Source organism: Mauremys reevesii, linkage group 2, assembly GCF_016161935.1.
Source record: "Mauremys reevesii isolate NIE-2019 linkage group 2, ASM1616193v1, whole genome shotgun sequence".
NCBI lineage: Eukaryota > Metazoa > Chordata > Testudines > Geoemydidae > Mauremys > Mauremys reevesii.
The window spans coordinates 209884141-210172498 of NC_052624.1; the positions used below are offsets into that span (position 1 = coordinate 209884141).

At 41.6% G+C, this 288358-nt stretch overlaps 1 protein-coding gene across 18 annotated transcripts; it reads right to left on the reverse strand.

The window, feature by feature from the left end:
- Positions 1 to 4058: 4058 nt before the first annotated feature.
- On the reverse strand, positions 4059 to 208234 carry CHST9 (carbohydrate sulfotransferase 9). 18 transcript variants are annotated; one of them, XM_039526930.1, is made up of 10 exons: positions 207814 to 208234; positions 206506 to 206603; positions 205006 to 205070; positions 204417 to 204472; positions 161595 to 161771; positions 125386 to 125554; positions 125052 to 125160; positions 117492 to 117706; positions 23020 to 23057; positions 4059 to 5612 (listed from the first exon to the last, which is right to left on the reverse strand). In XM_039526930.1, exons 8-10 carry the CDS (start codon positions 117610 to 117612, stop codon positions 4518 to 4520), a joined length of 1254 nt encoding a protein of 417 aa, XP_039382864.1. In that variant the 5' UTR covers positions 117613 to 117706; positions 125052 to 125160; positions 125386 to 125554; positions 161595 to 161771; positions 204417 to 204472; positions 205006 to 205070; positions 206506 to 206603; positions 207814 to 208234; the 3' UTR covers positions 4059 to 4517. The 18 variants fall into 18 exon arrangements, 9 of the variants coding, with proteins under 9 accessions (XP_039382864.1, XP_039382863.1, XP_039382867.1 ...); XM_039526929.1 differs by lacking the exons at positions 125052 to 125160; positions 206506 to 206603; positions 207814 to 208234 and having other exon boundaries at positions 205006 to 206032; XM_039526933.1 differs by lacking the exons at positions 161595 to 161771; positions 204417 to 204472; positions 205006 to 205070; positions 206506 to 206603; positions 207814 to 208234 and adding an exon at positions 125660 to 125692.
- Between the last annotated feature and the right edge of the window lie 80124 nt (positions 208235 to 288358).

Here is a 288358-nt window from a genome sequence, read left to right on the forward strand (position 1 = left end):
GGTACTAAGCTTAAATAATTCCTCTCCCTCTCTGATATATTTATAAACAGCAATCATATCTCCCCTCAGCCTTCTTTTGGTTAGGCTAAACAAGCCAAGCTCTTTGAGTCTCCTTTCATATGACAGGTTTTCCATTCCTCAGATCATCCTAGTAACCCTTCTCTGTACCTGTTCCAGTTTGAATTCAACCTTCTTAAACATGAGAGACCAGAACTGCACACAGTATTCCAGATGAGGTCTCACTAGTGCCTTGTATAACGGTACTAACACCTCCTTATCTTTACTGGAAATACCTCGCCTGATGCATCCCAAGACCGCATTAGCTTTTTCAATGGCCATATCACATTGGTGGCTCATAGTCATCCTGTGATCAACCAATATTCCGAGGTCCTTCTCCTCTGTTACTTCCAACTGATGTGTCCCCAATTTATAACCAAAATTCTTGTCTTAATCCCTAAATGCATGACTTTGCACTTTTCACTATTAAATTTCATCCTATTACTATTACTCCAGTTTACAAGGTCATCCAGATCTTCCTGTATGATATCCCGGTCCTTCTCTGTATTAGCAATATCTCCCAGCTTTGTGTCATCCGAAAACTTTATTAGCACATTCCCGCTTTTTGTGCCAAGGTCAGTAATAAAAAGATTAAATAAGATGGGTCCCAAAACCAATCCCCGAGGAACTCCACTAGTAACCGCCTTCCAGCCTAACTGTTCACCTTTCAGTATGACCCGTTGTAGTCTCCCCTTTAACCAGTTCCTTATCCACCTTTCAATTTTCATATTGATCCCCATCTTTTCCAATTTAGCTAATAATTCCCCATGTGGAACCATATCAAATGCATTACTGAAATTGAGGTAAATTAGATCTACTGCGTTTCCTTTGTCTAAAAAATCTGTTACCTTCTCAAAGAAGGAGATCAGGTTGGTTTGGCACGATCTACCTTTTGTAAAACCATGTTGTATTTTGTCCCAATTACCATTGACCTCAATGTCCTTAACTACTTTCTCCTTCAAATTTTTTTCCAAGACTACAGATGTCAAACTAACAGGCCTATAGTTACTCGGAGTACTTTTTTTCCCTTTCTTAAAAATAGGAACTATGTTAGCAATTCTCCAGTCGTAAGGTACAACCCCTGAGTTTACTGATTCATTAAAAACTCTTTGGAACCGTATCAAATGCCTTACTGAAATGAAGCATCGGGCATTGGCCACTGTCAGAAGACAGGACACGGGACTAGATGGAGCATTGGTCTGACCCAGTATGGGCGGTCTTATGTTCTTATGAAAAAAAGGGGGGAAATTTCAGGATTAGTTAAATACTTGCACTAAACTAAGGAAGTACAAAAAAGGGGCTGAGAAGGTTCTATTTGCTAAAGACATGAGTAGGGTGAGTTCTGTTAGCTCTCTTTGGTAGCGGTCCAGGAACTGAGGTGGTTGGGGGTGCACTCCTTTATAGAGAGTAGTACACTGAGGTCATCCTCACAGGAGCGCACTTGTGTGCCCCCAATGGACACAACCTTTCGAGGCAGTTCCACAGTTCTACAGACAGGGTGCCAAATCCTACAAGGAGGAATAGTCAGAGGCCCTTGAAGAAAGGCCAGCAATTACATCTGGAGGAAAAGAATTCAACACACAATCCCTGATCCTTGAAACACGTAAGTACATACATAACTTTACTCACACGTACAGTTCCATCGGCTTACTGGATTCATAGTAGCAAACACCAAAAACATTTGGAGGGGGTGGGGGAAGAAGAGGGGGAAAAAATCAGTGGAGTGATTTTTGCCCATAAGTTGGCTCCAAAGATGTACCAAGTACTCTCCTCCAAAAGACCCACAATGTCCTACATTTGTACAATAAAGTAGATGTCCATACTGTGCATGCACCTAGGTGTGCACACCCAATGCTGCCACGTTTCCCTGTGCACACATGCCTAGAACATTGTGTATCTCTGTGTCCTCCTAGAACTAAATGTTCCCTCTTCCCAGTGTCCTCTCTCCACATTTTTCTCCCCCTCTCTTCTTTCTCCCCCAACCTTTGCATACAGTCTCCTCAATACAGGCTGCTTGTTCCCTTCCTAGCTGTATTTTCCTCCTCCTTGCTGGGAGGAGAGCTGAAAGGTGTCCTCTTCCTCCTTCCACATGCTCCAGTCATGTGAGAACTGGACTCTTCCTTCCCCTTACTACAAGCGCAGCTAGCAGGGAGGAAGGTAGGTTCTACCCTCTAATGTCTCAGTGTGGAACTTCTCTGCCTTCAGCTTTGAGTGGTGCTCTTACCTGTGCTCATCAGCTGTTTGACAGTTCTACTGGTGAGGGAACCAGCTGTGTGCAGTACCACTTTTGGGGTTGGAACTGGCCTCCCCTCTCCTCTGCCACAGGAGAGAAAATTGAGAGTAGAAAAAGGCATTGGGGTCCCCCTATTCCTCAGAGTATGTATGTGGTGGGTAAATGGCTCCCCTATCTCCCCGCCCAGGACTGCCTTTGGCAAGATCAGGGCCATACAGTCATTTGGCACAAGGAACCTGGGAAGCAGTAAATCTCATAGTGAAGAAGGGGGAGTCACTTACTTATGACAGTTTCCTGTAGAACGGTCTCCTCATTCTACAATTCCTCATATTCTGAGACTGGAAACAATTGTTCAAAACTATAAAAATGTTGGGTTTTGTTCCCCTTCTGGGACATTCCGAGCATCTATTCCATAATGCTTCAGAAGAAACTGTCTGCATCAGGGATGATAGTGTCATAGTTTCAGAATAATTGCACCTTTAACCCCATCTCCGTGATCTGCTCAGATCCCAGACCTTTACCTCTCTCTGGACATAGACCCATATCCCACTCCCTTCTGACCCGAGGTTTTAGCCTGCAGTCCCCCTGGCACTTCACTGTGATTATTCCAAGCAGGTCTGACAAATGTCCAACCCCTGCTCCTTAGCTTCTCTCTCAGAACAATTAGAGTGTTTTTACCAATGACCACGTAGTTCTTCCAAAGCAGAGCAGGTTTATTCACGGATAAAAATGAAAACACACAAACAAAACTAGGATCTAAAATGGTTTACCAGTAACTCCCCATCTGTCCTATGGAGACCCTAGCAGGTCCCAGTCTTTCCAACCCTTCAGCAGGGTTGGGTGCTCCCTTGAACAAAAGGCCACGTCCATTTACTGAATCAAAAGGCAACCCCCAAGTCTGCTTTACCCCCAAAAAGCTTTGTGTCTCAGCCTCCTAAAACCAGGTAAAACCAGTCATTTCCCCTTTCCTCCAGGAATCCCAAGCCTCAAAGGGTAGCTCCATAACCAGCCTTGGGATTTTGCATTAATCATCCCCAGTGATTTTAGTTCCTCGTGGAGCTTGACAACTCTCCCCAACCAGCCAGCATACAATCCCTGGCTCACAGAGATATAGATAATAGTTATAAAGTTAAATACAATAGTCTCAAGATATACCTGGCTTCATTCTATCTGTCACAGACAGGATATTCCGCCCTCTTGCCCCCAGGTTCCACTCCTTTATAACCAGGATGATGGGATTTTGTACTCAAATTCCATAAATCTGCCTCGGGGATTACAGTGGCCATTTCCCTTCCCGTCACTTCAGAATGCTGCATCCTCCATCTTTCTGAGGTTTGCTGCTTGATGGCCCAAACGCCGCAAAGGAGAGAAAAGGTAACAGAACACAGAGCACAACCAGTGGCATTCTGCTGGAAGCGTCTGTTGCAATAGAGCAATTCCTACTGAACTGTGATCATGGTTACCAATGGTCCTGAAATAATGGGTGCATACCTTACGTGCAACAGTTCGCAGGAGGCATGACTGGAGGATTTACCACTGTCTGTGGAGGTGGATAATAGCCATTGCACTGATGTTACCTCCACAGAAAACCTCTGCAGATGTTCCACAGCCTCCACCCTATGATTCTGCCCAGACACTGAGGATGGCCACTAAGTTCAGGATTGGGATCATTGTGTACATTACATGATGGATTTCTATTTAATAATTAAAATGCCAAGAGAGTGGGTAGGTGACAAATGGGTACATCACTGCAACTGACAATACTACATATGTCTTAAAGAATTAGCCAATTTTATTAATATGCCACACACAGCAAAAAATATACATTCAAAACACTCAACACATTATTCCTACTTAGACAGACAGACAGAGACACACACACACAAATCCATGCTATTTTGAATGTTTTTCAACCATTACAAGAACATTAGCTGAGCTAATGAAACAGCTGGCTGGATTACTGCTTCCACAATATAATCCGTACTCAAAAGCAGCTTTTTTTCAGACCTTTTAGTGCAAATTAGATAGTTTATAGGTCTCTTTTGTGCATTGCTCCTATAATTTTGTGTCAATTGGTATCACTTTCATTTATAAAATCTCAACTAAGTCAAGACAATTACACTTAGCAGTTACATTTCTTCCACTCAGAGCTGTATGGTAATATTACAGTTGCTGGTTTGAGGCCAAAATTGTTAAATGTCTGATAGAATTTTAAAATCATTCAGAGCTATACAATTGGCATTGTATAATTAAACATTAAATAATCCAAGTAATAAAAATCATAGGTCAACTGTCTCTCTCTATCTGACAGCAGCTTTAAGTATTGTCTCACTACTTCCATATTTGTTCTTTCATCGGAGGAATGTCTGTCTTTGAAATTAGGAAACTTCAGCTCTGCTGGAGCACCTATCAATTGCAAAAAGTAATTGGCATCTTCCTCTAGAGTTTCGAATTTTCCTATGAAATCATAGTTGATGAGGCAGGGATAGCAGAGTTTACTAATCTGCTCCCAGTGTATGTCCATTCCTACTGGGCGCTGGGAATCTAACAAATACCGGACAAATTCTTTGAACTTCACACCTGATCCAGTTTTCAGTGCCTCTTCACGTGCATTAAGTCTGTATTTCTTAATAATTGCCTTTCCAAACACTGGGTGGTAGTAGCTGTTTGGATGTTCAAATTTATCCCTGAAGGCAGACACCAATCTTTCCATGGGGTCACGTACACATATGGTCTTGGTGTAGGTATTTAAACGTGTCTGTATCCCTTTTAAGTCATAACTGTCCAATTTCTTTAGATGCTTTCCGTAGTGCACGGCATCATGGCTAATACTGTATGCCGAAGAGGCAAGTCCATTGAGCACCATCAGAATCCTTTTCCAGTTGGAACAGCCTGCTTTAGGCACTTCACAGTATAAGATTTTGTGTCTATCCTCTACGTATATTCTGGATACCATACGCACTAGATGGGTTCTGAGCTGGTTCTCACTGCTGTATTTTTTACAGAAGTCATAAAGAAAATATCTGCGTTTCTCTTGAGCTTCATCTATGTTTTTCCATCTGTCACCTTTGATTAAACTTTTATTTAAAGGGCGCATCACTGGCAGTAAATTCACTTGTTTAAGCTGTTTTAGAAAGGCTTTAGTCATCTTCTGCTGTTCAGATAATTGGTTCAAGGAGCTGGCTATCTCACCAAGAGGACTGGCTTTCTCCTGTGAATGTCTGCCCATGATTACAGTTGTCTGTCGCTTGTTGAGGTTAGCAGCAGCACTCTGATTTTTTGGTGCTGTGGCAAGCTCCTCTGGGTGCGGGAGCTTGGAATCCTGTAAACATTAAAAGAATGAAAATTTAAAGCATATTTCACCATTCACTTAAAGAATTATTAGTCTGGCAAAAGCAGTAGGGGTATGAAAAATACATTTTGTGCTAGCAGCTCTATTTGAGATGGGGAAGGAAACTCACAGAACAGGTTTACAGCCACTCTTAGATACGTCTAATTTAGTTATGAGTTGGGTTAACTGATGAGAACAATATATGCTTTTAAGCTGAGCTTGTTAACACCAGATCCTCTTAACCACATGGGCTCCGGTAAGTCAATCAAAATGAGTATCTTTTTGAGATTCAGAACAGCTGTACATAGGGAGGTTGATGCACCTGCCCAACCTTGCTGGCTTTAACCATTAGGTCCCTTTCTGGTGTTAGCAAGGTTGAGAGCCCTAGTGTAGACAAGCTGATAGCCACTGAAGCCACTTTAAACCCTGGGTTTATTAGAGCAGTCCAGAGCACGACTTGTCAGGACAGTGCTTAAAACAGTGTTAGCAGGTGGTGGGCTGACTACACTAGGGTTCCTGAAGTTCCGAACATTGTTGGAATTGAACTCTGTGTAGCAGCAGTGACAAATGTTTAGAACATTTCCTAGCGCAGACAGGCTTTAAGTGGCTATGAGCAGTGACTCAGTGACAGCTTAGGCAGATACTCTGAAAGGATTAGTGCAGAGCTTTCCAAACATTTTGCCTGAATTTTCAGCTTTATTGCTTCCCATGACCGCAGACAGCAGGAAGTATGTCAATACACAATGGCATCTTCCACACTGTGTGACATTGCATGCCCTGTATGTGCAAGATCATGCTGTGTGGAGGACGCCATTTTGCAGCGTGATCTTGCCCACACATGCGAGGTCACGCTGTGTGGAGCAAAATGGCCTCCTCTGCACAGTTGGGATCACCACGACCCTCTCTGCTGATGGTGCAACCCCACTTGGGGTCTCAACCCCTAGTTTGGGAATCACTGGATTAGTGTATGTGGGGAGATGTTACAAGGTGTTACAACCCGTGTTTTAAAAATCTCTCCTAACAGCACTGGAGTTTGTGAGGTCTATAGGAAAACAATGAAGTCACTTTTAAAGGATTTCTAACCTTTGCCAAAAATTGATGATTCACAAGGTAGTTGGTTTTGTTTTTCACAATGGCTCTTAACTGGGTTTTTTGAAAATTGGCAGTTTTGGGGCTATTTCACATATAAAGTAGTGCCGCCTCTGTAGATTATGCATGACACCCAGGAATTTGTAATTATTTATAGAGAGAGTACTGGATGGTATAAAGCTTGTGAATACCATTTTGAAACTGAGCCTACAGATATGTAAGCCGTTTCAAGAAGAGGAAGCCTATCTTGCCATATGATCAGTGAGGAAAGAGTTTCCAAAAGGGTCATTGGGGAATCAGCCAGCTCTATATTGCCTCAAACTCTCACAGATGTAAAGAGTCTTAAAGGGCTCTGCTCTTATTTCTCTATTTGCCAATGTAAAATTATTGTATAGAATTCAGTGAAAAGGAAGGCCTTTTTAGTGGTTGGCAGAGTGCAATTTACTATTTAAAGAATTACAAAAAGGCACTTGATTGCGCTCTGCTTTGGTCTTATCCATGATTTAAAAAAAACAAAAACCTTTCATATTAGACAGGTGCATATATTTAGAGATTGAGACTAAGTTTTTTGCCTAAGAATGGGGAGGATTCAAGAGAGTGGTGCAATCTAAGAGCAAAAGAGTCCCGAAGCAGGGAATATGGATGCAGTGAATGATTGTAAGTTCACGTGGCATTTAAATACCACAGTGAATGGTGGTGAAACAATGGAATTTCTCAATGGAAGAGAACCACAACCATTGTGGAATATAGTGTTCTCTCAGAATACAGAGAAAGTAAATGCTTTTGGTCACAGTGGAAAAGTCTGTAATTTAAAAGATGCAATTTTGTATAGGAAATAGGGAAAACACACCTAGCACGAGGTGCAGGTAGATGAATCTATATAACTAGTATTAAAGTTATGCAATTATGTTAAAATAACTGGACACTGTGGGATTACAAAATCCTTAACCAACCTCTGAGAGAATTTTATTTGATAAAACACAGAAACAACATAAAAATATGGTGCTTTTGGTGAAAGGAGTGTCCCCACTAAGGCAGTGAGGGTATCTCCAATGGGCAGTATGGTTATTGATGTTCTTGCTCATGCTTTTGCCTAAGATAGAGTCTGACTGACTAACAGTACCCGATGATTTCGGTGTTTTCAAAACTTAATAAAGAGAGAAATCAAGAGGTGTAATGGTATCTCATGACTCCTCATATTTGATCAGCAGCTGAGGGCCTAATGCTTTGGAAGAGGAACAAAGGAATTTGGATCATTTGGACATACATATACAAAAATATGTTTGACAGAGCAAATTTGAATACCCTTAGATAAAGTATAAGAGTTTTAAATAGTATGATGGAAGATCATATGGGGAAACTTTTTACAACTGGAGAGCTGGCTTGTTTCCATCAAATCAAGAGAAAGGATAGACTTCCTGAGATGAGTATAACCTTGCTATGGACTCTATTCAGTTCTGACTCAAGAAATGGTCCATTTGGGATCCAGAACCAAGATCAAAGTTATCCTTGAGGACACTCAAAGGCGCTACAAGAGGAGGACAGGATTTCAACCTGGTTACCTCAGAAATTGAGAACACAAATGTAGGGACCAATGCTGAAGCGTTTGTGACAGGAGTGAATACTCCATTGGAGCAGGATGGGCTGAGCCATTCGGAGGAGCCTCAGGTAACACTTCACAAGAACAACTTACACACAGCAGGAGTCACTTGAAAGTGGTCCCCTCTTAGCAAGCTGAGAAGAAGAAAAAGGCTCCAAACAGATATGGCGGTGAACAAAGACGTGGGGGAAAATGATGACATCGGAAGTTCCAAGAACAAGAAAAGGATTGTGTAAATATGCAAGCTTCTTTTTAATGCTTTGTTAATTTGATTTTCTTTTCCTGTTGTGTTCCATAGTGGATTATATTGTAGAGGTCAATAAATATTACTGTAAGCATCCTGAATAACGAAGTGGTTGCAGTGTTTGTTTATAAACTCAAGGTAGTCAATAGGCAGACCGTTGGCCAAATCTGGACTGCCAGATGCTTTTGAAAGGACCCCAAAATCTTTTTATTTATTTATTGTCATTTATTTTTTATTATTTTCTCTGGAGTCTGGACCTTGACTATACCTGGGCCAAGAAAATTGGACCTTGACAAAAAATAATTGACTCTCCCTGCTATAAACTATATTTAAGAATGGGAATTGAGGGTGGGTGATTTTTAAAGGCACAAATGGCAGTTAAGCATCTAATTCTCAAGAAACTCTCCCCTGGAACTCACAGAAGAGATTAACAACCTCTGCATGTGTGATAAATGAAAGTGGGGGGAGGGAAGCTCCCTTTTATGAACACCCAGCCAGACAGTAAGCTATAAAGTCCCTCTTGGTCGCTGTTAAAATTGGGAAAGCAGCTTTCTCTTTGTGTCTGTGATTGTTCTCCAGAGAACGGAGACATAGCAGCAGCAATGCTGTAAGCAGCTTTCAGCCAGGTATGATCATAAGTCATCAGATCATACCTAAAACTACATATCTGGAACTCCCAAATGTGTAAGTAGATTAGGAATGTTTAAAAAGACACGATTAGGGTTATTTCTGTTTATTTCTTATGGCAATGGTCTCCTCTGTGCTAATCCCAGATGCTTTTGTTTGCTTGTAACCTTTAAACTGAACCCCCAAGAAAGCTATTTTGGGTGCTTAATTTTTGGAATTGCTCTTTTAAAATCTAGCAAAAGCCTAAATTCCAGATGTATTTTTTTCCTTTTTGTTTTTAATAAAATGTACCTTTTTTAAGAACGGGATTGGATTTTTGGTGTCCTAAGAGGTTTGTGCTTGTTGTTTGATTAGCTCGTAGAAACAGCTAATTTCCTTTGTTTTCTCTCTCAGCTCTTTCCCAGAGGGTGGGGTGAAAGGGCTTGACAGTACCCCACAGGGAGGAATTCCCAAGTGCGCCTTCCTGTGTCCAAGGAGTTTTTTTGCATTTGGGTGGTGGCAGTGTTTACCAAGCCAAGGTCAGAGAAAAGCTATAACCTTGGGAGTTTAATACAAGCCTGGAGTGGCAAGAATTAGTTTTTAAAATCCTTGCGGGCTCCCACCTTCTGTCCTCAAAGTGCCAGAGTTGGGATTCAGCCTTGACAGCATGTATACATAACTGAGTAATGAGCTGGGTTAATTGGTGAGAAAAATAGATGCTTTTCAACTGGATGAACTGTGCTTAAGAGAGAAGTTACATCAAATGCTTTTTTTAAAATTGCAAAATAGTAGTATAAGTGAAAGAGCTTCATGCCACATGTGCTCCTCTTACCCTCTTCTCCCCTATCCTGTCCCTCTCATCTCCCCTCCTTTTTCTTTCCATGTAGCTTATCCCCATCTAACTAAACCTATCTTTAAAAAAAAATTGTGAAACTAACATGAAATTTGCAGCCATCACATTGTTCACTCTACATATGTGTTATACTCCTTCATCCACAATGTGTCTGTCATGTCTAATTCGATTGTAGGCTCTTTGGGGCAGGGACCATTCACTTCTCTGTGTTTGTACAGCACCTAGCACAATAGGGTCCCCTGTTGGTTTGCCCTTAGGTACTACTGTAGTATACGTGATTAATAATAATACGATAATATTACCCATGCAACACTGGCAAATCTAGCAATTGTGGCTCTCATGGGGCTGGGAGCATTGACTGAATGACAGTCCAGCCACATGCTCTGAAAGAATTTTTATGTTTTTGGGGCAGAGTTAGATCCATGTGAAATGGGACAGTGTTTGTGTGAGAAACCATTAGCTAGCTGGAGGTCACAACATTGCCACTTTCTGGACTTCTGGGAGCTGCAAGTTTTGCTGCTGCTTTTTTTGTTTGATATTCATTTGTTTACAATGAAACAACAGGAACTATGTACATATTCCAAATAGAAGTAGATTGGGAAAGAATAGTCTAAAGTTTTTGTCCACCCATTTCTCTGTCAGGAAGGAAATAATTCATTCCTGGAGTGAAAATCTTTCCTGGGCTTTTTGAAGCCAGAACATTATGATCAAGTTTTTCAAAAGCAACCAGTGATTTTGAATGCTTAAATGTTTGGGTGCCCAGACACTCGCCTCAAAGATGTGAGCATCCGCCACAGAAAATGCTGAGCACCCACCCTCGGCAGATCATGCTCTGTCAGTGTGCCTTGAACTGGGCACCCAAAAAGTGAGAGACCTCAAATCACTGGCCACTGTTGACAATCTTGGCCATTATCTGCATTTATAAAACACAACCTTTGGGTGCAATTATAATTTTTTAAAACACTACTTTAAAAACCTGCCAGCAATAGTCAGCAAGCAGATAATCCCCAGATTAGTCACTAGCTACAATGTTTTCAGAAGTCTGGTATCTCCCTACAGACATGAGAGCTACTGCTTCACTGTTCCTGGATGGTCAAAAAAACAAACCGTGGACTCTAATAAAATGCGAAAAGAAATGAGTTCTAAAATCACTGTGGAGAGCACAGAGTCTCTTGTCGAGATGTTTTGACAACTTGTGCTACGGGTTGTGTGCAACTCATCTGACAATTACAGTTAATTGAAGTGTTGCCTCCTGCGCATTTTCTCTCATTACTCACTTGTGTTATTTGACACATTTGAAAGGAAGTTGTGGAGTGGCCATATGTCTGATTTCGGTGGTAACGCAGAACAGTAGATCTAACCCTTGTTTCCCTTTCGCTAACCAGACAGAGAGAGAGATTTTAAAAATAGCTTAACTAAATACAAAGGGAAGGATTTTAACATGGTCACAGTAAGGTATTTGGCTACCTGCCATTCAGTGAATGTGCTGAACAAAAGGAATTTTGGGGGTGGCTGGATTGGTGCATGTAGTTTGTCCTCATCTTTTTATTCTTTTAAATACCCCACTCCTCACTCATTCACAAAATGGTTTCTCCTTACTGTAGTAGCAATAAGCTGCAAAGACCCACATTCAGGCACATGATGCTGTCCTTCCTCTCAGTGCCTTCACAAACCACTGGGTGGAAAAGATAGAAAGACTAATGCTAAGAATTCATCCAATTATGTGATATGGTAGTTATAGAACACACTAGGAGGATCCCATCTCGACTGTTCTCAATTATAGCATCCTGCCATGCAAAAAATATAATGATGTCTTGGGAAGGGTGATATTCTAGGGCCTGATTTTCAAAAATGTAATGAGCTGTAATACAGACACCATTGTGCCTCAAATATTTTAGTGCTGGATCTTGCTCTATTAACAGGAATAGTAAATTAAGAGCTCGACAGAAAGAGTGGATCTGAGTTTGGGAAAAGAGTGGATCTGAGACAGAGGGGGAAAGAAACTGTTGTAGTTATTTAGCCGTGCAGAAGAACACTACACAATTCCGGGGTCAATGAAGTGGTTTTTGGTTTTCTAGCTATATCTCTGAACAACCAGTAAATACTTCATCAGTTGTTTTTGTGCATCCAACACTACATTGCACCACTTATGATCAGAGTTGGCTAGAAAACATCTCTCAAAATGAAACTGATAAAAATCAGAAAGTATTGAAAATTTGTTTGCGTTTTCCGATCAGCTCTATTTCTAAGGAGGCTTGTGTTCACCAAGCTCAAGACTCCTGCAGAGTTGTATCAGGGACTTAGAAAAAAGAAATCAAGTTAGGTAGTGCATATGCATAGAAGTTTAGTTATTACAGGGAAAAGATCAGTGACACGATAGAAGTAGGAGCTACAGTATAATGTGAGTTTGGAAAACTAACAGATGGAGCTAATGCATGGGTCATAAACTTATTGTTTCAATTGAGAGTTTCAATCCAAGATAATCTCAAATGCTACGAAAGCTTAGTAAGGGCTGAAAAAATGTATATACAAGGACTCTCCAGAATGCTTCCAATGGGGGGACAGGGCGGGGACTGGTAGGTCACTGAGTTATTGCACGCTCTTTTTTGCCTGGGTTCTAATCCTGATGTAGGTCATAGGTAAAAATTAGTTTGGTAGCTTTTTCTCAGTCTTCATTGATTTAAATCATGAAATGACCACATAATTTGGCACAATTAGAAGTCTCTCCTCAGAAAAGGTCAGGATTGTGATAGCCGAGGTCAGAATTAACATGCATTAGCAGCGGTATGTGGAGGGCTTGCATGGCACCTTCCTCCAACATATCAAACTGAAGCCACTGCTATTATAGATACATAGAAATAAGTTCTATAAGCCTGCTAAGAGTAGTGGCTATTCACAGTCTTTTGGTACCAGGAAAATATTTGCCAAGAATAACTGGCCATGGTCAGAGAACAATTTTACAACAGACCCAATAAACAAACATACACATTCCTCACATAGAAATTCTGCAGTCTAGTGTTAGTGAGCTTAAACAAATCCCTGTAACAGCTCTTGAAAGAGACTGACTAACCTACAAAGAGTTGGTCACAGATGTAAGGTAAAAGATTGCTACTCTTTTTGGTATCTTATTAACTTCACTGACTTACAGTTTATTAAGGGTAAGTCTCTGATGAGAGCAGGATGAAAACTACTGGCTCATGCATTCTATATATAAATCAAGGGCTGGGCTGCACTGACAGGAAGGGGGGTGGGATAGCTCAGTGGTTTGCACACTGGCCTACTAAACCCAGGATTGAGAGTTCAATCCTTGAGGGGGCCATTTAGGAATCTGGGGTAAAAATCTGTCTGGGGATTGGTCCTGCTTTGACCAGGGGGTTGGACTAGATGACCTCCTGAGGTCCCTTCCAACCCTGATATTCTGTGAAGGGGAACTGGTGGTACTCTTCTCTCAAGCCCACACATGTCCTGACACCTCCCTGGTCAGCCCTTCTCATCCCCTCTGGTTATACCTCTCAGGCACTTGTTAGTGACGCTCTCTTTCTGCCAGTCTTCTCTGGAATCCTAATTTTTCCAAAAATCTCTGCTTACAAATTCAAAGGGGAATAGCCACCAATGTATCAAACTGTGTTTTAGAGAGGAACATTTTTGTTTCACATTTCTGTGGCCAGACACCAAGTGGAAGGGACTTGAAACAGGATGCCGTGCCTTTCTTGTCTAGGTCACTTCTTCTAACCTGGCACAGGGACACGTTGTGGAAATGCTCTTACCATTCGACAGCTTCCAGGGGTCTGTATAAAACGAGCTAGTGGTTTCAATCCAGAGGGAGGAAAGATGGTTTGTGGCTAAGACTGGTACTCAAGCTCCCACCTTTGCCACAGCTATAAAATGGGGATGATGCATACCTCACAGCAGTGTTGTTTTCATTAGTACAGTACTCAGATACTACAGTGGCAGTAAGGAGATAACACTGTAGGAACTAGGTAGCAATATTACAGAATCCTCCATTATAATATATATTAATTGGTATCTTTGTGGGCACTCCTCAGCAGAAGCACCAATATCAACGAATCAACATGTGAAATCTCCTCTCTCATCTCTAGAGGTTGTCCTCTAGATCAGAGCTGAGGCATCTAGTCTAAGTAAATTTGTTCTCCTGTTGCTTGGACTGTTCCTATTCTGTAAACAGAAGAGGACTTAAATGAATATTAAACAACACCAAATACACATTCAAAAAGATTTGTAAAAGATATATTTGGGGTGTGGGATGGAGACACCTTTGCACAGTTACAAGGGAAGGTAGTTTGAATTTTCTGTTACTTTAGCATGGTAATTCAGATGCTGGAACCCCCATTGGTATCTGTTTCAGGTTCCTGAGAAAAACGAAGCAGAGCAGCAACGAAATGGGCATGGGGGTGAGGAGTAGATAGTGCTTGATATATTTATTTACAACACTGATAAGGTTGCCCGATACTTCCCATTATAAGATCCTGTTTGCAGTTGCTTATAACTTCACCAGACTAAACATTTGGGCTGATATTTTCCATGCTAGGTGTGTGCCTCAGGGTGAATGTTGAATAATTTCAACCAAAACTGTTCAGACACTTCTGAGAAAGAGGCTAAAATACACTGTTTTGCCCATGTTAAAAAATTCTGGCAATCTTGTGTTTGAAAAGCTCTAGCACCCCCATACTTTGGAGCAGTGACTTAAAATTTGGCAAGGAGGTGGTCTTTGGGTCAAGGATGCACATTTTGCTGTCTCTGTGAAAATCCACCCAAATTTGACCAAATTATAAGTCTCTGAAAAACTGCAGTTCGCATATGCTCAAAGGAAACTTGCTAGAGTTTAACAGCTAAATTCCACAAAGATTCCATCCACTATAGCATGCATCTGCCTGGGGCTGAGCAGGTGGTCACTAACTTTGTTTTCATTTTCTTGGTGCCCAACTTCAGACCCTGGGGTCTGATTTGCAGATGTGCTGGGCACTCACACCTGCGACTGAAGTCAATGGGAGCTGCAGTTTGAATGCATAAAATGCTATATAATGAAAAGCACTCTGAAAACGTAGATCCCAGGCATCTCAAATTGGGCACCCAGAATTAGTGGATATGTTGAATCTCAATTTCTCTGTACTTCAGTTCCCCATTTTACAGAGGTGAAGATAAATTCATTTGTGAAGCACTCAGTTTCCATAGTGACAAGCACCATAAAAAAAAACCCATGAGGAAATTAATAACTCTGTCTTCAGAGCAGGGTTTGAACGGAGTGCAGGAAATAAGGTATGGGAGCACACCTTAAACAATGAGTAGAAAACAAAATAATGAATAGCTGCTCATTAAGTGAGCACCATCTGTTCTATGCATTGAATGAGGTAGGGATACTATGGAAACAATAGTATGTGATCATGTAATTAAAGACTTTATCATAATGTATTTGCCGGAGCAACCTTAATTCTGGCATTTCCTAAATGAGTGCTTGACTTTGCATCCTTAATTTCTTTTTAACATAGTTTTTGTGTGTGTAATATCATCATATTTGGCCTGCTAAACCCAGGGTTGTAAATTCAATCCTTGAGGGGGCCATTTAGGGAACTGGGGTAAAAATCTGTCTGGGGATTGGTCCTGCTTTGAGCAGGGGATTGGACTAGATGACCTCCTGAGGTCCCTTGCAACCCTGATATTCTATAAAATCTATATATTGTCAAAATACAATGTAGCAAATACAATTCTGACTAAGTCTGTTACAAGTGGTTCAAAACTATTTCTGTAACATTTGTATTACTCGGCCAGAGTTTTCTGATATCAGGATGCTGCCAACTAATAGGAAGTGGTATTTCTGACAAACGTCGCAATTTTACAAAAAAAACAAAACAGCTATTTCAGTATCTGCAGTATTCTCTCTCGTATTTCTCTATGCTCATTATCCGAAATACAGATACTGGCTCACAGCAAACCTGATCCGCTAATCCAATACAACCAGCAAGCTTTTGCATATGATCACTATATGTCAAATTACCATTGTGATTCTCACGCCACCAGCATACATCACTATCCAGTAAACCACATCTAAATCAGTGCAAAAGAGTCCCATCAGTTCGGTGTATGATTTTAGCTTGTTGCATTTTCATTTCAGACTCACTAGTAGGTCAATATATTTGACCAGCGTTGTTTATCAAACTTGCACTCTTATCTCTATACAAGGCTAAAATCCATAAGCAGAGGAAAGTAGCCTAAGCAACATCAAATGAAATTTTGACACCAGATAAGAGGATGATTTGAGTTTCATTATGGAAAATACTATAGAGATGACTCTAGTGCTCTAGGCAAGCAAAAATATTTGCATGTCTACAATGCAGTAGTTGGCATACAGCACACACCCCTATTATATGTATATAAGGGCCTTAGATCTTAGGAAAGCATAAGTTTTTAGGCAATCTTGAGTCAGGAAGTTTAGTATGTTGCACATTAATCTTTTATTTGAGCTAAACAGATGAGATTAATATGTAATCTCTCTTTTTTCTGTTTAGATAATTTTACTTGCCTTTGTTCTTTAAGCTACGGATGGCTCCCATTAGTTGATAAATGTATTTCTGGAAGTCATTTACTCTCAGGTAGGGTTAAGAAATAACCTTTACAATACTGGCCATTTTAGGAAAAATAAAAACAAACAAACCCCAAAACAAAAATAAGTGTTGTCTCTTGGTCTTGAATGTTCATAACTCAAAGCAGGCAGGTATTTTTTATCCCATTTTACTTTAAAAGCAGCTAGCTATTTTTCACAGCCACACTTTAGTCCATCTAGTATTTTAGAAAAAAACTGGATAATTCAATATATAACATTTCATAACTGTATCAATATCAAATAAATTTAAAAACAGAGCCTAATTTCTAAATATTAACATCTTAACAATACATCCAAACCCCAGATTTCGGCACTCAGACAGGCTCTTCTCTGTCTACATTGACAATAAATGCACCTAAGTGATGTTCTGAACGTCCACATGTGGGATTTGGATGTCCTATTAGGGCACCTGTGTTTAAAACCTGGGCCCATAATGTATAAAGTATGGTGAAACAGCCTAATTGTAGCCATGTGGGATTTGAATCAGACCCTAAATCATCTTCATCAGTCTTTCTAAGAGCATATTTTAGGCTGTGAACATTGGGGCAACAAAAAAGCAAAAGTATATAAAATGAGGGGAAGGGAGAAGCTCTTTTGAGAAGAGAGGCACATAATGTAATGCAGCAGCTCTATGAACACAGCAATATTTTCCACATTAGTTGAGGATGTGGTAGGTTCCACAGGGATCTTTTCCTGGTCAACAGAGACCATTCCATTCTTATCTGCAGGTAAACACACTTATCTATCTGCAGAAACAAGACATTCTGTTCTTTTAGAAATAGCACTAAGAGGTTCAAATGAAAACTAGGTACAAATGAAGAATATTGATATAAATTCTGCAATGACAAATTCCACTTCCCCCCAATTGCTTTGAAAGAGAATAAGCTCTCTAGAGGTCTCAAAGCATATACATTTTATGTCAATCACACTAAAGTTGGATGACTATCTTTAAATAAAAAAAAAGTAAAAAAAGATAAATAAGATTGTATAGGAACCCAGGCTGGCAAGGAGCCCAAACACATCTCTGGCTATATGCAGTCTTACAACTAGAAATTCATCCTAACACTAAGGGTACGTCTATACTACCTGCCGAATGGGTAGAGTAGCTCATGGGCCCCCATAAACTACAATTAAATGTTAGTTTAAGTATCAGCAATTTCACCAAGTTCTCTGTTACTATGTACCTTCCAAATCAGTTTAATCTTGCATAACAACTGTGGTACTCCTACAAATCTTATTTCTCATGTGTACTTAAGGGTTAGGGTTGACTTTTATTGTTGATGGCTATTGCAGCATCAAACTTGGCCTCATTTTGTTTGTCAATGTACCCAATTATTGTAATGGTGATGGTTTTATTGTATTCCCCATTATTATGATTGTGATTGTTTGCATTTGTGTTTATGTTATATCTGGTGTTTAGTCAATTGTAATGGTTTTAGTTATATTCACCTGGTTATGGTTGTTTGGTTTGCCTGCAACAGATCACCTGTGCCCTAGAACAACAACAACTACTGTAATGATCATAGATCAAGGGGCAGAGTGTTGTAGGAGCAGCAGTGATTTGTATGCTATGTATAACCTGTATGCTCAAAAGGTCTGTTACACTTTCCCCCACTCTTTTGTCTCCTCTCTCTCTTTGAATACCTGTGAAGTGTCTTTCCCCCTCCCTCCTGGAATGCTTGTGGGATGAATGGGCTGCTTGAAGAGCTGGAAGATCAGAAGAGCTCTCAGGTAGACAAGGTGTCTGGGACTCTAATTAGGCATCACTCACACACTCAATGCATGGACACTGGTCGAGGTGGAGTGTGACCAACCAGACACCTCCAAGTCATCTCTAGTCGCAGGCCATGAGGAGCAGGTCCTTAAAAGGGGAAAGGGCCATGTGCTCAGGAGTGCACTCACAAGCTTGTACCTCCCGTGAAGGCCCTTCACCCGGACTGCCTGCCCAGTGGTTCGCCACATTGCATTCCATCGTGCCTCAGGAAGACTTACCTTCATTGCGCCATCCATCGCTGCACTGTGGGACACTTACCTTAAAGGATCCTGACATCTCCAGTGCTGTGCCTGTCCTGGGAGTATGCGAGTCTGAGTGTGACACCCCTCCACCCGCCCTCTTCTTTTGAGCTTAGCTATCAGTATAATAAATGTGCTGCTTTCTGCCAAACTCTGGTGGGTCACTAGTCTTCCCTAAGCTTACTAGTTGGCCCAATTTCAGGTAACAGTCTCCTTTCCTTTTCCCCAGTGGTACTTAACACACATCTTGGCTTCTGGGGCTATTCACCGACACCAGGATACAAGTTAAGGTTGCTGAGGTAGTATAGAGTAGGGTACACAAAAGCAGAAAGCAAAATATTTATGGGTGACTCACTGCTGTGGAAGGATCTTGGAAGTGGCAATGTTAAAAAAACAAAAAAAATATGGACAAAAGGAGGTGGCTGAGAAAGCCAGCAGCTGGCTAAAGATCAAGTGGAACAAGAGTCAGTGAAGGTGGCAAACTGTAGACAAATATTTTGTCTCATGGAGGATGGTGCCTTGATTTTACATTTATACATATATCACCAAAATTTGCTTAAAAACTAGAAAGAGCTAATGACGACGTAGAAATGCATGACTGGGGTTGATTGCAATGGACTTCTCAGGGTGTAAGTGTGGTTAGCATTTGGACCTAGCTATCAAAAATTCATCATTGTTCAGTCAAAATTTAACCAAGCAAGGGCTCACTGAAGGAGGAAGCAGCTTTGTAGCTTTTTGACCTTATTCCCCACTCTTGTCTGCTCTTCAATCATCCTGGCCTTGTTATGAACCCCCCATTTCACATACTTGTCCCTCATGGATTCTAATTTAATTCCATCACACATTAACATTCCACAGAATCAGTTCTTCCTCACTAAAAGTTCTGGGCCAGATCCTCAGCCAGTTTAAATTACTATCGCTGCATTGACTTCAAGAGAAATGCACCAATTTACATCACGATGCATGTGAAACCTTTTACGCTGTACTGGAAACAAACAATCTTTCTGCCATCAGAATCCATTCAATTTTAACCTTTTTAAAATCAAAGTGACACTTTGAATCAAACCACATTCATGCTGATAGTCTACATTTTTTCAGAGGGTTAAAAATAAGATTGTAAATTCAAAATGAATCTTCTCCAGTTTATTCTTGGAAATCTTCAAAGGGAATTAATATAGAACAGGACACCAGCAGCTCCATTAGTGGCAGAACTACCATTAAGTGGATACATACTTGATTAAACAACCACAAACAAAGAGTAACTATTAATGGAATGATGTTAGACTGGAAGGAGGTCTCAAGTGGGGTTCCACAGGGATCTATTCTGGGTTCATTGTTATTTAACATCTTTATTAATGATCTGGATGTAGGAATAGAGAGCATATTGATCAAATGTCCAGATGACACACACCTACTCCAAACACTTTGGAGAACAGAGCTAAAATTCAAAGGGATCTTGATAAATTGGATAACTGGGCTATAGACTACAAAATGAAATTAAAGACAGACAAATGTAAGGTGCTACATTTAGGGAAGAAAAACCAATTTCACACAGAAGGGGGTTAGCTGGCTTGGCAGCAGCACTGCTGAGAAGGATCTGGGACTTATGGATCACAACCTCAACATGAGTCAGCAATGTGACGCTGTTGCAAAAAAACCAAAAAACCAAAAAATAAAATAAAGCAAATGCAATTTTGGGTTGCATTAACTAGGGTGACCAGATGTCCCAATTTTATAGGGAGAGTCCTGATTTTTGAGTCTTTTTCTTATATAGGCTCCTATTACCTTCCTCCCTCCCCACGTCCCGTCCCTATTTTTCACATTTGCTGTCTGGTCACCCTAGCATTAACAGAGGCATACCATGCAACTCACGGGAGGTGATAGTACTGCTCTACTCAGCACTGGTTAGGCCTCAGCTGGAGTAGTGTCCAGTTTTAGTCACCAATGTATAGAAAGGATGTACAGAAACTGGAAAGGATCCAGTGGTGAGCAACAAAGATGATCAAGGGAATGGAACGTAAGCCATAGGAGCAAAGGCTGAAGGAACTAGGTGTGTTTAGTTTTACCCTGGCATGCTGACTGGCTGCTACACACTCCTTTGCTCCAACTGACTGTTGCGGGCAGGTTTTTCCTGCCATATACCGCCATCAAATGTGGCCACCACAGCTGCTGATCCATTTTCTATTCAGTAATATCCTCTTAATTGCCCCCCATAAAAATCTGAGTCGTACTTAGCACAATCCCTTTTAAAATTAATATCAGGGGTTACATTGGGTGACTGGGCATGGAGTGTAGGTAGAATTGAGGTATCCATGCAAATAGATGCTTAGTTTTAGGACTACAGCCAGAGTACACAGATTTAAAAAAATTATAAAGTAATCATTCAAAAGTGCAATGATTATGCACGGAATAATAGTATTCCGTTTATTAGCCATTACATATATGTTGAACATAGTTTACACCACATTAATGTGTATTCTGAACACATTACTAATGTAATATTCATTTTATACATAAGTGTTGGCCAAGTTATGCTAACTGAATATATTATGCTCTTCCCACATTTCTGCTTACACTTTGCAAAGCTGAAGTCAGATTTGGCATTAGCTAATAGAGAACTTGTCAAAGGAAAGATATATTCGTTCTATGTCCTAGTACAGGTTTAGAATGCAGGATCCAAAAGAGAGAGAAGAAAAGTACAGAACAAAACAACAAGTTAAGAAACTGTTATGAACTGGTGAGTTGGATTTTAGTGACAGATTGAGAGTTCTGTAACTTTTTAAATGAGTATTTTCAAAGCACACCTTCTGTGTAAAGCGAACATGCTATGGGATAAGAATTGCTTCCCAGAAGAAGGGTGGATATGTATATCTCCTTTTTGTACTATACTGTTTTTATTTTAGACAATATGTCTGCTTAAGTTCAGTTATTTGATCTTTTGAACATTTTAAAGAATGAACCGTGAGTGTAGTCAAACCACAGGCTATACCTTTCAGTCAATAAGTCAGAGTACAGGGATTTACATACTTTGCAGTTATTTAGGAAAAACAGTATAATCATTAAGCAAAATAAATCCTTTCATTGTTCAGAAAAAGTGTACTGCTTAGAATATGTATACAGCTGGGCAAGAAATGGTTTTCCCATCCTGTAAATATTTTCAAGAGTTTGAAATTTTTCCCTGTCTTGAATTCGCAAAAAAATTCAAATTCTCAAAAACATTTATGCACCAAAACGACTGATTTTTTTCTCATCTCACGTCAGCCAAAACATTTTGTTTCAATAATTTTGAAAAATGCTGTTTTTATTTCAACCTTTTAAAAACTAGTCTAATTGGCTTAAATTAACCCCCCCCCCCAAAGAGTCAATTTGAACCAGAAAACCGAATTTTCATTTAAAAAATGTGAAAACTTTTTTTTTTATAATTTCAAAGCTATTTTCTTGACATATTGGGGGGGGGGGGGGATGGGGAGTGACGGGGTCTGGAAATTCATCAAACCTAAATCTGTTTTGCGAACAGTTTCAGTTTAGACAAATCAGCTTTTTTTGATGGAAAATGATTTGTTGAAAAATTCCCAACCAGCTCTAAACAAGTAACTACAGCTCTCCTGGCCTTTCATTGGCTAAAACAATTCCACTTCTGTATAATTTTCAAACATATGCAAGTTCCTACACTCGGAATTGCTAGTATTGACCTTCATTTATGTACCCATTCCTTCTGACACAGAAATAGTAAATAAAATATTAAAATGTTATCTTTGCAAACAGTATTTTCCCCTAATTGGTGCAGTAATAAAAAGCAGAATAAAAAACTAGTTTACTTTATAGCTCAGCCGTTGGACTCCAAGTATGACAATGTCACAAGCAATGTCACAGTTTAGCAAAGCAGTAGTGAAAACTTGCAGTTGTAATTAACCCCCCGCCCCAAACTTCACATAGCAATGCACTATTTATCATTTGCACATGGTGCAGTAATACAACAACATAGATGTTTCATACCAACTTTTAGAAAGTTGTGCTCTCAAATAGGTGCAACTATCATTTATACAAAGGCAGCAGTTGGGCATTCTCAGACCTGGTCCTAGCAGACAAACTGCCTGCTGGCTTTGTCCATATCACAGAGCAAGATGACAAACTGGCACACTTAATTGCTCAAGATACAGGCCATTGCCTCAGACAGAAAGAAGTGTTTCAATACTAAACTCAAGTGAATAGGCAGATCTGTAGGGCAGGATGGGGGGACCTCACACTATCTGCCTGTCTTATGTTTAACTTTAGCCTTTCCTATAAGTTTCTCACTTTCAAACTAGCTAAAATTTTCCAAGAGTACATAAAAAATATAGAGTAACAAAAAAGTGTGTAAAAATGGCACAATACCTGATTAATTATCTGTTGTTGTAATTTTTCTCCAGACACTGAAAGAAAAAAGAAACATAAATAATTAGCTGTAACTTATTTTAGTGCATAAAATTATCTTGTATGTAACAACAAAAATGAGGCAGTCAAGGAAAACAGAACACACAATATGATAACGAACAGTGTACACAGAGGCTAAAAAAGGATCTTTAAAAAAGAAATCCAGCCAAAGTGATAACACTAATAGAATGAAGCAAATGTCTGTAACATTTAAACTAGAGATTGAGAGCACTAAGGGGGAATTTGATGGATAGCCAACCAAAAATATCAAGACTAATAATATGAAATAAAGTATAAAGAGATCAGAATCATTAAACCACCAAGGCATAATGAGGCAAATAAAGAAAGAAGGAAATTGCAGCGCAGCTAAGTAATTTATTTTAATTGATCTTCACCACACAGGAAGACGGGGAAAACGCTTATCCTCAACTAACATTTGAAGTCAATGGAAGTGACTGGCTCTGTCAGTCACTCGGAGTATCAAAAAATTATTAAAAGGTGGTGATGAAACTATGGAACCGAGATTGCACTAATGCACCAGGAACATAGTTATCAGAATTTGGTGGGAAGTAAAAATATTAGGTAGCTAACTTGTTCATAATAATATTCAATTTAACCTTAAAAGCATAAGAGGAATGGGAGATGGCCACTTTTGCACCCATCTTTGTAAGAAAGACCTACAGGCAATTAGAGTTGAATAAACAATTGATTTTTCAGTTCAATGGCTAAACAAAAATATATATATCAGACAGAAAATTTGGGTTAGGTTAGAACCAAAATTGATTTTTTTGTTTTTCTCGTCCAATTAAAAAAAACTGAAAAGATGTTATTAGGGTTGAACAAAATTTTTTGAAACAACATTTCCTATACAAAATATTGACTTGAAATGATAGTTCAACGTTTTTGAAATTTCTTTTCCTGACAAAACGGTTTGCCAAATTACACCCTGATTCCCGAATGGTTTCAGTGCTCTGAAAAATGCATTTTTAGTGAATTTACTATTTGCCTTTTTTTTTTTTTTGCCTAGCTCCCTGGCAATTGTTATATTGTAATGGGATGGTAGTTTATACCAGCACACTATGTCATACACAATATCGCACTATCATGCCAATACAGTTGGGTCCATAATCTGGGACAGAAGGGCTAGCCACAGAGGGAAATATCCATCCTTCTTCCTGCACTTTGGAGATAGAGAATTGAGTGCAGGATTCTTAGCCAGCTATTTCCTGCCTACCATGCTCCATGGTGTCCTCTTAGAACATACGCTCTTTTGGGATGTATGCTCTGACGTGATGTTGAAGTCTGCTAAGCTAGAACCTCCAAAGCTTGGTTCCAGTTCAGCAAACTCAGGTAGGTCTTGCTTGGAAGAGTACTCTCCCCCCTTAAAAATCTGGAAAACCCCAGTTAAGTCAACGATATAGTCTCATCTTGGCCACCACACTGAATTTTGGTGATCTGATTTCAAAGGTAGATGTTTTATTGTAAAGGAAAACATCCATTGGGTGGGTGAATGGGAAAAGAAGGTGCTTCCATACAAGGAAAAAAGACAAATATTATTTCATTTGGAAAGGAGAAAGAAAGATGTAGTGAAGATGTCATAAAATGAATGGTATAGACAGAAAGCCAATCATGCTACCCTGTTAATTACATCAGACATTACAAACTCCAAGACGTTTAAAATGAAGACAAATTTCAAATGGTTAAACAGCAAATATGCTTTATGAATCATCTTAATTAACCTGTGGGTTTCATTGCTGCAGGATACTATGGTGAAGAGATCAGTAATATTTAGATAAAGTTTAGCCACATACATGAATAAGACTGACATCTGCAGTTACACTAGCTAAATTAACATTGATTGTGTGTGTGTGTGTGTGTGTGTGTGAGAGAGAGAGAGTGACATTCATAACATCGAAGACAAAAATGATACATGCATGCAAATAGGATTAATACATTCAGTAGATCATAACCTTTACAGAGATATGTTACATGGTATATGTAGCATAAAACACATTCTAAGCATATTTCCTTAGACCCTTATGGGCGGTATCGTCACAATGATCATTTTTATTCTGCGATTCTGCTGATTTACGTTAGATGGCAAAAGTTACTCCCCAGCCACAGCCGTGAAGAATTCCATCTCATAATAACTGGACACAAATTGGTTAGTTGAATTATGGTTTTATTTACTTATTTTGACCTTCCTCTGAACCTTCTCTATAGTGTATTATTGGAGACAAGATACCAGTCTGGATAGAGGTTACTTTTATCCCATTGTGGGAGTTTCTGTGCTTCTATCAAAAATTACATATCTTTGTAGAATCAAACCTAGCCTCAACCTTCAGGTAAAAGAGACAGTAAATGTATCTTGCAAAGTGCTACCACACAGTAATAGTCAGAAGTGTGGCTAGATTAATTACACTCTCTCTGCTAGGAGGTACTCCACATCCTTTGTGGATGACCAAGAATTTCACATTCACCTACATCTAGCTCTACATATATCAGCCATGGTTAACTAGACCAATAATGATGGGACTCCCTTTGCAGCTTGTCAGTATGACTCTTTAATTGGCCCAGGGTATTGCTGTTGAGTGACATTAGGCACTCCTTCTTCCAGGAACAGTTATGTAAATAGTGTCCCTTTTCATAAGAATTTCTTTGTACTGACATACAGAGTGTACAAAATGTAGATTTTTTTTAAGACTGGGTAACAGTATTATGAATTTTTTAATGTAACACAAGGTATTATTAATAAGAAAAATGATCTTCTCTATTGATCCTCATCCTAAGGAGAAAAAACTGAAAATAACATACTACTGTAGGCTTTACCATAAAATGACTCTTACAATAATTATTTCCTGCATGTTGGTGTAGTATTTTTGTTTGGTAGATGTAAATGGTACTTTTTAGCTCCGAGAGGAAAAAAGGAAACATCATTTAGGGGAGACTTACGGTAAGTCATTCCCAGGTTTATTGAGATAATCTTTGTGAGAAATGGAATTAAATCTTGGGGCTATTTTTTTTAACCTAGTAAGGTTTTTGGTAATAGAGTATTAAGGAGTATGTGTTTTAACATTCCTTAATGATATACAAGTTGCTAGGAAAGTACAATGTTTGAAATCTCTGGTTGGATCAACACTATTTTGCTCTGAGGTTTGTGGACTTTGAATACTGATGCTTTCCTGTTTTCTAGTATATTTGTTTTTAGGCTATTTTGATTCACTTTAAAGGAATTTTAATAGCTTTCTGTTGACAGCATGGACAGCTGGTCTTGAGAATTAACAAAAATTCACTTGCTGACTGAGGAAGGAAGTGACATCAATGAGTTTCTAAAGTCAGCCCAGAGGGAAAAGTGAGTTTTGTGCAAGTAACCTTTTCATTTCATTGTTCTTACAGTGATGCTTCAAGATGCAAATTGCATTGTCAGTCAAAACCTATGGTATCTACCTCAAACAAGCCTGAAGATGAAGTGAAAGTTTGAAAATACATCTGTGACAATTTTATAGTCACAGTTAAGGAAAATTAAAAGGAGAAACTGAGGTACCATCCTTAGTTCTTTCTTTAGTGGTTTAAACACAATGCTATCACTACAGTGGCAGTCACTTAAGCATCCTTATGAACTACTAGCAAAGATAATGTGGGCTAAACAGGGCAAACATTGACTGTCCACTTTGGGAGAAAAGGGGTCAAACTCAAGGTCACAAGCAAACTGAATATTGCATTCTCTGTTTACTCACTAGTTGATATTTGACCTCATTAGAAAACTACCAAATAGATTTGGCATCAGCAGCAGTCTCAGAAGAGACCAAGGTTTGTATTAGCAGAGATGTTGGGAATTAGGATTGAAGCACATTGGCACAGCCATATCAAGCTGCTTGCAAAGTGCTTCCATGTATTATAGTTGGTTCAGATCAATGCTAACCTCCTTTCATGTTAACGAGCACTATAAAACAATAAGAACATTCTGAATTGGAAAAAAAAAAGATTTCTAACATTTTATGCTTACAACACTACTTTTATGACTGAATCCCAGTCCCAAAGAGCACAACTGGAGTTCTCTTTGGCGAGACCAGATTTTGGCCCTTGGTTTCCATGCTCCTAAAACACATACACACATCCATCCATCCACCCTTAACCTCCACACAGTGTAGTCTTTTTGGGGACACTAACAGTGGGAATCAATTTTTTAATTCTACCACCAGTTTGAAAATGCTGGTGTTTTGAGAATATGTCATGGCAGCTGTTCTCATGGCTGACTTTGGTAACCATTTTGCCCAGCTCAGCAATTTAAAAGTGGAAGATATGAGAAATGAGCTCCAAACTCAAAGCACAGGAGGCAATGGCTGATCAAAATTTCCAGTATCCAACCTTTAATTCCAGTCCCGCAGCTAATTCAAGAATATGGGTAGAGCCATTTGCTTCTGTCTGTAAGCCCCCAACCTGAAGCAAATACTCACCAGCAACCACACACCATACAACAAAAACACTAACCCAGGAACCTATCCTTGCAGCAAAGCCTGTTGATAACTCTGTCTACATATCTATTCAAGAGACACCATCATAGGACCTAATCACATCAGCCAAACCATCAGAGGCTCGTTCACCTGCGCATCTACCAATGTGATATATGCTATCGTGTGCCAGCAATGCCCCTTTGCCATGTACATTGGTCAAACCAGAAAGTCTCTATGCAAAAGAATAAACGGACACAAATCACACCTCAAAAATTATAACATTCAAAAACCATTCAGAGAACACTTCAACCTCCCTGGTCACTGAATTACAGACTTAAAAGTCACAATTCTCCAACAACAAAACTTCAAAAACAGACTCCAATGAGAAACTGCAGAACTGAAATTAATTTGCAAATTGGACACCATTAAATTAGGCTTGAATTTCCCCCTTACTGTTACTCACACCTTCTTGTCAACTGTTTGAAATGGGCCATCCTGATTATCACTACAAAAGTTTTTTTTCTCCTGCTGATAATAACCCACCTTAATTGATTCGTCTCATTAGAGTTGGTATGGCAACACCCATTTTTTCATGTTCTCTGTGTATATATAACTTCTTATTGTATTTTCTGCTGCATGCGTCCAATGATATGGGATTTAGCCCACGAAAGCTTATGCCCAAATAAATTTGTTAGTCTCTAAGGTGTCATAAGTACCCCTCGTTCTTTTTACTGATACAGACTAACACAGCTACCACTCTGAAACCATTTGAAATGGAGTAGCTCAAAATGCTCTATCAAACTGTTAATGCATGTCACCAGGATGCACATGCATAGTTAGTCTGTGGCAGACTAATGTGGGGTAGATTCTCACCCTATCTTGCCACAAACTTATTGGTCACATTAACACCACCCTATACCGAAAACCTACTGACCGCTATGCCTACCTTCATGCCTCCAGCTTCCATTCCGGGCACACCACAAGATCCATTGTCTACAGCCAAGCACTGAGGTACAACCACATCTGCTCTAACCCCACAGACAGAGACCAACACCTACAAAATCTCCACCAAGCATTCTCAAAACTACAGTACCCGCACGAGGAAATAAGGAAACAGATCAACAGAGCCAGACGTGTACCCAGAAGCCTCCTACTGCAAGACAATCCCAAGAAAGAAACCAACAGGACTCCACTGGCCATCACATACAGTCCCCAGCTAAAACCCCTCCAGCGCATCATCAGGGATCTACAACCCATCCTGGACAATGACCCCACACTTTCACAGGCCTTGGGTGGCAGGCCAGTCCTCGCCCACAGACAACCTGCCAACCTGAAGCATATTCTCACCAGTAACTGCACACCGCACCATAGTAACTCTAGCTCAGGAACCAATCCATGAAACAAACCTCGATGCCAACTCTGCCCACATATCTACACCAGCAACACCATCACAGGACCTAACCAGATCAGCCACACCATCACCGGTTCATTCACCTGCACGTCCACCAATGTAATATATGCCATCATATGCCAGCAATGCCCCTCTGCTATGTACATCGGCCAAACTGGACAGTCTCTAAGGAAAAGGAATCCTGGTTGAATATGATTACACTCTTTAAATATAGATAAGTGGACACAAATCAGATATTAGGAATGGCAATATACAAAAACCTGTAGGAGAACACTTCAACCTCCCTGGCCACACAATAGCAGATCTTAAGGTGGCCATCCTGCAGCAAAAAAACTTCAGGACCGGACTTCAAAGAGATATTGCTGAGCTCCAGTTCATCTGCAAATTTGACACCATCAGCTCAGGATTAAACAAAGACTGTGAATGGCTTGCCAACTACAGAACCAGTTTCTCCTCCCTTGGTTTTCACTCAACTGCTAGAACAGGGCCTCATCCTCCCTGATTGAACTAACCTCGTTATCTCTAGCTTGCTTCTTGCTTGCCTATATAAACCTGCCCCTGGAAATTTCCACTACTTGCATCCGAAGAAGTGGGTATCCATCCACGAAAGCTCATGCTGCAAAACGTCTGTTAGTCTATAAGGTGCCACAGGATTCTTTGCTGTTTGTGTAGACAACCCCTAAACATCCTTAGTAACACTGAACTGGAAAACTGTCCTTATATTCACTGGGCTGACTGTTAAATCATTTTAAAGCCATTTTTCTTCTGCCACAAAAAAGGTAAGACAATATTTCTAGCTGTTTTAGAAGAGTCTGTGACAAACGGCCTTCCTATATGAACTTCAGGTTACTTAACCTAAAATAACATATATAGAGCCCATGCTTTTTAGAGTTCTCAGTGTTTTCAGTCATGTTAGTGTTTCCAGGGTAGTTTATTTTTAAATAAAATAAAAATTGACGTTTACTTGAATGAAGGATCTAAAGACTAAAATGTATTACAATGTGAGAGATATTGGATACAGGCCATGCAGTAGTTGTTGCTCTCATGATGTACTGTAACATTTGTTCTTCAAATATCTTTACATACACAACCTATGCAGAGAACAGCATGTAAGTATTCACACTCCATCACCCCTCCTCCATACAAGAGAAAGCAATATTTGTGGAGGTTTGCAGATTAATCTGGCATAATTCCTTTAGATTTTCTACTACTTTTGGTGCACATGATTCAGATCACTGGTTACAAAAGTTTCTGTAAGGAAATATTTCTTCTGATGACGAGTACTCAAAACAGCTTGCTGCTGTTTCTTGTGTTCAAACAGCCAGGCACATTATGACTCCTGACAGCCTTTTCCCTCCCTTAGCATACAGGAACAGTGAAGTGTTTCATTTCAAAAAGCAAAAGACCACTACTTTATTTAATCAGGCGCTCCCCACCCCGCTAAATTTCTGATACGGTGTGCACCATCAATCCCTATGGAGAGATCCTCGCTGCAGCCACTGATCCCAGAGCCTCACTCACTGAGTCTCAGCCCCACCTTCCAGCCTGGCACACACAGATGCAGTGCCACTCCCCATCCCTGAGAGGGGATATGGGCTGTTGGACAGGGGGACCCCACATTTCAGGAGTCAGCCACCTGCTGTCCACCCCCTGCCAACACAGGTTTGACCCCACCAGGCCTCCATCATGATGGGAGAGCCACAGGCTAAACTTGGAGAGGCATTGTGATGTAGTGCTCAGGGGTCGCAGCTCTGGGTTTGTCCCCACCACTCTCCTTTCATGAAAGGGGATGGCAGGGTCAAAAATAAGTGAGTGGTGTTGTGGCATGGTGCATGGGGGTTGCGGGTGCAAACCTGAGTGGCACTGTGACAGCCCCCAACCTCGTGCACCAGATCACAATGCCACTCACTCAATTTTGGCCCCAACACCCCTATCATGATGGGATAGTGGTGCGTGAGCAGTGAAGCACGGCTCCTCCTCGCCACTACCAATGGTACACACCGTGTGTAACATGTGTCTGGCTGCAGGTGCCACTGTGTTTAATTATAAGATCCCTTAAATACATAAATCCGCCAACTTACATGGCACTATTGACACCCTTTGCACAATGCTAGCAATAAACGATTTTTTAAAAATCAAGCCATCATTCTACACTTTAAGGGGAACAAATACTTTCAGATGGTGAGAAGGGTTTGGGAAGTGAACACTACATGTAATCCACTGAAGGTTTAGGCTGTGTCTAGACTAAGAGGAAAATAAGTTCTGGGGCCTAGCTACTTGAGAGACCGCCTTTCTCCTTGTGCTATATTGCCACAGCTGGGGTTGTCCAAGGTGCTCCAGCTGGACCCCTTCAATTTATAGGAGGAGGCAGGTATTAAGGTGTTCTCTGTGAGGGGACCTCAGCTCTTCATATTGCTGTCTATGTATAAATATCTCTTATCAAGCCACTTTCAGCTGCAATGACATTTTTCTCCTTTTTGTTACATCGGTTTAAAACATTACAAATGGCTTATTTACAACATTGTCTTAAAAATGTCCTTTAACATATTTCTGAACCTCTGTCTAATTATGCAACTGAATATGATTGCTGGGGCCCACAATCTATTAATTACATCTTTACGGTATTGCATAATCCTTCTTATCTGTCACGATGCCAACTCACAAGTTACCCTGGCAATGTTAAACATAAAAAGAACCCCAAGTTGATATTGATTGAACCAAATGAAGGAAAGTTGGCCATCTCAAAGCGTTTGAATTCTCATAGCATTCCAAGGTCTGCCTGGCTAATTTTTGGTGATTATTTTTGATATGAAAACAGACCTTTAATTGTCAGTCTCTAATAAGGATGCAGAGCTGTTCCCTGGGAGGTTCAAAGGACCCTGGGAATCTAAACATGTACGAAAGCTCAAGTAGCCAAGTGTCTTGGCCGATCCACGTGCACATTTAGTTTTCATCTAATGAAATAATTACAAATAAAACAAAAAGGAGCAAAATAAGTTGTTCTGGGTTTCACAAAGACGCTCTATTAATAGGATTTTTTTAGGGCCTTGTTCATTAACTGTTTTGAGCATAAGAGGAGGAAAACTGAAGATTCCATTCCTAACAAAAAATGGAATATGGATCTGGGCCAAATTCTGAATGGACTCATACTCTGTGCAATCCCATTAAAACCAAGGAAGATACACAGGATATAAGGCAGTGCAGAATTTGGCCCTTTACCATGCCGGCAGCAGTATCAAATGTTTACAAGAGATGTATAATTTTCTATGAACAAGTATTTCTACTATTTCCATTTGTAGTATAGGATGTTCATTTTTTATTGGAAAGCTACATCTGCATTGCTTTGTTTCATCATCAGAGTTCCTTTAATAACCACACATTCAGACATCAGAATGCTACATACAGCAGTTTTAACATCACTGCAATATTAATGTAACATTTTCCAACAGAATTCTGTGTGCATTTTCCATGTTCATTACATAGTAGGCCTGTATCCAACAGATCATAAGAGTAGTTTGCTTAATTCTGTTTATGTCCAAATCACCATAGGACTGCTTTGAAATCTATGTTTGTTTTTTTCTGGATACCCCATGACTTTTTCAGATTTCTCTGCACTTCGAAAGGTCTAATGGGGCAAGTAATGGTACTTTTCCTGGGTTCCTAGTAATCTGCAATTAAGTATGGAAGGATCATGGCTTAACATATGGATGCATTTTCACAAACGTTTTCACAGTGTGGACCTCATCATAATGCAATGACTGCCTTACAGACATGAAACTTCACGTTCAGACTAACGAGGAATACCTCTTCTCCCATTTGTGATCACATGGACCATCTCGCCTCCCATTTCTGATTACATAACATCCATGTGGCAATTACAATCGATTACATGGAAATTACATATTACGTAAAAATGTCCTCCCGACTATTCTCTGAGTTAGTTTTAATACTGGTCTCTTCATCTCTAACTAAATAGCTAAACTAACGGCACAGTACTTACTCATCCCACACAGAAATAAATCCATGACCATGCACAGTTATCTCATCAATGCATTGTGCTGCTACCTTAGACTACTTAGGGTCCATCCGCACAACCCATGGCAATGAGCCTCCTAGCCCAGGTTAACAGACTTGGGCTGGCGAGGTTCAGACTAGCACTCTAAAAATAGCTGTGTGGACAGTGCTTTGAAGTTGCGGCTTGGACTCTGAAATCCACCCCCCTTTCTAGGCCTCAGAGTTGCAAGGTCTACCCAGCTATTTTTAGTGTGGTAGCATGAGCCCTGTGAGCCCAAGTCTGTTGACATGGGCTGGGAGGCTGGCTACTGTGGGCTGTGTAGACTTGGCACCACACCACCATTTCTGCTTTGGTTTTTATTCCTGCCCAACTTCTGCCTACATTGAACATACATGGCTTCAGCAGCAAAAGTGGAAGTTGCAGCTGCGGTGATATTAGAAACATTGGGTGAACCATATGTAGCCCAGGGTCTGCAATTTGGCATCTTCTGGGGTAGGTCAACCACTGTTCTTACACTTCTAGGAAAAAGAACTGAAATCCAGCTCTAAAACATGCCAACCCCAAATAATCTCAATTAGATTAGACAATTTCTAAAACAAAGAAACCTATGATCACAAGGGGTGAACAAAGTGACTCAGAGTTCTGGGCTCCCCAAGAAAGTGTCACAACATGGCACCATAACCTGCAACTAAGGAAAGCCCAGGGAGGCTTCCCTTTGAGTCACCTGCTAGAACAACTGTGGCGTACACACCAGTCCACAAGGGTTCTCTCGTTTGGATCTCTGAAGCAGAAGCATGCCTGATGTGTGCACAGCAAGTCCAGCTACGGATGGAGGAATCCAGTTTCTTGGCAGCAATTACAAAGTATACTCCCAAAGCCGAGTCTCCATGGGAAGCCTAGTCTACAGCTAATACACGTCAAAATAAAATGTGTTTAATTGCCAATGAAACAGGAGGCCAAAAATGAGCAACAGAGAGGAGGGCAAATGCTCTTTCAATTTACCAGGACTACATAAGGGTTCTCTACTGACTTGATACTGATGCATTCCTTTATTTGAGACCACCCTAACTCACGCTGCATAGTACTTTAGCCACAAGCAGCCCCTGTGTGACTGAGGGACTCTTGGTGCCAACTGGCAGAGGACACAGGGGTGCCTAAGGGTTACAGGGATTCCCTGGGTTTGATATCTACATACTACCTCACGAAAGGGTGTCATATAAGAGCTCTATTGAAAGCCTGTCTCACATGGTCACCATAACCATTGCAAAATCTATGTACTGATAACGTGTAAGGAGCTATATAGATATACTGAAACTTCTATTCTTAAAGCCTGCAAATTTGTGGCTTGTCACCAGAAGGTGATCAACAAGTTCCTTTCTGGCAGAAGATATTTATCTATCTGTCTGGCTAGGGAAACTGAGTATTGTATGGTTCACAACGGATGCTCATTTACAGTCTGAGCTGGATGCTAATGAAGGGATTGTGAAATCTTCTGGAGAGGGAATTTAAATGAAGATAAACCAGCAGGAGGGAGTCCTGTTTGCAAGTGAAGACGATGGATTTTTGGACTTCAACTGTAAGAGACAAAAATGCTCTCTGGATCCTTCACTTAGGAAGCAAACTAACCATGTGTTTGCTTCATTAAAAAAAAAAAGGATCACAGCCAAATCTGGCTGAAACACGCTGGAAAGACTTTGAGGTGAGCTAAACTTGATTTGACATGGCTGTGCCTTATTAGGTAAGACTAGGCTCTAGACTGCGTGTTATGATTTTGTTTTATATGTAACCATTTGTTTCCAATATTTCTATTTGCTATCACACAAATCTCTATTCTTTGTTAAATATGCTTCTTTTTTGTTTTTACTACATATACAGATCTAAGTGCTGTATTTTTAGCGGAGCTGTGTTCCAAGGCATAAGTGGCAAGTAGAGGTGTCCTGTTCCTTTGGGAATGGAGGATCTGGGAATTGTGAGAGTGTTCAGTGGAACAGGGGCTGGGCACTCCAGGCTCAGAGCACTCAGGGGTTGGAGTGTGCCTGTAGTTAATCGGTATAGAGAAAGTGGGGCCTGCAGAGGCATGGAAGACAGTGCTTGTATCGCCAGAGGCTGGTGGAGTTAGGGCATTGACCCATAGCAGACACACAAGGCTTGCTCGCACTAAGGGCAGGTGGTATTGAGGTGCCTCATAGCCCTAAGTACTCCCGAAACATCACACACTGAAATGAATGGGGATACTCAATGAAGTAAATATTACCCAGAGTGCATAAGGATGGAGGATTCTGGCCCTTAGATAGAGACTATTCACACAGTAAGGTGCTACCTAGTATAAGGAGTAAGAGTGATAGCATCTGGCCATTAATCATTGAGCATAGGATGCAAAAAATAAGGAGAAGGTAGCAGGTTATAGTCCTTTGAAGTCGACTGTTAAAAACTTGTAAAGTAAGGAAATTTCTCTAACAGATCTAAATTTGTAGTGAAAGGTGGCTGGAGGAGGAAAAGCAGAACTAAACAAAGGCACAGTGTAATCTTCCCTAATGCAGGTTTTGAATTAAGATTGGTCAAACACAATATAAAAACCTAGAACAATCCGTTGCTGCGGGGAGTACAAATTTATCCACATTTTATAAAACTGGAGTATGACCTTTTGCTACCAAGAACGGTGCTTGTATTCAGCTACAGTTATTGGTAGTCATTTGTAAAAGGTCATTCATGGACAAGAATATAATATGAGTTTGAAAAGTGCAGGGGATTAGGTTTCTGCTTTTTGCCTCATGTGAGTCTCACGAACTTTGAGGGGAGGGCGGGGGGGGGGGGGCGGAAATCACTATCATGACAAACAGCTTTGGTTTTAAAACTGATTTGAATAATATAGGAGCAACATATCAATTACAATTTGATATTTTTCAGCATCCAACTGTTCATAGCATATAAATAATACTAATATTTATCAGTAAAATATACATGAGAGAGAGAGAGAGAGAGAGAGAGACTGCATTTTCAGGTAAGAGGTTTCTTGTTTACTTACTTTAGATTTAATCAATTTCCTTTTAATAAAATATTTTAAAACCCATCACCTCTTCCTCCTCTCCCACCCTAGAAAATTATTATTAAAGCTCAGTCTTTTCATAACTGTTACAAAAGGAGGGGTGTTAGGTTTTAAAAAGGTGTATTTATATTAAAATCAATATAAAAAGTACACCCCTCCTCTCTCAAACACCCATATCCCTCTGGAGTTTGAAATTTTTTTGCATGCTGGGTGATAGTTTAAGGAGCATCTCCCTGGGCAGCTCCACCGGTCTCCCCACCTATCCAGGCCAGCGTGGAGCCCAGCCGGGGAGCCATGGGGAGCTGCAGCGGACCGTCCATGTGCCTGCGGTGCAGGGTGGGGGAGGCTGAGAGCAGCCTCTGGCCATGTCCCCGCCTCCCAGGCTCCCCACCTGGCTGAGGGCACGTGGAAGGTCCGTGACTCTGAGCAGGCTCCCCACGCGGCTCTCCCTGACTGGGCTGCAGCAGGGGGTGGGGAGCCTCAGAGCCTCAGCCCAGCCACAGTAAGTAGAGCCCTGCAAATCTGCAGATATCCACAGACAATTTTTGCGGCTCGGATGCAGATACACATTTTGTATCCACGCAGGGCTCTATAGCTGGGTGCCCTCAAGAGACCGTGGAGGGGGAAATACAGGTGCAGTTATCCTGAAACTGACAATTACGACTAGACTACTGTTAACTTTTGCTATTAGAACATATTGCTGAAAAATACAGAGTAATAAAGGTATTTAAAACGAATATGTATTGTTTAAAATTTCATTTGCTAACTGTAATTATCTCCTCCTTTATTCCAGGCTTTGCTACAGGTGAAACATCCTGGATCCTGACATTTCATGCTTTACAAATATTGTCACATATTTGGTTTCTGCTCTGGCAAGGATCCTGTGTTTACTTTAAAAATCTCAATTGCATCTCACTTTTGAGTGCCATCATTCCTATGCCAACTCAGGTACTGGCAGTGCTCAGGACACAGTGGGAAACAGCAGGGGGAATGAAACAAGTTCATCTAGAGAAATCATTTCAAGACCTTACACATTTCATTGAAAACATGCTAAATGTTTCCTTTTAATTAAACAGAGAGTGAAAACAACAGCAGTAAGAGTTGTGCAGACATTATAAAGTACCCCAATGGCAAAAAAGAAAAAGATGCATTTTGTGCCAAATGTCGACACTGAAAGATTATTTATAAATAGATGTTTCATGTGCACTTTTAATGTTGTAGAGTCAAATTGAGCCTTTAAAACCACACCCACAAATTCTGCATATGCAAACATTTGTAACCCCCAAACTAATACTGCTTCTTGCAAAGCAATATATGCACACACAAAACCCAGCACTTGGGCACAATTTGTATACATAAAGCATGCAGGTGCAATTTAATAGACACCTACTAGAAAAATGTAGCCATACTACATATCAACAACTATTTATGTATAAATGTTTAGAAAACAATTTTGTAATGTTTATACTCACCACCATGAGGCAGAAACCATGTCATGCACAAGAAGCAGATCTAGAATTTTGCAACTGAAGTCGCAGACATTTTAATGAATAAAATGATGATTTAAAAATGGAAATCTATTTACTACTGGTTGCATGTTGACTATTTCCAGCAAGTAACATGCATGAGATAATGCATCCATGGAGGACAATTTAAATGCTTATTTCACAAGAGTGAAAAGAGAATTCTGAAAAAGTCCTTAGGACCAAATGACTAAATTAAAATATTTGTGTTATTACTAAAAAGAACATGATGCTTATTCTTCCCTGGTGAGCTATATTCTCTTCCATCACATTAAAAAATAATCATGCATGCTTGGTGTGAATCAGCATGTGAATTACTGACCAAATGAGCTTCAGCAAGTACTAAGTGACATTCAGATTATATTGCTATTATGCCCATGTAAATTACTAATTTCTAATGAATTGAGCATTTGGGACTGGACATTCCTCTTTGTTCTTGACAGAACATAGTAGATAAAACTTGACACTGTCACACTTATTATTCTTCCTGGGCAAGAATTTAAGAATTTCTGCTGATAAAGAAAAATCATTGCCAGTTAACCCATTACTGCTGTTTATTTATAATGGGATAAAATTCTTAATCTACAAACCCAAATTAAAGAGATGTGGAAAGAAACAACAAAGAAAACTGAAAAGCTATCTGTTGATTAAAGAGTAATTTGGTCTAAAACTAAAACCACACCTATTACTATTTACATTATTTAAATAAGAAGCTAGGGGAAAAAAGATGATTTGACAAGACTGGACTTCGAAGAACAATACTTCTAGATCTTAGCCACCAGGAACATATTGGCCTATTGCTATTATTAAGAACTGTCTCAATTGTGGATTGTTTAACTATAAAAGTAGGCTCCAGATACTGCAAACCTTGAAGAAACAAAACTTCAGAAAATACATTTTGCATGTTAATATTTATGGCTCCAAGCCAAGGGGAGTGGACAGCATTTTTCAAAAGGGCAGTGAATCAGATGTTTAACTATATGCTCCAAAACTGGAGAACTGCAATCAACCTAGAGTTTCAGATTTCATCTGTTGTTAACGAAGTGTATCACTGAGGTGTTTGCTTTCCACAATGCCTTCTTCCCCTTTGGATTACAGATAACTAGCTCCCAAGACCACAGAGGAAAGACAAACATCTTTGTTAATCATGGCACAGAGCCATGGTTACATGAAACATAAGTATAGTCACACTACGGCTAGAAAAATGGACCGTAGATTTATGAGAGACAAGAGAAAGAAACACACAGGGCATGTCAAGAGATGAAGGAATATTTCAAACTAGAACTTACAGTACATGACTTATCTTTTTTAAAGCAAAAGTGACTCCAATAATGCCACATGGACTGAAATCACATCTCAATAGGTGGGGGATCTAAGGGAGCTGGCTGTGAAAGGGGAGAGTCCCAGCAGCAAGGAAGGGAGGCACTCATGGAGACATTCCTCCCTCCCCTTGGAGTCTCTGGCACCCATTGGCCAGCTGGGGGCTGTGCGTGGGGGAATGCTGATTGGCTGGCATTCCGCAGATCCCAGGGTTTAGCCTGGGGCAGGAGGCATGTGGAGCCTCTTTTGGCCCTATTCCAGCAGCCCCACCCTACCCTCCCTGAACTAGGAATGGGAATCTGGCCAGACAGCTTATGCAGGTCTAGCCAATTGGCTGTTTAGGGGCCAGGAAAGAATGTTTTCTCCCATGGGCCAATTGGCAGAGGATTGGGGAGTTTTTGCCTTCCTTGCAGCACCCTCAAGCCAGAGTAGATTAAGTAGGAATGTGCTTGCTACCTAACTGAGGTACTTGGCTGAGTTAATTTGCTGCAACTTTGGGCCAATTTCCAGTGTGGATAAAATGCATGGTTCCCAGAGGTAAAAACCTGGGATGTTGATGATGGGTCTTCGGCTCATGGGATAGCGCGAGACCTCGTGGCCCTCACAAACTGAGGTACTCACCCTTCTGCACCCTCTATCCTCTTTGTGGGGTGGTGATGGTGGTGGTAGGGGTCAGAGTGAGCTGAGTCCTGGGGGGCAGGCTGAAGAGAGCCTATCCCGAGTTATGGGTTATATGGAAGGAGTCATGCAACCCCCGCACTGGAACCAAATAACTACCTGGGATAGGAGAGTATGGGTGGTAGGCAGGTAGCTCTCCTCCCTTGTGTTTACATTTAATAACATTGCAACGTGCCACTTAAAATCCATCCATATGTCTGTCCTCATTTCTGGCCATATCAAAAACAATTGTCACATTTCTCTGTAATGACAGTGGGGATTTGCAGATCTCTGGGCAATTACCAGTGCATTGTAACTGCCTGGTCTTTCAACATGGAAAATATCTTTGGTTAAACCATTGCTTTGGACACTTCTCCTCAGAGACGTTACCTGTTTGTTCATATGTAACGAATGCACTCCATGATCCCAAGATTTAATATCTTTTGTCACAGATAAATAAAATAAACTTATCTAGTGCTTACATTCTCTGAGTGTATTGTGATTCCATATCTTGTAACAGCAAGGGAAACTAAAAAGAAACCCACAGTTTAAACTATTGCAGAGTCTGTTCATGACACCTTGATAGCTGCATGCCCTTAATGTCTTCATGACACACTGAACTGCTGACCAAGCTAGAGAAAGGAGAGTGGTGGTGGTGTTTCTTATGTTATTGTTCTGCACTGTGTGTGTGTGCACGCGCTCGCGCACACACATATGCAGGGGCACATCAAAATTGCTTTAAAATAACTGTCACAATAACCCTGACTTTGGAGCTGGCCGGGGACTGACATGGGGACCCTTTATTTGCAACAGTAGCCTAGCTGCTCTTAACCCCAAAGGGACAGTAATCATGAGTCTCTGTGACATGAAGGCACCAGGCCACAATCCCTTTCTCTCAGAGTATCTAACTACCGCAGGTACTTATATAGCCTTCATCACCATAGGCGGCGAGTTATATGGGCCCGTGGTGCCCATGCTCCACCAATATTCAGGAATGTTGGCCTGGCTCCACCAATGTTTGGGCTTATATTTTTAGAGCCGTCCCATCCATAGGATGGACTGGGACAACTGCCATGGGCCATGCACTTTGGGAAGCCCCACGCTTCAGGGGGACATGGGGTCCAGGGTGGACTGGGGGGCTAGTGGTGCTGCAGCAGCAAGCGACATGGACCCAGCCTGCTGTGCTGTATTCCGCCCTGCCTGTTCCTGCCCCTGTTCTGCCCTGCCTTTCCCCACTCCACCTCTTCCCCCCCAAGCCCCTGCCCTGCCTCCTCCTCCCGCCCCTGCTCTGTCCCACCACCTCCCGCCCCTGCGCTGCCCCCTCCCACTCCCATTCCACCCCTCCCACCAAGCCCCCACCCTGCCTCTTTCCAGATTCTGACTACTCTCCTGAGTGATGCTGGGAGCTGGCAGGGCAGGGCGGAGGAGGCTGGGACCAGGTCACTCGCTGCTGCCGGTGCCAGGCCACCCACTCACCACCCAGGCCGCCCTGGACCCTGCATCCGCCTGAAGCATAGGGCCCCCCAAATCGCAGGGCCTGGGGCAATTGCTCCGGTCTATTCTATGGATGGGATGGCTTAGCTTGGACCCATTCTGGGCACCACCAAAAATTATACAAACCTGGCGCTCATGTTCATCATTAGTATCTGAGTGCTTCACATTCTTTCAGTGTAGTTATTCTCACAACACACCTGTGAGGTAGGGAAGTGCTATTATCCCCATCTTACAGATGAGGAACCGAGACACAGAAACTAAGTGATTTGTTCAGGGTCACACAGGAAATCTATGATGGAGCAAGGAATGGAATCCTGGTCTCCCATGTCCCAGACCCCCTGCCCCCCATAACCATAGACCATCCTTCTTCTCTGCCAAGGATTGGGAAAGAGGGGCAATGTAGGAGCCACTACAGCAGTTCTGTCACTGTGCTACCTGAGAGTACACTCCATCCCCATGCAGGATCCCGGAGGAGCTGATCTTCTGGCCTTCTAGAGGCTTCACATCAGTGGAGCTGGGCAAAGCAGACCTAGTGAGGGCCAGGATACATCCCACGATCTCTAATATTGAACTTTTTAAAAAAGTCAATTAGGTAGGATTAGTTCATAAAAGCAGATGTTCATTAAAAAACAACAACCACCAACTATTATTATAGCAAACGCTGTGCTTTCATTACAGCACATTGGTAGATTTAATATCATTGCATTTGATTTAATTATACTTTGTACATTAAAAAAACCCTCTTCCTTCCTTCTAGTGAATCATTTTTATGGTAAATAAGACCATTGATTTTTAAAAATGGAAAAATTAGCCAGGCAAAACACAAATAAATATTTAACAGGCATACCCATTAGAGACATTGTCAGTTTTAGAATTTATACACGCGCACCTCTTATTTATCCTATTAGTAACACCTTAATAAATAATACTACAGCCTATCTATTATGTAGCGTTTTGCAACTATAGATCTAAAAAGCACTTTACAATGGTATTATTAACCACATTTTACAGATGAGGAAACAGAAGAAAAGCGACTTGCCTGAGGTCTCTCAGCAACTGGGCAGGCCAAGTCCAGAAAGGGACCCTGAATGCCAGCCTAGTACATTATCCACTGGACCACCATGCCTCACTGACATTTTTACATGCTAGTTTGTTTTCTCTGACAGGGCTGTTTCATTTTGTTTCTTTCAGCCTCGAGAATAAAATGAGACTGGTCAGGGTTTTTGTTTGTTTCTTTCTAGTCCATTTTATTTTCTTGTTTTCATAAGCTAGCACTGTTTTATTCTGTTCTGGGTTGCAAATAACGCAGGGGAATGTTTGTTGTAACGTCCCTCCTACAAATATTCAAAAATCTTGTTTTAAAAAAAAAAACTATTTTAAAGCCAAATTTGACAGAACAAAGTCTCCTTTAAAAGGAACAGAAAGGAAATTAGTGTCCCATCTTGCCACGTAACATGGTGGATTGCACTGTGGAGACACTTTACATACAGGGTTGCCAATTTTCTAATCCCACAAAACTGAACAGTTTAGCCCCGCCCCTTCGCCAAGGTCCCTCCCCTGCACCTTCCCTGAGGCCCTGCTCCCTGCTCACTACAATTCCCCTCCCTCGGTGGCTCAATCTTCCCCACCCTCACTCACTTTCACTGGCTGGGGGGGGCAGGGGATTGGTGTGCAGGGAGGGTGAGGGCTCCATCTTGGGGTGCAGGCTCTGGGATGGGGCCAGGGATCAGGGGTTTGAAGTGCAGGAGGGGGCTCTGGGTTTGGGGTGGCTCAGGGCTGGGAGAGGGGGTTAGGGTGCCTAGGAGCTGGACCTGATGGCCACTTCCGGGGTGCAGCGTGGTCTGAGATGCCAGGACAGGTAGGGACTAACCTGTCTGAGCTCTGCAACACCGCCAACGAGACTTTTAACAGCCCAGTCGGAAAACAGGACAGCTGGTCACCCTATTTACACAGCAGATGGAGGGGAAAAAATGTCAGCATGTAGACCCTGATCCATATGAGCACCTGAGCCATGTGGGCAGACCTTCATGTCTGCATGGATCAGACTGCACCATTGTGGCCAAAGTCACTAAAAGACCTACAGGGAAAAATATATATACGTGAATGAACTGCAGCACAATCAGTGTAATGCATGGAAAACTGGACAAACTGATCTTTTGGCTCAACAGCCTTACCACGCAGCCAGCCTAAGCAATGTTCCCAGTAACCTAGATTTACCAGGTTTGACCTGCACTTTCAACTTCAACTCCACTGACCCATAGGAAAGTCAACAATACATCTTAAACTGGGTCAGTAGGTAAAGCAGTTAATTGCCCCTCAGGTCAATGATGAAATTATCTTTATGGATTTGGTCATTTCGGATTGCGATAATTTATTGATTTTAACAGCAGGCTGCTTACCAGAAAACGGACAATGTAAAGTAATGCAAGTTCCGACATCAAAATTCTCCATTCTGTTGTAGCTGAACTTTGTGTATATTACATTTCCTGGAACTGATTTTACTTGCTTTCATTCTTGCAACCTACCAGAATTAATAAGAAGTTTAGATAAGATGGATACAGAATATTTTGCTTTATACTAGGGGACAAGTATCTGAAAGCTATGGGAAATTGAGTTGATTTTGTACAGAAGTACAGGTTTTCACTAACCTTTTGTAGTAAAATGATGCCTCATGCTATCTTATCGAACACACTTTATAATGTAAAAATGCATTAAAAATTGTGAAGTCTTAACATAAAGAAAGGCATGTCAAGAGACAGACTTAAAACCATGTAACTGTGCGTGCATAGGTCCTACAGTATGTGTGGCATGCATGACCATGCACCATCTGTGGTGATTCTTTAGGGAAAACTCAGGAAACTGCAATATTCCTCATATATCATATCTTCATTTCCCCAGCTCCAACCCTTACATGTTATGCCTTCCTTCTAGTGGTCCCTCCATGAAAGTGGGAGTGGATTGGAGGATTTTAAATGGCCACATTAATTATTTATCTACTTTTAACTGAGTTTTTTAAATCAAGTAGACTTCAAGCTGATGGTCTCTCCTCAATGTGCAAACCAACAAATCAAATTGATCAAAAGTAAAACAAGTCTACCATCGGGCTGAGACCTTCTATTAGAAGTTTCAGTCAGAAGCTCAGCATGGCCATTTGACAAATGGAGCGTAGTATAGAAATGTTAAACAGACACATAAATATAGAGATGCTAATGCATGCCACAATGATTAAAGTATTTATAAACGAATACTTGTATTTTGTATGCTTCAGCATTAAAATGCCCTGGCAATACATAACTCCAGAATATCTTTCTTACTCTCCATGACTGGCACTAGCAGATAGAAGCACAGAAAAACCCATCAACAGAACTCCCAATTTACTTTTCTCCATATTGTGGATAGTTGGCCAACAACAGGGGGGTACGGGCAGAAGTGGTCATTTGGCAAACTGCTTCCATGCATGTAACTGCTGAGTAATATGGACCTTTATATACACAAATACACCTTGTAAGTCATGCCACTAACAAATATCCGTTATTAAGACATCTTATGCATCTAATCTGAGATGCATTGTGGTAAGGTGGACCTCTGCCAAAACAAACAACCTAAAAACAATGAGACCAGATTATATTTAAATGTCATTAGGCACTTAGCACACATGTAACTCTACTCACATAAGTGCTCACACTGACAGCAGGATTACTCACTTAAAAAACAAACACATATGAAAGTCTTTGCAGGATCAGAGCTTTAGTGGGGTATTTGCTTATGCACAGAGCAGTTTTTGCATGCAGTTTTCTCAGGCTGAAATTTTAATGGAAGTATTTTTATAGTCCTAAATTGAGTTTTGTTTTTTAAAATCATGTAGGTTTTCCAGTGCCCATATCAGTGATATTTTTACCCATACTCCATACTTCTTATCACCTGATAACCTCTCCATAGACTAAATACAAGCACAGTACATGCTATTGAAATAATTAATTCCATTGCCGTATCTGCAGCTTATATATGGTAAAAGGAAGTTTTTCTTCACATAGTGCACAGTCAACCTGTGAAACTCCTTGCCTGAGGAGGTTGTGAAGGCTAGGACTATAACGGGCTTTAAAAGAGAACTAGATACATTCACGGAGGTTAAGTAAATTAATGGCTACTAGGCAGGATGGTTAAGGAATGGTGTCCCTAGCCTCTGTTTGTCAGAGGGTGGAGATGGATGGCAGGAGAGAGATCACTTGATCATTTCCTGTTAGGTTCATTCCCTCTGGGACACTTGGCATTGGCCACTGTTGGTACACAGGATACTGGGCTGGATGGACCTTTGGTCTGACCCAGTATGGCCATTCTTATGTTCTTGTCTGTCTATCATGTGCTATGTACTTACAGTAGGAATACTCTGTCAAGCTTTCTTCCCATGAAGAAATGATTTACTATAGATCTGCACTCTTGCTGTTCTGTTTTATATAGAGATGTGTTCCCATATCTATATGCTCATACATTTGATCCCTCATAAAGATCAACATATTTATTTCAAAAAGTCATCTGTTTTCAAAAAGAAAGGGTTTCAAGGAAACTAAAGCTGATTTTGTGTGGTTAAGTGCCCCCTAGTGACAATGTCCAACTCCAGATAACTTTTACAGTCATTTACAAGCCATATATATAATTCTCCCCATCTCCCATAAAAATAAGGTCACTACATTTACATTAGTATACAAAAATCACAGATGTAATTGTGAGGAAAATGCCTCTCTGTGAAATCAGAGCGCTAGCCTAACAAGAGCCTCATTTATTTGGAGCATAACTTTGTAAACTCTTCACTCAGTCTTTCCTCACACTGAGCTCAATGGAAATACTCATGTAAGGGATTTGCATGATCAGGCCCTTGGTAAAATAAATGTAAGTATCCAACATAACAATTACATCTTTGTTTTCACTTAGGCTTCTCATTGACTGACAGCTATGAAATAAAATGTAAAGGAGAAATCACCATTCTACGCTAACACTGCAGCCCTTAAGGACATTACTACAAAAAGCCTCACCTGCTAAAGCAAAGATGTCTAATCTGTAGTATTTACAGGAAATATGTAAAAGGACATAACCGTCTCTGTTCTCCGTGGGCTTTATTTGTTCAGCCTTTACTGCAAAAGGATTAAAGGGGTAATATTCAGGGGCTGCAAATGAAGCAGGTTTAAAAGATAACTCTCCCTCTTCTCCAGTTAATGTAGTTGGAAACAATCTCAGAGGGGGATACAGATGCCCTTGTTTTATACTGCTGCCCGCTACAGGTGAGAGCAAAAGAGTAACTGATCAGTTTTATATATAATTTATGATGTTGAGGAAAACTCCTTGTCCACTAAGACCCTCCCTCCATCTTTTCCTAAATACTTTATCAAGTTTGTGTGTGTGAATTTCAAAAGCGCTTGCCATAGGCTTAATTCTGCTTGTGTTGAAGAAAATGGAAATTTCACCATAATTCAAGTGTTCTTCCATTATGCAGTCTAGAGAACACCACAATATTAATTACAATTGAGCTTTCAAGATAATTCTGGGTCATCTTTAAAAAGACCACTTTCAATTCCTTTAAATAAATAATGTTATTCTCCCTGTAATGCTCGCTTGGAAGCTTGAGAATATGATTTCTTTTATATAAACAATGCCTTTCCCCCTTGATAAACATCAATTTTATGTTCCTGCTTTTCTAATGAAGTAACAGCTAAACTAAGTTTGTTTTGTTTGCTTCATTGTCTGCACTACCAAAATCAAAGGCGTCCGCAGGAATAGGCACAGCCCTCCTGAATGCTTGGTAGTTAGATCCAGCTGGAAGAGCTCATACATTGCTCTGGAATATCACATTAAGTACTTAAAACAGCTCTTCAACAATGAATCACCCAGGATATGGAATCCAGAAGACAGTTCATACTGGATTAAAACAAATAAAGCTGAATAAAATGTGTCCAAAGATGTAACTGTTTTCACATACACACACTGTATAAACACACAGATGTATGTCCAAACTCCCTAAGAATGCTTTGTCTCTTTAGACCAGGGGAGGGCAAACTACGGCCCGCGGGCCAGATCTAGCCCATCAGGGCTTTGGATCTGGCCTGTGGGGTTGCCACCCCTGTGATGCTGCGGGCCCCATGCCGCTCCCGGAAGCACCCGGCACCACGGCCCTGCAGCCCCTGGGGGTGGGGGCAGAGGGCTCCGCATGCTGCCCTCACCTGCAGGCATCACCCCCCGCAGCTCCCATTGGCCGGGAATGGGGAACCTGTCTTAGCCCCGCTATGCACTGCTGCCACCCTAGAGCCGCTCCAGGTAAGTGGTGCCGGGCCAGAGCCCGCACCCCAAACCTCTCCTGCACCACAACCCCCTGCCCTGAGTCCCCTACCACACTCCGCTCCCACTGCCCTGAGCCCCTTGTACACCCTGCACCCCTCCTGCCCCCAACCCCTTGTCCTGAGCCCTCTCCTACACACTGCACCCCCTCCCACACTCCCTCCTGCACCCCAACCCCCTGGCCCAGCCCTACGGTCATGGCCCTGCATGCAATTTCCCCACTCAGATGTGGCCCTTGGGCCAAAAAGTTTGTCCACCCCTGCTTTAGACTAATAGAAATCATCACTTCATGCTCTGAACCAGAGGTGAAAGTAAGCTGGTACAGGCTGGTACGCCGTGAAGGACTGGACTGGCTTCTCCGGTGGTGATTTAAAGGGCCCAGGGCTCCAGCCGCTGCGGGGAGCCCCAAGCCCTTTAAATCACCGTCGGAGCTCCGGCAGCGGGGCTCAGGCAGGGATTTAAAGGTTCTGAATCTCCGGCCCCTGCGGGGAGCCCCGGGCCCTTTAAAGCGCTGCCCGAGCCCTGCTGGGGGAGCCTCAGGGCCCCGGCAGCTGGGCTCTGGAGGGCTTTTAAAGGGCCTGGGGCTCCCCACAGCGTCTGGAGCCCCGGGCCCTCTAAATCACCACCAGAGCCCTGCCGCCGCTACCCCAGCCGTAGCCCGGCCACCCTGGGGTAGCAGCGGCAGGGCTCCCGCGGTGATTTAAAGGGCCTGGAGTTCCACCGCGGCCAGAGCCCCGGGCCCTTTAATTCGCCCCTGACCCCAGGGCTCCCAGCCGCCTCTGCAGCTGGCAGCTCTGGGATGATTTAAAGTCCCTGGGGCTCCCAGCCAGAGCCAAAGCCCCAGGGCCCTTAAATCTCGAAAGGCCCCACCTCTTCTAGTTGAGGCCATGCCCTGCTCAGGACTCCGGTGTACCAGTAAGTCCTTTAAGTTACTTTCACCCCTGCTCTGAACTCAAGTTTAGCCTTTTAAGTTACTTTAAAATAAGACAAAATCCTAGCATCAGTGCAGCTCTATTCTCTGATTTTAAGACCGTACTTACATGATGGTCAAAATTCAGCTAAACTGACCAAGACAATTAGATTGTACATACAATAGTACACGGAATAAATTGGCATTTAATACTTTCTAAATCATTATAGATTGAGCCAGTGGTTTCTTAAGGCTAATAAATGTAGTCAAGAAGCATGCTACTTTAACTGTATTCCAGAGGTGTGAAACCTATTCAATTCAGTGTTCATGGAAGTTTCATTGGCACATATTAAAATGAACTCAAGATTTTACAGATATCATGTTCATAAAACAAAAAAGCTAAGATAGTTAAAATTAATATATCATAAATAAAACATGCATTGCAGCATATATTAAATGACAGGTCTCAGAAACTCCGCTTCCTTGCAGTCATTCACAAAGCTGCAAGAACACATGTGATTCATTAAATCCACTGAAGTGTACTAGTTCTTCCTGGCATTATTCATAATTGAAACATTTCAATTTTAGTTAACAGAAGAGAGAAAACTAATTTAAAAGTAAAACAAGGAAATTAGTTCTGTGTTTCTGGATTACAATCCCACAGTGCCTTCAACTAGTCCTATTTAGCCTCAGGGGGTTTAATTTAAAAAAACAGGCAATTTAGCCCACTTGAATAGAAAACCTTTTAAAGGCACAGACCTCTTCAATACTTACTTCTATCACTGCATCATACGAACCTCATACAGAAATGTAGCAACAATGTTTCAGTTCAGTCATTTATATTCTGAATATTCAATTTGATAATTCAGTTTTCTGTTTCCAGATGGTAGGTGTACTGAAATTGATGGTCTGACCTTTGAAGTTAATGGCCACCCCTCTACCCCCCCCACACACACACACGTCAACAGGCTTTGGATCAGACCCTTATTCAGTGAAATACAGTGCAGAAGGCACAAATAATCAAGTTTTGTGCAGGGTATGATGGGGAGACTGGCAAATGATGGAACAGTGATTGCAGTCTCTCCTATGCAGTGGTGCTGTCCCATCCATGCTGAACGATTTGGGGCCAATGCACAAATCTCTGCAGCATATAGAGCATATGGAAGACTTTGTTACCTGCTCCATCTTTGCATAGGGCCTTATGTGGCCGCAAGGACCTTGTGTGGGCCCTCTACAACAGGGTGAACTTCACCCTTAAGGAATTTGCACCTCCATTTCCCCATCTACAAAACTAGGCTAAGACATATCCACCTTTGTAAAGAGTTTTGTGATCTCATTAAAGATCTGTACAAGGACAAAATATTAATTTAAATCACACACTCTTCTATTGTTTCATAGGACAATCATAGGCAGACATGCCACATTCTGCAAATTTGTTGAGTCCTTTGAGGTCTCCTCAGAGGAAATCTATTCCACATTGATCACTGACCTCTGACTTGATCTTGGAAGGTCTATAGTTTTGGGTAAAATACAGCCTATCTGTAAGCGTGCTTATAGAAATTATTGAAGTTGTAACAGCAAGCAGAAGAATCAAAATATAGGTATTATAAATAGGCTTGGCAATATGTCTTAAGTATTACGTGTTAAAGGTTTAGAGTGAGGTTTAGTAGAAGTTGGCTTCTGGTATAAGTTAGTATGAGTATTACGTGCTTGACTGAAGGTTATGAAATGATATATGCTTGATTTAAGGCTATAAAATTTAGCAATATGTATCTTGTTACTGTTTGGCAATGCATGATAAACATGTAATCCACAAACAGACGGTAGCATTTTAATAGAACTAACCGCACTGATGTATCAAAAATATTGGGAAAGGGACTGACATAAATGGTTGGGTTAACTGTTGGAAATGTAATGACAGTCAAACAAAATGCCATATATGGATAACCGGCCGGGCCGGCTCCAGGCACCAGCTGAGTAACCTCGTGCTTGGGGCGGCAGATTCCAAGGGGCGGCATTCCGCCCAATCCTTTTTTTTTTTTTTTGCGCTTCGCTGCTTCGGCCGACCCCACAGGTTTTTTTCTTTTTGGTTTGCTGCTCCGTCCGCCCTGTAGGGGGCAGCAGCGCAGAGGAGGGGAGCGTCCTGCTGGGAGCAGTGTGAGGTCTGTAGCAAGCCTGGCAGGGCAGCCTGCATCCTTCCCTGCCCGCAGACCGGAGCGGCGTGGCGAGCACCCCACTGAAGGAAGCCCAGGCTGCCCCCCTTCTCTCTCTCCTCCCCGCTGCCCAGGGAATATCTGCAGGGCCGGGAGTCCCCCTGCACCCGCGCTCCGTCGGCCTCACAGGTTTTGTTTTTGTTCCCCCCCCCTTCGCTGCTCCGGCCAGCTCGCAGGTTTGTTTGTTCCCCCTCCCCCCCCACCGCCTTTGCTGCTCCGGCCAGCCTGCAGGTGTTTTTTTGCTTGGGGTGGCAAAAAAGCCAGAGCCGGCCCTGATAACCAGAATCCTCAAATTGGTCTACTGGAATACCAGCTATGTGTAGGGAGTTGATCAGATACAATCCCAGCTGTATGTGGGTGGCCTGGAAAAAAGGGGTATAAAAGGGTTAACCCATCCCTAGCTGGGACATTGAGGTAATAAGAAGGTGGAACCCTGGATTAACCTCATTTTAGGATGCTCTCCTCTGACTTTGTTTCCATCTTTGTCTGCACTGGCGTCCATCAGGTTATGAGTATGGACAATGCAATGCTGGGAGCTAAGGGGTGCTTTGCTATACTTGTCTGTTCCCGTACTTATCTTGCTTTTCTATAATTTTTGTACCTAAATACTAAATAATATCTTCACATCCCTACATGTGTTTCACCAGTCTCATAATTAATAATATCTGACACAGCCTCAAGAGTAACCTGTTACCTGTCACTAGTGCACTTTGCACCCTAGGTTAGTCTCAGGCTACAACTTCATAACACCAAACACACAAGTTGACCATTATAATAGGTTGCAATTAGTGTATTGTTTAAACGTAGCTGTGGATCATGTGTGTTATGTCCCTGATAAGTTTATTAGTCTTAGATCGGAAGAAAGATATATGTACCACAGCAAGTTCCTCACGAAGGCTCCAAATTCAGTAAAAATCTGATGTTGCTTCTATGTTACGCTATTTATTCTCGACTACATATAAATTTTTTTAAAAAAAATTTTAAAAAAAAGATTGCAACCACAACAAACACACACACATTAATCGGGTGTGTGGTCGCTGGCGTCGGTTTCTGTCGAAGCCGCTGTGCGTTGCACTGCTATGTGCTAGCTATTCAGCTATCATCCCTCCTCGCCCCGCCTCCCCCCCTTGAGTTCCCATCCCATGATTGAGATCCCAAAAAAAAAAAAAAAATGGGGGGTGGTGGTGGGGGTGGTCAGTCCAGTCACCTTCGTCGCAAAAGCAGACAAGCAGCAGCGCATTTTTTTTTTTTTTTTGGATTGCCCCCCATGATGCCTGGCAGCAGCATAGAGCTTTTTTTTTTTTTTTGTTTTTTCACCTCATGTGTACTAGATGTGATCTCATCACAGATTCAGCAGCAGACACACACAGCAGCTTTGCTTTTTTTGCATTGCAGCAGAGATGGTTAGGTTACTAGCCATACCCCAAACCCTTCCATAAAAACTGAAATTGGATGGATGATCATACCCAGTTTTTTGTACCATTTGCTGCTAGTGCCCCTGGCAAATCAGCCAGGGCAAGCCAAGAAAAAGTTAGAGTGCCATATTGCCATATTGTACCTTCCATCGCTTTTTACCATTGGCTTGCCTTGCCCCCTGCCAGCGGATCAGCAAAAAAAAAAAAAAAATGATGAATGACTCTGATCCAATCCCTTTTCCTTTAAAAAAAAAAAATCTGTGCTGTGCTGCCTAATGTGGTGTGAGAACCACCTGCTCTGTGTCAGAGCCATCCAGAGCTATAGAAATTATCTGTATGCTATGGGGCTCCTAACAACCCAACCCCACCTGTTGTTCTTTCCCTTCCCTTCCTTTCTGCTACTGTAGCATTGTCCCCCCCTGTTGTGTGATGAATTAAAATAGAAAGAATAAGACAGACACACTGACTTGTGAGAAATGAGTGGATGGGAAGCAGCAGCCAGCTGCTATGTATAGACACACACACACAAGTGTGTGTGTAGGAGAGAAGCAGCATCCTGCAGTCCAGGGGGGGGGCAAATCTTCTTTCTTTACATGAAGGGTGGGGGCTGATGGAGCTCATGAGCCATGCCACCCCCCCCCCCCACCCCCCCCCCCCCCATAAAAAAAAGACAATAGGCTGAGGCTGAGTAGGTTGTTGTTTGTCCTTTCAGCTGAAGCTGATCCTGGAGATCATTTCATCCATCATGCGATCAGCTGATGATGATGATGATTTGATGATTTTTGATGATTTTTTTTCATTTTTTTGTACCATCAGCCGACGGGGGGGGGGAGCAAGGATGTTATCTGCTGCACTCAGTAAAGATCCTGCTGCAGCATTCAGTAAAGAAGATAGGGTGAAAGAGTCAGAGGTGGTTGGGGTGGGTGGGGTGGGTGGGGGGGTGGGGGGGGGTGGTGAGCCCGGCTGTGCTGTGTGCCTGGCTGTGTTTGACCCTAGAAAGCATTTGAGCTCAGCCAAGAATGCAAATAATTTTAGGAGGCTGCAGGAACTGTAGGAGCTCCACAGTCCCAGATCCCCATCATCCAGCTTTTTCTTTTTGATTTTTTTCGCACGCTGCTGTGCGCGCGCTAGTCGCTGCGTCCCTCTCTCTTATTCTTTTAAAAAAAAGGATTTAACGATAGAACTGATAGAACGGATTTGCGATTTGCCTGCCACCCAGCATCACACATCCGCATGGTCATCCTCTTTTTTTTTTTTTTTTTTTTTTTTCGCCACATCGCGCCTCGTGCAGCACACTGCACAAACACAACAAAAAAAAAAAAAAAAAAATTTTCCTTTTTTTTTTACCTTTACCTGACCACCCAAGTTCAGATTTCAGGGTCAGAGCGGTCACTGGGGCACTGGTGGGATAGATAGCGGAGGCCCGCACCCATCATCGCCCACACACACTCTATAATACATATAATACCGATACTACTAGTAGCTCTCTCTTAGGGAGGAGTAGTAAAGACAGTTTAAAGAGCCATAAAAAAAATATATATAAGGTGCTAGTGTGTGTGCGTTGGGCGTTTAAATCGTTTTTTACTCCTAAAACCGATTTAAACGCCTAGTGTAGACCAGGCCTATGTTGTTTTTCCTCTGTCCCTTACTGTTTTGGTGGTTTGCATAGCCAGGCACAGAGGCTGGGAGTGAAGTGGGTCAGAAACAATGTACTGCTTATGCTGCTTCAGTCAGAGGTAGCTAGTAAAACACCACTGACAATTGCTGAAATGGGTTTCAGTTACTGATTTTTGAAAATGTAAATAAAAATATAAACACCCAAGAGTTTAATATAATTAATTCTCCACCAAATCTTGAACAAAAAAAGTTTTGTTTACTGCTATCCACATCCTAGAGGATGAGTCACTGCATAAAATAAAAATAGCCAAAATATAATCATGTTAATGTTTAAATAATTATTGTAATAAGAATCTGAAACTCTCCTGAAAGATCTGTAAACAAGAGTGACAATAAATGGTAATGTATTAGTTTAACAAATTGTCTTGTTGCAGAAGAGGTGAGACACAAAAACATTGAGTTACAGGAAAAAAAACTTTACTTTTATATTGGGTATATCAAAAAACCAGCATTTTGATTCTTATCACAAGGTTGACTTTGTTTAGTTTCACATTTTCTAACTTTAAACAGTGATGATTCATTGTCCTAGATTGGGATGAAATTGTTAAAAAGTAAAAGATAAATGTCATTACTGCAACAGACCAGCAAGGGGAGTAGTTACACTTTGAGAAGTTTCTAACTTCAGCCAGAGTAAATTATACAGAAATGTAGAAACATATAAAAATATTGATGCTGGGTTGTGTACACAATAGAAAGAACAATTATTTTAAATGTGAGGAATTAGAAATGTCGAGCTTTTAAAAAGATTACTTTGTTCCTGAATGAAAGGTGAAACAAACACTCACTCTCTCTCTCACCAGCTCATCAAATCATCCCACTAGAAACCCTATGGAACTAAGAAAATGAGATAAAAACCTTGGTCATTCTTTTCTATTTTTCCTTTAAACAGCAACAATAAAATCTCCACCAAAGGGAGGTAAATTCTGTAGTTTCCTAGGTAAATAAATATCTGGAACAGGTGCTGCCGATAAGTAGGCTGTGTGTGAAATTCATAAGCCTGTTTGAATACTGACAACTACTAAGGATAGCAGAGGGTATGACTTTTAAAAGCAGGGAATGAGATCTTTGCATTCAGAGTTCCTGGTTAAAGGCAGCTAAGTAGGCTCTTTCTTAGAAGACGGTCCTTGACAATTACCAGCTAACAGCCTTTTCAGCAGATTGGCCTCCTATAATACCATAGAACTTATTTTTTTGGCATAAGTGGAGGAGGTGTGGTGGAGCATGGAATGCATTTAGCTTCCATGTGCACTGTCACATGAGAGAGAGGCATGAAGTCTACCATTTTGTCAGCACCTGGCCTAACCCATAGCCACATATCCAGCATTGCCCTTGGGCAATGACACTTCCGAACCTCAACCCAACTATACCAGCATTAGGGACAGATGGGCCTCAGGTCGGAGCAGGAAACTAGAAGAAATGCTCTCAAGAGAAGAAAAGCTTCAGACTGTGGAAGTTCACTGAATGCATTGACTATAGCACTTAATATTCACAAATTATATCCTTTAATATCACACAGCACTACAGCTTCTTTATAAAAAGTATAAGCCTTCCCTCAAGAAATGTTTCACTGCTTTATTAAAATTATTACTTCAGTCTATGTATTTGGCTATCTACAAATTCATTAATATTCAGTGCAAGGATATCCTAGGGAGGAACCCTGTGTAATCATTTGTAATTGCTATTAGTGCTGGTCGAAACTTAGGATTTCCGGTTTGAGGACGTAACATGTTGCTGGGAATACCTAGGGCTGTGAGCCACTGTGTTACCTCTCTGTAGGGTGACCAGACAGCAAGTGTGAAAAATTGGGATGGGTTGGGGTGTAATAGGAGCCTATGTAAGAAAAAGACCCCAAAATCAGGACATCTGGTCACCCTACCTCTCTGTCTCAGCAAAAGTGAACTTTGCTGGAGATTAGACTGTGTGTCTGCTCTCTGCCATACCAGTCATCTTCCTAGCCAGCAAACTCCTCAATACTCTACCACTCTTAACCTTCGCTAACAGGTAATGATCAGTGAACTCCAGTACCTGAGCTCCTCTGAGATGTTTCTCTGTAATGCACAACACTTATCACTGTACATTCACAAAAGATATTAAGTTGCTGCTCCTTCAAAAAGTACATCACAGCTTATTAACTTAAGTGGGGTAAACACAACCTTCCCTTCGAACACAGCACTGAGTTGGTTTATAGTAAAAATAAAAAAATTAACAAAAGTATATAGGCTAAATGATATGGTTAAAATAAACAACAGCAGAAAAACACTTTCTAATGTCTAAGACCTAACTTAACAAGCTACAGTCTTTGTTCAAAATAGTTTCCTCACTAATCTTCCTTGCCCAGCAATAGCTGGCTAACTCTTCGCCAGGATCCCTCCAGAGTCCAAGGCGCTGATTTTCCTTGTCTCCTCCCATGAAAGAGAACTTCACGTCTTTCTGTGTGTCCTTATATCTCAAGGTCTGTCTTGGTTTCCAAGGTCAAATTGATCCCCTGGGGTTCAGTTTCCTGTCTCCTCTGGGGGAGGAGGGGGCAAATCCGTCTTGATTAAGGTGTCCCCTGCTCCCATGTTATGCTTCCTGCCGCAATTTTACCATGCACACGTTCTTTTTCTGCAACCTACAATACAAGTGAATAGCCCATGTAATTTGGCCATACCTGGTTTGGGGTGTTGGCCTCTTTCCTTTTTGAATTAAACTAAACTGAAGGAAGGCCACTTTAATTCTGAATGAGAATGTCCACACAGAGGTTTAATAGTTTAACTAATCCACTTTAAATTCACACCTTTTGTTAATTCAGATTAATTTTCCCGATTGTCCCTCTGTAGACAAACCCTATATTTGTTTAACGAGATGTCACTGGGTGGGTTATCATCAGCAGGACTGAAACCTGGGACCTATAGATCTAAAATGATAAGCATCTACTGCCTGAGTTAAGCGTCAGGTTTGCTAGCTCAGAGACAATAGACTCAAACCTCCATGTGCTCCAGCCAAAGAACCACACTGTATAATCACAGGTTATAGCTGAGTTTTTAAAGCTAAATGCAAATTGATGTAAATTCTCCTCCTGAGGCGCAGGAGCATTATCCCTGAAACCTGCACACTTGATGGGAGATTAGACACCTTCACATCAGGGAGTGCCAACAACTTTGTGCTAATACATACTTTGAGTTGGGAAAAGGATGTGTGTGTTGATCACTCTAAGCCTGGCTTTAGCAGTTGGCTAATGGTAACATTTCTGCAGGCTTCTGGATGACTGGGATTGGCCAAGTGAAAAGATCATGGGTCCAAAGCGGAATCTGTTCTTGACAACTGCTGAGCCAGGGACCTTGGTTCTACCTGAGGGAAGAAGGGCCCTGGAACCCAATTAGTTCCATTAGCACACACATAGACCGCTACTCGATGGGAATCAGAGAAGTAAAGAACAAAAACCACTTTTCCTTCCCACCAAAACAACCACCAAGACTTCACCCCCATCCCAAACCAAGCTATACACCAACCAATCTAATCATTCGGCCTGCAAAAGAGCCAACATAAAAAGATGTTGCTGGCACCATGTCCTAAAGAACACCAGACTCCTATTCTGTTGGATGAGTGTCAGAAACAAAATTTCAGACTCAAGAGCCCTCCACTGATAACAACATGCCTCAGCCTGTCTATGCTTAAATATTGGTTATATTAGCCCAAAGAGCCCAACTGATCTTGCCTGCTATTATGAGTATTATTCTGGGGTTGATATTTGAAAGACCATCAGAAATTTAACTCAATAACAATAAACAAGAAATAAAATGTCTTTTCCAAATGAAAGTACTCAAAAGGAATAAAAACTTTCTTCTAAGAGTCCATCTCATCACTAGCACAAATGCTCACGGGCTTTGCAGATAATGGAGGAAATGTAATATTACTAAAACGCATGTAACATTTGACCTCATACACTTCATTCTAAGTGGATACTCTTATTAAAACGATCAAAATTCTATTAGTTTTCTTTTCAATGAAGCAGAGCGCATAAATTGCTTTAGTATAAAAGTAGCTTCCATAGGAGGGAGTCCATGTTAAGTATTCTTTCATATATTTAGATTGTGAAGTGTGAGAGTAGCTTTAAAGGTCCATTTTCAGATTTGCTTTTAAGTATCAACAAGACGGCAGCAGCCATTAAGAGTATTTGAACTCCTGAAATAAGTACCACTATTTGTAACATACACAACTATTTTCATATTTTTTTTAAAAGTCTACGGTTACTGCTTTAAGTCTCTCCTTTCGCTCTCTGTAAATTTGACCAGCATGCACAATGAAAAAATACTCCCTCTCTCTATTACTATAACATTTAGGATACTCCATTGATTTTATTTTCTCTGTCATGCCATAGGAAAGAAGATGATTTTCTCTGTAGCAGTGTGTGCAAGAATGGTAGGATATTTACAGTACCTCTCTCTCACACACATACAGATTAACTAATCACCCAAACCATGTTTCTCATGAAGTTGGTTGAATTTTTGGGTTGCTGTACTCTTCCCTTAGGGGCTTGAGAGAAAGACAGAGAGACAGGTGCTTATCCTGATAGGTCATTGGCCACCGCTGGCTTCTCCTACAGATAACAGATCCAGCACTCAGTCTCACATGCAGGTGTTTTCAGTTTGTAAGAAGCTATGAGATTTCAGCAAGGGAAGCTAATTGTCACACCCATCCTAGGCTTTCTATCCAATTTTAAGGAATGAAATCCCCATCAGGTCACCTCTTCCAGATCACTGAAGGAAGCATACTTGTCACTTTCCAAGAGTTCAGCCTGAGTACATCTTTTAGACTCATTGCTCTGACCATCTGTGAGGAGTCCTTAGCATCATCAAAAATTTCCTTCCAATGTTGTTTCCACTGTCTCGGTGGTGCCCTCATTAAATGCTTCCTATACACCTATATGACTAAAGTGATTTTCTTGAGTTCAATATGCATCTTTGCACCAATTTTCCAACATATACATAATGAAAATCAAACATAAATCTCCCCAAATACACCAACATTTCTTTTATCTCTAATCAGTGGAGTGTCCAAGACTTTGCTAGGAAAGATTACTACACCAGAAATCTTGAGTGAGCCTTCCCAAACCGTAACCTTTTTGCCAGGTATAGGCCAGGGGTTCAATAAGCTCAGGGGACCCTTTCTAAATAAATAAATATGTGTCTCTGTCTGCCATCCAGAGCCATACTTCAACTTCAACTTCTCAGAAACTACAATTTAACCTCTCTAGTCACCTTTCCGGGTGTTTCTCAGAATCCTCTGTAACATGAAACCACCAACACCCTTTAATTAGAAAAACACAAGCTGCATATACTTGTAGAGAATAAAGTTAGCAAACCCCAAGTCCTTGCTGCTGTCATCAGTCCAGTCTGACAGATTCTGGGATTTAGAGGGGAAACCTAGGGCACAGAAGGACTGCAGACAAAGGCACTCTGGACAGAGACCCTGGCCCCTCAGACAGTCCTCCAGCACTCCCGGAGTTTTGGGATTTGCACCCAGAGTTCACTACCTTTAGCTCAGGGCGACCCAACTGTCCCAGGCTATACCTCTCACAAGCTCTCTTCTCTTTCATAAATACAATTAAATGAATAATTTAATATAAGTTCAAAATACAGAACAGAAACTCAAACCACTGGGATGAATACGTAAATATGTAAATTAACCCACCCAGAGCTGGCTTTCACTTTTTTACCCATAATGAGAAGTAGAGAACTCCATTTCTCCCAGCTTTCTAGCTCTGGGGTTTACATGTGCATGTCTCATCTTCTCCCCTCCATTCCCATTCTGCTTTGAAATAGTAGAAACTTATTTCAGTCTCTAACTTGTTGAGCAGAAACTCATAGCTATAATCTTCAATTTATTTAGATGATGTGATGTTATCAGCAGTCTGCTTACCAGCTGCTTGTCTGTTTACATGTATTTCAACTATAGGGGATTTTGCAGTTACCACACAGGGCCTAGTTCCTACACAATCTGTGAAAAAGCATCTTGTTTTACTCAAATCTCTTTGTTCTATAATTACCTGGCCCAACTCATCTTAGAACAGTCAATGGAAAGACCACCACTGAATGCAATAGAAACCGGATCAGACCATTGGCAATCAGTTTGTACAATTTTAACATTACTAATGTAATATTCATTGTTACTGATCAACTTATAAAACAGTGTAACATCGCCAATAATCTTTCAATATCTTTGATGGTTGCTCAAGCATCATGTTGCTATGTGTCACTGTTTATCTATATAACATCACTATATTCTTTAACATTCTTAATCTTCCCATGCCTGCTTTACTTCTTGTTCCCATTGTGTAGCTCAGCATGAATTAGAGTAAGTCAATATGCCTAGTGGCTTCCTGATAAACAAATTCATAGTATAATTTTTAAACATTACAGTTGTGGTGAGGAGCACTAACAAAGATCAGGAGTCTAGTATCAGAGGGGTTGAGACATATTATTTTAGTTCACGCTTGAACTAGGATTCATTTGTTGGAAAATGTTTTCAAGAAAACAGAAATATTTTCTACTGGCAGTTGCTGTGGTATGGCAGACTAACTTCCAGTTGATCACTCCAATTCTTGGCAATGGTCTCTTATTCAGAAGCCACTTCTATTTAGCTCACTATTAAACAATCCATCTGTGTACTAATTTATTTGGAGAATATTCTCTATTTATACATCTTCTCTTACATGTTTCTGAGAATCTGGAAGGCCAGGGTGCTTCTTCAGTTAACTGGGATAATAAATTACAAAGTATGGGATCAATCCTGTTAAGTGTTGAACACTCAATTTCAATATGAGTTGAGGGCTTACAGTATGTGCAGGACAGAACTCTCGGGGTTCTATTATACTTTCAGTTGCATCAGTGGAGATGCAGTGGATTAAATACCAGTGAAAATTAAAGCAAAATTTTGGTCTGAAATTATTAGGACCAGCATTACATTGTTCCAGGTACTGGGTGTTTCTGAACAATTACTTTTGATGGTACCAACATAATTACAAAAAAAAAAAAGTGATGTTTCACAAGTGAACTTGTAAAAATCTATGGTACCATCTAACAAGCTGAAGAATACAAAATAGTTATCTTAATTGTTTGTCAAAATGTCAAACTAATTTAGAGGTTAGCCTCCCATAAACCATTACAATGACTCAAATTTATTTGTGGTACATATTCTTTTGCTTTTATAACAGTGTTTTCCTCCTCTTTCCAAAATACAAAAATCATTAAGCTATATTTTTGCATCAGTGTGCTCAATTTATATTCTGATTATTTTCAGTTCCCTTAGTGTTAACGAGTCCTTCAAGTCAACCTGTAGAAGACTTGACTGAAGACCACTGTTTTGATTTTACTGTGCTAGCTAAGATTCACAAAGATTTGCAACATCAATGCAATATTAATTACAAGGAGTGGTAGAGGGAACTTAGCAAGTTACATAGCTTTTTCACATGGTCTATAAGGATTTGTTCTCCAGAGTTCAAGTGTCTGGTGAATCATTTGCTGCAACTCTCTACTTGATTATCACTAGTATCACTGACCGTGGTGTTCTAACATTATTTTCCATTCCACGTCAAAGGGTGCTTTGTGACCCCTTTGGAAACGGACATTTATTCTTGCCTGTTTTGGTGGAGTTGAGTGTGAGATCATGCTGTGGGTATTCTGCTCTAATATTGTTAAAATCCTTAAGCAGCGGCACTTCAGTATTGATTATTCAGCATAAGGTTTTTCCAGTCATTTTCCACATATGGCTGAACACCTTAGGAAGCCTGTATAAAATTCTAACCTTTTAGAGTGTAATTCCCTATCCATGACACACTTGCTTGGAAGTGGACTTAGTGGCCATATTTCAGACTCTAGAGAAAGGGGTGAAGCCTGGTGGCCATAGAACAGCTCTGTGGAAGCTAGAGAGGGGATTGACCTTGGAGTTAGATTAACACTCAGTAAACATGGAGCCTGTCTCTACCACAGCTGTGATTGCATTCTGCTTCAGACAATGTTAGAATAAGGCCCTGTCAACCATCTGGCTGGGCTTCCCCTGCTGGCAGCTCACCAGATTGCTGTGAAGGGAGCCAACCACTCGTTTCCCCTTGGTGTTTTAAACCCTTCACAGTCTGAACAGAGTCCAGTCACTGCCCTAGTCTTAGGATCCCTAGACAAATTCTCAGGGTACAGCTCCTCAATCTAGGATCCCTTCCAGAGAGCTGGGACTACACAACACAGCTGCCTAGCCCCTGGGCTCAAGTGCTGGCTCCATAGGCTCCCCCATAGCTTAAAGACACCCTCCTCCAGAACTTCACCCAAACATGTAAACCTTCTAGTTTCCCTCTTCAAAGGGCCATTTGGTAGGTGTCACATACACACACACTTTGCACAGGACTCTAACACAGCATCGCTCTCAAGCATGAGAAACACACAGATGGTACAGATCATATAGATAACAACAAACATACTAAACACAATGCTACTCACTCTAGCTCACCCTTTCCTTGGGAGTCAGGGCCAGCCTTGGGGGTGGATGATCAGTGAGAGTGCCCCGAGTGTCAACTTCTGGGTGTGCCACATCACTCAGCTTGCTTGGGGGGTATTGGGGTGCAGGCCAAAAATGTTTTCCCCTGGGTGGCAAAATACCTAGGGCTGGCCCTGTTTGTAGTCCTTGGGGGACCATGAGTGTTCAGGTGGGCAGGGTCATTCTCCTCTCCCCATACCTCATCTGACTCCAGTAACAGAGTCCATCATCTTGAGATAGTGAAAAATGGCTGAAGGACCCGCAAGTAAAGCCTCTCCTGTCACATGCAGCCTTCCAGTCTCCTCTGTCAGGTATAATTATGATTGGCAGGCCAAAAAAGAATTTGAAGAGCAACTAGCAAAAGACTCAACAATAATTTTTTTTAAGCATATGAGAAGTAGGAAACCTGCCAAACAATTGGTGGGGCCGCTGGTGATCGAGGTGCTAAAAGAGCACTCAAGGAAGACAAAGCTGTTGCGGAGAATCTAAATTAATTCCTTGGATCAGTCTTTGCTGCAGAGGCTGAGAAGGAGATTCCCATACCTGAGCCATTCTTTTTAGGTGACAAATCTGAGGAACTGCTCCCAGTCTGAGGTGTCAATAGAGGAGGTGTTAAAACAAATGGAAACATTTAACAGTAATAAGTCACCCAGGACCGTATGGTATTCACCCAAGAGTTCCTAAGGAACTCAAATGCGAAATTGCAGAAATACTGTATTATGTAACCTTCTGCTTAAATCAGCTTCTGTACCAGATGACTGGAGGATGGCTAATGCAATGCCAATTTTTAAAAAAAAGTTCCAGAGGCAATCCTGGCAATTATAGGCTGCCAAACTTAACTTCAGTACCAGGCAAATTGATTGAAACTATAGTAGAAAACAGAATTATCAGATATACATGAACACAATTCACTGAGCCAACACAGCTTTTGTAAAGGGAAATCATGTCTCACCAACCTATTAAAATTCTTTGAGGGGGTCAAGAAACATTGGACAAGGGTGATCCAGTGGATATCGTGTTCTTGGACTTTCAGAAAGCCTTTGACAAGGTCCCCCACCAAAGGCTCTTAAGCAAAGTAAGCAGTCAAGGGATAAGAGGGAAGGTTCTTTCATGGACCAGTAACTGGTAAAAAGAGAGGAAACAAAGGTTAGGAATAAATGGTCAGGTTTCACAGTGGAGAGAGGTTAATAGCAGGGTCCCCTATGGTTCTGTACTGGGACCAGTGCTGTTCAACATACTCATAAATGATCTGGAAAAAGAGGTAAACCATGAGGCAGCAAAGTTTGCAGATGATACAAAATTACTCAAGATATTTAAGTCCAAAGCACACTGTGAAGAGTTACAAAGTGATCTCACAAAACTGTTACCCACTACAACCCTTATCTCTCTCTCTCAGAATTACTAATTTGTTTCTTCCTGCTTTCAGGTAAGTGTTTCTGGTTATTATTCACTAGATTTATTAGTTTGAATGTTTCCAAGATGAATCTTATTTTGTTGTTTTCTGCCATGTCTAATCTCATTAGTTGCCTTTGTATTATTTATCTATTGGTGCTTGCAATGGAAAAGGGAGTAAACCATATAATCAGGAGCTGTATTAGTGAAGATGTTAAATAATAAAAAATTGGGATTAACTGAATGCCCACTCCCCTCCCCCCTCATACATCGCTATTTATCACTGCTTTTTATTTACAGTCCTTCAACTAATCTAAAGTCCATATGTTCCTATCCCAGCCAATCTGAATTAGTTTTTCAGGTAAACTTTCATAAGACAGTATCACATGCTTTACTGAAATCCAAGCATATACTACAGCATATTCCTGTTTATCTGAAACCTATTATCTGAATCCTTTCCTTGTCCCCCAGCATGAGATACATGCCCTCTGCAGCATGTATTTCATACTGGGGGAAAAGGAAGGGATTCAGATAATGCAGAGGTTCAGATAATACAGCAGACCCCCCAGACCAGGACTGCAAAAAGGAGGACAGGTCCCAAGCCCTGGGGGGAGGCCATCATGCTGCTGAATGACTCCTACAGCAGTGCAGGAGCCCTCTGCAGCCCCACCATCATGGGAGGGAGGGAGCGGGGCTGTGATAGCAGAGCTGCAGAAGGTGCCTGGCACTGCCACAGGGCAGTGACACCTGCAGATGCAAGGTGCAGGAAAGGCTGTGGTCCTACCAGGGCAGAGCAGAGGCTCCTGGCCAGGACTGTGAGGAGGGTGAGCCACTGGCAGGCCACCCTGCAGCTGAATGGCTCCTGCCTTCTCCATTATTTGAACTCCCAATTATCCAAATAAAATCCATGTCCCCCATGCTATTCAGATAATTGGGAGCATACTGTATACCTACCACTTTCCCTTCAACAGTTAATTTTGTAATCCTATCAGGAAAGAAAATAATCTGGATGGATTTATCCTTTATAAGACTGTATTGCTTATTGTTGCATTACTACAGCTGGGCAAAATAAGTATAACTTCCAATCCTCCCCCAAACAAACTTTGGCTGTTTTCACAGTGTGTAAAACTTCTGAAATTTGCTCTAGTTTCACTGAGCACTCATAGCTTCACTGAATTTGACTGTGTAAAATAAGCTGAAAAGTCCCTTTCTCTCAATTTACCCTTATGGATATTGAAAAAGCTGCTGAAGTTAGAGCGATGCCCACACAAAATGAAATGATCGAACGGACTAAGCACTGGAATGGGATCCAGGAGATGTTGAGTTCTGTTCATCTCTGCCATCGACTCACCTTAAATGCAAAATAGTAAGAGCGTTACTACCACGATCTACTAAAGAGGGCTTGTAAAGTGCTATATGAAATTGATCTTGCAAGGTGCGGAGCACCCACCAAAGCACTTCAGTGCATATGAGAAGTCCCACTGATGTCAACATAGGAACTCGTGCTGAAAGTTACCCATGCGCTTATATGCTCCGGTTCTTAGTAACTTGCAGGATCTAATGCATAGTGTACTTTTACAAATCCTATTTAGCAGATGAGTGTCAGCCCACATTTTAGATGGAGAAAGAGAATAAAAAAGTGTAAGTATAGGTGAATGCAGGGGCGGCTCTAGGCACCACCACCACTAGGTTGCCTAAAGGCGGGCGGGAGGGGGGGGGGGGGGGGCCTGGGCGTGGGGCCCTGCGGGTGCCACGCGGGCGAGCGCGCGGGCGCGCGCGCGCGGAACTGCCGCAGGCGGGGCCGCGCGGCGGGCGCCGCGGCGCGCGCTCCCGCGGGACTGGCGGGACAGGCAGGGCGCGCGCGACCGCCCCGACCCCGCCCCGCCCGTGCCCGCCGCCCCCCGCCGCGTCCGCCCGCGCCCGCTGAGCCGAGCCCGCGCGTGGCTGCGCAGGTCGCCCGCGCCGGGGGCCCGTGGGACCTGCCTGAGAGCTCCCGAGCCGGGGGAAGAGGGAGGCCCGGGGGGACGGAAGGCGGGCGGCGCAGCACACCGCGCTGCCTGGGGCAGCCTATTTTCTAGAGCCGCCCCTGGGTGAATGCCAATGCCCACAAGATACAATGGGGCTCTGGACAAAGTCAAGTGCAGGATCAGGGCCTATCTTTATAAGCTTCACCTCATTTCCCTTAGGTCTCATAGTTAGCATTAACACATTTTAAAAAATAAACTGTTTTAATTCCCTGCAAGCCTTTTCTTACTGTATTATTGTGGCTTTGTTTTTGCCATTTCATTTTTAGGGTCATTTTTTGTCCCCGTCCCCCCCTCCCTTTTTTTTAAATGCCAGCTCTTTGTTACTCAGTGTGCTTGCACATATACCTGTCTGCATGTGCAAATACAAGCACAACAGGTGCGAAAAACTGTCCTGAACTGAAGGCCAACAACAGGTAAAACTTTACTAGAACAAGAGAGTTCATAAGCAGGGGTATTTGAGATTTTTTTTAAAATAGCCTTTCAGTTTTATCCAGAGAGCTAATATGTCTATATTTTCCACAATCAGATAATGTAGGTATAAAAATAGACCATTTCAACCAAAGCGTCCCACAAGTCCTCCTGGACTTTCACTGAGCTAGCTAAGGCTTATTGAGTGCAGTTTGAGTATGTGTTAAATTTTTTTTTGGTGGATTTTTTTTTTCATATAAGCAATAAAGATAGATCAGCAGACTGGAAAAATGTTATTCCCCAAGAGTCTGGGACAATATGAATTCACGGCCAAGCAATGTGACACTGCTTCTCAGATAGCCGGGGGAGAACAAAGATTAAGATCAGAATGTTACAACTGAATACTTAAACAGATGTGCAAAGCAATCCAGTTCCAGATCAAAGCAGCATTATAGCTGAGGAGTGTTTCTGTTAAGAGCATCAGTGGAAGGGTGATGTTGTCTTGTCCAGCTATGCCACTCAGATCAGGAGCTGGGTTGTCATAGCCAGACAAAACTGATGGGAAGTGCTCAGGCTTGGATAGCATAAGTGTACACAGATGGGTAAAGAAAGAGAGAGGTTATCTTTGCACAGTTTCCCCCTGAATATGAAAAATAGACATTTCTAAAATATTCATGAAACAAAAAACAGATATAGAGGAAAATACACACGAGCAGAGGGGAAAAAAGACTGAAATTGCAGAAAACCAAGTTAAATGTTGAACAGACAGGGAGAATAGGACAGAACAAAAAGGCCAAACATATCAAGTTGAAGGGGAAAAAAACCACAAACACTTGAAAGCAGAAGTATGAATGAAAATAACAAACAGCCTCAAAGCCATTTTAAGTTACATTTAAAAAGGATGTCAACTGGGTCAACATATTTACCTATTTACTAGAGGACAAGATTCCAGAAGCCATCTGAAAGCAGAAACAATTCATTTGACTTGACAGTTTGCTTGTTTTTAAATAAAAAAAAGGAACTTGTATCTCTCTTCATTCCACAATAAGGAACAATGGTAACATTGTACATAGTAAGCATGCGTGAAAGAGAAAGCTGGGCGAGTCCGTAAGAACACCACTCTGTGTATGCAGAACAGGATTCAGCAAACTTAATATACTCACTAGTGCACCTGTGCCTGCCATAGACCTCCACAAGAATGAAAACATGAAGTCGAAGTGCTCTTTGGTATGAACTCAACATAGTGCTCTCAAACCGCTCCTGGAATCTTCTTCGGAGAGTGTCCCACTGCCCCAATCCTGCACACCCCACCACAGCCCGCAAATTGTTTTTGGCCACACTGACCAGGGACAAATATTTTAGCAAAGGTTTTTCTCAGCTTATGCAGTAGCTCCTCATCAATACAGCAAAATGCTGCGATACTGAGGGTACTTACAGATGCAGTGAGCAGATTCATAAAGCAAAACAGTGGGGCACAGGAGACCATTTTATTCAGCATCAGAAAAATGGGTGCAGGAGTTTTGATAACTAAACGGGGAGACAGGAAACAATGCTCACTCCTCCCTCTCCGCAGCCAAATCACTGCTTTCCTTCTACCTCTCCAGCCACTTTTCTCCTTTCAGAAAAAAAAACAACCACCTTGGGACATGTTACAGTAAAGGGCAGAGTCAGGGGAAAAAATGGTATCAAACTCCACAGTCCTTTACTTCTCTTCCTTGTCCCGCTACTCCCCAACCTAGGGTACGTGGATGTTCAGCACATTCTGAAACACAAGCACCTTCAAGAAATCTCAAGTTAGGTACTTGAAAATTACCTCCGAATCACAAGTGACTGTTGAAAATTTAGGTCATGTACATGCAATAAACATATCCTGCAATTACTCCTTCCTTAGTTATTAGTCAATGGAAACAGACTTCACTACATTGTAACTGATTTCATCTTATACTGTAGCATCCCCTGATTTTGTATGGAAATATTTTCATATCTGTGTTTTGTCAGTATGAGGCAACATGTCAGTTTTTCCTGCATTAGCCATTTATCATTTCAGATTTGTTTTGCTTGCATAAACACACTATATTTCAATACTGTGTTAAACAATAAAATCTTATGCATTTCCATAACAGCAGAGCACAGCTGTTTTGCTACCTGTACTCCATCTTATAACTTGGCTGGTTGGAAAATAACATTTCAAAATAATTTCTGATCTTATTTTAACAGAGGGCCCTGCCAGAGTCTCTCTTTTGTGCGTAAAAAATACGATTGGCCAGCACAACAAATGCTGCACTAAAACCATAATCGAAAAGGAAACTGGTTATAGGTTTTTGTCCTTTTTGTATTTTTAAACAGAATCCATTAATGCAGGTAGGAAAATGTGTCTGTCATGACAGAATTTGCTCTGAAGGTCTAATTTGTAGTAGATGGATAGCATAGCTCACAGGCAGAGACTTGGAGAGACTTCATTGAAAATGGAGCCAGCTGAGTAATAAAGGTCTGATTCTGTTCCCATTGAAGTTGATGGCAAAATTTCTGGTGATTTTAGTCAGAGCAGTATCAGGCCCCAGGAGTGAAAAAATATAAAATTTGTTTTCTCCCCCAGGATTCATTTTAGCGAATCCTTTCCAGACAGGACATATTAGAGGAATTCCTATGAAGCATTATGAGTTTTTAGAAAGGCAAAATAAAACCAATAGCTTTGTCACAGTATCGTCAGTACTTCAAACAGTTAATATTCAGGAGTGTATTTATTATACCGAATAGCAGTCCCTGGCATTATACTTTAATAATAGCCTACCACACATCCCTGGCTCTATGGATTCTAATCTCATACCTGAGAAGGTACAATTTGTTAACTTTATTTTCCTTTTCTAATGTAGAAACTTCTGAATGTTTAACTCTACAGCTCCGGCAGCTGCAAGTCCCACACTGATGAACCAAAGGCTCCACTCCCCATGTTATGGCGCCAGCCAATCAACCATTGATGGCTGAGGAATTGGATTTGCAGACACTGCTAGAAATGGATGAAAGTTCATGAAAAGGTCAATACTGGGGAAGGGAATGTCTGGTAGGGCTGAAATGGAGTCTCAGCCAGGGATCCACAAACTAATTACCAGAAGACCACCTGTGGAGCCAGAGCAAAGGAGGGAAAGTGGGGCACTCGCTGTGGGGAGGGCCATAATGTGAGGGGCATGGCCAAACTGGGCAGACTCTGTGGGGGAGTCTCAGCTGGTAAAGGTTCTCTAGTTGAGGGAGCTGTCAGCTCTGACAGGTGTCAGACATGATAGCCCGCCATGCTGGGAGAGAGCATTAGAGCTGAACAGATTTGGGGAAGCTCTAATAGGGAAATGAGGCAACAGTACCTCCCTCACCCAATAACGTCCAGCATGGTTGAGCCAACGCTCTTGTGCTACAATCGATGCAAAACAGTCAATTGTTGCACAAACAAGTTAACTCTTTCTAAAAGGAAGATACTTGAGTTGGACCAATTTCCTGATTTAATATATCCAATCCTATCCTTCTACTCCATTACACTATGTTACGACACACAAACTGTAGCCCTACTAAGCAAAATAACATTTTCTAATTACCATATGTTAGGAAACATTTCTCATCTCTATTAGTAAAGTATAGAATCATGCATGGCAGAATAGTCTTGCATGTATAGAACAAAAAAAGTGAGGAGGAGAATGATTGCTGGTCTGTAGTTTAGTGACTGAAAATATAGCAGGCTGGTTACAAGGTATGCTATCAACAGTTAACCTTGAGACAGATTTTTTCTCCACAGCTTCTGTGACTCAAAAGTAATAAATTGAAAATGTCACTCTGACATTGAACAGCAAATAAAAATAAACTATATGCAGGCCTGTAAAATTGGAAAAATTCCCTACTAGTTCCATGTAGAAGATAGTGCACTATCAGTATAATTAAACAATTCAGAAAAAAAAAACTTATTCAGGTTTTGAGCTATAGTCTTCAGTACAGACACAGTGTTTCTGCATCATAATAGCTTATTTCTGCTCCAAAAGGAGGTGGTTTATAAAGATTCAGGCTTTCTGTAAAAGCTGTTGGCAAAAAAGATGGCAGAATAAAGATGCTCGTATGTAGGGTAAAACCCAAGGATTGTATTGGGGGTAACTAGAACCTGTATATCCTGCATTTGAGGAGCTATGCTGTTCCATATTTTTTAAACAAACACTAATTTGCTCAGTATTATAGAATGAGCTGGTAGCAACCTCTACATTTAGGTTGCATAACAACTTCCATCATACAAGATTCTTATACATTTTCTTTCTTTCTTTTTTTAAAAGACAGTCTAATACCTTGACTGTTTGAAGCAGACCTTTAATATTTGGCAGGGGGAAAAAGCCCTGGAGCCAGAGAAGAACCTTTTCTTTGTGCCATGAAATTCAGTTCAGGTTTTGCTGAGATCTAAACTGTTATAGAATGTAATTTCCTGTTTCTTGTTTGGGTTGTGCAGGAAATTCTGGCAAGTTGCCAAATTAATACATTGAACACACATTCTAAGGCTGGATTCCAAATTGGCAGCAGCAGCACATGCTGGGCTGGGGATAGCCAGAGGGTGCTGGAGCATCTGAGGGTGGCAGGGATAACAGGGATTGACCCAGGTTCAATTCCTGACAACTAGCCCCCCTGAGGCCAGTGTCAAGCCCATAGGCCCACTTCCTCTCCCCCTACAAGAGAACGGCCTGCTCCTACTGTCACCTGACAAAGTTCATGATGTATCTCAAGTGACAGAAATCTGTACCAGGGCTTTGGAGCGGAGCCCGGAGCTGGAGCGCGGAGCAGCTCCGGAGCAGTGGAGGTGCAGGTTTTTGCCTGGAGTTGGAGCACAGCGCCAAAGCTCTGATCTCTACTGCATTGCTGAAGGTTCATGGTTCACAGTTCTAGAATACCATAGGGAGGTCGCTACAGTTACATATTACTGAATTTACATTTACCTTTCTTTTCCTAAAAACCCTAGAAATTATATACAAATGAATAAGGTAAATGCCTGCATAGTCAAACCATCGAAACTTAAGTAATGCCATATTGACAGCTGCCTATGCATCCTTACTTCAGTGAATATGCATTATGATAGTCTTCAGTTACATGATCACATGCTACTGTTCACGTGACCTCTTTCAACATATAGGATAAGCACACAAGAGGGAACCTAAACTTGGCATTTCTTAACTTTTGAATGCAAGACCATATAGAATAAGTCATGTTTCAACCTAACGTTTTTTGTATACGATTAAATGTAGAGCTGCACGAAAGCTTTTTATTTAGTTTTAATAGCTGAATAACGCAGTTATTTAATACAGAATTGGTCAGTGACAAAAGAACTGCAATTCTTTATTTAAAAAAAGTTTAATTATAGACTAAATACCATAGCCTATGTTTGAAGTATTTTATTTTTAAGAAGCCCAATATTGAGTTAAAAGAGCTATTTTGGACCGAAGACAGCTGATATTGTCCTATGAAGACATTAAGTATCAAATTGTACTGCATTTCTTTTTAACTATGATAGTACAGTAATTATTGTTGATCGTTTCAGCTTCTTCACAAGTTGAAAACATGGATGGTAAATTAGTGATAATTAACAATGGGAAACAAGGATATTTATATACTGTCTCTCAAGGGCTTGTCTACACATGAATGTTCATCTGGAATAAAATAGGGTTTGAATTTAAAACAGACTAAGTATTCCTGAGTAACTCCATGTGGGGACACTTATTCCAGAATAAGAGTGCCTTTTTCTGAATTAGGTCAATCCACTAAATTAAGTCAGAATAAGTGTCAGGAATCCCCAGCAGCTCTGCCGGCTCACAATCCTGACAGCTTAATGAGCACAGCTGGGCCACATCAGCTAGATCATCTGATGGACCACCCCACCTGATTGGTTGGAAAAGTCAGCAGACTGGCTTTTAAGACTAGCTGCAACAGTAGTTCAGTGTCTGGTCAAAGCATTCACCCATGGCTGTAATAGCTCATAGCCTGAACCCAGCCTTGCCCTTGCCCCACGTCACTCCAGGTAACCTGGTCCTGACCCTCAAATGTGTTTTCTGACTTTGGGTCTGGCATCTGGTCTCTGACTCAGGTTTTGACCCTTAGCTCTGATTCCTCCCTTAGGCTATGGCAGCTGACTCCTGCTCCAACCAGTAGGCATGGCCACCCATGTCCTGGTCTCCTGCCAATAAGGCACTCTTGTTCTGGAATAAGCATGTCCACCAATGGAATTATTCAGGAATAGCTATTCCAGAATAACGCTTCATATAGAAAGGCCCTCCTTACATCATTTAATTGTTAATAGGTCGGGGGAAGGGAACGTCTCTATGCATCCTGTTTTGCACTTGGAGAGATTTCTCTCAATAAATATATCCTTTATTTTCTTTCTTTTTATAGATAAGATAACTACAAATTATCATATTACTTTCTCTCTCTGACTGCCCTACCAATCTCTCATCAACCAATTCTGAATCTGTTTTCACTTTCAGGCATTTATCTACAAATACTTATGTGAGGGGTATTATTAATCATATCCTGTTGCAAGGATACAAAGAATGTTCATTTAAACTTAATGTTCCTCTTTCTAACAAAGTGCCATGAGGAATGCACAGATTTCACACAAAAACTACCTTGCATAACTACATTTTAAATCAAGACCATCAGCTAGTAGAACAGGCATTACCAAGAAGAATTTTTTTTAAAGGTAAAAAACAAGTGAAATTTAGTCTTGAGCTTGCATAGCACAGCTTCATTTGGAAAGTGGATGTTTTTGGAAAACTGGTAGATATGCAATAGTGTATAAAAACCAAAGATAAATGTACTGCCTTATAAATTCTGGGAACAAAGGCAGTATAAGTGGAATAATGTCCTTATTACAAAATAAGGCATACTATGAGCCTAATCCAATACCCGTTGACATTAATGGAAAGCCTACCAACACTTAAAAAGTAATCCAGTAGATTCTAATTAGCATAGATAGGTATAGTTTATACATAAACTTGTATAAATTCATGAGGACTGCTGCCATTTCTCCAATTCATACCCACTCCCTGCATTTATTCCATTACATACCCAACTCATTGTCATTGCACATCCACTTTCATTCAACGACACATGGTTCCCCAGAGAAAATAAATGAATGAGTAGGTATGGAAAGTGCTATCACCCATTCTGATTCATTCTATATAAATATAGCCACTCATTTGGTATACATCCCGCTACTCCATCCTCACACGTTCCCTACAGGCCTTCCGCACATACACCTCAGCGGACCAGAACAGTTAGCAGATGCCTCCACCAACCTACCCCCTACACATCAAAAGAGGTGGGGCAGCACAAACATAGGATCTACCTTTTAGGGGGCACCTTCACGAGGAAAAAGGGTATGTATTTAAGTCATTAGCTAACCTGAGGTAAAATCTTTGTGAAGACAAGGCAGTTGGTAGGTTGCACACAAATTAGTAGGTCAAGATAAATCCTAGGATCTCTCATGGTCTTTAACGCAACCTGCTAAATCGTGTGAAAACTACACCCTGCCTTATCTTCACTAGGATTTTACCTCAGGTTACCTACCTCTAGTCACCACCACCCCTTTTTTCCTTGTGAATAAAAGGCCTTAGCGGCAGAGCCTAGGAGAAGAGCAAGATTTCACAGTATTCAGAAGTTCCATTCCTGCATGTGGACACACCACATCACACCCCTGCCTCTGTGATCTTCTTCTTGTCTCCCCTTTCCCTGGCCAAGAAATCCACAAATCTCCCCACACAACTGGCTCTTTCCCGATAGTGCTCTCCTTATGAGCCTCCCCAGACAGACATGCTACTGCCCCTCCCCATCCCTCCTAGGATGAGTGCTGGTGCTTCCCCATGACCCCTGAGCTGCTGCCCATATTCCCATGAGCTACTACTTTGTGGTGCTGGAACAATGTTTATAGTGGGAGTAGTGAAGGTGGAAACCATGCCTTTGGACCGTTATCACTACTTCAAGCCAAGGGGTGCGGCAGCGTCTCCAGCACCCGTAGTTCCAGCACCTATGCTGCTGCTGCTCCTACCGTATTCTCTCCCCATGTACTTCTGAGGTGCTGCTTCCCGCTCCATGATGTGCAGACTGAGATGTTAAGTTCTGGTTCCAACCCCGCTGGCCCAGGGGAAACAGCCCCCACCCCATAAGAGTGAAGTTGAACAAAGCCAGCAGAGTGGAATTCAGCACCACTTAGTCTGAGAAGTGGGTACTGCTGGGTTGGGGGGGAAGCTGCAGCCCATTCCTGAAGATCCTGGAACTCCAAGGGACTGAATGGACAGCAACCTCCTGAACATGTAGGAAGCATTTGGCCATCCCTTCATGTCAGAAGGAGAGCAGACCACTGTACTTCCCCAGAAGATGCCCATATTAAGCAGGAAGCTGGGTCCTGCAGTCCATACATGGGACATACGAGGCAAATGGCTGCCACCTTACAGTCAGTGAGGGACAGCAGCACTTAGAGGGGGAAGCACTCACCTCAAAGAGTGGGGAGAACATGGGCCTAGTCTACAGTGCCTGGGTGGAGGGACTAGGGGCAGGAAGAGTAGCTGCTTCCCAACTGACCAGAACCAAAGGCTGAGCAGAACTGATGCCCTCAGTCCTTTGTTTCTATAGCTGATACATGGTAGGCGTGGTCAGGATTCTGCCTGCTCCAGTAGCCAAGGGTTGTCCCTGAGCCTGTGCAGTATCTCTGATTAGCTGCATTTCCCCAGGATAATGGTGAAGAACAACTAATCACAGGAGAGTTCCCCGAAAATGGGTTGGTAAACCCATAGAGTTGACACATTTGCATAGATGTCAATGGATTTGGATCAGGACACACACACACACACTCACTCAAGACACTAAGGCAGATGAAATGGGCAAAATCTACTGCATAAAATTCATTTCCTAGATGTTTAAATAATGTCTGTTTTTAGATATATTACTTTCCACGTGTTCCCCCATAAAAGGGACAAAGGAGTTCAGGAGAGCTGACAGTTTCTGAAAGAGATTAAGTCACAACAGCAAACTATCCCAATGCAAAGGCAAGATAGGAAGACTAGTTAAGAGGCCAACGTGGCTGCATTAGGAGTTCTTTAAAGACCTGAAAATTAAAACAGGAATCCTACAAAACACAGAAGCATAGACAAATTGCTAAGGATGAGTACAAAAGAATAGCACAAGCATGTGGGAGAAAAATCAGAAAAGATAAAGAACAAAATGAGTTACATCTTACAAGGGACATAAAAGGCAATACAAAGCGGTTCTATAAATACATTAGGAGCAAGAGAAAAAAATGAAAATGTAGATCCACTACTTAACAGGGAAAGAGAGCTAAAAACAGACATCATCAAGAAGGCTGAGGTGCTTAATGTCAAATTTGCTTCAGTCTTCACTTAAAAAAAAATCATCATCAGATATTTAACATAATTAATATTAATAAGGGGGAAGAACACAAGCCAGAATAACCACCTCCGCTTGGACCCCTAGGTTTGAGGCTACCTGCTTCATTAGGTCCTGATATGCCTTATGGTCATCTGGTGGGAAGCCTCAATTGGTGCCTCAATGTCAGCAGGATCCTGCAAGTCTTCCCCCTGGGGTTCAGTATCATGTTTGGTATGCTGCACCGAGGGTGCTCTAGCCTCTGAGACAACCAAATAAGATAATCTCAAATAGTCCCTTGAGGTGGTGGAAACCCCCACTGGTTCCAAAAAGGCCACTGCATGGCGGATGGGGCTTATGGGTACTGTGGCCAGGCCCCCCAAATTTCCAGGGAGCTCGGTGCTGTGACAGAGTGGAAGTGGCCAGGGGAACAGTGTGGTTGACTGCTTCAGCGGCAGGAATACAATTCCCCCTCTGAGTCTGATGGGGGCGAAGAGATGCACTGTGGACACCAAAACAGTGCCATGGCATTGGGTGCTGGAAAAGGTCGCCTAGGGGACTTAAGAGGCTTTCAGCACGGGTTTCCCCTTGGACAGCTGACGTAGTGCTGGTTGAGGTGCTGGCACAGATTCCCTGCCACTTGGGGGCACCAGTGATGCCGACAGGGTCATAAGGTTCCTTGCAGCCGCAAAGGCGTTGGGAGTTGATGGGACCACAAATTGATGGGTACACTGGTCTCAAGTGGGCATCGTATGACACTGTGAAGCCAGGGCTGTGGGCACCAGGCAATGTGGCGCTGGGGATGAAGAGCAGCCTGACATGGGTCTCACTCTGTTTGTCCCCTGGCACCAGAGATCAACTCTTCTCCTGGTACCTGCAGCGTTTCTTCTTAGGCACCAGCGAAGACTATCAGTGCTGAGGGACTCTCATTGATGGAGGAGTGCTCTGCACCGAGGTCGAGGTGCTGAGTCTCAGTGTGGCTCTGAGGCCAGTCTTAGGGCTGCCTCCACGAGGAGGACCTTCAGACAAGCAGCACTGTCCTTCTGGATCTAGGGCTTGAATTCTTTACAAATTTGGCAGCGGTCTTTCCTATGAGCTTCCCCAAAGCACTTGAGGCAGCTCACTCAAAGGCACAGACTTGCTGCATGAAGCGCAAAGCCTAAATCCCGGTGACCGAGGCATGCCTCAGCACCAGGACGAAGGACAACTCCACTATCTAGCAGCAGGGGCATCCAAACTATCTAGAAAGAGGAGATTGGGATGCTTATCCTGTCCGTTAAGGGTCAGATTCTCAGACACAAGTAGATTGTGTATGGGATGCATGAGGTTTACCAAGATGGCAGCATTTTTATTTTGGACATTGGCTTCAATATCTTTCTGAATAACAGTAAGATTTTGTGGAAGGGAATGGACAGGGTGCCTCACACAATGGTGCTGAATAATCAAACTAGCCCTTTGCGTTCCAGTGGTAAAGTTCCTACAGTGGCTGGAATGAGAGGCTGGCCCAATTTTATTCATCAGCTGGGCTTGGAGTGGAAAATTAAAATGGACTCCAATAAGCTCTGAAGAAAGATGAAGGGGCCACAATACTGTGCATATGTATGAGATCCCTCCTCAGAGACCTCCGTTCCTTTAACAGAAGAAATTTGCAGTTTTGCCAAGACTACTTCGTAAAGGCAAGGAGGTACCAGGCATCTTCAAAGACAATATCAGGAATGGAGGACTGCATAGACTAGGTATATGCGGCCAAATCTTCCTTTTGGTTTACAGTTGAATTTATATTTGAATAAAACGTGTAGCCAGGAGTCTTTAACTGTACACAGGTCTTGCAAACAAGAAAATAAACTACATATGTAGGTACTAAGGCTGTCAATTAATCGCAGTTAGCTCACGCGCTTAACTAAAAAAAATTAATCACGATTCATTGCAGTTTTAATCGCACTGTTAAACAACAGAATACCAATTGAAATTTAGTAAATATTTTTGGATGTTTTTCTACATTTTCAAATATATTGATTTCAAATACAACACAGAATACAATGTGTACACTGCTCACTTTATATTATTTTTATTACAAATATTTGCATTGCAAAAATGATAAAAGAAACAGTATTTTTCAATTAACCTCATACAAGTACTGTAGTGCAATCTCTTTATCATGAAAGTGCAACTTACAAATGTAGATTTTTTTGTTACATAACTGCACTCAAAAACAAAAAAAAATGCAAAACTTTAGAGCCTACAAGTCCACTCAGTCTACTTCTTGTTCAGCCAATTGCTCAGACAATCAAGTTTGTTTACATTTGCAGGAGATAATCTTTGCCTCTCATTTAAAATGTCATCAGAAAATGAGAACAGGTGTTCGCATGGCACTTTTGTAACTGGCACTGCTATTTTTGTTTTTTACAGTGCAAATATTTATAATAATAAATATAAAGTGAGCACTGTACATTCTATGTTGTAATTGAAATCAATATTTTAAAATGTAGAAAACATCAAAAATATTTAAATAAATGGTATTCTATTATTGTTTAATCCAGGGGTAGGCAACCTGTGGCACATGTGCCAAATGTGGCACACGAGCTGATTTTCAGTGGCACTCACACTGCCTGGGTCCTGGCCACTGGTCCGGGGTGGGGGCTCAGCATTTTAATTTAATTTTAAATGAAGCTTCTTTAACATTTTAAAAACCTTATTTACTTTACATACAATAGTTTAGTTGTATATTATAGACTTATAGAAAGAGACCTTCTAAAAATGTTAAAATGTATTACTGGCACGTGAAACCTTAAATCAGAGTGAATAAATGAAGACTCGGCACAACACTTCTGAAAGGTTGCCGACCTCTGGTTTCATTGCATGATTAATTTTTTAGTCGCTTGACAGCCCTAGTAGGTATCATTAGTTAACATTTTTTTCCAAATCTAAAAATCAGACCTGGATATAAAGCCAGAATTTGCCAACCTGAATCATTATTAAATTTCATCAAATCTTTATAGATTCACTCTTGCTGGTGCTATTACAAATCTATGCCAAGCACTGTTTACGACTATCCACACCTGGCACTGATTTCTATGGTAAAATAAGAGTTCTATGATGCTACTCTATCAATGGAGATTCACCCTGGTGGAAATCTACTTGCAAGTAAACTGTACTGACACTACACAAACATTTTCGTGAAATTCATTCAGGGAAAAAATGTTCAGCTTCATTTAGAAGATTAAGCATTTCTTCTGAGACCAAAACACCTAGATCAAAAATGACACTGCTTTAAGTTTACAAGGCTATGTTTTCTGTTTTGGAAGTTCTGCTTTAATAATGTTCAATAGCAAGTAAACCCATATTGTTGCCTGACTTATTTTTCTGCCCTATTTTAGGCTTATAGAGGAAAATTCTTTCCTCACACAGGATACAATAAATGCATTCAGCTCCTAATCTGTGACTGTCAGTTTCAGTAGAGGGACAGTACCCAAAGTGCCAATTTTCTGCTTTTATTTATTTATTTATTTATTTAAGGGAGGGAGGGTGATTGGAGATGGTGGTAGTATTCTGGATCTACATTTAGCCTCGAAAGCTGATAACAGACAAGTGTTAGTGGTTACAATTCTCAGAACCAAAAAAATCTTATTTGGCTTGGTCAGTACTGCAACCCACACAATGTGGAAAGATGCGAGTCTATAAAGTTGCTTCAGTCAAGAATTAGTATAAAGGTTTTCTTAAAACATGGGTGTCCGAGCCTGGGGTAAGAAAAGCAAGCAGTACCAGTCAGAGTATGATTTTGTGATGAACAGACAGTTACTATAGCTTCACTCTGGAGAACATAGGGCAGGAATTTAGTAATTGCTAAATCAAATCAATCTCAGTGGTTCATCTACTCCAGTAAGCTAACTTCAGCAGTGGCCGATACCTCATGTTTCTGACAAACATGAAAGAAACCCCATGCACAGCTAAGGAATAACTTGCCCATAGGGGAAGCTTCTTCCTAGTTTAGATACTTAAGTGATTGGCTTATGACCTCAAGTAGAAAGGCTTGCATTTCTCATATTTCTTACCCTGCCTAGTGTAACTGTAGGCGTTTTCATTTATATAAATGCCTAAACCATTTTGAAAATCCAGGCAGGCTTTTGGTCTCAATGGTATACTGTGGCAATGAGTTTCACAGATTCAGTGTGTGTTGCAAAAGTATTTTATCAATTTTAAATGTGTTGTCTCTCAGTTCCACTGGATGACCTTTTGTCCATGTATTATGAGAAAAGGGAAACACGCACTTGGATTATTTTCTCTGTATCATTCATTATTTTTACATACCTTTACACATACTAGTGCCCAAACTTTTCCTATTGCATCCCTTCTTACCAGTAATGGAATCTGTCTGCGTCCCCCCTCCATTACAGCACAGCCAAGGCTTCCTCAGCAGAGGAGCTTGGGCTGAAGGAGGGGTTGGGGGCAGAACTGCAGATGGGGGTGGAGAGGAATGAAGGCAGAGCTGTGGCTGGAGCTGCGGCTGGGGAGTGCTCCCTCCCTGCCCACTATGGGGGCTGGCCGGCCATGCTGTGCACCCCCCAAATGTCCTCTGTGCCTTCTTAGGAGACATGCCCCACAGTATGGGGACCACTGCTTTACATTTTGCCCTCTTATTTATCTCTTCTTTGAATTGTCTTTTTTCCCCATGGAAATCTTTCCAGATCTCTACTTTTCACCACTCATCTCTAAACCCTTTCTGTGTTTGTGGTACTGGCATTCAGGGTGACGGAATATCATTACTTTATAGAATGGCATTTCAATAATTTTCAGAATTATTTTCTAATCTATTTATACTAATTTTTTTTATTTTGACTGCTACTGTGCCTTAAACAGATGTTTTCAATAAGATGTCCATAGCTTTTCGGATAGCCAGCTACTATGCTGATGGGGAAGTTGGTCGGTGTATACCTAGATGGCCAGACACAATGAAAACCTTTCTTGAGTTATTACCATTCATTGAGCGGCAGTGTTGTTTGTGCTGTCACTTTTAGAGGCAACAAGTATCTTTTACCTATTGCAGTAGTCAGTAATATAACCCTATTTTTTAGGAATTATATTTATATAGATACTACTACTATACAGTATGGTCCTCTCAACTTAGGGCTTGGCTACACTTGCAAGTTAGAGCACATTAAATCAGCCCCGGGCATCCTAACTCCTGAGGTGTCCACACTGGCAAGGCACTTAGAGCGCCTGGATTCCATGGCTGGAGCGCCCCTGGTAACCCACCTCCACGAGAAGCATAGAGCTTGCTGCGCCCTTGCTGAAATGCCCGGGTGTCAGTGTGGACGTGTTGCATTACTGCGCTGTGATTGGACTCAGGAAATGTCCCATAATCCCCTGAAGTCAAGTGGCCACTCTGGTCATTGTTTTGAACTCGGCTGCCAGCATGCGGATAGCCCCTTTCAAAGCTCCGTTTCTGACAGCCGGCATGCTTATCTGCTCCGGGACAAAGCAAACCATTACTGTGGAATGCTGCTGCTGCTGTGTGTGCGTGAGAGAGGGGTGCCGGGTGGGGGCTGATGCTGGGGTTTCCCTTGCTGCTGTCTGAACTTATAAGACAGCATGCTGACACACTCTCTGCCCCCCAAAACACAGTCTCTCCCTCAACATACACACAATACACTCCCGTATCAGAGGGGTAGCCGTGTTAGTCTGGATCTGTAAAAAGCAACAGAGAGTCCTGTGGCACCTTTAAGACTAACAGATGTATTGGAGCATAAGCTTTCATGGGTGAATTCCCACTTTGTCAGACGCACAATACACTCCCTGTCACACTTCACCCCTCTCCCCCATTTGAAAAGCCACTGCAGCCACTTGCACACTGGGATAGCTACCACAATGCACTGCTTTCTGTGGCATTGCAAGAGCTGCTAATGTGGCCATGCCGCTGCGTTTGCAGCTGACAGTGTGAACACAGAGAAGCGCTTTCCCTGCTATGGTCTCTGAGGGCTGGTTTAACTCTCAGCACTCTACATCTGCAAATGCAGCCAGAGCCTTAGAAATTCTCTCTCTTTAGAATCTCTAAATCCTTTCAGGTTTAATACTATTTCTTCACCTCTACAGCCTAGTCTCCCCGCACTGCAAATACTCCATTAATTTTTCAATAATACCTAGCATGTCAAGTACCTTCAAGTGGCTGACACCCTGTTATATTTCTCAAATGTACCTCTGATCTCAATCTGTTCCCTCTTTCAGTTCTGATGTAATTTTTGTCCTGCCCTTTCTACCGGATAGCCAGCTGCCTTTATATTACAGACCTCACCAACAGATGTCTTTATCTGACCAAAGTGGTCTTCAGTACCTGTTGGCTTCATACCACATTTGTAATTTAAACAATCAAAGCAAAGTTAGTTCTGTGTGTCACTAGTATGGCTACACATTGGTTAAAGAGGAGTCCATCCCGGCTGTACAGGCGCTCCCTCTATCCAAAAGTTCTCCTGTTCCCAATAAATTTTAATCCATCTTCCTGACTCCGTCGTCTCAGCCACACACTTTCACCCTGAAGTCTCCCCATCTAGATGGCTCTGTGCATGCAACTGGAAACACCTCAAAGAAAGCTACCATGGAAGCACCAAGCTTAAGTTTGCCTCCTAATAACGTAAAATACGCTTCCAAAACTTGCCTTCCACCTTCCTATATCTTTGTTACCAAAACTTCCTTAGTTTTCTACATGATTCACCACCTTTGTCCCCTGTAGGCAAGTCATAGAATTGTTCTCATAATAACCACTTACCACGACCATTTCTAATGATCAGTGACCCCTTTCCCCACAGCCAGTCTCTCAATGATACTGCCATTTTTTTAAGTGACCCTAAAGTTTGAAAGACCTCTGTTGGGCCCTGTCTAAGTTTGTTCTTCCATTCCATCTTATCTTCTGCCCTCATAAGGCATGTTTCCTCAGTTCAAGGACAAGGGCAGCCAATTCTGAGGGGGGGGGCACTTTATAATATCCCTATGTGCTATCTTTGTGAATAGTTCCATCTCCCGCAGTTCCAGTAGCTCAGTAACTTTGGCCTCAAGATGCTGTATTTGGAATGTGAGAGCCATAAGCTGCTTGAAAACAGGATAGGAGTGTTTGGACTGAACTGGATAAACAGAATTCAGAGAGCAACAAATATACTCATGATTAAGTAGAGTACTGAGATAAATGCCATCCACGTGGTATAACAAATGGAAATAGATTATCTCGTCTAGAGTACAGTATAAGCATACAAATCTTGATACATTCTCACTCCCAGTTCTAGACTTCAAATATTGTTAATTGCAAACAAGAATCATTGTATGAACTATACATCTTCAAAATGTTTATCAAAGTAGTACAGGTCACTGGCTGACTCATGTGTGCAATGCTACCCTCCTGCTACCCTCTCATTTTATAGCCTTTCAGACAGCAGATATTTTCCAATATTGCTGTGTAGCAATTCCATAATTCATTAAGAATGACAAGAGTGAAAGAGCAAATGCATTTAACTTCTCAAAGGTCTTAATTTAATAACTTCCAACCACCTCCAAAATTAGTAAGTTATAGCCACATAAATAAAAAGAAAACAAAGAAAGAAGAAGTGGGACCATTAAGCACTGAAGATGGCAATCTAGGCATGGCTCAATACCTAAACAAATACTTTGCCTCAGTTTTTAATAAGAGTAATGAGGAGTTTAGGGGTAATGTCAGGGTGGCTAATGGAAATGAGAATATGGAAATAGAAGTTACCACATCCACGATGGAAGTCAAACTCAATCAGCTTAATGGGACCAAATCGGGGAGAGGGGGGAAGATAATCTTTATTCACAAATATTAAAGGAACTGGCATATGAAAATTGCAAGCCCAATAGCAAGGATTTTTAATGAATCCATAAACTCAGGACTATGAGTTTATGGATTCACACCCTATTGGAGAATTGCTAATATAGTACCTATTTTTAAGACAAGGGGGAAAAAGTGATCTGGAAGGCCTGTTAGTTTAACCTCAATTGTTTGCAAAATATTTTAAAAGAGAAAGTAGTTAAGGACATAGAGGTAAATGGTAATTGAGATAAAATATAACAAGGTTTTAAAAAAAGATAGATCGTCCCAGATCAACCTGATCTCTTTCTTTGAGAAGATAACTGGTTTTTGAAACAAAGGAAATGCAGACGATCTAATCTACCTGGATTTCAGTAAGGCAGTTGATGCAATTCCACATGGGAAGTTATTAAACTGATGAAGACAGGGATTAATATGAAAATTGAAAGGTGGATAAGGAATTGGTTAAAGGGAAGATTAAAATGGGTCATACTGAAAGGTGAACTGTCAGGCTGGAGGGAGGTTACTAATGGATTTCCTCAGGGATTGGTCTTGGGACCAATATTTAACATTTTTACTAATGACTGTGGCATGCAAAGTGGGAGTGTGCTAATAAAATTTGTAGATGACACAAAGTTGGGAGATATTACCAACACTGAGGAGGACCAGAATATCATAGAAGATGATCTGGACAATCTTGAAAATGGGAGTAACAGAAATGGGATGAAATTTAATGGTGCAATGTGCAAGATCATGCATTTAGGGACTAACAACAAGAATTTTTTGAATAAGCTGGGGATTTGCAAGTTGGAAGCGACAGGGGAGGTGAAAGACCTGAGTGTATTGGTTGATCACAGGATGATTATAAGCCACCAATGTGATGTTGCTGTGAAAAAAGTTAATGCAATCTTAGGATGCATCAGGCAAGGTATTCCCTATCTCTACTGGAAAGTGTTAGTACCATTATATAAGGCACTGGTGAGATCTCATCTGGAATACTGTGTGTAATTCTGGTCTCCCCTGTTTCAGAAAGATGAAATCAAATTGGAACAGGTCCAGAGAAGGGGCTACTAGGATGATCAGAGGACTGGAAAAGCAATCTTAAGAGAGGAGTCTCAAAGAGCTTGGCTTACTTAGTTTAACCAAAAGAAGGCTAAGAGGAGATAGGTTGCTCTCGATAAACACATCAGAGGGATAAATACCAGGGAGGGTATTTAAGTTAAGCACCAATGTGTAGAGAAGAACAAACGAATATAAACTGGCCATCAACAAGTTTAGGCCTGAAATTAGACCAGTGGTTCTCAAACTTTTGTACTGATGACCCCTTTCACATAGCAAGCCTCTGAGTGCGACCCCCCCTTATAAATGAAAACCACATTTTTATATATTTAACACTATTATAAATGCTGGAGGCAAAGTGGGGTTTGCGGTGGAGGCTGACAGCTCGTGACCCCCCCATATAATAACCTTGTGACCCTGAGGGGTCCCAACCCCCAGTTTGAGAACCCCTGAATTAGACAAAGGTGTCTGCCCATCAGAGGGGTGCAGTTCTGGAACAGCTTTCGAGGGGAACAGTGGGGGCAAAAAACCTTCAGTACTGAGTCTGATAAGTTTATGGAGGGGTTGGTATGACAGCTGCTTATAATGGCATGTAGATGACCTGTGATTGTTAGTGGCAAATATCCCCCGTGGCAGGAGATAGGACACTACTTGGGGAAGGCTCTGAGTTACTACTGAAAATTCTTTCCCGGGTGTCTGGCTGTTGAGTTTTCTCAGCATGTTCAGGGTCTAACTGACCACCGTATTTGGGATTAGGAAGGAATTTTTCCCCAGGTCACATTGGCAGAGACCTTGGGGGCTTTTCACCTTCCTCTGCAGCATGGGACATGGGTCACTTGCAGGTTTAAACTAGAGTAAATGGTGGCTTCTCTGTAACTTGAAGTCTTTAAATCATGATTTGAGGACTTTAGTAACTCAGCCAGAAGTTAGGGGTCTATAACACCAGTGGGTGGGTGAGGTTCTGTGACCTGCAATGTGCAGAAGGTCAGACTAGATGATCATGATGGTACCCTTTGGCCTTAAAATCTGTGCGTCTAAGTGAGCCTGATTATGCATATCTTTATGCAAACTGCAGGAGCCCGTATCCACATTTTTACATTGTTTACACTTGCTGTTGCACGTCCTTGGTACTGTAGGAACACTGCTGGACTCTGTGCAGTAGACAATATTACCATTGTCAAACTTCTGAAACATTAATTTTGCAATTTCCTCAAAGCCAGAACTGTTAATTGCCATAGTGCAACAGATCTGTAAATACAAAACAGACATAAAATAAACAGCTAGACGAATGAATGGTTCCGACAGGGAGGTAAATACTGCAATATGAACATTTTAAAAACCAGTTTATATAAGTTAGTAACAAATGAGTCTCCAATCTAGTCCTTTGCTGAATCAAATGAACACAAACCAAGCTGCCTAAGCAAAGACTAAAGGAAAAAAACTATTGAATTATATTACTGTTTTCCCATACAAGTGAAACACTCTGTACTCGAGTGTGTTATGGAGGGACGTTGTCAGACTTATATGAAACATTTAAAAATCTAGTCAGTTGCAAAAAACAAACAAGTTCAGTTACTATCCCCTTCCCCAACATCCCTGGTGATTTTTGTGGTTTAGCAATTACATTTTCCGTTAGCAAAACATTTTTGCACAAATATCTTAGTTTTAAATTTCTCAGTGAATTTAAACAAAGGATAAAAAGTGATTTATGCTACAAGTGGTTAAGTCAAGGGAATTTAGGAGCCTATGCCACTTTTGAAAGTTTAATCTAAAATGGTTTTTAAAAAAAAAAACCCAAGATTTTGAATCATGAAGTAATTCACAAATGTATCTAAAGTGGGTTCGGTTTGAGGAGTGAGCAGGTTACCTGTTCTCCTACACCTTCATGTCCAAACTTTTGTGAAAAGTTACTACGCAGAGGTTCAGCATCACATTAAGAATACAGTTTGTGATGATAAACATTATGTAGTTTCAATTGACTTGCTTTACCTGGATTCACTGAAACTCTGTACATGCCATTACATTCAGCGAAGTGTTTTGTCCTTTTACATCAGCCAATTGACCACTAACCTTCCAGCAGCTTAATCATTTAATAAACAAAGGGCCATTTTGTACTTTTACCCCCTCCAGATAACTCAGTATACAAAAGCAAATGAAAGACTTACATTTCTAGCCAGAAGGAACAAAGCCTATCTTTCCATCTCACAGCCACTCTAATTCCCTCCTCCCTATCGTACCTTGAAAGTTACAATATGGTAAAAGTTAAAATAGTGAAACTGTACAGCTCTTAGTAAGACAAGCTTTTTTTATTGCAGTAAGCATTATAGCACATTGAATTATCTGTGTAGCAAGTGCAAATAAAGTAAAACATTATATTTTTAATGCAAGTTCTAAAAGCTTGTGTGTTCAGTTTGCAATTAGTAACGTACAAGATGAGAGAAACTGATGATGGCCAATCTGCTCTGAATGGGGGTAGGTGGAAGAAGGAGGGATGGGAAAGAGATGGAAAAAGAAAAGTTGAATTTTTAATTATCCATATCTCAGCTACTTACAGAAACAACCCTCTTCTCACCACCCCAGAACACTATTACCTAGTCAGACAGGAGAAATATATAAAGTATTTGCATTAAAAATATAAATCCCAACTTCAAATGCAATAACTCTAAGTATTTAAGAAAGAATAGAGGTTCCGCTAGAAACGAGACTGATGGAAACAAATGGTTACAACACAAAACAAAATAATAAAACGTGAACTAGGGTGTACACTAAATAGTTACCTTTCCTGTCTAATAAAGTAGGATTTTCCACCCAAAGTGCAGTCAATTGCAGAGCTGGCTGGCTTCACAGGAACCAGGATCCAATCTTCCATGAAACACCTCTGCTCAACAAGATGTCTCCTCAGTGAATGGATGCAGAGTGTCTTTCTCCACCCTGTGACATACTGAATCAGTCTTTTGTCTTTATTCACAGACTGGGTAATCCATGGTCTGTTATGATGTTCTCTTTTTTTACTTCCATGTGGTTTCAAATGTTTTCGGTGGTCTTTGATGGCTTTCCACTGACTGTTCGGAGATAGAGCAAGTTACAATTCTCTGTTTCTTGAATGGAGTATTACTGAGACATATGACTCCCTGGTCATTAACGTTTACTCCAAGACCATAAGACATAATTTTAATGTAACTAGTCCTTAAATATTACCCATAAACACATACCAATGATTACGAGTATTAATACGGTACAAGGTTTCAGCAGAGACCTCACATAGTACTCTTTATTGATAAATACCATGGGAGTGGTATATTAGGTGTAGTGAGTTTGTCAGGTTTGAGACAGAAGTTGCTTGTAAAGAACAATGAACACTTGGCACCAATAGGCCTCGGTTGTCACACTAGTTGTGGAACTCCTTTTTGGGCAGTGCCAGCATATTCAATATCCTCTGTTACTGTCATCTGCCAGTTCTTCCTTGACCACCTTCACTTTGTCTTTCCTCCCTTGGGTACCCAGTTCAAAGCTTTCTTAGCATGTACATCATATGGAAGATGGGAGATATGTCCCAACCAGCTGAGACTTCTTTCTTTGATGGTATTTTCTAACATATCCTACTGTCAGCTCTCTTACTTTTGAACGTCATTTTGTCTTTCCATGGAATGCGTAGCATCTTCCTCAGCAATCTGTGATGGGCAGCTTCCAATCTCCTTTTGTTAGCCATTGACATCAGCCAAGTCTCTGCTCCGTACAGTAACGTGAGCCATAAAATCAGCTAGTATAATCTGACCTTTAGCTTGGTGTGGAGATCTGTTTGACCAAATGTTGTTCATCTTTCCAAATGAGGTGTCTGCTTTTCTTAATAAGGACTATATTTAGGTGAGTAGTAGGTTAATATAAAAAATACTATCAATGGATTACAGCATCTTCATAAACAATTAAAGCCAAGCTTGACTTTTAACACAGAACTACAAGATAAAATCTTGGTATTCCAAATGTAACAACCTTTAGTTTTCTGAGACAATAAAAAGAAAATAAGAATGTGAAGTTCCATGGATTCTATTTGCAAGATTTAAAAATATCCAACAAAGAAAATTTCCAGTGGTTGTCAGCAGGAATTACAAGTCATTCTTTAAGCGCCTGTTAAGACTCAGGTATCTAGGTACTTCAGTGGTCCTATCACTATGGGATCTGAGAATCTGCAAAACCCAGGAGATAGAGGAATTAGTATTATTTCCATTTTCTACATGGGGAACTAAGGCATAGAACAATTAAGTGACTTGTGCAAGGTCACACAGGAAATCTGTGGCAGAGCCAGAAACCGAGTTCAGGTTTCTTCAGTCACAGTCCAGGGCCATAACTGCAGTGTCATCCTTTCTTCCTTGAAGGACAGGGTAAATGGATGTGTGATGAAATCATGACGTAAAGGGCACATGAATGCCCATGTAGAATTTTGTTTGGAAATGTGGCAATTTACCAGCCGAACATGTCACATAGAGCCTGCCCCTCAATGAGCAGACATGCTCCCTCAAAATCCACAGAGAAACTTCTGTGGGTTTACTGCAAGGAAAAGAAAGGAGTATGTTGTGTAGCCGCATATCTCCTCTCTACTGAGCCACATCAACATCAGGCCCTCTCCACCAGTTTTGTGCTTTGCTGCACTATACCTCACAGGAGCATTTAGCCCTCCATGATCAGTGTCCCACCAATTCAATTAACAAGAAAAAAAGTACGTCCATGAAGGAACCTGGCAAACCTTTGCAGCAAGATGTACCTGAGCATTATGAATCTTTTCTTATATTCTTGTCTGGGTGCTATCTGAACTCCATGGAAGCCCTCTGCACTTTTTCAGGTATTTATAAAGAGCACATAGCATTGTAGGTAGGCTGTTTGCCTGGCTTTACACCAAATAGTCCTCTTTTTCTATGGTTTCATCTCTTGTCTGATACTGAGACAAAACCAGGCATGGTTTTGGCTGGTATCATGGAAAGGGCACACTATTTCGAAGAGTGCACCACTCCACCACTGCCAGTGTGATCTCACAAGTACTGGGCTTGCAAGGTCATGCTGGTGTGGGGCAGGGCAGCATGCTCTTCAAAATGGCATCCTCCCTGCAGCGTGAGTGTGGTCATGCAGGTGGTGGTGGGGGGGGGGTTTGGAAATGTATGTGTGGTATTGTCCAGCACTGTGGGGATGCATGATAGGTATACTATAGTGCAGTAGGGTGTCCAATGTGTCTTTTGTCCTGCTTTCCAGCTCAGGCAGTGGTCAAACAAGGTATGAGTAGTCATTTAGGTCTACTTTCACATCTTCATGCACAATAAATATAAGACTGTAGCAGGGCTCCCCCCAGGTCCCCTTAGTTTGATACTTTTGCCCCCACTCACATGTCAGCATGGTCATTTACCTAATGGCACACTGCATTGTTGTTTAGATCCTTATGAAACAGAAATGGTGACAAACTGCAACTGGTGATCTAGAATTCTAATTCTACTGTGAGAAGACTGGATGTCAGATACACAACTGAAAGTAGTAGTGGGTGTGGGAGTCAGCATAATGGGTTTCTGTATTAAAGGACTATTGAATTTAAAAACACTGTAGTCTCATCTCTTCCGGGGTGTGGGTGTGTATCTCTGATTCTACGAGACCATGGCACAGAAAATGCAGCTGGTTTAGTGGCAACTGCTGTGTCATGTGTGAACGTAACGAGAAAATCAAGTTACATCATTTTATTGTTCAGCTAAAGAAATATCAAACTCCTTTGGCCACAAGTGATCTTGAAAGTCTTGTTTGTTTTAGGCTTAACAGTGTAACACTGAAGTGAGTTGACACTAACATAATTTCTGTAAAAAAACAAAACAAAACTGCAGTTGACTGACATTTTGCAATTTAAGGGGCAGGGAAGTCAATTTATACTGACACTTCTATCAAGCAAAAGCTATATGAAGCTTACATAAACCTACAGTCTCCTCTACTACTTGTCACTTGGGCTGTTCAAGTGCTTGTGTCACTTTCTGCTACTAAACTTTGAATCGTTTTTATGTATAATGCAATGCTTTTATGTAGCTTTAGAAATCCAGTTTTATATTCAGGGACCCAGTATTGTTTTAGGATGGCAGCAGTGAGATTAGCATGGGTTTTTTTAAAAATAAAACCCTACCAATTTAGAAATGGAACTTAGAGTGATTACCATGCTCTAGTTTATTGCAGTGCTCTGAAGAAAAGATTGAGGATTTATTTGAAGAAATATGTTAGGTCAGTCAGCAGAAAACTGCAAGAATTTTTAAAATAGTTTTTATACCTGTTAGTTGTTAGACAATTACCAAAAATAGTTACTGATACTGTAAGTAGTTTTTAGTCTGAATAAATGTATTAAAAATATCATATTTCTGCAGAAACTAGGTTAAAAAGGCAGATTTACTACTTGGACTCCTCACAAAACCAAATGGCTTAAAATTACCTTTCAGAAAGTTTTAAAATTTGTTGACTTGCTCTAGTTATGGATTATTTAGATCTATGGATAAAGACTGCCTTTCCCTTTCTTCCTTTTGCAAACATCTTAAACGGGAAAACGACCCTTAGGGTGGCTGACAGTCCTGTAACAAACAGTGATCTGCATTGTAAAGTCATGCTAGTTTTACTTGAAAGAACTGGATCTCCAAGAGGGTTTCATCTACAGCCATGTTTAACCAAGTGCAGTCAAAAGCAGGTGCATTAGAACCTCTTTAATTCACACTTCATTCATTCATGCACACAGAATTTCACTCACGAAATTCTGAGGCTTCTTCACCTCTCAGTAAAAGCTTAATAGCAGAGTGATGTAGTGAGGTCTCAGAGGAATCAATTATTTTTACAAGATATTACAGAATATTTGAAAGAATTCTATGAAGTACTATCATAACTAATTAAAGTACATTTGTCAAATAAATGAAGTGATGCATTATTATTTGCTTTCTCACTCACAAATTCATTTAATTCAGTTATTTGCAACGGATCTGTAATGTATTCGAGTGAATTTAGGAGGTTTTTGCATACAATAAACTGAATTTATATCCCACTATGAGTAATAAATAGTTAAGAAGTTTCTTAATGTTCCACCACTACCGAAAAAATATCTACAGTTTAATTTCCTAGCTTCTATCTATGGGAATATAAACAAGAGACAGGAAAACAAAATGAAAACAGCCATGAAAGCTGACAGTTACTTCCACATACTTGCTCAAATTTACTGTTGTCTTTATTAGCCTGTACTGGGGAGGGATAGCTCAGTGGTTTGAGCATTGGCCTGCTAAACCCAGGGTTGTGAGTTCAATCCTTGAGGGGGCCACTTAGGGATCTGGGACAAAAATTGGTCCTGCTAGTGAAGGCAGGGGGCTGGACTCGATGACCTTTCAAGGTCCCTTCCAGTTCTAGGAGATTGGTATGTCTCCAATTATTACTTTATTACCATTTACTTAATCCTAGAAGGTGATAAAAGAAAAATATCAATGCCTAAGTAACACGTACATAGTATCTCTTCATGGTAAAATGCTTCTCCCCCACCCCACAAGATCACATTCCCTTGCCAATTGTTACACAAGCTACAGTATTTTGCTCATGTTCATGTTAAATAAATATGGGATTGTGCCCACCTTAATGAAAGTTTGTATAAAATGTGAATCCTAATTTATTTTCTCCTCTTTGAATCTCAGCATTGGAAGAAGCATGTTTCTTAGCTTTGAACATAAACAATCATTCATCTCAACAAAAGCTAATGACTATTTCATACAGCACTTGTTACTGTCCTCATTAGCAGAGAAATGCTGATCTGCTTAGAGCAGTGGTTCTTAACCTGGGGTGCACGCACCCCTGGGGGTGCGAGACATGCCAGGTTTTTTAGAAGGTAAATCATCAAAACCACAAATTAAGCACAAGCATGTAAGTACAACCACTTTGTTTCATCAAACCTATGTATTTATTAACATTATACATTTTTAACAATTACAGTAATATACAAACAAATATATCTAGGTTTAAGGGGTGCAAGAACGTATTTTTTAGGTTTAAGAGGTGCAAGAACATATTTCTGAGAACCAAAGGGGTACAGGCTGCAGTAAAGGTTAAGAAACACTGGCTTAGAGGGAAATGCTGCTCACCCTGACCCCAAGAACTCCAGCAGACCTGTGACCTCTCATGCCAGCAAGCTCTCACTTTTAGAAGTAATCAAGGACTAGACCTTCCAAAGGTGGAACTTAAATCCCAGAAGAGTCAAGAGCACAGTTGAATAGATTCTCCTCTTTAAAGTAATTAGAGCAGCATTCTTTAACTTAGGCTTTTTCTACACTACCACTTTTGTCGGTTGGGATGTGAAAAAACCCACACCTCTGACTGACATAAGTTTCACCAATAAAAGTGCTGGTGTGGACAGTGCTATGTCGGCAGGAGATGCTCTCCCGCCGAAATAGCTAACTCTGCTCATTGGCGGTGGTTTAATTACTTCGGCAGAACTCTCTCCTGCCAGCAAAGAGCAGCTATGCAGCAGATCTTACAGCAGCCCAACTGTGCTGCTGTAAGGTCCATAGTGTAGTCATAGCTTTACTATTACGGGCTGGTCCACACTGGGAGCTTACAATGGCATAGCTACAACTTGGGGGTGTGTGAAAAATCCACATTCCTGAGAGACGTAGCTATGTCAACCTAACTCCTATGTAGGAAGCACTAGGCTGATGGAAGAATTCTTCCATCTACCTAGCTACTGCCTCTCAGGGAGGTGGATTAACTACAGTGATGGGAGACCCCTCTCATCACTGTCCTGAATGTCTATACTGAAGTGCTGCAGAGGCGAGCTGCACTACCATAGTGTTTTAAGTGTAGATATAACCAGAGTCTTTGGCACATATGTAGTTAGTGTGATGTAACCATCCATAACCTATTACATTTAATATTTGCTAGAGGACTCTGTGGACGGTACTGATCACCAAGAAAAAAAATCTCACTTTTAGCAGTGCATTTCTGTTAATCCAGAACACACACATTATTTAACTATCGTTTTTACAAAACAACAAAGTTCTTGCCCCTGTAGGGACAAAAATGGGAAAAATATTTTGTGGCCTCCAGCAGTAAAAGACCACACGCCCTCTAGTGAAAAACATTTTCACAGAATAAAAGGAGTAATATGAGGGAGAAAATAAATAGACTGGACGATCTGCCAGTGAAGGTTTTTTCCTACAGTTCATTTTCTAGTGTTTTCTCAAATCTAGCTCTAAGCAATGGGGAATTCCAAAGCCTAATTTTTTATCTCACTGCCAGATGTTTCTCCCAGTGTTCAGTCTGGAAAGTTCTCTTTAACATTTTTAATTACATCACCTTAAATGGGTCTTCTCCATATCCCTGGCATTTACATTGAAACATTTTTAGATAAAAGATCTGAGCACAGCATAAACTAGTCAAACTAAGTATAATTAATCATTTTAATCTTTCCTTATAGGCCAAGCTCACAGTATTATTTTTGTTGCTCTTTGATTTGCCTCCAATTTGTCAGTATTTTCTGGCAGTGTGTTTCCAGGGGAATTGAATACACAAATCTAGGTGTGATTAGTTCAGACAAATACAGAGAGGGACGCTTACTTCCCTTCTGAGAACACCGCTGTGAGCTGCCTCTGTAGATGCACGGTTATTGGTGCTTTCCAGGTTCCTCCCTCCACTAAATACTTGGATTTCAGATGATCCTTCCTCCACCTCCATTATTTCTTTGTCAGCAGAAGTTATTCCTCCTACTTTACCCACCCTCTCAGTGGTGAGTTTTAAGATACCATTTACTTTTTATGCCAGATTAAGAATGATGTTAAGGTGCAGCAGAACTAACCCCAAGCGCTCAATAGACTCCTCTAGCTTGATAAATGACTGAAGTGTTGAGGAATAATGCACATCCATGTTTCACTCTTCATGATTGTATTCCTATACAACCAAATTTCTAGTTCAGATTTCAGATAACATAGTGTCAGATGTTTTACTAAATTGCAAGTGCATTACTTAATATAAAAAAACCTGATGGCTGAACAGAGCAATCTAATTTATCTGGCAAAAGGTTTTATTTTGTGTGTGTGCTAGAGCTATTTATTGCAGGTCAAAGAAGAGAAGAAAAGAAATGGAAAAAAGGGGGAGGGGAGAGGAAGGCAGACATTGATCAGTGAAGAAAGATTAAAAGGGCTAATGGCAAACTCTGTTGGTAGTGACAACAATTTTTTTTTGTTATGAAACTGTTTCAGTAAACCCCAGTGAGTCCACTACATATGCCTTTTGCTGTCAACATTAGAACTTGGTTAAGTGCTCACAGTGTCTATTGCTAATACTTTGATCATTATCCTTGGAGAAGAAAGTGCTGTGCTATCATTTCTAGAATTAAGTGCAGTCATTCCACTGATCCATAAAGTAATATCTAATTACAGGACAAAAAGGATAGTAAGTTTTACAAGCAGTTTCAAGTTTCTTCATTTCTAATGGGAAGTGGAAATTGTAATTGAACCTCCTGCCCATCTAAACGTGAAAGACAGAACTGAATTTTTGCTGTGGTCTACAATTTGACTGAAACGTTTTTTTCCAGGGGTGGGACTCCAGGGGATAGAGGGAAAAAATGGATAGTGCATAAGAAGATACAAAAAATAAGAATCTCCCAAATGAATACTATTGTTTGAAATGCAGACTGGCATCCACTTTAAGCATGTATAGTCCCATTTAAAAAATATTAAATGTACAAGTTCACTTGTAGCTTGAGAAAGTAGCCTGTTCATCTCTAGCCATTCAGTAGGCAGTCATCACAGAGCTCAGTCTCTGCTTGGTTTAAATTGCCTCAACTGCCATCCAACATGTGTTTTCCTTAGCGAACAATCATCCCAACTCCACTATATTTAAGTGAGCCTGTGTAACTGGAGACAAAAAATTGGCTCCCCCACCTAGGCTAGCATGTACCTGCTAATCAGTCACACAATCTAGTAGCATGATTTGGGTTAATCGGTCTCAAGCATGACGTCAATGTTTTGTCATACTCCGTGATCAATCGTATCTTAAAAGATAAAAGTAACATACCTCAGCCATTTGAGATGAATTCTTACAGGAAGGAAGTTCTGCTCATGGGCTAATGAAATCTTTGAACCATTCACTCTTTATCAGTAACTATTTTGGCATACACAAGTAGTCAAGAATCTGCAGGCTCATTTTGAAAATTTAAGTGGGACAGTAAAACAGAGGAGATAGAGGGCGAAAATGCTGAAATGATTTCCCCACCTGTATTGGGCCAAAACAATTGTAGATCACAATCAAGTCCATAAAAGCAACAAAGAATCCTGTGGCACCTTATAGACTAACAGACGTTTTGCAGCATGAGCTTTCGTGGGTGAATACCCACTTCTTCGAATCAAGTCCATGTTATTCTTTGTGTCTATTAAATAAATATTTTGTTCTGATTAGGTAATATTAAAAAAATAGGAGTAGTAACACTTTAGCAAGTCTTACTTTTCTCTTCCTTGGTACTTCAACAACAAAATGTTTGACATCATCAGGAGCTCCAAGGGAGGGGAAGAAATGGATTATTCCTCCCATACAAATACATTTCTTTTACATATGAAGGTTGTTCATTCTCAGTAATGACAGAGGCCCACTGTGAATTAATGAACCTTTTGAGTTAGCAACTAAGTGAATAAAAAAGCAAGCCTAATATATCAGAGTAATTTCCTCATTTTGACAAGTTTAATTTTAATAATTTACAATACTTTAATTTACTGCAATATGTTTTGTGAAAATAATGAAGTCCTAGCAATCGCCTTCAGTACAGGGCTGAGTCATTAAATGATCTCTCCTAATCTTTGACAAAGATTTTTGTGCAAATTAGTGAAACATAAACAAAGATTTTATTGCACTAGTGTCAGGTTCCTGGGGCAGAGCTCAAGCAGCTCAAGGTCAGATTTCCAGGCCAAGGTCAGAACTTGTGTCGGGGTCTAGAGTGAGGGTCAGAATCCAAGTCAGAGCCAAGGTCAATGTTGGGAGCAGAAAAGCACAGTTGGTCATAGCAGCTCGCTGGGGATCCATGTTCTTGCTTAGACACTTCCTGGCATGGCGTGTGAACGTCTGTGGGGTCAAGAGGCCTCTAAAGGAGGCTACCAATTGGGTCTCTTGGATGGGACTTCCCATAGTGTACTTCTGCTATGGTTTATGGGCAGCAGCTGGGTTATAGATGCCATCGAGTGGCAGTGTGGAGGTGACAGTCTGGTGGCTCTGCTGATCAGGTTTGAGTCCCACCAATCCCTACTTAACCCCCTTCCAGGGACACCTTCCCTGCGCCCAAGCACAGTGTTTGTCTATGTGGACTACATAGGAGGCTGCTGCAAGGTCAGGCACATGGAGCTGGGAGGCCCATTCCAGGACGGCTCCCCTCAGGGCTATAATCTTCCCAAATTGGTGAGGTACCAAACAGGAACCATGATTGATTTTAGAATCCAAAAATCTCTTTGCGACCCTAGACCTGTACTAGAGGGGGTGAAGGCCGTTGTCAGCAATCAAAGGAATTGTTGACATGTAGCTTCAGCAGTGATACATGGAACACCAGGGATACCCTGAAGGATCTGGGCTGCTGGAGCCTGGGTTGATCACCTGGCTGATGGGGTACAGGCTGAGCTACTGGTAACCCAGTTTACAACAAGGATGGTCCATGTGGGAGGTATCATGCTGAGATCTAGACCTTTTGTCCAACTGCCAAAAAAAAATCAGGGCATTCTGGAGCTGGCAATCAGTATATTGCTTGAAGTTATTCTTAGCATTTTCAAGATGTGTGTCTTAAGCTCCCCCTGGACGTTGTGGATCTGCTATACCCACTCAGTGGCTGCCATGGAGATGGCAGGTAGAGCCAGCTGAAGGTGGGAATGGAACATTCATGGAGAATGGACTCTGCCTAGTGTTGACACGGTTGGTGTTATAGTGGGTGAATACTGCCTGAGGTAGGAGAGACGACCAATCATTTGGGTGATTATTTGTAAAGAACCATAGATACTGTTCTAAAAGCCGATTCATTCTCTTGAAGTGGTCATCAGCCTGTGGTGATAGGCAGAGGACATTTAGGTGAGGACCTTGAGCAGCTACAAGGTTTTCTCTTCCAGAATGATGACACAAAAGTTGCAGAGCTTTATTGGATGTGACCTATTTGGGAAGCCTATGGAGACGGACGATGTGCATCACCAGCAACTAAGCCATCTCTTCCACAATGGTCAGGTGTGCAATGGGAGGGAAGTGGGCTGTTTTGGTTATTTCATCAACCATGGTGAGGATGACAGTGTACCCATCACACAGGGAGCTCTGTTATAAAATTCAGGGTGGTGGCAGTTCAAAGTCTAGCCAGGGTCTCTAAGTACTGGGGTGACAAAGGGGGTCTCGTGTGTCCTCTTGGCGCGAGTGCATACTTCACAATAATGATGTATGTATGAGTGCACCATTGCTAACATCCAGGACCACCAGAAGGTGTGAGCAGTCAGGCAAAGGGTCTTGAGGCTGCTAAAGCGGGCTGCTAGCAAGAAGCTGTGGCTGAGTCTCAGGACCTCCAGCTGGAGGCATCCCAGTGGGATGTACAAGCAACCCTTGAAATAGAGTAAGATATCCCATATCTGATGTTCATTAGAGGGGGCTTCCTCCTACCAGTGAGCTGATCAAAGACACAAGGTCTTGAGAAATGGCAGCATCCAGGAAATTGCTGGGGAGCTCTGTGCAAGAGAGGTCTTGACTGGTGAGATACTCCCCTTTTCAAGACGGGGCCCAGGAGAGTGGTCTTTGGTTAAACAGCTTAGCCTTGTGAAGGCATTTAGAATTTTCTGCTTTGCGTACACCTGTATTGGTAGTGCACCACTCTTCAATGGCAGTCTTGATTGCTTGATTTTCTTTATATATGATTTCATAATTCCATTCTGTCAGAGTAAGATTTTGTGACCAGTAGGCACAAGGGAGAAGATGCTGTTGGGGACTGTATCTTTGGGATAGCATGGCCCTGAAGGCACGGTTGGGGGCATCAATTTTGACAACAAAGTGCCTGTTGTATTGCTGGGGACCAAATGAAAGAGGCATTCTTGTACAGAAGTGCTGTTAGCAGGGTAATCTATAAAAAGTTAGCAGATGTCAGAAAGTGCTACAGCTCCTTGGTGTTTCAAGGGTCCATCCAGGTCCAAACAGCATCCACTTTTCTGGGGTCCATTTGGAGGCTCTTGATGTAGCCCAAGAACACCAGGGAAAGTAGCCTGAAGCTGTACTTTGAATTTCACATATGGACCATGCTGGCGAAGCCAATCCAGGATTGATTGGACGGGCTGAGTATGTTGGTCAGAACTCAGAGAAAACAAGTATGTTGTTCAGGTAAACTGCAAAATACTGGTCTCAGGTGTCATGGAATACCTCATTCACAAAATGCTTCAAAGTGGTAGGGGCATTTGAGAGACTGAATGGCATTATGGAGTATTCGTAATGGCCATATGGGGTATGTAAAAGCTTCCTTCCATTCGCCCTCTGCTCTGATGCTTACCAGCTGGTAGGCTCTTCACCCATTGAGCTTAGTCAATATCCGGGCTGACTGCATGTAGTCCAACATCTCCAGGATGAGCTGGAGGGGCTACTGGTTTCTGACAGTTACTTGTCTGAGGGCCCAATAATCCACAAGTCCCATCTTGCTTTTTGACAAAACACAGGGTCGCTCCACCCCCGCCTGGCAGGAGAGGTTAATGGTTTGGCCAGATTCTCCGGAAACAGGAATGCAGGGCAGCCAGTGCAGGTTCTGAAATTGCATAGATGCTGCCAAAGGGCATCTTGGCCCCAGATTGCAGCTCCATCTGTCACAGTCCCAGTGTAATGGTAGAATGGCTGCAGTTCCCCTCCCCCCCCCCAATTGAAAAGAGGTCTGTGCATTTGCTGTACTTAGTGGGAAGAGCAGGGGTTAATTCTGGTGGTGGTCTCACCTGGCCCACAGTCAGGGCCTGGGGATTTCTCCACAGTGGCCCAGTCTCTGGCCAGGCTCCATCAGGTGGTACATATAGACAGGCTTGCTGGCAGAATTCAGAGTGGAAGCTGATTTTCCATTTCTGCCACAGGATGTGCAGGTCATGGGTCACCAACCACGAGATGCAGAAGATTATGGGAAGCGTGGTGAGCGGATCACTCCAAACCTTAGGGTACCTTGGTGATTCTGGATATCACTTCCAAAGGCATGCTCTCCTATGTCACCGGGCCTGAAGACAGGAACAAGCCATCTAGTATCTATGAAGTTGGGGGCTGTCTGGGCCTGCATTGGGATGCTCACAGTTTGTGCAGCATCAGCATCCATTAAGTTGTCTGCTGCCCCAGAGTCCACGAGTACCCATCGTGGGGGAAAATGAAGACTTGCGAGGTTCCCCACAACAGAAACCACACACCGTGGTGTTGATGGCATCTTTCCTCTGGAATCACACAGCCACGAGCTACATGGGTTCTGGGACCAGGCTGAGGGATGTTACCAGGGATTGTTGGCTGGGCTGTGGCACTGACCCCTTCCTTTCTTTGCATTGCTCACGCAATCTGTTGACCTCACTATATGGATCGACAAAAGGCATCCAAAATGGGTCAGTGTTTCCACACAAGCTAGTTCATCTTTAAACCCACTCGTGTAATCCCCACTGAATCTGGTACAACTGGGATGACTTGTTCCACTCAGTGGAAAAGATGAGTCACCTGAAGAGAGCAACCAATTCCTTTCCTGTCAGGGTTGCGTCAGCTGAGTGACTGCACTGGGAATCACCAAGAAAGTGGCAGGAAATGGCCGAAGGAAGGCTTCCCAGTTCATCATTCGAGTTCCTTGTTCTAGCAGGGGTGAGGCCCTCTCCCATTAAGAGGCAAATTACCAAACCTACTTTAGCTTGATCAATGGAATAGGATTAGGGATGCAGCTGGAACAACAAATGACATTAAGAAACCCCTGAATTTTCAGCAGTCTCTGCTGAAGCATTCAGGAATGGGAACAGTCATCCCCTGTATCCAGGGGTGCTGGGAGCGGTGCATGTCTGAAGCGTAGTATTCTTGCTTAGGAGGAAGGGAGCCTGCAAGGTTCTCAGCAGCATACTATGCCAGTTAAGTCCACAGCACAATGTTTTCTGTATTGTCTGCACCCATAAGGTCCGGTTCTCTGGCAAGAGTCACAAACATTTGTGCTCAGTGTGGGAAGTTCCTCCTGAAAACAATCAATCCGTAAGGCATTTGTGGTGCCCTTTGAGACATGCTGGGTAGAGGATGACCTACTGCCTTCATGTTCCCATTGGACTGGCCTTCACCAGGGCTAAGGAGTGGTCCACGCAAACTGTCAGGGTCCTGGGTTGGGGCTCAAGCAGTTCGAGGCCAAGTTTCTGGTCTGAGGTCAGTACCAGAGGTCTGAACTTGTGTGGGGTCCCAAGTCAAAATTCAAGTCAGAGCCAAGATTGATGCCAGGAGTTAGGGAGCAGAGAAGCACACTCTGTCATGGCAGCTTGCAAGGAATCCGTGTGGTTGCCTGAACACTTCCTGGTACACCCTGTGGGCTTCTATAGGGCCAATCGGGCGCCTTCAAGGTGACTGCCAGTCAGTCTCTGAGGTGGGACTTCCTATAGCGTACATCCACTGGTTTGCAGGAAGCTGCCAGGTTACAGCTGCTGCAGCTGTGGGGAGGTGTCCAATACCTGGTGGCTCTGCTGTACCAGGTTCCAGTCTCACCAATCCTCACAGCTAGTCTTAATCAAGTTTTGAGAGCTGAAGTCCCTCCTATAATGTGGGGATTGTTTGACAGTTTGGTACCTAGGTTCTTGTCACCTGGCCTGCCGCCAGCTTGAAGGAGAGTTGCTGGTGCTTAATTGTAAACTCTCTGACACTACCAGCCTGTAGGCCACCCAAACTCTCTCCTCTGGGCTATGCCAGTTATACTTCGTCTTGCAGGTTAATCATAAGTGTACCCTACTCCCCTGTGAAGCATTCTCCTATAATGTCCAGCCCCTTCTCCAATGCAGGCTCACAGAAATACAGGTCTGCTGTCCCCCAGACAACAGTGTACACACCAGCTGGCAAGATTCAGTTCAGGATCAGAACAGATATATTTATAGTAAAAAAAGTTTATTATCAAAAGATGCAAGAGCAAGTGAGTAAGGATAATGGAAACAAATTACATATAAAATAAATTTAATTTCTAGAAATTATGACTTTAACAGGCTCATCTTCTGTCTAACGAAGTTTCTCACCCCAAATGCCCTTTGTCGTGTTTCAACCAAGGCTCGTTGTGATCTCTTTTCATGACTGCAATCGCACTAGCCGATTGCTTCCTAGATACAGTAGCTCCTTGCTTAATGTTGTAGATATTTCTGAAAAATGCGACTTTAAGCGAAACAATGTTAAGTGAATCCAATTTCCCCATAAGAATTAATGTAAATAGGAGGGGGTTAGGTTCCAGGGAAATTTTTTTCACCAGACAAAACACTACATAGATATACACACAGTATACGTTTTAAACAAACAATTTAACACTGTTCACAGCTATGATTATTGTGAGCTTGGTTGAGGTGGTGAAGTTAGAGGGTGGAAGAGGGAGGGATATTTCTCAGGAAATGCCTTACTGCTAAATGATGAACTAGCACTCGGCTGAGCCCTCAAGGGTTAACACATTGTTGGTATTGTAGCCTCTCACACAAGGCAGCACGAAGAAGAGGGAGGGGAGACAGACACACACCTTGTGTGTGTGGGGGGGGAAGAGAGAGAGAGAGAGAGATGCACACTGCCCCCTTAAATGCATTGTCTTTTTAAGTGGATCAGGAAGTTGAGACAGCAGCTGCTGCCCCAAGCTCTCTCTGTCTCTCTCCGTCCGTGCCTCCTCCTGCTCTATATGGAAAAGGGGTAAGTGGGGTGCAGGAGCAGAGGGGAGGGGGAAACCCTGACATTAGCCCCCCCTTCCCTCCCTGCACAGCAAGCAGGAATCTCTGGGAGCAGCTCCAAGGCAGAGGGCAGGAGCAGCACATGGCAGTGGAGGGAGGGACAGCTCAACTGCCAGGTAACTGATAGCCTGCTGGGCAGCTGCTGCTGCACAGAGAACTTAGGGGAGCCGGGAGCTGATTGGGGGGGGGGGCTGCCGGACCACACTGGTTACAAGCTCCCACCAGCTAGCTGCAACGGGCTGCTCTTCCTGCAAGCAGTGGACAAAGCAGGCGGCTGCCAAATGATGTTAGAAGGGAGCATTACACAACTTTAAACGAGCATGTTCCCTAACTGATCAGCAACGTAACAACAAAACAACGTTAACCAGGACAACTTTAAGTGAGGAGTTACTGTATAGGATAAAAGAGTGTCTATCTTGCCTTCTCCTTATATCCCCAAGAGTTCATTGTCTGTTCTCAGAGTCAGTATAACCCTCCTGACTTATTCTCTGATGTGCTGCTTAAGGATTTCACATCCCGCTCCTGCCTCTGTTGACTTTGTATGTAAATAACTCTCCCCATTGGGTTAGCTTACAATATTAAATTTACCTGGCAACAGAGACAGACAAACAAACATCTTCTGACAGGAAACTGGTTTCTCCACCTCTCTCGTGATATAGATGTTAGAACAGATTTTCCATCCATCAAATGAGTATCCATCCATACATTTTACAGTGATATTAATCAATCACCAGTGTAACTCTGGCTTTCGTAAGACCTCACATGACTTTCTTTGGTGAATCAGAATGTACATACCAGAATCATAATAGCCTGGTAAGCCCCTTGCCGGTTGGCACTGAGGGGTTTGTGGGTCACAGGCTATAAGAGCAAAGTTAGCAACAGAGTAGGAGGTGGAAGGCAAAGGAAAAAGGTGTAAGCCCCATAAGCTTTCAGTACTCTCTTGTGTAGCCATCCTGTAACCAAGGGTCTGTGGTTTCTGATACTCTAGGATGCGCTCAATAATGTATTACAAAGGGCAACACCCTGAACACCAGGTCACAAAGTCTGTTACTTTTCTCTCCCAACCTCCATCAATAACAGCCATTTTGTATTGGATTGACTGTGCATGTTCTTTAAGAGTACTGATTTGAACTTGTGCCATTCCCACAAAAAGCACAGATCCTCCCATGGAGTTTGCATAGCATATATGTCGTTTAATTTAATCTGCCACCCGTAGTCACAAAGCCACTGAATGGCTGGTTTAATGAGAATGAGAACTGCAGGAAGTCTATCTCCTTATGTCTAGCAGTACTAGATTATTCTATGCTGGGACTATCTGCTACTTCTGTCGTATCTCAGACCAAGAAAGTAAACACTTTATCAGAATTTAGGGTTTACCAGGTCAGATAAAATACCATGCTAATAAGTTAGCACTGGCCATTCCAGGTCAAGAACAATGCCTTCTCATTTAAACCACACAACTTCCCCTTCCACTGCATTCTCCCAAAAGAGAATGGAGATCATCAAAACCTATGTCCCCATTAAGGCATTATTTTTGTCCAAATTTGAGAATTTTTGGAAATAAGAGATTTGCAATAGCAAACAGGTTTGCTCCCCTCAGCTCAGCTGATAGTGTCTGCCTGTTCTTTGAGAAATAAAAAAAAAAGATTATGTGGGAAAGTTATTTTTGCATTTTTCATCTAAAAATGCTTTCCTCACTTCACAATGCACCTACAAAATTCTACTTTTGAAGTGCCAGACATGAATATTTTTTCACATTTAACACAAATGAGTGTTTCTAACTGGATTAGCTAAAACCAACACACCATGCTCTCCCTGGGGGATTAACATTAAAACAGCCCTTCAACTCTCTCCTCCTCCAATCAACTCATGTAAGGGGATTTGTGAACCCAAGGAACAATCCATGGCTTAAGAGGATCGTAGAGCACATGGGAGGTATTTTTAAGTGGATGCTTGTAATAAATTACTTGGGTTCCTTAACTTAGGAACAGGTTTCAGAGTGGTAGCCGTGTTAGTCTGTATCAGCAAAAAGAACGAGGAGCACCTGTGACACCTTAGAGACTAAAATTTGAGCATAAGCTTTCGTGGGCTAAAACCTACTTCATCGGTAGCCCACGAAAGCTTATGCTCAAATAAATTTGTTAGTCTCTAAGGTGCCACAAGTACTCATTCTTTTAACTTGGGCCTTGGCTCCAGCAGCTTCTGTTGCTGGGGTCATCACTCTCCACAATGGAGATTTATCAGACCTGAGCAGGTCTGAGGCTGGTTTTGGTGTCTGCATACAGGGAAGGTTCTCCACCTCTTCATGCCTATGTTTTGAGTGGGAGTTGTAGACCCCATCACAGCAGAACACAGGAGATGTAAAATGGTAGCTTGAAGCCAGCTTTGTCCTCTTTCCTCCTAAATTCTGCATAGTGCAGGAATAGAGCGTGAGGAGGAAGAGATCCTGGGGTGAAGCTTATTCATTATGCAGCTAATACAACCTAAATTACATTATGTAACCACAGAGTTAGAGCTTTCAATACACTGATACAGAGCTCAAACAGCTCAAAGTGACCTTCTCACCCTGCACATTCAATAATTTAAAACATGTAGTCTATTTTATTCATCTTAGAACAACTTTTCTATACTTTAGACAAGCAGTGTGTGCACATTCACACACACTCACTCTACACTGCAATGTAAGCCCAGAGTTAGTGGGATTTGAGTCAGCTGACCCATGCCAAGGAACCCTGGGCTTGAGCATCTACACTGTATTTTAACCCTACATTAGGGCTCTTCTAACCCATGCTCTGGCACCCACACTGCAGTGCGCTGACCCAAGTCAAATGAACTATATCCCAGAATCCCTAGCACCTCCTTCCGCCAAAGAGTGGCCACTCCACCCCTAGGACTATGGTAAAAAAAACTTTATGGCTCACCCTGCACATTACCAGGAAGCAGTTCACTTTGCAAAAGGCTTAAGTGGCTCGCTTTCCATTGCAAACCCAGGAAGTTCTGTGGTAGTGTGCTTGCAGATCAGTGATCCAAAGAGAATGGGTTATTGCTGACCTGAGTTGCTTCTATTTGCAAACAGGGGGTAGCTTCAGTTTTCAGTAGAGTGGACTGCAGATTGGTAGGATAGAGAGGACTAAGGACGTTGTCCCATTGAATTGTGGGATACTTCCAGCTGACTCCCAGGACTCAAGTCAAGCAGGGCTACATCTACATTGCAAACCAATAGGGCTCAGACCCTGGATCCTGGTTTAATACGAACTCAGACCCTCTAGCCCTGCAAGGTCCTGGGACTCTGGGTACAAGCCCGGGGTTAGCACAATTGCAGTGTAGACACAAGGGGGGCTAGGCTTGGTCTCAAGCACGGACTTGCATTGTAATATAGATATACCATTGGGGGTAAATGGTGCCATTATATGCTCTATTTGTAGTGAAATACTTCATGCATCCTTTCGAACTTTGAGGAAGGGAGGGGAGCCAAAAAACCCCTCTATAGGAGCCCATCTATATGACCAGAGAATGGGGTGGGATGTAAAAAGCTAAGCTAAACTATCTGAGTAGAGTTATGCTGCCAATAAGTACATTAAAACTTCCTCTGTTTTGAGCTGAGTGTTTTGGTTGTATATGAATCAAATATATTTCCAAATCAGAGGCAAGGAAAAACCCAATCACAATGAAATGAAAGAGGAAAAGAACACAAGAATCAAGAAATGCATGTAGTTGCAAAGTCAAGGAGGCGGTGACTGGTAAATGTATCAAGGGTCAGTTAGATTTTTTTTAAATGGTAATATCCTAATTTTGCAGTCAGGTCAAGTCAAAGGACTATCTTTTAATCAAAAAATTCTAGAGAGAATCTTAGGCTAACATTTGAGTTTAAACTACAATACTACTTCTGGCTATTGCCTTCATATTGTAAGTTGCCTTTGCTTAGTAGACTTATTCTGCACATATACACTGCAAAGGCTCAGAGGAAAATCTCTGTTAGCCTTCGGGTATGCTGATAATTGCCATATTATTGTCTTTAATGGAGGGTGATAAACTGACTAGTAGGAACTTGGAGAATGATTTTGCCTACACAGCCAGCTTTTGCTAAGCTGTGCACTGTGAATTCCAGGCATGATCATACAGATAGAAAGTTGCATTGTCACTATGAACACAAAGGCCTTATCTACACTGCAGGGTTTTGGTTGACAAAAGTGATAGACACTCAAAAATCGCTACGCTAAGAATCAGGATGTCATGTTCACACTCGCTCCCTGTGTTGGCAGAGTGTGCCCACAGATGGAGCACTATCAATGTTGTGAGCAATGTACTGTCCAGCTCAACACCTTCTGCCAGTAGGCAGATGAAATTCAGTGTTGATAAATGCAAAGTAATGCACATTGGAAAACATAATCCCAACTATACATATAAAATGATGGGGTCTAAATTACCTGTTACCACTCAAGAAAGAGACCTTGGAGTCATTGTGGATAGTTTCCTGAAAACATCCACTCAATGTGCAGCGGCGGTCAGTGAACAGAATGTTGGGAATCATTAAGAAAGTGATAGATAATAAGGCAGAAAATATCATATTGCCTCTATGTAAATCTATGGTACGCCCACATCTTGAATACTGAGTGCAGATGTGGTCGCCCCATCTCAGAAAAGTTATATTGGAATTGGAAAAGGTTCAGAAAAGGGCAACAAAAATTATTAGGGGTATAGAACGGCTTCCATATGAGGAGAGATTAATAAGACTGAGACTCTTCAGCTTGGAAAAGAGACGACTAAGGGGGGTATGATAGAGGTCTATAAAATCATCACTGGTGTAGAGAAAGTAAATAAGGGAGTGTTATTTACTCCTCATAACACAAGAACTAGGGGTCATCAAATGAAAATTAATAGGCAGCAGGTTTAAAACAAACAAAAGGAAGTATTTTTTCCACACAACACACAGTCAACCTGCGGAACTCTTTGCCAGAGGATACTGTGAAGGCCAAGACTATAACAGGGTTCAAAGAAGAACTAGATAAATTCATGGAGGATAGGTCCATCAATGGCTATTAGCCAGAATGGGCAGGAATGGTGTCCCTAGCCTGTTTGCCAGAAGCTGGGAATGAGCAACAGGGAATGGATCACTTGATGATTACCTGTTCTGTTGATTCCCGCTGGGGCACCTGGCACTGGCCACTGTTAGAAGACAGGACGCTGGGCTAGATAGACCTTTGGTCTGACCCAGGATAGCCATTCTTATGTTCTTAAGCTACAAGTGGGACTTTCTTTCCAGACCAGAAGATTACAGTGGAGGATGTTGTAATGCCCATAGTGATCCTGAGAGTCCTGGTGCACACCTTACAGCCATAGCTTATGAAACTTTACACAGGAAACCTGGACAGCAGTAAGGAGCGGTTCAACAACAGGCTGAGTAGGTGCCGGATGACCGGGGAACGTGCCTTTGACAGATTAAGGGCACGCTGGTGATGCCTTTGTGGCAGGTTAGACCTCAAGGAGGATAATATTCCCATGGTCATAGCCACATATTGTACATTGCATAATCTTCGTGAAGCTAAGGGTGAAAGGTTTGCTCAGGGGTGGAATGTTGAGGCAGACCACTTGGCTGCTGATTTTGAGCAGCCAAATGCCAGGGCTATCAGAGGGGCCCAGCAAGGGCAATTAGAATCAGGCAGGCTTTGAAGCAACACTTTGAAAATGAGAACCAGTAATCTCGGTGATTGGTGCTGCAATGTTACATTACATGTAGTTTTTTCTAAGAAGCAATGACGACATTTGGGGCCTTACATTCTAGTAAGCAAATTATTACATTGCCTGTGTATGTATTGGAAAGTGCCTGATATCTCAATTTGTAGGAAACAAAGATGAGTTACTGTTCAAAAACTTTTCTTGTTTAATAAAAGCAACACCACACACACACACGCGAGCTTGGTGGGAAAGGTGGTACATGGAAGGGCAGACTTTCAGAGCTGTGTGTATGTCCAGCTATCATTTTGAAAGTTGTCCGAGAGGAAGGAGTGAAGGGGAAACCAAGACGACCCGGAAACTGGAAAGGACGGTGCAAGCAGAGTTTTTTTGGGGGGTGATGGGGGCATGTAAAAGTTCTCAATGTGCTGCAGGGAGGATGGGAATGCATCTACTCAGTCTGCAGTATTATTAAGGACTTCAGCATCTGTATTTGGTCCTCCATTACTTTAATCATCTGCTCAGTAGTGTCCTTTACAAACTTCTGATTTTCTTTTCCGTCCTGCCTTTCTGCTTCCCTCCACTCCTTGCGTTCCCTTTTCCCTGCACTGAAGAAGTGCAGTACCTCCCAGAACGTATCTTCTTTGCTCCATTTTGGGCGTTCTCTTATCTGGTGGAGATGTTCGGCCAGTGTGTGTGGGGGGGTGTTCCTGAAGGCCACATCTTCCGAAGCACAAGGAACAATGCACAGAAACATGATTGTTAAGTTCACACATAACATTGAAACTTTTCAGCAAAATACACCTTTTGCAACAACATAATCACTTTCTCGCTGACCCTTGGCAGGCACACATCTTGACGAACACCCAAAGCATGATGAGTGTTGGCTAGGAGTGGCGCTTTACATGGGGATAAAGAGCACTCTGCAAGGGTTGTGGTGCAGCTGACTAGGGAAAAAATTCTCCCACACTTCCACAGGCGGTGGTCAGTGTAGCAGGTCTCATTGCTGAGGGTAAGCAGAGAAGCGAGGGTACATCTACTACACACTTATGGCTTCCATCCTGATCCCTATGCTGCTCGCCGGCGTGCCGCTTTGGTCCCTGAACAAGCGATTGCCAAATGGTGTGGGAAAGTTTCCTACAATGGGGAAAGGAACAAAGCAGCTCTGCCAAGGAAACTTCAGCAGAGGATTGCTGAGTACCCTCCAGGAAACTTTCCTAGAGATCGCTCTGGAGGATTCCCATGAGATCTCGGCATGCATCAACACCCTGTTCAGCCATAACGATTAGCTGCACAGGCAAATGTCCAGCACACAGAAACAGCCAGCCTTGTACATTTCTATACCCTGAACCCACCGCCGCACTCGACAAACCACAGCCACTTACCAGGCATCTCCTTTCCTCCTTCTTGCCTGCTGGAGAGTAACTGCAAAGACTGGTTAGACACCTCCAGAGTGGTGAACAGTTCCTGGCTGTCTGCCACACTGGGAGCTCCACCTTGTTGTCTAACTCCACCTCTTCATCAATGACTTCGGTGGGCCTGGAGGTGGTGGAAAGAGAGCCTAACCTGGAGGACGAAGTATCCACAGCGCTCTTGGCAGTGAGGTGGGGTCATCACCGAGGATAGCGTCCACCTCCGTATAGAACCGGCAAGGCTTAGATGCAGCACCGGAGTGACTGTTTGCCTCCCTCGCCTTATGGTACACCTGCCTCAGTTTCTTTATCTTCTGCTCTGCACTGCAGCGTGTCTTGATCATAATCCCTTTCACACGAGCCTCAATAGATCTGCCCGTAGATATCAAAATTCCCACAGCTCAAACGGCACAGCCTCCTCTCCCCAGATACTAATCAGATCCACCCGCTCCACAGTGGTCCAAGCGGGAGAGCGTTTGCTGTGATAACCCACCAAGGTCACCCAGGAAGATGTGGCTCCATGTTGAGCCAACAGGAATTGGAATTTCAAAAATTCCCAGGGCTTTCAAGGGGGAGGGGACCATGGCTGTTACCTGGCTGCAGGGCAGTGGAGTTCAAATTGATGACTAGAGCGGTCAGAAAGGGCATTATGGGACACCTCCTGGAGGCCAAGTAGAGTGATAAAATCAAGCGTGGTGTCTACACTGAAACTGTGTTGACAAAAATTGTGTGCAGAAAGCCTTATGTCTCTCATCGGGGTGGTTTTATTTTGTCGGCAAAACAAGGCATTTTTGCCAACAAAAGTCACATCGCAGTGTGTATGCATTCAGTTTTGTTGACAAAAACTGTCTTTTGTGATAAAACTCTGTAGTGAAGACAAGGCCAAAGTCTTGTGATAAAATTTGTCACTCATGATGCAATACTTGCCAGAAGATACAGATGCACATTGTGTAAGAGGACAATCATACTTATGGGTTTGGTTTCCAGGAGAAGCCCTGCAGTAGGGAATTTTATTGGAAGGAGTGCTGTTACATAACATTGCTAATATCTATGGGATACACATACAGATTGAGATATTCCAAGCAGTGAGGGATTTAGCCACGTTTTCTATTAATCATCACCTAAACCAAATGGTCAAATTTCTGCTCTTCATTACATAACATTCAACCCGATTTAGTTCCACGGCTGCACAGGTGTAACAGAGTACAGCTTCTTCCACAGTGTACATATAGTAGCGTCTAAAATTCACTGTCCTACAGAAGTCATAAAAATCACTACCCTAAATAAATGAATTGTGAAGATTTCACACAAAGATGAAAGATTTTTTTTGTATTAATTGATTTGACCACTAAACCAGACTTGACTGGCAGAAGTGTTCAAAGACTTAGAAGCCACAGTAATACATGGTACTAGTTTACTCCATATTTTGGTTAAGAGTAGTAACATTCACATCACAAATACATCCAGGGGTCAAAATTGGAAGTGGCAGAGAAGTACTATAATAAAGACTAAATGATTGCCTTTTAGTCTTGCTTTTTCTTTTACATCATCTTCAGAATTTCTTCTTTTCTTTAGTTAAAAAAAACTTAGAGACAATTTTCTTCCTTGAACACTTTGCACCCCAAGAGTTGGTCCTGAATAGTTCCAACTAAATCATATGCTATTTGTATAGTAATATTGATCTATTTGGGTATATATGCCTCCCCCGCCCACCCCCATCATCATAGTACTTTTAAACACCTCAACAACCCAATAAAGTAAGGAAACACTATTATCCCCGGTGGCTTGCCTACTTTCACACAGGAAGCCTAAAACAGAGCTGTGAACTGAACTTGGGAACCAAACCACTGGATCATTCTTCCTCTATTAATATACCCAGATAATATGTAGCTCAATTCCTATGTACCCAAATGATCATCAAAAGTCAGACGATGGATTCTCCTCAATATTCCCCAAATGAAATGAAATGCCAGGTCTGCAGTAAGACTAATGTAATGTTATAAACTACAGCTGCCTGGAAATTTTTCCTTTTTTTTTTTTTTTTTAAATGGGAAAATACCAATTTGACAATCTACATGTTCTGCTGGAATTGTCAGTTTCATCCAATTGTCCAATGGAAACCTGCCTGATTTCCTGAAAGCTCACCCAACACCCCGCCTGGCAGGCTGCCTTAGACTCAGAGCCAGGTGCCTGGTAGTTCCGGCTGGAGCAGAGGCTCTCCGGGTTTCTAGGTTCCTCCCCTTGTGCAGGATTCTTGGCAGCCCTAGGATCTTGGGCTTCAGCCGGGGCTTCCAGGAGAGCCATCAGGAAACAAGGCAGGTTTCCTTGCCAGCCTTTTATACATCTCGAAGAAGAGCACTACCTGGAACCATACAGCTATTAAACTAAGAATTGTTATAAGTCAAACCTGAGCCATTACGGGGGATTGATACTACACTGGCTGCCAATAACAAAGTTCACTTTTTGTTTCAGAATTATAAATAAATTAATCAGTACACATTATATTGGCCTATTGTGCAATCAGTAGTGTGGTCAATTAATAGATATCCCCTTTCAGATCACCCCCCAAGAGCTTCACACAGAAACGTACTGCAAATTTGACTGCTTTGATTTCTAGATCCCATCCATTTTTTTTGCTTCAAGTGTATGAAAAACAGGAAAGTGATTTGAAGTCACACTGTTTCAATATATGCTCCAGATTCAACTCTGGCAAAGAAGTTACATTGAGGACAATGAAACTGGCAGGCAATCATCCAGGGGGGAAAAAAGGAATGAAAAACAATTCAGTTAAATCCCATCCCATTATGCAGCAAAGCTGTAGGTGCCTGTTTCAAAAACATCTGTTCAGTTCAAATTGAACAAAAGAAATCATGTGCCTGATAATTCTACAGTATATTTAAAGATTGATATCCCACTTCCTGTCCCATATTAGCTATTTCCCCCCCATTCAACTTCACAAGAATGGTTAACTATCCAGAATAGTAAGAATTGAAGCTAGAATACTGGTGTTTAGGACCACCCACTTCCATAAATTTCACTTGCCATATTTAAGTACATATTGAATAAATGGCATTGAGAAAGCCAGCAAGGCACTCAGATTACCTTGTTCTTGCTGTATAAGATAAGGAAATTAAAATCAATAATTTAGAACACAACCAAGCTGTGGAACTCCACCACAATATGAGGAAAATAGTATAGTAGGGTCTAAGAGGACTAAATATTTATATAGATAATGCATGCCCAGTTATCGTACAGTTAAATATAAAGTTAGAAGAAAGGTTTCAGGATAGTGGCCAACCAATAGATGCTTGGAGTTCAGATGCAATTTCCCTCTCAAGGGACACGGTGGTTCTGGTTCATTATGGGGATTTTTTTTTACACTTTTTTCTGAAATATCTGGTCCTGGCTGCTGCTGCTGGAGATACACCTAATGAACTTAGGGTACTGCTTAGGGTGACCAGACAGCAAAAGTGAAAAATCAGGACAGGGAATGAGGGGTAATAGGTGCCTATAAGAAAAATACCCCAAAATCAGGACGGTCCCTATAAAATCAGGACATCTGGTCACCCTAATACTGCTCTGATCCAGTATGGCATTTCATGTATTTTTACTCATAAGACTGTTACAATGCAAAGTATCAAACTCTACCCTTGATACAGATATTTGCCAAATACGGGAATAGAAAAGGACTGTACAACCTCCCTTCAGCAGACATACATTTAAGAGAGAAAAAGCCAACTCTGTTTTGATCTATAGAGTGAAATTCATCCACTTATATCCTGTTCTCTCTGGGAGATTTTCCAATAGCACTATAACCTACCTGGAAATGGAATTTACTGATCCCTTTAAATCCTCTCTTTCTGCTTCAAGCCATTACTGGGTCGATACAAATTATGAACAGTGGGTATTTAGACAACAGGGATAAATACTGAATACTCCCAGAAGGGCAGCCTCAGGAGAAATGGGGCATTTCAACCAGTAACTGGGGAAGGGTTGACTAGACTGTAGTACTGTTTTGCTCCTGCTGAGTTTGTAAGATAGACAGACAAAAAATGATCCCTATAAGCTACCCAAGCCTCCTATTACAGAAGTATTTCAAGCTTACTAAAAAGGAGCTGGTTAAAATTATTCACTGCAAATGTCTATTGCTAAGTTGGCCCCTTTTTGCACACTGATCCCAGTTTCTACAAGTATATTAGGTAGTCACAGACTAGTTTACTGGACAAATTTCACACAAAGGCTTATTCATGAATTGTTTGCTTTGGCAGTTCATGATGTGTGACTGGCCATCTAATACATGATATTGCTTCTGTTCCCTGATTAGATTGACTTTTAATAAAAAGCTTAACAAATGAGAAATACTAAATATGACACTTTAGGTATGTATGCCCCTTCTATTTGGAGGTTCCAGATAAGAGTAGGTTTCTCCGGTACTTAAGGGTCTGCCCATTAACCTGGCAGAAACAGGAATAGTCTATAGGAGCAAGGAGCCTGACTGACATGCCCCAGGTAGCCTGCATATGATTGAGACTACCCAGGAAAGAGTGATGGGTAGAGCTAGGCAGAAAAAGCTGTTCTCTTTTGCAGAGGAAATCAATATTTTGAAATCTGGTTTTGTTCAGATTTTGAATGGAGAAGCCAAAAATCTCAGAAGTCTCCATAAAAGGGAATCAAGCCCCTAGGCAGTCCATTTGGTGTGCTGCTGGGTGAGTGAGCTGGCAGGAAACCAGACGCGCGTGATGGAACCCTGCCTCGGTTTGGGTGGAATTCTGTGGAAGTTGAACCATCTCAGTGAAACATTTTGATTTTGACTAATCGGCAAATTCTTATTAAAATGTTTTGGCAGAATTGTTTTGATCAGCTTTAGTGCTGAGCCCAGACAGAGAGGGAGTTGGGGAGAAGAAAGTTAACTGCAGGGAGTCTGACTGCAATAAGAGGGGACACTGCTCCTCTGATGCTCTAGAAGGGAAGGAGAGAAGTGTATAGAACCAGTGGTGCTCCAGGAGAGGGCATATGGCATAACTTTTCAGATGAATCATTCGTTCTGAAGTCCAAGAAAATTCAGCATTCATGTTCGTTTTCATGACCTCCAAGCACCCATCGGAATACTTGCCAACAATGAACAATATAACCCCATTAAATTTAAAGAACAATGTAAAGGTGTGGGACTCACCACTGCTGCGCCTCCTGCTGGTTGTTGGGAATTAGCTCTTTTCCAGCCTGGGCGCCCTCTGCAGGCCAGTGTCCCGCTTGTAGCTAGCCCCGTGTCCCTCCCGGACCCGGTGCCCCTTTACCCTGGGGCTGACCCCTAGCAATACCCTCACCAGTCTCTATGGGTCTCCCCTCTCTGGGAAACCCCCCAACCCTCTAATTCCCACTTTGCCTCAGTCTGGGCTACTACCAGTCATCACCAAGCCCCCATGCCCTGGGGCAGGCTGCAGTGTAAAAGCCACTCATCATAGGCAAGGGGGTTTGGACCTGCTGCCTTCCTCTGCCTCCCAGTACCTCTATGGGCCTTAGACCAGGCCCTGCAGCCTGGGGAGTTGCCAGCCTGGAGCTCCCCTGCTCCTCTGGCTCTCCCCAGCCCTGATTCACTTCCAGTACCTGTTCTGCAGGCAGCTAGGGCCTGGAGAGAGTCTCTTTTGGGCCTCTGGCTCCCAGCCTTTTTATACAGGCCAGCTGTGGCCTTATTGGAGGGATGGCCCAGTTGCGACCGCTTCCCCAAGCGGCCCAGCTTAGCAGCTCTCAGCCCCAACCTTCTCCCAGGGCTAACTTAATCCCTTTTTCCGCGGGAGTGGGGGAGCCGCCCCACTACAAACAACATTAAGAAATAGCTACTACATTTCAATTCATGCCACAATACTTGATGTTTTCTCTGAAGTACATCAGATGGCATGAAGAATGGGCCAAACCCAGCAATCCTTACTCAGGCAAAACTCACACTGACATCACATAAAAGGCCACACTTCAAGACTGTTGCATACATGTTGGCTTCAATGGAAGTTCTGCCCAGGTAAGGCCTGTAGCCATGCAGGGAACCCTTCAGGCACTGATGCCTCAAGTGCTGTGCTACTCCATACAGGTCTGATCCCCCACTCTCTGCTCAGTTCAATCCAGCACACCAGGCAACAGTGCTCTAGTAAGCGAAGAAAAGTGTGGGGGGCATGCTTACCCTCACCCTCTGGGAGGCCTTCATCCTCTCTTACTGAAGACACTTAGTATGATGCACCTGCTCAGTCCTATCAGACAGTCCCTTCTGGCAAACCAGAGGCGGTGGCTCCTGAAAGAAGCTGGTAGCTCTGCTTCTGAGACCCCTTTAGCTGCTATTCTTCCCTTTTCCTTGCTATACACAAGGGCAGGGAGCATGAGCATGAACAGAAAGCAAGAAGATGATTCCAGGTGCACAGAGCAGTGGGAGAGAGGAGCAGAGGGCAGAGGAGTAGAGTACATGGTAGAGTTGGAAGCTGAGATCACTGATTCAACAGATGGCTCAGGAAGGATTTGAGATCAGCGAGTCACTTTCAAAACTGGGTGTCCTTAGAGGTGCGAGTGCCAGAGCAAGTGTGAAAAGCTAAATCAGAGTGGACACAGAGGTGCTTGGGGAAGACCAGGTCAAGAGGACACTCATAAGGCGAATGTGGGAGTCGTAGCGCTGTTAAAAAAATCAAAGATGTGAGCGGCTGGTGGGTGAGTGACATCAAGCCATAGAAGAATGTGGAGTTAGGTCCAGTGTGAGAATACACGAGGATTTGGAGGAAGAGGAGAGAGAGCAAAGAGTGTATTCTAATGAGGAAAAAAAAATGATAAGAGTGGAAGTAAATATCCAACCTGTAATCTAGCAGGGGACAGAGTGCTATTGAGCATGTAGTTTTTTGCTTCCCTACAAAAATCCAGGTCTGGTTAGGAGGCATGTAACACCACAGCTAGGAGAGCCTTTGAAACCAGAGTAGAACATTTATATTAGCAAGAATGTGAAGTTTAGCAGATGCACCAGCAATTTACCAGGCTTCAAGTAAGATATACTAAGAAATTGAAAGTTCAGTGCTGTAGGAGCCAATAGTCTTCTAAACTCAAACCTAGCCAGTTTTCAGTCACGTGGCACGTCTGCACGCAGACGTGCCATTTGTACATTTTGAGCAGGGCACTGCAAAGGCTAAAACCAGTTCTGCTTACAGCAAAAACATTTGTCCCTAAAGGCTCTTAGAGTGACAGTTCAGAAATGTGCACAAAGCATGCTTTACGTTTTTTTAAACGGAACAGAAAAATACAGCCATTTGCAGATTAAAAACCTCTAGCTGTCTTAGTAGCAGCACGCCACTACTGATACGATTAAAGAAGCACACAATCTTTTTGAAGATAGTTGTCAACTTGGGACTCTCCAAAACTCCAAGCTAGTTCATTGCCAAAAAAGCCACAGGTATACAAAACAAAGTAAAAAATCCAGCTGAAGAGTAAATTCAACATCCATATTAGAGTAATCTCAAATTGCACTGTATGTTCACAAGTGTTTCAAATTATTTTACTTAGTAGCAACATTTAAGTGACCATATATTTAGAAGAGAGACCATAACTGAGGACAATAAGCAACAGGGAGGTGCTGTAAAGGAGATACAGGTGTTTGGAATAAAAAAAAAAAAAAAAGAGCTGCTTTTTAAATGGTGGGGGGGGGGGGAAATGTCTCAGGGTTGAGGGGAGAGAAGGGAAGGGAAGACTTAAAGCCTTCTCTTCATGAGACAACATGTCACTCAGATGAAACTCAGAGAAAGCCAAAATCTGTTGTACGGAGATCCTGAAATGTTAGTACAACAGTGGCACTCCTGCCATAGTGGGACACTGCCTGCATTTATGTTTATTCATACAGAACACTTAGGGCATATCCACACTTACTGCAGCGATCAATGCACTGGGGGGTGGGTGGCGATTTAGCGGGTCTAATGAAGACCCGCTAAATCGACCACAGATTGCTCTTCTGTCAATTCCGGTATTCCACCAGAACGAGAGGAATAAGGTAAGTCGATGGGAGAGTTTCTCCCATTGATGTAGCGCGATGTAGATACCGCGGTAAGTTGACCTAAGCTACATCGACTCCAGCTACATTATTCACAGAGCTGGAGTTGCTTAACTTACGTCAACTTACCCCTGTAGTGTAGACAGGGCCTTAGGTAGCAGCAAAAGATGCTCAATAAACGCAAGTCATAGCATGGGGAAATTCCTTGATACATATACTGATTGCTGCACTATAGTATAGAGTGTTCGAGTCCCATTCCACTGCCCCCCTCCCCATAAAAATCCCACACCACACCTTCTCATCAAATTATTCTTTAGTTTAAAGCAGCAACTTAAAACAGTGGAGGCAATACAGTTAAGAAAACTATTTTACCTGTAGGATGTTCTTCAATCCAGGCCTGCAGGTACATGAAGAGGAGTAGACCTGCTACTCCAAACATCAATACAGTCACAAAGACTTGTCTCAGGTTCATGACCCTGTCAGAGGGCTGCATTTCAACTCCTTTCAGAAAGCTGCATGATTCACTTTCTAATAGGTTCTTAATTTAGCTGTATCTTCTTTAGCATCCTTTCCTTTGAGACAGCAACCTAGAATAAAAAAAGGACACAAGAACTAGCTGTATCTCTTAAGTGGCTTTTCTTCAGGAGAACCTGTGTAAATACAAAGCATAATGGTTACGTAAGCTACTAAGTGAGGGGGACTGGGAACACTTGAGTTTATGTCCATAGTCCTAACAATTTTTCCATAATACCAACACTCCCCAATGAATCTCAAAGACAAATCATTTTTTTCCTAGAGTGAAGGCAAAAATCCATTACATAACGCCAGAGTATTCATGCTCTGTGACTGTGCAATATGGAGAGTCAAGGGAGGGGGAGGAAATCAACCCCACAACCTGAAGCCAAGTCCAGCTTCCCCACAATACAGCTCCCCACAATCTGTCATTTCATCCTATTAGCTATAAAACTAAAGGACATAGTGCTTCCATAGCAGTTGTGGAGAATGTTGGGTTATTAAATCCATGCAGTTGAGAATCTTGTGGCTCCTCTTCTTGTTCCAGTCCAGTCTTTTATAGACTACACAAGGCAAGTGTGAAGAGCCTTTCCACAGCAAGTAAGGGACAGACAGTCACCCTTGCACAGCTGGTCAAATGTAGCCTTCTCTAAACCAGTAAGAACCTATATCAGATTATATAACCCAGCCTGAAGTGACGAGAACTAATGGAATTTTAAATCTGGCCACTTTGCAATCATTACTAATCAGGGCCGGTGCAAGGAACTGTCGCACCCTAGGCGAAACTTCCACCTTGCGCCCCCCCCTCCTCCAGCCCTGTGGCAGCTCCCCGCCCCCGCCCTGAGCCCCCCCCCCACAGTAGCTCCCCCCCGCCCTCTGCTCTGCATCCTCCCCGAGCACGCTTCCCCCACTCTAATTCTCCTGCCTCCCAGGCTTGCGGTGCCAAGCAGCTGATTGGCGCTGCAAGCCTGGGAGGCCAGAGAAGTGGACTAGCACTGCGCTCTGGGAGGAACTGCTGTAAAAAAAAAAAAATTGGGGGCACTGCTTTTTGGTGCCCCCAAATCTTGGCGCCCTAGGCAACCGCCTAATTCGCCTTAATGGTAGCACTGGCCCTGTTACTAATATATGGGGGAGGGAGAAGAGAAACAGACTAAAAGCCTGAGTCTTGCCGTCGACTTCCCTGGTAGCAGAATCGAGTTCAAAACTTGGCTGAAAAATTCTTATTTCTTGTATGGCACAGAGCCACAGGAGAAGGAAATTGTTTATTTAACAACCGTCACCTGCCATTCAAAAGCTGATGTTAAGAGTTCAAAGTAAGGTACAAAAGGTTTTATACAATATAAATGTAAAGCTTCTTAAAGTGAATTAGAATGTGCTAGATTTTGAAAGCAATGGAGTACAATGTAGAAGTACATGTTAAATTAGATTGCAGAGCAAATAAAAATATTCTGAAATTCAGTACAATGAAGCCCTTGTAAATGAATATCTGATAAAAGACACTTTTAGCAGACTAAAGCAAAAATACAATGAAAATTTAAGCTTTCAGAGGACACGAGTAACCAACTGAAGCAGTGTTTTAAAATGAGCACTCAGTTAAAGGAATAAGTCTATTCCTAGTGTGTGCGTGTTTGTGGAAACAAAAAAGTAGCAGGTATTTAACAAGTCATACTTGAATGACAAAAGCATTATATAAGCTTTCCAGTGAAATGCAGAGCTTCATCTGATTCACAAAAAGAAAGAGAAAATATTAACCTATTTCAATAACTCAGTGCTTTCACACATATAAACTTTGACTTTACTGTGTATGAAAGCTTAATCTTCACCTAGCACATTTTAGTATGGACATACCTATTGTTTATGGGAAGCTCATGTTAAATTCTAAATGTGTGTTAAGTAAAGTGATGTTCAGAACTTGAAAGGAAAAAAATTATACTTGACAAAGTATGTTCAACTCTGTGCCATTAAAATTAGGGCTGTTGATTAAACACAGTTAACGCACGTGGTTAACTCAAAAAAATTAACTGATTAAAAAAATTAATTGCGATTAACTGTACTGTTAAACAATAGAATGCCAATTGAAATTTATTAAATATTTTTGGATGTTTTTCTACATTTCTATTACAACACAGAATACAAAGTATGCAGAGCTCACTTTATTTTTGATTAAATATTTGCACTGTAAAAATGATAAAAGAAATCCTATTTTTCAATTCACCTCATCCAAGTATTGTTGCGCAATCTCTTCATCGTGAAAGTGTAACTTACAAACGTAGATTTTTTTTGTTACATAACTGCACTCAAAACCAAAACAATGTAAAACTTTAGAGCCTACGAGTCTACTCAGTCCTACTTCTTATTCAGCCAATTGCTAAGACAAACAAATTTGTTTACTTTTATGGGAGATACTGCTGCCTGCTTCTTATTTACGTTGTCACCTGAAAGTGAGAACAGGCATTCACATTGCACTTTTGTAGCCTATTTACATGTCAGATATACTAAATATTCATATGCCCCTTTATGCTTTGGCCACCATTCCACAAGACATGCTTCCATTCTGATGATGCTCGTTAAAAAAAGAATGCATTAATTAAATGTGACTGAACTCCTTGGGGGAGAATTGTATGCCTCCTGTTCTGTTTTACCGGCATTCTGCTCTATATTTCATGTTATAACAGTCTTGGATGACGACCCAGCACACTTCCGTTTCAAGAACACTTTCACAGCATATTTGACAAACACAAAAAGGGTACCAATGTGAGATTTCTAAGGATAGATACAGCTCTCGACCCACGATTTAAGAATCTGAAGTTCCTTCCAAAATCTGAGAGGGAAAAGGTGTGGAGAATGCTTTTAGAAGTCTTAAAAGAGCAACACTCCGATGCAGAAACTACAGAACCCGAACCACCAAAAAAGAAAATCAACTTTCTCCTAGTGACATCTGACTCAGATGATGAAAATGAACATGCGTCGGTCCGCTCTGCTTTGGATTGTTATCGAGCAGAACTCGTCATCAGTATGGACACATGCATCCTGGAATGGTGGTTGAAGCATTAAGGGACATATGAATCTTTAGCATCTCTGGCAAATAAATATCTTGTGACACCAGCTACAACAGTGCCATGCGAACGCCTGTTCTCATTTTCAGGTGACATTGTAAACAAGACATGGGCAGCATTATCTCCTGCAAATTGTAAAACTTGTTTGTCTGAGCAATTGGCTGAAGTAGGACTGAGTGGACTTGTATGTTCTAAAGTTTTACATTCTTTTATTTTTGAATGCAGTTTTTTTTGTACATAATTCTATATTTGTAAGTTCAACTTTCATTCTAAAGAGATTGCACTACAGTACTTATATTGGATGAACTGAAATATACGATTTCTTATTTACCATGCAAATATTTGTAATAAAAAAATAAATATAAAGTGAGCACTGTATACTTTGTATTCAGTGTTGTAATAGAAGTCAATATATTTGAAAGTGTAGAAAACATCAAAAACATTTAAATAAATGATTTTCTATTATTAACAGTGATTAATCGTGCAATTGTGATTTTTTTTAATCGCTTGACAGCCCCAATTAAAATACTTTGTAAAGTACAATGAAAAGTGCTTGCAAACCTGTTAGCTTAAATTTAAGCTATATCTCAAGGTCATATTTGCCATTTTATGCATTATACCTATGAAGAATGTAGATGCCTAGACACAAGTGTGACAGACACCATTTTGAACTTATACTCTGGCTGATTTTTTTTTGTATACGTCATGAAACAACTAGTTCAGACATGGAACACTTTTTCGTGTATTCCTTTCTGGTTAACTAACATGCAGAGCTGACAATGACAGCCTGTCATCTCCTGCTATGGAAGCTATTTCCACTTCCGGCTATCGATATGGTACAGTGCCTGACTATGAGTGGTAGTAAGAAACTGGTGGAAGGAGAAACCATACTAAAAACATGCTGAATATAAAGGAAGTAACATTGAACTGCTTCTAGAATGGTGGGGGAGGTGGGAACCCACTCCTCCATTCTTTTAACTAGGAGGTTCTTCCCATTCAACCTCTTTCCCCATGGTGCTCCCAGTGTTCTCACCCCTTCAGTCTCTTTAGGGGTGAAGGGGAGACCCAGACCAAGACTAGTTATTGTTGCCACTCCCTGCACCTGAACTTTAGCCACCAAAACACATGTGCTGTATTCATATCCATAGGATTAGCTCTGACAAACAGAAGCATTCCGGCTTCATAGAGTTGGGATCCCTTTCTGGTTATAAGGAGAAACAATTAATTCAATCGCCCACAGAAAGCTGCGTTATTTACATAACATTGATATTCGTTTGGATAAGAACTCAGAACAAAACAAGTAACATTTTTTGATGCTCAGCAAGTCTGAATGCATAATGGTAAGAAACATGTTCTCTAGCAGTTACCAGGCCCTGAGCTTTTTTGGTAAAGTTATTGGGGATGCATAGCTGTGTGTGTCTTATTACAATAAAGCCAAACAACCAGAATACATGCACTGAATGGGAATTTCTCTCACAAATAACCAAACGTGCAGTTTTCTTGCTTCTCTTTCCCGTCCCTTTTTCTCTGATCATATGGGACTGACTGGAACCAAACCTTGAGAATTAATGTCATATTTGGGGTTTACGAGAAACATTTTATTAGGAGACTTAGAGTGTCTACGCTACCTGCCGGACTGGCGGCTAGTGATTGATCTATCGCGTCTCATCTAGACGCGATAAATCGATCCCCAAAGGTGCTCCCCGTTGACTCCGGAACTCCACCAGGGCAAGAGGCAGAAGCGGAGTCAATGGGGGGGCGACGGCCGTCGATCCCGCACCGCGAGGACGTGAAGTCAGTCAATCTAAGATACGTTGACTTCAGCTACACTATTCTCATAGCTGAAGTTGCGTAATCTTAGATCGATCCCCACCCCGTGCAGACCAGGCCTTAGATGAAAGTGTGCCTCCAGTGGCTTGTGCTGCCAGTATAGCGCTTTCAGTGACATGGTTCAATAATGTAGGAAGATACCTACATGAAGAAAAGCAAACATCTTGCTATCAGAACACTATCTGCTTTAATGCTGTGAATTCCACATTGTTTTCTTTAGAGAAATCTCAGGATGCACTCCCATATATTTTTTTATTTGTGGAAGAAAGCTGAGGCGGGGGAGAGAAATTACACAAATTAGCATTAGTCATGGTGTGTTAGGAATATACCCATCTCACAAGAAGAGTATCAATTAAAGTCTGTACAATTATCTTTTTATTGAGATCTCACTACATGTGTTGTTTTAAATTGTGTGTTCATGTTTAAACCACATTTCACTTCAGACAGCACAGCTCAGACTATTATGTGCACAGTGAACAGAGCCTTACAGCTACACTATACAATTTTAAAACTGCCTAGCCTGAATAATTAGTGCAATTTAGTTAACTCAATGATTTGTAATCTATATATGAAAAATCAGAGGGGTAGTTAAAATAAAACCTCTGCGTCTACAAATCTACTGCAGAACATTTTAAGCAGCCACAATGACACTGTGACAGGCATTAAAAACTGCATTAAAAACTTTGGCATTAAAAACTGCAGGAGGGGGACAACTCTCTCCCCCAACAAAGAGGAACTCTCTGGAAGGATTACCTCAGAGATTAGCCCCCACTGCTTATTGAGGGGATGGGATGGTTGCTCCTCCCCCATGACAAAGCTTACTCTAACATCAGTGGAGCCATCTGTGTGGAGCCCGTGTCCCCACTAGCTGTAACCCCAGGCCACCCTCTATTCCTAATTCCTTGGCCATGTGGCTCCAGTGGAAATATACTATCAGGGATTCCGCCCTGACCTCAACTACTCCAGGCAATCTTGGGAGTGGAGGCTATGGGGTAATGTTAATGCAACTGAGAGACTTGCGCCCCCTACCCCTCCAAGCCAACTCCACTTTTCCCTCAGCCCAGTCTGACTCTCCAAGCAAACCCTTGGATATACAGGTTCGGGGCTCTGCAAGCTCCAAGAAAGGTGGAGGGGGAAGGGATGACATAGTGCCATGGGAGCCCGCAAACCCCGCTTCTGCACAAAGGAGGGATGAACCAAGTCTGGCTAACCAGTCTCAAGTCCTGCCAGAATGCTCCAGGATGCCATCCCAGCACCCTTTTGGGGACCCAGACTGGCATGTTATGGCTCTTCTGTTATTTCCATACCAGCACTCCTCAACTGCAGCACTCACCCAGGGGTGGCGAACCTCTCCTGCACAGATCAAGAGGGTCACAATCTGCCCCACTGACTTCAATAAAGGCAGTTATAGAGGAATTCTATAGTTAGGCCTAGTCTACACTGGGTGGGGGGGGGGGTGTCAAACTAAAGTACGCAAGTTCAGCTACGCGAATAGCGTAGCTGAACTCAAACGACCTTAGTTCGAACTACTTACCCGTCCAGACGCCGCGGGATAGAAGTCCACGGCTCCCCCGTCGACTCCGCCACCGCCGTTCGCGGTGGTGGAGTTCCGGAGTCGACAGGAGTGCGTTCGGAGTTCGATATATCGCGTCTAGATGAGACGCGATATATCGAACTCCGAGAAGTCGATCGCTACCCGCCGACCTGGGCGGGTAGTATGGACGTACCCTAAGATACATACCAAAATGTTTAGACATTAGAGGCCTAGGAGACATAACCACATGTTGTTCAGATCTGTAAGTGATACAAAAAACTAGAAGAACAGAAGTGCACATATCAGTTTTCAGCACTGAACTCCAAGGGTAATCAGCAACAAGTTTTCAGTTACTGCGTTTGAAATGAGAGCTTAGAAATTTTATAGTGGGCCCATATTAACTTTTAATATTTCAAGTTCTTTTAAGAGCAAAAGTATTTAGTAACATTGTCATATTTAACAAGAAACCTCCCACTCCATTAATATACAGTCATTTTATTTTTCCTCCCTTCAGATTTTAGGTCTAATTCAGAGAAGTACATCCCATTGCAGGATAAGCACCACCTGGTAAAAGACTCTGGGCACCAGCAGAAATGAGGGAAAGCAGCTCCTGATGCCTCTGCCACAACTTCTAAGTAATCCCATTTTATTCAGTCCTCACTCTTTCCCTTCCCCTTAAGCAACACTCTTGTCCTGGAACTACGTGGCACTTCCCAGTTCTGTCTTCACTAGAGATATTTGACACTCATATCACTTTTTTGATTCCTAGCATGCAAGTCCACATGAAAATCTGGTGGTAGCCAGAGCATACAGCAGCTGAGTAACTCCTACTTTCAAACCTCCCTATAACTGCCACATCACAACCCCAAAAAATCAAAATCAACACAGAAACAGAGTGAAAGAAACTTAAATAGTAAACAGAAGTTTGGCAACACTGTCTCTCCTCCCCCCCCCGCCACTTGGTATTCTCCTGAAAAACAGAAAAGGACAAAGATTAACCGTTAGAGAGATGGACACAGACACTGAGACAATCCCATCCCTGTGCATTTATTTTACTGGTCGTTGCCACAGATGTCCACCCACTACTTCAGTGGTTCCTCACACACTCCTAAAAACAGAAAGCAGAACAGGGTCATTACTTGAAAGATACATAGTAGAGCTATCACAACCCCTCATACCACAGATGAAGCCATGAGGGTAACCAGACAGCAAGTGTGAAAAATTGGGACGGGGGGGGGGGGGAAATAGGCTTCTTCTATATAAGAAAAAGCTTCAAATATCAGAACTATCCCTATAAAAATCGGGACATCTGGTCACCCTAGAAGCCACTTACCTTTCCATAATCCCCCAGCACACACTCATTTTTCCCTAGCCTTCCCCAAAGAACAGTGTGTCTCTTAGTGACTCCATTGTAGTGCTCTGGCATGCTGGGGAGAACTTTCTGGGCTCCATGGAGGGATGTCCTCCTGGACATTGGCCCAGCCCATTTCCTTCTCTGTATCCTAGAAACAAGACGTTAAAAAGCTGTTTGTTAGTTCAGAAACAAGAACCAAGGAACAAAAGTTACTGAAGCAATTCAAAAGAAAAAGAGAAATCCAGCTCCTCACCTTTTCAACTACGGAAACTCAAAAGGTCATATGCCAGACCTCCGGGAACACAGGTGGGAGGAAAGTGCTGACTCTCTACCATAGCAACTTCAAGTGGAAGGTCATAGCCCTAGCCCTTCATAACACACGTGGCTCCTCATACTGGACAGAGCTATTCTTATCAGTCATTGGAACAAATCAAAATTGTGAACATGTGCACTATTCACCATTGCTATCTTCCTGCTCCCAGAACCTAGCTAAGCACTCTGGGATAGATGCAATAGCTCAGACGCTGAAAAGTTTGCAACAAGTGCTGAATGTGGACATAGTGCACTGTGGGTAAGCAAAACAGGATACCCGATTTAAAAAAAAAAAAAAAAGTTCCAGCTTAAGGATCCAAATTTTAAGTGGTTCATAGATCATCATTTAGTCAGGCCTGCTGTATAACAGTGTACTGATGTATTTACACATATGTATGTAAATCTCCTGAATTAGTTACTGCTTCAAGTTCAGTAAGAGCATATCTTTCTAAAAGAACCAATCTTGATTTTAAAAAGTTTCCAGTAATGGAGAATCCACCATGACACGGTGTTAATTCCCTTCATTGTTCAAAATTTGCACCTTATTTCTGGTTCAACTTTCAGCCATTGGACTTGTATCACCTACCTCTCCTGGAATATAAAAGTGAGGAATTTAGAGGATTTCTTTGACATATTGGATGATTTAGGCTTCAGTTACTCACCTTCCATGCTCATTCTCCTTTTTGTGTTCTGTGGAGTCTCTTTAGCTCCAAGGTGTCGATTCAGTTGCAGGCATACATTTCTCTTCAAGAGCAGGATTTTATTTTTTTTACAACTGCTAATTAGAGGCATTGAACTAAAAGGCAGTGAAGCCGTCAAATAGTACAGGTACATGGCAGCCATTTTGATTGCACGGGAACCCAGTGGAGGCAGAAGTATGAGGGGGTGGAGAAGAAAGCGGACCATCAACAGTTCTTCAAATTGCTAGACCAGTTGTAATACAGCCATGCCCGAATGTAACTAAAGGCATCATTTGGCTTTCAGAACCCTTATTACCAGCAATATTATATTGTGAGTAAGGAAGCCAACATAACTTTCATAGAGCTCAGAATGAAGAAAAAGATCTTGAGTTGTAAAGTTCCACATTTGACGTGGACTTTGAAACAAAAATGGATCTTCAAATGACAATTCCAAGTCACTTGAAAGAGTAAAGCTTAAAAAAAACAAAAACACCCACACACAAACAGAACCCCTCCAATTCCTACAGCTTGAAAAAAATATTAAGGCTTCAAGAACACTCGGGAAATTCCAAATATAAACATTACCAGAGCAAGCTCAGCTGCACACATATTTAGCATTTTTCTATTTCACTTCCCCTTATTACAGTGTAAACCTTAATACCATTATAGCAATTATGCCTTGTTATTATTGCACTTTATACCATGCCATATATTGTATAGGATGAATGGTATACAGAAGGTAAACGATGTGCTTCTATTTACCCTATCTTTGGGATATGACTTCGCAGTCTCAGTGTATTATTGCACCTACCCCTTAAATGCTTCATATATAAGGAATTCACATTAATCAATCAGTAAACAAAAATCATTTCAGGAGAGAAACAATTATTTGTCTCATTTCATGAGATTTTTCTTCTCTACGGGGACTATGTAAAGGAAGAGGGGACAGTGATAAGCATAGAAAGCAGTACTTTCTTCTTCAATCATGATTAGGGGAATTGGGTAGATGCTGTAAATAATCATAAAACAGCTTAATCTCTGCCTTGAAGATCTTACAGTTAAATTTATGTCAAAACACAAGGAAGTGTAATAAACAATAGGAGGGAACGTGGGAGGTAGAGCAGTAATCAAGACACATGCTTGTTTAAAAACACCTGAGGCTCCAATCCTGCAAGCACTTATACAAATACTTAATTTTGGACAATGGGATTAGCACGCGTGAAGTCAAAAACATGTTTAAACATTTGCAGGATTGGAGTGTGTGTGTATAACTAGATAGACAGAAAGCAAAATCTTTCCATAATTTCTCTACATTCAAATAGGGGGTCTTGTTTATTGACTGCAGTGAATCAAAGTGGTATTAGTATGCCAAGATGACTTGCTTTTTGCCCCAATCACTCACTTTGCTGCCCAAAAAACTATCCAGGGAACATTATCTAGTCTTTTATTTTTGAACTCAGGTCCTGAATTCTAAGTTTCTGCTGTGCAACAATATTTGAAAAAAAAAAAAAAAAAAAAAAAAAAAAAAAGAAGTCAGTGGAAAGGTAGGAGGTTTGTACCTTTCCACTCAGTTCACTTGTCACAGAATAACGTAACGTAGCTACAGAGTCTCTTTAACTTCTTAATGACATAATTTGTCCATAACACATTGATGTCCCTAAAAAACCCAAACAAGTCTCCCTTCTGCTCCTTTCTCTCCCACCAAAAACCCACTAAACCAACCCAGTTCACTTTCCTTTATTATTTCCACAAAGATTTTTTTGAAGTGTTTTTCATTGCTGAGTTGCCACTTGAGTGCCACTAAAATACATAATAAGGAATTTAGTTACATTTAAAATGACAATGATATACATCATTTGCACACACTGAACAAAACTGTAAGGGAAAACAGCAAAACTGAACTCAAGAGTTGTGAAGTGACTATAGTATTATACAACACCGGTTATGTGAAAATACCTTCTGGTTCCTAGAATGATTAAATAGTAAGTTTACATCAAGACTTTGATAAATTGTCTCGTTTCTGAGGTACTCTCTACATGTCTTCATTCAGAGATAAACCAAGGAACCCACTAAGTTACCATAAGGCCCATCCAAAAACCCACTGAAGTCTATGGAAGTTCCCCCCCCCCCATGACCTCAAATGAGCTTTGGATCAGGACCTAAACGTTCAAGGGCAGCTAGTGAAAGCCATCATCACAAATAGATTGAAAATAAACGAATGTGAATGAACTAAGTAACTTTTAAGACAAGATGAAAAAAAAAGTTAGCTTAAACTTCAACAACAAACCTTCGTTCCAGCCTTGCAAAGGGACTGAAGTTGCATTATAGGAGCACTGACATTTCACCCCTGAATCCTTTGGTACCTACCCCAGACAGAACCACCCAGGCTCTCCGGAGATCAATATTTGTTTTCTATGGGGGGGAAGAGATCGGAACCGCGTCCGAGCTGCCCCAGAGCTCCTGGCAAACCCTAGCCCCATGCAGAGCTAGGGGCAGGCACCCAGGCGGAAGGCAGAGACGGGGTAATTTCGCTGCGTGCAGAGCCCAGGTTTAGGGAGCCTGGTGGGGAAGAGTCGAGCGCATTTCATGGATAAGGGCACAGAGACAAAGTCACCTAAGCTGAGAACGTGTCTCTAGCTCCCGCCCCGGACAAACGCAGCGAGCAGCCCCCATACCCACCTCCTGCTGCAGAGGGCACTTACCGCAAGCCGAGCTGCGCGCCTCCCGGAGGTCATGGGCTCTCCGCCTGCCGGAGCTCAGGTCCCAGCGGAAACTTCCCAGCCTCGCGCAGCCTCCCCGGCTCCCGCTAGTTAGAGCTCCCGGGGCAGCGGAGGCTGGAGCCCCGCACCCCAGCAGAGCTGATCGAGGCAGGCAGAACAATCACCCCCCGCCGCCGGCCTAAGGGACAGCCACGCCCAGCTGCAGGGGCTGCCCCGCGCCGCCGGCCCGCCTTCCCCAGCTCCACGTGCGGGGCACTCGCCTGCCTCCCAGTACTCGGTTCTTCATGTACCCACTGACCAATCCCCCACTCCTTAATTACCCCAGAGAGCTCGGGTACTATGGGTTACAGGGGAGAAATCTTCACCCACGTGATCAACACACCAGGTCATTAACAGCGGAAGCCCCTAAGAAGACGCTGTTGCTCTCCCCTTGTTTGGAACTAGCCGCTTCCCCTGCGTCTGTGTGGTCAGTGTCGCCTGTCTGTTCCCAGGCACCACAAGGTCTGACTTGCAAACACTGCAGTAGAAACGGTTTGCCCTTGCTTTGAGCCTGATACTCGTTAAGAGGGCATGGAGAGACAAGGTGGGTGAGGCTATAGCTGTTATTGGACCAGCTTCTAGGGGGTGAGACAGGCTTTGGGAGCCACACAGAGCTCTTCTTCTGTGCAGGAAAGAAACATCCAGCTTCACAGCTAACTCCAAGGTGGAACAGATTGTTTAGCTTAAGTAATTAGCACATATTGTAAGGGACTAGTCCTTCCAGTTTCTCTCACCAGTAGAAGTTGTTTCAATAAGAGATATTACCTAACCCATGTGTAACCCTTCTACCCGTCTGAGTTGGCAGCAACAAGAGCCAGGTTCAGTATCTAGGGGTTCCGTTTCAATAACGCAATGCAAAACCAGCTTGAGCCCCCACCCAGAGACCTGGGACAATTACATACCCACCCCTGGGCACCTCTCGGAGACAATACTTCCCCTTTCGCAAGCATGGAGTCTGAGTGTAGCAAAATCCTTTTAATAAAGGAGGGAAACAATGTGGCATTATGTTGGGGAACTATCACAAACAGGATTCTTAACACAAACCATGAGCAAAAAACCCACCCCAAGTAAGTTTGGCAGTATCCTTTTCCCCTCAGAGTCTTAAGTCTAACACCCCAAAAGTCCAACACCCCAAAAGGCTCTGTCCCTGGCTCAGTGCAGCCCCAGAGATCAAAAGTTTATCTGCAGAGTTTTACACACACACATCCCTACTGCCTGGGTGGAAATGGGGGAGAAGGAGTGCATGGGATGTTAAGGGGCACCTTACATGGTTCAAGGCCAACTGCTCCGCCTCTCCATGGGGTTCTGCTACAGCCTTCACCACGAGCCACTCCATTCCACCAGCCATCCCATGAACGGCTCCAGCATCCCAGGAACTGCTCCGCTCAGCTTCACTCCACTCGCCATCCCACAAACTGCTCCGCTCTGCCAGCCACTTAGCAATATATCTTCAGGCTCCCCCACTAGTTAACACAGCATTCAGTGATCTCAGCTCTTAGTAATTTTAACTCTTTAGTGATTTCAGCTTGTAGCAGGGGAGCCTCAGTGCTGGTGCACCACTGGCCCACAGTGAATTCAGCACAGCAGCCTGTAACTAGACTCTTAATAGAATCAAAATCAGCTCTGCTATTCAACAATGGGGAGAGAAGGAGGTGCAGTGGGTATTTCAGGACCCATACCATCAGGTACAAATACCTGTCCCCAGCCTCACTCATAGACTTTAAGGTCAGAAGGGACCATTATGATCATCTAGTCTGACCTTCTGCACAATACAGGCCTCAGAAACCCACCCACCCCGTAACAAACCCCTAACCTATGTTTGAGTTATTGAACTCCTCAAGTTGTGGCTCAATTCACTGGGTTTTGGAACCCCTGTCCCTTGTGCTACTTAGTTGATGGTGAGTCCCTCTGTCATAAAACAGTTCCTTGATTCACATAATCAGGGTAACAACACTTTATTCTTCCTGCCCCAATAACAGAGAAACTGGGGATCCCACAGCAGCCAAAGTGACCATTTGGGCGGCTGTGGGCTCACGCTAGGCAGGATGGGTGCGCCTATGCAAACAAGACCAGCCCCTGAAGTTCTTTTCCACAACTCACCACAATTCACCACCAGATGTCAGAGTAGAGCTCATCTTGACTCCGCTTATACATGTTTTTCTAATCTTCTGTACAACTACACTACATACAAAACTGGAGCGGAGACATTTGTATTGGTCTGAAGTTTAAAAATAAATCTTTCAGTATAAAATCTAAACTGAAGGCCAGTTTGACTTAACAGGGACCAGCGCAGGGTTACATTCCAACAAGCCAGTCCACAAAGTCAGTCCTATGAAGCCCCATTTGACTCAATCAGGTTCCCTGCTAACCAGAACCCTCCCTTGGGTACAGCAAATCGGGGCAACCACTCCAGGTCCCATGCTTTGGGGGACCCTGCGGGCCGGCATGGTCAGTCCCGGAAGTGAGGGATTTGGCACTTCTGCCCCGGATCCCACACCCCCGCACTGCATGAGAATCAGCTTGTAAAAAACCCCACACCTAAGGTTGGTAAATGAGAACGATAAGGGTAGCAGGACAAGTTTGTTTGCAAAAGCCATATAGTTCTTTATTTAAATGGTATCTCTGCCAACATCCTACATGTTTTGTTTGCACAAACCTAGGTTGACTCCCCAGCAATATCAAACCAGTGTGTATGAGTCCAGATAAAGGTTGTGGCACATACAGTAAGCATCTAGGGCCTGTAATAGGAGTAACGCTGGTATTGCTGGTTAAAGACTGGAGCAGCAGGTAATAGAATTCAGTGCAAAAGGCTTTTAGGGATTATAATCCACAGTAAATACCTTAATTAACACTAATATAGCACTTTACATGTTCAAAATGCTTTGCAAATATTATCTAACATTCTCAAAATAGCCCTGAGATGCAGGCAAGTAGTATTATCCCATTTAACAGATGAGGAAATTGAGGCAAAATGACAATTTTCTTAAAACCATACAGTGAACTATTGTTAGGGCCAGAATCAGCACTCAATAGGTCAAAATTCCCAGACCTGTGCCCCAAACACTAGTCTTCACCTCTCTCCCCTTTAAGCATTTTACTGAAGTATAGGGCTTAAATTCTTAGCGTATTTCCCAGAGCCCCCCACAGCCTCCTCCCCCAACATACTGTAAGAACTTCAGGGGGGGTTGAAAATATTTACTGCAACTCTGCTCCAGATAGCTCCAGCTGAATTTAAAATGCTCCTAGAATTACTCCAGCATTTAATTTGCTAACTACTCACTGACACTCAGTCCCATCACTCACTTATAGGCATAACCCCTTCATAGAGTAACAGTAATCTGTCCTTTCATTGTTTGCCCTGTTTAGCTACAGATGGTGTCCCAGGATCATTTTAACACCAATCTTGGAGTGAAACAACTGTTGAACATCACAAAGCAACTCCAGACAACCAAATGTAATTTTTTGCAATTGAAGTTTCCAAAGCGATTTAGCTAGGGAGAACATGCTAACATTCTAAACAAGCATTCTAAACAAGAATTTAGCCAGGACTCCAGAGATAATACCAATTTAATTTAAAAAGAATCATGGGGCATTAAATGGTCACAGCATTTTTATGTTTTGTACACACATGTTCCTTGGGTATTTCCCATACAAGAACTAACTTGCTGATTCTGCTTAGCTTGTGTTGTGTGAGCAGACAATGGCAGAAGATGGTGGTATAGCCTCTCAACTTCCAGTCCTCCTTTTACCTCAGGGATTTCTTTAGTTTTAGTTCACAATGGAGGCTACCAGCTCACAGAAGACCTAGGTGGTTTCTTGACTCTGCCGCAATGAAGTCTCGCCTGTTTCTTAAAGCCAACAATGGAACCAACATTTTTTCTGGTGGTGTTATAGAAAGTCTTCCATGCTGCCAGATTTGTTCCTTATCGCCATTGTGACATTACCCAGAATACACTCTGGGCTGATGAACAGCTCAGTTCTCCAACCTGGATTGCCTTTTACACTACTTTGCTGTGAGAACTACCATTCACTGTCTGCTCACACACAGCCTCCAGTTGTGACCTCCAAGGAGATTACCAAGATCCCTGGGGCTCTGTCTGCTGACAGCTAAGGGGTGAGGTAGGGAGGGAGAGCCAAGGCAAACTCAGAGTCTGCCCGGCAACCAATAGGGAGTGAGATGCCCCTCCCAGGGAGTTCAGGAAAGTGGAGAAGCTATTTTGGAGTCAGTCAGGGCAAGGGCAGGGCTGACTGTGTGGGGAGCTGGTGAGTCCTAGGCCTGCATGCAGGCCTTGAGAACTGGCCTCTGCGGACATGAAAGCAAGATCCCTCAGCTGGGTTTTTCCTTCTCCACTGATAATTCCCAGTTTGTAGAGTTTTGCTGGGAAACTTCCCCAGCCAGACTAAGTTAGCCCTCCAGCTCCCTAGGTGAGACCAGTCACCACATGGTCAGCTCTGCTCTGTTTGTTAGTTCAGGGCTGCTGTGTGTGTGTCTGGATGCTGGGCTAGGAGACTACAGTTTGGATCTTAGTACAGTTGTGTAACCTGCACCTTGAGCCCTGCACCCCTCTGTGGTGAGGGGAAATCCTGGGACCAAAGCAGCCTGATTCCCGCTTGAAGAAGATCCCTGCCAGCAGACATCAGCCCCTCTGCAGTGACTGAGGAGTCCAGAGTCATATCTGAACCTGAGGATAATTCATGGAGTTTGTGAGTGCACCATCTTTTAGTCAGGGAATTTGTTTTGGGGACCCACTGCTCCCTGAACTGTATCCTCGAGCCAGAGAGTAAGGGTATGGGGATTTTACAACCTGCTGCATATTAAACCTATGGAGGGATTTACCACCTTCTCCCACTTGTGAGTCCATTGGGCTGTAACCTAGTCAGCAACACTGCTAAACCACTGCAGAGAAGAATTTTGTGGCATAGGTCATCAAGGGCCCCAACAAAGTTCAGGTACCAATGGGACACTAATCTTACATTTGCTACATCAAGTGACATAACTGGGGAAAGTCACAGGTATTAGCAGCGTGGGCACCGGTGAACCTAACAACAGTGTTTTACCCTGTTATGTTATATTTGTCTCCTGTTTAATATAGTTATTGTGTTGAATATATTGCATGCGTTTGTGTTATTTCTTGGAAGTCTCCAACTATCTGGCAAATAAGTGGGAGACAACTTTCATAACTCAAAATTAACTATTTTCTTGCCAGCATGGTGCAGTCTTTGAGATAGCATCTAAATCAGAGGTAGGCAACCTATGGCACGTGTGCCAAAGGCAGCACACACTGATTTTCAGTGGCACTCACACTGCCCAGGTCCTGACCACCGGTCCGGGGGGCTCTGCATTTTAATTTAATTTTAAATGAAGCTTATTAAACATTTTAAAAACCTTATTTACTTTATATACAACAATAGTTTAGTTGTATATTATAGACTTATAGAAAGAGACCTTCTAACAATGTTAAAATGTATTACTGGCACGCGAAACCTTAAATTAGGGTGAATAATGAAGACTCAGCTTACCACTTCTGAAATGTTGCCGACCTGTGGTCTAAATCATTAAAAGAAAATATCACTTTTTGAAAGTAGTAGTGACCCAGTTGCTGGATAGCAATGTATAGAGCTAATGGTTTGCCATGGCAAACGATATGAAATCATGGTCTGGTCACAGAAGAAAGGCAAAAGCCAAAAATGTAGTGAAACCTGCCAAAATTACAGATCAAATTATTTAATATGAAAATAGCAATTGTTTTGCAATAAAAACCAGTTAAAACCTATTTAAAACTGCTGTTCGAGTAGACTGCCAGATCAGCCCCACAGCAGCAGAAGTGAGGAAGGTGTGGCTTCCTGCTAGTGCAGGAAGAAAGCCATAGCTGCTGCTACTTAGCACTATCAGCTATGTAAGCTCTGGCTCACTCCCCTTCCCCCAAATCTCAGAAGTCACAGGAGCTGAGACTTGCTGTAGCAAAGCACTAACCTTACTTGAGCCTGCCATATAGCCCTGGTTTTAATTTAGCAGTTCTCAAAGTTTTCAGCAAAGCAGGTTCAGATATTCCCTAACACAACCATCTACATATATATAAAAACCCAAAGGTGTCATACATTTAAAAAAAACATTTTTAGAAAACTTGAAATATTTGACTTAAGTAGCAACCATGATTGGAAAATGTGTCTGTAGGGCCTGATACTTTTCCAGGGGAGTTTACTCCAGCAAATTACCAGGATAAGTCACATGGATGCAAGTTGAGTTTTACCCAATGTGGACGCTGCACTGGTGCACATGCACCAGCATAGCTACATTAATAGTGTTGATTTCCCCCATCCAAGATAGACAAGCCCTGAGTTAGGAAACGTGAATTTGGTGGTGTACTCTGCTTCAAGACTTACACTGTAAATCAAAGTTTTATTTATTTTTTAAAGATTCCTTGAGTGTTAGGCTTTCAGCTAGTCTAAGTAGAATAGAAATCTATTTATGTTTTCTTTTGTTGTTTGCTGGTGGTTAATAAGTGTGCACAAAAAGTAAGTTCCACAAGAATCCCCTTTTCAGAGATATTGCATAATAAAATAGACCAAGTGAAATACCTCTTCCTTTCTCAGTCAAAAGCCTTAAATTTGACTCTATCAAGCAATGCTATAGCAGTAGGGACGTCCAGCTCAATAGCACTTCAGCCTAAAAAATATTCACCCATTAATTCACATATTGAATGGGCCATCAAAACCTCTCAGCAAGAACTGCTGTTGTCTACTTATTCAAAGATATCTATTGATTCAAATGAGATTTGTTCTTTTCAGTTGAGAAAGCTTCATATTTAAAATGCCTGAAAGCTTTCCGATCAAATAGTTGTGTGGATAGACTAATCTAATGGGCTCCAGTTCTTTAGGTTGATATGTCTACTGCCCTACAGTTTTAGAAGGCTCTTCTTCAGAGGTGAGATAGCTACTGCCCTGCCTTCAGCAACAGGGATGGAAACAGTCCCAGCTGGATTGTGGCTAGAGACCTAAATTATGCTCAGAATATGGTATTCTGAAGCAGGGAATGCCCCATTGTTTTAGTAGACGGGAGGGAGTCCTCTCCAAAAAAACCCAGCAGCTTCACCAGGGCTCCTCTTTTCTCCTTAAAAGTGAGGTTTTAAGACCTCTACCTCAGCCTCCAAAAAACTTTTAAGTTAAGAATTGGATTCCTTATCTAGGATAAGAAGGCTTTCTTTTGAAAGAAGGCCTGGGTCGACCAGAATCATCCTAAGGTTGCCAATACCCTTTGTCTTCATTTGCAAAACTAGATAGAAGTTTAATTGAAAACCAGGGCTCATTCATTTCCCCCAGGAAGCTCAAAATAAGGACTGATTTCCTAGTGCTTTTGAATTTCATTGTAAGAGCTGGGCCCCACTATAATTCTCTAGTTTGTGTTCCGGGAAAAGGAAATGCTTATCTTTGTTTTCCAAAAAACACCTCCCCAAAATACCATAATCTTAGCTTTCTGTAATGTCCTTAGAAGGACTAGTGTGCAGTTTTAGTGCACATTGCAAAGAATCGGAGACAGTTTTTTCAGTGTTTCATCTACCAGTGCTGTTAGTGATCCCACAGAGTTAAACACATGAACTTCTAAAATATTTGGATTAAATACTGTAAAAAGCATTCTTAAAAACCTCAGCAGAAACATTCTTCATGCGTGCCTTTCCATTTTGATTGAAGGAATTTTTTAACAGATCATCTCCACCATAGATGTGGACTCTGTATTTCTCAGCTACAACTGACTGCATTAATGCATTACGCAGATAAAAAAAGTTTTGTTATCTTTTACACAACTACTAAAGGCAGAGAAGTAAAACCTGTATATGCCCGTTAGTCATTACATGTCCCCTGGATGCCCACGTAGTAGCATGTCCTCACCTTGCAGCACCTCCTTATCTCTGGTCACAACACTGCACAGGGTCCTTTTCTCCCTTAGACCTACAGTGGCCTCTCCGACTCCAACTGCCTCTTCTCCTGACTTGCCTTCTGGCTGTTATAAATCTAAACATCCTCTGGGTAACACAAAGTCCAAACAAAAGTTTTCAACCACGGGCCCTTCTGCCCCCTCAGGCTTCACTATAATTCCCTTGTTGACTCTACCTCTGGCCTTTCCCTGCAGAAGAATGACCTGTTCCTGTAGCAGTCTTCCTCCATTATTACCTCACTGTTAAACCCTATCCTGGTGCTTATCTCCACCTATGTCCTCTATAATCTCTCACCTATGGAGCTCCCTCCATCTCCTTATAAGACGTCTAGGAAGCAATTAGTTACTCACCCTCCCTCCCCATGTGTAGAGCATGACTACTTGGGATTCTCTCTCTTGCCTTACAGGTGATGGGGGTTAAGCCCCATCACAGCCAGACACACCAAATTCTCTCACTCCAGCAGCACTCTAGATAGTAAGTTAAGTTCTATGCTGATTCTATACCTGTTGACCTGTTGACAAGGTGACTTTATAGATGGTTGGGGGGGAGGGGAAGGGACAATGTGATATGTGGAGCAGTGTGTGCCTATAAAGTGACTTTCAATCTGTTGAATGAAGACACTGCATCATTAAATATGTAATTCCCACATTAGGATTCCACTGCCATCCGAATGCCCTAAATACTGGGAATAAAATCAGGGCAGAAATATGAAGGCATGACAGTCCAGCAGCTGCCCTGAAGTCACACATAAAATTCGAAATTCCACTGAAGAAGACCGAATGCAATGAAAGATTATATTGTTTGGTTATCCACACAGGATCATTTTACATGGTGAATGTTTACATTGCTTACTAGAAATGATAACATTTTGAACCCACTCAAAGAACTTAGCTTCAAAAGTCTAATTCAAACCTAGGATGTTTTTGGGTTTGCATACACTATGGGGTTGGTGGAGGGAAGAGTAGTACAAGTAGGGTTGCCAAGCCTCCAGGAATTGTCCAGGAGCCTCCAGGAAATAAAGATTAATTTTTAATTAAAGGTTATGTCATGTGATGAAACCTCCAGGAATATGTCCAACCAAAATCGGTAAACTAAGTAGAGAGGGAAATTCCAGTGCAAAACCAGAAACTAGGTAGAATGAAAAAACTAGACTGTGTAAAGGAGCAGAGACAGGAAGAGAGAATTGCTAATGAAAATATAAATACAGTGGGCCTGATTCTCAATTGCCTGGTCCTTTGTTTAGTGTAGTCATTTCCATGTGGCAAAGTGGTGTATAACTATCATTCTACACTTCACACTGGGGTAAGTGACTTCACAAGGTGCAACTCAGTGAAGAATCAAAGTATGTGTGCCTTATATAGGACATGTGTTTGTGCTAGACTAAGTTTGGAAGGTCTTTTAATTTTGTTTTTGTTTTTTTTATGCTACCTATAATTCACAGTACAGGCTTCCCTTTCTCTAGAAGTTGAACAAAAATTTTGAATCACCCTGGAGGGTGCAAAACCAAGAGAGAACTTTAACAACTGATTTCTGCCAACTTCCTAGACTCTCTCACAGCTGGATTTCAGACCAGGATATAGCACTGAGACAGCACCAATTGCTCTAGTGAATCACCTCCTAGACTAGATACATTAGCAAAGTCATTAGATCTGTCAACAGGGTTTGACAGAGTTCAGAGATGACACTTAACTGTTGATAGTAGGGGGGACACAACTTCAAGGTTCAGCCACCCCCCCAAACAACTTGAATCATGCCCCCGACCCTGGCAGCCCCTATCTTAGCTTCAGTCTCCCCTTTTGGAAAGCAGCAGCCCCTCACTGGAGTGCCCTGTTGTTGCTCCTGCCTCTCGCAGCTCAGCTCGCCCAGCTTCCGAGGTCAGTTGACTGGCTCAGTTCTGCCAGCTGCTGTGCAGGGACTGGGCCTGGCAGCACCATGTGACCGAGCGGGGCTGACTCTGAGTCAACAGGAAACCCACATGCAGGAGTGGGGCAGCCCTGCCCTGAGGCCCTGGAGGGTGGGTAGTTTCCAGCCAGGGCTTCCAAGGTCACCCCCACTTGGGGGATCCTGCATATTAGCCATGCCGTGGCCCTGGTTAAATCCCTCCACCCTCTGTGCGAGACCCAAACAAACACTGGGGCAGGCAGCTGGCCCCACAAGCCAGCAGTGACCCCCTGGAAGGCCCAGCTCTGCAATCCTTGGGCAGGTGCGGAATTTTCCTCCCACATGTGGCCCGTTGGCCTGGCTGGAGGGTCGCTGTGGGTCAGCACCAGCGTGAGCCAGGCCTGCAAAGGGGGAGGACAAAGGGGGCACAGCTTGCTATTGCTGGTGTCTGTTTTGAAATATGGGGCATTCATGTATTTTAAACCCACTCCCCACCAAAAAAATATATATATCTGTAAACCCTGGGAGAAACCTGGGGGAGGGCAGCATGTGACCCTCTGTGCCCCCATCCCCACCCTCACCTCTGACAAAGTTGGCCATGATGTGTTTCTGATTTGCCTGAGATCTGACAGGGACAGACAGAATTGCACCCTATTGTCTCAGACAGACCTCAGAGAGTGTTGTGTACAATTCCATATTGGCTCAGTCCTGTGCACATCCTGATATATTCAAAATTCCTACAAGAGATTGTGAGACAAAAGGCACTTAAGTGCCAGGAGCATGCATTGATACTGGACTCCATATCTCCTTCATAGCAAACACAGCCATCATTACAAGCTAGCTTTCCCAGTGCTACAACAAGATAGTCTAAGCACTTGCTTATCTACACTTACCGGGGGATCGAAGAGCAGTGATCGATGCATCGGTGGTCGACTTAGCGGATCTAGTGAAGACCTGCTAAATCGACCTCAGATTGCTCTCCCGCCAACTCCTATACTCCACCAGATCGAGAAGAGTAAGGATAGTTGACGGGAGAGCGTCTCCCATCGACATCACGTAGTGTGGACCCCGTGGTAAGTAGATCTAAGCTACGTCAATTTGAGTTATGCTATTCACATAACTCAAATTGCATAGCTTAGATCGAATTTCCCCTGAAGTGTAGACAAGACCTAAGTCTGGGCAAGACCGAGATGATGCTGGTGGCAAAGAGGAGAAGATTTTGAAGAGCTGGCCCACTGATGGGGCAGTTCAGTCTTCAGCTCCATGTAGAGACAGTGCTGGCTGCCAGAAACATTTTCAGCTCTGTCCCTTTCTGTCAAATGCAAACCTGGCTATGTATTTCCTGCAGCATCAACTGTTGGAGCATGTTGTACCAGGAGCTGAAAGTGAATGTCATGAAGCAGCTCTAGTTGATATGTGCAGCAGCTTGCTTTCAGAGCAGCAAAGAGTGATTAAAGAAACATCACCCCCTGCTCTGATGCTGCAATGGTTCTCCGTCCATTAATGGATCCAATGTAAGGCCCCAGCCTTCAAAGGCCTCAGTGGCCTGGAGTCCAGCTATCTCAAACACCATCTCCCTTTCCAGGACCTACCACAACAGCTGCATTCATCAGAGGTGCTGGAACTGTGTGAGCCCCCTTGTATTGTAGGTTTTCTTGGCAGCAGACCCGTGACTAATGAACTCCCCCTCTGCCAGACAGTATAATGATTCTGCATTGCTCCATCTTCAGAATAAATAAAACACCTGACCCATAGCTTTCCTCCCCCCCAATAACTATCCATAGACAAAACATAACATTTACCAATCACACCCTCACAATGCTACACGAAGAAAGGGAGGAAAATGCAATCTGACCCCAGTTCACGAAAGCACTTAAGAATGTGCCTCACTCCATCCTTATCTAGGAAATCATGTGCTTACAGACTGAGTGTTTTATTTAAGCATGTGCGCTCATTTTATTTGAATGTGTTTAATTTATTTTAGAGCTCATATACCACTGACTGTGATGGGCACCGTAATACTATCCAGATAATCTGAAGAGGGGATGGTGGGGAGAAAGGTTCACCTACTCAAGCTAGTTTTGTAAACCCTAAACTCAGTTTGGGAGTTTCACCAAACCTTGGACACAACAAGGCTTTACCGTCTCTGTTGCTTTGTAATATTAAAATAAATCCCTTATTTACAAAAGCAGCTAAGGAGTAAAGGAAAATGTATTTTTACTTAATACTTTTCCTGGTTTTGTGAATACAATACTAGTTGCTAAAAGCTAAACGTTCAGCTAAACATTGGAAAAGCTTTACAATCATTGGAGCAAACACTGACACTTATTTTGAGATAAATTTACATTTTTAACATAAATATTATTCCTTGAAGTGGAATCAAAATGCACATCCTATAATGTAGCAATGACTATAGATTTGTAACTTAAACATCACTGTGGGCCCAGGTTAACCATGAATGTCCTCAACAGAAGCTTTGGGCACTATAGACTCCCCATTACTGGACACTTTCTACTGCAATTTTCTCAGATGTAGTCAAAATACAATGGTCAAGTTTTGTAGGCAAACACTTTTGCAGTTTTACAAATACATTCTGTGTTTTGTTTGTTTGTGGGTTTTTGTTTTCTGTTTTGATTTCCAGGTAATCTGTAAAGAGTAGCATTGATGAAATCCTCTTTAAACTTCAAACAGTGGATTAAAGTAACAGGGTTTTTTTTATTGACTTCTCTTATTCTTTTTCACTGACATCAGATTTTGCATTATATACATTCCTGACACCAGTTTCTTATCATTTTCTGCTCATGTCAGTGCAGTAAGACTGTGGAGCTTTGTTTTCAATAAGCTCTTTTAGGCTTTGATGTGAAGAGAGTCTTTAAATATTGTGTTTAAAAGCAAACAAACAGTTATGTACATTTTCAGGCTCCCCAGTTCATAAAATATCAAGTATGCTGCAAAATACACACACAAATCATTATTAGTGAGTGTCATTTGCAACCTGCTCTCAAACATCAATTCTTAGCTCTTTCACAGACTTTCTCTCTGATCTTGAGCAAGTCACTTAGCCTCTTTATGCCTCTATTCCCCCTCATGTGAAATGGGAATAGTACTTCTCTACCTCACAGGTGTTGTGAATATAAATACATTAAAAATGTGAGGAACTCAAACAAAAGTGAGGGGGCCTCATAAAAGGACCAAAGATAGAAACCGTTCACACAGTACACAGAATCCAAATTCATCCCCTTCCTGGAATTTGATTTTAACACAGAAATTCTTACTAACACAACATTAAGCTCAGCTCAGCCCAACCCATCTTCTCACCCTTGGCTGCTCCAGGGGTTTCTATGTCATAAATGTTCAGCCCATACTGTAGGTCATCCTTCTATAGACTACCATTTCCACTTTCCTTCTTTCCAGATGGGTCACTAGCCACCTGTCTCAACGAAACAGCAGAATCTGCTTAGTATCCCCCCAAGCAACAGCAAAACCTGCTAACAAGGGCATTTCAGGCAAACACTGCCAGCCTGTTAACAATAACCAGCAGCCAATTCAACTTGCAGGAAAAATGATGTTTAAATTGTTTAGTACTATTCTTTTATTAAATGTACATATGTGATTATGTGGTTCTGGCGGGACGTAACTGAGAGTGCCAATTCAGGACCAATCGCTTAAACAGGGCAGTTACAGCCCAAGGCTGGGGTTTTTCCACCTCTAAGGCAAATCAAACCAGCCAGACTAAGAGGACTTTGGATTCACTCCACTGGCTAACCACAAGTCACACAAGGAATTCCCTTAGACACTCCAGTTTCCCAGTATCACCACCAGACCCACTCGTCCTAGGGGTGAATGGTTATGAAAACCAAGACCCCAATAAAAGAAAAAGGTTCTCTCGATCCCAAAGAATCAAGCCCCAGACCCAGGTCAATATATGCATCAGATCTTACCCACAAATCACGCAGTTGCCAATCCTTTAGAATCTAAAATCTAAAGGTTTATTCGTAAAAGGAAAAAGATATAGATGAGAGCTAGAATTGGTTAAATGGAATCAATTACATACAGTAATGGCAAAGTTCTTAGTTCAGGCTTGTACCAGTGATGGAGTAAACTGCAGGTTTAAATCAAGTCTCTGGAGTACATCCACAGCTGAGATAGGTCAGTCCGTCCTTTGTTCAGAGCTTCAGTCTGTAGCAAAGTTCCTCCAGAGGTAAGAAGCAGGATTGAAGACAAGATGGAGATGAGGCATCAGCCTTTTAGAGGCTTTTCCAGGTGTAAGAACACTTCTTTGTTCTTACTGTGGAAAATTACAGCAAAATGGAGTCTGGAGTCACATGGGCCAGTCCCTGCATACTTTGCTGAGTTACAAGGCATATCTGCCTTCTCTCAATGGGTCAGTTGTGTAGCTGATGGTCCTTAATGGGCCATCAAGCAGGCTAGGCAGAGCTAACACCAACTTGCCTGGGATGTTTCCCAGAAGCACAGCACAAATTTGAAATACAGACAGTATAGAGCCAATATTCACAACTTCAACTACAAAATGATTCATACATATAGACAGCATAAACATAACCAGCAACCCATAACCTGGTCTTAGACACCTTATATGAAGTCCTTTACATAAGATTTGGTGCCACTACAGGACCTTGGTTGCAACCATGTTCTATATGGTCCCAGATTATATCAATAACGTCACAACATAACTAAACAGTGTTTAGTAAACAGGAGTAATGTTGTTTGTCAAACAGATTTTGGGGGGGACACCAGCTTTCTTCAGTTCCTGGGAAATTACTTTTCACCCTTTAAGATGGTACATATAGCACAGGCAGCTATTAATGCTTTGCATTTGTAAGTAATGTAGCCCTCTTGTGGCTGAGGTCATAGAAAAGGGATTACAGATCTACTACTAGCAGCAGACAAGGCTTCTTCAGCTGCAGCAGATGTTTGTGTTTAGCAGCTGATGGTGGATCAGGTTTTCGGTCCCAGCCCTGCAAATTGTATGTGAAATTTGCCTCATATAATAATTTTGTCTTGTATACAACACCTGCATTAATTACATCACATGCCCTGGGAGTTGCCAGATCCCCGAGACAAGGGTGTTAGGATGACTTTGTAACATCAACAGAGATTTCAAAGCAATCAAAGAGGGCCAAATATATTCCAAGTGCTACTAATAATGGTGGGCTTCAGATATTCCTGGATGTGACAGCTGACTGATTTCTTCACCAAATAGTCACCGAACAAACAAAAAGTGATGCCATTTTAGATTTAGTATTTGTAAGTAGCAAGAACATCAGAAGAACTGGTTAGAGAACAATCTTGGCTCAAGTGATCATGAGTTAATTCAGCTTAAACCAAATGGAAGGATAAACAAAACAAAACAAACAAAAAAATAGATCCACAAGAGTGTCCTTGATTTCAAAAGGGCAAACTCAAAAAAAATCAAGGAAATTAGTTAGAGAAGTGGACTGGACTGAAGAATTTAAGGATTTAAATGTAAGGGTGGCTTGAAATTACTTTAAGTCAAAGTTGCAAAAACTATCTGAAGCCTACATCCCAAGCAAGGGGAAAAAATTGTAGGGAAAGGTTGCAGACCAAACTGGATGAACAAGCATCTCAAACAGGTTAAGAGAAAGCAGAAAGCCTACAAGGAATAGAGGATGAGCTGGATCAACAAGGAAAGCTATCTCTTGGAGATCATAAGGTATAGGGGAAAAGTGAGAATTAAAAATAGTGAGAACTGCAAAAAGCCAAGCAGAGTTGGACGTTGCAAATGGAATTAAAACAATAGTAAAAGATTTTTCAGCCATATAAATAAAAAGAAAGCAAGGAAAGAAAAAGTGAGGCTGCTAAACACTGAAGATGGGATGGGGATTAAAAGTAATCTAGGTATGGCCTAATGCCTAATGAATACTTTGCCTCAGTTTTTAATAAGGGTAATGAGGAACTTGGGGCAGGGTGGCTAATGGGAATAAGGATATGGAAGTAGAAATGACCACATCTGAGGTGAAAGCTAAATTCAACCAACTCAATGGGCCCCAGATAAAGGTACTGGCACATGAAGTTGCAAGCCCAATAGCAAGGATTTTAATGAATCTGAAAACTTGGAGGGGGGATGTCATACCCTATGACTGGAGAACTTCAAATATAGTACCTATATTTAAGAAAGGGAAAAAAGTGATCTGGGAAACTACAGGCCTGTTTGACCTCAGTTATATGCAAGGTTTTAGAACAGGTCTTGAAAAAGAAAGTAGTTAAGGCCATAGTGGTAAATGGTAATTGGGATAAAATACAACATGATTTTTACAAAAGATAGAGATCAGGTTGGTCTCTAACAAATGAAATTCAGTAGATCTACCTGGATTTCAATAAAGCATTTAAAACAGTTCCCTTTGGGAAAGTATTAGTTAAATTGGAGGAGATGGGGATTAATATGAGAATTGAAAGTGGATAAAGGAAAGACTAAAACAGGGCATGCTGAAGGGTGAACTGTTAGACTGGAGGAAGGTTACCAATGGAGTTTCTCAAGGATCAGTTTTGGGACCAATCTTATTTAACATTTTCATTAATGACCATGGCACAAAAAGTGGGAGTGTGCTAATAAAGTGTGCAAATAACACAAAGTTGGGAGGTATTGCCAATATAGGGGATGCCATAATATTCAACTACGAGATTTGGATAACCTTGAAAACTGGAGTAATAGCAATGGGATGAAATTTAATAGTGCAAAGTCATGCATTTAGGGACTATGTCATCAACTGAGGTGCAATCCAGACCACTGAAGGGTTGTTACTTCTTACCTTGTAATCGTGTGTGCCTCACAATGCTTTCCTACTGTAGGTCTCTGCCTGGGACACTCACAATTCAGCAACAAGCATGTAGGTCATATCTTAAGTGTCTGTGTACTATGTAGCCAGCCATGGTTCAGCAACCCTGACTCCACCAGCCTGTCTACAACCCTTCTCTGGCTTCCACCAGCCTTGGTTACAACTGACAAGGTGGCCCCAACACACTCCCAGTTCCAAATTTCCCCAAAACCATGTGCCCTGATGTGTCCAGCCCTCACCTGGACCACTCAGAGAAATAATGTGTTGTTGCTCCTTTAAAGAGACAAAAGTATATTACATCTTATTAACTTAACTGGCGTAAATGAACACTTCCCTTCAAACACAGCACTGAGTTGGTTTATAGTAACAATTAAAAAAGTAACAAAATATACATAGGATTAAGTGAGTTAAAATATAGAGGAATGAAGATAGAAAGTGTTACAAGTAAAACAAAACAAAATATGCTTTTCAGTGGCTAAAACTAAACGCAATAAGCGACAGTCTTTGTTCAAAGTAGATTTCTTACCAATCTTTCTTCTTTCCAGCCATGGTTGACTCTCATTGTCATGACCTTCCACAGAAGGGCAAGGGGCTGATTTCCCTTGTCTTCCTTGGTGAAATTTTTTGCCTAAATAGGTTTCTCATCTTTAAGTGAACAAACTATGCAAACTGAAAAAAACAGAGAAGATCACTTCTCTAGTACCAGTCAGCAGGAATAATTTCAGGTGTTGCGTTTAACAATAGATAGGGAAGACATTTGATAGAAGTGTGTTTAAGGTACTAAAGGTACTAAGGTAACTACCTAACTCTATGGTGGCTCCTGGATAACTTGAATAGTCTGCCTTATACAATATGAATCACCCGGTGTTGCAAGAGAGCTCGTATCTGATATTTTTCAGTGCTTGAAATGTGTTATTAATTGCTGATCAGACATTTAATGATTTTCATATCTTTAATTTCCATTTATATAGATGTACTTACTGATGTACATTAATCAGAAATTTAGATGTAATTGCAGTAGATGTAATTTTCAGTTCTTTGTGTGAAGTTACATTACCAAACAAGTTACATTAAGTACTTTATAACGGATTTGTTCAAACATGTCCCTAATTCTTTGGCATGAGAGTTGTCAATTCTAGTGCAGAGAAGTTAATACTGCCAAAAATGTGGCCTAACTTTTTCCAGGTTGACAATGCTGTGAGTCGTTAGCCCATGGCCCCTCCCACACAGGCAGGCCAGACCCCTGGGTACTGCATAATGGGTCAGCCATGTAGTTGCTGCACAGGAGCTGGTGGCTGATATATTGTGCCATTGGATCAGACCATATAGCTGTCTGTTCCTTGCTGCCAATTTTCAGTATGACTAGTTGTTCCTGTGCGCCTAACTGTTGTTTAGTAGAGGGAAGCATAGGCCCTATGATTATTTGTAAATGTCTTTTTTAGTCCCTAAATCAAGCAGTGAATGAGCAGTTCCTCAGGCATACAAGAAGAAATAGAAGCTGGCCAGGCAGACGAGACCCACTGAATTTAAATTTAGCCATTCTTTCTAGAGAAGTGAACTAAACCTTTAGTCACGCTGGCTTTCTCTTAGGTACCAAGTTCACTGCAATCATTTGGAAGGCAGAAGAAATAAAATAACAAGTATTGCAATTGTTTCCTGCATTTTAGCTCTACTTTTTGGTGTAATCATGCAGAACAGTCAAGAATTTCCCAAGATGCATTAGCAGAACCCTACTAGATAATGGCAGGAGCTGCATAGAAGGGAAAAAGCAGTTCATTTCCAACTGAGGGCCAGATTCTGCCCTTGATCACACCATCAGTGTAAATCCAGAGTAATTCCATTGAAGCTGATGGGGTAACTCTAGATCAGGGCACCCCGGCAGGCTGGGCCAGTTTGTTTACCTGTCGCATCCGCAGGTTCGATTGATTGCAGCTCCCACTGGCCGTGGTTCGCCACTCCAGGCCAATGAGGGCGGCAGGAAGCTGCAGCCAGCACATCCCTCGGCCCACACTGCTTCCCGCCGCCCCCATTGGCCTGGAGCCGTGAACCGCAGCAGCCAGTGGGAGCCATGATTGGCTGAACCTGCGGACGCGGCAGGTGAACAAACTGGCCCGGCCCGCCAGGGTGCTTACCCTGGCAAACCGCGTACCAGAGGTTGCCGACCCCTGCTTTAGATATACACGGTTTGGGAGAGCAGACTCTGGCCCCTAGTTAAAAATCAGAATATTCTGAAGACAACTCTGACTCTGAGACAAGGTTAAGGGATGCACAACACCGCAGGAGCCTGAGAAAGACAATTAGTGTGTGAACATGAAAACCTGAGCAGGGAATGAAGAAATTAATTATAAGACCAAAGGAAAAATCATAGAAGCATGTAGAAATCCAATTAAAAGCGAGAAATGCACGTAGAGTCCAGTAACCTTGCAGATATAGTGAGCTAGTAATGGTGGCTGCTGTCACTTAAGGCAATTATTGGAAATCATATAAACCTTTCTTTCTAAAACCAAGCTACAGTTGTTTGTGTTAGGGGAAGCAGTCATAAACAGTAAAATGAAACATCTTAATTAATGCAGGAACATGCTCTAATGAAACCTGAAGGAAGTAATCAGAGGAAATACTTTTATAAAAGTGTATCTTGTCAGTCTTATACATAAAACAGTGATAAAACAGAAATTTGGGGCAAATGTGGCTCTTTTATTGCAATTTGAACATGGAGTTTAATTTGATAAGAGATACTTCAGTGAATGGAGTTGTAGAAAGCCACAAAAAATTATAGTATATTACAGAATACTACGTATATGGGATGCTCTTATTACCAAATTTGGCACTACTGAAATCAGTGTAAAAAACCTTGAGCTACTTCAGTGGGACCAGGATCTAGCCCATATGGTGAAATTCACAGAGAGAGGGGTAATGAGTGGTTATGCAGACATGTGCCAGCTCCATATACACTGGCACAGATGGCAACATTGGAGACAAGCCGGTAGCCAGCCCAGTGAAGGGACACAGGATCCGCAAATACACTCTAATAAAACTGAAGGACTATGTCTGGTATTGCAGCCTATAGGTTGGAGTAGTTGCCAAGGGGACTATGCTGCAACCTCGCTGCCTGGTTTGGGAGATGGATTTTGCCTGATTAGCCAAACCTCTGTTTCACCCACAGACCGTAGAAATAACAATGCATTATTTAGAATTCTGTGTTTTCTGAGATCGACATACTGACCAGATCAGAGTGATAATAGGCTAAAACTGCCTCCTTGTTTATCATTCCTACGTTTTTCTTTTTTATAATCTTTATTTTCTTGGTTTATAAAACTTTCTCTTACTCTCCACAGCTGAATTACAACAAAAATTAATGCCTAGCTAGGCAACTCCCCTAAAATGTGAAAGGTTGGCATTTGATGATGTGTGTAGAGTAGATTATGCAGTGCTTGATCATAAATTCTTTGTTCTTTTATTTAAAAAAAAAGTCTTAAAGAAATGCAAAGGTTATGTGGAAATGTTATTTCAGTATAAAGGACTGAACACACTCCCACTGGAATCAATGAATAGACTTTCCTTGAGAACAGTGGGAGTTGTACACTTTGATTCACCACGTAATTTCTGCATGGTGGTGCTCAGTGTAACCCTTTTTAACTTTGGGGCACCTAGAAAAGCACCGAGAGTCACAAAGCTTGAGTTAGGTCGACTCTCCATACAAGGAGTGTGGGGATACAGGGACCTAAGAATAGGGGATGAACAAAAGCCTGCACACTCGGAGGCTCCCGGCCTAAACTAGCCAATGGGAGGTGCCAAGCTGAAGGGGGTGTGCTAAGTCCCACCCATCTCTCAGAGATGGGCTCTCAATCCTGGGCTGCAGGGAGGTGCCTATCTCTGCTTGGGCTTCTCAGCTACAAACCGTCTCTTCGTGTTAGGCACCACATCGTTTTAGCAAGAAGCCCAGGGGATGCAGGGAGGCGGGGCTGTTGGTGGCCTCCCTCTGTCCCAATGATTCTTTCATTGTTTATCCACAGTGCAACAGCTTCAACACTGGGTGAGAGAGAGAGAGAGAGAAAAAGAGAGAGCACTCACCTGGGAGGTGGGAGACCCAGGATCCTGTCCTCCTGCACCAGTGAATTTTTAAAATTGGCTAGTCACAGTGGAACAGCTTCAATGGGAGAGACTGAGGGAGTTTCATATTAGACTATCCCACAGCCCAGTGGTTAGAGCATTCACTTGATAGTTGGGAGACCCCTGTTCAAATCCCTTCTTCCCCTCAGGTGGAGGGGGACACTTTAACCATAGGTCTCCCACATTCCAGGCGAGTACCCTTATGGCGGGCTGGATCACAGAACCCCCCTGGGAGCTGCCACCTGATGTGCCAAGACTACTTCTGCCCCTGATTTCCTGCCCTATCAGCTTAGGACTTCAGTGCCTTGCCTGGTTTGAGCCAGAATCGCTAGCCTGCTGCAAACCCAGACCCAGGTCTGAATCACGTCACCTAACAGCTGTAGGCTTACATGAAAGCAGAAGTGTTCTTGTCTTTAACACTCCGGTGCCCAACTCCCAGTGGGGTTTAAACCCAAATAAATCCGTTTTACCCTATATAAATCTTACACAGGGTACACTCATAAATTGTTCGCCCTTTATAACACTGATAGAGAGATATGCACAGCTGTTTGCCCTCCCCCCCCAGGTATTAATACATACTCTGGGTTAATTAATAAGTAAAAAGTGATTTTATTAAATACAGAAAGTAGGATTTAAGTGGCTCCAAGTAGTAACAAACAGAACAAAGTAAGTCACCAAGCAAAATAAAATAAAACACGCAAATCTATGTCTAATCAAACTGAATACAGATAATCTCACCCTCAGAGATGCTTCAGTAAGTTTTTTCCTCAGACTGGACACCTTCCAGGCCTGGGTACAATTCTTTCCCCGGTACAGCTCTTGTTCCAGCTCAGGTGGTAGCTAGGGGATTCTTCATAATAGCTCTCCCTCTTTCCTGTTCCACCCACTTATATATCTTTGCATAAGGCGGGAACTCAGTGGGACAAAGGATTCCCATCCCTCTTCTCAATCGAAAAGCACCAGGTTGAAGATGGATTCCAGTTCATGTGACATGATCACATGTCACTGTAAGACCCCCAAGTCTTCATTCCTCCCAGCCTGACTCACAGGAAGCTTGCCTACAAATAGAGCCATCTACGGTCAATTGTCCTGGTTAATGGGAGCCATTAAGATTCCAAACCACCATTAATGGCCCACACTTTGCATAATTACAATAGGCCCTCAGAGTTATATTTCATATTTCTAGTCTCAGATACAAGAGTGATACATTTATACAAATAGGATGACCACACTCAGTAGATTATAAGCTTTGTAATGATACCTTACAAGAGACCTTTTGCATGAAGCATATTCCAGGTACATTATATTCACTCATTAGCATATATTTATAAAATCATATAGAGTGCAATGTCACAACTCTAACTACTGGGTTAAAGGTTATGAGAGAGGTCACCTTCCTCCCCCTGGCCATTTTGTGTAAGCTCACCTGTAAGAGCCCAGTCCCATAGGTGACATCTGACTACACCTCCTGGATTGGGTCCTGCAGATGAGTTAGGTGGAGGAACTCCTAATGTCTCCTGGTTTGTACATTGCTCTGGGGCGTAGGCATCCAGACGTCTGGCGGGGTCTGCAGAAACACGAGTGTCTCTGGAATTTATACTGCAAAATTTAGGGGCTGAATATCTGATTAAAATATGACGATATAGATCATTGTTGCAACCACTGTTATATATTTGCAGCAACTCTTGTACAAAGGTTGTCAAGTAAGGCATCTATGCAAAGGTTATGATTTGCTGCTTATGATTATGCTATCTGTATGCATGTATCATTTTTGTATTTGAAGTTATCAGTATTGTCTCTATACTTGGATTTCAAATGTTTGTTCCTGGGGTACCACTCACAAGGTAGCTAGCCAGCACATCTTGGAGAGACTATTCAAATTAAGTGGCTCAACAAGAAACACTTGGTTGACAGTGGACCATAGGAGATGCCCACCTACACTGAGTGTATTATGTAAACGTGCTGCCATGACTGAGCAAAACTGGGCATGAACATGTGACTTGCCCATGTGACTCCAAACACCATCTTGTTGCTGTAATTTTCCACAGTAAGAACAATGGGATGCCCTCCACATAGCAAAAGCTATAAAAGGCCCTGGAAACACCTCCATTTAGTCTTCGATCCTGCTTCTTACCTCTGGAGGAACTTTGCTACAAACTGAAGCTCTGAACAAAGGACTGACTGACCCATCCAAGCTGTGGACGTATTCCAGAGACTTGACTTAAGACAGCAGTTTATTCCATCATGGCTACCAGCCTGAACCAAGAACTTTGCTATTACTGTATGTATTTGATTCCTTTAACCAATTTTAACTCTCTTCTTTCTTTCTTTCTTCAAACCTTTAGATTTTAGATACTAAAGGATTGGTATCAGAGTGATTTTTGGGTAAGATCTAAGTTATATATTGACCTGGGTGTATGGCTGGTCCTTTGGGATCAGAAGAACCTTTTATTTGATGAGACTGGTTGTAAAGAACCACTCATCTCTGAATCCAGTGTTTTTTGTGGTGATATAAGAACTGGAATGCCTTTATGTTTTCCTGTTAGCCACCGTGGTGAAACAGAAATTTAATTTTGTTGCTGGTTTGGTATATCCTATGGGGGATTAGCCACCAGTCTTGGTGTGTATCTGCCCTATTTCTCAGCAGTTCGTCCTGAATTTGGTATCCTCAGTTGTGACCCACTAAAGCACTGTTACAGTGGCGTAGTCGAGCAGGATAATGTGCATAGCTTATTGCCCTAAAACACTGGTGGTGGTTTTGAGTGAGTTTTAAGTGTGGTGGCTAGAGAACAGACAAAGTGGTTACTGTTTTGTTATTTTCTGTTTGCTTATTTCAGGAAAGAGAAGTAGGGACAGAAAAGTAGGGAAATGGGTAAAAGTGAAGTTATCAAAAAGTTGGAGCTGCACAGGTTGCGATGGGAAGAAAATGAAAGGATGAATAAGAGACAGATGGAACTTAAACAGATAGAAACTGAAGCAGAGGCAGCCAGCTGGAAAGCTGACCACAAGCGGGCCATGGAAATCCAGAAGCAAGTCCTGGAATTGAAAGATAAAGAATATGGAGTATACGTCACACCTACCCCCAGAGGTTACTGCCAGAGGATTGATCACTGACCAATGTGGAGGCCGTATGCCCCATGTCCTCTTTTCTAGACAGGGCATCAGCTACCATGTTTTTCTTCCCTTTAATGTGCACAATCTCCATGTTAAATTCCTGCAGGACCAGGCTCCAGCGTAGCAGTTTTGAGTTTGTGCCCTTGGTCCTGTTTAGCCATATTAAGAGCGAATGGTCTGTTAGAATCTTGAACCTCCTATTAAAGAGGTACGGTCTCAGTTGTTTAACAGCCTACACTATGGCATAGCATTCCTTTTCTATGACAGAATAATTCTGCTCAGTAGGGGACAGCTTTTTGCTTAGGAAGGCAACGGGGTGCGTCTTGCTGTCCTCCTCTGTTTGCATCAGTACAGTACCCAATCCAGTGTCGGATGCATCAGTGAACAATTCAAAAGTCGTATCAAAGTCAGAGCAGCTGAGATGCCCTGAGGCAGCTAAGTGAGGGTTTTGTGGAGCCTGATTCTGGCATTTAGGAAGCTAAAGTGCCAGTTAGATACCCAAGTCCTTTTGTGAATCCAGCCCTTCACGCTGGTATAGCATCCTTCATCCTAGGATATTCAATGTGCTTTACAAAAGGTGGGTAAGTACTTAAATGTGGTCTGCACATCCCCACTAATTCTCAATAGCTTTATAGCCACTTCTTCGTTTTAAAATTTTCTGGAGCTCTATTGTAGACCAGGCTCCAGACATCCTGAAATGTTTATATTGAACTGGCACCAGGTCAATTTTCTTAAAGTTAAATCATCAGCATAAAAGTTCACATAACCTTGACTTATCAGCACAGAGATAGATGGAATCCATCTGCCTGCATGAATGAAAATCTTTGTGTCTTCATTTTAAATTGACATTTTTTCCCCTTGGGTCAGCTGCAACATTGAAGTCAGGTTGTTGTGTAACCAGGTACTTATCTAAAGAAAAAAGCCCTGAAGAGAGCTACGGAGAGCCATATGTGCACTGAATAGAGAGCCACAGGTGGAGTATTAGTGAGATATGTAAGTTTTAAAGAATATACCAGGGTTACCTTCTAATTTTACACAATGCACCCCTTAAATTATGATTTCCACCAAATATATGTTGGTTTCTATCTTGGGATTCTAGCAACTTTCCTTGTTGAATGAATTCTAATTACTCACTCTGCAGTTATATTGACTTTAACATCCTTCTGGGCAATTTTGTACCATGTTTGTACCATAGTTTCAAATTACACTTAATGAATTAATCTTGACTATCAATATCAAAACTCCCAATCCACAATAACCCCAATAGAATGAAGAATTCCTTTTTCTTTATGCTGCACAGATCAATTCCTGCCCCGAATTACAATTCCGACAACTCCACTGAGTTCAACCAAGGTGGAAAGCCAGGCTTAGATTTGGATACATGCCACCTCTTAGGAGAAAAGAACAGGCATATACAGCTGATTTCATTTGTTCAGGCCTTATGATGAATAGTCATCTTAAAATGAATGCATTGCACAGGCTCTTGAGTCATAAAAAGCTTTGCAATTTTAAATGTCTATTATTTTATTTTAGCATTTTTACAGTCGATCTCTTTCCACGCCATACACTGAATTCAACAGATTTCCATAAGAAAAGAATCATAATATAAGTCCAACAACTGTGCAGAAATAAAATGTACAGGAGTATATTTGTGCTAGCTACACTGTTCACAAGTACAAGTAAAGCATGCTGAGCATGGCTAATTGTTTCAGTGCTGCCTAAATACTTGGTATAAAAGGCTAAAAGCCACGTCCAGTGCTGCTCGATGTAACAGCTGTGTCACCTACGAAGTACAACAAAGGCTAACAGTAAATGGGTGTAAGCCATATACTTAGGCTTGGCAGGATTCGACTGAAATCATTAGTTATTGGTAAATGTAGATTTCACCTGACACAGAAATTGACAAAAAAAAATATCCATTGACAACAGTTGACACTGAAACTCTCTTTTGCACCTAACACCCAGAAGGATTCAGTGTCAGGCCCCACAACCACGTAGGTAGCCCTCAGTAGCCCCACTATCATGGCTCCGCTCACTCACCCATCAGCTGGGAGTGCAGAGGCCATCCCTGGGCAGAAGCCATTCAGCAGCAGGGTGGCCTCCCAAATGGCTGTGGCTCAGTCCTCCTCCCCACAGCCCTGGCTGGGGGGGTTTCACCTCCATCAAGCAGCACTGCAGCCTTCCCTGCATCTTGCCCTTGCATGTCTTGGGACTGTCAGCTGCACTAGGAGCCTCCTGCAGCCCTGCTGTCAGCACTACCTCCAAATATTATCCAAAGTTACAAAAATATAATAATCGAATTCTGCCAAGGCTAAAAATATTGTTGCCCTTTTTTGGCCTGAGCAGTTAGACTATATTCAGGCCTTGCTGGGTTGTTTCCGAGTCAGATATTTCTTGGGTGCAGTCTTGTGTATTTACAAGAATGTACACAAAGTCCTGTTTCCCTGAACCCAGTAGAAACAAATAACATGAGGCAATTTCCTTGTTCAGAAATCCAAGCCTGTCTTTCCAGCTAGTAACATACTCACTCAGTGCCCCATTCATAAACATGTATCACTTTCTCCCTCTCAGGCTTTGTCTACACTGGCAAGTGAACAACAAAACTTTTGTCATTCAGAGGTGTTAAAAAACACCCTCCCCGAAAGACAAAAGTTTTGTCAAGGAAAAGCACCAGTGTGAACAGCACTTTGTCGGCAGGTGTGAGTTATGAGGGATTACAAGTATTGGTTTACAAGGTTCACAGGATACATACATAGTGCATAACCAGAATAGACCCAGATTGAAGTGCGGGAGTTTTTAAAATGTCAGTGGATAAGTGGTTCTACTATTGCTGCAATTCCATTGGTGGTAACAATGGTGGGAAAGCTAGTGTAGTCAAGGCTCCAGTGTAGTATAGACCTGCCCTGTGCAGTATTAAGTTACCTAGCGGTCAAAAAACCAGTGGATGCCTGATGCTCTGTCTACATTAAAGCTCTCCCTACTGTTACCACTGGTGGTGTGGTGACAGTGGGGAGTGTTAGGTGAAAATAGCCCTGTGAAGGGTGGCCATCACCAGAAGTGCTGCCTAGTGGTCAGGCAAGGGCATGGCAGGTGGTCCCCCTTCCTGATGTCTCCCCTTTCCTCCAGAACTCAGTCCTGTGAGATCAGTCCCTTCTTTTGCTGCCTACCCTTCTGGCCAGGTCCCGCACTCCAGTCCACCCCTTTCAGGGTGTGCACGCACACACATGCATGTGCACACACACACACACACACACACACACACACACACACAGAGAGAGGAGAAATCTTTTGGTACCTGCAAGGGCTTTCTCCTTAGTTCAGGGTCTGAACCTTGTGTATTCAGGGGTTTCACCAACTGGATAACTTGCTGAGGGGTACACTTTTTTTTGTTGTCCCACCTTTTGGCGTTGGTAGAGGAACCTGAGCCCACACTCTCCACTGGGCTCCAATCCAGGCCCAATGGTGGGCAGGTAAGTTCTGCACCTTAGGGTTCTAAATAGTTACCCGTCTGGATCACTTCCTTCCTGAGCTCCCCTTTTCTCCAGCAAAGTACATTTAAAGAACTGAACAGAAAATAAAGTTTCTGACCTTCCCACCCAGACACCAGTCTCTCCTTTGCAGGCTTGATTGGGTCAGTGCTCAGGCAACAAGAGCTCCTGGCCTATTACTTCCGCAAAGAGCGGAGGTCTGTCCACTTCCACTGCTTACTCCTTTTGAGCATCTCAGCTTCCCCTTTTAAGTTCCACCTCCAGCTAGTGCAGGCTGGGTGTGGCAGCCTGGGCCCAGAGCTTCTCCTTAACCCCTTGTTCTCCACTGTGGCATTTGTACACCCCATCACTGTGCCTTTACATCAAGATGGAGTGAATAACCCACAGCAAATAATTTATTCAACACATTTCACCTCTTTGTCCATGGTATATTCTTCTCAATTTAATGTATTTGAAACCATTCACTGAAAAATTGAAGCAAATAATTCTTGGTCTGTAGATAGTAAGAAAACAGCTTGTTGTGAGCTTTCAAAATGTCTTCTGTTTTGGTTAGGTTTGATTGGCTGTATTGATCACATGGTACATTTCTGTTCTCCGAATGAGTGACTGTAGCTTTTAGAATTGGGTTTCTACTGGGTATACACATATTCATTTACAATGATACATTTCAGTGTGTACTCTTGCCAGTAAAGTTATCGCTAGAACACTAAAAGAAGTCAAAGCCATTTTTAAAAAAAATCAAACAATTATTCATTCACCACATACATCCATATCTGAGATGGAATACTGAAGCTTTGCTGTGGTAACAATATCTATTTTTAAAGGTGAGATGAGCAATAACTTCTCAAAATGAAGTTATATGGGAAATTCTATACTAAATATTTAGAAGTTATTTCCTAAGTTACAAAGCTTTCAGTGAAGACCAGCTTTCTCACAGGTTTTGGCAAACAATCAATCTATTGCTTGAATCTGCATAGGTCTGTTGAAAACCCTGTAATAACTAATACCGAATGGTGTAAAAATCTATTGTTTTTTTTCCTTTAATTTTTTTTTTAAATCCCTCTTTACACTTAAAGTTAAGTTGCACTCCATTAGAAGGACAAACACCTCAAGTCTTTACTAGGATAACTTAAAAGTAAACATCCTGCATAAATAGATTCATTTTTATCAGATGACAGATAAGAAACTCAAGTCAAAAAGTTTTTTCAGTTCTCAAGAGGACTGAAAAAATACACTTTTACCGGGATATTTTTTCCTTGTAACCTTTTCAGCTAATGGTGAACAGATGACTATTGCAAACTTCACTTGCAGCAAATTCAAGACAAGATAACATCATCATCCATCTTCTTGATGAACCTCAACATTTTATCTGCAGACTGGAGCTGGGTGCAAAATCGAGCATGTCAAGCATCTATGCAGCTCTCCATGAAGGAAGTGCAACTGAAGGTTACAAAACTTTTAAAGCCAACTTTTAAGCTACCATCTGGAGCCTATTTAATGATTTCCAAGCACATCTGCCACGATCAGACATGCTTAAAATTAAGACAAAACTGAGCCAGCGTGACTTTTTATTTTAAGACAAGAACTTGATGCTACACGAACAACCAGGAGCCTCAGACTGAGAGGCTTTGCCTATAGCTGTCGAAGACAGCAGTAGTCCAAATCTAGCTAAGGGTGGTAGTCAGTGAAAGGCATTGCCAGGTAAGAACTATTTGATAGTCTTAGCCCAGCTCCTACTGAACAAAACATCCACATTACAAAAAATCCCACCCTCACAAATGACAGCACAATTGTCAGCCTCATTACACAGGGCAAGGAAGATTTTGGGATTACAGTATATAAAGGTTAATGTACTTCTTTAATATGTGGGAACACAAATAATTGCAATTCCTGAAAGCAGGAATAGATCATGTATGATGAAAATGCATGTTACTAGATACACAACTCTTTCTTTTGCTAGGACATGCATGCCAGCCCTGTCTGTACAAATGGTGGACATAATAAGACATAAATCTGTCTGTTAGATGATGGTTAAAATTTAATTAAAAGGAGAAGTTTTACATGACTGCACGATTAACTTGATGATTACTGAATTAAACAGGAAGACAGATGCTTTCATGTTTGCTTACTCTATCCAATTTTCATATGTTGGTACAATGCCATGGTCAGTATTATTACGCTCCATGCAGGAAAAGAAAAACAATATATTAAAAGTTTTTTCATTAGTTAATTATGTTGCATAATACCCAATATTTACATTTGGAGATAAGCAATAGATACCTTGTATGAAACTGTAAGTTATAGGATTTCTAGCCAATAGAACTTTCCTTTAATGACATGGCCAATATATTTGTGTGTCTGGAGGGCAAGTCTGACTTTGAAATATTTCTTTAATTCACTGCACAGGGCACAAAAGTGACCCAAATCCCCTAAGATTTCCATGTTAGCTGTAGACCAGTCTATCTTCAAGGCCAAAAGGTAATGCCCAATAGACTGTGTACTGTGTCTTCTGCTTGAGGAGATTTCAAGGCACACTGAATTTCTTATCCTAAGGGATACCATGACTCTGTCCAGTTCAGAGCAAATGGAATTATATGGCAGTTGCCTTTGACCTAGTGTTCTGGAGAAGATTCCTGAAAATCATTTCAAAGTGTTTTTTAGAAAATATAGCTTGCCAAACATGTCTGCACTTGTAAGAATAGTATATAAAGCTATTATCAAAATCAGTTTTTTCGCAGCATCTTCAGCTAGTGATTAAAATGAAGACAGACATGTTTGTGTCCAAAGCTCCCACCAAATGCTCATTTCTGCTGTTTCAGAATTCAGAGATTCATATCTAAAACTTTACGGACAGCTCTTGAATGCGATCTCAACAGCACTTATCTTTCTATTTGTGTTTAGCAATTTTAGCCAACAGTGGGATTTGTTACATTGAATGTGGTTTGTACATTTTCTCTTGCTGTCTAGAAATTGCTCATTTTCAGCAGGATCTAAACATCTGTCTCTTTCCCTTTACAAAGCTCTTCATCTTGAAAATCCCACTAACATCTAAGAAATATTTTTAAGCAAACTGAGACCACACTATGTCTGTGAAAATATCTCCTTGACTGTTCCCTATCGACTGAGACGGACATATTCTTGTGTCATCAGTCTGCTGAATGCTTCAAAATTGCTCCGTTTTTATTTGCTGCAGCAGCACCTGTAGCTTTTTGAAAAATTTAAACAAGTATCTTGTCCCTTTGAGAATTCATTCAAAGTAAGAAACTAACTGAAAAAGTACGGTAATAAGATGATTATACATGCAGAATACCAGTAAAGTAAAAGATTGGCCCAAACCTTAATTTTAGTAAAAGGAAACAAAATTTTGTCATTAAAGTAACACTAGGATTGTGAGATCAAGCATTTAAAAAGTTAGGAAGTTCCAAAAGTTAAGGTTACTCTAGCAATGTTAACTTGACTGTGTGGCACATCCTGTATATTTTTGGTATGCACTAATAAAAAAGAATACATATATTCAGTTTTATATTTAACATTGGGGAATAGAGGCAGATTTGAGCTGAAACCTGTCAGTTGTAGTTGTACCCCTTTAAATAGCTTGGAAGCCATCTAATGGCCTCTTTTCTTCTATTGCAGAAGCCACCTGAACTCTAGCAGAGCAGCAGTGTAAGTATGTAGTTAAACCTTGTATATTTGTGTACAGTTAGTAAATATGGTTATTTGAAACTTAACTCTGTCCATGTATCAGAGGGGTAGCCGTGTTAGTCTGGATCTGTAAAAGCAGCAAAAAGTCCTGTGGCACCTTATAGACTAACAGACGTATTGGAGCATCCAACAAAGTGGGTCTTCACCCACGAAAGCTCATGCTCCAATATGTTTGTTAGTCTATAAGGGGCCACAGGACTCTTTGCTGCTCTGTCCATGTAGTCAAGTATCAGAGGGGTAGCTGTGTTAGTCTGGATCTGTAAAAGCGGCAAAGAGTTCTGTGGCACCTTATAGACTAACAAACATATTGGAGCATCAGCATGCGTCCGATGAAGTGGGTATTCACCCATGAAAGCTCATGCTCCAATATGTTTGTTAGTCTATAAGGGGCCACAGAACTCTTTGCCGCTCTGTCCATGTAGTTTCCTCATATTCTTAATGTTGTATGTAGAGCAAAGACACACCATTCGTACACTTGGTAACTAATTCTAGCTTTGCCACCAACCTGCATGAGGATGCCTTCTTTGTGTTTCAGTTTTTCAATCTGTAAATTGGAAATGATAATGCTCCGTGTGCCTACTGTATCTGTGTCTCTGCCTTCTGTCCTTCACAGGGGTTGTGTGACTTAATCTCATCCTACCTCATTCAGGTAGCTGCTTTCAACTACCTGAAAGGGGGTTCCAAAGAGGATGGATCTAGACTTTTCTCAGTGGTAGCAGATGACAGAACAAGGAGTAATGGTCTCAAGTTCCAGTGGGGGAGATCTAGATTGGATATTAGGAATAACTTTTTCATTAGGAGGGTGGTGAAGCACTGGAATGGATTACCTAGGGAGGTGGTGGAATCTCCTTCTTTAGAGGTTTTTAAGTTCAGGCTTGACAAAGCCCTGGCTGGGATGATTTAGTTGGGGATTGGTCCTGCTTTGAGCAAGGGGCTGGACTAGATGACCTCCTGAGGTCTCTTCCAACCCTGATATTCTGTGAGTCTATGATTCTACCAACCAGCCACGACGTGCTTTTGAGCAGAGGTAGCCCATGACGAGGGGAAAAAAAGTAGGATGGTTTGAATTCAAGCTACATCAAAGGGGACTTCAACCTTGGGGCAAACTCATATTTACTGAATTTTGTTTATAAACAAAACTATTCTTTCACCAATCCTTTCCCATTTGCTTTTACTGAAAGTATTTATAATTTCGTAATAACAGCAGAGCCTCACACTTTGCATCTACCCGTGCCCGCTTGGTTGCAATGGTAATGTCTGTGATGCCATAAATCCTGCAGTATGGGGTCTGTACAATTCCTACATTCCACATGTTACTCATTTGATGCCATGCTTGCATCTTTCCCCTGACACCAGTCAGGCCGTCAACTCCACCTGACATGTCACTCACCAATAAGACTGCAGGGAGGCAGCAAAAATTTCCTTGCATTTCCTTCCCTGGGTGTTAGGAGCTGTTTAGGGACTGCTGAGAAAGCAGCCAAGTCTGTCCCCTTTTCCTCACTCTCAGTGCTCCAGCTGCTGGCTTCCTAGCTCCAACTGTGCTTTTATGTCCACAAAGCAGGATAGGCTGTGGGGAGGAATGACAGAGAATAATAAGTCAAGGCTGCCTCACATTTGCCTACCCACCTCTTAGCTCTCATCAGTTCTAAGTGTAGCACATTCTCATCTGCCACCAGCAGGTGGCCATAAGGAAAATGACAGTGTATGTTTGTGGGTGAGAGCGAAAGGGCTTGGTTGGATGAACAAGGAGGTTAGGTGGGAGGGTGGAAGAAAAGACCAGGAAGGGGAAATAGTGGATATCAGGGGACGGTATAAGGAAGGGGGAAGGTGAGGAGCAAGAACAGGAGAGAAATATGGGCAGAGAGAGAAAAAGCCAATAAATGGGGGAGAGACTAGGAAATGAGCAAAGAGACACAGCAGTAGAGAAAGAGGAGATGGGAGGGAGAGAACCGAAGAGTGGGAAGGAAACACTGAAAGTTATATCAGAAAAAGTTTGCTCATGTTGACAGAAAAAAGTAACTCCAGGAATTACATGGAATTCAGTAACACTGCAAACAGAAGATGGGTCATGGCTGAAGGAGCAGGCCCCAGTTTATTTAAGTGTTTAAGTTTGACATGTTTGAAAATTATAATTAAGGCTAAGATTTTGTCATGGGTATTTTTATTAAAAGTCATGGACGGGATGCGGGCAATAAACGATAAATCATGGATTTATTGAAGTCCAAGCTCTGGCATCCTGGGGCTGAAGCCTGCGACCCAGTGCCCTGGGGCTGAAGTTGCAGAGGTCATGTAAAATCACAGAATCCATGACCTCTGTGACCGACTCGTAGCCTTAATTATAATTGGTCTCCCTAAACCAAGTCTCTTTCACATGGATCTTTGAAAAGCACAAAAAGAATGAAAAATCCCAATTGGCGACTGCTAACAAAGAATATCTAATGCGTTCAGGTCACAGAGACCTTCAAAGCACATGTTTGCAGAATTTGGCTTAGCACTCTCTGAGGAAAGATAACCCTGAGTCCAATCCCTGGTAGGATTTTCAGAGATGGATCTTAAGTGGAAACCCAGATCCCCTGTACTAGCAGAAATAATGAACAGGGCAATGAACAGGAAAGGTGTGGTAATGTAACCCTGGTTAACTCCCTGCACCATTTTTATCATTTAAGAGTTTCTTTTTATTCTGCTTCCCTGAAGAGGATACCCCTGTTGATGTTGTATGCATGATGCCCATCTGTTATAATGATGCTACACTTGCTCAGTGGCTGCCTATTCATAGACTACATAGAAAGGGCCTGATCTTGCTGATCCATACTTGGGCAAAACTTCCAACTTCCAAAACTGTGAATGAGCACAATGGGTTCTTTTTTGCTACCGTGGCGCAATATAGTTGGGATGATGAACATAAATTCCTTCCAGTGAAAGTTTCAGTAGCATATGTTAAAATTTCTGGAATGACTAACCCCCTGAAAAATGAAGTAAAAGGGGCAGCAAAGGTGCCTAATATCCAGAAAGTGCTGAGCCTCAGCCTTTGAAAATTCAGATTCCTTTAAGGAGTCTGAAAATTGGGCATCCAAAATCACTTTTGAACACTGAGGTCATACAGTTTGAATTTGCTGTTTTACTTCTTATAACAGACACAGAACAAGGGACATCAGGAAAAATAATAGTGGTTCAGTAAGCCTAAACTGATGCGGTATTCATTTCTTTAGCATGCATTGACTTCCCTTTCAACTTCAGTTCTAGGATGCAGTGTTTCTGATGTAAGTAATATTTTATCCTAAAAGTGGGAGAACATCAAGTCTGGGTAGAACAGAGCTAAACGTGAGACAAAAATGGGAGATATGCTTCATTGTGAGGGGCTGTGGAGAAGTCTCAGGGGAACGTCTAATTGGGGAGACATTTCGGTTAAAGATAGCCTCTCTTCCTGTTATTTTTGTGAAAAAAAATCTAGGAGCCTGCCAGTAAAACTGCCTTGCATTTCTGAAGTAAATTCTAATGACTCACTTTAAAGTGCTTTTCCAAGACAGACATAAATTTAACAAGTATAGTTTTGTGATAGTGCATTCCTGAACTAAATTTAATTTCATATTTCTTTAAACTGTACAACCACCTGGAAGCAGTTGTAACAACAGCGATAGCAAATCAATGTTTGTGAGGAAACTCAGTTAAGTATTAAGATCTAATAATATACTGTCTTGGCAGTAACTGAAAAATTCTGTTTTCCTTTGCAAACAGAGTGTCACAAAATAACAGGTATCTATTATTATTATTCATTATATTAAATAAAAAGATATTGATTTCTACTAAAAAAGTTCCTAATATACACACACATTATTCTAAGGCTCAGAAAAACTGTATGCTTTGGTGTCTGGAAACACTTCAAGGAAAGTTTTAGGTTTGGTGCTTTTTGACAAGAACATTTTGTTTGTTTCTAGAAACAACAGCCATGAATATAAAGGGCCCTGTCCTTCCATAATGGATTTATTCAGTCCTGCCTTTACCTGATATCTTGTTCAAGGAAGGATAACACACAGTATAGGACTCAAAAAACACACAACCAAAAATCCACCACCCTGCCCTGACATTTTGGTGAGAATAGATTTCAAACATGGAAAGAGGATGTGGTTCTTCCCTCTAGTGCTGTCATTTAGATATATTGAAACTAAGTGTAAAATGGTACCCAATCAGAATGGAGGCAATTTACACTTATTTTTACACCAGTGCAGATGACTACACGAAGAACAAGAGGCAATGGTGAGTCGAGGCTTCAAGTGAGTCCCTTTTTCATTGGACTATTTTTCATACTGACCTAAATTTTTGGTCGAAACTTGAACTAAATCTTAGGCTTTTCTATTGCAGCTTCTCCGAGCACCCTGGAAAAGCAAACCTTTGCTGAGGTCTTTTTCCATTATTTTTTCATTTACATGAAGCTCTGTGCTTCCCAGTTACAGCTGAGGATTGAAACAGAAATTTCAAAAATCACAGGAAACAGGATGCTGTTGCAGTATTTCCTTCCTCTCTGGGAGTAGGAAATATCAAATATTTAGGATGCTATTAGGAAACATCCAAATGTTCAGATGCTTTTTCAAACCAAGTCAACCCTCTGAACCTTTAAGAATTACCCAGACAGTAATTTGTCTATCTGCTTAGACCTTTATACCCATCACAATATCTAGCCACTTCTATGCATCAAAACAGACTGAGGATGTACTTCTATTGAAATGTTTCAGATACAGGAAATATCAAGTGTTCTGTTTATTTTGTTACTGTCATCTTTAACTCCACGGGAAATGCTACAATCTGGATTTAGGTGAGGCACAAATAATTCTTAGGGGGATTGTCCCTTTAATAAATAGAAAAACTTACACAGCCCACTCCTAGGAACTTGGCCATGGATCCTACTTTCCTATAATCCTTTTTTCTCATCTTTCATATAATAGTCCCTTTGCAATGGGAGAGAAGTTGAACTAGAGTTAAAAGTTCCTCACTGGGGACCAGGCAGTGCCCTGCCTCCTGTTACAGTACCATACTAAAATGACATGAGTAGAAACGTGCACTGTATTTTTGGCTACCCTGGATATTATGAGGAGGACACAGTGGAACTCTGATACTAAGGGGGATGTTGATTTGCAATGGTCATGATGAATAGTTTTGAGGAAAATGTGTGAAAAAATATGCCACAGTTAACGTTAAATAAAAGCCTGCTTGTGCCTAATACATTGAAGAATTTATCCATGAGAAAGTCATTATTAAATATAGTGGGCGCCTGTAATACTGCCAAGTTCAGAAAGAACGTATTTATGAAGGAATTACTGGAATTAGTCCCAGGGAAACTTCATTTTGCACACCCACCTTTTAAAATGCATGTGCTAAGTTTTGTGTTTACCAGTCATCTCTCTCTTTCAGTTCAGAACAAACTCTCCCTTGTTCATCACCAAGCACCTACTTTGGGGCTTTCAACTTTAGCTTCCTTCCAAGCATCCAGTACTACAATAGTTTCCACAGCACATCCTATTAAACTGATTGCTGCTGTCTAATACACAGGGCAAAATATACGGTCAGTAAGGGCTCATGTACCAGGTACTGTGTTTCGTTTTTGAACACACTTTTGGAGGAGGAAGTTGCTGCAAGAGAGAAAAGATGGTCTTGTGGTTAAGGCACTGAAGTGAGCTCCAGGAGCTCTGAGGTCAGTTCCTGGCTCTGCTATCTTGAGCAAGTCACTTAGTCTGTGTATATCTCAGTTCCCCATCTGTAAAATGGGGACAAAACTCCCCATCTCCCGCCTATGACACAGGTATACCCTAGCGGATATATTGCCTCCGTGTCCAATCATCTCAATATTACACCCAAGGCAGGGGGGTCCTGTGTGGTCTCTTCCGAAAGCTAAGAACTGATTGTTATGGTTATAGCGTGATGTTTGTACAGGAAATAATTTGAGAGTTATATAGCATGTAGGATATTGGATTTCAGAACTGTTGAAGTGAAACTTGTCACGTGACGTGAGGTAGGTCTCAGGGCTAACTCAATCAGCATTGAGAACAATGGACATCCTTGGAGACAGCCTACGTTTACTGTCTGGACCAGGTGGAGACGTGAACATTTACCAAGACAACCGAACCAAGGAGAGATCTCTGAGGAGGAGGCCTCTGGGCTATGAGACAATAACCTGTAACTGTATGGGAACAACAACAACAAAAAGGGTAAAGGATTTTATCCATTACAGAAAAGAGACTCTGCCAGCGTGGGTATCTTGTGAATGTGGCTCCCAGCTTTCTGAACTGCACAAACACTGCGAGGACTGACCACTGGGTGAGAAATACCTTCATAGACAGGAACCTCACCTGTTAATAAGTACAGGCTATAGACTGAGTTTTATGTTTTTCTTTTACCTGTAGCCTTATAGTTACAAACTCTTGTACTTGCGTTTATTTGAATCTGCATCTCAAGCGCCATTAAATAAACTTCAGTTTGGTTTCACCATAGACGCATCAAAGTGCCGTGCAATAAAGAAAGAGTTGAACTGCAGTGAAACCAGTGAACTAGGATGCACTGCTTCCATGGAGGCAGCGGATTGGTGTTCATTACAAGTGGCCACAAAATAAGGGACTCAAGTATAACAAAGTGGGCTGTGTAAATTGCTAGCCTGAAAATGGAGAGTGCAAGGCCCAGAGCCCATAGCAGAGTGCCGATGTTTCCAGCAGCCAATAGTTGGGGAGGGTTTCCCTGGGTGGGCACCAACAAGGCTCTCTCAGGGTGTAAGCAGATGGTAGTGATTCATCCCAGACACCTCAGGTAACCCCCCCAAAAAGTGTCATGCCACCATGTATCTGTGTTATCTATTCAGACTGTGAGCTCCTCAGTGCATGGACTGTCTCTTACAATGTAGCACAATGTGATCTCATTTTGGGCCCTGAGGCAGGATTTTCTTTAAAATAAAAAAAGCAAATGCCTTCATTGTTTGCAGCAGACCTTTGATATTCAGCAAGGCTTCAGAATTGCCTCTTTTGTTCCATGAAATTCTCTTCAGATTTTTTCTGAGATATTAAATATCACCATTTCCCTTCTTTCATCTGCATTGCTCAAGAAACTTTGGCAGCATGTGCACAAAACAACAAAATGTTCTAAGGCCAGGCTCACCCCACTTCCAAAGCAGCAGCAGCAGACACTCAACTGGGAATGCCAGGGAGCTGCTGGAGCAGTTGTATTGGGAGGGATAGAAGAAAAGTTGAGCTCCTCCCCTGCTGAACCTAGCACAGGGCCCCAGTGGCCTCTCTGAGGGCACCACACTGGGGCAGACATTAGGCTGGGCTCCCCCACTATAACCAGGGCTGGCTCCAGACCCCAGCACACCAAGCGCGTGCTTGAGGCGGCATGCCGCGGGGGGCGCCCCCTTGGCGTGCCGCCGTGCTTGGGGCGGCGAAATCGTTAGAGCCGGCCCTGACTATAACCCCTCCTCACCCCATGCACCTGGCTCTCAGCATTTCCCCTTCCACAAGGAGAATCACATGAGGCTGGGTGTCTTCCAGCTCTAAAGGTGGAGAAGGGAAAGAGAGAGAGAGAAACATTGAAATGGAACAGGTACATTATAACCATTCCTTGGACCCAGCACATGGTGCCAGCAATTCATTCCCCTGCATTCAGATAACAGCTTTCACCAGCTACCAGCTGATATAATTAATAATGGCTATACTGGGTCAGACCAGTGGTCCATCTAGCCCAGCATCCTGTCTTGTGAGAGTGACCAATGCCAGGTGCCCCAGAGGGAATGAACGGTACAGGTAATCAAGTGACCCATCCCGTCGCCCATTCCCAGCTTCTGGCAAACCGAGGCTAGGGTCACTTCAAAGCATGGTTTTGCATCCCTGCCCATCCAGGCTAATAGCCATTGATGGACTTATCCTCCATGAACTTATCTAGTTCTTTTTTGAACCCTGTTATAGTCTTGGCCTTCACAACGTCTTCTGGCAAAGAGTTCCACAGGTTAACTGCACGTTGTGTGAAGAAATACTTCCTATTTGTTTTAAACCTGCTGCCTATTAATTTCATTTGGTGACCCCTAGTTCTTGTGTTATGAGGAGTACATAACACTTCCTTATTTACTTTCTTCACACCAGTCATGATTTTATAGACCTGTAGCACAAGTAGTAAAGCCAATGCTGAAGGTTCAGGCTCAAGCCTTGATGATGATGATGGGAAGGTTGTTACAGCTGTAAAAACAGAATTTGTTTTTACCTTTTTCCTTTAAAAAAAACCTCTAGGAAGTGACACAAAAAGTTTATGTTAAAAGGATGTTATATGAGTAGTAAAATTAAATATTCAAAAGTTAAGAAATGCCAGCTTTATGGTTGCCCACACAACCTTAATTCAGTGCCCCTGTACATATACATAATATTTTTTGCACAGGACCCCTGCCTCATTCAATGCACACATACATGCACGAGGCAGCAGAATGAAGGTTGCCTGGGCAACTGTAAGTCTGGCATTTCCTAACTTTCAAATGCTTGTCTTTGCAACCTAAATTTTCTTCTAACAGCTTTTTTGGTATGGATTTAATTATAATGAATTATCATCATTGCAGAAGAATACTGGCTGCCACAGAATCGATTGCTGCCACCCACAAGCTTCAGCAAGGAGCAGCAGTGAGAGGGGTACCGAATGCCAGTACCAGAGAAGTGCCCATTGCATGAGTTTTTGCGACACACATAAAAATCAGGCTTTTGTATTTTGCATACCAAACATACATTCATAATAGCATGGCCTCAGATAGCCCAACTCACTGAACAGTAAGGCTGATGAGATTTTACTCTTCAACGGCAATTGGGATGGGTTAAATTCACATTTGTCAGAAGCAAAGAGTTAGATAGTTTTATTTCCTACCCCTTGTGCAATCTGTATTGTGAGAAAGAGGCAATAACTCATTGTATTGGCCCATACTTCCCTGACCATTTCAACCATTTGGCCTTTTTTTCAAATCTTAAAACCATTCCTACCCTTTTGCTGTAACTGCCTCAGTAAACTGACTCTATTTCTTAATCTATTCCAAATATTATTTGATTAGCATCAGGCCTGGAATGTATTTGCTCAAGGAAAATGACTATAGTCTTGAAGGGTACAGGAATTTCAGAGCCCCTATGATCTTCATCGTATGCACTATTTCTGTTTAAGATTAACTAACATCAGTTTGCCCCATTAGCCACCTAAATGGCTGACTTTATGAGATGAAAATGTTTTTGTGTGATTGTTTTATTCACTGTAAAGTCTCTGAGGCTCCCCAGCTTTATGGTCAATTGCAAAAGTGGCAGATAGTAAAACCTCAATACTATGATATATAGTACATACAATTTGCTTTCTCACAGAATAACTCCTCTCATGACCATTTCCTACTATTCTTTGGAAGGAACAAAACGTTACATGCACAGAAGAATGTTAGTACGTTGAGCAGACTAGATGCTGCAACCACTGATACAATAAAAATGAGCTATAATAAACATTATTTATTGGAGGGAAAAAATAAACAGGAGCAAACATGATATATAGATAAGTGAACAGAGCTTAGCTGGCCACTTGTAATTCCAACATGAAATATGACCATGCTTTGCAAGAAGCCACTATTCTGCCCCTTCACAACAAATATTACAATGCCAAAATTGAGACCTTTATACTCACTTATTTTAATATTCAAATGCAATGGAAAGATACACACAGGGATCATTTTAAAGAAATGAATAGATAGTTCTGCTTTTAACCACTGAGCTCTGTTGACCAAGGAAAAGTTATAGTCTCAGGGATTCACTAATCTATTAAAAACGGATAATTATCAGCTGTAAATGCTTTTTGATTTTAAGTGGAGGTGGTTGGAACATTTAGACAAAACTTTTTTAGTTGAAATATTCTGTTTTGTTGAAGCCAAAATGTTTTATGGAGATGTCAATGTAGACAGTTGTCTCTAGTCCAGAGTCTGTTTTCTAGTCAATTCCAGAGAGAGACCCACCAAAAGACCCAAATAAAAAACTTGATCATTTCAATTGCAAAAAGGACATTTTGACAATTCCATTCACAGAAACATCAAAAAAGTTTGTTTTTTCCCCAATGTGGAATGAAAACAAATTTAGAAACTTTGAAAGTTTTGAAATGAAATTGTCATTCTCCAGCCAGCTCTAATTATAAGGAAAACCATCATAGCTGTTGTTCCCTCACTGAATCCCTGAAATTAATACAGAACGTCATACAGGCTGTGAGCGCTGCTTTGCGTCTGGGGTGGGAGGGAGGAAGGAATATTTTTCCAATGATTTTTAGTGATCCCCTGTGGCCAGCTAAAACGTTCAGTCTTCTGAGAAACGCTCTTGCTCTCCTATTTGGAGGGAAGGTCATCACTGACAAGAGCAGTGCTAAGAGTTACATTTGGGGGATGCCAAGGAACCCATAGGAAAAATAAGTATATCATATGATAGAGTGTTTAGAAGGGGATAAACAACTATCTAGACATAGCAGTTAATCCGTTATGGGAAAACAGTAGCCCTATTGGTATATGAGGAATAGCGTACCCTCCCACATAGATAATGAAGATATAATGCTATCAGGCATGTTATGGTGACATCCTAAACCATTAGATTGAAATTCAAGTAATTTATTCATGTCCTCAAAACCACAGGATGAAATTAGAGTTGTAATCTACATATATTTTAGGAGTTTACATTCACATTTTATATAGTTCTCGGTTAAAAAGAATCTACTGACCTAGTCTGTGCACTTGATTCATTCTTGTGGGTGGAAGTAGTTGTGACTGCACATCCCATCCCCATGCCAATATATGAACTCCTGAAGAGGAAGATGATGTCACATTACTCCCCACCCATATGGTGTACACTGTTGGGGTTTGTGGCTAGAAGAGTTAGATTACCAAGGGCCTACTTAGGCAAATGCATAGTCACATGAGGTACAGCAAGCAGCTAAAAACAGAGGAGGGAAGCTAGTTCTGAAAACTGGGCTGAAAGCCAGAGCAGGCTAGAACACCAGTTTGAAATAAGGGCTTTTATTACTTTGTTTTGGAAACTCCCACTGTTATTTGGGATGGTGGGAAGAGTAGGTGCATTTTCTGGTTCCTTTACCCATTGTGGTGGGTGAGGTAGGGCTTCAACTGTTTTTTATAAGCCAACTCAGTCATTTCTGACATGGTTCCATAGGGATTGTCTGGTAAAGGTGATGCACTGAAGAGATACAGTTTGCCTTTTCTACAGCTGCATTCCTTTTACTTATAGGTCATTTGCTGCATTGGTGGCCTTGGCTACCAGCTGAATTTCACCCAAACACAACAAGACATTTGCAATACAATGTTCTTGAATTTAAAAGTTATTTACAATTTTGAGGGCACCTAACAACAATCTTCAAAAAACCACCAGCTTGTAAGTTCCATCAAGGACCCAAAGGCATTTGGGAGAGGTTATCTGAAACACTATTAAAAAGAAACTATAAACATCACTCAAAGATGATCGTTAATTTTATTATTTTGAGGAGCGTGTCAGTGTGTTAGGCGATTTAGTTCAAGCTGTCAGGCCAAGTGGAAATGATGAGAGTTGCATGAGAGACAGTCTAAGATATTACAACCTTCTCCTTATTTCACTCACATGAAAACCATCTGTAAGAAATCAGGGAAGCTTTAAAAAATAGGTCTCCAGAGCTCAGTGATTTTAAAGACCAGTTTACACTGACTTTCAAGAGCCAACATCTTGGTAAATGGCTCTTTTACTAAACAAATATTCATTCAAAAAGAGAACAAGGATGTCTGCTCCCACCACTTCTATTTGTCCTATCAATACAACCACTTGCAGAGGAAATTAGAGCTAATAAGAATATTACAGAACCCATAAAAACTGCAAGCCACAAAATTGCCTTTTTACACAGACGTACCTCTGCATCTTACACAAGCCATATGCTCAAAAACTGCATTTTATACTTTTAGCCATATCACTCTACAAAATGGATATGTAAAAGATATACTCACGAGGCAAGAAACCACAGAGCAGCTCAAAACCTCATGTCAGATCTCTTCAATGTTTACAAAAATAAAGGGCTAGTTTCTCAGCTGGTGTACATTACCATCTCATTGATACCAATGGTGATTTATACACGCTGTGGCTCTGGCCCAGAATACTTAGGCATGTATGTGGTTGCTTTGGCGGACTCACTCTATGTTGCTATGATTCCTCCCCTCTTGCAAAAACTGAAAGAGAAAGTTGGAACTCGGAATAAGCCTGATTTAAGTTGACTAGGTTGACAATGTGCTATAAATATGAATGGGCTTCAGCATGTTTGGTTTTTTTTACTTGTTTAATACGCTTCCTATAAAATTGCCTGTGAACTTTGAAAAGGTAGACAAAAAAATTGCAACAATATTTGTGTGTGTCTTAAAAAGTCCTTAGATCAAAAATAAAGTGTTGAGTTGCCTTCAGGGCAGGGAGGCATTGGGCTTCCAAACCTGAAACAGTATAACTAGGCAGCTAATTAATAATAATACCATCTATATCTCAGATGGTACTTTTCATGAGTAGATTCCCAAGCGATTCACAAAGGAGGTCAACATCATTATCTCCATTTTAAAGATGGGGAAACTGAGGCAAAAAGAAGTGAAGTGACTTGCTAAGTCACCCAGAAGACTGGTGGCAGAGCTGGTAATACAACTGGAAGGGAATTTAGGACAACAAACTGGGTTCTGACCCAAAAGCGCAGATATGCTGGCAGAATTGTAACAGTTACCAAAATGGTATCAGAATGAAAATCAATGAGTTCTCCATGAAGGACATCAACACTGCAGATGCTAAAAGAGAAACACTTGAAATATATTGTTTCTGGCAGGAAAATATACTAAAGTAAGAACAATGGAATTCAGCATCTCCATCTTACATTAAAGACTTAAGAAAAACTTACGTGGTTCATAGGGCCTTGTGCATAGGGATGAATTTCATTCATAGGGAGCACTATATTGAACATGGTGGAGTGTTGGACTTAATTCAAAACTAAATGAAGAACTTCAAAGCGTACGGCCTCTTCTCTTAAGTTATGCAACAGAATATCCTCTTGGACTGTGAACTAGAAAAAGGAGTGGACAAATGGACAAGTTAAACTGAAATTGGACTGACAAACTGTGTTGGTGCCTTTGTGTCTGTGAGCCAAAGTGTAAAATTATTTTGCACAAAGACATTAATTTTTAAAAAATGACCGTAACTAACTTGATATGAAGTTGTATCATTCAATATGTAAATTATTTTATGTTGTCTGGTATATATTTGATCTTTGTTTTCAGCTTTGTCCAACTGTTACAAAGAGATGCTAAAAACCAACAACATACAATTCAAAGCCAGTGATAATTCTAATACTGTATATTAATGATATGTTTTGGTTATAATGTAGTGATAGAATTTCAATAATACACTATATATTTTAATTTAGTATTATAATAATAGTAACCATTTAGTCCCCGAGACTGCAATTGATAGCATGTGGGTAGATTTTTCTGCCTGCAGAGAGATCTATTGAAGTCAGTGAAAGCAGCAATCCACTTGAAGCACTATCAGTTGCAGGATTGTGGGTTTATATAGCACTTTCCTTATATGTGCTTTAGAAACAGTTAAATATACTCCTGAAATTATAATGAACCTACGATACTGACCTATAAATTATTATAAGTACATTTAAAATATTGCTCTATTAGTCTAAATGAAATCCATCAACTACTTTCCATTTTAACAGATTTTATACTTCCAATAGAGCTTTAATACATTTTTGGGTGTGTTTGAGTAAGAAGACAATTGTCTTTTGAAAGTATTTTTGAAATCTGAACAGATAGATCATGAAATACTGTAACTGACTGCAAACAATCATCTTTTGTACAGCACAGACATACACACTTTTCAGGAAATTATGATATTGTATTTTTCAGTTTCTCAAAGAAAATACAATTGCCATATCAATTTAGATGTAACTATATTACTGTAGTGCTTATAGCTCAAGAATGACTGAACAAATACACATGCACGCACAGAGGTATTTGCTTTCAGTGTCTGTGGCATCTAGTCCAAGCTGGCTGTGAAGGAAGGAAGCCCGTCTGAGTGGTGGGCTGGGTTACAGGAACAATACAATCAGGGGTGGCTCTAGGAATCTGGCCGCCCCAAGCAGGGTGGCATGTCGCAGGGGGCGCGCTCTGGCAGTCGCCGGTCCCGCGGCTCCGGGGGACCTCTTGCAGACGTGCCTGCGGAAGATCCGCTGGTCCCGCGGCTCCGGTGGAGCTTCCGCAGGCATGCCTGCGGGAGGTCCACCCAAGCTGCGGGACCAACGGACCCTCCGCAGTCATGCCTGCGGGAGGTCCACCGGAGCCACGGGACCAACGGACCCTCCACAGTCATGCCTGCGGGAGGTCCGCTGGTCCCGCGGCTCCGGTGGACCTCCTGCAGGCATGACTACGGAAGGTTTGCCGGAGCCGCCTGCCACCCTGCTGGCAAAATGCCGCCCCAAGCGCGCGCTTGGCACGCTGGGGTCTGGAGCTGGCCCTGAATACAATTGTTACAATTTAGAATGATAAGCCTATACCATGATGCCTACAAAATACCTGACAACAATTAGGCAGCTGGACAGAGGCTGGGTTGGGGTTTGGGACTGCTGCTTATTAGAAAAAACTCTCTCACCCTGTGTACCCACTGTGTACTTGTACCTGTCTGTTGTCTTTCATCTGACACTTAAATTGCAAACACTTTGGGACAGGAACCATCTTTTTGTTATGTTTGTGTACAGCACCTAGCACAATGGTGCACTGATTCTTGATTGGGGCCTCTAAGCGCTGCCACAACATAAACAGTCAGGATACAAATATGTACAGTAGAAAGAGTTTACTGTGCATTAAGCTGTATCGGAATTTTCATGTTGTATTTTATTATATATTGCATTTTTTCCTTGATAGCATTGTTTGTCCAATAATGATTTTAAGACAGAGGTTCTTGAACTGAGCACTTGTGATTGGCTAGCACCTACATGGTGCTGCCTGCTCCTCCTCCACCTTTCCAGCTATTAAATTGCATTATAAGATAGCCCAAAACAGCATTCAATATCTGCTTACTGTTACTTTTCCATGCTAGCAGTTACTGTAATTTCTATGGGGATATTTTTAAAATTGCAAGTGGGTGAGGTGGTCTGTCTGATGCTGAATGGGAGGAGAGGTGTGCATGAGACAAACTCTCTGATAAAATATGGACTGTTCCAAAGAGGTTTGAGAATCCTTCTGAGTGGTGACAGAGTTAATATTTGGTTGCTCAACTTTAGCAATGTATAAAAAAAAACAAAAAAAAGTGTTTAATATTAGATGTTCACATAAACAAGGGTAATTTACCAGGGAATATAGATTCACAAGTATATTTGCATATAGTAAGAGGGAACTGCTCACAATGGTATAACCTATTTTTAATAGCTAGACCAACCTGAGAGTGAACCTGAGCTCTCGGAAAGGAAACACTCTTCGTTTCCTTAGAGACAGCATCTCAGAGGACAGAGATACAACAACAGTAAGGAAATGAAAACATCATGGAACGCTGGTTTAGGGTTGATGATTACAAGCACAAAGGAATTTCTGCTGTCTTGTTTTCAGCTAGCACACTTGAACATGGTCCCTTCACTCAAGCTATATCTTCTAGGGCTAAATCCGGTTCACATTACCTGTTAAGTCAATAGGCTAGAAGGATTTGGCTTCAAATGGGATTATGCTAGGACATAGGGTGACCAGATAGTGTGAAAAATTGGGATGGATGTGGGGGGTAATTGGCACCTGTATAAGAAAAAGCCCCAAATATTGGGACTGTCCCTCTAAAATTGGGACATCTGGTCACCGTACTAGGACAGCTCTGTTGCAAATCTTATAACGTGTGAGCTCAGTTTTCTCAAGCAACATTTTGAATTTGTCTATCTATGCCCAGCCAACAGCTTGAGGGACAAACAGCTGAATTCAGAATCAATTGAAGCAGATTGTCCCTGACGCCTCTGTCAGGACTAGTTTTTTCAACAGAAGGACATGACCACTGATCTCTTCCTCTTGAAGCTGCATAGGAAATCACTCAAAGTGGCTTTATTTGATGTCCTCAAAAAAACAAACAAACCTAACTCTATTCAAGGAACTCCAGAGTGAGTCCTGAGCAATCAGGGAGGTTTTAAGCACACAGCTGGTGTTGATGAAGGTATTTTCATGCCAAAATGTTCCATTTTCAGTTTTCCAAGACCCAAACGGAGAAAATGAAGCTTTAACATTGCACATCTGCCTGGTGGCCTCTCATTCAGCCTTAAGACAAAATACAATTTTGGATTCATGCAATCATCAAAGTGGAGAAGTTATTCTGTACTTTTTCCTCCCCAAACCTGTTCTGTCTGACTTCCAGCATAGAATGACTGTCAGAGTCTGTCCACCTTTCACCTCAGATGTGGCTGAATTCCCTTGGGGTGAAAAAGCAAAAAGTTTCGAGAGCACTTTGGAATCCTTTTTATGAAAGGCACAATATCCAGTGAAGCAATACAGTTCAGAATTATTACATTTATAATTATACTTATGCAGTGGTTCTCTGAGAAATCATCTCATGACATTAGTATACGTACATTCGCTGCACCTTACACAGACACAGAAGTAGTGCAACCAGCGTACTTCCACTGTGTGAGGTGCGTGGGGGGGGAATCTACACACAGGATCTATGCAAATCTCCCCACTGTTAGCATGCAGGGCATGGGAGAAAATGACAAAATCTGTACCTGCATGGATTCCTTCCTGCCCCCAAACAGGATCTATCCAAAAAAGGTCCCATCTTAGGCTACACTAGGTATTAGAATTGAATAACTTCTGCAAAATGGCCCTTTCCCCCTCCCTCATCTCCACTGTGGGAAAGCGGCTGATCTTATTCTTGTTTATTATTTTTGCTTCTATTTTAATATATGGTAAAAATGCCTACAGCTTGGGAAAGTCTTTTTTTATTTTTCGGAATAAATAAATGCTGTGCGCTTGATTAGTGACTTCACTATCTCAAAGAGCCTTCAACCTAATCTGAATAACAAATAAAGGCAAAGTTCTGTTCTGCTGTTTATCAGGGAAGTGTTATGAGTGTTTGTGTTGTGTGGGTGGGTGTGAAGGAAAGTCTTGAGATGTGTATGTTGTTAGCCTTTGTCTAATCCCCCCAAAACATGACTAAGAAAATTTTTTTAAAAAGTAGGAAGATGATGGTAAAGTCAGTTACAAAGTTGTATATTTGATAGAAAGCTACATTGGGGAGTAAAAATAAAATCATAAAATAACAGGAGACAAATGCAGAGGGAGTTAGGGAAAGATGAAAGAAAAGAGGAAAGTGAATACCAATAGTGGTCAGACACAGTAAAAGCAAAGACCAGTAATGACAAGCAATAAAGACCCAGGGTCAGAGGTGAATGATGAAAGCTGTGGAAATGAGGATGGCTAGTTTCTAGCAGAATACTATTTTATTTAGGATGTTATTTTGATTTAAGTCAGCAAAGCTGTTTAAATAGAGATGATCTCTATAGGAGGAGGAATTCAAGGCAAAGGAACCTGTAGTAACATTTTCAAAAGCATGTAAGTGACTTGGGCTTATCTAGAGCAGCCACTGTAGCACTTCAGTGTAGACACTACCTATGTCGACTGGAGTGGTTCTCTCATTGGTGTAGATAACCCGCCTCCCAGAGAGGCAGTAGGTAGGCTAATGGAAAAATTTAACCTTTTAGTGTAGACCAGGCCTTTGGCTCATTTTCAAAAGTGACTTTAGTTGCTTAGGGTCAGATTTTTAAGATGTAGATGGTGACTAGTGGAATATTCAAAAGTGCCTAGGCACTTAACTCCAGGTGCCTAGGGGATTTTGAAAATCCACTTGGTAGCTATCTGCATTTTTAGGCACCTAAACACTGTTAAAAATCTGGCCCTTAGAAGCATGTCGAGGGGTGACTCACTGCTGGCTCACCTCATCATGGCTCTTCTCATCTAGCTTCTGCTCTCCCACTCCCCAGCAGCTACTCCAGCCCTGCAGTGGTTCGCCTCTTCTTGTGACTCAGCCCTCTGGCCAGGTCATTTATAGTCCCCTTCTCACCCTTCCAGGATAGCAGAGCCCAACAAATAAGTCCAGTATCCTTACATCAGGTCCTTAGCCTCCTCTGGCATCAAGGCTTCCAAGACTCCTTATCTCTGTATATCAAGGGGGTTCATGTCACCCTTTCCGGTGCTCTCTCCTCTTTGTTCAAGTCCAGGAACTCTGGAATAAGCAGGCAAGGTCTGTCTATTCATACCCATCCCCTCCAACCTCTCTGGACTTCTTTCTACTTCAGCCTATACAAACTTATAGCACTTCTGCCCTCAAGTTCAAACTTCCTTTCCTCCTAAGTGTCCCCTTTGCTCTGTTCCTCACTTGAACACCTCCCTGGATCGCTGTCCTTTTGTCAGGGCTCACCAGCAGAGCTAGCTCTACCCCGATGGCTTCTGTATCTCTCTCCTGATCTCTTGCCACTGTCTTCTACTCAGGAGAGGATCCCAGCATTTCCTCCCTTTATGGTAGCCCTCCAACTACCCAACTTCCTCTCCCCTCCTCTAGTTGGAACTCTTCTTTAATTGGGCTTGGCCCACACCCCAGGAGCAAGCGGACACCCTAACTGTGCTCATCATCTCCACTTAACTCTTTCAGTTCCAATGTAGGATACACCTCTCCCCCAATCACACAGCCTAAGTCCCACTGATTTCCAATAAAGGGTCTAACGTAGCCATTTGGCAGTGGCACTTCCAAATGTTTTTTTAACCTTTTGCTTTTTAACTGAGTTGGATCCACTCTTGTGGTATTTTTAGTGGTGTGATTAAGACAAGCCTACTGTGAAGAAAAATCCAGTGATTTATATCGAATAAAACAGCAGCAACATTCAGTACGAAGAGCTTTGAGCAGACCTGCTGGTGATGGTGTGTGCTTATGTAATGGCTACTGCCTTGGCCAACACCAAGAGTGAGTAGCCACAGCTTGAACTAACAAGTCAGGCTCTCCAACTGAGAGCTGTAAAAGACCAATATACTCTGTGGGTCAGACCAAGAGAGGGACATGTGGGACACACTGACTAGTAGGTTACACTAACATAAGTTAACACTGAATGAACCCCATGAGGAACAAAGAGCCAGAGCATGAAAGGCTGGCTGCTGGGTACATGGATAAGGTAATCTTCTAGAGTGAAAACAACAGGTGGGAAAGAACATACTCATCCTTTGCAGACTAGCTTGAGATGTTTCCAAGAGGTAGGATTGAAGATGACGGGCCAGCGTCTCCTGTCAAGCACACCCCATACTGGCCAATGATGGTTCTTCAGAGGGAATGAACAGAACATGCTATCATCAAGTGATCCATCCTCTGTTGTCTTCTCCCAGCTTCTGGCAAACAGAGGCTAGGGATACTCACCATTGTTGGACCTATCCTTGAGGAACTTATCTAGTTCTTTTTTGAACCCTGTTATAATTTTGGCCTTCACAACATTCTCTGACAAAGAGTTCCACAACTTGACTGTGCGTTGTGTGAAGAAAAACTTTTTTGTTTGTTTTAAACCTGCTACCTATTAATTATATTGAGTGAGCCCTAGTTCTTGTGTTATGTAAGGGAATAAATAACATTTTCTTATTCACTTTCTCCCCAATATTCAAGATTTTATAGACCTCTATCATATTTCCCCTTAAGCTGTCTCTTTTCCAAGCTGAAAATTTCCAGTCTTTTTAATCTCTCCTCATCTGGAAATTGTTCCAAACTCCTAACCCTAGGTGCCAACTCCGTGGGTGCTCTGGGGCTAGAGCACCCACCAGCAGCCCCCCTATCAATAGCTCTCCTTCCCCCCGAGCCTCATTCCCCACGGTGGACTCTGCCGATCAGCACCTCCCCGTCCCTCCCAGCATCTCCAGCCTGCCGTGAAACAGCTGTTTTGCGGTGTCAGGAGGGGGAAGGGAGAGGAGTGAGGGTGCAGCACGCTCAGGGGAGGGGCAGAAGGAGTGGGGAAGAGGCAGGGCAAGGACGGAGTGGGGGTGGGATGAAGCAGAGCAGGGGTGGGCATTGGGAGAAGAGCTGGAGTGGGGGCAGGACCTGGGCAGAGCCTGGGGGAGCACCTATGCCACTAACCATTTTTGTTGCCCTTCTCTACACCTTTTCCAATTCCAATATATCTTTTTTGAAATGGGGTGGCCAGGTGGACCTTGGAAACCCAGCCTTCCCAGCCAGGTGGGCTGCCCAGAAGTTGGGCAAGTGAGCTGGCAGTATGCCAGGCAGGTTTCAAAACTCTGCCAGAGTTCCATTGTAACTTTGGCAAAATAGGACAGTCTTCCTCAAAACATTTCAAATTTGCCAAACTAGCACATTCTGATAAAATGTTTTGTCGGAATTTTTTCTGTAGTGGGGCGGTCATCCTGCTCGGGCTCAGCAAGCGTTAAAAGCCAGCCCTCATAGAGGGCTGGGGTGGGAATCCAATCAGAGAAGGCCGAGGCAGCCAATCAGGGCCAGGCTGGGCCCTATAAAAGGGCTGCAGGGCCAGAAGGCAAGGAGTCTCTCTCTAGCTGTGGAGAGAGAAGGACCTGGCTGTTTGGGAGCTCAGGGAGTGGGAGTAGATCACGGCTGGGGAAAGGCAAGAGGAGTTGGGGAGCTCCAGCCTGGCAAATCCCAAGGCTGCAGGCCTTGCTAAAGGCCAAAGCCAGTATAGGGGTTGCAGAGGTGCAGCCTGGGCTTAGGCAGAGGCAGCCTGTCTGACTCCCTTGGCAATGATGAGTGGCCTTTACAGACTGCAGTTTGCCCCAGTGAGAGGGGGCTAGATGACGACTGGCAGTAGCCACTGAGGCAAGGTGGGTGTAGAAGTTTGGGGGTTCCCCTGGGAGGAGAGACCCAGCGTATGGGGGTGTTGCAGGGCGCAGAACCCCAGGGTAAGGGGCATTGGGGTTTGGGAGGGACACAGGGGCCCTGAGGCAGGCGAGCCACCGGCCAGAAGGAGGTGCTCTGTGGCTGAAAAAGAGCTAATTCCAAGACTACCAGCAGGAGGTGCTGCACCAGTGAGTCTTCGCTTTGCTACACAGCCCCATCAGATACATATTCTATGGAAAAAACTCCATCTAGAGCATAACTGTAGCTATAACAGATCTTTTACTTTCCACTTAGATACTCAGAACTACCCAAAAATCAGCTTTCTGCTTTTGTAGCAGATGGCGTAATCACTATAATTCATATTCAGTCCTGCGGCAAATTTATCCTTGAGGTCGCTTCCATTCACTGCGGGGATGAGTTTGGTTCCTTTGTGTTTGCATTGCTTGCAAATTTGGGAATAGCCTCTCTCTCAGGTCCCTACAACAACCCCACAATTATCAAAAATAATATGGGCTACTTGAGCACAGCTCCAAAATGGATTTTAGCAGCTGAAACCATCACCTAGAAATACTGAAATAATTGGCTTATGGTCATTACTAGCTGAACTCTTCCTTACTAGGACCCTTTCAGCAGATCTGCTTTGTCTCCTATTGAAATCTGGGTAGGTAGACTTCTAACACGGCTTAGAGTCTGGGGCCGACACAAACTGTTCCTGAAACACTGTGATAATTTTGAAATATGAATACTTCTGATTAAGCATTGTTCTGAAAGGGTTTCCCAGCAGAAAGGAAAGGATTATCCAGACCCTGTTCTTTGAAGCAATGAGCTGGCAGTCTGGCACAAACAGTGGGTGGTCAGCAGTGGTGAAGGCCTTATCAATTTCTGCCAGTGAACTCCAGGTAGCAATTTTAAGGAGCTTATCGGCAGATGGGGTTAAAAACATAAGGGTTCATCAATGAAAAAATTAACAGTTTGAAGAACAATGATTCTTTAAAGTTCTAACGGTCTAATCACAGCCCTATCTCTGAATGAAAGAAACCTCCATAAGCCACAGCCATTCTAAAAGCAGTAACTAGAAAGTGTGTTCCCTTCAATTTAGAATCCTACAAGGGCACAGTGAGTACCATGTTTCATCAGCTTAAATAATTAACTGCAGAAGGACATGTAATATTCATCGCTGAAAATCATTAAGCAAAATAGGCTGGAAAAAAATCTTAAACATGAAGTGATATTAATCATTTAGCCACAGATTCAGCTCAGAGCTTCTCTTTTGTTTAATTTTTTTTAAAAACCTATTCACTGGCAGATGTTGCTCTACAAACCCCACACAAGAAATTCCCACGTGTGAGGCACCGAGCCCGAGGTTCCGCAGTATTAATTAACGTTATGAGGCGTTGTTAATGACAGTGGACAAAGTTAAAACCAGGAGCTCTTTGTGTTCAGTAAATTGGGGATGAAAATGGGTCAAAAGAACAATGCCTTTCAAATAGCATTTATCTTCTCAGATGCATTGTACACTCCCAGCTGTTCTTATTTGTGCAAAGAAAAAGACAAAAACAACCCTAGATTTTTCTACATCTCCAAACATGCACAATGGGAAACCCCTGCAGAGCTCAGGACTTCAAAAGCAAAATGGATTATTCCAAAACCCAGAAGCTTCATTAAGATTTCTGAGCTGGAGGGGCTGAACTTAGCATGTGCAAAGGCTGAACTCAGCATGGCAAGCAGAGAATTTTAGAGTTATGCTGTTCATCTTTCTGATTAGGTGATTTCCGGGCAAACTCTACATGTCTGAATTGTTCAGCTCATGGCCCAAAGAACAATCATGTACAAATTGGCTGTGTCAGATCTCACTAAAGTTTCTTATTGTCCTCTGCCTCTGTGACATCTCTTCTTGTTCTCTTCTTGTTCTTTTCTCTCTCTCTTTTTTTTGGCCTGGAAAACTAGAACGGGCTGAGCCCCAAACCAGAATCTTTGTTATGCGACTCCATATTTTTTGACAGGTGGGAAGATATTTTAACAGTTAAAAATGCGCACATGAAATGTATTGTACTAGTCAGAAATATCTTGAGTAGTTGGGGATGTAAATACTTCAATACCTGCTCCCTTAGTATTCTGTTTCATAACATCCAAAGGGCGAATATTTAGAATTTGACCTTTAAGCAGCATTTTTTTTTTTAATGCTAGTGGTCACATAGGACCAATGGAGTAAGTCCAGTAATTTGACTCATCATGTTGTGGGTAAAGCGCCATGTTCAGATCCAGTTCTGCAAATCTTTACTTGTGCAAATAATCCTTACATACAGGAGTAGTCCGCTTGATGCCAGTTGGATCGCTTGATGAAGAAGGCTTTGCAGATCTGCACTCTCAGTTGCATCCCACTCATAAATGACTTGATGGAACAAAAAATTATACAATCATACTTTCAGAGAAGGTTCTATTTTAGTAGAGATATCTATTTCTGAACAATCTTTGGAAGATACTTTACAAATAAAGGGCCAGGTTCCGGCCCTCACTAAAGCCCCTTTGTGCTGCTTTGGGGTCTAAAAGCTGCATTAAATGGGTAACTGGGAATTTCTTTAGCACAGACAAGGTACAAAATGTTTTTTTTTTCCAGTCCACCATTTCAAGAGACACAGGCTAGGCCCTGTCTTTTTTTTTTTTTTTTTGGTAAATGCAAAATAATATTAAATAAAATAAAAAGCAACCTACAAAATGAAAAACTTAGCCCTCAAGTGGCTCCTGCAGCAGCTCCTGTCCCAGAGGGCTGGGCCTGGCTTTCTCCTCCAGGTGTTGCACACTGGGTCTCAACATTGCTGAGGTTTGGTCTGTCCACATCTCCGGCATGACAGGGCCAACTTTGAGTGAGTGGGATCATGACCTGCACCCCTCTGTCATGATGGAAGGCAGCCAGGCCAAAGATGAATGACACTGCAACCTCATGTGCCAAGTCGCAATGCTTGGAGTGGAGAGCTGGGCCCAGCCCTGCAGGACTGGAATACCTTCTGCAGAGTGACTGTGGGGCGGTTCACTTCACAGACTACACCCCACATCCAAGGGCTCCCCCCTGGCCCCAGGCCTACCATGACAAAACAAAACAAGATTATAAAAAATAAAAAGAATTTCATTAGAGGGGTCTGTAAAGGGGCCTGAGTCTCCACTGACTTATATCTTGGCTCAGTCATTAACACCCATGAAAAACAGACATAAAATTTACCAAATCAGAATTCTCCATTCACTCATACTGGATGGTAGCATATTACACCCACTTTGCACAGGTGGACATGACTGCACGAGGACGAACAAAGGGAGAATGAGGGCCTTACAAATCATCCACTGTATTCCTATTTGTTGCATGAGGAATGTAGTCATAAAAATGTCTACATAAGGTCATTCATATTTCTTTTAGGAAGTTGGCTAGCATTCAGGAACACTTAAGATATCCTGCACATTGACTAGTTGCAACACTTTCTCAGGGTGCCCAAGACTGTGAATCACCATTTTACCCCCACTGCCTCAACAAGAGAGACTTGCTGGTGGTAAACTGGGTGTCACTTCCTGACACACTGCGACAGTCTGTATCCCTATGTTCACCCCTTTTACAAGACTATGATAATTTTTGTACAAAGTATGCCTGGAAAGGTGGTATATGAAAACTCAATTCCCTGATCATTGTAAAATATGTGTAGCAATATTGCATGTAAGGTTATAAAATTCTATTGTATGACCTTACTGAGACATGCTCCAAGTTTAGAAAAGCAGCCACAAACCAGTCCTTCAGAGATAAAAGGCAAACAGGTGCCTGACAGACTGAGGGAATGAATGAACAAATTCAGCCAGTAAGACTGCTGAAGCATGTGGTGAGAAACTTTTGCTTTCAATTCACTTTGTTAAGTTAGGTATTAGTTGTGTTTATTTTCTTGTAACCAGTTCTGACTTTTATGCCTCATTACTTGTAATCACTTAAAATCTATCTTCTTGTAGTTAATAAACTTGTTTTATTGTTTTATCTAAACCAGTGTGTTTGGACTGAAGTGTTTGGTAAACTCCATTTTGGATAACAGGGTTTGTGCATGTCATTTATATGAGCATGTGTTGTCCAGAGAGAGTTGGGCAGTATAAGATGTACATTTCTGGGGGAAAGTGTGGGACTGGTAATTTGCTGGAGTTGCTTTGCAGTGTAATTCAAGAGTGGCTGGCCATAGCACTCAGACAGTATAGATGGGAGTAACTTACCTGCTGCAGGTTGTGTGTGAGCAGACTAGGAGTGGTTGCTCTGACCGTGAAGCAGTGTAAAAGGTTCCTCAGAACCCAGGAGAATTGAGGAGCCATAGCTGTTCAATAGTGCAGATTGTACCCAGAGCAATGCAGTTATACTGATCTAACTCTTGGTGTAGACAGCACTCTGTTGACAGGAGGGTTTCTCATGTCTACATGGCTACCTTCTCTTGGGAAGGCTAGGTACCTACACTGAGAAGAGAAGCTTTTCCATTAGCATAGGTAGTGTCATCACTAAGGGCTGCAGCTGTTGTGGTTTACGGCCATGTCTACACTACTTCTTACGTCGGCAATACCTATGTCGCTCAGGGGTGTAAAAAAAACAAAAAACCCAAAAAAAACCAAACCACCCTGAGTGACATAAGCTTCCTAAAGTCCATGATATAGTCCCTCTCTGCCACTTATAGTCCAAATAAACCTCTGAAGTGCATTCCCAAACAAAGCTCTACCCCACCCCGCCTCCGCTGTTCTGCTCTTCCTGTTAAATCTGCATTTAGCTCAGCCTGGTGACTATGAATGAGACAATACTCAATTTATATTTCAACAGATAGATGGACAAGCGTCTCTGGTCTGGCAGGAAACCAGTTTCTCAGCTCTGCTGGGGAGTAAACTATAAGAACATATCTTCAGTATATATACACATAGCTTTTTAAATAGCATCAGTACATACATTTCACAATATTAATGACCAGCATGATCCGGGATTTCATTTAAGATCTTACATGACACTCTTTATGGATAGACACTACGAAAGCAATGTGTTACGTGTAGTGAGTTTGTCAGGCCTGTTAGGACTTGCTGACAGAGAGTAACAAGCTCTTTGCCACTGGCACCAGCGGGTCTCTGGTTCACACTAGACAAACAGGAATCATACACAGATGTTCAATACTACATGCTGCCATGAAGGGAATTACAAACAAATTTAAATGTTTTCTCTGTAAGAGTTATTAAATCTTTTTCTTTAAAAAAATTACACAGAAAATTCAATCGTCCTATGGAGAGGTACTCTGTCAAATTGGGAGACAGAATTTAAACTGTTAAGTATAAAAAAGGAATTTTAGTTCTGCTTTTAATAAAAAATGTTGTGGAGAATTTAATCAGAAAGAAGTGAATGATAACTGGAAATTTTTAAAGAACACTTTAATATATGCCCAAAAGCCACATTAATGGAAGAAGGCAGTATTGGTTAAAAAAATTACCTGTCTTAGAGGGCAAGTGAAGGCAACTATAAAAATAAAATAATTAATTTATAACAAATGAAAGAAAAGGGAAGTCCATTGTAATGAATATAAATCAAAAGTTAATAACAGTAGAAAATTGATATAGGAAGCAAAAGGTCGCAAGGAGACTGAGACTTGCAGAGTTAATATATTTAAATACCTATGTATTGTCCTTAAGTACAAAAACAATCCTAACTATGGTGTTGGTCCATTACTAGATGGAAATGGTAAAATTATCAATAATAATGCAGAAAAGGCAGACGTGTTCAATAAATATTTATGTTCTATATTTGGGAAAAAGCCAGATGATGACACTCTTTCCATTTCAGTAGTAACTCATGAGAATAGTAAACAGCATCTACTGAAATCAGACACTTTAGAATCTGCAGGTGCAGATAACTGGCACCCAAGAGTTGTAAAAGTGCTTGCTGAGGAGCTTACTGGACCATTAATATTGATTTCCAGTAAATCTTGGAATACTGTGGAAATTCCAGAAGAAAGCTAATATTGGGCCAGGATTTAAAAAGAGTAAACAGTCTGATATCGATCCTGGGCAAGATAATGAAACGACTGATGTGGGACTCCATTAATAAAGAATTAAAGAAGAATAGTACAATTAATGCCAATCAACATGAGTTTATGGAAAACAGATCCTATCAAAGTAAATTGCTTTTCTTAATGAGATTACAAGTTTGGTTGATAAAGGTAAGAGTGTTGATGTAATATAATTAGACTTCTGTTAGGTATTTGACTTGGTACCACACCACATTTTGATTTAAAAAACTCGAACAAATCAAAAATTAACAAAGCACATGCTAAATGAAATAAAACTGGCTAGCAGGTTTCAAAATGTAATTGTAAATGGGTAATCCTTGTCAAGCATGTGCGTTTCTAATGGTGTCATGCAGGGATTGGTTCTTGGCCCTATATAATTTAACATTTTTATCAATGACCTGGACAAAACAAAATCATCCCTGATAAAGTTTGCAGATGACAAATAATTAGGGGAGTGGTAAACAATGAAGACAACAGGGCACTGATACAGAGCAATCTGAATCGCTTGGTAAACTGGGCACAAGCAAACAATATGCATTTTAATATGGCCTAGGAAAAAAGAATGTAGGCCATACTTACAAAACAGAGGACTCTCTATCCAGGGAAGCGTTGACTTTGAATAGATTTGGGAGTTGTGGTGGATAATAGTTCAACATGAGTTCCCAGTGTGTTGCTCTGGCCAAAAGGGTTAATGTAATCCTTGGAAACATAAATAGAGGAATCTTGAGTAGGAGTAGAGTGACTACGGTATTTTACCTCTGTATTTGCCACTGGTGTGGAATGCTGCTGGAAACCTGTCACCTGTTCTGGTGTCCACAATTTAAGCAGGAAGTTAAACGGGAGAATGTTCAGAGAAAAGCTACGAGAATGATTAACAGATTAGGAAACAAGCCTTAGATTGATAGACTCAAGGAGCTAGCAAAGATAAGGTCAGGGAATGACTTGATTCTGTAAGTACCTACATGGGGAACAAGTATTTGACAATGGGTTCTTTAATCTAGCAGAGACAGGTATAACACAATCCAAGAGATGGAAGTAGAAGCTAGACCAGGGGTCGGCAAACTTTCAGAAGTGGTGTGCCAAGTCTTCATTTATTCACTCTAATTTAAGGTTTTGCGTGCCAATAATACATTTTAACATTTTTAGAAGGTCTCTTTCTATAAGTCTATAATATATAACTAAACTATTGCTGTATGTAAAGTAAATAAGATTTTTTAAATGTTAAGAAGCTTCATTTAAAACTCAATTAAAATGCAGAGCCCCCTGGACTGGTGGCAGGGGCGGCTCTAGGCACCAGCAGGCCAAGCGCCCGCTTGGGGCGGCATCCTGGGGAGGGCGTCATTTGGCTCCGGTGGAGCTCCCACCGGCATGCCTGCGGCAGGTCCACCGGAGCCCGGGACAAGCGGACCTGCCGCAGGCATGACTGCGGCGGGTCCCGTCTTCCCGCGGCTCCGGTTGAGCTCCCGCAGGCATGACTGCGGCAGGTCCGCTCGTCCCGGGCTCCGGTGGACCTGCCGCAGGCATGCCGGCGGGAGCTCAACCGGAGCCAATTACCGCCCTCCCCAGGATGCCGGAGCCGCGGGAAGAGGGGACCCGCCGCGGGACTGGGGAAGGGCGGCGCAGCGCTCCGCGCTGCTTGGGGCAGCCTACTTTGTAGAGCCGCCCCTGACTGGTGGCCAGGACCCGGGCAGTGTGAGTACCACTGAAAATCAGCTTGCGTGCCATAGGTTGCCTACCCCTGAGCTAGACATATTAAGATAGAAAATAATGTATACATTTTTAACAGTGAGGGTAATTAACCATTGGAACAATTTACCAAGATCACAGTGGATTCTCAATTTTTAAATCAAGACTGGCTGTGTTTGAAAAAAACAGATATGCTGTGTGTTATACAAAAAGTCAAACTAGATGATCACAATGGTCCTTTCTGGTCTTGAAATCTATGACCTATCTTCCATGACACCATGCTGAATAGCATTAGTCATATTTTTAGCCTCTAATTCTTTGTTAATAGATTCCCAAATTAACAGATTTTTTTACATGGGATTGACTCAGTCCACGGTTTCCAAGGTCATCCCTTTTACCCTTTTAAAATATTGGCACTACTGTCCAATCCTCTGGAATTTCTGCAGTTTTCCGAGATTTATTTTAATCTCAGTTAGTTCCTTTAAGTCTCACTTGTCTAATCCACCTGTTGTACCTTGTCATAGTCTCGATTGTGAGGTCTCTGGGCAGACTGCGTCTGTACTGTGAGCAGCACAATGATCACTGACTGGTGTCTCTATGCGATACTGTAGTACAAATAATAAATAAGGCAGTTTGTGATCCCTGAGTGTGTTAAGTGTATACCAAGGCAGTGGTCAACTGAAATACAACACAAGTTTTACAGTTAGAATATGATTTTTTAACATAAAACACACTATGTTGTGGTATAAAATGTACATAAAAACACTTTTTCACAGTCGCTTTCTCTGGGAAGAGGGAGGGCATTTTGCAGGAACAGCATGAACTGCCAGAAATGGATGTACCAAACCCAACTGTGCTGAAAACTAGAAACAAATCTTATAACAATCAGGGCTCTTTTCTACCAGGGAAAAAATGATGACTTCATGTCTGAGCCAAAGCACTTGTTAATACACTTAACTGCAACAATGGAATTATTAACAAATAAACGAACTTATTTGCATTCAGTGTCCATATTTCTAGTAGGAGAAATCCATACACTATGCCAAAAATAAGAATTTAAGTGATTTTACATCGAATTATAAAATGCAATGAATTATTTATAAAAAATTTATCTGCATTAGCACAGATGGTACACAACATTGGTGCTCTACACTGCCTTGCATAATGGAAATGCTTGATAAATGCCATGCATCTCTGTTACACAGTATCATCTTGTATGCCAGCACAGTGTGTCACTGAAGACGTTCCAGTGTCAGCACATAAAACTTATCAACTACATGCCAACTGCAGAAGAGAAATCTAGCCTGATAGAAAATAAAATAGATGTAATAAAAAAAATACATTAACCCTCTTCTAAATACTATCTAGAAGTTGTTTAGTCTACTGAATGAAATAAAGTGGTGGTTCCCAGTACAGATTATCTCAATGGGGAAAAAAATTACTGAAGGTTTTTTATCTCCTCCTCATCCCCTTACTAAAGAAGCCCAAACCCTCTAAAGCTGCCTAAGTATTTAATGTTTTAAATTTACAAAAGCAAATAGTAATTTTGGTTGTCTCAATTTTTGAACACTTATCCGGAGGCACCTTTTAAAGAGGCTAGATTTTCAGAAGTCATGAGCAAATACCCTCTGAAATCGGCCCCCAGACCTTGAAGTCTGATGAGTGGTAGTCTAGACAAGCCACGGTATTGGTACATGGAAGACGGTTGTGCCAGCCATGGAGACTGACTTGGCTATCGGTGTTACCAGCACTACCCAAAATTAGGTTGCAATTCATCTCAGTGCTAAGCACTAAGATTTCAGTAGATTTTAAACCGATATAGTTTGTGGATGGAATTGATCTAAACAAAGTCATGATTATTCTTATTCAATTACCTAATAAGAGCTGCCTTGGTTAATTTCATTTAAGGCAATAGAACAGGGGCCAAATCCTGATTCCACTGAAGTCTGGCAAAACTTTCACTGATTTCAAAAGGGTCAGGAGTTGGACTCAAGAATGTATTTTTCTTCTATGTTAATTTAAATAAGTGAAAATCTTCTAGGACAACTAGAAAAAATATCAAGTTTCCTTTGAGTGGTATTTTTCTTAGTGGTTATTAAATCTTTGCTTCTGATTTCTTCCTGCATTTTAAGGCTGGACTAAAGTGAACCTTGGTTAAACACTATCAATTTGCACAGCAGGGGGTTACTTTGCATACTTTAGGTATCATCTGCCCTTCTACTTCTGGCAGATCATCTTACTGACAGTGACCTGTGATGGCTTTCAATGAAGTGAGGTCTTTTCAAGCTTTTTCCACATACAATTTTACAGAGAACTCAAAAGCAGAGAAATTAGATTCTAAATTCACTTTCTGATTTTTAGAGATAATGGACAGAAAAGTCAGATAATGGATCAGGAGAAGGTACTTCCACTTAAAAGTATTCTTGCTTGGTAGGGTCAGTTTGACATGAATAAATGTAAGATTTCAGTTAAAGAGGCACTTTCATGTAATTTAAGACCAACACTTGATCTACTTTTAAAAGTGCTAAATGTCTGTTTTAGAATGTAAGCTTTTCAGGGTATGGACCCTTTATCTTAGTATCATGTACAGCACTGAGCACATTATCACCACCTGACAGATAAAGGCAGAGATAATCCCTTGCGAGGAACTCTCCCTGAAGTCTAATGATCTGTTATTAGTAATTGTTTATTAATGCACCTACAATACATTTGCTTTGTTGTCATAGAAACAGCCAGTCAGCCAGACTATTAAACAAATCAAAGAGACACTATCAAGCTTATAAACACATTTAAAAAATATATTTCTTACCTTTATCACTAAAAATGACTCAATGTAAAAAAAAATAAACTTAATACTATGTGTACTTAACTTTTAAGAAAAATAATAGACAAGCTACAACATAAATACACAAATAAAATATACAATATCTGTTCTTCATACAAGCTACACAGGCTAGATGACATTTGACCTTTGGTTTTATACACCTATCCAGTAGAATTATTTTATTATTCTTTGCTTTTATCATTTTTTCAGCACTTCACAAGAGAGTCAGCCAGATGACTATTTATGGCCAAATCTAGACCTCTTTTTATATGGCAGTAAAGGAAACAATAGTCCCTTACTGCTGTACATAATGGCATTGTATTCTGCCAACTATTCATGGGAATGGTAATTCATGTGATGAAAAAGGGGTTTCAAGCCCAAGTCTGTAGTTGGGAGCTGTGGAAATATTTGGCCTGAGCTCTCTGGTTCACCCACCCCAAGTAGCACTATGGTCCATCTTGGCCCTCTTTTCCCTCCTCCTTGCCCTCACTGTGTGAAGCCACAAAGCAGAGCTTCTGTGTGGTTGGACAGAAAGAGTTACCAAGGACTTTTGCTTTCTCTAGTTGGCTGTGTAACTATCCTTTGTTAGTTCTTAAAAGTCAATACAATTTTAAGCCATAAATAAATAAAAATGCTAGCTTTAGTGAGGATTGGAGGGAAGAGGGGTCTGTCCCGACTGTCCCCATGGCAGTCATCGGGAGGAATCTTCATGCCCAAGGGCTTGCCCTCCCTTGGCTGCAGGAATATCTAAGAAATAATCCAGGTCTAAGTATTTCACAATAATCAATCTTTTGTTAGGGTTACCACCCATCCAGGTTTTACCCGGACAGTCCTGTTTGTGGCTTCTGAGTCCGGGTGCCATTTAGGGTTGCCAGGTGCTTGGTTTTTTACCAGAAAGTTCAGTCAAAGGGGACCTGGCAGTGTCCGGTCAGATGTTCTAACCGGACACCAAAAGTCCGGTTACTGTGGGGCTGGGGGAGGTGCTGGGTCATTAACCGGCACCAGTTCCTGCAGGCAGGCTCCTTGTTAGGGAGCAGCAGCTCCTGTCCCAGCTCCAGAGCAGAAGGAGCCCAGTTTTGGGGGAGGGAGAGAAAGGTGGAGATGATCCAGGGAGCAATGGGGAGGAGGAGTGAAGAGGAGTGAGTGATGGGGATGGGCCCTTGGGGGGAAAAGAGGCAGGACAGGGGCCAAGGCTTTTGGGGGTGGGGCATCAAGGGTCCAGTTACCAGCAATTAGAAAGGCAGCAACCCTACCTTTTGTATTATAAACATGAATCACTTTTAAAATACTTTCCCCTGATAGTATAGAAATACAGAATGATCCTGGTAAAATCTATGTACATAACAGAAAACTGGCACAACTGCTTATTGCACTTAGTTGAACACTACTCTCCTTCTATAAGACTATTTTCAATGTAAGCCAGATGATGAGGGTGTTTGTAACAGATTTCAAAGAAACTGGGCTCTTGAGCTCTATATCAGGGGTAGACTTATAGCGAAGGACCTCACAGAAATATGTGATCCAATTTCATATTGTAGTAGACATAAGGAGGAAGTCAAGCTGTATGTGTACTGGGCCCAATCCTGCCTCCACTGAGGTAAATGTGAGTGCTCACAGGGCTTTCCTGTGAAGGAAATCTCAAGAAAAGGTGCATTTACTGAAGCCATTGTTCCAATGTGCAAAATTTCTGAGGCATTATCCTCCCCACCCAAGTAAATGGCAAATTATGGTGCCTATATTGAGATTCAGTGGAAGAGCATAGAAGTCATAGCCTAGGGGCATCAGGGGCTATGGTGGCTTTAAGCCACCTTTGCACCCTCCTGATCTTGGGCTGCCCTATTTAAATTGGAGCAGCCTCTGGGCGTTGCCATGTGGGTCATATTAGCCAAAGCTAAATACTGACTTGCAATCCACCCTAGATCTTTTCTCAGGTGGCTAGCATAGCTTGGGACTTTCCCTCAGCACCACCAGCCTGTCCCAGCATAAGTTGCCCATTTCTCCTACAAATTGTCATCAGTGGTGAACTCCTGGAAAACACTGAGCATCTCCCTTACCCTGATAGCCACCTCTCCCAGTGAAGATCGAACATGTGATCCATTGTGCCAGTGAATCCTTCGGAAAGTTGCTTTGTCATGTCTTTATTGACAGATCTGCAGATGGAAACTAAGATCCTGGTCTATAATACAGTAGTCATCCCCATCCCCACTCTTCTTTATGGGTGTGAGACACGGGTGACATACCAAAACCATCTTAAGCATCTGGAGTGGTACCACCAGCGCTGTCTTTGGAAGATTCTCCGTATCAGATGGGAAGATTGTTGCACCAATGCCAGCATTCCTTCAGCAGCTAACATCACCAGTGTTGAGGCAAAGATTATGAAACATCAGTTTCGTTGGGCTGGCCATTGTGTGCAGATGTCTCCTCTTCCAAATCAAGTCCTCTTTTCTCAACTTAGTCATGGTAAGAGGACTCATGGGTGGTAGAGGAAAGACTACCTGAAAGTATATCATAAGAAGGGAGGCATTGACCCCATGAACTGGGAAGAGCTGACTGGCAATAGACTGCAAGGCGTCACATCATACATCAAGCTACAGCTCTGTTTGAGAGACTCACCTTGCTCGAGAGGCTGAGAAATGGCAAAGACGGAAGATAAGTGTACAGCATCCTGGCCAGCAGCTGTGCTCTCTCCAGGCAACAATCTGTCGTATATGTGGAAAAACCTGTAGAGCATAGATTGGATTCCTCAGCTATCTTAAGTCTCATCGATGATGTTTCCCCCTGGCAGACATCCTCATATTGAGGGATAGCCACTGCTGACAATATATTGAGCAATGTGCTGCAGCGCCACACCCAACATGTCCCCCCATCCTCAGTTTCACCTCAGCATGCCCCTTATGCCGAGTCTTGTGAGGGGATCCTTTGGAGGCAGCCTTATGGCTGTTTTCTGCAGTACCTGTGTATGGCAACTACTCTGCCTGTTGAAACCAGGGTTTTTGGGGCTTCGTTATCAAACATATAGGGGCCTGAGTGAGGGGAAGATCTCACTCCAGATCTTAAAAACACAAACTTCTCTCTTGCCCCAGAAAACCACTGTTACAGCCTGAGGTGGAGCATGTGTGGGAAGAAGTGGGATAGGGGTGGGAGTTTGGGGGAAGGGTGCGGATGGGGGCGGGACCTGGGGCAGATCAGAGGGTTGTGCAACCCCTGGGCCTGGAGGAAGCCAGCACCTATGCAATGGACCTTATGTGACTGGAGGATTAGTGCCATTCCATTCTCCTTCACCACACCCTCCACATGCCTTCTTCTCCCCCGCCCAACAGCACCTCTCCTCCAAAAGCAGGGGTAGGCGGAGGCACCAACCCGACAGTGGCACCGAGTTCCCTATGCCAGGGGAATTCTCCGCTAGAAATTTGTGGCCAAATTACAGCCTCTTTATAGCCTGAGCAGTGCAAGGGGGCTGTGACACGCAAAGGAATCTGACCCAATAGGGCATTACCAAAATATATTACACACATTGCAAACAAAATGAAGGCTACCTTCAAAGTTAGTAAAGTTATCAACTCTACAATGCGAAGGAAATTAGGTTAATTTCATAACTCTTCCTATTATGTCCCTAATCACATTAAGGAGGTGAAACAATCAGCTTTCTTGTAGGTGGATTAAAAGGAGATTGATTCAGAATGTGGTACTCTTCTCCACATATGGACATATGTGGTTGAGAGATTGCTGAGGAAAGCAATTATTTATAAGCTTTAGAATTTAACAGGTGTCACTGCTAGTTTAAGAAAAAACTTTTGAGATTCATATTAGTCCTATGATTATCTAAGGAGATCTGAATGTTACAGATCTGAATGATCTGGTTAGGGATACCAACATTACAAGAAAGTCAGAGTAAAAGTAGTAGCCATATCAAATGAGTTCTGTAGAAGCACTTTGCAGATTTTTATGATCTTTTCCAACATCTGAGGAGCATCCACCTGTGGGAAATGGTCTGTTTTTGTGCAGTAGTGTTGGTCATTTAACAGCTTGGTAGATATCCAGGGTATAGAAACCATGGGTGTACAGAACCCAGGACTCTGAGGCCTGGGTGAATGCAAGACTGTTTACAGTAGAACCTCGGAGTTACAAACAACAGAGTTATGGACTGACCAGTCAACCAAATACCTCATTTGGAACCAGAAGTACTCAGTCAGAAAGCAGCAGAGACATAAAAAAAAAAATCAGCAAATACAGTAGAATACTGTGTAAATGTAAACTAAAAAACAATAAAATAAAGGGCAAGTAGCATTTTTCTTCTGCATAGAAAAGTTTCAAAGCTGTATTAAGTCAACGTTCAGTTGTAAACTTTTGAAAGAACTATAATGTTTGTTCAGGGTTACAAACATTTCAGAGTTATGAGCAACCTCTATCCCTGAGGTGTTCCTAACTCTGAGGTTCTATTGTATTTCCCATTTACAAAGATTCTTACCTCCTTACTATATGCCCCCTAGTGGTGACCCTGAATAATGATTCTACACTTTTAGACTGAATCCCACATTATATCTATTTCCTAGCATAACAACAATCGGACAAATTATCCATTCTTGTGTGAAAGGAGGAGGGAAGGGAGTTTTTAGGAGAAATTCTCTACAAGGTAATCGTTCCCCCAAACAGTCCATTCGGAGGATATGGGGAATGGTATTTGCTTCACATGGAAATAGCTGCCGGACTCACCCTTAAGCTTATAGGATCCTGCAGCCCCCAATGGATCTCCCCACCCCACACTCTCCAGCAAAACCATGCTACCTTGAACTCCCTGAAAGCTGCTACCCCCACAAACTTGTGTCTTAGGCTGTATGAATATATATATATATATATATATATATATATATATATATATATATATAGAGTGTATATTTATATATATATATATATATATATATATATATATATATATATATAATATTGTCTTAGGCTGTATGAATTGTCACCATTGTTCTGTCCCCTTCCATCATAGTCCACACCATCTCTGTCCCCTCAGAGCTCATTCTGAAACATGGAGAAGATGAAATCAGGCAGTGCCATGAAGGCAGCTAAGCCTCCCTTTCTAGACAGAAGGGTAAGGTATGTACCACCACCATGTATGGATCAGGACAGGAGCCATGATCTGGAACTCTGTTACTGAGAAGTACACATGTTTATAAACCACAACTTCAGCTACTCAGTGGAATAAATTCTTACTGCTTTACCTTCATGGGCAGCTGACTACAATCCTTCTACAGTAATTCCCATTCCTGTCTCTTTGGTCTGTATAGAATCCATGATAGAAATAAATAATAAATTGCACTTAATACATATGACAACTCCCACCCGAGACTCTCAAAGTCTTTTATTCTCACATGTTTCTGTAAAGTGAATATTTTTTGCCTTATGCTAAAGATGGGAAAACAGAGACACTGATGGTAAAAACATTTTTAAAAGCGTTTATGAGTAGTTTGATTTTGACTATGCTAGCTGCTAAAGTGTGTCCAGTACCAATTCAGCTGCACCCCCTGCTAAAACCCATTTCAGCAACAGGTCATTTTTAGCATAGACCAGGCCTTATTTTCAGTGCCATTCACTTTTTACAGCTTCTACAGTGAGTTGTTCTTGCCTCAGTTCCTATAAGCATGCATCCTATTAGCTAAATTTTTGGACTGCATGTTTTTATACATACCATTCTCTAGTTTGAGGTTTGCTTGTCTTGTTTCGTCTTCAGCTGGTCTTAATTGGTGCTCATGCTGTTTCTTAGCAGTATTCTGTGCCCAAATGTCATCTATGTATAGCTGCATTTGCCAAAAGGTTCATTTTAACATGAGATTCCTCTCTGTTACAAAAATGTTAAAAACTACGTCCCTCAGATCTCTCAGAACCTCCTTAGTCATTTCCTGTGGCGTGTCCCGTGTTCTTGTAAAAATGACCGCTACTCTATGATCCTCACTTCATAAACTTTAAACAGATGTGTCACTATTTTACGAAACACTACAGGTGCTGAATTTATTCCAAAAAGTTGTCTGAGAAATCTCTAGTGCCTATATGGTATTTTCACAGCACCAAACATGAGATTACGTTTATCTAATTTAAGATACCAAAACCTGCAACTTGTCTCTGGTTCAAAAGTCCTGTGCATCTAAAAGCTTTGAAGTACTCTCTTCAAGTATAGTTGTATTCAAGTCTCCAGGATCTAAGCAAATTCTTAAACTTTCACCTGGATTCTCTATAATGAGCCAGTCTGTGAGTTTGTCATTTTATTTATATAGAAACTTTCCCATATGACCAAGCTTCGTTGTTACCTTTTCTCTCCTACCTACTGATACATTTCATGGGAAACCAATCCCTTGGTTTTTTAAACATGTATTTACATCATATGCTTAGTACAATTTTTTCTATTTCATTACAGACTTATAATATTTTTATATTATTTGTATTTGAGTTACTTCCAAAAATGTTTAGTTCTTCACTTGTTAACTAATTTAACTTTGCTGGCATAGTATGAACCCATTCACCCGTTTATACTAGGTTATATATTTTAGCTCTCTATCATGAGAAGCTAAAATTAAAAAATGAATATTTAAAAGATCCAAGAACTACTCAGCTGCCAGATAGTTTCACTACTAGGAACACTAAATTCAGCAACCTGTAGCTTTGTTATTAGAGGGGAGGGATAGCTCAGTAGTTTGAGCACTGGCTTGCTAAACCCACACTTATGAGTTTAATCCTTAAAGGGGCCACTTAAGGAGCTGGGGCAAACATCTGTTTAGGGATTGGTCCTGCTTTGAGCAGGGGCTTGGACTAGATGATCTCCTGAGGTCCCTTCCAGCTCAGATATTCTATAACTATCACTGGTATGACCTCTTCCTTTTCTTTGAATTTGTGAAGCATGTCAGCTGACATTATATTGGCTTAAGCTACTCTGCACATTGAGCATTTTATTTGCTTGCTATATAAGCTAAATTCTACTTACTTCAATGCTGCTTTCCAAAGCATTTACCCTCCTCTTCTATAAGAAGTCAGGCTACATTGCTCCATCTCTTTACTACATTATTCACAATGGGGGGCACAGTTTAAATAGAAATGTATACTCCAGTAATAATCTACACAGCTCTCCAGTCATTGCCCGTAGCTCAAAGTACTACAAATTAAATTATGCTGCAAAATTCCACTGGGCAAGGAGATCGAAGTGCATGCTAGATATAAAAGTAAGGAAAGTAGAAATAGAGTTGAAGATGGCAGGCCGTACTGTAGTCACCAGATTTTAAACAGAACGCTGCATGTTGTAATAATTTGTTATGTAACTGAATGGGTTAGATTAATTCTCACTTGTTCATATCACTTCAAAAGTTGCTGTTCCTGAGACCAGTTTGATGTACTATGAGGCCAAATTCTGTCCCACTTACTTATGTTGACTAGTATCTTACTCTGTTGTCCTTACTCAATAGCCTACAACTAACATGTAAAAAACTCTGCATAATCTGTGTTCTTGTAATGACAGTGGTGAGTCAGCTGCTGTGTTCCATTAGAGGCTCTCATTTATTCTGTCACTTTGTCACAGAGGTGGCAGGCATGTTGAAGCAAAATACAGGTCCAATGTCATCACTGCCTCTTTTAGATTTCTGCAATTCTATTCAAGGCTACGAGGTGTCACTGGCCATAGTGTCTGTGCTTCTTAATGTCAAAATGCATGTTTTCCTTTCTTCCGTTATGTTCCAGTAGCCTTTCCCTGAGACCGTATCTTAATGTCACATACACAATGGACATTTACTACCATTGGAACAAGAACTTTATTAACAGCACCTCCTATATCAATTATTGAAAGTATAGCTTAAATACAAAACCACATTTTTACTTGACTACATTTTCACATCCTTCATTTTGAACACCAGGTGTCACTAGTATACTCTCATCTCTTCCTACTGCAGTTATCTTTCCTATGCTAGTTCAGCGAGATTCTTAGATTCATTATTTCAAACTTCTGATTAGAGGTTCAATACATTAAGCTATGCAAGGTGAGATATTGTAATACTTGCAAGAGAAGTGTGTGGGATTTTTGGTATATGAGGGGAAGGAAAGCAGTTAAAAACAAAATTATATATATATACACACACACATATATATATATATATATATATATATATATATATATATATATATACACACACACACACACACACACATATATATATACACACGCACACAATTTTCTGAGCGGTAGCCGTGTTAATCTGTATTATCAAAAACAACAAGGAGTCCTTGTGGCAGCTTAGAGACTAACAAGTTTATTGGGGCATAAGCTTTTGTGGGCTAAAACCCACTTCTTCAGATGCATGGAGTAGAAAATACAGTAGGAATATATATAGTATGCCCAAATAAATTTGTTAGTCTCTAAGCTGCCACAAGGACTCCTTGTTGTTTTTACACAATTTTCTGTGTTTGTTCACATTCTCAATGGTCCAAGTAAAATCACGATTGTAAAAGCAAATACCATTACCTGAAAAAAACCTCTCCCTAACCGTATATATTTTGGTAACTATGCACAAAATGAGGCAAAAGAGTAAGACACCCTTCCTACAACACAGCTTTTTCATGAAACAAACTTTCTGACCATGCAATGACCTGGGCATACACACCTACCAGGATTCTGGAGGGTACTCTAAGGAGAATTTGTACTGTACAATGTAGGAGACAAGAAAGAGTAATAAACAAAAAAGTGAAGTTTATGACACTGTAACGCTTCTGTATAGATTTATACAATATACTGTGGGTCATTATATAGGTTCAACTTTGGTATAGACCTTTTTACAGTGCTAGGTAGGTGTATGGTACCGTGCTAAGTAGTGACACATTCTGGCTGTGCAGGGCAATTCAGCCAGAATGCCTTATGGCGCACTGGGTGAGCATGCTGGGTAGAAATCCTTACACATTTTTTAAAGAAATAGGCTACACCCCACATCAAGTATGCAGTGGGTAGAGTGCAGAGTTCAGGTCATGCACCCCACCCAGCTGGCTGTGCTTCTGTGAAACTGCCCTGGGCATGCCACAACCTAGCCTTCAAGAGAAGGCACAGTCTGTTGAGTCTAGCACCTGTGTGGTTGTAGCACCAGGAAGAAGTTCCGTATACCCTCTTCCCCACTTTTTTGCAGATGCATCCAGAAGTTTATTACCTCACCCCCCTTGTCTCTCTAATATCCTGGGATGAACATGGCCAGAACACAATTGCAAAGAAGAAATAGTGATCAGCTTCTATTTTACACACACCTGTGGCTGTTGACTCACGTCCCACCCCAGCTACATTAGCTCGGGGAAGGAGAAGCTGAGTGTCTTCTCCATCCTCTTGTAAAACAGTGGGTGGCAGAGTCCAGGTGATTCTGTAAAATCTCAGCCATCAACTTGGGAAAAGGAGGAGAAGTAGCTACCACCTGATATTTTAAAAATGGACTATGTTTTAGTTTGTCAAAACTGCACCCATCACACTGCCTCTGGGAGCAAAAATATAAAACCACTATAAGCCAACCATATTCTGTGAAATGGACAAACTGAAAATTGCAGTGCCACACACCTCTTGGAAGAAAGAACAGCCCACTACGCTCCGTCACAGGCCAAAGCCCTAGTACCCACTATGCCTTAAAGTTCAACAAATCCTAGCTCCAATCCAGGAACTTCATAGGCATGGTTCCAGCCATCTGCCTGTGCTTAAGAAGTTGTAAGTTTGGGGTTCATGCTGTATCAGATCACCAGTGAAAGTCTAAAAACAGAGCTTAAGCTATCCTATTCCAGGCAGGCATGAAGGATGCCATCTAAAATAAAGCTATCCAAGTGTGACGTGCAATAAATCCTTAATTTATACATTGTTCACTCTTTCATTATGAATAAAGATGCAATGGAGACAACATAGTAATTTTACACAGAAATCAACCAAATGAAATGCAATTAAAATATGTTGTAAATTAATATACTATATACATATAACATACTTAGGGTATATTGAATAATTTTGTAACATCTGCAAACTTTGTCACCTCATTGTTTACACCTTTTTCCTGACCATTGATGAATATGCTGAATAGTACTGGTCCCAGTACAGATCCTTGGGAGACCCCATTATTTACCTCTCTCAACTGTGAAAACTGATCATTTATTCCTACCCTCTGTTTCCTATCTTTTAACCAGTTGCTGATCCATGAGAGGACCTTCCCTCTTATCCCATGACAGCTTAGTTTGCTTAAAAGCCTTTGGTAAGGGACATTGTCAAAGGATTTCTGAGAGTCCAAATACACTATATATTCATTGGATAGAAATTGGTGAGGCATGATTTTCCTTTACAAAAGCCACGTTGACTCTTCCCCAACATAGCGTTCATGTATATGTTTGATAATTGTGTTCTTTACTAGAGTTTCAACTAGTTTGCCTGGTAGTGAAGTTAGACTGACCAGCCTATAACTGCCAGGATCTCCTCTGGAGCTTTTTAAAAAAAATTGGCATTACTTTAGCTATCCTCCAGTCATCTGGTATAGAGGCTGATTTAAGTGATAGGTTAGTAGCTCTGCAATTTCATATTTGAACTCCTTCAGAACTCTTGGGTGAATACCATCTGGTCCTGGTGATTTATTACTGTTTAATTCATCAGTCTGTTGCAAAACCTCCCCCACTGATAATTCAATCTCCCTCACATCCTCTGAAGTGAAGATCGGTGCAAATAATTCATTTAGCTTCTCCTCAATGGCATGGTCGTCTTTGAGTGCTCCTTTAACAGCTCCATCGTCCAGTGGCCCCACAGATTGTTTGGCAAGTTTCCTGCTTCTGATATACTTAAAAACATTGTTGCTTTCAAATTCTTTTTTGGCTTGACTAATTATACATTTGCACTTGTCTTGCCAGAGTTTATTTTCCTTTTTCTTTTCCTCAGTAGACATTTTAAAGGATGTCTTTTTGCCTTTTTTACTCTATCGTTTAGCCATGATTGCATTTTTGGACCCTCTTACTTTTTTTTATTTGGGGTATACATTTAGTTTGAGCCTCTATTTTGGTGTTGTTTAAAAGTTTCCATGCAGCTTGCAGGCATTTTACTTTTGTGACTATTCCTTGTAATTTCTGTTTGCCTAGCGTCCTCCTGTTTGTGCAGTTCCCCTTTTGGAAGATAAATACTACTGTGGTGGGTTTTTTTGGTATTTTTCCCCACAACGATGTTAAATGTACTTACATTATGGTCACTGTTACCAGGTGGTTCAGCTATATTCACCTTTGGACCAGATACTGTGTGATACTTTGGACTAAATCAAGAATTGTCTGTCTTCTTCTGGGTTCCAGGACTAGCTGCTCAAAGAAGTAATCATTAATGTCTGGAAATTTTCTCTCTGCATCCCATCCTGAGGTGACATGTACCCAGTCAATATGGGGATAGTTGAAATCCCCCATTATTATTGAGTTTTCTATTTTTGTAGCCTCTCTAGTCTCTCTGAGCATTTCACAATCACGGTCACCACTCTGGTCAGGTGGTCAGTAGTATATTCCTGCTGCTATAATTGTATTATTCAAGCATGAAATTTTATCCATAGAAATTCTATGGTAGAGTTTGATTGATTTAAGATTTTTACTATATTTGACTCTGTCAATCTTCATTATAATGTATTGCTTATAATAATAAAATATTGCAGTCAGTTGATTTCTGAGTAAGTGTATCTTGCCTTTTGTATGGAATGGTCATTTAATCCTTATCTTTTCCATGGAAGTAACCCAACTTTCAAATCAAAGAGAATACTCTGCAGTTTCCAAATACTAACAGTTTCTTTTTCTCCCCTTTGTTAATTTAGTTATCCTCATTAATGACTCTCTCAGATTGTCATGTGCTGATACAGCTAACAAAGTAATACATTTGAAAATCTAATGGAACTTGTAAGGCAGATAAAGCTCATGTGTACATATTTCAGACTGTTTATTTACCAGTCTTGCAGAACTTATCTGCTCCTCACGGCATTGTGCAGTGTACATCCAGCAACACTGTTGTCCCTATGTCTTACATGAGAAAAATATATTAGCCTAATTTAGTGAAGAGAAAAATTTCATTCAATCCCCAATGGCGAAGTTTCTAAGTGAGAGTCTCTCCCTCCTCCCATTGATTTAAGCTTGCTCTAAAAACTTCTAAATGTTCAGTCATCATAGCAGCAGAATCAGCAGAAGGCCGTAACAGCCAAATATTTACTGTTCTCCCTATTCAAGTACACTTCACAAGTCCCCATTAAAGCACAGTTGCACTGATTCACCTGCAACACATATTGATAGTTGTCATTTGTTTAAGGAGAAGTTAAACAACATAGCTACAGTGGAGCACGTAATTGGCTACTAATAAATTATCTGATTAATTTCGGCATTACAGCTGAACTCATGGCTCCATTAAAATCAGAGTTTTGTCACTGAAGTCAGTGGACCAGGATTTGACCCTATTTCTGTCTGTGAATTTCTCCACCTCAACATCATGACATTTTAAAGCAATTTGTGAATCAAAATTATTCACAAATTTCTTCAGGTGGAAGAGAGAAGCCAACCCCCAATCTGTAATTTGTGCTATATTTAATATTTTATATTTAAGAGATATAGTGGATATTTTGAATTGTATATTCAGTGGCAACAATCAGAGTTCACGCTGCACTGGTCAGTAACATAAGTCATCTGATCATACAATAGAAACAATAACACATGATTTATATAACAAACATAGCATTAATTTTCAAAATTACTTTTGAACATACCATTGTCCGTTTGGCCAAGGTGGTTAGCTAATACTGGGAGCCTTGAAGAGTTGTTTCTGTTAGGAGAAATGGATAGTGGGCATTAGGTATTTTCTTTGATTGAATCCTGTTTAGTTACAAAGAATGTACACAAAGTCCTGTTTCCCCAAACACAGGAGAAACAGACACCATCAGTTTCCTTGCTTACAATGGCCAAGCCTGCCTTTCCAGTCAGTTGCATGCTAAAAGAGGTCTGTCTTTCTGCTCCCTCTCAGGACCACTGCTTCTCTTGCAGTCTGTTTGCTTTCTTCTTCAAACACACACAGAGCTTACCAAACAATCCCCTAGCCCCTGCATTTGCAATCAGGAAACAATCTCAGCCCACAGAGTTTCACTTCTAATCAGAGCTTACCATGCAACCAATTGCCTTGGGCAGTGGGCCTACTGGTAAACCTTGATAAGCAATACAAGGCCTTGCTAGGAAGATAAATCTTTCTGGACTATCATCTTTTTGTTCTCACATTTCACTGAAGTAAGTTACCTGACTTCAGTTGGGAAAAGCTTCAAGGGCAACTCAGTATTTTTGAGCTATGAATTCCCAGCCACTTACTTTACTTATTGCTGCATCATCAGTCTTCATCAGGATGCAGTAAATACCTTTGCAGATGTCAGTAGCTTGAATTTAGCAAAGTTGTTATTTTCAGTGGTTAATAGCAATTGAGCTTGTTCCAGACTTTTTTATTTTAAACAAGGGTAGATTCTCCATTCAGAGCCATGGGGAATGAACCACTGAAGTTGCTGGTGCTCCCTTATTGTCTGTTCTGACCACCAGCTGGTTTCTGTCTGAACCTCATATTCTCTGAGTACTGTTCTGATCTCTCATTCTCCAATGATCCTATTTCTGATCACCAGCTAATTTCCTCTACCCAATTTCTTTGTGACCTTCAATCCATCAGTATCTCTGATTTTCCTGCTGGTCTCAGTTTCCCCCTTCCCTCACTGAGCAGACCTCCTCCAAATTATTTCATTATCTTCATTTACAACTCCACTGTATCCTGCACATAGCCCTCCTCCCCAAGCCCACCCTCTTTTGCTCCCTTTTTCTATCTCTCTGGGTACATCTGCACACAATTAGCACCCACGGCTGGCCTGTGCCAGCTGATTTGGGCTCACAGGGCTTGGGATACGGGGCTGTTTAACTGCCGTGTAGATGTTCTGGCTCTCACTGCAGCCCAAGCTCCAGGGCCCTCCCATCTGGCAGGTCCTAGAGCCCAGGCTCCAGCCTGAGCCCAGCTGTCTACACTGCAATTAAAACAGCCCCTTAGCCAGAGCCTGAGTCAGCTGGTAGGCACCAGCTGCAGGTTTTTAATTGCAGTGTAGGCATACCCCATGTCTCACCTATCCCCATGTATCTCTGGCAGCTCCCTGCTTCCCCACCTCCTGTTCCCACACCTCAGAAAGGCCTTGGAGGAAAACAGAGAACTGCACAACTTCCCCCACTACAAATTCATCCTCTTCTCATACAACTCTGTCATATTCAATTAAATTAGCACTAGTACTTTCCCCCAATTCATTCTACTTTAGGCATTTGTAATGTGCCCATCCCCACAGCACCATGGCATCCCAGAGTAGTTGGATACCTGTTATTGACCTCTACTATAACTATCCATAAACCATTTTACCTCCTTCCATCCTCTGCTCAGGTTCTTGTCAATTTCTTCAGAGAAAATTGATGCTACCCAGGGAGCACGTTTCTCTTTACCTTTTCACTGCCACCCCTTTGCCCACCTCCACATATGTTCTCCAGACGGGCTGGCTTCAGCCAGACTCAGACACCTCTTATCCTTCTTTCACTAGCCAACTTGTCCACTTAGCCCTATTTTCTCCAGAGTCCTGACTTCTCTAGCTCCCTTTAACACTCCCTCACTTTCTTTTATGCAGCCTCTACCATTCTCACTTACCCAGCAATTTTCTGACAGCCTTCAAACATGCTTTTTGTTTTGTCCTAAAAATAAATCTCTCTCCAAACTTTCTGGATCCTCTAACCTGCTTTAAGCCCATATCACATGATCTACCCACTCTTCCTGAGATCTTCAAAGCTAACTCATACCCATGTCTCTAGCCTCATTTTCAGTGCTCCAACTGCTCCCTCCTCCTCCTCAGCATTCTCTCCTTGAACTTCCATCTCTCTGAGATCACCTGGTTTACCTCCTGCATCTGGCTGCTACTAGGCAGACCTATTATAGGCAAGCAAGAAGCAATTTAGAGATGCACATAGCCCTCTGTCTCTCCTCCCCCTCCCCCCCCCCCAGCCCCCTTCTCTCTCCCAAGGAGGAGAGAAACTACACCCACGGCTGGCCTGTGCCAGCTGATTTGGGCTCACAGGGCTTGGGATACGGGGCTGTTTAACTGCCGTGTAGATGTTCTGGCTCTCACTGCAGCCCAAGCTCCAGGACCCTCCCATCTGGCAGGTCCTAGAGCCCAGGCTCCAGCCTGAGCCCAGCTGTCTACACTGCAATTAAAACAGCCCCTTAGCCAGAGCCTGAGTCAGCTGGTAGGCACCAGCTGCAGGTTTTTAATTGCAGTGTAGGCATACCCCATGTCTCACCTATCCCCATGTATCTCTGGCAGCTCCCTGCTTCCCCACCTCCTGTTCCCACACCTCAGAAAGGCCTTGGAGGAAAACAGAGAACTGCACAACTTCCCCCACTACAAATTCATCCTCTTCTCATACAACTCTGTCATATTCAATTAAATTAGCACTAGTACTTTCCCCCAATTCATTCTACTTTAGGCATTTGTAATGTGCCCATCCCCACAGCACCATGGCATCCCAGAGTAGTTGGATACCTGTTACTGACCTCTACTATAACTATCCATAAACCATTTTACCTCCTTCCATCCTCTGCTCAGGTTCTTGTCAATTTCTTCAGAGAAAATTGATGCTACCCAGGGAGCACGTTTCTCTTTACCTTTTCACTGCCACCCCTCTGCCCACCTCCACATATGTTCTCCAGACGGGCTGGCTTCAGCCAGACTCGGACACCTCTTATCCTTCTTTCACTAGCCAACTTGTCCACTTAGCCCTATTTTCTCCAGAGTCCTGACTTCTCTAGCTCCCTTTAACACTCCCTCACTTTCTTTTATGCAGCCTCTACCATTCTCACTTACCTAGCAATTTTCTGACAGCCTTCAAACATGCTTTTTGTTTTGTCCTAAAAATAAATCTCTCTCCAAACTTTCTGGATCCTCTAACCTGCTTTAAGCCCATATCACATGATCTACCCACTCTTCCTGAGATCTTCAAGGCTAACTCATACCCATGTCTCTAGCCTCATTTTCAGTGCTCCAACTGCTCCCTCCTCCTCCTCAGCATTCTCTCCTTGAACTTCCATCTCTCTGAGATCACCTGGTTTACCTCCTGCATCTGGCTGCTACTTTATGGTGAAATTCCGGCCTCATTGAAGTCAACTAGACTTTTGCCATTGACTTCAATAGTCACCCCCTCTTTTCCTTCTCTACTCTTATCAATGGATAGCTTCCTCTATTCACATCTCTTCAAATACCACCTCTACTCTGATAATTCACACTTCTCTCTCCACTTCCAACCTGCAGTATCTCCCTCTGTTTAGACTCATATCCTAAACTGTCTTGAGGGCATCTGTTCCTGAATGTCCCAACTGCATCTCCAACTCAACATGACAAAAAATCAGATTAGTTAATTTCCACTAACTCTTCATATGATAGAGTACTTAGAGTCAGTGGCTGACCCCGCACTCTGATCATGTAAGCATTAGTTAGTTCCCCCAGAAAAGACCTGATGGAAGAGTGGAGTACTGAATTACCTTATCAGACTGAAGGGGGTGGGGTTGAAGAGCTAAGGAGCTAATTATCTCATTAGCTGAGAGGGTAGTTAAAAGCACTGGAAGGAAGCTCTGACAGAGAATGTCAAAAACTGTGATGGAAATGGTCAGGCCTAGTGGTTGGAGCCAGAATCAGGCATCCAGGGCAGGATTGGAGTGAGGCTGGAGCACGACTGGGAACAGGGCTGGAGGAGGCTAAGGCTTGGGGAGTCTGTTGCCACCATCAGGGAGAAGAGAGTTCCAAGCCCTAGAGTGACATTGACCAGACTGAGTTGCTTTCCACCTGTAGGGCTTATATACCTGGTCCGGGAGTCACATGACCAGTTCCTGGCTTGTGGATTGGCTGGAGCCTAGCACAGGAGTGACTCATCACCTTACAGAGAGGTGAGCAGAGTCCAGAGGAGGTAAAATTTCAGGATGCTGAGTTCTCTCCTTCTCCCAGGAGAAAGAGCTGAGGAATAGGAAAAACTGTAGAGAGAGTTACTGCACAGGATTATGATGGTGGCTTGATGGAGGTAATACAAATAAAACTCTCAGAGGTGCTAATAAACAGGAAGCATTCAAGGGTGTTTGTGTGGGATCTCAGGACAGGAAAGGAGTTTGCCCTGTTATACTTCCTTTTTCATCCCAAATCAGGCACTCCACAGCCCTGTCCATCACAGAGCCTCAGGAAGTAGTTGTTACTTTTTACTCCTTTCTCTCCCCAGCAAAATCCTGTCTGTTCTTTCTCTACATCTGCAAATCCATCCCCTTAGCCAAACCTTTTGGCCACCTCACTCTACAGCAACCTCCTTCACGCCTTGCTGCAGTTTATTCTAAACAATGTTACTGAAGTCTTCTCTCTGTCACTCACCTTTCTGACTACCTGCCTTACCTTCCAGATCAAACTCAAACACCTTGTGCTCACCTGCAAGGCACTTTCTTGCCTGCTTCTATTGAGTTCTCTGGAGTCATTCCTTCTTCCACCCCTATGTAGTGCCTATGCCTTTCCCAAGAGACCAGCTCAGGTGTCCTTTGTCTTGAGGACTGGAACTTGGTTCTCTACAAAATGATCTGACTCTGCCTTTAAATCCCCTGCTGAAACCCATTTCTTCTGGGAGGCCCTTGAGTAATACCCACCAAGTACTGGGTTTGTGCTTCTTGTGGGGACTCTCTCTCTCTCTGATGTTTACCAGTGCAAAGAACATGTTCAACACTCTGTAAATAAATAATTAGACGGATGAACATCGCCTAGCTTGAGTAGACTGAGTGCAATGCCCACAGCAGTGCCTTCTTGCATCTCTTCATTCCACCATACAAACTCCCCATGTGCCACCCTCCCATCCCCTCCTGTTTCAGGTACTCCATGCAGTTCCTCCCATCTCTCCTTTGTGCCAGGGGCTCGGTATGTCCATCCTACATATTATCTGCCACATGTCAGTGGCTCGGTGTACTATAGTCATTCCTCCCTTTCCCCATGCCATGGAATCTGTGAGCCCCCCTCCATCCATACAAACATCTCACATTGTCCCCATTGTCTGCATTTCCCTCCTCCATCTTTATTGCCTGACTTCCAGGTCCCTGATTCTCCCTTCTCCCTACCTCAGAGTCCATGCTTTCCCCACCTCAGTTTTCCACGCTCTATCTATACTCAGGGTACCTGCTTCCATGCCCACCCACTCATCCACTTCCCTCTTGGATCCCTGTTTTCCTCATCACCATCATTCCCCACCTCTCCCTTCCCTTATGGATCTCTCCTTTTCCACCACACACCCATCTCCTGCACTCTGGTTCCCTCCTGCTTCCCCCGTTTTCCCCCCATTCACCACATACACTCTCTGCCCAGGTTCCTGCTTCCCTCAGCATCACTGCCCTAGTCTCAATAGCACTTGCTAGTTCCCCCCTACTATTTTGGGTCCCCATTTCCCCTCTACAGTCTACTCTACTCCTCACCATCTCAGGGCCTTCCCTATAAGTCCTCACTGTAAGGCCCTCATTTCTGTTAGAGCCCAGGACACAGACAATATCCCCACACAGCAAGTTCAGCTGCTGCCTCTGGTTACTGTAGGCAACAGAGATTCCTCCCCTGCAGCACCAGGCACTCAGGGTCCCCGGATTTTCCTGTGAATCAGGCTTTTCTGGTGTTCTTCTTTGCACCAAAAATCAATTGGGCTGTACTCACTGACACCTAGAAAATTCCCTGAAATTTTTGAGTTGATTGGGTACAACCTTCCCAATTTACATGATATACAGACAAACTAAGAAATACCATTGAGAAGTGCTTTAAATCTCACTTTGCTTGGCCCATAATAGTAACGAGGACAACTTGGCATTGGGCATGTTGGAAAGCACTCAGATATTTTTGTTATAGTCTTCTCTCACCTTCCAGGGGGTTTACTTGTGTTCATATGATTAAAAATAAATGTGAGTGATTAATTCAATACACTGTTTGGTACAAACAGAATTTCAGGGGCTTTAAAATAAAAATGCAAATAATTTTAATTACAAACTATTATTAAAATAAGAGACCATGAATGAGTTTGTTTTCAACCCAATTATGAAAATCCATTAAAAAACTAAATATAAAGCATATAATAGTAAATTCCCTTTTGAGACAAAAATTAAATATAACTAGTCTTCTACAGAATCCACGAGGGCTGAAAGGATGAAATTAACCATTAACAGTGAATTCTTCACACAGTGTTGAGCTTCCCCTTCCCTGAATGACAGCCAGTCCGAATACGAGAGCCAGAAATAATAAAAGGTTCTTTGCTGCATTAACTTCCTGATAACCAGCCATGCACCTGCAACACAAAGATGCTTGCCCTCCAAAATAGATTTGGGAGTAGAATTTTAATGTGGTCCTTGCATGTATATAGCCCCTTTCATTTGGAGGCTCCCAAAGGTACAGTAAATGTTGTACACACAGTAAGCAGAAAACACTTCACTTGATTAAATTAAACCCTCTTTAGGATGAAGTGTGGTAGATGTTGGACAGCACACATCCTTCACAACAGTTTAGGACAGGATCTGAAGAATCATCATTGTATTCTCAAAGTACAGGGCGAATATTGATAAAGAGCAGCTTGTTTCCCCAAATGGAATTTGGGAATTGTACTTTATTGTTTAAAGGAAGTGGGACAACTGAAATAGTCTATTGTTAGGAATAACAGGTAAGTGGTAAGATCGAGAGGTTACATGAAAGCTTACCTCCCCTCCCCTGTCCTAGTTTTTTGGCTACATTTAAAAAAAAAAAAGCAAGCACACAGGGACCCTATCCTCGGTACGTTCATTCACATGATGTCTTACCCAGATTTGAAATTTCAGCCCTATACCATACGTCATTCAAAATGCAGTACTTAAAAAATGTGCTAATACCTTCAAAGGTTCATAAGCTTGGTTCAGTGGTGCCTGCTATCCCTCCCCCACACCATCACCTTTATCTCTAGTTTTCATGGGCTCTAAAATTGAATTATTGTTTGCATCATTTTGGCAGAAACAATTTTACATCCTGTAATTCAACCAAAAATCTATAAATATGAAATTGTATCCAGCGATTAAACCAATACTTGGTAGTGCACCAAGTTGGCACTTGGCCTTATTGCTCTTTCTAGTTTGCAAGCTTTTATTTTAAAAATGTTCCTAGCTCTTATGAATGTGGAAAAACAAAACAAAAACACCCCAAACTTACCCCTGTGAACCACGGGCATGCTCTTTTGCCAAGATTACAGACAATTTACCACATTTCCTATAGGATGTATGGACTGCACCATATATCTCGGGAGGTATTAATTCTGGGGCCCCATGGTGGAGACGATGTAAAATTTCCACTATGTTAACTATTTCACTGTTTGCTTTAGCAGAAGCATCTAGCTACTCTGGGATTGTGGCTAGAATTCAGGTAGAATACCAACACTTCGTCCCCCCACCCAGTCTGACTCTTGAGTGTGCAAACGAGACCATAACTACAATTTCTGATTAGTTTGAGATTAACTGGACAGATGGGCTACCTAGTCAGTTTGAATCATCTGTGCAGGTTACTACTTTATTCTAATTGAATGTTAACAAATCATTATCACCTAAAATGATTGGAATGAGATTCCTGATTCTTTATATATTAAGTGGACTGAGAAAAAGCAAAACAAAGCTCCCATCATTATTACTGCTACCAGAAATATTGGAAAGAACCTATAGAACTATTCATATAGGGCCAGATCCTCAGCTGTTGTGAACAGGTATAGTTCCATTGACTTAAGTGGAGCCAGCTTACACCAGGTGGGGAATTAGTCCTTAATGTTGCGCACAATACTTGCAGATAAATAAGCATCATTCTGACCACCTAATCTGTGCAAGCTCTGTTCTTTTAAATCCTTTATTAATCTTTGCATCATGAGCAGAGGATTTGTTGGTTTGTTTGAAATCCACAGTATTCTCCAGCTTCTCTTTCTTTTAAAGGGTGACTGTAGGCTGTGAGTCAGCCCTCACCCACACTTTCTGCTGGTACAGCTCTCCACGGAGACAAATCCTGGAGTGATTAATGTGGTGTTGCAGTCCACGGAGCATCCAGTTCCTCCAGACACTGACGTGACTGCAGCAGTAATGGGATCTGATGGGTAACTTGCCTGACTTGAAAAGCAGCATTACCCACGCTGATTGTTTTTATTGGGTCATTATTACTTTTTAATTTGGATCCAATAAAGAACTTCCCTATGTTCAGGAAAAACATTGTTAATTGTTAATGCTCCCCACAATACATTGCGTGCTTCTTTCCATAAATGGAACAAAGTGCCTTCACTCTGATTGCCAGCTACAGATTTATTGGGATATGGATTACACATATTAAACACAGTCATCAGGCCACAAAGGTTCCATCACAATCTGCCTACAAGCTAACATCATTAAGAGGCAGACTTCATATATCTTCATGACTGATATGTTGATCTTTCCCACTCCATTGACTAATGAATAGACACACGCAGTGTTTTTCAACACTGGTGTGCACACGTCTGATTTACAGCAAAGCACTAAACACTCAGATGCTGATGAATTCCAAATTGCATTGGCACCTGGCTGACCATAATGTTTCCCTAGGAAGAGTGCTGTTATTACATTACACACTCATAAATAATAAACATTGTGGGTTAAATCGTGCCTGCAGTTTCACCCAAATAATACCAGTGAAGGGACTGTGGCTCTCTGGGACAGACCCTCTGCTGATACAAATCAGCATACAATCAATCCCTCTATCAGATGGCATTTTGTGGGTAACATCCTCTTCCAGATGGGGGTCATTTCACAGCCCTGGTTCTCACTCAGATCATACTGTATTTGGGTGACCAGATGTCCTGATTTTATAGGGACAGTCCTGATATTAAGGACTCTGTCTTATACAGGTGTCTATTACCCCCAACCCCCGTCCTGATTTTTCACACTTGCTATAGTCACCCTATCTTGTAGACTAGAGGACACAAAGATAACAGGGTGAAGTATTCCCTTCCCTAAGGAGTTGAGAGTGGCGCCTTTGTAACACTCTCACCTCCTGTAATGGAAAGATCAGAATCAGGAGTCAAACTCAGATGTTCTTTAGCCATGTAAAGGCTATAGGACTTGGCCGTTAGGCTGGCTTACAATACATGTTTTATATCGTTAGTACATGAATAATACTTTAGGCCCAATAGCAAATTCCATCTGAGGATCTCAGAGCACTTTACATACACTGTAAGGCTAAATTTGTCAAAGACCCGGTGAGGCAGTAACATAGACTCATCCCTGTTTGATAGATAGGGAAACTGGGCCACAGAGACGTTAAAGCCAACTGGGTGCTGAAAATTATGACATTCATATTACAAATATTTATTTTCTTTATAAATGTTCATGCTTTTCAAATCAGTGTCTATTAGGCTGGTATAGCTCTAAATTGGCAGTGAGAGGAGTAAGGCCCCTTCTCTTACTCCCCTGAGCAGCTGTGCTCAGATTGAGGGAACAGCTCTGGTGAGGCCACTCACTGGACACTGTCTGCTGTGAGCAAGTGGGTCGGGGAGGGGACATGCAGGGATGGGGGAGTGGGAGGAGCCCTAGCTTGGCCCACCTGCTTATTTGACAGAGTGGCTGGCTAGACACAAATAGGGGAATGAGCTACTCGGTGAAAAGGGGTGAAGTAAATTACTCCTTTGTCAGACTATGATGGGAAGAATTGTGACTGAGTCAGACTTCATTCTCTGGTCTGCTCCTGGGATGGGGCAGTTATGAATAAAAATTGTGTCCGGTGCATTTACAAGGTGATTTGATTTCTTTTAAGGAATATGTTTCACAGTATGTGTGCACCTACTAATAATGCATAAGGGTACATATTCCTCAAACCATTACATCTAAACAGATGCTCCACTGGGGTGTTATTGGGAAAAGAGGAGGAATGGTTATTGTGGTTGGTGAGATATTTCAACATTAAGGAAAGCCCTATTAAAAGAAAAAACTTCAATTTTTTTCCCCTGAAGGCTGAGTCACACCTTCATTTCAAAAACCACAGGAGGGTTAAGTGGAAATTTGGTTTATTTTCAGTTTTCTTTTAATTCAATGTTTCCCACTTATAACAGGTATACAGCTAATAAATACTTTGAAAAGCCTTTTGTTTTTTTCTAAAAATCTTTATAAAATGAATACTATTTTGTAAGTGTTTGTAGAAGCCAAAAATAGAGGCTGGAGAATGAGGAGAATAAAAAAGGACTATCACGCAAAAGAGGTAGTTACACTGACTGCAATCAAAATTAGGTCATTTTTCAAAACTGTTAGGTGTCAATGTAAACTGCCTCTGGGCATCTTTAATTTATGTGACTGCTTCTTACACAGCAGATAAGGCATTTTGATAGCATCCTTAATAGCAGCACAGGAGTAATATGTTTCACAGGGGTGAAACTGTCCTAAGCAATACTATATCTGAAATATATATGGAACAGGAAAGCTTTTCCTTTTAATAACCAGCATACATATTGTCTCCCACCTTTGTAGAGCATATTTATTATGCTGAATCAAAGGAGGCAAATAAAGAGAAATGTTATTTGAAACATTTCAGCAAATTAAAAACTAAATTCCTAACTCTCCATGATCACATCCCCTCAAGCCAAATTTTGTTAATACGAATGTTTGTGGGAAATGGATTTTAAGCTCACAGCCAGAATTTGGGATGTTCATTACATTTCAGCTGGAAATGGAAGTAGTGTAATAGTCATCTTGGAATTTTATTGTGTTGTTTGGGAGTGAAAGGTAGGCACTGGTGCAGAAAAAGAGTGCATGGAAAGAGGCAGGGTACATTGGAAAAGGAGGGCGGGGGCAGAAAGAGAATCCACTCGTTACCTAAATGAACCCACTTCAAAGAGGTTGCAGGGAACAAGCCATCTGCAAACTCTTTGAAAGGCAGGTGAACCAAGGTCCCATTCCAAGGTGGGCGCTTCAACTCCATAAGCTCTTCCCCTGCAGACTCAAAGGAATAAACTGAATCAAAGGCGAGAGAGATTCCTAATCCTCATCAGCACCTGGCCCAGCATCCACCTTAGAAGGAGCAGCAGGAGGGACACCAGCTGGTAGTGCACCACCTGAAGGTTGCTGTAGCTGTGGAGCTGAACCAGGTAGTCTCCCTTTCTTGAAGATCTCAAGGCTTGCTCTTCTGCCCCTAGTCTGGCTGGAGAGAAGGAGAAGTGAGCCCTGGACCAAACAAGATCCTATAGGATCCTATGTCTACACTGCAGCTCAGAGTGAGCCTCCCAGCCCAGACCCAAGCTTTGTTTATTAAAATCCTTTGCAGGCAACCTTCAAAATATCCTAAAAATCTTCTATTTCTGATGGTGCCTCCTAACCTCAAAAATGATTAACCTGCTCTTCTTTACACATCCCAGTGACTTCTCCACGTGTCCTCTCTTTACTATAATTACACTCATCCAGGGAGGGAGTGTAAACAATGCCATGTGAATAAGGTGACCAATTAGATAGAAATAATAACAAATAGCAAAAGCTTGTGGTAAATGCCATCCTTGAGCAGCCTTCTGTTAGCTGGTTAAATTATTTTGCATAGACAAATTTATAAAAATCAGTCTGTAGGGCAAAATTAACTGAATAAACTGTGTTTGCTATGAACGGTTCACCGGAGCACTATGAAAATCCTAATCTCCTTTATGTTTGAATTTTCCCAACATGCTTCATTCAAAGGCCAAGCAAAGTAAAGTAAGTCAGGAGTATATTTCTCTTTAAAGCTGTATGACTCTCTTTTGAAGCTCCAACACCCCCATTATTATTGTAACTTTCTGATTCGCTGCAATTTTGCATCTTTCCTGTTATTAAGTCCAAGTCAGATTGGGTAGGGAGGGCAAACATCTGCAGAAAACTGGGCAAGTTTGATCTAAGATGACAAAATTAATATTAGGAATAATATCCCAGCCTTCTCCAGTTTGATTTAATCTAAAGAAAGCAGACTATGCAGTTAGTAAACATCATATCCTCCTAATTATATTAAATTATCTTTCAGGAGCAGCTCTGTCCTGTTGTCAAAGGCCAGGAATCATCATTTAGCTCAGCAAATGTAGCCCAAATCAGTTGTGTAGGTGTAATTAGATGCTGAAAAATAATTACTTTGGCTTACCATTAGCAGTTTCTTGCTTGTATCCCCTTGCGATCAATGAACAAATTACTTTATTATGAAATCATTAGAATTTAATTTGTCTCTATATACTACGGACATCAATATTCATTTCTCCTAATAGAAGTGCACATTCTTCTTATAAATTCATATTAATGCACTTCCAGTTATCAATTTGGAATTGCTATCAACCTTAACTAAAACAGACCATTTTAACAAACTAGGAATTTATTCTTATGCATCAGCTATCAGCACAAAGCCCAAGTAACATGACCTTTATTGTTAAGCTATACATAGGGATATTGTTTGCATTCCTGTAGCCCAGTATACTGAGACAGAAATATTGTCAGCCAGGTTGAGGTCAGCCTCTGTCTACTAATCCAGCAGTCAGATTTGCAAATTGTACCCTCAAAATGAAGAGCAAGTTTATGAAAATTTACCCCACTGTCATTGGGTGCATATTCCTCACCACAGATTTACTCTGAGTGCCATGAAAATGGTTTCTCTCAATGGCTCTGGTTATGTACATCACTGTCCAGTTAAATCAAACAGCTACTGATTTATTGACCAGTAGGTGCTTTTTAGGTGGAATTTACAAGGGAGATGTGGGGGGGAAAGGTGATCAGTCAGAAACCACGTCATGTCCTTGTTACAATTCTCAAGGTGACTCTCAGTCTTGCATACCCTGTTACCTGCTGTCTCCAGCATGAGGGAATCCTTGCTTGTGCTTAGCTGGGTGTCAGCCTTCTAGCCACTCAAGTTCTCTCCTCTGGGCTACACCAGCCCTCACTTTGCCTTGCAGATTAACAATAGGTGCACCCCAGTCCCTGAGTCCATTTGAAGCGTCCCCCTGTGTTATCCAGCCACTGACACTAGCTACTCACAGAAATACCCCCAAAAGATCAGCATACACATCAACTTGTAAGATTCAGCTCTGGACCATCACTTTCCTAAACATCACAGCACTTAGATATATTTATCGTGAAAACAAGAATAAATTTATAATCAAAGGTTCAAATCTCAAGAGATAGTGAGTAAGGACACTGGAAACAAAAGGTTATTTTTTTTTAAATAAAATAAAAAAGGCTAAACTTAACTAACAAGTTAACCTCCGGTCTAAAGAAATTTCTCACCCCAATGTCTTTTGCAGTTTTTCAACCAAGGTTGCCTGAGATCCTGATTTCATGACTGTAAACACTTTGCCCATTTATTTCCTAGGTGCAGGATGTGGGGATGTCTTCTTTCTCACTTACATATACACACAAAGCTCACTGTCTGACCTCAGAAACAGGATAACCACCCGTGGCTTGATTTTCCTGTGGGCAGCTTCCCTGTTGACCTCACATCTTTCATTAACATCTGACTTCATATGTAAACAAGCATCCACTGCGTTAGCCTATAGTGCTTAATTTAGTTCCCAACAGACAGCTCTAAATTTCTTCCCTCCTGACTGGAGGAAAAGCTGTTTTCACCTCTGCTGATGATTTATACCTTGGTACATATTTTCAGTATATATACACAATTCCTTACATAGTATCTGTACATAGTTGTCACAAAGATATTAATGACCAGTGTGACCTTGGCTTTCATTTAAGACATATATGAAATTCTTTGGTAAAACATGATGTACATACTAGAATCAGGACATTCTGGTAACCCCCTTGCAAGCTGGCATTAAGTTCTTGGGTCATAGTTCTATCTGCGCTATGCAATTAACTATACATATTCAGACACTGAAATCTTAACTCTTGATACAAACACAGTCTTTGAAGTCAGTCCTTGAGGGACTGAGCAAAAACGATAGGGTTTATCTAACATGATATATGCATAACACAATTGCTCTGGATTTAGCATAGCATACACATTTGGGAAAGATGTAATAAAAGAGGTGATTTACAGGCAAAATCATTAATGTTTCTTTAGTCATCCCAGTGAATAGCCCCATTAATGGCATTTGGAAATTGTTGCCTAAAACCTGATGATAGAGAAATTTCTCAGCTTGCTCCTTTTACATCAAATTCTCTAATGTTCTGTAATCAATTTTTTTTTCAGTTGTGAAGTAGGTAATATAGAGCTGGGTATGTTATAAGCTACTGTAAATACATTGTGCTGGATTGTGGTACCTCAGCAGAAAGGATTCTACCCTGCCACAGATCAGATCTGTAGATGATCAAAATTAATCTGAAATTTATAGTTGATACTGTGTAGAACAAACGTGTCTACACTAGAGAACTGAACCATTCCTAATTAAACTCATTTGATTGCATTGGTTTAAGCACAAGTAGTTCAGTGTGTCCACACTAGCTCTGCTGATTCATTACAGCTTTGTCATGTCCCCATTAGCGCTGTTCTAAACCCTTTTGGTTGCCGTGCTTACTGGCTAGCAGCAGGTATCCAAGGCCACCACTGCATTGCTCATCTGCAGTGAGAGAACTCGCTAAGCCATTTCTGAATTACTTGTTTTAGTGCCATCCACATAGGCACTATAGAATGGTTTAGATTGAAACAGCTCTTAGACCTGCTCAAAGCAAGTATAATGCAAACAGCTTTGGGAACACATGTAAGCTGGTTGGAGCCAATTTGTGTATGGCCACAGGTGTTTCACAAGCATTTTATAGGGGCAAACAGCTGTTAGAACAGCACATTTCTCTAGTGTAGACAATGCTATGATCTCTGTATCTTTAAGGAGCAAGAGTGAAGTAGATTCTAGCTAACACTTCCAGCCTGGACTATTAACATTCAAAAGCATTGTAGTTAGTCTAGAATAAAAAAGAGACAAAACTTGATGCTGGGGATGTCAGACAGAGCATGAGGTGCCAACTGACTCAAAGAGAGGGAAGCTCATTGACTGTGCAGAAACTGAGCTGTCTATTAGGTGCCATGGAGCTCAGGCTAAAGATCAATCCCCACAGGGCTGTTGGGGGATCAAGAGAACAGAGCACACTCCTTCCAAACCTCTCCTGGTAAAGATTTATCCTCCTTATATGAGAGAGCTGCCCTATGCAGAAGACTCTTGCACCCATCGGAATGTGCACCCATCAGTATATTGGATGTGAAGCACAGCATGACGCCCATATGATTGTACAACATGAGTCATGGCATTGAATTGAAAGCAATGACATGCAATACAACCTGCAAAGTCCCTGCACCTAGATTGTCTATGGCATTGAAGTTGTTAAAGGAGTGAGTAGTCAATAAGCAATGCAGACAGATTTCTTAACAAAAAGGAACAAAGCGCTAAAGTCATCAATATAAATAGTGTAAATCAACCGAATAGGCAGCTGAAAAATGACAGCATTATGAGAGTTAAGATGAGGAGATAAAGTATAGGTGGATTTTTATCTTCTGGGTTTATAAGGCCATGTTTGATGGACCATAAGTTCTCGCCTGAGACTTAATGGGCTAAATTCAACCCTTGTGTAACTCTGTCAAGTTTGATTGACTTATGTCAGGATGATTTGAGACCCAAAGAGTTATGTACATTGTAGTAGTAGTTGGAAATTCTCCACTTATATAGCTAAGGCATGGCAGCTCTTAAATTAAAATTCCAGTGCCAGAAAGCATATATTCAAAATCACAGAAAGGATGTAGTATAGAAACAAGTGGTAAATAGTCATTCTCTTTTGTCTGCCAGCATAATCTCAAATAAAGGGCCTGATCCTTTTGCCCTTGCAATCTCCAGTACCTGGTTACCACAACTCATTGTACATCCAGACTCCTAAATGACCTCAGACAGCATCTTGGCCTCACCTTTTGGGAATGCACTCCATTCTGCTCTAAGTCAGACACCCTTTAACTCTGTTCTGTCTCTCCTCAGATAACACAAGCTTGTGTTTTCTTCAGATGACTTCTGTGCTTTGGGTTTACTCTGCTGGAGTGACAAAAGCACCTTGTGAGATAGGACATTTTGATCAAGAACCCAAACTGAGCTAAGGTTCGGACCTTCTTTCAAATTCACCTAAGAGACTGGCTACCTCTGGATAGCTTATCTCTCCTCTGGATAGCTCACAACAAGAATCCCAGCAGTCCACAACTACAATTTATCTTAAAGAAAATAGTTTATTCAATCTAGCAACTAGAGAATCATTGAAAATAAAAAGAGAATGCAAAGCTTCATGCTGCAGTTATGACAGACCTGCCTGATTACACAGAAATGAGTGTTGGCAGTTATCGGTGAATGTTAGGATAAAATGATCACATATCCTGAGTTTAGACTTCTGTTTAACCTGACTTTTTTCCTTCCCTCTTCCTTTTATAAAAATACCTCTAAACCTGGTGTTGGGATGAGGTGAGATACTCTCATACCCAAGATTCTTGAAAGGACTAGGCCAGGGAGTTTCCATGCTCCTTGGAGTCCTGGGACCCCTCCTCTAATTACTGCATGTTTGACCATAAATGACAAGACCAGGAAGATATTAATAAATCTGCTCACACAAAGCAGCTACAAAACAAACCTTGTTTCCTTTTGAAAATAACCTAGTTTAGATTTTCAAGAGATACCCAACTAGGTCCTATGTAAAAATGGTATGTCTCAGACGTGTGTATTGTCAGTGGGTAAAATTTTCAAAAGCACTTTGATTTAGAAGCCCAAGTTCCTAAGTATCTAAGTCACTTAAGAGCTTTAAATTATTTTACTCAGAATCTAAAGAGGATAAAATAGGTCATGTTCTATGTCCAGAACTTCACATGCAACTTTATGAAGTCTTTATGAAAACACCACCCTAAAATTCTGGCATCTGTCTAGACAGGGAGGCCTTGCATACAGTGTTCATTGTAGCAACATCTTGCCTCTGTGTCCTATAGCAAGGGATTTGATTTTCATTTTCAGATCCTAAGAAGTCTTGAACCATTACAGAATTAAAAATAAAAAAATGTTTTTATGTCATCTTAATGTATAAATATAATAAACTAAACTGGGGCTACTAAAATGATTTTTTTAGTTAACTGAAATGGTCATTGGAAAAAAACAAAATAAACTCACCCAGGAGCTCTCTAAATTGACACCATTAACTTGTCTTTGTGGCAGACTATGAAGTTTTATGATGTGCACTATTAAATGGGAAAAAATGGTTAGAAGGTAATAAATGCAAAAGGAATCAGCAACAGTGCTAATGGACCAATAGTACCAATGCAGAAAGTCACATTATTTTTACCCTTACATGGATAAATATCTAACACCATTTTTGGGGTGGGGTGGGGTAGGGTGGGATGCGGGGAAGTGAAGGGAGAAGGAAGAGGTGGGGAAGAGAGGATAGCTATTTTGATGTGCAAAATGCACCCTCCATCTCCCTCAAAATTGTGATGTTATACACAGTAAACAGAGATGGAGGAACCAGTCTGGAAAAAAATAAAAGCCACGAACATTCGCTTAAACTGAACCCTAACACAACCTTCAGAGGTTCAAGAAAGGTATTCATTGCTTTGTATATTCATCCATTTCTAGGTTCCAGTCTAAGCAGGCAGTAGCAATATCAAAATACTATGAGAAAGGCTCCTCTTGTGCAATATTTTGACTGACCAGGTGCAAAAAATAATGGAAGTCTAAAGAGGGAAGGATGTTGCCATGAAAGTTCACAATCAGTTATGCAGACCGAAGATAGTCCATGCCACAGCTTCAGGGTAACTCTCCCTTTATTCCGCCTCTCCCTCAAGGGCACTCATTTAAGGTTTCCAGCTCCCAGCCATTACCTCATTTGGATGGAGACCCATGTCTCTCTTCCCCTCCTGGCGGGAGTGGGGGGGGGTTTAGGCTGCACAGCTCCCTGCTTTATACTGTGATATCTCCAGCAAGCCAGACTGCCTCAAGACTAGCACCTGCAGGTTGCTTTCTCTCTGAAGGCTACAAAGAGCGTATTGTCAGCAGTTACACGTTACAAGCTTTTTCTAAGCAAGCATATTTATGCTTCAGACAAAAGCATTAAGGAAAACATAATACATAAACCCACCACCAAGAACCTATGCCTGTACTAAAAGCTTACCAGAGGTCACCTCTCAGTCTTATGGGGACCTACTAGGGCAAAGTCTTCCCAACACTTCTGCAAGAGCTACCCTTCCCCTCGCCCCCCTTGGACAGAAGAGGTCCAGAATCAATTTCAGCTCAGCCTTTTATATCAAAAGACCCTTCTCTTTGTCTGTTGGTCTCTGGAAAGCCCAGTTTGAATTAGTATATGCAAGCTTTCTCATGGGGTGGTACCTCTCTGGACGTTTTTAGAACATGAGTGATTCACTGTTATCACCTCCCATTGTTTTTGTGATAACCTATACCTCCAAAGTTGCTACAATCCCTGACCCACAGTGATATGGCATGAGATTGCTGTCACAGGTTGGATAAGCACAAAATGTTTTAGTTCCTAGCTCAGCAAGGAGTTGAAGCATGTACCTTACTTTAAGCACTGGAATAGTCCTATGGAAGTCAATAAGATTACACACATGCTTGAAATCACACAGGCACATGCATAAATACTTTGCTAAATCAGAGACTTCATGCTTATAAGCAGGGCCGCCCAGAGGTGGGGGGGTGGGGCAAGTGGGGCAATTTGTCCCAGACCCCGTAGGGCCCCCCACGAGAATATAGTATTCTATAGTATTGCAACTTTTTTTTTAAATGGAAGGGGCCCCCTGAATCCTCTGGGCAGCCCTGCTTATAAGAACTGGATGTCCAAGCCTTTTGATGGTTCACCAACTACTAGTTATAGGCTAACCATCCAGCTAGGTATTTTGATTATCACACAAGGAGAATCCCAGATTCTTGCATAATAGAATTTACCTACAATGTTTGATTCTGTAGAGCATTGTCCCTGTGTTTCCTTTCACCCTTAGACCTCAGCTTCCCCACTACTAGACTGTAATTAATAAACAAACATAACCAATTACTGCCACTACACTCTACTGACTATAAACAACCATCAACAGAGGTTGATTTGAACTGGAGGAGATCACAGGCAGAACTGCATGGAGGATAGAAGTGTTGTATTGCAAAGGATTTAGTTTTTTTAAGTTTGTCTTTGTTCTGAATTGGAATGTAGATGGAAAACTGAAATTTTCCAGGAAGGAAAATTCCAAAACATTTTTCTTTTGTGTCACTTGAAATGTTTAATTTTGACTTTAAAAATGAAAACAAAAAGTCAATTCAAAATGAAAAATCAAAATATGCTATTCAGGCAGCATCAAAACAGGATGTTTTGACATTCTCATATTTTTTCCTTTCCCCTCCAAAACAGAATTCCAATGAAATTAACCCAATTTCATGACAGAAATGTAGAGCTGGAAGGGACCTTGAGAGGTCATCAAGTGCAGCCCCCTGAATGGAGGCAGAACCAAATAAACATAGACCATCCCTGACAGGTACTTGTCCAGCCTGTTCTTAAAAATTTCTAATAATGGGGATTTCACAACCTCCCTTGGACGCCTATTCCAGAATTTAACTACTCTTATAGTTAGAAAGTTTTTCCTAATACCTAATCTAAATCTCCCTTGTTGCAGATTAAGCCCTTCTTGTCCTATCTTCAATGACCATGGAGAAGAATTGATAACCTTCCTCTTTATAAACAGTCCTTAACATATTTGAAGACTGTTATCAGGTCCCCCCTTAGTCTTCACTTGGTTTGGCAATATTTTGATAATTCCATAAAGTGATGGCATTAAGTACCCCTAGGTTAGAGTGTGATCATGGAAAAGAGTGTGGCTAATCTTAAAGAAATCAGTATAATCCAACATTTATCAGGCTGGCTCTAGAATTCTTTAGAGTGGGATAAACACTGGAAAAAAATAATCTGTGAGTATCCGTCCACACTTTTTAACAAATTGCTGTGTTCACAACTCTTTTGTGTTTTTTGAAATCTGATGAATTTCACCAAGATTTTGTCTTGAAGAAAAACAGAAAGAAGTTTCAACAATGACAGAACATCACATTTTGACATTTTTAGAATGAAACATTTCAATTTTTCATTTTGAAAAAACTTTTTGCTTGAAAATTGTTTTGATTTTCTATTAGTATACATTAATAATAATTGAAAAGAAAAAAAGGTTAAAATTGAATTGTAACGTTAGATTTTGTTGAAACAAAATGTTGGAATCACCCAAAACAAAGATTTTTTTTTTCAGAATTTTCCTTTGCAGAGAAGTTAGAAATTTTTGGATTTCCCTCCAACTCAAAGTAAAGCCCGGTTTCAGAATCTCAAAATCCTTTTTCCAATCAGAACTTCTCTCAACTGTACATCTCTAATATATATAAACTCAAAGGTTAATACTTACACTAGTCTTCCCAGTGAATCCTCTATTCATTTTTCAGACTGCAAGTATTTCCAGGAGGGATTTCTTTTGTTTTGTCTTGTTTGGTGCTAAGCATGTTGTAAGCTCTACAAATATTAAACAACAACTTCATTGGGGGTCTTATTAAAAAATAAGGACACTCCCTTCTGACATGACTGGAAACATTTTTGAAGGGGTTGTGTGACCTTGGAAGGTGAAAAAAAACATTACTTGGTGACTGTCTAAAAAAAACCCAAATCGTCACTCTGTGTGTGTGTGTGTGTGTAAATATCCTATTCGAACCTAAGTACTGGGGAGGGATGCTAGGACCCCAGACCTCAGTAATAAGGGACCTATCAGTAAGGGAGACTTTGTATTTATCTCTAAAATCCTTTGAGGAATCTATCCCCTAGTGCAGTTCCAGTTCTATGTATCATTCTTATCAGTAGGACTGTCAGGTATGACATTGCACAGGGTAGAGACTGCTCCCACCACTGGAAGGACACAGTTTTCATGTCACTTCAGACATTATACGGCTGCTTCTGAGGAGATACACCTCAGAATAGGGCGCAGCTCTGCTACTGCATAATTCTGTGGAGTATTTGTGGGCAGCAGCCACAGAAGCTGTTTTAGGCTGTCTATAGATACTGTAGTAAGCACAATCTCTGAATTATTATTCTGCCTGCTTCATTTAGTAAGATCGTACCTTGGTGACTAAACTCATTATTATACAATAAAAGCAAAAGAGCTTATGTTGTGTCAAAGTACTGAGCACTGCTCAGAACACAAAAAGAAAGTTGGCTTTGCAACACTAACCAAGACAACTGATGAGCTGCTGTTCCACAACATTTGCGATGTGCAGAACTAGGAGCTGGCATTCCTTCATGTAATGATAATTTGCTATACAGTATATATGGGGAGGGGAAGGGAAGAGAAGAACTGTGGAAGCAACAGCCATTTACTTTTCTCCATGAGCATTGTAAAAGGAGAAAATAAATAAGATGAATTATTGATGGCACTTATCATTTATGCTTCTGTGAAATGGCCTGGGTAATAACCACAGCGTTCTTCTCAGTTAATATTGTCTATAAAGATGGGATGGGTCAGATATGATGCATCTGTGGTTTGAACTATCCTCTAATAAGTCAAAACACTGTGCCTGCTTTTATGGGAGACATTGAAATATTTCCTCTGGACATGCCCACTCTATTTTTGATACATTGTGCCATTACTTGAAGCATTAGTTAGAGCCATGGAAAACATAACAAGAGGAATGTAACACTACATGAAGCTCCTTTTCTCACCTGTTACCACCCCATGAAAGATTAGGAGAGTGTTTCCTGAGACACCCACTAACAGCTGAGATGGCAGAGATGTAATCTGACATAAAGCAATTGGACAGAGGGCTTTTCTTGTGCAGTGCGGTGAGATGTTAAACTCCCATTGTATAACTCAGCCGTAAACATTTGCTCCAGGCTCAAACTTGGCACACAGTGTTACATCTAGGGAACAGTCTTCATTTAAGCAAATTAAAAAATATCAGTTTGCTCATTTGAAAATTTATGAGAGCCAACATTCCCCTCCCTTGCACAGGACTCAACAGGGATTTGAGTTATCAAAATTAATTTGGCAAATGATTAGTCCATAACAAGGAGTAATTGCCTCTGGAATTCTTTTTGGGGAGGAGAAGGAAGTACAGCAGCTGCCATTTTAACTTTGAGAAATAACTGACGTGCATGCAGAGATTATCTGCTCTTATAAGGATTCCTAGTCTGGATTTCCAATGTCCATAAATGCATGCAGTAGCTCTAAGCATGGATTTGCATGGTAGACTGGAGTTTCCCTTCTGAAGAGAGGGTCTCCTAACAGGACAAATAAGGTTTTCTTTTAGCACTGTTTTGAAGATAGTTATTTTATATTTGCATTAGTAAGCAATGCAATGTGCTTTAGCTGGCATTTTTGTCTATGTTCTAGAAGAAGGATTAACAAAAAGGCGTTCCATCCCTGTTGATAATCGATAAGTTGCATAGGAAAGGAGTTTCTCCTATAAAGTGTCCCCTCTGCTTCAGGGAAAGTTCCTGTAAAAGATGCTACTTACAGGTCATGGGGGTCATGGGGGTGTTGTGAAGTTTGAACTTTTTCTGATGGATAGGACCCTCAATTGGTGCCACTAATTAGCACCATAGCTAACTACAATCATATTGCTGAAGAACATGCACAAGTACTTAGCCATTCTGATTCGCTATGAACCGGTTAGCGCTGGTCAGAAAATGGAGTTTCCCTCCCACAAAACATTTTGATTATTTGCAAAGACTTTTCATCCTGACATGGGATGAAAGTAAAAAATGTTGGAGGGAAGAAAGATTGTGTTTTTGGAGAATCAAAACAGATTTTTTGGTTTGCTCATAGGTGTCTGACTCCCCAGTGAGTTGTCTCCCAGGACTACCCAACTCCACAAGCAGCCAGCACCCTGGGGACCCGGGCAGCCCAGGTTGTCCTCTGGACACAACAGTACCCTTGCCTGCACCATATCTTGTAACTGAAGAGATTCAGCTTCCAGGGAGATACTTGTCAAGTTGGGAAGGGAACATGCCATAAGAAAACTCCATCCCCTATGCTGACCAACAGAGTCCTAAATGCATGGAATGGGGTGGAGGCAGGAGGGGCTCTGTAACACAACCTCCCCCCGCCCCCCCCTGCCCCCCCGCTTCCATGCCATTCCTACTATCTTGCCCCTCTCTGTCTTTGTACTTAATGGGGAATGGAGCACTGGGGCCTGCATTGCTCATGAATGCCACCAACACAACTGTGCTAAATAAATCAAAGCCTGAAAATGTCAATACAGATGATAGACAGACAACTTGAGTGATGTCTCCTCTGTTCATTTAACTCTTTGAATTTTTGCTGATCATAATCAGTTTCATAGTGTGACTGGAACTGAAAGGGATTATTCCTTTTGCACTGGAATTTAAGGAAAGCATGTTTGTTCAGAGGGGAGAGGAGACCAGATTAGAACATGCTACTGGAGCATAATACGTTCACAGTAATTGCAAACTGGTGTTCTGTAATTCTTCACCATTTCTAATATTCTCATCCTCTCATAGTTAGCTCATTTATGCTTTTGTCCTTATGAAAGAAAAGACAACGGTTAATTCAATATGGTCTCCTGAGGGAAGCCCCTTTTCAATCTTTTCAGTTTAATTCCATTAATTGGCATATTGTCTGGTTTTATGTTTCCCCTCCTGTGTCCTGAACTTAGATTCCCCTCAGTTCTTAAACTCCTCAGCTATGTTTTGACTGACAACTTGCTTGATCTGCAGACAAAGCATGTGCTTTCTTATCTTTCACTTCCAGGCTAATGTTTAACAATGTATTCACAGTTTATCACCCTATTTGTTAAGCCTGGGCTCAGAAGTTCTCTCAGTTCTGAAGCCATCATAAAAATCAATAATAATCAATTCATTTATTCTAGGCTACATTAAAATATTACTAACTACAATAATTAAAAAATAAATAATTTAAGAAGTCCGATGCCTTTACTGATTTATTAATAGTCCTTGCTTTTGACCTTCAATAGGAGTCTGGTTTTGGTCCTCTTTCAACTCGGAAAATGAAGCCTTAGCAACAAATACATGCAGCCTTTTTATTGCAGAAGAAAAGTGAGAATGAAAGTTTTCAGTTCAGCATCATAACTTTCCCAGGTACATTAACAAATGAAAATGAGCACAGGAAGTATGCAATATGAAAAAACTGCAATTTAGTTAAAACATTATTCCAGTAATACGAAAAATGGGTTGAAAAACACATAGCTAGCAGTATTCCTAGTCCATATTTATTTTTTATAGTCATAATAAACTGAATTCATGACACACTGAAAACACTGTTATGCTTTATTTTACAAGGCACAAGTAGCCATGTAATAATGTTGCAGTAATACTGCAGCTGTATTGTCTATGAGCCCTATGCAGCAAAAGACAGAAGGGAGAAATTGAAACAAAAATGGGATGGGAAGGCATCAAAATCAATGGAAAGGTGGAACCAAACCAATGTACTTCCCTTTCCTTTCTACCACCCCAAGGCCCAGAATCTCCTTCATGCCAACACCACACTGTAGGAGTTCAGTAGGACCCTAAGGGATGATTTTCGAGGGTGTGAGGAGTTGGGTTCAGACATGCGATCCTCAGAACCTGTGGAGATCCAGGTAGATAATCCAGGTAGAAAAATCAATACTGCTTCCAGCATACTTCAATGAGATATGAGGACTTCAGATAAATTGAGACAAGTCTCAAGTGATGGATATTTCTCATAGACCAAATCCATCTCAAATACAATCATCTTCCTTTCATTTCATGTAAAGAGAGAACCTACTTAGACATCAGGCATGCTCTGATTGATCAAAAACAGTATCTGAAAACATAGATGTCACACTCAGAGAAAAGCCATGGAGAAATGGTGTTCACTGCCAATATCTTTATTGGGAATAGTAGAAGCTATTAAAAATTAATATAGGACCATGATTAATGTATATATTTAGTTTAATTCTACTTACATTTCCTGCTTCAACTTTCACAGGAATAGAGTTATGCAACATTTCTTATGGAGTATGAAGACATCGCAGACCCACAAGATATGCAGGAAATCATGACCAAATGGGAGGTGGGATTACCGGATTTGTATTTAGATCACCTGGCTTTTCTATTCAGATTTTTAATAAAACGGTTCTGTCCCACCAACTCTTCCCAATCCGCACTGTATTTTGAGATTGAAAAAAATTAGTTAACCCCTTTGTGTCTCTCTCTCTGCACTTCCATTTTTAAAACAGTTGCCTGTACCTTTAAGGAAAAATAATATTTACCTCCTCTTGGAGTGTTCTTCAGAAAATCATGCCCATTGCCACTTCTAATCTCATCAACGTTCTTTCCATGACAATCTGGAACAATGCCCAATTTAAATTTGCTAGTAGCTCTAAGATCAGATCTGCCTGGCTAACCAAGGGCATGTTAATCATAAAAGATATTATTGAACAGACAACTTTAACCTCCTGTTCATATATTTGTGATAAATATCAGCTACCAATAAAGCATGGTCCTTCCTATAATAAGCATTGATTCAAAATTATAAGGAGCTGCAGAATTGTTGGCAGGACACAAATAACACTCCACTTGAAGTGTACCTTAAAAAGTATCACTTCAAAGGTTTTTTTTCTCCTGCTGATGATAGCTCATCTCAATTGATTGGACTCTTCCAGTTGGTATGCGTACTTCCACCTTTTCATGTTCTCTGTATATATAAATATCTTCTGTCTGTGTGTTCCATTCTATGCATCCGAAGAAGTGAGCTGTAGCCCACGAAAGCTTATGCTGAAATAAATTTGTTAGTCTCTAAGGCGCCACAAGTACTCCTGTTCTTTTTGCGGATACAGACTAACACGAAAAAATATGTGAGCCAAAAACATTTTATGGGTAACACATACAAATCGCTGAATTCCTTCATTTATCCCACTGGCTATGCCATAAAAGAAAAATGGAGAAGGAGCTAAGCCCCTCCATTGCTTCTGACAGGTGGGAGAGCTTCTGGCACAATCGATGCAGAACATCCAGTTCTGTTTCTGTATTTCTTTCAGAGCAAAATTCGAAATAGAGATTGCATAAAGTTGGGCACACCCCATGTGATGGAGTAGGGAATATTAACCTGGTAATGATGCATGGGAATATTACTAGTTTACTGTCTGCATTGATACTAGATGGTGGTGGGATATAAGGGTGTGACTTCACTTGAGGGATGATACTTGAACATGTAACCTGAGCCTAGGAGGGAGTTGGGGCCAGGTGACACCTTCTGCCTGGGAAACTGGACAAAAGGCTGGAGGAGGAGCCGGTGTGTGTGGCTGGGTGAGACTGCTGGAGGGGGTTTCAGTTTGGAGCTGGCTGGGGAAATGGAGAGAGGCCCAGAACTGGGGTCTGGGCTCCCTGCCCCCCAAGATGGACCTGACTGAGGGATCCTGTTTTCTGTACCTACAAGCTCTGTGTTGGACTGTGTTCCTGTCATCTAATAAACCTTCTGTTTTACTGGCTGCATGAGAGTCACAGTGAATCGCAGGAAGTGAGGAGTACAGGGCCCTGACTCCCCCACACTCTGTGACACCCCACATAGTAAATGTTGGAGGTGATATGACAGCTCCAATGCAAACCTGTCTCAGATAGTCTTTGAATGTCAAAGTATATCCACATTTTGGAAGAAAATGTATGGTGCTCTAAGGTGACTGGGGTAGGGGTTTCCCCGGCATCAAGCCTCTGTTTTGAGCATTCCAGAAGATCTACTCTGTTTGAGTAATGCCAGGAAAAGGATAGCTGCAGCACTTATAGTGCGCCAAAGAGTCATTTTCCACCCACATTCTTTGATTGGATAACTGAGCTAACCAACACAACCCTCATGGGAAAACCAGCATTAATCTATAGGAGTACAAGACCCCACTATAAAGACGCTTGGTTTTCATGAGAACATTACAAACTGACTCCAGGTAGGTTGGGCTTCGGAAGCTATTTTGGCGGGGGAGGGAGGATGGCTAGGGAATTATTTAGCTATGAATATTTCATATTGTGTGTTATTAAATGCATACTCCTGCTCTGTTTTTGTTAAATACAATGTCTGTGTTCATGTTAAAACTTCTTTAAAAGAAAATGAAAATAAATAAAAAATAATAATTATAAAAAAGATCTGGGAAGAAGAAGAAATTGGCTAGAACCTTCCTGAGCTGGAGAGCCACTTCCAGGAGGTTGTTAGGGTAGAAGAGTCATGAGACTGGACCCTCAGGTGGATAGCCTGGAGTGTGTGACTCTGGAACAAGAGCTGAAAGAAACTAGGAACCAAGTGCTGGTGGACTCGTGGGTGGTCACCTGGAAGTATGTCCCTGGAGAGGGGAATGGATAATCACTGCATCTTGAAATGTTTTACAGGAGGAATTGGGGGAAGAGTTTTATCATGAGGGTTTGACAGATTACTGTATATGTACATGAATAAATTTATACCAGAGGCAGGACTCTTTTTCAGACAATGAAAGAAACTGTGCTCTTTTTATGGGTCATCCCAAGGGAAATTGAGACAGGTGCACTTGTCTACTGTGGCCTGACAATGGAGGGTGCTATAGGCAGGGCTGCCCTGTGACATAGTCCTAAATGGGGAAGGCAACCAACTGGCAGAAAAAGGAGGAGGAACATGAATCCAGTGGCTTCTCCTAGCACTATTTCAGGAGAAAAGAGCAATTTTTATTTTATTTTTAAAAGCAGCAAGATCCAGACTAACACGGCTACCCCTCTGATACTTTTATTTTTAAGTGACCCCGTCTTTATGTGGATGTATCAAGTCAGCAGTGTGATGTGCTGGACAGAGGGATCAGTTGGGTGAGGCAGCCGACGCTGGATGAAAGCCTCTAAATTCCAATTTGTTGTGGGGCATTAAATCAGCTCTTAGGTGGAACCATCACTGATGTACCCCTTGGGAAGGGATGCAAAGAACTTACAGTGGACGGATCCCCTCCCGTTGAAGTTGCACATTTGTGTCTTAATAGATGTGTGCTGTACTTCAGGTTTTAGTTCATCCCTAAGTCCCTATCTTTTGAGATACCCATCTATGATTGGTTTCAGAGTAGCAGCCGTGTTAGTCTGTATCCGCAAAAAAAACAGGAGTACTTGTGGCACCTTAAAGACTAACAAATTTATTTAAGCATGAGCTTTCGTGAGCTACAGCTCACTTCTTCGGATGCATAGAATGGAACACACAGACAGGGGATATTTATACATACAGAGAACATGAAAAGGTGGAAGTATGCATACCAACAGGCAGAGTCTAATCAATTGAGATGAGCTATCGTTAGCAGGAGGAAAAAAACTTTTTGAAGTGATAATTAAGATGGCCCATAGAAGGCCTTCTATAGAAGGATGCATAGAATGGAACACACAGACAGGGGATATTTATACATACAGAGAACATGAAAAGGTGGAAGTATGCATACCAACAGGCAGAGTCTAATCAATTGAGATGAGCCATCGTTAGCAGGAGGAAAAAAACTTTTTGAAGTGATAATTAAGATGGCCCATAGAAGGCCCATAGAAGGCCATGTATAAATATCCCGTCTGTGTGTTCCATTCTATGCATCCGAAGAAGTGAGCTGTAGCTCACGAAAGCTCATGCTTAAATAAATTTGTTAGTCTTTAAGGTGCCACAAGTACTCCTGTTTTTTTTGCCATCTATGATTGTGTAGGTTTGAAATACAATATGGTGTCAACTTCTCACAGGTTCTTTTTCAAACTATTTACGTTTGAGACATATATTAAGTAATGTGATACTATATGCTCTTTCCTTCTAAATATTACACTGATTTTAGGGTCTTTAGAAGGTAGGTTTACTGTTAACTTTACTGTATCTATTTCTTTTGCCTGCTTTCAAATTCACTTTCCATGTTTTCAGTCAAGATTTGCAGATATAATATTGCTAAGAGTATCACTCAGTTTGTATTTGCTTTATCACCGCTGACTCTCAGGTAACCACTTCAAATTAGCAAAGGATGGTAACCAAACACACATTAAGATTCCAGGGGATGGAATTTCAGAGTGCCATGGAAATGACACAGTTTGCTTGAAATCAGATCCAAGCACAACGCAACTTCACATATCACTGCCAAATATCATTTTCCTTATTCAAAGTCTGTGAAAGTGGGTGCTTCCAACACAGAGAGCCTCTCAAGGCCATGAATTCTCATGTGATCATGCCCTATGTGCAGTTTATATGCTCCCGGTGTTGTGTTGGAAGGCTCTCCTTATGTTTTGCAGCTTCCTTATTGTCAACAGAACTACAACTCAGATGATTCAGTAAGGGACAGGAGATTGAGAACTATTATAAACTGGTGCCGTCAACCCAATATAACTGGCAGATTTCAATGTATGAAAAATATTGTACTGATTAGTGTAGACAGCACTTCCATCAATACTTGGTGCTGTATCTCACTGCTAAGTTATTTTGGTTTGATGTCATGTTGTTGTATCTGATCAGGGGAGTTTGAAGAGAGTTTTAACCCTGCCTGTGTGTGCTGGTAGTATTCCAATAAATGCTTTGATTTCTATAAGCGCGTATTACAATATTCAGATGACCGAAGAGTTTGTGTGTATCTTTCCAATCAGAGACAAACTACGGGCTTGTCCACACATAGTTTTTGTACATAAGAACGGCCGTACCGGGTCAGACCAAAGGTCCATCTAGCCCAGTATCTGTCTACTGACAGTAGCCAATGCCAGGTGCCCCAGAGGGAGTGAACCTAACAGGCAATGATCAAGTGATCTCTCTCCTGCCATCCATCTCCATCCTCTGACGAACAGAGGCTAGGGACACCATTCTTACCCATCCTGGCTAATAGCCATTTATGGACTTCACCACCATGAATTTATCCGGTTCTCTTTTAAACACTGTTATAGTCCTAGCCTTCACAACCTCCTCAGGTAAGGAGTTCCACAAGTTCACTGTGCGCTGCGTGAAGAAGAACTTACTTTCATTTGTTTTAAACCTGCTGCCTATTAATTTCATTTGGTGACCCCTAGTTCTTGTATTATGGGAATAAGTAAATAACTTTTCCTTATCCACTTTCTCCACATCACTCATGATTTTATATACCTCTATCATATCCCCCCTTAGTCTCCTCTTTTCCAAGCTGAAGAGACCTAGCCTCTTTAATCTTTCCTCGTAAGGGACCCTCTCCAAACCCCTAATCACTTTAGTTGCCCTTTTCTGAACCTTTCTAGTGCTAGAATATCTTTTTTGAGGTGAGGAGACCACATCTGTATACAATATTCAAGATGTGGGCATACCATGGATTTATATAAGGGCAATAATATGCTCTCAGTCTTATTCTCTATCCCCTTTTTAATGATTCCTAACATCCTGTTTGCTTTTTTGACTGCCTCTGCACACTGCGTGGACGTCTTCAGAGAACTATCCACGATGACTACAAGATCTTTTTCCTGACTCTTTGTAGCTAAATTAGCCCCCATCATATTGTATGTATAGTTGGGGTTATTTTTTCCAATGTGCATTACTTTACATTTATCCACATTAAATTTCATTTGCCATTTTGTTGCCCAATCACTTAGTTTTGTGAGATCTTTTTGAAGTTCTTCACAATCTGCTTTGGTCTTAACTATCTTGATTAGTTTAGTATCATCTGCAAACTTTGCCACCTCACTGTTTACCCCTTTCTCCAGATCATTTATGAATAAATTGAATAGGATTGGTCCTAGGACTGACCCTTGGGGAACTCCACTAGTTACCCCTCTCCATTCTGAGAATTTACCATTAATTCCTACCCTTTGTTCCCTGTCTTTTAACCAGTTCTCAATCCATGAAAGGACCTTCCCTTTTATCCCATGACAGCTTAATTTACGTAAGAGCCTTTGGTGAGGGACCTTATTAAAGGCTTTCTGGAAATCTAAGTACACTATGTCCACTGGATCCCCCTTGTCCACATGTTTGTTGACCCCTTCAAAGAACTCTAATAGATTAGTAAGACACTATTTCCCTTTACAGAAACCATGTTGACTATTGCTCAACAGTTTATGTTTTTCTATGTGTCTGACAATTTTATTCTTAACTATTGTTTTGACTAATTTGCCCGGTACCGACGTTAGACTTACCGGTCTGTAATTGCCGGGATCACCTCTGGAGCCCTTTTTAAATTCTGGCGTTACATTAGCTAACTTCCAGTCATTGGGTACTGAAGCTGATTTAAAGGACAGGTTACAAACCTTAGTTAATAGTTCTGCAACTTCACATTTGAGTTCTTTCAGAACTTGTGGGTGAATGCCATCGGATCCTGGTGACTTGTTAATGTTGCATTTATCAATTAATTCCAAAACCTCCTCTAGTGACACTTCAATCTGTGACAGTTCCTCAGATTTGTCACCTACAAAAGCCAGCTCAGGTTTGGGAATCTCCCTAACATCCTCAGCCGTGAAGACTGAAGCAAAGAATCCATTTAGTTTCTCCGCAACGACTTTATCATCTTTAAGCGCTCCTTTTGTATTTTCATCGTCAAGGGGCCCCACTGGTTGTTTAGCAGGCTTCGTGCTTCTGATGTACTTAAAAAACATTTTGTTATTACCTTTGGAGTTTTTGGCTGGCCGTTCTTCAAACTCCTCTTTGGCTTTTCTTATTACACTCTTGCACTTAATTTGGCAGTGTTTATGCTCCTTTCTATTTGTCTCATTAGGATTTGACTTCCACTTTTTAAAGGAAGTCTTTTTATCTCTCACTGGTTCTTTTACATGGTTGTTAAGCCACGGTGGCTCTTTTTTAGTTTTTAGTGTGTTTCTTAATTTGGGGTATACATTGAAGTTGGGCCTCTATTATGGTGTCTTTAAAAAACGCCCATGCAGCTTGCAGGGATTTCACTTTAGTCACTGTACCTTTTAACTTTTGTTTAACTAACCCCCTCATTTTTGTATAGTTCCCCCTTTTGAAATTAAATGCAACAGTGTTGGGCTGTTGAGATGTTCTTCCCACCACAGGGATGTTAAATGTTATTATATTATGGTCACTATTTGCAAGCGGTCCTGCTATAGTTACCTCTTGGACCAGCTCCTGCGCTCCACTCAGGATTAAATCTAAGTTGCCTCTCCCCTTGTGGGTTCCCGTACCAGCTGCTCCATGAAGCAGTCATTTAAAGTATCGAGAAATTTTATCTCTGCATTTCATCCTGAAGTGAAATGTTCCCAGTCAATATGGGGATAATTGAAATCCCCCACTATTATTGGGTTCTTAATTTTGATAGCCTCTCTAATTTCCCTTAGCATTTCATCATCACTATTACTGTCCTGGTCAGGTGGTCGATAATAGATCCCTAATGTTATATTTTTATTAGAGCATGACATTTCTATCCATAGAGATTCTATGGAACATGTGGATTCGCTTAAGATTTTTACTTCATTTGAATCTACATTTTCTTTCACGTATAGTGCTCCCCCTGCACGACCTGTTCTATCCTTCCAATATATTTTGCACCCCGGAACGATAGTGTCCCATTGATTGCTCTCAGTCCACCAGGTTTCTGTGATGCCTATTATATCAATATCCTCCTTTATCACAAGGCACTCTAGTTCACCCATCTTATTATTTAGACTTCTTGCATTTGTGTACAAGCACTTTAAAAACTTGTCCCTGTTTATTTGTCTGCCCTTTTCTGATGTGCCAGATTCTTTTTTATGTGACTGTTTATCATCTGATCTGGCCCTTACATAATCCTCTTCCGTCCTCTGCTCCTGACTATAACCTGGAGATTCTCTATCATCAGACTCTCCCCTAAGAGAAGTCTGTGTCCGATCCACATGCTCCTCTGCAGCAGTTGGCTTTCCCCCATCTCCTAGTTTAAAAACTGCTCTACAACCTTTTTAAATGTTCAGTGCCAGCAGTCTGGTTCCACTTTGGTTTAGGTGGAGCCCACCTCTACTTTAACTATATTGGTTTAGAAACCAATGATATTTATAGTCATAAGTTATATCAATATATCATCTTTGTACAGTGTAACTGCACCCCTATTAGGCATTGCACATATTTAATTAGTTTAGTGAAAAAAATCATATCCTTAACTGAAATAATTAAATTGGCACAAGAACCATGTATAAAATCAGGCCTAAAATAGTTGTCACACAGAGAAAAGCAGTTTGGTGCCTGAAATAAGGGCACACTTACTTAAAGTAAAGATCCCCTTTCCCCTAACTGATTAGAGACTAGGCCAGTTGGAAAACAGGACACAAGCCATCCAGTCTCATGGAGGTAGTTAAATAGTTTGTGGACAGACAGTTTTCTGATTTTAGTATGTGTTTTCAATCACAATACACAAACCACAGTGGCAGAATAAAGCAAGAATTAACACATCATCAAATTCAGACATCATACTGAGGCCTGGTCTAGACACAGCACTTGTAACAGTATAAATTAATTATTTTTGTTAGAGATGTGATTTTTACAAAATAGTTACACAGATACAGCTCCTAGTGTTGATTTAGCTATTCCAATATAAAAGTGCCTTATACCAGTATCGCTTATTCCCATTCTCATTAGAGAATAAACTACACTGGTATAAGCACTTTTATAAACAGTATAACTGCACCCACACACGGTGTGGGTGGGTGAGAGGTTGTATTGCTTTAACTATCCCAGTACAGTTAAAACAATACAAACGTTGTATGTAGACAAGGCCTCAGAAAAAAATTCTGCATTTGTGGCTCTACCACCTGAAAATACATAAAACGGTTTGGAACTAGATTTTTGTTCAGTCCAGCTACCTGTTTATGCACTCCCATAGCTGGATGCACCAACATTTTTTGTACTTTTGTTCATTATTTTTATTGCCAAACTTTCTCTTTTCAAGTACTACGGAGACTGAGTCTAAACCAATACTATTAATTCTACTAGCTAAATGTACATCAACATTTCCATCAATATAGATGACTGGAAATGGGGGGGAGAACCAAATATTTTCACAAAATTTTATTCCCTTTTTCCCATCAATTTAAAACAAAATTCTACTAAAATTTCAAAATTTGACAGTATTTGACCACTAAGTATAACCCCATATTTGACAAGTGCTTGAAACCCAGTCAATACATTTTCTTCTGGACATGAATTTACTTTTTAAACCCGAGTTCTGCACTTAATTCCATTCAGGTTGGCCAGGCCTAAGACTTCAGACCCTGAACAAATTCTTCATGAAAAATGAAAACCACTTTAAATTTAGAGGGGTAAAAAAAATATTTCAGATTCTTTTTGAAAAAGACTTAAAATCCAAAAATGAAGGACCACGATATTTTGCAACTCTCTTGTTCACATTGGACAATAGTAATTAAGATTATATTTTTTGGGTACAAATAACCAATTGATTATTTGGTTTCAAAAAATAAATTATTAAATTTACAATCTGTCTCTTTTTCAGCAAAAATTTCATATGGCGTTGTTTTAGCCTGAACACATGAAATGGCTGCAATAGGACCAAGAATAAAAGCTGCAGTCTATCTTATCAGTGAGCCATGAATTTAAAAGTCTAAATAGACCAATTCATGATCAACTGTAATTGCTCATAAAGAGGTAGCATTATGATCTCGTGTCAAGAAGCAGCTAATTAGTTAGTGCCCAAGAAGGGTACTCCTGACATTAATGTAAATTAATGACATTAAGACCTAATGTAAACAGTCCTAAATAAGAATTACATAACAAGATATATTATTCCTGTGGCTTAACTAATCAATCTACATTTTTAAGAGATTCTGACATATATTTATCTGATAGACCACAAAGCCTTTCGAGTAAAGTCATTTTCCCTTTTAAAATGCCAGATGCTAAAATACAGGGCTGAAGTGGGTCCTTCTTAAAAATGTTGCATTTTTGATGCCGGATTTTGTTCTTATTGTAGGAGAATTAAAAATGGCTTAAGCCTTATCAAGGGTCTTAAAGCAAAACATTAAAAACAAGAATATACCAAGGATTTTGGAGGACTCTGGATGACGAAGTGATAATTACATGACACCTTGGGTATGTCTACACAAATCTGCAGAATCAAGTGTCCTTCCTAGCCTGGGTTGATGGACGTGGGCTCATGTAGGCATTGTGGCTCAGGTCGGAGCTTGAGCCCTGAAGCTTAGAGAGTGGGGTGGCCTTGAGAGCCCGAGCTCCAGTCCAAGACACAAACCGCTGTCGATACAGCTATTTGTAGCATAGTCACGCAAGCTCAAGTATGTCGACCTGACTCGTAGGGTCAATTACACAGGCTGCACAAACATGCCCATTAGAGGCAACTTGTCTTGTCCTATGCAATTTAGACTAGCATATTAATACACCAGATTAAACAAAGAAAATAATTCCTGGCTCATTTGTTAAATCCATTTTGAAAGATTAACTAGTAGACAGGTTTACATAAACAAAATGCTCTAGATAAGATGGCCCAGAGTCACTGCATGGGTAGAAAATCCACCAGGAAACAGGGAGCAGCGTGGAAGCCATCTACAACCCTGCTCGACTGGAGACACCACAGCCACCCAACACTGCCTCAAAAGCAATTAGGAACAACCTAGGAGAGACATATCCAGGCTGATCAGGAGATTCAGCACTTCTCCCAGGCAACTTCTACTGGCAGAGCTCCTATGGAGCCCCAGCCAGAATTTAAAACTGCTCTCCTCTGGCACAGTCCCTGCGGAATGGCAAGCAGTAGTTTCACAGCCTGCCTCACCCCAGGGTGAATCCCTGTTATGGACAATAGCTTCAGATTTTATCCCCTGTGGCCTGACTACAAATCACACTCCCAGTTATTGCTAATATTGAAGTTCTCTGTTACCCGTAAAGTATTTCAGTCCTGCTGTATTATGATAAGAGTCTAAGGACTGTGAAAAGCCATGGCTTTCACAGCCCAAATTGGCAGAGAACTGGAAAACTATGACTACAATATTAGCTGTTAAGTAGCCCTCCCATGATAACAGTAGCATTAGTAATGCTTGCCAAGTTGAAAATTAAGGGATTGATGCTGAGCACCTCCAGCAAGGCATTTAGTGTCCACTGACTTCAGTGGGAGTTGAGGGCACTTTGCAGGAGATACTGAGCATATTGCGGGAACAGATCCTAAACTTTTCAGTGTGTGTACAATCTAAATAGACAGTGGTGGGTGAAAGGAAGTGCACATAAAAGTGACACAGGCAGCCTTATCCGAGAATCTAGGGGAGATTTATTCACATTCCAAACCCTTTCCATTATTTAGCATAATGGACATTTTCTGCACCAGATTCATCCAGGGTCAGAATGTTCTGAAACAAGACTGAGATTTGGTGGCAGAGCTCAGGCAGGTTGCATACCATGTGCCTGCACGTTACCCTCATTTAGCTAGTGGTTTTAATCCTCACCTTAAAGATAATCAAATTAACCTCAATTTTTTAAAAAATGGTAATATCTGGGAGAACCAATACTTCTGCAATTGTTTTGGGTAAGTATGATATTGTTCTTAAGTAAATGATTTTATAGTTCTCCTCTAAGCAAGCAACTTCAAGTCATGCTATACATAGAACCCTAGAAACATTTTCTTGGCTAACAGCCATTTTGAACCACATAAATTATCATTACACAATAAATATTTATGGAGAGAGAGAGCTCGTAGAAGCAATAATGAATTAACCTCCAGTTCTCTGAGAAATATCGCGGTAAGTGTGTATCCCAAGAAGACAGTTATTTTCCTCAGTAAATAGGAGCCTTGCACTCAGATGGGAGTGAAAAAAAATTATCAAATAACCATCACTTGCAATTCAGAGGGAATCGATTTAGTTTTAAAAGCATTTTGAAAATGCAGATGTTTGCAATAATATTTGAATCAATTCTTTCAAATGTCTGTGCAAGCAAAATAAAGTTCTGTCAACTGAACAACCAAACCACTTTTCATATTAATCAATGGGAACTAGATATATTCCATTGATGTAGAAAATTAGAGCCTTTGCATGTTTCCCAGATTTTGAATTTCATTTTGGATGCTTGGTCATGAATTATAACCGCTGCCTTCCTGGCTCCAGCTATTTCAGTTGAAATCCATTATTTCTTGTAGAATTATGAGCCTTGTTAGTGAAATGCCAGCTATTTCCTTTCCAGCATCTGCACTGCAGTTGTTCTATTATTAACAACAAGCCCATTAAAAAAATGAAAAATTCAGATTTGTGTCTTTGGGGTGTGGGGTTGCTGAAGCTTCAGATAAAACAAATAAGCTCGCTGTGTTGCTTCCAGTTGACACAGCTGTCATGTAAGCATTTGCTGCTGCACAGCTTAGGGATTCTAGGCTACAAGGCCTTGTAGCCATATGTAAACAATACAGCATTGATGACAGGTTTACAACACTGGAGACAACATGTGCAGCTGTTAGCCACTGGTTTCTGTAGCATAAGACAAATGTTTTTACTGCAGAATTGCAGATGCTTGGCACTGGGTCTCTGAGGCAGCACAAAGAGGAGCAGCAAAAGTAGTTGATGGCAACTTTACCTATTCAGATATCACTGTGTTATGTCCCAGCCAGGCCACACTCAACTAGGAAACTGACACTTTGCTCATTGCTATCTGTCCTCCCCCATGTAACATTTCAGCAAAGGAAGCATTCCTTCAACCGCTGGGGCAGAGAATGCCTATGCATCACTGAATTAATCCCTCCTGCAAGACATCACTCAGAGTTTCCCTGCTACGAGGTAGACAAATTGCACACTGGACCAGGATATGGTGTGTTCTAAAAACTAGGGCTAAAGTAGGCCTCACCTCAACACCTGCCAGTAATACCAACTTGGAGGAATGGCTCTAAAGTTGGAGGGAGTAAAAACGGAAGCTTGAGATCTTCTCTGCCTTACAAGGAAGTTTGGGTCTCAGATGGAGAAAGCCTATTGGTTGGCTGAATAGCCCCAAAAAAGGAACCCCAGGAACAGCCAAGCCTGGGTAGAAGGCTTGGACTGGATTTTATGTTGTCTTATTGTTGAAGTCAAACCCTAGGTAGGAAATGAGTTCTGACCCTAAATTGAGCATCAGGACTGCATATTAGAGCTGATAGGGGAGTCACCTACCTGTAGCTAAGCTCATCTATTGAGCTAAATAAATATAATACATCTTCCTTCTATGATGAAGATCAACAAGCTCCAGAAACCCTAACAACTTTATAGGAGTCATTAAGTCTTTGATAGTCCCATCTAATAATATGCAAATAATAGCAAACCAGATATAAGGCCCGAGTATTTTGGAGCTTCTTGTCATGTACCAGGAGAGCAATAGTGCAGGGATTCAGATGTAGCTGTTAGTTCAAAAGCCATTATATTATTCAGCGGTGATCTCATGATGGATGCAAGTCTTCACTTCCACTCACCCTCCAAAAAAAATCTAGGGATGTCATCATATGTGGCTAGCTACAAAAATTTAGGGAAACACTAGAAAATTGATCAGAAGAGACTTGTAAATTGACTGCAGAATCAACCATTTGTGAAAACAAAGCTCCTCCCTTTTTAAAATGACACTGTTATCTTTCATTTATTATTTTCTTAAGACTTTTTTTGTACAAACAGCGTGTACCTAGGAATGAAAGAGGCTCTGCATTATGTTCTGGATTTTTGATTTCAAGAAAACTGAGGAAATCTTTTTCTCAAAATCCAAAACACAAGCAGTTTTGTTTATCGTGAAAGTTTTGAGTTTCACAGGATATTTTCCCTTTAATTAAAAAGATTAATTTTCCAAGGGAAATTTAATTTATTTTCAAAATATGTTTTTCTAAAATGAATGGATGTTTATGCAACACAGACAAAAAAATACTTGAAAGTAATTTTATCCTCCTAGAACTATCTTATAAGGGGGAATAAATCTCACCAGGCGGGTTCAATGTCAGGAGAAAAAATATTCAGCATGAATGATTAATATAATCAAAATACTTATATTGGTTTAGCAGGAATAACATCCTAAAATGAATTATCTTGATTTGATAGGAAAGGATCTGTAATTGTGCTGTATTTTATATTTAGCTGCATGTCCAGACAATTGGGCAATGCATTTGAGAGGTTCATTCCATCATATTCCTTTTGGAAGAATAGTTATTTACTCTATTTTGAGGCCCTCATCATGTAAGCTTAATTTCTGAAGGTGTTCTTATGCTTGTCAATATCGGTATTTCTCGGTAAGTGCTGGAAATAATTACTGTGTTTATGACACATCCTACTTATAACATGCCTTTTTTTAACTGGGTCACAGAATATTTAACCACCAGAATTGCATAGTCTCTCCACTAAATATGGACACAGCTGGAAATGGAATTTCAATTTCAAGTTACAACTCTGATATATGGTGCATACAGAGTTCTGTGAAATTCTTCTAACCAACCTTGAACACACGGCAACTTAGCATTGGTTTAAAGTTTATTGTAATCATAAACCTGTGGTAGTAAGGTCTGCAAACCTAAGTGGCCGGTTCTATGTGTCATTGGTACAGGTTCCAAATCTCCAACACATACAAAATCCTGTCTCTTTTGCTTGGCCTATTTCTTGGTCTCTCTGTGTGCTACACTGTAAGGCCCTGATCTTAGCGGTGATAAGCTCCTACAGTTCCAACTGAAGTCTTACATGTATTTAGGCAGGTAGAATGCTCCCAGGGCAGCAATTAAATAGGGAGCTCTCACTGCACCAACCGAGCAGCAAGGGAACTTAGAGGGGGGCACTGCTTACCCAAACCAGGGAGAGGAGGCAGCGTGCCCCTCTGATTTTAGCCCAGGAGGGGAAGTTACACACCCCATCTCCCCTTTATTTTAGCCCCCTGCTCCAGAAGCATCTGGGAAGACGCTGAAGGATGTCACCTACCATTGTCATTTAGAAAGGAGGTATACACTTCCCAAGCATTGGCCCTGGTCTCCCTGACTGTGAAGAAGGCAGCGGGACCATGGTTTTACCCATCCACATCCCACTTGGAATGTCTACCCTCAGGGGCAGTATGATGCCTCTCCAGGCAGGGCCAGCTCCAGGCACCAGTGCAGCAAGTAGGTGCTTGGGGTGGCCAACGGAAAGGGGCAGCATGTCCGGCTCTTCGGCGGCGGGTCCCTCAGTCCTTCTCGGAGGGAAGGACCTGCCGCCGAATTGCCGCTGAAGAATGAAGCGGCCCGGTAGAGCTGCCGCCAAAGTGCCACCGATCGCGACTTTTTTCCCCCCCTCCACCACCTGGGGTGGCAGAAATACTGGAGCTGGCCCTGTCTCCAGGATTCTGGCTGCCCCCTGCACATCTATGGCCAGGGGCTGGAATTAGGAGTGTCCTCCTTCTTCCCACCCTGGTGTGCTCACTAAGGGATGGCCAAAATCTGACTCATTCACTTTTCCCTATTATTACTATTACAATCTGTGTAATATTTAAGTATCTAGCTCTTAGTAAGAAAACTATATAAAATAAAGAGGATTGTGTTGAAAATACAGTACGCTCACGCAGCTCTGCTTGATGTTCCAAAGCTGAAATAGCAATCAGCACTTTTTTGAAATCCACACTTATAAACATGTTTCTAAGAAAAGTCGCAAAAGACAGTGGCAGCTCACAGCTTCAGCTGAGGGAGTCCTATATCCTTGACCAGATCAGTAAGTGACAGCTGATGCCACTGGATAACAGATTTTTAATCAGCAAAATTCTAACAAGCAGACTACAAACTACATTGTTACAGCTTTGCATATAGAGTGTCTTTCATCCAAGGACCTCAAATTTTTCAGACATAGGACAGCCTCACAACAGCCCTGCAAAATAGGCAAGAATCATGAACTTTTGTTTACAGATAAGGTTCAATGACTTGCTCGGGGTCACTCAGGAGCCCTGTGGCAGCATAAAAAATAAAGTCCTGGGCTGACTGACTCTCAGTACATCCTGTGACCTCTCCAAACCAGTCTGCAAAGTCAGTGCCTTTCTTACTTCAAATCTCAATCCAAAACTTCTACCATGATGCTTGCAGGCAGGGCCGGCTCCAGACCCCAGCGCGCCAAGCAGGCGCGTGGGGCGGCATTGTCCCGGCAGGGCGGCATTTGGCTCCGGTGGACCTTCCGCAGTCATGCCTGTGGGAGGTCCACCGGAGCCCCGGGACGAGCGGACCTGCCGCAGGCATGACTGCGGAGGGTCCCCTCTTCCCGCGGCTCCGCTTGAGCTCCCGCAGGCATGACTGCGGCGGGTGCGCTGGTCTAACTCACACCACCTTACAGATCCTCTCTGAATATAACCCATGACCTCTATTTGGCATATAAACTGTGTATCCATATAGGGCAGTGTTTCCCAAACTTGGGCTGCCGCTCATGTAGGGAAAGCCCCTGGCTGTTTGTTTACCTGCCCCGTCCACAGGTCCGGCTGATCGCTTCTCCGGGCCAATGGGGGCTGCAGGAAGTGGCGCGGGCCAAGGGACGTACTGGCCACTGCTTCCACCAGCCCCCATTGGCCTGGAGCAGCGAACCGTGGCCAGTGGGAGCCGCGATCGGCCGGACTTGCGGACGGGGCAGGTAAACAAGCAGCGGCCCAAGTTTGGGAAACACTGCCCTATATGAATACACAGTTTATATGCCAAATAGAGGTCATGGGTTATATTCAGAGAGGATCTGTAAGGTGGTGTGAGTTAGACTTCCGTGGCCAGGCTGAAGAAGGTGAGAGTTAAAAAAGTTTGGGAAACACTGATATAGGGAAATGTCAACATGTATCAGGCTTAATCATCTATGATCACAGTCACATTTCCCTTCCTAAAGCTTCACCCTCTGCCGAAGAACCGGCTTTGCAGGACCTTTCAGAAGGCACTATACAGAATGGAGCCGAGCGAGAATATTAAAATCCAAAAAGTGTGTGTTCCTCATGCGACAAAATCAAAGATATGCCTGTTACACAGAGCAGAACAAATGGGCCCAGTATACCCAAGGTATTGCTACTATGCTTGTAAGCCAGAAAGCACCTTGAATAGAGAGAGGAAACGTATCAAAATGAATTAAGGCCAAAAAGTCCAGCAGTATTATTACAGCTCTAGTAGTCTGCCTGCTTTCCTCAAGGAACTTTGATATATGAAGCTTATTGTTAAACAGCTCAGGTAGGCAGCCTGTCACCATGGTCTGATTTGCAATTTACACCTTTGAAAAAGCAATATTCTTTTATATTTTTTATTTTATTTATTTTGTTCCTTTTAATCGACGTTTCTCATTCCAGTTCCTGGCTGTCACTTTGCTGCCAGAATTTAAATTTTGGATCAGAAGTGTTAAAAGTAACCTGGGCTCATAATGAATCTCAACAGAAAATCCCTACATTATATCAAACAATTTTACATAGATTTGTTCTCAAATTAGGCAGGGTGGCTAAACTATCCAGGAGGGACTGTAAATGATTTTTGAATACTGACAAGTCCAGCTGTAGATAATCAGGGTTCTGCTGACAGTGGGCGTGAACTAAAAGCATAAGTATCTGCTATGAGAGATGAAAGACTTACTCTTCTTGTGGTGAGACTCAAACTTCTGTATAGCAGGCTCTAGAATGGATCATGCAATGCCTTGAGCTGTGGGTTTTATAGTTACCCTTTATTTACTTATAGTAAAATCAGTTATTACAAAGTCATCTTTCTTAATTTGGAAAAAAATGTTGCTTCAATAATTGTCAATGAAATCCCCATGTCATGTTACAATGTTCAGGTTTAGCATAAGGATACAGGAAAAAGATTGTTCCCATTGATGAGGTAGCAGAGTACGCTAGCCCTTTTCTAAAGTAATTCTAAAGAGTCATCCAAGCCAGAAGGGATCGTTGCATTCATCTACTTTGACCTCCTGTACAATGAAGGACATTGAATTTCACTCAGCAGTTCCTGCAAAAAAAACACCAACCCCAATATCTTGTGGTTGATTTTAGAAAGATCTCGAATTGTGGTTTATAAAGACTTTGTGTGATGGAGACTCCATCACATACAAGTAAAAGTGAATCTGGTGTTTACAGCCTAGATTCAGTTTGGGCACATCACAAAACTAATAAAGTCTAACAAACATAACTGCTGGCTAGCCTTTACTCACAGAGATTCATAGTACTGGAACACTGAGATCACGATTAAGATGCATTTGTAGAGCTGTGTGTGTGCATGCTAAAATGAACTAATAATGATGTAAGGGAAGCTCTTAGAAAATGCCACCACTTTCATGAGTATTAGATTCAGAAGCAAACAACAAATGTTTAAACTACAAGGGGGATCATTTCTTGTTTGGGGAACGTGTATTCGTAGTGCTACTCTAGGCCCATTACTAGGGCCCAGCTCATGGAGTCATTTGATTACACATCAGAATCTAAGTTTCCATTAAAAAGGTCTTTAGCCACCAAGGGTGAAAAGAAAAGCTCAGAAATATGACCCAGGTGTAATTGGTGCAGTGACATCTACCTGAGACTGCAGAGGGCCCAAAATAATAGCTGAGAGGTGTGAACAGCTCCATGTGTACAACAGTGGAGAACCCAGCCAACATCACGCCAGCAGAGAACTGTGTGTGGCAGGAGAAAAAGAGTGCAGCGGGCCTGGACCATCCACCCAAGCAGACACATCCTGATCATGGATGGTAAGCATTACAATCTCTCCATATCTGCTACCTCTGTCTCTTGGGGGTGGGGAAGAGAAATAGGGGACACCTGCTGCTACTTCTAGGGAGAAAGGGCCTGTGACCCAAGCATTAATACCAACTGGCCAAATATATTTAAGTGTTGTGATATTGAGCAAAGTACTGATCCTGAATCATATAAGCTGGTGTTTACACTATTCCTTTGGGGACAGCAGACCTGGTATTTCTGTGCGAGGATAAGAGGCTGGACACTACAGGGGAACATTTCAAAGGGATTCAGGGACTGGGTGCACCTATTATTAACCTCCACGGCAAAGTAAGGGCTAGCATTGCCCAGAGCGGAGTGTTTGAGTGGCTAACAGGCTGGTGGTGTTAGGGAGTTGAGACACAGCCAAGCACAAGCAAGACTCCCTCACACTGGAGGCACGGGGGACAGGGTGAGGAAGAAGACTGTGCTGGTTAAAAATCGAGCATGGTTTAGAGAATAAGTGAATGTAGCTGTGAAAAATAAAAACAAAAAATAAAAAAAAATGTACAAGTGGAAGAAAGGAAGTTGATAGTAGTGAATATAAATCTGAAGTTAGGAATTGTAGAAAATTGATACAGGAAGCTAAGGGACACAAGGCAAAATCTATGGCTAGCGGAGTTGAGGATAATAAGAAGGAGGTTTTAAAAATGTATTAGGAACAAACAGAATCCTGACAATGGTACTGGTCCATGATGAGGTGGAAATGGTAGATCAATAATAATGCAGAAAAGGCAGAAGTGTTCAATACATTTTTCTGTTCTCTATGGGGAAAAAAAACAGATGATGCAGTCTTATCCTATGGTGATAATACTCTTTCAGTTCCACTAGTATCTCTGGAGGATGTTTGATAGAAGCTATTAAAGTTAGACATTTTTTAAAAAAGCAGGGCCAGATAACTTGTATCCAAGAGTTTTAAAAGAGCTGGCTGAACTACTAATGTTGATGTTCAATACGTTTTGGAGCACTGGGAAAGTTCCAGAAGACTGGATGAGAGCTAATGTGTCAATTTTTTAAAAGGGTATGTGGGGTGATCCAAATAATTACAGATCTGCCAGCGTGACATTATCTTGCCAGTGGGTACCAGCCAGTGCAGGTGCATCATCACCCAAATGTCAGGCAACACTATCTACATAAAATTTACATGGCACACATTAAATGGATTAAAAACCAGCTAACTGTAAACATCCTGGAGTGGGTCTGCTTCCAGTGGGGTTCTGCAGGGATCAGTTCTAGGCTACTTAACATTTTATCAATAACTTGGAAGAAAACATAAAATCATCACTGATAAAGTTTGCAAATGACACAAATGTTGTGGGACTGGTAAAAACTGAACAGGATGGGTCACTGATTCAGAGCAATCTAGACTGCTTGGTAAATTTGACTCAAGCAAACTGTGCATTTTAATACAGCTAAAAGTAAATGTATGCATCTGGGAACAAAGAATGTAGGCCATACTGACACGATGGGGGACTCTTCTCAGTTACTGCTTTGCATGATAAAGATTTTGGGATTGTGTTGGATAATCAGCTGAACAAGAGCTCCCTGTGATGTTATTGCCAAAAGAGCTAATGCAGACCTGGGATGGATAAACAGGGGAGAGAGCTTATATTACCTCTGTTTTGGCATTGGTGCACAGGCCCACTGACAGCAATTCCAGGCCCCAAGGCTGGAGCCGGGCCCCACACGGCTGCTGGCCCGGCGTGGCATTGCCACATGGGCGCAGAGCTGTACCACGTGTGGCAGATGGTGCACACACGCACAAGCTGCGGATAGGGTCCGCCTGACATTTGGGCGATGCTGCACCTGCACTGGCTGGTACCCAGTGAGCTGCTGCTGGCTGCACTGATGGGCCTGCTTTTCTGGCATGGCCAGGGCTTCCACGTGCCCGCCCAGCTGCCTCTGCTGCCTCCGGTACCACCCCGCATGCTTCTAGGAGCCCTGCAGCCTGCCCAGGTGATTTAAAAGGGCCTGGTGCTCGGTGCCACTGCTGCGGCCAGGGACCCCTGGGCCCTTTTAAATCGCCTGGGCCCCTGGAGAATTGCCCTCCTTGCCCCCTCTCTGTGGGCGGGCCTGCTGGTGCAACTGCTGCTGGAATATTGTGTCCATTTCTGGTGCCCACCGTTCAAGAAGGATGGTGATAAATTGGAGCAGGTTCAGAGAACTGTCACAAGAATGATTAAAGGATTAGATAACATGCCTTATAATGATAAGCTAAATAGACTACGCTCATTGAGTCTAACAAAGGGAAGGTTAAAGGGTGACTTGATTACAGTCTGTAAGTACCTATATGGGGAATATTTAATAATGGTCTTTTCACTGTAGCAGAGAAATGTATAACACCAATGGCTGGAAGGCTAGACAAATTCAGACTGGAAATAAGGCACAATTTTGCAAAGATGAGAGTAACTAACCATTGGAACAGTTTACAAAGGTCAGGGTGGATTCTCAATCACTGACAATTTTTAAATCAAGATTGGCTGTTTTCCTAATATATCTGCTTAGGAATTATTCTGAGCAAGTTCTATGGCCTGTGCTATACAGGTGATCACAATGTTCCCTTCTGGCCATACAATCTGTGACTCTAATCTGATAAATAGTCTACACTGCAGAGGGAAGTTGATTACATACTAAGAAACCCTTCCTACTATACAGTCATAACAATATACTTCCTGAATCATGAGAGAAGACTGTGCCATGTGTATTTTGTTGTATAATTGCTACCCCCATCCCATCATTATCATTGTAGGAATTTTTCAAATAAATGTTGGGTTTATAAATCCTACATCTGGAATAAAGTGGTTGTGAATCTGTTGAACTTGTGCAGAGGCAGACATCTTACTTTACAGGTTTTGCATTACATAGTTCAGAAGGATATTTTGGGCATTGGAAGCTACCGGATGGTATTTCGGTGCCTCATGACACAAAAGATCTTTGATCTGCGTTCTATCAATTGCAGAGGAGGTGTCAATTTTTTAAAGAACGTTGCCTAAATTGAACCTGTAAAATCTGAGGTGTATGTACCTGGTGTGCATAAAACACACCTTTGTGTTTCAAGTGGTATCTGAATGAGAAAAATGGGTAATTGGACATACAAGCAGACTGGTAACAGAATGTTTGTAGTTACCTATTTTGTATGCACTGTACTGAATGTAGCTAGACAAAAGCAGGAAATAGAAGCTAGAAGACAAATAGGCACATGTGGATTATTCAGTATAGTATAGGTATGGTATAGTATAGTATAGGTAAGCTCCCACCTCTAGGATTTGGTCCTCAGGGGCGGCTCCAGGCCCCAGCATGCCAAGCGCGTGCTTGGGCGGCAATCCGCGGGGGGGCTCTGCCGGCGCCGTGAGGGCGGCAGGCAGGCTGCCTTTGGCGGCTTGCCTGCGGAGGGTCCTCTGGTCCCGCGGTTTCGGCAGACCTCCCGCAGGCAAGCCACCGAAGGCAACCTGCCTGCCGCCCTCGCAGCACCGGCAGAGCGCCCCCCCGTGGCTTGCCGCCCGTGGTTGGGGCGGCAAAATGCCTAGAGCCGCCCCTGTTGGTCCTTCAATTCAAACTGCAGTGGCGCGTGCTTTTAGCTTTGGAGGTGCTCGGTTCAATACCAACCAACATGGCAGCTGTCACACAATCACATGCCTCAAATCAAATAAGTAACCTTTCTCCTTCCTCAACCCATCTGCCCTCTGCCAGCTGCCATTCTCACTTACACATCTAACGTCTAGACTAAAAACTGGGGCAGACTTCTGGGTCTCTCTATGTAGGGCGTAGCACACTTCTGGATGCTGATGAACCATCATCACAGGCTTTTAGAAATCACCTTCCTCTACTTGTGCGTGTAGGGAAAAGTGAGGAAACAAACCTTTTGTTAGGGATGAGAAGGAGCAATTTCAATTTGAATTTATCCCCTACCTTCCACTTTTCTCCCTCAGAAGCAGCTGGTATTGGGCACTGTCAGAGACAGAGCCCTGGACTAGATGGACCTTGGGTCTGATCCAGTATGGATATTCCTAAATGATCAGAGGACCTAGGGTTGTATACAAAACAAAAGACCGCCTACATTATTTTAGGGGGCATTTCAATCAGGATAGCAAGGATTCCAGTGACAAAAGTTTAAAATAGAAACAGTGGTTTCAGGCCTGCACATCCTTTATTTTAACTTAAGGTCCCTCTGCAACATAAACCCACACACGTCCTGCCAGCCACAGCCCTCACTCCCCATCCACTATCCTGTCCAATTCTGATGGCAGCAAGCTGTGGCAAATATCTAATTCCTTGACTGTTCTCCCCAGTTCCTGCTTGGAAAAGTGCTCTGGCTCCATCTCCTGGCTTCCTGATCCATGCATGTGTTTGGGAGAGAAGTGGGGCAGGGGGCATCCATAAAGGCTATAAGATAGGTTGCTACCAGTGCCTGGGAAAGTTTGCAGGGATGGCTGGAGCAAAGGAGTAACACACACACACACACACACAGATGGAGGACCCAGTGAGAGAGGTGGAGGGCGCAGTGTGTGTTATGTTGCACAGAGCTCTACAAACCTGGTCCCAACTATAGGACTTGGTCCTTCTGCTCAAGCTGTAGCAGCTCATGCTTTTTACTCTGCTAACAGGCCATTTACAAAGTAAAAGCATAATTAAATGAACATAGAATTTATGGTAAATGTTAACATGGCTACTTAATTTTTTAAGTTCTGCAGTCATAAAAATGCATCCATCATTAGTGGTATCTTGCATTTTGAACTTACATACCTTTTGTTTTAACAGGATACATGATCTCTTGATATCATAAATACAAAGAAAATATAGTTGTTTCATCCCTGCTAGTATCTTTTACCCTCCTTCTTTCCAATGCAGCAGCAACAACAACAAACTCTCTCTCCACACAGGCAGCCCTTTATTACTTTAAGGAAATTACTTGTATGAAGTGCAACTATTCACAGTTGTGACATATGTGCTTTTTTCTTTGCCAGCATAATCTGTCATTCGAATGTCATGTCTACTATAGTAGGCCAAGGCAACCAGAAGTTAACAGTGGCAGGTGACCTTGCAGAGATGGGGAAGATAGCTCATGTTATCACTGAACATTTCTTTACATATGTATTACTAGACCACTGGGAGGCCCTCATGTGACATTTTTAAATATTAGTCATGTTTTACATTTTGTTATACCCAGCTCATATTTCTACTGTTTCCAATCGCTATTAATACAGAGCCAAATCCTGAAGTCCATACGCAGACAAAAAACTCCTGCTGAAGTCAATGGGAGCTTTGCTTAGACAGGGACTGTAGTCAGGAAGATGATTGATGTGGGTGCGAACATAGCTACACAGATCTGCTGACTTAGTGTGCAAAAGCAGTTTGAGACAGGTCCAGGTGGCAAAGACCGACATGAGCATACAAAGATCTGTGCATTTATCACATGAGACTTACAAGCCTACCACTTGAACCAATAGAATTAGTAACATCTTAAGTTATTTGGCCTATCCAGCAGCCAGCAAGATTACCATTCATGGACTTTGAAATGAAGAACACTTTACCCTGTTTATGCTTCATGCATGATTAAGTGCCAAGAAAGCAAGCCGTACCGGTGTGACAATCTGTCAAAAAGAGGAACCCTTGCACACTGATAAAGATAACTTGCGAACACTGCTTCAGAGTTGAGCCACTTGTGCTGTTCATATAGCATTCATCACACAAAACTATTTTAAGAGAACATTAAGGGGTTGCAAATTCAGCACTCAAAAATTAGGAAATGCCAGAATTAAGGTTGCCTATGCAACCTTAATTCAGCCCCCTTGTGTGTATGCATTAATGATACAGTCTTTAATTACATGATCACATACTATTTTTCCACAGGATCTCTTCCTCATTCAGTGCACAGGCTGGATGATGCTCACTAAATGAGCAACTACTCAATATTTTGTTTTCTCCTTATCAGTCAGTCTCCCCATGACTTATTTACTGTACACTTTTCAAACCTTGTTCTGAAGAAAGAATTATTTATTTGCCCCTGAGCTTTTCTATAGCACTCATTACTATGGTACCCAAGTGCTTTACTAACAATAATTTATTTATTTTCACAAAAGCTCTGAGGTGATTAGGTATTATTATGCGCATTCCACAGATGGAGGAACTGAGTTTAAAAGCATCCATTAATTTTGGGTACCCAGTCTGAGATGCCATGGGCTTGGTTTTTCAGAGTATTTATTAGCATTACATAGTATTTTGTATGCCCATTGGCTTCAGTTGGAGCCGTGAGTGCTCAGCCTTGGGATCTTAAATTGGGCACCCAAAATTAAAACATACAATTAGTGACCATCAGTGAACAGCAGGTTTCAGTGCCTTGCCAAGAATAACTTCTATATGAGGAGTTCACCCTTTCTGTTACTGAAATCCTCTGCCCCATTCACTACACACCTTACGGTTAGAACATTAACCTTAGACATGTGAGACCCACATTCTTATCCCTGCTCTGGAGTGAGCCTGCATACTTCCACCTTTTCAAGTTCTCTGTATGTATAAATATCTCCTGTCTGTGTGTTCCATTCTATGCATCCGAAGAAGTGAGCTGTAGACCACGAAAGCTTATGCTGAAATAAATGTGTTAGTCTCTAAGGTGCCACAAGTACTCCTGTTCTTTTTGCGGATACAGACTAACACGGTTGCTACTCTGAAACCTGAAATGGACTGCACACCTTCCAACTTCTGAAACATCCTACAGAATTTAGGCTGGTTCTTATTTTACGCAAACCACTTCATCCATCCATAATAAATTCCCATCTCAATATCAGCACGGTCCTGTACTCTATTTAGAAATATTTTCAGTAGCCAAACTAATCTATGTCCATCAGTGAAGCAACATTTGCGTATCTGATGTAGCTAGGAATGTACTGAGCAAGCCAGGCAAAAGCACGTGAGGGCAAAATTAATTTAGGACTGTGAAGATGTAACCCTCTTCTGGCTATAGGCTAAAAACCATTGCAGCATATTATTATGTTCAAGATTTCTTTTAAGACCATCCTGTGGGGAATTCTGTCTTGTAAAAGGTCTGAATTAATCCAAAGCTTTCTAATTGCCAACATCATGGCTGGTCTAACATATCCACTTGTTTCTTAACTGAGTAGCTGTGAAGTTATGGGGCAGCAGAAATGAAAGAAACCCTGATACACTCAATATTCTGACTACCAATAGCAGAGGATGAAAAGGTATTCCACACTTAACTAGCAGCATGCTAAATTAATTGAATTCTAGTGGCAAGTAGCAAATAAGCAAATTATGAACTAAAAATGGATTATCAAGGGCTCTACTATTACGGATCGCCAAAGCTTATAAAGAGAAATATTATCAGTTTCAACCCATTTGAAATATTTGTTAGAAATTATTGTGCCCATAATTTTGTTTTAAGGCCCAATTTTGCCATCAGAATACAAGGTGTAGCTCAGTATACTTGAATAATCTTTCCCACAAGAAATTAACATGCACTTAAATGCTACCACTCAGAGAAGGAATAAAACGAGACTTGCAATTGAACATATTGTGGGACAAATATAACATGGAACTAGATCTGGCTGGAAAAACTCCAACAAAACAATTTTGTCAGCATGTACTGATTTGGCAAGAGTGGAAACATTTCATGAAGACTATTTGATTTTGACAAAGTTCCTCCTTTGGGGGGAGGAATAAGGGGAAGAGAGAGGGTCTGGGAGCTAGTACCAAGAATTGCATTGACCTACAGCAATTAAAGAAAGTTGTGAGTTCTGGTGATGGATCCCCCAAGTATCAGGACACAAACCTGATGCCGAGAGATGTAAGAATTCCATGAGGGGACACTAGCACAGTTTCTAGAGAGCCTAGTTATAAATGTTTGTGGAAATTCAGAAACATTATTCTTTCAAATCAGTCTATGCTCCTGCCTCACTTATTACTGCAAATTCTGGTTTTGGTACATGATGTTCCTTCCAAGATGCAGGCTGATTAGAAAGGTAACAGCATATGTTGATATAGATATCAGAGTACATCAGCAATAATAAAAAGAGAAAATCCATGTTTTGGGTAGGATTTTCAAAAGCATACAGCATTAGCCCAACTCCACTCCCATGAAGTCAATGGGAGTTTTACCATTGGCTTCAGCAGGAACAGAGTTAGGGTGGGTTTTTCAGAAGTGTTCCACACTGGCCTAAGAATTGAATATTATTAGGCCCCAATCCTGCTGTCAGTAGAGCTCTGTGGGGATGCAGAGTTCCATACATGCAAAGTAACTTTGAGGATGGGGGCCTCTGAATGAACAAAATCAGATGCAACTAATATTGGTACACATGAGAGGCTTTTGAAAACCTTACTAACACTGTTGGTAGTCTCGAGTGCACGTTTCTTTTTAAGCTCATTCTCATCTCTTGAATATTTGTATGGCCTCAACATCACCACTGCCTCACAATCTTTAGTACTTATCCCTTGTGAGGTAGGGTAGTACTATCATCCCCATTTTACAGATGGGAAACTGAGGCACAGACAAGCTAGTGACTTGCAGAAGGTCACAGAGGAAGTTTGGGAAAGAGCAGGGACTTCACAGGTATACCAAGCCCCAGCCTATTGACCTAAGGAATGGATAATCCTTTCAATTCCATCGTGCTTTGCTCTAACCTTCTTACACTGATATACAATACAATTGGAAAATATGAAATATTCATCTGTGCTGACTGGGGAAACTCCAGGACATAATGCAGTGGGGAAAATTATTGCTAATAAGTGCTTTGTGCCACTGCAGATTTACCTTTTGTAAAAAAACAAACGAACAAAACCCATACACATCCTGCCACAACCCTTCCTAGCTCATCCTAGGAAATTTTAAAAAGGCTGCCTATATTTTGCCTTTGCATGAGGTGGCAAGAAATGAGAATAGGAATATAAAAAACCACCCTCAAATCTGAATCATTTACCCAAATCTCAAAGAGAAGAAAAACTTGTTTCTTTACTGACTGCTGGCTACTTGAAAAGAAAATTCAGCTAAAAACCTCCCCCAACACTGCTGTGACTGGGAGTGTAGAGTAAATATAGCAACTATTGCATTCTGTAGGAGTCAATGCAAGGTCACCTTTCACACGGAAAACTTAAAACCTTTTACTCACCCTGAAGAATTCATAGAGATATATGGAAGAGTTCAGGGTCCACTGGAATTTTCAGAATAAGAGGAGGGGGAGAGAAGATTCTCCTGCTTTGAAAATGGCAGGTGGAGTTTGAGAAATGAAGAATACTGAAGGGTGACAAAAGGAGGCCAAGTTTGTCTTCATTTCCCTCTTTCTGGCTCTGGAAGTGGCCTGTGACTTTGTCTGTGGGCGTGTGAAGTCTTCTTTGCTCCCTCATTTACTGAGCACAAAGGAGCAGCCTGATTTTATTGTCTGGCAGACATACCAAAATGCTGACAAGCACAGTGTATTATTCACTTACACTGTATATATATCATTTCCCTACTCTGTTATCAAAGAAAATTATTGTGACTGGGGGAAAGGTGAAAAATAGTACAGAACAGAATTATAGTCCTCTATACACTATATTTTATTTTGAAATTTACAAGCAGCAAAACATTGAGACAAACAAGGCTCAGCTCCCCTAAGTCACTATAGAACCAGAGGAAGCATTTTGGCTCTCTCCTGTAAATACAGTTGTGCTCTTCATGTTTCCCTCCAGAATCCTTAACCTTGTGCCAGAAGCTTCAATACATAAATATAAATGTCATTCTAAAGTTACTATATTGCTAGAGTCAGAGAGGACTGTCATTAGTTTAAAGCTGAACACTTCACACTTTTATAACATCTTGCTTCCAAAGATCTCAACTCAGATTAAAAATGTTAATTATTTAAACACTACAATATGTCTTTGAAGTACATGTTAGAGGGAAACAGAAACAGACAGTTAAGTGACTTTCCCAAGTTTGCACAGCAAGTCAGTGGCACAGCCACCAATAGAATCTTGGTATCCTGATGCCCAGGTCCCGTGCACTAGCCACAACCCCTCCCTAACCTTAAATCACTCTCTGCATAAACCATTTCTGTCAACTCTTAATTATTAAGGGCAGGGGGTTAAGACATGCAGATGGTTACTGCACGAGGCCTTTAGGCTAAATTCTAAGAAGAAGGAAAACATGGTCTTGTGTGTAACGCTCTTGGGGTTCATTCAATAACAAACTAGTGAATGAGAAAGGAATAAAACGTTAATTAAAACAAACTGGAGAGCATCTCTGGTGACCTGCTGCACACAGCCATGTGATTTCCCAACCTCCCCCTCCAAGGCACATCTCCAGATTCCCACACTCAACATGGTCCCTTATGAAGGAGCATCTCCAAATCACAGTCTTTCATAAACGTGTCTCTACATTGTGGTTAAGCAACTGAACTGGGCCCCTGAAGATATGGGTTCAGTCCTCAGCTCAATCACAAATTTCCTGTGTGTTCTTGGGCAACTCACTTAAGCTCCCTGTGACTCAGTTTACTGTCTGGATAAGGAGGTTAATAAAAGTTCCTTAACTCACAGGAATCTTGCAAGAATCAGGTCTCAAATATTTACTGTTTACATGTAGGCTTGGAAGGATTAAATTTATCGGTAAATGTCCATTTCAGCACACGCGCGCGCGCACACACGCACACACACAAAGAGATATTTCCATCAATAATGAAAGAAATATACAGATTGGCCAAATAAGAAAAATGCTTCTTAGTTTGATTTAAAGATACTTATTTTGTATATTTTGACAGTTTATATCTTAATGGTTATAAAGTTTTAACCATTTGAATCTCAACATCTAGTCATTAAATAGTTATTGTCTGACCTCTTCCCCCATAACTGTGCACAACGGATAATTTTAGTTGATAAAAATAAAAAGGTGCTTAAAAATACATTGATATCATCCATGAAAATTATTTTAAAAACACACCCTGAATTCTGCCAACACTACTTACAGGGTGCTATGATACTGCAAGGATGAAGTATAACCGAGGGCTTGTCTTCACTACCGTGCTACATTGGCCACTGCATTGATGCAGCGGTGCCGAGGTTGTGCGTCTGGTGAAGATGCACTATGTTAATGGGTGACTGCCCGTTGATGTAATTACTCCACCGCAATGAGAGGCGGAATCTATGTCAGTGGGAGAGTGTCTCTCACTGACATAGCGCAGTGTAGACACCGCTTTAAGTCAATGTAACTTACATTGCTCAGGGAGGTGATTTTGTCATCCCCCTGAGCAACATAAATTACATCGACTTATGCATTAGTGTAGACAAGTCCTTAGACAGAAATATCTGCTGAAGGAGCCTGGTACCCAGACAAGATGCGGAGATCATGCATCTTTTTCAGCAAATCAGTAAAGTTACTCAATTAATGAAAAGGGGGGTGGGTGCTTGCTGAGACTGGCAAAAAAACCTCTGGTTTTCTGGAGTCCAGGTAGCCTCACAGTCAGGTTCATGTTGTGAACTATTGACTGGTGCTGATGACTCCAAGCGTCATAGTGGCATTACTTTAAGCATCAGCTTTGAAGGGTCTCTTAGAAAAGTGATCCCCCTGATAGTCCAAGAGCTTCAGCAAATTGAGTACTGAAAACAGTTCAGCCTCCGCAGCTGATAAAACAATAGTAATTCTGACTTATATGAGTCATTTATGTTGATAACAATGTCTAGGTTCGTTTCTCAGAAGCCTCCTTGTCTGCTTTATATTTTTTCTATAAAAAGAATTATCCTCTTCACATATAAACCATCTGCAAAATAAATATTTCTTTAGGGAATCTTTGTGATTTTACTATGTCATTTAACCTATAATTTACATTACATTTTTTAAAGAAACATACACACACGTACAGTTATTCAGTGTCACTTCATATTTCAGCATCCCCAATCATACAGCATGTTCCATTTCCTACACTGTTCCACTAAAGAGTTAACCTGTGTTTGGAAAATAAATACTTTCCATATGTGCCACATTAATCAGAACTCTGCTGCTAGAAAATTTATGAAATAAAAAACCTTGTCCTAGGGTTTGCAGCTGTTCCCAATGAAATCAAGGTAAAGACTATGAGCAAGATCAGACCCAAATCTTCCTGTCCTCATTCCCTGCCTAAGAAACCAGGCCAGGTGCAGAAGATTTTCATGGGTGCTGGTGGGGAGCAATGCTCTTTGTAAGGCTTCTGAGTGGCAGCCTTAAGACTGTAGTATCCCCTGAAGCTGCTATTCTCCCATTGTCTGGCAAGGCAGTGCCTCAAAAATCTTTTGTGCTGGTGGATCCACCAGTCTACTCCCACTTTTCCTTAGCCTCTCTCTGTCCTGCTATCAAAATGCTGCTGTTCAGGGTTCACAGAGGAAGCCTGTACAGAGCAGATTCTACTGCACGCACAGTGTGCAAACGCTCTGCACATGTTCTGTTCTCTTTCCAACCAGTGGAACTGCACCAGTTCTGTTGGTTTGGCAGCCTTCCAAAGCCTCAGAGGAGACCACAGTAGTTTGCTCAGAATGCAAACACACGCTGTGTGAGCCTTAAGTCTTAATTTCTGAGGCTTTGCCAGTATAAAAGCTTCAACAAAGTAATCTCAGCACAGATTTTTCTTCTTGAACCTAGGAAGGGTGATCAGAGTGCTGCTGCTGAGTAGACATGTCTGTTCTTCCATGAAAGGTTGTTGAATGGAGGAAGGGAGGTGGGGGGGAAGCCATGATTGCATGAAAATCTCATTATAGTAATTGTGGCTGCAGAATCAGGGAATTCATGGAGCCCTGGCTATAATATTCAGCTCAGAACATTTCTAAAAAGAAAAAAATATAGAGGTCTTACCGAGAAAGGGAGAACTACTTTTTCTTTCATCGGCTTAGTAGGAAAGGAAAGAAAAGGAAAGAGATAGTAAAACCTTCCAGACAATTCTTTTCTATGCCCCCCCCTTCACAAAATCCTTTAAAATTCATTAACTGGGGTAAATTTAAGGAAGTAGGCCCAGAAGGTAAATTAACCATAGAGGCCCAGTGAGAGTGCTAAGTGGTGGGTATGGTGAAAGGAGAGATCAAGAGATTTTTCTTCTTTTTAAAATAAGCCCCTACTTATTCCCAACCCACCCTCTGAATCTCTCTCTCCTCCAATATACACACCTTTTACATCATTCTCTCCCCTTCTTCCTCCCAGCGTTCTCACTCCATCTGTCACACAAAGACCACTCCATCTCCCTCCCCTACACACAGATAGCCCCCAAACATGATTCAGTCATACAGCTACCAGCACCACCATCATAAAGCTCTTTACTTCCCCTTAGACTCTTGGGTAAGTGAGACAATGGGGAAAAAAATCACCCAGACCTAGTGGGACTTCTGGGAGACTTTTCAGCTCCACCCTCCCAGGCCTGATGCAGAGGGACTGCAAAAGCACCATCATCAGCTCCTGAGTCTGTAATGGTTGGGCCCAGGAGACTCTGCCTTCTTATGGCCTTAGCAGAGTCTGGAGAGTCATCACCCCAACCTTGTATGTGGGCGTGGTGGGTGGTCTTCACCTTCCTTTCTGGGCCTCATTGAAGGTCAAAACAAGCCAGTAAGGTGGGAGGAGGAGCTATGGAGTTATCTGGGAGGGGCTTTTTCTTTACACCAATGGCTGTTGGGTTGGAGCAGTCAGAAAATGGCAACCTGTTAGACCAGTTCCTGATTACTAATAAGAGACACTCCCCTTGCAGTGTGTGCTGGAATGGGGAGGGAATGTTATTTCTTCCTCCTCTGCCTTATCTTGGAGTAGCTACCAGCAATGGCACAACATACTTGCTCATTTTACAACAAGTGTAATCAGAGGCAACAGAAAGCCATGCCCAGGGGATTGGCCTTCATCTCCCTAACAGGGCAAACCAAAATGCTAGATGCAGGAACCCCTGAACTCTGAGAAAAGTCAGATGCAAACTTTATGCCCTAGGCCTGTCTCTTAACTTAATATGACTTTTGGAAATCGGCCAGGGTTTAGTTCATGAGAGGAAATCACAGACTAACCCTGAAATTCAGTTTGCAGTGGCTGGCCAGGCACAAATATCCTGAAATTCCAAGAGGGATCCCAACGCCCCCACATAAACCCACGCCCACCCACCCTACCACTTTAGTAACTAGAACTCTTTTTTTCTCCCCCCTATCCCTTACCTTTAATGTTAAAAATGAAGCCTGATGGCTTTCCCCCTCTCCCACTGTCTCAGAGGACAAATTCCACAGTGAAGGGTCCCGTAGGAAAATCTAGATAAGTGAACTTCTGGGTATGCACTCCTCTTATCAGGCTCTTTGGAGAGGTGCCTTGTATAAGCTGCTGTCTGCCATGAAACCTGAAACATTGGAGGGTATCAGGTTGTCTCCTACCACCACCATCACACTGCAAGATCAGGGAAACAGGCTTGTTCTCAGTGACAGCTGTCAGCACTATTGAGCTATAGGACACAGCTGGCACATAATCCTTTGGAAATAGTGAAGGTGTTGCTGTTGTCCTGGGACTGTATACAGCCTTTTGCATCAGTGAGTCTGAACCCAAACTACTGAGACATGGAAGGTTAAATCCAAATGCTTTTGGCCTGAGAGTCTCAGAGCCCCAAGCAGAGGCCAGATTTAAAGTGACAGGTGATAACTTGTGTTATATGTTTTTAAAAATTAAAAAAGGTAGTTGTATATTATATCAATGGCTTAGTATGGGGATGGATAATTTCTAAAAGGATAAGTAATATTGTTACACTAATATTGTTAGATCCAGTGAATTTCTCCAGTGACATGCACAAGCAACTGGGTTAAGGGCAACAGCCTCAGCTCAGAATTACCTGTTGGGTCTATTTGTTCACTTCATTTGTACATAACAGGCTCTTCCCTGTCTGCTTCTGTTTGATTTTCAAGTTTTCCCCTCTAGCTTTTACCATAACCCTCCCCCACACAAGTGACCTTTTCAGTAATGAAGGTGCTATCAGTTCACTTGAGCTTTTATTCAAAGTAATGGGCAGAGGATCAAAACTGCGAGAAAGAAGAACAGCAAATGCTAACTTTACTTTGTTTTTCTTACAGGGTTTGTTTAAGGAGAATTAAGAGGTGTGCTTTGTTATTGATTCAGTGCTCAGGAATTCTCAGTATCATGTCACCATTCATCCTTTTCTGATTTTGATCATTTAAACAACCTTTTCATTTCCCCCCTCTTTGTTATTAAATTAAATATATGGAGATATACCTATCTCAGAACTGGAAGGGACCCTGAAATTATCTTATATCTTATCTTAAATTATATTATCTGACGTGCAATAGTCTTGAGTTACAGAAAACTTTTCACTGCCTGTAAATATGTAGCTGATGCCTGTTTAAATGGCAGTTTCACAACCTTTGGTGGTATGCTGAATAATCCAAGAGACAATTGCCAGATCAGAAAGCTCAAGACAATGTCTGCTCCTGCTATTTTAGCAATAAAGTTTCTGAGAGAAGTACAATATCAAATTAAATACACTCTATTTACTCAAGAGAGCACACAATTAGTTAGATACCAGAGTGTAGTCAGACATAGGTATTTCAATCTATCTCAAGTTGGTCAGATAAGGTGAGAGAGTTGAGAAGTATGATGCCTTTGTTCCTGTTAGCCAAAAATGTTTTTTTTTAAAATAGAATCAAAGTTAAGTTCTTAAATAAGTCGCCAAATTTTCAGAAGTGCTGAGCACACAAAATCTCCCATTGACTTTAATGGGAAATGTCTGATATTCAGGGTTTTTTAAATCCTTAGCTCTTATTGCTAAAGGTTACATAAAGCAGATGGCATTCTCTGGCCTATTTGTATTTGCATGGTTTAGACCAGGGATAGGCAACCTATGGCACATGTGCCGAAGGCGGCACGTGAGCAGATTTTCAGTGGCACTCACACTGGCAGGGTCCTGGACACCGGTCCGGGGGGCTCTGTATTTTAATTTAATTTGAAATGAAGCTTCTTAAACATTTTTAAAAACCTTATTTACTTTACCTACAACAATAGTTTAGTTATATATTATAGACTTATAGAAAGAGACCTTCTAAAAATGTTAAAATGTATTGCTGGCATGCAAAACCTTAAATTAGAGTGAATAAATGAAGACTTGGCACACCACTTCTGAAAGGTTGCTGGCCCCTGGTTTAGACACAAGAAAATCTGCATCTTGGCAGGGGGTTAGACTAGATGACCCTTGTGGTCCCTTCTAACCCTCCGGTTCTATGATTTGACCTGCAAAAATGAATAATTCAGAAAATCTGTCCCTCTACCTTTTTGCTATAATAAAATGTTAAATATACCCAAACAGCAGCATGATCCACACATCCAGATACCTGATACACACATCCAGATCCACAACAGACTGAAGTAGAAAACACTACTGTAAAATATAGTGTGTGGGGTGTGTGTGTGGGGGGGTGTATACGCATGCACACTCAAATCAGGAAGAGGAGAGGATTTACAGATTATTTATCAAATTACTAAACCTCTGATATTTCACCAGCTTCACAGCAGGAATCAAAACAGTTTTACTCAGACCACAAACTCTCAAGGGGGAAAAGTAGTATAGGTATCAACCATCCCAGTGTTTGGGTACTCATCAGTAATGGGGCTCTTTCAAAAAACACTGGGTGACATCCTGGCCCCAAAGAAATCAATGGCAAAACTTCCATTGCTGTCCAGGGGGCAGAACTTCACCTTCAGCTACTTAGTATTTGATAAATAGTCTCAAAATGTGCCCTGCTTTTCTTTTATAGCAGTTATACTACAACCAGTGGGTTCCCTCCACCCCCAAGCAGGAACCCAGCTTTGATTGTACTGTTTTGACCATATAGATATATGCGTTACTTCCAGTAATCCTGATATATCCAACACCTCAAAACATCTTTAAAAAAACCCACAAAACCTTAAAATGTTTGTTGTCCTTACAACTTTACACATACACACACAATCATAAAAATAGAAGAATGAAGCCACTATGAAGCTAGATCAGGAATTCCATCATAAGTTTCCTACAGCCCAATTATAAGACTCATGGTGTTCTGCATTTTATGTTTCAATAATCTGCATGATAAACTCCCAAAACTGTAGTCACTACTATACCTGTTTGTTTACTGGGAAAACAAAATCTACAGATAAACCCATACAATGGGTGTTAAGTGGTCTGATTAATAGCTGTATAAGTTTTTGCCACTCTCTAGGATTACTTTGATCCAATCCTTATTGTTATAGTGATAATACCTAGCTCTTGTATAGTACTTTTCATTAACAGAGATCAGTATCAATAGCCCCATTTTACAGATATGACAACTGAGATACAAGGAGGTCAAGTGACTTGCCAAAGCTTAGTGACAAGTAGCAGAGCCAAGAATAGAACCCAGGGGTCCTGCAAGCCAGGCCAGTGCTCTTTCCACTAGGATACACTGCCTCCCATAGACGTTCTGGATTACACAATAATACAAAACATCAGCATGAGTGAGCAATAGTTATTTGATTATGGAGGATTCTCTGCATCTTGAGGTCTTCAAACCACAATTTGAGGACTTCAATAACTCAGACATAGGTTAGGGGTTTGTTACAGGAGTGGGTGGGTGAGATTCTGTGGCCTGCATTGTGCAGGAGGTCAGACTAGGTGATCATAATGGTCCCTTCTAGCCTTAAAGTCTATGAGTCTATTTTAACAAACAATGCCCTAATAGGTCTGCGTATATTAACGTGATAAAAAGGGGAAGAAATTGACAATATACTTAGTTTAACAGAACATGTATAAACCTGACATTATGACATAATCCTGAAATTCAGAAACAGGAAATATCAATCATTTAACCTACACAGTTAAAGGAAGAACAGCAAGAGACTTGGTTTTTAATGACATTTTCCTCATATTTTTTTTTTATTCATCAAGAGGATACCAAAGAGAACACAGGGTACATCGTGCAGGTACAGTAGGATTTTCTTGGGTGAACTGACTGGCAGTTCTTCAGGGCATTGAGATGTAATGTGAGAAAAGTCATTGCATTATATAGAAATGCTAGAAAAATAGTTGAAGAACAGCAGCAGACAAGGTCATGCCATTCTGTCCTATCTTGTAACTCTATTGTTGTGCAGGAGACTACCTTACAAATAAGATGTGGCATCTCAGGAAAACTTTCCTGTAGAGAGCATGCTCCCTGATGTGGCTAAAAAAAAAAAGCCCCATTGCTATATGTATTCTTCCTGAATGATGGAACTTTGATTTCAATGGTGATAAGAGATGCAACAGATTAGCCAAACACCTGTTTCTAGATGCCTATCCTGTTTTCCCAAGGCCATTAAGAGGCTCAGAAGACAGTTCTAGCTACCAGCTGACAAAGAAGAAAGTGATTATTTTTGAGAGAGATAGTCCTCTGGTGTCATACATAAAACTAGAACATTAAGACCAGTGACAAGAAAATAAAAGTCAATTCACTATGGGCCAGATCCACCCAAACTGGTGCAAAAAAGTCTAATTTGCATCATCCTGCACAAGCTAATCCTTTTGAACCCTAGGGGTGGTAATTCTACCTATGCTGCCTCAGGGTTTTCATCAGAATAGGTCAGGTTTTTTTCCACCAAAGTTAAGTGTAGGGACTAATCCTGCATTCCTTGCACGCCCAGAATGCCTCTGAACTCCAGTAAAACCAATGGCAATTCTGGCTGCATAAGCAAGGCGGGATCACTCCTAATCATGTGCTTTCCTGAACAAAGAGGAATTCACTGAAATCAGTTACATTTTAGTGGGTTTTGGAGTGTATACATTATTGCTTCTGAATTTGGCCCTTTAGCTAAGTTTAAAAATACGTTGGATAAAAGTGCTGGTGTCAGAAGGGAGTCCACTTCCCAACAATAAGTAGCAGGACAATTGGCTAGGCATATTAGGAGGAGTTTATCTGAACTCTCAAATATCAGCTATTGGCCACTGCTGGAGAGAGGATATTGGACAACACGAAACACTGATCTGGTTCAGTGTGGCAAATACTATAATTCCTAATGGAAGTTTAACTTGAATATTTTTTTAGCTATAGGATTTAATTAGCCACACAAACTCAATTACTATGGTCTCAAAATTTAGATCGATTTTCATATAATTGAAATTAAATGGAAGAGATCAAGGAATAGGATGGCTTGCCTATCCTTAGGTCCTGCCAATACCATATCATTTTGAATGGGATGTTATTAAGCCCTGGCACCAATCAGGCTGAGTCACTAGAGTGCAAGCTTTCACCACTTCCATCTAAAATATTATTCCACTGTTTAATAGATCTCACTGTTTGGGAATCTTTTTGCTATCCAGCCTCAGCGTTCCTTTTCTTCTATTTCATTCCTTTCTTCCTAATTATGTGAAGTGGCCTGATATGTTTCATCTCTCATCTTAGTTCTCGTGCCCTTCAAATACTCTAAAGTGATTGAAAGTCTTATTTAAACAGTTGTTCAAAAGAAATATTCTTGACTTTATAGTGGTGTGCAAACCTCAAGTCCAGATAATTTCTACATTTTAGAGATTTATTTTGCCATCATGTGTCTCTGTCCCACTTTTCCACATTCTGTTCTCATTAATTCAGACAATCTTCCTTTAATTATCCCAACTATCCTTGGTCCTAAATTCATCTGATCAGAACCCCAGGTTTGCTCATCTTCCTTTCTACAAATACCACTGATAGTTTCTCCAACCCTTAACCATGTGGCTCCCATCCCCTATTTAGGGTATCTCTTGTTAATTACCATAATGAGGATGTTTTTGAGTCCCTCACACCTTACTTTAGCTGGTATTCTGTCAGATCTATGATGGGGCCCAGGTCTCAAGAAATCTGATAGTTTTGCCAACTATCTCTTTCCTTGGATCTGAGATACTCATAATTCACTGCATGCCTCTGAGCCTGGGAAAAGCCCAGAGTGCAGAAGATATGAAGACAGCAGCAAACAATGCAGACAGCTGGACAGGATGAGTTCCCTCCATTGAATTTGAGATGTCAAAGGAAAGGGACTGCTGTTAGGTGTAGATTGTGTATTGGGTAGTGGACAGATGACTTATGCAAGCTTTTCAAATGTTTGGATTTGGATCAGGTTGGTGTTATAGCTGAGTGTCACTTTGTTATTTAAAAAAAAACTCTTGTAAATGTGTTCTGTATTGTCAGTTGGTTAAAGTGGTTAGTATTAAAATTAAGACGTATTATAAAACAGAGTAGAAGATTTATACCTGTCATTTAAATTACACAGATCAACAGCAAAGATCTAATTCATATTATAGACCAGGGGTTGGCAACCTCTGGCACGCGGCTCACTAAGGTAAGCACCCTGGCGGGCCGGGCCAGTTGTTTACCTGCCATGTCGGCAGGTCTGTCCGATCGCGGTTCCCACTGGCCGTCGTTTTAAACCCAAAGTGAAGTTTTGCATGTGAAATAGAAACTCTGATATTCTGAGGTTTAACGCACATGCTGACAGGCCTCATGACTTTGAGAAGAGCAGTGATGCAATATGTTCTATGGGTGCCATCATATGATGTCAGTTAGAGAAGCAAAGCTTCCAGAGACCAACTAATTCTGTTTTTAAAATGTATGTTTGTTTTCTTCTGAAAGGGAGGCAATTTGTGCTGGTTATGTTGTCAGTTAACAACGGGTTGCGAGAATGTGCAATCAAGCTTCTAAGCAGTGTTTTCTTTTGTTTTCTATTCTTGGTTGGATGCCCCTTTTAACCTTATCAAAGCAGTTAAATTTCTTCAACCTATCAAGCTGAGCCATGTCAGCATCTTAAGACAGCCATTGCCGACATGGCTGAGCAAAGCTGAATTGATCTTACAACCCCCAGGACATTCTGCACAGCACGAATGCTCTACACTACCACCACATGCTTGATTTAAAGTTCAGACCTTTCTAGCTCATTGTTGACGAGACAAAATGTCCTGTGCCACTAACATTATTTGAAAATGTTTGTTGTCATAATTGTTATTACAGTAACTTCAGATATTGGGGGAGAGGGGGAGAAGGGAAGGGGGAGACAGATGCCTTGTTACTTTCTGCTGATTAAATCAAAACCTGCCTAGCTGACAAGGCAACAATTATACAATGTTTCTATTAGTCACAGGAGCGCTACAGACTTTGGTTCACAAGTCTATTAATGTATCAACTTGGTCTTCATTTGTACACATGCAGCTTGGCATGTGCTGTCTTTCACACACACAAGTTACAGTTTATGCATACAAGTGACTCAATTTGTGTATGCATAACCAATGTTTAACCCTTCTGCCAGGTGGAGTCAGCAGCAACAAGGGCTGGATTCAATATCTAGGGGTTCCTTTTAACAATACAAAATAGAACCACCTTAAGCCCCCAACCAACAATCTGGGAAAATTAAACACCAACCCTAGGCACCTCTGAGAGGTAATACTTCCCCTCTCTCAAGCACTAAGTCTGTGTATAGCAAAGAAAACGTATTGAAAGAGAAAAGGAACCCAGCATTAAATTTTGGGAAACACCACAATCGTGATTTGAAAGAGCCATGAACAAACACCCACCCAGATTACACTAGGCAGCGTACTTTGCCTCAACTTCTCATTGAGTGAGAAAGTTTGACAAGTGTTCCTTTAACACACCACTGACTTCTCCCTCCACTGCACCCCTCTCACAGTTGCTACTGTGGTCAGTGAAGATCCAGAGTTCAGAGGTGCATTCATTTGAGTTCACCTCCCACCCAGGAGGAGGGGGAAAACATCAAGCAATGCCTCACCTGCTGCAGCTGCAGCTGCAAACACATTTGCCACTGTCCACTCTGCTGCTGCATCAGTGTCCGTCTGTTGCTGCTCCTGGCCACTGTCCTGCTGCCATAACTGTTCCTCTATTGCAACATCACATTCTGAGGTTCTACCACTTAACCCAGCTGTCAGTGATTTCAGTGGGGAACCTCACTGCTTGTGCAGGCTCTTTCACTACCACATTGTCCCACCGTATATCTAGGGCTCAACACCCAGCTATCAATTATTTCAGCTCTTGTGATCACTGAACAGAACAAGGACTCTCAGTTGAGCCTAATCAGCTCTATTTTTAAAAAATACAGAATCAACTGGTGTCTACAACACCTTAGGCAGCACCCACACCACCAAATAGGAGCATCTATCCCCTCCTCTCTCTCTCTCTTTCACTGGGATTTGGCATCTCTACCCCAAGTTTACTGAGTGAGGTTCAGTTTAGGGTGACCCCCCCTCACAGAGGGCAGGCTAAGTATAGTTCTACTACCCTTTACTCAGACAATAAGGATAAATAACATTTCATTACCCCTGCACTCAATACTAAAGTGATCTATAACCCTACATCAGCCAAAAGCGATCCTTTTAGCAAAGCAGTTCTATTATGCTGTGCACCTTATCAGAGTAGGCGTTTCTATGCAAACACAGTCTGTTCCTGCAGTCTTTTTCCCAGTTCATCACTAGATTGTTAGGGGAGAGCTTATTCAGACCCTGCTTATACGTGCACACTCTATTTGCATGCACAGAGAATTCTTGTCAATGATGCATAAAATTGTGTCCTTAAAGTTGTAAATACACAATGAAAGCCATGGTTTTGAAAATCTATTGCAGGATTTTTCAGAAGTTCTCAGTACCTATACTTGGGTCCGAATTATCAAAAAAGCTCAGTACTAGATGTTGAATACTTTTGATTTGTACTGGATCATAGAACTGGAAGGGACCTTGAGAGGTCATCTAGTCCAGTCCCCTGCACTCAAGGCAGAGCTAAATATTATCATTAAGTAAATGAACCATCTCATTCACAATACACATTCAGACCTTCTTCTTCATGCTCTACAGCTTAAAAGTTAGAATACCTTGGAACTGGACAAAGTTTTCAGAGGCCTTCTCTTTTGTGCTCACTCAAAATTTGCATTCATTCCTCCTTTTGTCCACATTAGGTTAGAACCATTTACAGAGTGGCCACTTGAATATAACATATGATTATTGGTGAATTAATTGGAATGCAGTTACCTGACAGGCAAATCTGAATATTCAAATGTAACTTTTGCACCAGGAAACAAGTACATTTACAGACAATCAAGGCCTTTGAATGCAGTAAGGTTTTCTTTTTTTGCATCTCAAAGTTAAGGGTCAGACCTTAATCATACAAGCACTGTGCACCTGGAGCAGGACTTGTTTCCAGTGTATAAGTATCTTCTCAGGGAGAAAATTCTGGGTACTAAAGGGATTTTCAATCTGTTAGAGAAAAGCATAACAAGAACCAATGGATGGAAGTTGAAGCCAGACACATTCAAATAGGAAATAAGATACAATTTTTTAACAGTGAAGACAATTTACCATTGGAACAGACTACTGGGGAAGTGGTGAATTCTCTGTCTCTTGATGTCTTCAAATCAGGACAGGATGCCTTTCTGGAAGATATGCTTTAGCCAAACACACTATGATTTTAGTCAAACACATGCTGGGTTAACAGGATAAAATGTAGCAGTCTGTAATATACAAGAGGATAGACTAGATCTAATGGTCCATTCTGGCCTTAAGCTTCATGAATCTATGAACCTGCGGAAGAGGGGATAGCAAAGGCAGCTTTACATTGCCCAGTCCATGGAACTTCTCCCAGTTCCATTTAAAGCAGCCTCACTGTACAATCTCAAGGCTGCTCCAAGTTGCACCACTTCCTGGGTTGTAAACAGTGGAGTAATGGAGCACAGCATGCTTCAGCCATGTCCCCAATATACCAGCTCACCCACTGCCTGGGGGAAGAGGAGCACATGTGGAGAAAGAGGTGGTCATGGGATTCTGCCATGCCAGAGAAATCCCTTGTTACCTACTTAGGGTGATTTAAAGTCAGCTTTGCATCACTATAGTAATGCAAAGGGGACTTAGTGGGGTTGAAAATCTGGTCCTAGGTCTATAAAATCCTGTGGTTACTACTTTTAACAAGTGTTTCTCTTTGAATTACCACTCATAAAATGTCTATTTACTCTATTTCAAAAGGAACAATCCAGAATCCTTGTCCATCAGTAGATATTTGTATGAATTGCCCAGACAGTTATTAAATCACAAGGGAAGAAGATACTCAGAGCGTGGACTGGGTTTAGTGCTAGTGGATTCAAAGGAGATAGCCAATTTGGAAAAGAATCTGAATACCCCATGATCCATAGCAAACAGAAAGTAAAATCCTATAGTGCCAATAGCAAGCTTTGAAATGAGTAGGTAGTGAAGAAAACTCCTGTCTTCTACACAATATGCAAAAATAATTATTTACAGATCAAGAATTAAAATGGGTTTTGGGTTTGCTTCTCAATTCATGATGCTGTTGCCATGGTGAGGGGTACTGTATAACCTAGATGAGTAGCAGTGAAAGAACAACTGTATGAGATAATTATTACACTGTCCTGTTTTTATTCTGCAGAAAGTAGGCACATGATTTTGAATTTCATATTCATCCATCAAATCATAACTCATTGAAGCAACTCATTGATTCTGGAACTTGCTTTCTGAAGCATTCTGGACCTCACCTATTTTAGGTAAGAGGAGGATTTTGATTTAAATTGGTTTTCTTGCTCAAATTTGTGTTTAATGATTTATACATTTCCAGGCTGCAGTTTATTCAGACCTCAAACCACTTTTAAAATATTTTAGGGAACATTAAAAAAGAGATTTCAGTAGAATTCCATTAGCTTGTGCAGATGCAATTGGTTGGAAAGTAATTTTATTTATATCCACACCGTGATGCATAGATTCTAGCATAATCACGGTCATTTTATTGGAAAGTTTTTCATTAAATAAAAAGGACACTGAAATGCTAAGGTTACATGTTGTCCCTCTTTAATTAGTCAATCAGAGTAAGAAGCCAATCAAAAGGAATGATGGTTTGTAAAATACTTTTATCTCTGTGTGCAAAGATAATGATTTCCTCAGTAGCTGCTTGTTGAGGAGCTCAGATTAGAGGCAACAACATTACAGGCACTAGTCCTCCTTTGTTTGCTGAACCCAATGCTGAGCAATAAAATAACCCACATCCTAAAACTGTTGCCAGTATGCTCTGTGCCAAGCTTTTCCCTAATGATGCAGAAGTGAATCAAAACCACTAGAAAGTGCACACAAAAAAAACCAAGCAAGCAACAGGGTCATAAAATAAAGATCTGTTCATGTGTGATTGCAGAAACAAAGTTTTTGTACGTGCATCTTTCAGGAAAGAGTGCCATTCCTTATGGAAGGCAAATAGAAGGGAGGTAAGATGGATGTCGGTATAATACTTTTTGCCTTTTTAAAATCCAGGAGGGCCCTCCTGCACCCTGGAGGATCATCATATATAGTGACAGAGATTCTAGAGCCAATAGAACTTGGGGAAGCAGCAGTACTGTTGGATGCTCCACCATCCATAGCCCTATCACAGTATGGATGGGTCTACATGGATTGGAGGGTGAGGGGTGACCTCCAAGACAGGAAGAGATGAAGCAGGAGTCAGAACTACTGACACTAAATATGCTCCCTTGTCACTCTGATCCTTCTAAGCAGAAGTCTGCCTCAGACTGAACATTCCTCCTGGTAGCATTACTTGGAGCATGGGGGCAGGATGCAGGTACATAGAAAAGCCAGTGGTAGCACAGGTCCTTAAGGATGTCACTGACTGGGAAGGTGCATGGAAAGCAGGTTCTTGGTCCTACCAGCCAGGAGATCCACTAGAAGGTATTAGCTGCCTGTACAGGTGCACTCTAGATGAACTTCTCCATTACTTAGGCAACTGGTTGGGCATGCCAGGAAGATGTCACAATTGTTCATCTTTTTACACTCAGGCTGTTGGCTTGAACTTCTAAAAATAGTATATTTCTGAAGATTCATTTTTACTCATAGAGAGCAAACAGAATTCTAACGTGGTCTGGGCTTTTACAAACCAATCAAACCCAACACTTCAGTGATTGTCTAATTGACAGGATGAACAGACAGGTCAGTCTTGCCTGAGACACCTGGACACCTTTGTAATGCACCACTCAGAAAAATTATAAGGATTGATTCATGACAGGCTATGGATTTTGTTTCATCTATATAATACTTTTAATCTTCTTTATGCTGTCCAATATATAACTCATTGATAATAGGGTTATGTATATAGAACAGTTTAAAAAAACGTGTGTGATGCCACTCTCTTTGAAGGAGTTAACTGGTCATGGGGCATTTTAGATATTTTATAGGTTTTTACTGTTTTCCTAGTGGATGCGTTTTGAAAATTTTATTATATATATTTTTAGTTTTCTGCTATGGGTGAAGAGATCAAAGGAGGACACTGTATAGTAGCCCCTGTGTCCTGAAGTGAAATTATGATTCAGTTATTAGCTCTGCTACTCAGTAGCATACATGAACTAATGCAGCATCTATCCACTTTGCCTTATCTATTGTGACAAGCCTCGAGGGGGCTGATCCATGTGAAATTCATTTCACATCTCATTCATTGAGTGCCTGGGATTTGAAAATACCTTTCTGCTCTTCTAGGTTTCAGTAAGTCACCCTGCACAGGCTCATTGCCTTCAAAAAGAAAGTAAACTTCTGCAGAGAGGGTTCTTCACATTTTGTTAGATACCACAGGAGATGTAGTCAGCATCATTTCAGGAGTTATGCATGTGCATATTCAGGACAAGGCTGATTTAAGATGATGATCAGAGGTTCCAGGGCAACAGAACTAACCAGTTTCTCCTCCCTTGGTTTTCACACCTCAGCTGCTGGAACAGGGCCCCATCCTCCCTGGTTGATCTAACAGCTCATGCTGCAAAACATCTGTTAGTCTATAAGGTGCCACAGGATTCTTTGCTATTTTACACTAGATACCATGTATCTCATCACATAAAAAAAATATACACAGACATCTCCTGTAGGTCTGGAACATAGATGAAGAGTCCCACCTTACAGCCTCCCATTGACTATGAAACTACCATGCCACCATTAGAGTGCTTGTCCATGTGATGTTAGCATACCTTAACTTACTTCCGAGGGCATTCTGCTCAAGAAAGGACTGTATGATCAGGCCTAGCATTTGTTCTGGACAGTATTTGTCATATTTGGTGAACATCCAAGCACACTGTAGAGTAATGAGGGGTGGTTCAATATCTCTGGAACATCCATTGTGGGCCAAATTATGCCCTTTTGGTTGTCTATGCAAACCCACTAAAGTCAATAAGTAAAACCAGAATAAGATTTAGGTTCTCAGGGATAGGTCAAATGGAGACTTAGACAAGGATCTATTTCCTATGAGGAAGTTAGGCATGTGGATAAGTCTTTTCAGGTTCAAGGCCATTAACAGGGGATATTGCTAGCACTGCATATTTTGCATAACATAATAAAAAGGTAAACACATTCGTAATTGCAAACCAATGACAGAGCGTCACAAACAATGGCAGTGGTCAGAAGACAAGAATGAAGATTTAGGACTTGATCTCAACAGAGCACCATACAACCACATGAAAAAAGACCTTAAGTTGCATAAATATCAGTGCTCTTGCCGGATCAGGGCTGAGATATTATTGTTTTTTATTTGTTTTCCTAAAGAGCCTAATAGAGTGCTCTAGGCACACAGTAGGATTCCAATAATACCCACAGCTAGTCCTAGAAAAGAAATGAAAACAGTTTGATGCTACATGTCCTTTGATAGCCTTGAATCAGAGCATTTGGATGTGGGATAGAGGAAGGGGGAGATTGAATGGCCCTAAGTGGGTACTGTTAGCAACATCTGGGATGAGCAACAGGATATCCACCCAGCCAAAAAATATTCTAGTATGTTGTTGATATATGGGTTATTTGGAAACATAACACATTGGTTCTTCCAAACCAACTACATACATTAACAATGCTACCAATATAAATGCTACTATGACAATCCCTGTTCTCCAACTTCCATTTCTACACTGTCTTTGGCCCTTTGTGTCTTTCCTGCTTCCTTTACAATGACAGCCCTACACCTCCAATATAGATATTTGGAGAGACTTTTCAGTTAAATACAATGCATTTAAAAATATGACGATGCCATATGATATTAAGAGGCAAAACAGTAACAGTGATGTACTTTTCTCAATGAGGATTTTTTTTTATTGCTGTTTTAAATAATGATTCAGTGTGCAAGTTAATCCTAAGGATGTGTCACCTTTAGAGCTGGCTGGGTACCAGAATTTCTGTTCCATGTGAAATACTGACAAAATAAAGTGATGAAATTTCAGAGTTCCCTACAAAATGAAATGTTCCAATGGTCTCACATTTTGATTAAAACATTAAATATATAATATATAAAGTGTTTTAATAAAATGAAATTAATCAAAGGACACTAATGAAACATTGACTTTTCCCCATTGAAAAACTGTCAAAACTGACAAGTTGCTGGGAATTGTTTTGATTTTCACAAACCTGCTTTTTCAAGAAACAACAGTCCTAAAATGTTTTGACCTGCTCTAGTCACTACATTTATAATTATTTACCTTTTAGTAAATAAGGGACCAATAATATTTGGGCTTTACCTGTCTATGCTCAAATTGGTGACATTTCTATGTATCACCTACAATGTGCAGAGTTAGCCAACATTCAGATGAATAGTTACCTTGTTTTACCTTATGCTTCTTCAATTTTGCTATCAAAAACTGACTGCTGGCAGAAAACTTTACTTCTGGTATTCAATCCCTACAACAGCTCATGAATTACCAAATACCTGAGACTAAAGAGAGATTAAAAACCCAAGTAATAAAACCTTGGGACTCTCTTTCATACAATAGTTTTCCAACAAGTTCCATTTCTTGCTTGAAACAGCCTTGGGTTTCCTCAATTCCTATAATAATTCTGTGCACTGCCTCTCCCTGCCTGATTCTCTAGTATTGGTTTTCAATCTACAGAATGTCTAGAAAATGGCTATTTATTAGAACCTTTGTGCCTTTAGATTATGAACTCCACCCTGCAGTGATTTTGTTTAACATTTTCTGTTTGTTGTGAACCAACTGTGACAAAGTTCCTCCTCTACCTTGGTGGGTCCTGCGCTTATTGGCAGATTTGCTCACCTCAGTGATCTTCCCCACAGTCTGGATCAACTCCTCTGATCAGGAGTTGGGAGGTTTGGGGGGAACCCGGGCCCGCCCTCTACTCCAGATTCCAGCCCAGGGCCCTGTGGATTGCAGCTGTCTATAGTGCCTCTTGTAACAGCTGCATGACAGCTACAACTCCCTGGGCTACTTCCCCATGGCCTCCTCCAAACACCTTCTTTATCCTCACCACAGGACCTTTCTCCTGGTGTCTAATAACACTTGTACTCCTTAGTCCTCCAGCAGCACACCCTCTCACTCTCAGCTCCTTGTGCCTCTTGCTCCCAGCTCCTCACACGCACTTCCTCTCCTCTGGCTCCTCCTCACCTGACTGGAGTGAGCTCCTTTTTAAACCCAGGTGCCCTGATTAGCCTGCCTTGATTGGCTGCAGGTGATCTAATCAGCCTGTCTGCCTTAATTGGTTCTAGCAGGTTCCTGATTACTCTAGTGCAGCCCCTGCTCTGGTCACTCAGGGAACAGAAAACAACTCATCCAGTGACCAGTATATTTGCCTTCGACCAGATTCCTGTAACACACTGGTCTGGGTCTGTCACACAACCTACAGGTAAATCATAATATAGAGTAATTTTTTTGTGTTTCTGAGCTATGAATTAAACCATTAGCCTCCTTTCTTTAAAAAAAAGTTTCTCTCCTACTGCAGCCACATTTCTCTTGACAAAAATGGTACTGAAGTATCATGAAAATTTTTTAGATATACACACACACACACACCCTAAAACAGAAAACTTAAAACAAGTTAAAGTTGCTATGTGACAACAATGGCTTTCCCCATCACATTATTTGCAAAACCCAAGCATTTAAAAACAAGGGAATGAATAGTTAAGGAGATAATAAATTGTACAATGCCCACACAAAACACACATAATTCTTATGAAATATTTAGAAATGCATATATCTTCACAATACAGCAATCAGAACTTTAACTGTGGGAAGGTTTTAATGTATATTTATCAACTTGTTTTCAGAAGTTAAATATTTTCCTAGAAGTGGCATTGTTAAGTGGGAAATATCAGTTAGATTTTTCAACTGACAGCATAATTTTTTAGTAAAGTGCTTAGACTAATGTTTGAATTTAGTTTAATAGGAATGTCTATAGTATCAGCTTATGGTAAAGGCATGTATATCTGTAGATTTGCATTTGACAGCGATAAACAGCAATGTGTACATCTGTTGTTGATTTATATTTTGAGATTACAGATGAAAGAATAGTATTTATTTTTGTTTCCAATTAAAGTGATATGCACTGCAGTACACTGTTTATGTAAGATTTACAGTATCCTCCGCTATTTGGTTCTATGCTTTTGGATCCTTGGCTTTCGTCAGGGATGTGATGTATCTATCATTGACAATTATCCATCTTAATTATAGAAACTTTTATTTTTAGGGTTTTCCAGCTTTCTTTCCTAAAAAAATCCAACCTCTTTTGAGGAAGAAATGAAAGCATGCTAAAATATTTAAATAAATGATATTCCCAGGTCACAAGATAATTAAAATGAAAAGTAAATGCCACTTTTCAAGCTAAAAGTGGCTTTGGTGAAGCCCTGCTAGAAAAAAAAATTACCCTTGTTCTCCAACAAGCTAATTTAGCCATGAGTATATGTGCAGCACATCCTCCCTTCAATCTGAATGCTGATAGAATGCCAAAACCTTACCAGGATATCTAAGTATCACATCGAAGATTTGGACTTGGGCTCCACAGCCAGTGTCTAACCAACTAAACTATAGTACCTCCCAATCTAGAATTATAGAACCATAGAGTTAGAAGGGACCACAAAGATCAACTAGTCTTAACGCCCTGCCAAGATGCAGGTTTTGTTGGTTCTAAACTTTCCAAGACGGATGGCGATCCAGCCTCTTTCTGAAAGCCTCCAGTGAAGGAACTTCTAGAACTTCCTTAGGCAGTTTGTTCCATTGTCCTACTGTTCTTACAGTTAGGAAGTTTTTCCTGAGATTTAAGCTAAATCTGCTATGCTGTAGTTTGAACCCATTGCCTCTTGTCCTGTCTTGTCAAGAGAGAAGAATTTTTCTTTGTTATGGCAGACTTTCAAGTATTTGAAGGCAGCTATTATGTCTCCTCCTTAATCTCCTCTTTGCCAGTTCTTTCAGAGTTTGCTCTTATGGCTTGCATGCTATCCTTTTGATCATCTTTGTCACTCACCTCTGGATCCTTTCCAGTTCGTCTACATCCTTTCTATACATTAGTAACCAAAATCGGACACAGTACTCCATCTGAGGCCTAACCAATGCCGAGTAGAGTGGTACTATCACCTCCCATGACTTGCATGGTGTGCCTCTGTTAATGCAACCCAAAATTGCATTTGCTGTTTTTGTAACAGCATCATATTGCTGTCTCATGTTGAGGTTGTGATCCACTACAACTCCTAGAGCCTTCTCAGCAGTGCTGTTGTCAAACTAGTAACCCCCTTTCTGTATTTGTGCATTTGGTTTTTCTTCCCTAAGTGTAGCACCTTACATTTGTCTTTGTTGGGTTTCATTTTGTTTTCTATAGCCTAGTTCTCCAATTTGTCAAGATCTCTTTGAATTTTAGCTCTGTCCTTAGCTCCAAAGTGTTTGCAGTACTCTCAGCTTTGTGTCATGCAAATTTGATCAGTATGCTTTCTATTCCTGCATCCAGGTCATTAATAAAGATGTTAAATAACACTGGACCCGAACAGATCCCAGTGGACCTCCACTTCAGACCTTCTTTCAATCTGACATCATTCCAATAATAGTTATTCTTCATTTGAGGCTGTTTAACCAATTATGTATCCACTTAATTGTAGTTCTACCAAACCCGCATTTCTCCAGCTTACTTATGTCATGTGGTTCTGTGTTAAAAGCCTTACTAAAGTCTAGGTGTATTATGTCCACCGCAATCCCCCTTTCCACCAAACCAGTTTCATTGTCTAAGAAGGAAATCAAGCTGGTTTGGTATGACTTATTCTTAGTAAATCTATGCTGGCTGCTAATGATCACCCCTTCATCCTCCAGGTATGCAACAAATTGAATGTTTTATACATTGCTCTAGTAGCTTCCTAGGTATCAAGGTCAGGCTGACTGGTCTATAGTTCCCCAGCTCCTCCTTTTTCCTCTTTTTAAAGATGGGCACTACATTAGTCCTTCTCAAGTCTTCCAGGACCTCTCCTGTCATCCATGAGTTTGTAAATTTTATTACCAGTGGCTCTGAGATTTCTTCATCTAATTCCTTCAGCACCCTAGGATGAATAGCATCAGGCCTTGCTGACTTGAATTCATTCAAATTAGTGAGAAGATCGCTGATGTGTTCTTTACTTATTCTGATCTTCATGCCTTCCCTTTTATTGTCTATTATAATTTGCTATTGTCTGGTCAGGCTATATTTTGTGTGAAGACTGAAGGAAAGTAGACATTGAGCAGCTCTGCCTTCCCATATTCTGTTACCAGCTCACCTTATCCATTGTGCAGTGGACCCATGCCATCCCTGATCTTTCTTTTTTGTCTGACATATTTGTAGAACCCCTTATTTCTTGCCAGCTTGTAACTCACTCTTTGCCTTGGCATTCTTGATTTTGTCTCTACATGCTCACATATTCCAACGTATACTTCCTTAGTGACATGTCCCTCCTTCCATTTCCTGTATGTATCCCTCATCACTGAAGCTCTCTGTGCCTTAGTCATGGCATCTGAAAAACATGGATTTGCCCTTATTCAGTGTACTGTAGCTCTCAAAGCACCTTTGTAATAATTGGGCCTACAAATTTACCCTGATTATGATTCAACTGTAAAAAGTGAGTGTAAGTTCATCAGATATTACAAAAACCTGTAACAAATGTTGATGGGAAAAGGTCTGAAAGGACAGACAAAGACTGGATTTTGTTCAAACAATATAACTCAAGGACAGTGTTAAGATCAAGCTTGGTAACCAAAGAAAGTGTGGAGCCAGAAGTCAGTGAACCAAAAATCAGTGTGTCAGAAACTAGACCTAATTTGTGGACAAAATAATGAGGAGATGGCCTAGTCTGCACACCACTCCCTTTGTGGGTCCTTAAAGAAAGAGACAGAAAAACTGGCTTTTGGAATGAGCTTCACCATCATCGCTGCTACCCTCATCATCTCCTGAGACACTGGACCTTCATCAGCCCAATACTGAAAGATGTCCTGATCAGGCTGGGCCAGAGCAAGGACTCAATCTGACATTTCCTCCTTTACTGGCTCCAGCTGAATCCCAACCACCACCTAGGAGGAAATGGGATTGAACTGTACAACAGCTTCAGCCCATCCCAACTAGTTACTCTTTCCCTGTCCCCAAAAGCAGTTATTGTCATCTTTGATACTATCTAAATCTGTCAAACAAAGGGTTCCCCCTACCACACACTTCTCCAAACTGTCTCTGGCTAAAGGAAACAAGGGATGTTGTGAGGTCTCTGTGTACCAAACCTTGAACCTTGTTTTACATTGTTTAGTGCTGGATAGTGACTGGGTCATGTTAACACCACCCATGTATTCCATCTTAATCAATACAACACACCTTACTTGCAAGGTGGACAAGAGGTCTCTCTATTTTACCACTGGTCTCAGTACAGAGACTTGAGCCAAATTTGTATGATAGGCACTCTGATCTAGTAGATAAAATATAGAACTACTGCTTAGGCCAGATTCTGACTCAGCTTCATGTTGGCATGGGTGGTGAGGATGTGGGTAGGGAAGGCCTAAGGAGATTTCCCTCTTTTGTGTGGCCCACTTAGGCATCGGGAAGAAGTAAGGAGCTCCCTCGCTAATCACCTGGTGCGTACATTGCCCCAAAAATCACGAGGAAGAGGCAGGGCAGGGCTCTACCCTCTACTATGCATTAGCCAGAGATGTCTGTCTGCAGAGGAGATTAAGCTGCAACACTCACAGTGAAAGATCAGAGCACAGCGTGTGGCTTCTCTGGGCTAGAGTGCCAGGGAGAGTATTTTCTGGTGTTCTCTCTACCTAGCTCTGCACTGCACCTTACCCTGGGACTGTGCCTACAAAGAACAATCAAGCCCTCAAAGGGCAGCATTCTGTTCCTAGCTCTGACACAGTTTTTATATAATCGTTAGTAAATCAGTTAAGTCCTAAACCATGGGGGCATTTTGGTAGGAAATGCATCAGGAAACACTTCATCAATGACTCTGGAATTTCCTCTCATGCTGTCGAGTGGCTCTGCATAATGCAGAAGTTGCCATTTATGTTTTTTCCTTAACCACTTAATTGACAGGTCATGTTTTGTAGTTTGTATAAAGACAATTTCTTAACCAGTATACTATTCCTCCTCTTGGAAATTGCTCCTTGAAAGAGGCAATGCCAAAGTTTACCTGTGTTTCAGATGCTGCAGTGTAATGCAATTTCGGTGACAGTGAGAATGCAGAGACAGTTTTCAAAGAGTAGCCATCTTAATCTCTGTCATGAATAGTTAGTAAAGGGTTAAAGCATAGTACCTGGTGGGCACCTGACCTGAGGACCAATCAGGGAAGAGAATTTGAAACTCCTAGGAGGGAACTTTTTCTCTCTGTTTGGGGGGGTCTTTGTCTTTGGCCGTTTGGAGTTCAAGAGACCAGATGAGTTAATCAAGTCCCTACAAGTTCCACCTTTCTGAACTAATTTCTTCTAGTCAAGATAGTGAGTATTAGAAAGATACTTTGTGTCCTTATCTAATAATCCTATGTTTGCAATTCTGTGTGTTTGTTATTGATTATTCTTAATTCTGCTTGTACTGGTTGTACTGAAAGAGAGAGGATTCTCTCCAGAACTTGTTATACCCTATGAGTGTCCAGCTTGGACTCATAGAGATTCTGTATTTTCTTTTGTTCTCTTAATAAATTCTTTTCTTTTCTTTGGACTTCCTTCAAGTGGGCTGCTTCCTGTGTGTAGAGATTCAAGGCGTTTGAATCCAGGTATCTCTCTTCAGAGCAGGCTGGAGAGAGGGAAGAGAGGGGAGGGGGAAGGTTCCTCCTCTGTGAATTGATCTGTGTTCCCAGGGAGTGTCTTTGAAGGGAGACAGGGGGGAAACAGGGGTGTCCCGGCCCACGAAATTGACCGGGTGGTGGCAGCCCAGTTTCAAGTGAGGGTTCAGACCAGGACAATCTCAAAAAGAACATAATCAAAAATTCCAGAAACGTTCTAGCTTCCAGTGAGACTTAAACCTGCAAGAGTTGAAAGCAAGGAGGCGTTTCCCATTTACTCACATTTACAAGAGTCATGAAAACCTGCTGTACATATTGGGGCTGCGACATGCTCATATCTCTCCATAATGAGAAAAATCCTCATACTAGCTAGAGATTCACTCTGCAAAGACCATAAGAATGGCAGTTATCCTGCTGTTCTTCCTTACAGAAGCATGGAGTTCTGGAAAAGGGACTGGAATATTTTACTTATAGTGCAGATGGTTTAATAAAAAAGACTTGGACAAAAAGTAATAAAAATCATACACACAAGAGACAGTTACTCAGATTTCAGGGTTCATCTACTTTCTCTATCATCAGTCTTTCACCTTATCTGCTATTCCTGAAGCTGGTGTAAGGCTTCTATTGCTACCCTTGCTATCCCAAAATGCCCAGTTATGGGGGAAAAAAACTGCTGACCACCCTTTTTCCAACCACTGCTGCTATGGTGCTTCAAGGCCAGCATCTAGACCAAGCAGCTTCAACCTGACAGTCCTGCAAAAGACACTTTCCCACAAATAAAAGGAAAACTTAGTGATCAGAAGAGAGTTTTTTTGCAACATCATTTCTTTCAAACCTCTCACTGCCAGTTTGTATTTGGCTTTTTATTTAGAAGCCAGTGCAACTCAGACTCTCAGTTTATCAAAACTCCAGAGGAAAAAAAGCTCCATTTTGATCCTAAGGAATGGTAGGAGGGAAAACAGCACAATAAAGATAATGGATTTCAAGAAGGCAGACTTTAGCACATTCAAGGAGTTCGTAGGTAAGTTCCCATGGGAAGCAAGTCTAAGGGAAAAACAGTTCAAGAGAGTTGGTAGTTTTTCAAAGAGACATTAAGGGCACAAGAGCAAACTATCCCACTACGTAGGAAAGATAGGAAGTATGGAAAGAGACGACCCTGACTTAGCCAGGAGATCTTCAATAGGCTGAAACTCAAAAAAAGAGTCCTACAAAAAGTGGAAAGTAGGTCAAATTACAAAGGATGAATATGAATAATACAAGTACATAGGAACAAAATGAGAAAGGCCAAAGCACAAAACGAAATTGAACTAACTAAAGACATAAAGGGTAACAAGAAAACATTCTACAAATACATTAGAAGCAAGAGGAAGACAAAGAACAGGGTAGGCTCGTTACTCAGTTGGGGGAGGGTTGGGGGGCAAATAACAGAAAATGTGGAAATGGCAGAAGTGCTAAATGACTTTTTGTTTCAGTTTTCACCAAAAAGGTGGACGTCTAACATAGTGAATGCCAGTGAAAATGAGGTAGGATCAGAGGCTAAAATAGGGAAAGAACAAGTTAAAAATAATGTAGATAAGTTAGATGTCTTCAAGTCACCAGGGCTTGATGAAATACATCCCAGAAAACTCAAGGGGCTGACTGAGGAGATATGAACCATTAGCCATTATCTTTGAAAAGTCATGGAAGACGGGAGAGATTCCATAGGACTGGAAAAGGGCAAATATAGTGCCTAGCTATAAAAAGGTAAATAAGGACAACCTGGGGAATTGCAGACCAGTCAGCTTAACTTCAGTATCTGGAAAGATAATGGAGCAAATAATCAAGCAATCAAGATTTGCGAACACCTAGAAGATAATGAGGTGATAAGCAACAGTCAGCATGGATTTGTCAAGAACAAATCATATCACAGCAACATAATAGCTTTTTTGACAGGGTAACAAACCTTGTGGATGGGAAGGCGGGGGGGGGGAGGGGCGGGAACCAGTAGATATAGATATGGTATATCTTTAGTAAGGCTTTTGATACTGTCTCGCATGACTTCATAAACAAACTAGGGAAATACAACCTAGATGGAGCTACTATAAGGTGGGTACATAACTGGTGGGAAAACCATTCCCAGAGAGTAGTTATCAGTGGTTCACAGTCAAGCTGGAAAGGCATATTCAGTGAGGTCCCACAAGGATCAGTTCTAGGTCCAGTTCTTCATCAGTGATATAGATAATAGCATAGAGAGTACACTTAAAAAGTCTGAGGATGATACCAAGCTGGGAGGGGTCGTAAATGCTTTGGAGGATAGGATTAAAATTCTAAATGATCTGGAGAAATGGTCTGAAGTAAATAGAATGAAATATGAAATTCAATAAGGACAAATGTAAAGTACTCCACTTAGGAAGGAGCAAGCAGTTGCATACATATAAAATGGGAAATAACTGCCTAGGAAGGAGTACCGCAGAAAGTGCACAGAATCTGGGGGTCATAGTGGATCATAAGCTAAACGTAAGACAACAGTGTAATGCAGTTGCAAAAAAATCCAAACATCACTCTGGAAAGTACTGTATTAGCAGGTGTGTTGTAAGCAAGACATAAGAAGTAATACCTCCGTTCTACTCCGTGCTGATTAGGTCTCAACTGGATGCGACATTTCAGGAAAGATGTGGACAAACTGGAGAAAGTCCAGAGAAGAGCAGCAAAAATGGTTAAAGGTCTAGAAAACATAACCTATGGCTGAAGATTGAAAAAAATAGGTTTGTTTAGGGTTCCCAACTTTCTAATTCCAGAAAACCCAACACCTTTGCTCTGCTCACTGCCCCGCCCCTTCCCGAACGCCCCAACCCCTGCTCACTCCATCTCCTTCCCTTTATTCCTTGCTCTCCCCCATGCTTTGTTACGTGCTCACTTTCACTGCAAGGCCCAAACAGGCATATTTATTGTTTTGACAGATGTATTATGCTAAGTTTAGGTTTTATTTGTTACAGGATGCTAGAACTGGCAGCAAAATAGTCAAAAAGAATGAAATTTCACAGTGATTCTTTCCCTCCCCTCTTCCCATTTTTCATAAACAGCTCCATGTTTTTTGTTCACTAAAGTTATTGTAATTTTGTGTGTGGAATTAGGACCACCCATTATCACAGCTGCAATGGGTCCATTAAAGTCCCATTCCTGACGCCCAAATACAAATCCATAGAGCACAACCACCTATCCAGATACCTATATAAATAAATCTGTAGAAACTGACTCCCACACCTACATGCTGATGCACACATGTATTCATGTGTACACATCTAGCATGCACTAACACACATACTTCTAGACCCCAACTAAGATCAGGGATCCAGGTTGGTGATGGAGGTGTTTGGGGGTTGGGATGGGGAGGGATGCAGTGAGGGGGATGGGTGTGCAGCCCCGTTCCCAGCACTCAGAGATGGAGATACACATACCTCGAACTCCTGGGTGCTGGCGATGGGGTGACTGTGGTTTGCCACCAGGCATGCGCCGCAGCTCGAGCCCAGCCACATGAGGAGTGCAAGGAGAAGAGAGCTGGGAAGCAGTGGGAGAGGCGCTCACCACGCGGCCCCCTCAGCAGCTGCCTGCTGAGCACTCACGCTAGTTCCTGCCCTGACCCAGCCAATGGGAGCTGCGCCTAAATGCCGGGGGGTGGGGCAGCATGCGAACCCCGCTCCTAAGGCTAGGAGCCGGACATGCCATCTGTTTCCTGGTTCAGGAGCTTCACGGTGCAGCAGCTAGCAGGGAGCCTGCCAGCCCTGCTGCGCACGTAGCAGTGCTGCCAACCGGACAGTCAACAGTCTGGTCAGCAGTGCTGACTGGAGCCACCAGGATTCCTTCTTGATCTGGTGTTCCGGTCAAAAACCAGACACCTAGTCACCCTAGGTTTTTTGGTTTGGAGAAGAGAAGACTGAGAGGGGACATGATAACAGTTTTCAAGTACATAAAAGGTTGTTACAAGGAAGAGGGAGAAAAATTGTTCTCCTTAATCTCTGAGGGTAGGACAAGAAGCAATGGGCTTAAACTGCAGCAAAGGCGGTTTAGGCTGGACATTAGGAAAAATTTCCTGTCAGGGTGGTTAAGCACTGGAATAAATTGCCTAGGGAGGTTGTGGAATCTCCATCAGTGGAGATTTTTAAGAACAGGTTAGACAAACACCTGTCAGGGATGGTCTAGTCCTGCCATGAGTGCAGGGGACTGGACTATATGACCTCATGAGGTTCCTTCCAGTCCTATGATTCTATGTACTGAGAAGCAATACCAACAACCACCTTAGTTCATTGTAAAATACCATGCAAGAGTACTGAATTGATTATTAAAGCTATGACATTGGCTTCTTAGGGGTAATGCCATAAATGGTCACTGGGTTTACATTCCCAGGTCGCCATTAAAAGTAGCCAGCTTTGTACTATACCAGCCCATATGTTAAAGAAACTGCTGTATTTTGACCAGCACAGCTGAACATGACAGTCCTTTCCTTACTGTGGTAGGACACCATTCTCAGCATGAGTTTTGTGCAATGACCCAATTCCTGCATGAAGGATTGAAAGCAGATATATATGTCTGAGATCTTGTTTACCAGCAGGAAGAAATGGAGTGATCAGGATTATTTCAGTGTTTTAACATATGCTGTTATTCCCAAACGAAAGAAAAGAAAAGGCCTACTGTAACCTGAAATCAAAGATACAGACATGGATGTATTCATTCCTAGCTTCACAATACATGTGGAGATCACTTTACATAAAAGACACCGATGCTATCTAATATTTTTGCGTAACAGCATACTTTCTTGTTCACCACTGATTTTTTCCTCTTTGCTGTTGGAATTCCTCAAGGATCTATACTAGGGACTCTTGACCCGACTTCTGGGTCACTTGCATTGACATGAACTGGACCTGTGGGGACTCATCAAACCAGAAAAAAAAAATCAAGCCACTGTCCTTTTTATTCTCTGCTTCTTTTGCAGACTTCAATATATCCAGCCAGCATAGTGTGGCTCAGGAAACAATTAGCTAAGTCTACAAATTAGTTGTTGCAATTAAATTGCTTGTAATTGCCTAGTGTTGTGATATTTATACATACAGAAATTATTAGATGTATTAGATAAAAGCCTTTAGACAAAAGAGTATTTAACTTTCAAATGCATATATATATTCCATATCAACTAGGCTGAGAGCATA

Excerpts from the sequence above, each read along its gene's own strand:
- CHST9 (XM_039526930.1), bottom strand. The coding sequence starts at position 117,612 with ATGCAGCCCTCTGACAGGGTCATGAACCTGAGACAAGTCTTTGTGACT. Across the intron at positions 23,058-117,491 it reads GATTGAAGAACATCCTACAG|TGTCTGGAGAAAAATTACAA; the intron begins GTAAAATAGTTT and ends TTTTTCTTTCAG. Across the intron at positions 5,613-23,019 it reads AACAACAGATAATTAATCAG|GATTCCAAGCTCCCGCACCC; the intron begins GTATTGTGCCAT and ends TAATGTTTACAG.